Source organism: Hylobates moloch, unplaced genomic scaffold, assembly GCF_009828535.3.
Source record: "Hylobates moloch isolate HMO894 unplaced genomic scaffold, HMol_V3 SCAFFOLD_6, whole genome shotgun sequence".
Classification (NCBI taxonomy): domain Eukaryota; kingdom Metazoa; phylum Chordata; class Mammalia; order Primates; family Hylobatidae; genus Hylobates; species Hylobates moloch.
Genome location: NW_026652281.1, coordinates 87042615 through 87330276, shown reverse-complemented (window position 1 = coordinate 87330276; position 287662 = coordinate 87042615). Strand labels below are relative to the sequence as shown.

The 287662-nt window shown below is 45.6% G+C and overlaps 4 protein-coding genes, 2 long non-coding RNA genes and 4 pseudogenes across 17 annotated transcripts in view; 7 read left to right on the top strand and 3 right to left on the bottom strand.

Annotated features, from left to right (window-relative positions):
• Positions 1-25937, top strand: part of BRD7 (bromodomain containing 7) — a 49832-nt gene extending 23895 nt beyond the window's left edge. Inside the window, exons 6-17 of one of the 3 annotated variants that reach the window (XM_032157314.2) lie at positions 5044-5154; positions 10164-10348; positions 11358-11481; positions 16293-16368; positions 18656-18763; positions 19165-19300; positions 21334-21445; positions 23012-23068; positions 24264-24375; positions 24664-24807; positions 25023-25166; positions 25761-25937. In XM_032157314.2, the coding sequence (XP_032013205.1) occupies positions 5044-5154; positions 10164-10348; positions 11358-11481; positions 16293-16368; positions 18656-18763; positions 19165-19300; positions 21334-21445; positions 23012-23068; positions 24264-24375; positions 24664-24807; positions 25023-25166; positions 25761-25816 (1365 nt within the window). In that variant the 3' untranslated portion in view covers positions 25817-25937. Of the gene's footprint in view, positions 1-5043; positions 5155-10163; positions 10349-11357; positions 11482-16292; positions 16369-18655; positions 18764-19164; positions 19301-21333; positions 21446-23011; positions 23069-24260; positions 24376-24663; positions 24808-25022; positions 25167-25760 lie in introns of all 3 variants that reach the window. The other 2 variants (XM_032157313.2, XM_032157315.2) reach the window with 2 other exon arrangements.
• Positions 25938-26437: 500 nt separating this feature from the next.
• Positions 26438-78365, bottom strand: ADCY7 (adenylate cyclase 7). Of its 4 annotated transcripts, XR_009214202.1 has the most exons (27): positions 78236-78341; positions 56961-57399; positions 54655-54858; positions 53420-53581; positions 52494-52643; positions 51817-51965; positions 50590-50701; positions 46314-46441; positions 44510-44668; positions 44169-44301; positions 40819-41010; positions 40411-40445; positions 39784-39867; positions 39522-39594; positions 38082-38179; positions 36530-36614; positions 36149-36274; positions 35287-35385; positions 34051-34244; positions 33187-33280; positions 32792-32947; positions 31950-32096; positions 30931-31035; positions 30587-30701; positions 29839-29963; positions 28985-29618; positions 26438-28798 (listed from the first exon to the last, which is right to left on the bottom strand). XR_009214202.1 is itself a non-coding variant. In XM_032157310.2 (26 exons), the coding sequence occupies exons 2-26, from the start codon at positions 57129-57131 to the stop codon at positions 29472-29474; spliced, it is 3243 nt and encodes a 1080-aa protein (XP_032013201.1). In that variant the 5' UTR covers positions 57132-57399; positions 78236-78365; the 3' UTR covers positions 26438-29471. The 4 variants fall into 4 exon arrangements, 3 of the variants coding, with proteins under 3 accessions (XP_032013201.1, XP_032013202.1, XP_058296947.1); XM_032157310.2 differs by having other exon boundaries at positions 26438-29618; positions 78236-78365; XM_032157311.2 differs by lacking the exon at positions 78236-78341 and adding an exon at positions 71249-71306 and having other exon boundaries at positions 26438-29618.
• Positions 78366-109623: 31258 nt separating this feature from the next.
• Positions 109624-194029, bottom strand: TENT4B (terminal nucleotidyltransferase 4B). Of its 5 annotated transcripts, none has more exons than XM_032157308.2 (13): positions 193950-194029; positions 192925-193434; positions 134084-134207; positions 130938-130984; positions 129064-129184; positions 127602-127709; positions 122544-122672; positions 121592-121805; positions 120192-120318; positions 119981-120084; positions 119694-119740; positions 116958-117122; positions 109624-115808 (listed from the first exon to the last, which is right to left on the bottom strand). In XM_032157308.2, exons 1-13 carry the CDS (start codon positions 194027-194029, stop codon positions 115632-115634), a joined length of 1953 nt encoding a protein of 650 aa, XP_032013199.1. In that variant the 3' UTR covers positions 109624-115631. The 5 variants fall into 5 exon arrangements, with proteins under 5 accessions (XP_032013199.1, XP_058296945.1, XP_032013197.1 ...); XM_058440962.1 differs by lacking the exon at positions 193950-194029 and having other exon boundaries at positions 109624-110008; positions 115763-115808; positions 119694-119881; positions 192925-193704; XM_058440963.1 differs by having other exon boundaries at positions 113120-115808; positions 119694-119881.
• Positions 193948-242880, top strand: LOC131383837 (uncharacterized). The gene is made up of 3 exons (XR_009214200.1): positions 193948-194055; positions 237499-237607; positions 242183-242880. It is a non-coding gene; the product is annotated as an uncharacterized LOC131383837 (long non-coding RNA).
• Positions 194979-195846, top strand: LOC116470593 (large ribosomal subunit protein uL16-like; annotated as a pseudogene).
• Positions 195248-195337, top strand: LOC116472071 (small nucleolar RNA SNORA70; annotated as a pseudogene).
• HEATR3 (HEAT repeat containing 3) lies at positions 237591-279512 on the bottom strand. 3 transcript variants are annotated; one of them, XM_032157302.2, is made up of 16 exons: positions 279215-279479; positions 278944-279116; positions 276613-276700; positions 275177-275289; positions 272744-272853; positions 269756-269896; positions 266451-266728; positions 261093-261183; positions 260829-260986; positions 260467-260549; positions 258769-258905; positions 249354-249442; positions 243806-243949; positions 241729-241905; positions 240461-240627; positions 239082-239211 (listed from the first exon to the last, which is right to left on the bottom strand). In XM_032157302.2, the coding sequence occupies exons 1-15, from the start codon at positions 279350-279352 to the stop codon at positions 240490-240492; spliced, it is 2058 nt and encodes a 685-aa protein (XP_032013193.1). In that variant the 5' UTR covers positions 279353-279479; the 3' UTR covers positions 239082-239211; positions 240461-240489. The 3 variants fall into 3 exon arrangements, with proteins under 3 accessions (XP_032013194.1, XP_032013193.1, XP_032013195.1); XM_032157304.2 differs by having other exon boundaries at positions 240461-240591; XM_032157303.2 differs by lacking the exon at positions 240461-240627 and having other exon boundaries at positions 237591-239211; positions 279215-279512.
• LOC131383838 (uncharacterized) lies at positions 243946-251797 on the top strand. The gene is made up of 3 exons (XR_009214201.1): positions 243946-244079; positions 247095-247225; positions 251311-251797. It is a non-coding gene; the product is annotated as an uncharacterized LOC131383838 (long non-coding RNA).
• Positions 250132-250229, top strand: LOC116472140 (small nucleolar RNA U3; annotated as a pseudogene).
• A 7093-nt stretch (positions 279513-286605) lies between the features above and the next one.
• LOC116470427 (actin, cytoplasmic 2-like) overlaps positions 286606-287662 on the top strand; it is a 1079-nt pseudogene continuing 22 nt past the window's right edge.

The window sequence follows — 287662 nt, the reverse complement described above, 5'->3', positions numbered from 1 at the left end:
ATTCTTTTCTTTAAGAATGTTGAATACTGGCCCCCACTCTCTTCTGGCTTGTAGAGTTTCTGCCGAGAGATCCGCTGTTAGTCTGATGGGCTTCCCTTTGTGGGTAACCTGACCTTTCTCTCTGGCTGCCCTTAACATTTTTTCCTTCATTTCAACTTTGCTGAATCTGACAATTATGTGTCTTGGAGTTGCTCTTCTCGAGGAGTATCTTTGTGGCATTCTCTGTATTTCCTGAATTTGAATATTGGCCTGCCTTGCTAGGTTGGGGAAGTTCTCCTGGATAATATCCTGAAGAGTGTTTTCCAACTTGGTTCCATTCTGCCCATCACTTTCAGGTACACCAATCAGATGTAGATTTGGTCTTTTCACATAGTCTGATATTTCTTGGAGGCTTTGTTCATTTCTTTTCACTCCTTTTCCTCTAAACTTCTCTTGTGGCTTCATTTCATTCATTTGATCTTCAATCACTGATACCCTTTCTTCCACTTGATCAAATCGGCTACTGAAGCTTGTGCATGCGTCACGTAGTTCTTGTGCCATGGTTTTCAGCTCCATCAGGTCAGTTAAGGTCTTCTCTACCCTGTTTAATGTAGTTAGCCATTCATCTAATCTTTTTTCAAGGTTTTTGGCATCTTTGCGATGGGTTCGAACATCTTCCTTGAGCTCAGAGAAGTTTGTTATTACTGATCATCCAAAGCGTTCTCTCAACTCATCAAAGTCATTCTCCGTCCAGCTTTGTTCCGTTGCTGGCAAGGAGCTGCGTTCCTTTGGAGGAGAAGAGGTGCTCTGATTTTGAGAATTTTGAGCTTTTCTGCTCTGATTTCTCCCCATCTTTGTGGTTTTATCTGCTTTTGGTCTTTGATGATGGTGACGTACAGATGGGGTTTTGGTGTGGATGTCCTTTCTATTTGTTAGTTTTTCTTCTAACAGTCAGGACCCTCAGCTGCAGGTCTGTTGGAGTTTGCTGGGGGTCCACTCCAGACCCTGTTTGTCTGGGTATCAGCAGCAGAGGCTGCAGAACAGCAAATATTGCAGAACGGCACATGTTGCTGCCTGGTCCTTCCTCTGGAAGCTTCATCTCAGAGGGGCACCCGGCTGGATGAGGTGTCAGTCGGCCCCTACTGGGAGGTGCCTCCCAGTTAGGCTACTCGGGGGTCAGGGACCCACTTGAGGTGGCAGTCTGTCCATTCTCAGATCTCAAACTCCATGCTGGCAGAACCACTACTCTCTTCAAAGCTGTCAGACAGGGACGTTTAAGTCTGTAGAAGTTTATGCTGCCTTTTGTTCCGCTATGCCCTGCCCCCAGAGGTGGACTCCACCCAGTTCGAGCTTCCCAGTGGCTTTGTTTACCTACTCAAGCCTCAGCAGTGGCGGGCACCCCTCCCCCAGCCTCACTGCCGCCTTGCAGTTCAATCTCAGACTGCTGTGCTAACAGTGAGTGAGGCTCCGTGGGCATGGGACCCTCCAAGCCAGGCGCGGGATGTAATCTGGTGTGCCGTTTGCTAAGACCATTGGAAAAGCACAGTATTAGGGTGGGAGTGTCCTGATTTTCCAGGTACAGTCTGTCACGGCTTCCCTTAGCTAGGAAAGGGAATCCTCCAACCCCTTGTGCTTCCCAAGTGAGGTGATACCCTGCCCTGCTTCAGCTCACACTCCATGGGTTGCACCCACTGTCCAACAAGCCCCAGTGAGATGAACCCAGTACCTCAGTTGGAAATGCAGAAATCACCAGTCTTCTGCATCGCTCACGCTGGGAGCTATAGACTGGATCTGTTCCTATTCGGCCACCTTGGAACCTATCACTACACACTTTCAAACAACCAGATCTTGTGAGAACTCATTGTCATGAGAACAGCAAGGGGGAAATCTGCCTTCATGATCAAATCACCTCCCACCAGGTCCTTCCCCCAACACTGGGGATTACAATTCAACATGAGATTGGAGTGGGGACACAGAGCCAAACCATATCACATGTACTCTAAAGTAAAGAATAAATTGGCTTGTCCGGAAATACTAAAGAGAGGTTTAATTACATTTTCTAATTTGATGAAAGTTAATTGCTCTCTGAGTTCATTTTGGCTGTATTTGTTGAGCATATTTTCTTCAGCTTTAAGAAGAGAATAGAAAATTTACAAGGACCTGAAAGCTTATAAGATAATATATATACCTGTTATAGATGAGATTTTTCCCATTTGGTGGAGTGTCCTGGTGTGTGTTGACTCTAGGGAAAGGAACCATGTATATTAAAATTTACTATGTATTCAGCCGCCACAAACTTAATTGGTTTAGATAATATCTGTTTTACCTCTACTTTTTTTTTACATAACCACAGTAGTGCTTACCTGACCTAAGGGTTAGACCCTAATTAGTTATTTTCCTAAAAATAAAATAAGATAGTGTCTTTACAGCCAGGCATGGTGGCTCACACCTGTAATCCCAGCACTTTGGGAGGCCGAGGCAGGTCAGGAGATCAGCACTTTGGGAGGCTGAGGATCATGAGGTCAGGAGATCAGGACCATCCTGGGTAACACAGTGAAACCTCCTCTCTACTAAAAATACAAAAAAATTGGCCGAGTGTGGTGGCAGGTGCCTGTAGTCCCAGCTACTCAGGAGGCTGAGGCAGTAGAATGGTATGAACCTGGGAGGCAGAGCTTGCGACAGAGTGAGACTCCATCTCAAAAAAAAAAAAAAAAAAAGATAGTGTCTTTACTTAGTCCCTTTTTTCATCCACATATTGATAAGCAGAGATTTATGAAGAATACCAGTGTTTAGTGCTCTTTACTGTTGAGTTTATAGGTAATATTCCACTTTCTCCAAAGAACCTGAATTACATTCTCTCTTATTTAGAGAAAGGGAAACTTTTCCCAGCTTTTTATCTGGTGAAAATTAGGCTAAAACCGTTTATTTCAGCATATTTCTGACCTTACCATTGCTTAATGGGAAAGAATTTCACAGTTTTTTGGTTTTTTTTTCTTTTTGTGCATGATTTTCCTCTGATCTTTCTCTTACAGTAAGAAGAGTAGAAGTGTGTCCCCAGAGTGTTTTTAAGCAGGTTAGGGTTTATCATAATTGAAAGGAATTGGTATCTTAGCTCTTTAGAATTTCTACATTGCCACTTTTTTCTAGGAAAAGCTCAACAGCCTAAAGTAATATTTATTCATTTCATTTAGCAGTTGAAGTAAAATTGTGTGTGTGTGTGTGTGTGTGTGTGTATGAAAAGTGTGCAGGAAGACTCAGCTTTTTGAATGACCAGTGCCATCACACACAGTTCAGTAAAGCCCAGCACATTATGTTAAGATTTAAGGAATCTACAAATTGCCTTAATAGATCAGTCCTGTGTTCTTTAGAACAATTCAGTACTCTTGCCAGTTCATAGGCCCATTATCTGGCCAATTATAGGCCAAATGGTCACTTAGTTTGAGTATATGTAGTAATCTAGTGTCTCCGTTCACTTGCGTCCCATCCCCCCAAATACATATTTATTTTTATTTTTTTTTTTTTTTTTTGAGACCGAGTCTCACTCTGTTGCTCAGGCTGGAGTGCAGTGGCATGATCTTGGCTCACTGCAACCTCCACCTTCAGAATTCAAACAATTGTTGTGCCTCAGCCTCCCAAGTAGCTGGGACTACAAGCGTGTGCCACCACACCCAGCGAATTTTTTTTGTATTTTTAGTAGAGACGGGGTTTCACCATGTTGCCCTGACCAGTCTCAAGCTCCTGGGCTCAAGCAGTCTGCCTGCCTCGGCCTCCCAAAGTGCTAGAATTGTAAGGGTGAGCCACTAGGCCTGGCCCACTAATTCTTAATGGCATAGAAGCTTTTCCAAATATCTGTAACAAAGGTCTTTAATCTAGGGTCCTTTGGGTACCATAATGAGTCTTTAGAGGGACCAAGAACCTACTAAAATTACATGAAGACTTTTGTGTTCAGCTTTGTGTGCGTGTGTACTTAAGGTGTGGTCCCATAGCTTTCATCAGATGCTTAGAGATCCAAGACCTGGCATGTTTAAGAGTCATGGCCCAAACTGAAGATCCACATATACTTCATCCACTTTAATACCAAATTTATTGCGACCCTTCACACAATCTTACATACTTGTACATAGAACTCAGTCTACTTATTTTTATTCTATTTAAGTGTTCTAACCTGTCATCACTGTTAAATGGTGGAATTTGAATTTTTTTTTGTTTTTTAAAGAAATTTGTAGGGAGCAGATTCTCTTTTCTTGGGTTTTTCTTTTAACTTAGTAAGGCCTTGGCATAATGAATCGCACATTTATAGATGTAAAAATTACTTAACTATGAAAGCATGCAGTAGGGTCAAGTTCTCCAGCACATAACGCAGACTTTGAAATTTAAGCCAAAAAGACAGTTTTGGTAATTTGGCTACTCTAGTTACATGTTTTAACTCCTTGAGGTTGTATGGTTTATTTCACATTGGCATGGTTTTGCAACATTCTGCAAATTATGTTTAGTTTATGATAGTATCCAAACACATAAAAGTAGTGTAAATGTTTTAACATTTTTTGCTCAGTTAATGTGAATTTGGCAGGAAATACTGCGATAATTTAGGACTGCTCCGTTTTCAGTCAAGATCTGAAATAAAATATTCAGTTCCTAAATGGAAATTTAAGATGTTTGTTTTAAAGCTAGGAGTAATATTTTTTTAAATTACATGAACTACTCAGCTAAAATCATTACATATGAAATAGAAGTATTTTCTTCACTTTTTTTAATGTGCAGTAAGATTATACCGAAGAAACCCATTTAAAAGTTTCATTCTGGGATCTACAGTTTATATACAGGTACTATAAAATATTTAAGAATTTGGGAAATAATATAGCATATTTAAATACATTTAGCAGTATTTGTTTTGTTGGTGAGTCTTAAAACTTAATAAATTGCTTAGTATTATTTAGTAAATAGTGAAAGAAAGGGATGTTGTTGCTTTTTGAATTTTTAGAGGACCTGTATATTTTCAACCTGGGGGTGCAGGGTAGTTTGTTTTGCATTAATGCATTTTCTCCCTTAATGTTCTTTCTGCAGGATAACTTCAAACTAATGTGTACTAATGCCATGATTTACAATAAACCAGAGACCATTTATTATAAAGCTGCAAAGAAGCTGTTGCACTCAGGGATGAAAATTCTTAGCCAGGTAAAGGAAACTCTTGGTCATATATAATAGTTATTAAAATCTGTGTTGCTGTTTGTTGGCCATAGTAATACAGATACAATACAGTATTGATTTTATTTTATTAGCAGGCTATATTAAAGTAGGAAATACTAAATGAAAAAAAATTATAAAAAGAGAAGAAAATTAAGATAGGAAAATTCTTACTTGGAATCAATACAAATAAATATTGGCATTCACTTGTAATTATCTCTTTAGAGATAAAACATCAGCTTGAAACATCAGCCTGAATTCCAGGATAAGACTGGCTGAGTTATGAGAACTCTGAAGAGGAAAGCTCTCTGTTTGCATTTGTAGGGGTGAAATCTAATGTTGGTCAGTCCTGTCAGAAGCCTAGAATTTCTAGTAAGAAAATACAGTCATGCGCTGCGTAATACTGTATATACAGACTGCATATACAATGGTGGTTCCATAAGATTGTAATACTGTATTTTTACTGTACTTTTGTTATATTTAAATGCACAAATACTTAGCATTGTGTTACAGCTGTCTGCAGTATTCAGTATGGTAACATGCTGTATAGGTTCCTAGCCTAGGAGCAATAGGCTGTATCATTTAGCCAGGTGTCTAATAGGCTATACCATCTAGGTTTGTGTAAGTGTACTCATTGATGGTCACACAACAAAATTGCCTAACAGTACATTTCTCAGAACGTATCCCATCATTAAGCTACATGTGACTATATACAAATGAGAAAAAATTTGAAACTCTCAAAACCACCTCTCCACAAGAGCAGACTCTTCCTTAAAGGATAAGAATTAGTGCATAGTAAGTCATTTGAGGTCAGAGAAGTGTGTGCGTAGGTAGGCACAGACACATCATCATCAAACTGCAGGAAAGAGCATAAACATGAGATATTATACACAGTGGCAAAAAATTACGAGTGTCCCCAGGACGACAGTTGATAAAAGGCTTTGAAGGGTAAACTGAGATGATCACTGTGCACCCGCTGGAGAAAATAACTCACAAGATAAGCCATATCTTTTGAGGTTTTTCTCACCATATGTAAGAGACTACTTTAGGGAACGAATCAAGGGTGATCCTGGCACCATACCATGGCAGGCAGGCAGAAGAGAGTTTTCATTTTAGCTCTCTTCCACTAACTTGTGGACTTTGGGCAAGACATTAACTACCCTGGGACTCAGTGTTCTCATCCCTAAAGAAGGGTTTAGTCTGTGGTCTCCACGGTGATTTCTAGCATTACTGTTCTGATTCTAGATAAGAGGTAGAGTAGAGAGGATACTATGAAAAAGAACCACAAGATAGGACAGGGATTTTGCAAAGAAGAAATGAGTGGGTATAAGACACTGGTAGAAGGAGAAAGGAATCAGAGTCGAGAGCTTGAGCTCACATTCAGGGGAGTTAAAGGATGATAAAAATGAGTCATGCATCTGCATATGGTTTTTCGATTTTTATGGTGATTCATTTTTCTGTATTACAGTTTTACATTTAAAGAAATGCCTTGATGTGCAGATGTCTGAGTGTGTGCTTGGCTGAGAGATTCTTGGATTCGCTTAACTAGAGAAAGAAAAACATGTTTGGATTGTTGATTATTCTTGCGCTCCTAATATTTAGACAGCATTGGTTCCCACCGTTTCCTAAAGACTTGGGAAACTAATGGAAGCCAGTTAACCATCTTTGACAACATTCGCAGAGGAAAGAGGAATAGGAAATGTTTACCCATTCTTTGCAGGAAGACTCTCAGAATCTAGAACCACGCCATGTTCCAGGTTTAAAGACATGGAAATGCTTCTTGTTACTGTATTTGAAGTAAAAGTGCATTTAACAAATGCAGCCTTTAGTCACTCCAAAATATGTACATTGAATTGGGTGGTGGGAGCCTAATTTTTAATGACCTTTGATTTACCACTTCCTTAAGTAATGTAGTTAATACAACAAGCAAAAGATTCCATTATCTCTTGAATTTTACTGGCGTGTGGAATGGTTGAAAGCACAGAAAATAAAATTTTCTTCACTTTCCCTTCCCTCTCTCCCTCTTTCTTTCTCTCTGTTGTCTTCCTTTTTTTCAGATCTTTTGCTGTTGAGGAGCCCCACCCATCCTGTGTTATTAGCTTCCTGTTGACTGTTCTCTCCACCCTACGTGGGAGGGGTCGTCACAACAGTGATTTTTAAACGTTTAAATTTAGACCTTTTGAGTTAACTCTTCTAACAGTTTGTGCTCCAAAAGAGCCCAGCACACCCTTCCATGAAGTGTCTTTTCAAAGATAACTGTTTTTGAATGTTCATTGAAAAGATTGTAGAGTAGCCATTCATCATTTTTTCAGTTACACTCAAATAGCAACTATTAGTAGACGTGTTATTTTTATAAAGAATGAACAGATGAGGCCAGGCGCAGTGGCTCATGCCTGTAATCCCAACGCTTTGGGAGGCCGAGGCGGGCGGATCACCTGAGGTCAGGAGTTTGAGACCAGCGTGACCAACATGGAAAAACCCCCGTCTCTACTAAAATACAAAATTAGCTGGGCGTGGTGGTGCATGCCTGTAATCCCAGCTACTCAGGAGGCTGAGACAGGAGAATCGCTTGAACCCGGGAGGCGGAGGTTGTGGTGAGCCAAGATTGCGCCATTGCACTCCAGCCTGGGCAACAAGAGGGAAACTCCGTCTCAAAAAAAAAAAAAAAGAATGAACAGATGAAGAATAACTTTTTATCTCCTAAATAAATACTTGAGTAAAATGCTACATTGTAGTACAAACAATACTATTTGTAGCATAGTGGCTTTGAAATCAGACCAATCAAGGTTCAAGTCCTAGCTCTACCGTTTAGAAGCTGTGTGACCTTAGCCCAGGTAACCTTTGTCAGCCTTTTTCCTGTCCTGTAAAGTGGGGATAATAATAGTGCTTACCTCATGGAGTTGTGTCTGGCACATGGGTAAGCACTAAGTAAATGTTAGCTATATTATTAGCAAAGAACCAGCCCTGTTAGCCATTTAATATTGTAAAATTGAAGATCAATAATATGCTGACTTGGAGGCATTTTAATTACCAAAAAAAGAAAAGGATATTGCTTTCAAAGGAAAATTAAACTTCACTCTTTCCTGGGACTTGTTTCAAGGTTTAGAAACTTTCTCTAATTGAATTTATTTTGTGCAAGTCATATTTTTTAAAATCCCAAAGCGTTCTTAATGTAAGTTCTGCTTTATAAAATTCTAGAGTGGAAATAAAATTATTACTGAAAACTTACAGAAATAAACTCATTAATATTTTTAATGTAGCAAAATAAAATGTGTTTTTAAAAATCAAATAAGATTGCTTTTTGTTGTTGTTGTTGTTGTTTGTGTTTTTTGTTTTGTTTTTTTGAAACAGAGTCTCACTCTGTCACCCAGGCTGGAGTGCAGTGGCGCAGTCTCGGCTCACTGCAACCTCTGCCTCCCAGGTTCAAGTGATTCTAATGGGTTTGCTTTTTAAGTGATACTATTGATTTTGTCAAGGATTCAGAGAAACTTTCAAACACTAATGTAAATTAGTATGTAAATTGGTATACCTTTTCTGGAAAGCAATAATTGTCAAAAGCCTCAAAAATACTCATTCCCTTTGACTTTGTTTCCTTTCTAAGAGTTTATCCTAAAGAGATACTGGTTCCTAGAGAGATTTATTTATAATGATATTTATGGTACTTTTATTTATAATAGTGGAAACATGGAAATCTAAATGTTCAATCATAGGCCATTAATTAAATCATGGTGTAGACATGGGATTAAATAGTTATTAAAATATTTTGAATATCTTGATATGGAGAGGAAATGCTTATAATTTATTAACTGAAAAAATGCTTTTTACTAAATATTCAGTGTAATTCCAGTTTGCTAAGATATGTAATGGTTGGAAAAGTACTAGAATGATAAACTTGTTAACACTGTTCTTCTCTGGATGATATATTAAGAGGATTTTTATTTTCTCCTCTACCCATATTTTTATTTGTCCACAATAAAATATATCGCTTTAATGGTTTTAAGATTACTTTAAAAGTCCAGTAAAAAACAGCAAGAACTGTGTTCGTGAGGATCTCACCATCTGCACTACTAATAGAGCATGGTGTGATGAGGAAAGGCCCGACATGAGTGACAGCAAGCCTAGTCTTAGTTGCTGGTTTAGTGACCTTAGGTGAGTCATTTGTTGTTTCTGGGCCGCGTTGTTCTTGTTTGAATGGCCTCTGGTTCTTTCTAGTTCTTAGTTTATGTTACTCCACAGAAGTCTTCCCTGCTGTTGCAGCCCTAAGGAGGTTGCACTCTGTATTTTACCCAGTGATAACTTTCAGAGTTACAGGCAAGTCAGTCAGTAGAAACAAATATGCCTTCTTAAAATTTACGCAGAAACCTCAAGCCCTTAACTACAATGAAAATTTCACAGCACATCATTGCAGCGAAAAATTAAGCACATGTTTCACAGAATAGAAACAAGACTTCTTTGGTTAGTGAAACCATTCTGCACTCTGAGGAACTGTGCCACCAGCCTGTCTTCTCCTCAAGGCTTGTTGTTTTCATACAGAGTGAAATGCCAGCATCATCAGTGAGCACACTGGGCTACCAGAATAGAGAGGGACTTCACACGCTCACATGCCCTAGGCTTTGATACACCGAACAGTTCTTAACTGTCGAAAGATAAGCCAGTCTGTTAAACACAAAATGTTAACACACCATTAAATTTTAGTCTTCCAATTCAGTACTTCAAAGAATACTTAGTCTTAATTCATACTTTCTCCTCTGTTAACTTTCTGATAGGGCAATAAAGTTTTAAAGGTTTCTATGAAGTTGAAAATTAAATTTTAAGAATTGAAGGTGTAGGCATTATCATGGTTTCCAAATACAATACTCTCTTGGTGTATGATTACATTTAATTGTTTTTCTTCCCTGGTTAATGACAGGATAAGTACAAACTCCTGTGGGGGAAAAAAAATGCATTACTTTAAAAGTTAATGACAAACATATGGTAAGAGTATTTTCGAATATGTTTAGGAAAGAATTCAGAGCCTGAAGCAGAGCATAGACTTCATGGCTGACTTGCAGAAAACTCGAAAGCAGAAAGATGGAACAGACACCTCACAGAGTGGGGAGGACGGAGGCTGCTGGCCGAGAGAGAGAGAGGACTCTGGAGATGCCGAAGCACACGCCTTCAAGAGTCCCAGCAAAGAAAATAAAAAGTAAAAGATCTTTGGGATGTTAAGGTCAAACTGTCTTCTTCAAGCTAGTAAGGGGGAAAAATACTTATTCGGGGCCTGACTTGGGAAGACCAAGCGCTAGTGTGTCCATGGTGGTGGTGTTTCGGCATGAAAGTCCATTTCGGTGGTCTGATACCCCCTTCTTATATGAAGCACTATATGGGATTGTCCAAACACAGTTCAGAAAGCAGTTCTAATGTGTATTCTTATTGAAGTAGTTTTAAAACCTATAAAGTGTCTTGGGACTCATATGGTCAGTGAGTTTATGTAAATAGAACTATTTGCTTAAAAAAAAATGCATAGTCATTACCTCCTTCCATAAAGGAGCAAGGAGTTCAGTGGGAGCACAGGCACTGCTGCGTCTTAAGCAGATGTTCTGTCACTGCAGCGTGCCCATGTTTTCCACCTGATGTCAGCTGGTGGGAGCAACGCTGAACCACTGTTCCACCTAGGCAGCCACCTGTGCAGCTGACAGCAGCCGCGTCTGCCCGCTCACACCACTGGGAGCCAGCCCTGACCGCCCAGCACCTCACTGCCAACTTTGGGGAGGGTTGTAGTTAGCAGTTTGGGATTTTTGCTGTCATAATGCAAAGAAAGTAAACTAGTGACAAGTTTTTCTTTGTTCTAAGATTTACACACTTAAGTGCTTGTTTTAAATTTTAAAAATCAAACTTTAAAAGAACAGTGGTATATTGTTCTCCCTTCAAAGTAATGTTTGAGGTAGAACTAATTTTTTTGTAAGTTCCCAGAAAAACGTTTAACACAAGTAACACTGAACAGAAAAAGGTAGGGAAATAGCATGTTAGATGTGCCTTACTGTTTCTGTTCTTAAATTAGAGACCCTTAACAGGTCATCAGGGAAATAAGTTTCAATGAGTGACTGTAGTACAAATGTCTCCACTTTAGTTGTATTCATATTTAGAATTCATTTGAATGTTTTCATCTTACTTATCTTTGTTTTTTTTTACTTAGTATTAATGTATGTTTTCAGGAAAGACAAAGATATGCTTGAAGATAAGTTTAAAAGCAATAATTTAGAGAGAGAGCAGGAGCAGCTTGACCGTATCGTGAAGGAATCTGGAGGAAAGCTGACCAGACGGCTTGTGAACAGTCAGGTGATTGAGCTTTGCCTTTCTTTTCTCTACCTACTGATTTGGGGCATCTGAAACTTTTAGTTTTTAAATTGCTTGCGTATTTTTAAATCCATATCTGCTATAGAGCTCTTCGTCAGTATAATATTTAGCAGAAAAACAATTAATAACGGACAGACAATTCCTTACAATGGGTTTATCAGGGTGTTAAATGCATTTTCAACTCATGATGTTTTCAACTTAAAATGGGCTTGTTGGGTGTAACTCCACTGTAAGTTGAGGACCATCCGTGTTCATTTGTAAAGTACATGATTAATCTTAACCACTTTCACTGGATTTTTAAAAAATGAAGTTATAATATGTTCTAAAATTGGAACATGAACTACATAATTTAAGTTTACAAGAAAACATTTGTATTCTGGTCTTTTGAAATCATATTGTTTAGCACATTGGTTTTATTTAATTTTAGATTCAAGGGGTACATACACCATTTTGTTACGTGGGTATATCGCATGATGCTGAGATTTGAGCTTCTCTTGAACCCATCACCCAAATAGTGAACATAGTACCCAGTAGGAAGTTTTTGAACCCTTGCCCCCTTCCCTCCCTGCCCCCTTTTAGCATTTCCAGTGTCTATTCTTCCCATCTTTGTGTCTGCGTGCACCAGTGTTTAGCTCCTACTTTTAAGTGAGAACATGCAATATTTGTTTTTCTGTTTCTATATTAATTTGTTTAGGATAGTGGCCTCCATCTTCATCCATGGTGTTGCAAGGGACATGATTTGATTCTTTTTTATGGCTGTGTAGTATTCCATGGTGTGTGTGTGTGTGTGTGTACTGCATTTTCTTTACCTAGTCCTTTGTTGGTGGGCACCTAGGTTGATTCTGTGTCTTTGTTGTGCACAGTGCTGCAGTAAACATACGAATCCATGTGTCTTTTGAGTAAAATGATTTATTTTCCTTTGGGTACATACCTAGGATTGCTGGGTCAAATTGTAATTCTATTTTTAGTTTGGGAAATCTCCAAACTGCTTTCCACAGGAGCTGAACTAATTTACATTCTCACCAACAGTGAGCATTCCCTTTTCTCCACAACCTTGCCAGCATCTCTTATTTTTTGAGTTTTCAGTAATGATATAATACGGTATCTTATTGTGGTTTTGATTTGCATTTCTCCAATGATTAGTGATGCTGAGCATTTTCTCATACGTTTGTTGGCTGCTTATATGTCTTCTTTTGAGTAGTGTCTGTTCATGTCCTTTGCCCAGTTTTTAATGGGGCTATTTGTTTGTTTCTTGTTGATTTAAGTTCCTTATAGATACTGGGTATTAGTCCTTTATTGGATGCCTAGTTCACACATATTTTCTCCCGTTCTGTGGGATGTTTCTTTACTCTGTTGATAGTTTCTTTGGCTGTTCAGAAGCTCTGTAGCTTAATTAGGTCCCACTTGTGAATTTTTGTTTTTGTCACTTTTGCTTTTGAGAACATAGAAAATTCTCTGCCAAGGCCTATGTCTAGAAGAGTATTTCCAAGGTTTTATTCTAGGATTTTTATAATTTGAGGTCGTACATTTAAGTGTTTAATCCATTTGGAGTTAATGTTTGTATATTGTGAGAGATAGGAGTTCAGTTTCATTCTTCTGCGCATGGTTAGCCAGTTTTCTTAGCACTATTTATTGAGTGGTCTTTCTGCTTTGTTCTCTACTTTGTTTATGTTTGTCGACTTTGTCAAAGATCAGTTGGTTGTATGTATGTGGCTTTATTTCTGGGTTCTCTATTCTGTTCCATTGGTCTATGGGTTATTTTGTTTATTTTTATCAGTATCACGCTGTTTTGGTTATTGTAGCCTTGTAGTGTTATGGGAGCTTTTGTTTGGTTTGGTTTGATTTTGAGACAGGGTTTCACTCTGTCGCCCAGGCTGGAGTGTGCAGTGGCACGATCTTGGCTCACTACGCCTCCACCTCGGGAGCTCAAGCAATTCTCCTGCCTCAGCCTTCCAAGTGGCTGAAAGTACAGGTGCGTGACACCATGTCCAGCTAATTTTTGTATTTTTTGTAGAAATGAGGTTTCACCATATTGCCCAGGCTGGTCTCAAACTCCTGAACTCAAGCGATCCACCCAACTCAGCCTCCCAAAGTGCTTGGATTACAGACATGAGCCATTGTGCCCAGCCTGTAGTATAGTTTGAAATTGGGTAATGTGATGCCTCTGACTTTGTTCTTTTTGCTTAGAATTGCTTTGGCACTTCAGGCTCCTTTTTGGTTCCATGTGAATTTTAGAATAGTTTTTTCTGAATCTGTGAAGAATGATGTTGGGAATTTGATAGGAATAGCATTGAATCTGTAGATTGCTTTAGACAGTATGGACGTTTTAACAATATTGATTCTTCCATGAGCATGGGATGTTTTTCCATTTGTGTCATCTATGATTTCTTTCAGCAGTGTTTTTTAGTTCTTGTAGAGATCTTTCACCTCCTTACATATATTCCTAGGTATTTTATTTTTTGTGTGGCTGTTGTGAATAGGATTGCATTCTTGAATTGGTGCTCAGCTTGAACATTATTGGTTTATAGAAATGCTACTGATTTTTGTAAATTGATGTTGTATCTTTACCAAAAACACATTTTTCTTTATATACTATGTATATAGAATTGTTTCTCTTATATCTGGTAATTTTAATAACATATATTAACTATTTTAACTCTTAGTAAACCTAATTTCAAGTGAAAACCCTAAGATTACTTAATATAACATGACTTTAAGATTTAAAATTACTGAAGAGAATTTTGAAACTAGTTTTATTTACCAAGGATTACTAAAGTTGTGTGAACTAGAAGGCATTTGAGCCAAATTCTATTTTTTTAATAAAATAATTGATTTAAGCACTTACTTTTCTTTGGTCAATTGATTAGAGCTCTTATATTTTGGTAGTGATATATCACATACGCATGACACATATATAGACATACAAACACACAGAAGCAGATCTTCTAGATTTATAAGATTCTTCATTTGCCAGTTTTCACTCTCTCCCCTTCTTAGACTATCAGTCATTTCCAAAGTCATAACAAAGTAGATGAAACAAGGTAGAAAATTTACATCTCAGAGGCACAGAACCTATACCTAAACACCATTACCTGAAAACAAGATTGCCAGAAGGAGGTTGCAGTGAGCCAAGATCACGCCACTGCACTCCAGCCTGGGCAACAGAGCGAGACTCTGTCTCAAAAAAAAAAAAAAAAAAAGTCCTCTTTTCAACTTAACTTGTTTCCTTATTAGATTACTGGTTTCAAGGGGGAGCCCTTTAAGGAACGGGGCCAAGAAAGCATGCAGTTTTTAGGGCCTAATACTTACTGGAAGGCAGGTTTTAGATCACCCCAAATCACTGAATCCTGGGTCCCCAGAAAGCTGAAGAGATCAGGTAATACAGTACAGAAAAGAACAGAGTTTTCGATCTGAGAGGAATCTGTCTGCTTACAACTCTTGGTATTCTGTGAGGAAAAACAGAGATTCTTCCCAAAAAGAGGAGTCTTTGATGCCTTTTCTGTTTACTCAAGAGATCACAAGCTGCCAGAAATTCCTTTAGGTCCCTAATATGGTATCGAGGGTGGCAAGAGGAAGAGGGGACAGCGAAACAGAACTCAGTTGACTGAGACATTTTACAGAGCCATTACAGCAGCGTTAAAACAATAGACATATGTGTATATATGTATAGCCCAAATAGCAGTTTTAACTGAGCTGGCATTTGAATATAGAGCTCTTTTTTAAAAAAATTTTTCCTAATTGTAATTCCTACTCAGGTTGTTTTACTTTTGCTTCTGCTGCTAGCTGGGCTCCTGTTGCCAAACAAGCAGCCCACAAAAGTGGCCATCTTGCTACAGTGGCTGCCGGCTGCCCTTCCTGACCACAGTGCGATGGATAGCTCTCAGCCGACAATCACTCCAAATACACTGGCGTTTTCAGGGCGTCCTTGTACTCACGCACAGGCGTCTAAAACATGAGCCATACCACTCCACGAGGAAGTGGCTGCCACCTGGGATTTCCCCCACAGATGCTTCCTTCCCTTTGCCCATTTTTTGGTCCCTCAACTCCTGACCAGCTCACCACATGTTCCAGCTTAAATGTGTCCAGAAAGAAACATTTAACAGGGACTTAGGAACAGAAGCCATGTCTGTGTCTTGGGTAGCAGTGAGATGGTGGGTCCCTGCCCACATTGGTTTTAAAGCCAGGTAGGTGTATACATGCCTTTAAGCAAGCCACTGCCCTTACCTGGTCCGCAGTAGCCTTTTTTGATAGACTAGGGAGAACTAGGTGGCCTTAAGGACCCACAGAGCTCTTAGAATTCTGAGATTTTCTTCACCTCCATTTCTCTAGCCTCATCCCCTGTGTGAAAGTCAGTATCTTGAGTTTAATGATTAGCCACCTGTAATATTAGTTTGGTTAAAATAAGACTTTGTGGTTTGCTGCATATATGAATATGGTACAGGCTGAGCATCCCTAATCCAAAAATTCGAAATCTGAAATTCTCCAAAATCTGAAATTTTTTGAGCTCCGACATGATGACATAAGTGGAAACTTCCACACCTGACCTCATGTGACGGGTGCACAAAATTATTTATTGTATAAAATTACTTTCTGGCTGTATCTGTAACATGTATATGAAACAAATGAATTTTATGTGCCATCCCTAAGATATCTCATTATGTATATGTAAATATTCCAAAATCTGGGGAAATCTGCAATCCACAACAGTCTGGTATCAGGCATTTCAGATAAAGGATACTCAGCCTGTTTGTATAAAACACTTCATTCCATCTGAATACTTTGGGTCATTGCAGTGCGAATTCGAAAGAAGAAAACCAGATGGAACAACAACGTTGGGACTTCTCCATCCTGTGGATCCCATTGTAGGAGGTAGGATCAGAGTAAAACTGTGCATGAACTTGATGCTATTTGGCAGAGAACAGTAACCTGGGTTAACATTTTAAAGCAACAAGCTTGAATATTGATCAGTCTGTGCCATTATGCACAAAGGATCTAGCTAGACATCATGTATTTCATGGTAACAGCTAGCCTAACTTTCACTTCATCTTGAAATAGGTACAGTATATCAAGTTTTCCTTAAAATTCAAAGTCCCTGAAATATTTTAAACCCGCCATTAACAAAGCCGTAACTTTTAGATAGTAATTCCTAGCCCTGGTTTTAAGAGACTTTAGTATAGACACTCAGTTTAGAGGTATCTCACACACACAGAATATGATATTATAAATTTAACTGATCTGTTTATTTCAGGGAATAAAATGAATGTATATGCCACATAGCGCCTTAATAATAATGGAGGGTGTATGCTTAGTGACATCATATCTTTCACTATAGTCAGTAGAAAGTTTGTAAAGATTGGGAATCTTTAGAACCTCAGTCATGTTTTTGTTTTCTCAAATGATGTTTTAATGGAAATAATATAGGTTATATTTTGAAATTCAATGTCAGAATTAGAACTTTTTGTCACTGGTCTGAGGGGAGAAGCATGTATTGGGATATGCAAATGTGAGAATGTTAATTTATTCAACAAATATTTATTTTCATACTGTCATAATGAAATAAGTAATTGGAAATACGGAAATGAAAAATGACAGAATTTTTACCCTTAAAGAAACAGTCTCTGATGTTTATTGTTTCCTATGAGCAAGGTGCTGTCTTAGGAGCTAGCTGTATAGTAGAGAACAAAAGAGAGAGAGAGGAGTCTCTTTTTCCTTGTTCTATGGAGTTGGGGGAGGAGGGCTCACATAAAGAGAAGTCTGTCCTTAATCAGTACTATGCAGGTGTGTGTCTATAACGAATAAATACTACAAAGGAAAAGAACATCTGTGATCATAATAGAAGATACCAGCCTAGTGTTTGGGGGTCAGGGAAGGCATCCTTAAGGAGATGATGTTTAGGTTGAGTAAGAGATGAGAGAACAGCAGTTGTGAAAACCTTGAAGCAGGGAAGAGCGTTTGAAGATGGAAAGAAGGGGACTATGAATGTTCTTTAAAGGAGGAGAACAGTAATAGAAGAAAAGGAGCTGGTACTGTTTTTAAAACAAAACTCAGTTTCTACTTTGATGCAAACAAGTAGAATTTTATATGATCATAGGTCAAAGAATGCCACAGGATTGAGAACATTGCTCTTTCTACTATAGCTGTGGTGAACATCTGGTGTTAGGAGATGCAGCTAACTGATGTAGTTGACACCTTAAGATCTGCTGCTTTCTGTGAAGCCGAGTGTGGTCTCTGCCCTTGGTCTGGTTTCCTGGGTTTCCAGTTTCTGAGACGTAATCAAATGTGGCCAGAGCTGACTTGGCTCCCCGTGTGCACAGCTCCCTCTGTAGGCCGCTTTCCTGGTTTAAGGTAGAAGACACCCCTGTTCATCTTCTCAGCTTCATTGTCTGGTACCCATACCCATTAGGAAACCAAATTCCAGACTGTTCACTGAGAAGGAGAGGAGATCTGATTTAGATGTTCAGTTGCTTAACAGTGCCTTCACCACACTGGTCACTGATGGCAGTAGCCTCCGTTGAAGGCTGATCATGTGACACAAACTCAGACTCTTCTTCAGGAGAGCAGATGTCCCTCTGTTAGATACTGTGGGAGACCACATCTTCTCCTGCCAGCATCTTTTGCAGTCCACTCAGGTGCCCACCCATGATTTCTCTATGTCATGTATTCCCAGCTTCATCACAGGGATTCATTCCTGGCTAATGCCTGTTCTCGTTGCACTGAAAGTATGCCTTTCATAGACACTCATTTATCCTTCATGTGTTAGTAGCCCTTTTGTCTTTAATGCAGGTGTTTTCCCTCAGTCTTTTACTAACCTTTGTACTGGTTAACTTTCATCTTAACATTAAAAGTCCCAGCTTTTAAAAGTTTTCGTGGCTTCCGTTTTTAATAAAAATCTAATTTTTTAAGTGAAGTGTACATGATTATAAAGAATTCCGGGAAGCAGGAGAGTGTAATGAACAAGTCTGAGTTTTGGTCCTGGCTATAGTTCTGCCTTTCTGAGCTTTGATTTTCTTACAAAAGTGGATGTAGTAAGGGCTTCCCAGCCTCCTTCACGGTCATGCAGATGACATGCAGTGGTTTATACGGAGTCACTCGGCAGAGGGCCCCGTGGGTCATGGCCATGTAGGCCTCCTTCACTGTGCTCGGTTTTATGTTGTAGAGCCAGGCTACTGCCCTGTGAGACTGGGAATGACAACTGGAAGACTTCAGTCTGGAGTGAATACTTTGCAGGGGTTCAAAGAGGATAAAAGGAACAAAGTCACTCCAGGTGAGGCTCCTGCGTAGGAGTCATTTTTTTCTCTTCTCTGTTTTGGGGTATTAGGGAAAGGAAGCACAATTATGGTTTATTCACTAGGTGGGCACCAGTATCTTGGTGGTAGTTTTGCAACATTAATTAGCTATTTTATTAACTTCAGAAGAGACTGGAAAATTGGGTATTAGTATTCAAAATGAATTTTGTTCTTTCTTGTTCCTCTCCCTCTCCCTTGTAGGGAAGAATTCACTTGAGTTGTAACTTTACAAGGACCTGTTTGAGAGAAAATATCTTAGATTTGCGAACCACTCGATGAAGTAGTAAAGTTAGGAGAGAATAAATAATCTTTTGGTAAAACAAAATAGATTGACATGCAAGTTAAAGAATAGTGTTACAGTATTTGATTTTTTCAACAGTGTTATATTTGAATTATGGGCCCTACAGTTCTTATGCACCACATTATGACTCCACATTTGCGAATATCAGCAAGGATGATTCTGATTTAATCTATTCAACCTATGGGGAAGACTCTGATCTTCCAAGCGATTTCAGGTGAGTCTCCAGTTAATATTCTGATTACATTTGTTTAAAAACAATGTACATACGTGATTTGTGGATAGACTGACAAAGCTGGCTGAGTAGTAAAAAAATGTGCTCAGTAATTTTTTTTAAGCTGACAATAATGGATTCATAGTTACTATTATCCTTTAGTGGAGAGAGAGAGCATGTCTCCCTGATAGTAGCATCTGCAGCATTTTAGTTCTTACAAAAATACATTTTTAAAGAGACTGTACCTCAGCCAGTACTAAAGTTTAGGAACTTGTTACTTCAAAATGTTGATGTGCCATCTGCTCTCTTATAACATGTTGTGTGTCAGTGAGTTTCGGTCCAAACTTAATCAGTTTGGGAACCTACAGTGCATTTTCCCCAAGAAAGGAGGCAGGACAGGATGGCTATATTCCATAGGCAGCCCACATAAAAGCCTTTTTGACCAATCACATGCCAGGTAGACCGTTGCAGTTAAACTCAGCCATTCTTTATTGCATGTTTCTGTGGGAAGATCATCTCTGTGTTCCTGTTTAGGTTGCTGAGCAGTTTGGATCCCATCAACATAATGAGATATTCATCCTGACTTAGCGGGATTCTGGCTCAGGATGGGACACTGAGCTTGGGTTATGGCAGTAGTTTACTGGATATTATTCCTTCTTAGCAGTAGTACCTTGCTAATTTTCATTATGTGTAAGAAATTAACCCTGTAGATTCACGAGTCCCCTGCTTTTCTGACAAAGAGGGAATCTGTTCACTTTTTACATTAGTAAGTGTGGTTTGGTTGTTGTTTTTACAAGGTAGAGGTCCTTAAGTCCGAAGTTGACTGTGGTTTCACATCAAGCCATTTAATCTTTTAGACCTCACCAGCCTGAATGAATTATTTCTGGATTATGCATCTATGCATTCCACAAATAGGGATTGCACAGGGGAAAGGCCCATGCCCTCCTGTCAAATGATGACAAGTGCTTTGGAGAAAGGTAAAGCAGCAGAGAAGGAGAGAGTAGTGCTGGGGCTATGAGAGGGATGCACTTTTAAATCGGTCAGATAAGTCTGGTAAAAGGGAAAGTTGAGCAAAAACTGAAGGAGGTGAGGAAACAAGCAAGGCTGCCACCTGAAAGAACGTTCCAGGCAGTGCAGGAGCTGTGCAGAGGGTCTCAGTGGGAGCCTTCCCAACATATTTGAGGAACAGCAGGAAGAAGCAGAAGAGTGCAGGCACATGGCCAGGGAGGGCGTTGATGAGAGTGGGTCTTTATAAGCACTTGGAATTTCATTCTCAGTGAGATGGAAACTACTGGTGGATTGCGAGCAGAAGAGTGACCCAGTCCAGATTATGATGTTTAAAGGATCACCCTGGCTACTTTTGGAGAATAGACTGTAGAGAGGCAAGGGCAGAAGTAGGGAGATGAGAAATGGGCCGGGGGAGTAGCAGGTGAGGTTCTGAGAAGGGCTCAGTCATCAGTCAGTAGGATTTCTTTACTGATTGAAGTGGGATGTGAGAGAGAGATGTCGAGGCTGACTCCAGGGTTTGCACACTGAGCCTGGAAGGCTACAGTTGCTATTTACTGAGAAGGGGGAAACTTTGGAACATTACTTGGGGGGAAGATCTAGCATTTCAATTTTGGATATTTTAAGCTTGAGATGTCTGTTAGACTTCCATGTGGAGCACCAAAGGGTGTGGTCCAAACTGGAGGTGTAACTTTTGAGAGTTTTTTGATCCCATATGAAAGTCCTGAGGTGAGGGTGATCACTGCAGACAGGAAGTGAAGGGGCGGGGAGCAGAAAATCCAGGGACTGAGCCTGCACCCGTCACTGAGGTCTCATTTTTCTTTGGAACGTTTTATTTTTACTGTTCTTCATATTAATTATCTCATGATAATGTTATTGCTAATTAATATGTAGATACCGTGTTGTGTCTAGGCAGAAATTTGATGTCATGATGTATAACTGAGGGCATCTAATGGAAACAGTTGGCTCTGATGGGAGGATAAAGCCAGTGGAGGTGATTTATGTGAGACTTTCCTAACTGTCTCTTGCAGCATCCATGAGTTTTTGGCCACGTGCCAAGATTATCCGTATGTCATGGCAGATAGTTTACTGGATGTTTTAACAAAAGGAGGGCATTCCAGGACCCTACAAGAGATGGAGATGGTAAGAACGCTGCTAACGAAACAGGGTAATTTATTATCAACTCTCAAGCATTAGTCATTCAGTATAATGAAACCATGGGATTAACCAGTATGACAGCTGAACTCCATGGCCCTGAAAGACAGCCCAGCCCGGCTGGAGGCCACGAGTGGACAATGAACGGAAAGGAGTAACTTAGCTACCAGGATCTGTGAGGGCCTGAGCGTTATCCTTATCTCCTCATCTTGGGAATGTAGGACTCAAAAATGGGGTTTACAACTCAGAAGTCAGTGGGCGTTGTGTCCTCTAACAAAAAAGGGAAGTTTTGCTCACTGGCCTGAAACTAAGTTGGCTAAAATGATAGGGAATGGCTTTTCCTTAAGCAGTAATAGCACATCAGGAGGAACCTCAAGTTAAAAAGTAAAAAGCTTCCTCATTGCTATTTTATTAACACGGACTTGTAAGCTATCTCTAGTTCAGTTGGAGATAGTTCGTAATCTGGAATCATTCAGAGTTTTGGCTCAAGGATTAGTACCAGAAAATGTTCCTACTGATACAGAAGAGAGTTGATCCCAGAATGTTCCTGTCACAATAGTTATAGGAACCCTGTGTCTCTTGGAGGTCTAACTCTTAATGGTGAGGTGCGACTGCAGTGCCTGGTACCCTGCTCACAACTGCACATATGGTTGCTGGGTGACCTGTCAGCAGAGCTGAGGTTAGTGCCTCGGTCAGGCTCAACGATGACTGCTGTAAAATATCCACACTTGGACCGCTTTCATCACATGACCTAAAAAAATGAAATTTTACATCAGTTTAAAAAATACATATTTTTTACCATATCCTTCTCATCAATTAATCTGAATGAATTAATAGTCTAACGAAAATTGAATATTTTTCATTTGGTGAATATGGCAATGTGTTTCAAAATGTCAAGTGTCTCCGTCCTTCAGTATAGCAGTTCGTCTTCTCAGAATTTATTCTAGAAAAAATACAAAAGTTACATATAAGGATACATTGTTTATAATTTTTAGAAATTGGGAATTGGTTAAATAACTCACAACAGAACCTCTCAAAGAAAGATGACATCATTGATTGAGGTCCATGATGTATTTGTCTCTTGTTCCTGGGTGTATTATCTCTGAAGAGCAAGATTGGAAAGCTTTCACATTCTCTGTAGCATTTGGTTATTTTACAGTAATCCTCTGCTGTCTGAGAATATTGCTGTGTTCATGCACAGTAATCCCTAGAACTCCTTCCTGTCTTCTCCTTGTCAGGGATTTTTCTGATAAAAACAGATACCATTTATTTACATATTTATAAGTTATTTACCAAATACCTTCTTAATTAAACATGTATATAGCTTTTGATCAGGCATGGAAATAACATCACCAGTAATAAGTACCCCAGCTCACAGAATCCTCTCAAAATGCTAATAATTATATTTAGTCATTTTGGCCTGAAAAATTATATTCCAGTAGTCCATATTTGTATTCATTTTCTCTTGCCAAGAAACTCCTGACAGTTTTCTCTTTTCCTTGATATTTGCCTTCATGTGTTTTCCTAAAAAGCTGTTTTTCTTCATCCTTATAGTCACTGCCTGAAGATGAAGGCCATACTAGGACACTTGACACAGCAAAAGAAATGGAGGTGATTTTATTTTACACTTTACAAGAAATATTTAAATGGAAAATAAGGGGAGGAAGAAGTCTTGAGAATGGGAAGGCCCATTGGGTAAGAAGTAAAAAGGTTAGTGAGTAGAGTTGTGAGGGCCTAGCTGAAATGGCAAACCATAAGTGCACATCAGTGCCAAGTTGCACAGTTATACAGTTTCTCCACCACAAGTTTTTAGCCCGTATGTAGGTAGAAATCAGGTGGATCAATGGAGTTGGAGTTGGAGAGCCATACCATAGTATAAATGGAACCATTAGCTTTTGGTTGCTTAATATCTGGGTTGATCTATTCCTAAAAAGCAATGTTGAGGTTATGGAAACTCTTGAATCTTAATGATTCTGAAAATAAAAACTGCATCTTTTTTTTTTTTTTTTTTTTTTTTTTGAGATGGAGTCCGTCTCTGTTGCCCAGGCTGGAGTGCAGTGGCACGATCTCAGCTCACTACAACCTCCGCCTCCTGGGTGGGTTCAAGCAGTTCTCTTGCCTCAGCCTCCCAAGTAGCTGTGATTGTAGGTGCATGCCATCACGCCCAGCTAAATTTTTTTTTTGTATTTTTAGTAGAGACAGAGTTTCACTATGTTGGCCAGGCTGGTTTCGAACTCCTAACATCAGGTGATCCGCCCACCTTGGCCTCCCAAAGTCCTGGGATTACAGGCGTGAGCCACTGCACTGGGCCAACTCCATCCTTTTTAAGATTTTGTTTCTCTCATGCAATACTGACAGCCTAGTTTGGAGGCCTGGAGAAGACCCAGGAAGTGTATCAATAGGAATGCAAGTATACAGACTAGATGGACTGAAATAGTCTTTGAATCTCGAAAACACAAGGCATTGTCATCACCGAAAGCTCTTCACAGTTTAAGCAACAACAAGGCTGTCATTAGTTCATCTTCAGAATAGTTGCCATACTAAACAAAATACAAATTGTATAACATACATCATTACATTTCACAGAAGTATGGATTTATTGAATACCTGTTTTTGCCAAGATTTGGGAATAGCATTTTAAAAGGGTGTTCTGGAAATTTATTTTCTGTAAGCATCAAAATTAGGACTCCATAGTAAATAGGTAGAATAACTTTGCCTGTAAATACATGCCGTCTTAGTAATTTCTAGTTAGCACTGCTGTGGCTTAGCAAGCTCCAGTAATTGCCTGTTTTTCCTTTTGAAGCAGATTACAGAAGTAGAGCCACCAGGGCGTTTGGACTCCAATACTCAAGACAGGCTCATAGCGCTGAAAGCAGTAACAAATTTTGGCGTTCCAGTTGAAGTTTTTGACTCTGAAGGTGAGTGTCTCCAGAGGGTTTGATTGAAACACTGCATGATGTAGGCAGTCAAGATTTCATGTCTCATAAGTACAGATTAACATAGCCATTCACCACAGGAAGATCTTGGCTTACCACGTTAAATGAATGGGTATGGCGTGTTGATTTCATTTCAAGCGGATTACTCTTGAAGGGAGAAGGCTAACCAATAATTAGCAAAGCCCTAGAGCCTAGGATTCGGTTTACTACACAAGATCAAACACAAGTGTGTCTGTTTTCTTCAGTGTGTTCTTTTTCTTACCCACACAGAAGCTGAAATATTCCAGAAGAAACTTGACGAGACCACCAGATTGCTCAGGGAACTCCAGGAAGCCCAGAATGAACGTTTGAGCACCAGACCCCCTCCCAACATGATCTGTCTCTTGGGTCCCTCATACAGAGAAATGCATCTTGGTATGTTTTGCCTCCCATTAGAGGAGAGTCACAGGATGCTTCAAAGAAAAAACTTCTTGAGTATAGTGGTGATGCCACTATAGAGTAATGCTGATGTGAATGCCAGGGACAGTTTTTTGTTTGTTTTGCGTTTGTACATTTGCTGTTCTTTGGGATGCCTCTATCTAAAGGAACCATGCTTCAGTATCTGGAACTATCTTTGTTTTTCTTTTTAGCTGAACAAGTGACCAATAATCTTAAAGAACTTGCACAGCAAGTAACTCCAGGTGATATCGTAAGCACGTATGGAGTTCGAAAAGCAATGGGGATTTCCATTCCTTCCCCCGTCATGGAAAACAACTTTGTGGATTTGACAGAAGGTACGTGCCCTATCTTCTCTGGGAAAGCAGAAAGCTGCGGTGACTACAGTCATCCCTCAGTGTCTGCCCGAGATTGGTTTCAGGACCCCGGATTTGGTATCTACCCCACAAAGATACCAAAATCTGTAGATGCTCAAGTCCCTAACATAAAATGTATTTGCCTATACCCTACACGCAACCTCCAGTATACTTTAAATCATCTCTACTTATATACTTCATAGAATGTAATTAATAGATTGTCGTATTTTTTTAATTGGGTTTTTTCCCCAAATATTTTTGATTGGCAGTTGGTTGAATCTGCAGATGTGGAACCCATGGATAAGAAGAGTCAACTGTAAAAGGAACATTTGTCTCTTTTTAATGTATAAAACTCCTCTTAGTTTTCTTTTTATCTTGTCTAAAGAATTAATAAAGATTTCCTGTGTGCAGAAGAGCCACAATGATAGCCTGATAATGCGCCTAGTCTTCAGCCTTGGATGTGGTAAAGAAGGGTTCTCAGCAGTTACGCTTCTAGATGGCAGCTTGACCTTCCTGTCCCCTTTTTAATTAAAAGGTAAAAACAATGTTGAATTAAGTGATGTCTTTTTCTTTCAGACACTGAAGAACCTAAAAAGACGGATGTTGCTGAGTGTGGACCTGGTGGAAGTTGAGGCCGCCTGGTATTTGATTATATATTATGTACATACTTTTTCATTCTTAACTTAGAAATGCTTTTCAGAAGATATTAAATATTTGTAAATTGTGTTTTTAATTAAACTTTGGAACAGTGAATTTGAATGTTCCAGAGGTTGGACTTGTATTAGGTAATAAAGCTGGACCTGGGACTCGTGAGGAAGGAATGTGCTTGGGGCTGTTGCCATACCTGCGCAGCATTCTTTCAAAATAGTGCCCGCCCATGCTTCTTCCTTATGTCCCACAGACGGGACCATCACTAAGAAACGTTCTTAAAACGGCCCCATCCAGTGAGATTTTCCGTTATATGAACATACTTGAAATAATTTTAGAATTTACTACTGTGGTTCTGCCCCTGCATACCCAGTGGGAATGATGCCCTTGTATGGGTAATTAGGCACCTCCCACCCACCCCTGACAAAAGCACACTGGGAGTTTTATAGCACTGTCACATGGCTAGTGTTCTTTTTTGGTTTTTTTCCATTTTTTTGAAGAGTTACTTAGTACTATAGCAAAGTAATAAGCCAAATAAGATGATAAACTAAGTCATCCTTGAATACATCAGGGAATTACCAGATTACCAAAAGGTGACATTTCTATTTACTGTTTATCTGAAATACAAAGGTCAAGTACCCAAGCAGTTGAACTCTAAGTAGGAGACCACAAGATTCATGGCCCCCTTTTATCAGCAAGCTGAGATAAATGGTGATTTTCCTGAATCTGTATAGAACCTGTTATACACAAGGGAAAAAAATCAGGATGGAGATGATAGCCTTGTTCAGTGAACAAATTAAGTTTGAAGGCCCTTATACAATCCTTCTATAAATCACCCAGGCAGGAGGCCATTTGATTTCCATTTTCCTGACTTTGAAAATTAGTATTTAGGAAGAACAAGTAGGGTAAAGGAAAATTAATTCCCGCAAAAGACTTAAAATCTTATGCTAAAAGAGTCGAATTTTCAAGTTGTTTTAGAGTCTACTTTTAATCTCTAGGGAGTTCCTGAGGACTAAGAAAATACTTAAATTTAAAATACCTTCAGATATTTGAGTTTTTCAAATTGCTAATTTAATGTATAAAAAGCAGCTAAACACTGGTATTTTATAAAAATGAAGCAGCATTTTGAAACAAATGTTACAGATCTATAAATATTCATTATATAGAATAAACCCTAGTTACTTGCATGCACCACCTCAAATCATATTTCTTTACACTGACTTATTACATACACAAAGTATACAGTGGTTAATGATCTTCTCTTCTGTTAGGAAATTTCCTCAATAAGCCAGAAAACTTCAGGTATTATTTTCACCAGTTAACTCAGGAGAAATTGTAAGGAAGTCCTTGAGCCATGGAGAAGGTCACTTTGTTAGATACTTGTTTCTGTCATAAAACAAAATGACACCAGTAAAGAAATTACTTGGTATTTAAAAACAAGTTCATAAAAAGAAAATACCTGCAGGTAATTTTTATGGTCAGTTATCTTCTATAACCTGAACACTGAAAACTAAAAACTTACAAACTATTATTATCTGAGCACAGCACAGTGCTTTAATTGGAAATAAAAAATGCATGAGTGGTAATCAGTTATTTGTTAAACAACTCCCAACTGGGGTTTCTGTTACTGAAGAAAAAAACAACTTAAATATTGCAAGAGTACAAATATGCTGACCTCAGAGAGGCCCAGTGCACTGATGTGTTTCCATGTTATATTAGCAAAAGAAACCTTCCTGACTTGCCAGGAGAGCCCCTGCCAGGCAGCCCTGGTCACTGCTAGATCTTGAGAGCACAGATTTCAGTATAGTATTCATGTGAAACCAGCCCTTCATGTAAAAAGTTGTTGTGTAAAAAAGGCAACTTAAGTGAGGCTAATTGCCCTTACCAGCATTGCTGCCATGAAATTCCTTTATACAGCAAGTTCTTCTATTCATACTGATTCCAGTTATGTGCAGCACATCAGAGCTGCCACTAGTCTACCCAGCACCTGTGTGCAAATTAGAATACACCTGCCCTTCCTCGGCTGATAAAGCCGCACATGACACAGCACAGGCAGGCAGGTTTAATTTTCGTCCCCTCCACTGCCACCCCCGCACTTAGCTGTACTCTTAATTTGCAGCCAGGGGGGCACCTCATCCCAGGATCCCAACAAGTCTGGTCAGTCACCCAATCTGCAACCCTGTATAATCTTGTAAAGGCTCCTGTATGTAAGACTTTGTGTAGAACTTCACGGGGTTCATGGTGACACCTAGCTAAGAATCCCTGCTATGTAGGGAAACTGAGTGCATTAGAAATCCTGGCGATGCTGTGGTGATGAGGCCACTGATTGGTTAAGTCAAGTCTTCTGGTTATGAAGTCCACTTAGAAAAAGGCACGGGTAGTTTGGTCATTTCTCACCCTGTTACAGTTAGGTTGACCTTCAATTCCTTGGGAAGTTGAAGCACAGTAAGACACATCCCCAAAACCTGGCTTTTTGCATTTGCCTTGACTCATGCAGTTTCAGAGCAAGAACAGCTCAGCATTTGTGAGGGGGCGGGCTTCCCAGATCCAGGAGCCTCTGCACGCACCCATGCCGAGTAGATCCTTCTAGTTTTGAAGCTCTCCAGAGTTAGCTGTGAAGACTAAAAGAAAGAAGAGATGGCATTCACAGGTTGTTCAAGTTATCTCTAAACAGACTCCATTCCTTTCCAGTAAGAAAAGTAAGATACAGTTGAAGGATGGCAGGGGAGAATGCAAAGATGTGTGAGTAATCAAGGAAGAGCTGAAAGGCCGCACCCTTACTTTCAAAGCACCTCTCTCCAGAATGCTTGCCTCACGAGCTGCCTCATTCAAAGGCAAGGCTCCGCTGCTCCCTGCCTTCTTGCTGTGACCACATTCCTCATTCCTCAGGACTGTATCCCCACAGCCAGCTGACGCTAGACAGTAGTCCTCCTTACATGTCAGTGGTTAAAAAGGCAGAGCATACACTGGAGGGAAGAGATTTATGTCTGTCTAGTGTCTAAAAAGTCATTCAAAAGGATAAAAACCCCATTAATGTATTCATTTAAAACAAACACCAGACAAGGCAAAAAGTAACTGTTAATTATGGTGTTTTTCTCTCTACTGTTTGAAACCGTTTACAGATGTAAAACACCCCTTTCAGCTTCATTTACCAGAATGCCTCTGTGAGAAATGCTGTCATTGCCCGGCCCACCAGGGAGAGGGAGTCTCCAATCCGTGCTACACAGCTCAGCTTACTCCCCCTTGGTGTCTAGAAAAACAGACCTCACTTGTGCATGCCCACAGGCCACTGAGGTGGGCATCTGTTTTCATTATGTGCTAAAGTTGCCTCCATAGCACCTCAGGGAACAAAGATCTCAAAGTCAGCCCTGAACCAGTGAACATTCTCCAGCTGCCCTGGAAACTGTTACAGACCAGGCACAGAGAATCTGGCCTCCCCTGCGCATTATGGCTCAGTGGCTGCTTCGAGCCAGAATCTGGTGCATGTGTCTGAGAAATCCTCCAGTGCAGGTCCAAAGAAGCCAACATGCACAGCCATCTGCGTGCCTTTGGGATTGGCGTGGGGCGGAGTCTTCTCCTGGGCTTGCTTCAGGGAAGGAGTATTGGCTTCCCTGCCTTTTCCGAATCCAGCAGGAGCCCTCAGTTCAGCCCCAGCCCCTGAAACTTGGCAGTGTCCGTACAGACAAAGTAAGTCCTCAGCTCGCCTTTGCCTTTGACATTGATCAGGCCACGGCATTCACAGGAGTACCCAAGGCCCTGGAGGATGGTGCAGGTCTCCTCGGTAACCTGAAAAGGAAGAGAGACCTGTTGTCTTCAGAGGCAGGAAGAACACCTGTCGTGGTAGGGACAGATGGAGACTGCCCAGGCACGCCGTCCACTTTCCCTGGAGAGTGTGATAGCTAGAACCATGGCTGCTGGGTGAGACAGCAGCTCTTAAGCCCAGGTCCCCTCACCTCTGGGGAAGATCTTTTCACCTTAGTCACCTGCTTCCCCCGTGGGTCTTTACCTGGATTTTCCCAAGTTCTCCAGTGCTCTCCATTCGGCTGGCCACATTGACTGTGTTTCCCCAGATGTCATACTGAGGTTTTCGGGCCCCAATCACTCCAGCAATCACAGGCCCATGGTTTATGCCTGAAGACGATGTTTACAGTTACCCAAGCGTGCAGGCAAAGCCTCAGGCTTCTGCCCTTAGGGGAGGCCATAGAACCCATACCCCAGCACAGGACGCGGGGACAAAACTAGAGTGAAGGCTGGGTTGTTGCCCAGAGTCACTGTGATGCAGTTGGGCTTGGGGTGTGAGGAGGGCATTCCCCGGCCAGCTCTTTTTCAGACTCAGAAGCCAGAAGTCTGGGTTTGATGTTAACACTTGTATCTGCTAATCTCCCTTTTAACAAAGAATACTTTGTTAAAAGTATTAACAAAGGCCTGGCTTTGAGCGCAGGCCCGCAACTATTTAGGTTTAGTAACTTTGCTTCCTTCTCTATATTTTAAGGTCACCTGTTTACAGACAATAATTTTGGTTCTCCGTTTTCTGTAGTTACATATTATTAAAACTCTCAATGGTAACTATATGCTAACTATATGCTTATATAAAACGTCAGAATAATTGTCCAACTGCTGAGCTTGTCAGATCAGAGGGATTTCTAAAACCTTTCGTAATAGATGGCGAGGTGCAGCTGTGCCGCACAGACTGGGTGGACTGGCCTAGAGGCAGGGGCTCCCCACCCGCCCCCACCACCACCGCCCGGGCTCACCGACGCGGAGGCGGAAGGAGTTGAAGGAGTGCCTGTTGATGCCATCCAGCTTACTCATCAGGGCGATGCTGAACTCCACCATGACACCAATGTGGGCATGCTGCCGCTCCAGCTCCTGCGGGACAGGCTGTGGGTCAGATCCTTGCATCTCCAGAGCCCCCAGACCTAGTGGGCCCCGGTGCGCCACTCTTGTTGAGGATCACCACCACTAAAATCCTGAATGAGCCCTACAAGCACCTATGCCCCTCTCCCAGGACGGGATAAGAACACACCCTTTAGGTAAGGTGACAGGTCACCTTTAAGCAAGGACAGTCAGCTGAATTTCCCCTCTTGGGCTTGAGTACCTGGTTCTCATGCCCTGAGGCGATGCTGAGCCCTGCAGCTGCCATGTACGTGCTGCCAATGGTCTTGATCTTCTCCACGCCGCTGAACTTGGGCTTCAGTAGGAGCTGCAGGCGAGAAGGAAGTGGTGAAGCAGCCGCCACTCCATAGCCGCAGCCAGGCTGCCCCCGCTCCTCAGGAAGGGTGTGGGGTTCCCTCCACCCATCGCTGCCTCTCGCACACACGTCTCATGGCTGCCCTGCCAGCTGAGCGCATGACTAAGCATGGTGAGGACATGGCCCTTGGCGGCTCCTGCTCTTCCTGTTGTCTCCGTCCCCACACTGTCTCCCTCTTCCCTTCCATCTGTGTCTGCACAGAGCAAACACAGCATTATCTATACAGGAATGTAGATTCTTTGTCTCCAGCAAGGAATTCAATTCAAACTGATTTCCTCTGTCTTGGTTGATAGCGTGGGCTTAGTTGGAAATGAAGCTAAGGGGCCTGAGTCTAATCTTAGCAAGCTGCCCATCACAGAGAAGATGCCAACGAAATATTTGCTGCATAAAACAGAATGAGAAAGAAATTTATACCTTTGTATTCTGTGTAATGTATGTTCCCCCCAGGCGGGCCATGTCCTGTTTTTTTTGTTTTGTTTTGTTTTTTTGAGACAGAGTTGTGTACTGTTGCCCAGGCTGTAGTGCAGTGGCGTGATCCCAGCTCACTGCAGCCGCCTCCCAGGTTCAAGCAGTTCTCCTGCCTCAGCCTCCCAAGTAGCTGGGATTACAGGCATGCACCACCAAGCCCAGCTAATTTTTTGTATTTTCAGTAGAGACAGGGTTTCGCCATGTTGGCCAGGCTAGTCTCGAACTCCTAGCCTCAAGTGATCCACCCACCTTGGCCTCCCAAAGTGCTGGGATTATAGACCACCTTGCCCAGCCCTGTGTCACATTTTTAAATTGGGTTTTAGGATGGCAGGTGCCACCGCCCTTCCCTCCCCAGCATGGGTGGGGGCTGCTGCGCAAGGCTGGGCTAGAGGCTGTACCTCGTCAAAGTCGGCAATGATCTCATTGAGCAGGCGCAGGCACTCCAGCCCTTCTTTGTTGACATCGCACTCCGTGTAGAACACTTTGAAGTCCGGCACGGAGGCAAACATGACACAGACGCAGTCATAGGACTGATGGTACCAGTCCTGGATGGGAAGAAACCGGACCTTACACCACTTCACCTCTTGAGGGGACAGGGGAAGAGTGGCAAGGCCTCTGGAGCAGATGGCACTGAACTGCCCAGCCCAGCTTTCGGGGAGTGGGGAGGGGAGCGGGTTGCATGAGGTTCATCTGGCAGCTGTTAACTGGGTGATTAAGAATCGGGTGGCCAGGGAGGGTCAGACTCAGGTTGGTTTTTTGCTCACAGAAGCACCATGGGTGTTTCCATGTACACATGGGGTGAGAACCTCTGCAGTAGTGGAGGGTAACAGTTGGGAGGTCTTTGTTCTCACTGGGCCTCCGTTTCCTATCTAGAAAACTTGCTACACATAACTGGTAGAAGTATAGACATTTTCATCAATGCAGAATCACAAACCCCTGAACACACATTTCATCCTCGCCACAAGCCTGTGGGGAAGTGCTGTCAGCCCATTTTACAGAGGTGAAGACCAAGGCCTGGGAAAGCAAGTTGCGTTGTCCATGACCACAGTTGAGCCCAGGACCCTGACTCCAGGCCCATACTCTCACAGCTGATCCCATACATTGTCTCCTGGGCATCCCAGTGAGGCCAAGACCTGAGGAAGCCAAGCTCGGCATGCACTCCAGCTCCACACCTTCACCCTACAGACGGTGCCTGGACCCTCAGCCTCCCTGCCCCCGCCCCAGCCCCTTCTCAGCACACCTCGTTTAACTTGTCACCGATAAAGTGGGCGGCCACGTGGGCTGGCAGGACGTTCTCCAGAAGAAGGCGGTTCACGTTCTCCATGGTCTCAAACTCCTCGTGCTCCTTCTTGAACTTCTTCTTCCATAGGCAGTCCAAGCGGCAGTAATAGTCAATCTGCAAATGGCGGAAACATAAGCGCCCCGTCCGCAGGCGAACGGGGGCCGTGCTGCTGTGCATCTCCTAGCCAGGTCTGTCTGTCCCTGGCGTCCTTGGAGCCTCTGGCCAGGGGACCAGTGCTTTCCTGGCAGGACTCTGGTCTTTTCTGCTACTCCACGTGAGCCCACCCCACCCCATCTCCAGATGGAGGTGAGGAAAAACAGGCAGAGCTTGGGTGGGGGGGCCAGCCGCCATACCTGTCTGGAGAGTGTGAGCAGGGTGATGTAGAACAGGACCAGGTAGAAATTGGTCATGGTCTTCAGGTCCTTCCAGGAGCAGCTAGCGGTGCCGCTGAATGCGAAGGGAGGCCCAAGTCACTCCCAGCACTCACCACCCCAACCCACTGAGTCATGCTCTCCAGGTGCCACACACACCCAGGGGAAGGGGAAATTGATTCTAAAGTGGGGAGGGGAGAGGTGGGCAGGGAGGTAGGGGAGCCCTTGTGGGAAACACCTCTGATCTCACCCCTGAATGACCAGAATCAGCTGTGATGAGGGCCTGAAGGGAGCCCAGAGCTCCTGGTGAGCCAGGGTCAGTGGCAGGTGGGGTGGGGTGGATGGGTGGCATAAGGATTTTGCAGGTGTGGGGCAGACCCACAGGAGCAGATTCTGTCCTGGGTCCCAGGCTTCCAGCTTTTTTGTTTAGGCGGGCCAGGTCCACTCCTTAATCCACTTGGGACCCACAACCCCTAGAACCACACACCCCAGCCCTGCCAGCGCCTCAGGTATCACCACCTGTCCAGGAAGAGATGGAAGCAACTGCTCCTTCCAGAACTCGAGACCCAGGATGTGGCCCTGAGAGGCACAGAGCTAGAGCTGCAGCCTCCTTCCCTCCCCACCACTAGACTGGCCTGGAAAGAGGATGACCCGGTGGCCTCTGTCAGACCAGGGACTTCCTAAAGAACCTGCCAGTGAATCGAATTCCTCGGCTCTGAGCGCTGGAGACCATCTGCCAGCCCCGCCCTGCAAGGTGCCCACTCCCCATGAACACAGAAGCCCCTTGGTGCGAGCAGGCACCAGATGAACAGGCCACCATGGGGATGGGGATGGGTGGGGCCCCACCTGGTGGTGCCGTTGGGCTCGGTGAGGTTGCCCAGGCCTTGGCCACAGCAGTCCCACTGCCAGCATGGGGAGAGGTTGAAGAGCACCAGGTAGGCCACCAGGGCCACTGTCAGCAGCACAACCTTTGGCTCCAGGCTCATCCTCAGGAAGACGGAGCAGGCGATGAAGCCCAGGACACAGCTGCAGGTGTAGTACTGAGGGGGCAGGGTGTCACTCAGGACAGGGCCACCCCACCACCTACTCTCGCCACCAGCCCAGCACATACCCCAGAGCCCCACGTCCCGCACCTCAGCATCACGCTCTTGCCTTATCACCTCCCTTCTCAACAAAAAACAATGAGACCTAAGAGTGTCCAGTGTTTTGTTGTTTCCACTGTAATTTTATTTCTTATGAAGTGAGCTCATTTAAACGGGAAAAAACATAGTATGCAGGTGCTGTGGATACAACAGACCACGGTCAAGGTCAAGGCCGGAGCGTGCATGCATCCAAGCTGCCTCCCTGAGTTTTTGTGAGCTTACCCTTCCAAAGGACCTCTGCCCTGCTCAAGATTGTGCTGTGGCTCCCCAGCCCCCAGAATAAAGACCACGCTCTTCACCTCGGCATTCCTGCACCTCCCAATCTGGATCAAGCCTGCCCCTGGCTCCATCTCCCAGTTCTCCCCACTCGCTCTCCAGGAGACAACCCGCCCAAAACCCCACTGCTCCCAACACACGCCTCGGCTTTTTCCCACACTGTCCCTTGTCCCAGAAACTTTCTGCCCTTTAGAGCCCAGCTCACTGCACTGCCAGCCTCTGAAGCTGCGGAGTCTGCTGTCTGCAAGGCCCTCCAGGCAGAGACCTTGGCCTCTGCCATCAGCCTGTCTGGGCCTGCCCTGGTGCCACCACCTAATGAAGCCCCTCCCTGAGCTGCACATACTCCTGTATAAAACAGCGACAGGCCTGTCAGGAAGTGCCCTGACCGGAGACCCCCACAAGGCCAGATGCTCCCCTCACTCCCTGCCCACTCACACAGCCTAGACCAAGCCCGCCAAGGCCGGGACTCCTCACTCCCTTGAGCCAGAGGCCGGCTGGGCCCATGGGGCCCTGCTTTCCCAGCTCTGCAGGAGAGGCTGGTCTCAGCCTCCCACATGCTGTGCTCTCAGGGGTCAGCACCCATGCTTTGAGGGTCCAAACTAAACCTCTGGCAGCAGCAGCCCCACTCTGAATGAGGCCACGGAGCCGGGCCCGGCGAACTCACCGGGAGGGGCTCGCACAGAGCTCTTGTCTTGCTGCTTGCGGCTGGTAGGCCTGTCTCATTGCCAACAGGCAGCTCTGGGACTGGGAAAGGCATCAGGGGCTGTAGAGGAGACAGGTCCCCATCAGAGTTAGTCCAGGGACAGGAACACTGGAACCTGCCCAAGCCATGCAAGGTGGGCCCCAGGCAACCATGAGTATCACAGCAGCCTGAGGTTTCACATTGGGCTCAGCTCTGAGCACGGCTCAAGCCGCCCGTGCCAACTCCCCACAGCAGCCGTCAGGTTCAGAGGGCAGAGGGGCTAGGAGATGAGGGCGCAGTCACCCCCAGAGCGGCAGCGGCCAGGGGGAGGGGCTGGGACCAACATTTTCAACCTCCCCAGGTGACCCTGAGGGAGGTGGTCACAGGAACACATTCCAAAAACCCAGGGTCCGGGCCAGAGAGGTGAGGGAGAGGCCCTAGCCTGGGATGCAGGATCTGGGAGGGAGGTGGACAAGTGTCCCGCAGGCTGCTTTCTGCAGCACTGAGCCTCTGAGCACCACCAGAGGAGCAAGGGTGCATCCCCGAGAGGGGAAACTGAGTCTCAGAAGGGCCATGAAGAATGAATGAGGTGTCAGGATGTGGTGGCTCAAGGCATCACATCCTCCTAGGGCTGCCCACACAAGCTCTCTGGGCCCCCAAAGTCCTCATTTGAAAACCCAAAGCTGAGGAGCCCTGAGTCTGCAAAGGGGAACCCCCCACATCCACCTGCTGAGCTCGGGGGGAGAGGTCAACCAGAGGCAGCTTTTAAGGCCACATTGTAAGCGTCCCAAATCTGGAGGTCTCCCTCTACCCAGGAGGCCTGCCTCCCCACCCCAGCACCCACCAGGTTGATGATGGCCACAGTGAGCAGGCTGCCAATGGTCAGGACGGCCAGGGTCAGCCTCAGCAGGGGCTGCGTCTCCACCCTCTCAGAGATAGTGCAGAGCATCCCCTGGGCTGGGCAGCACCTCTGTGGGGTAACAGGGTCAAGTCACCCAGAGCAAACAGCCTGGGCAAGGAGGGCTGGTCGCTGGCAGCCTGGGGAGGGGTACCCTCGGGAGAAGCCTCCAGGGCACTCAGGAAATTGTCCCCGAGGCAGGAGAGATGGGCACCCAACCTTGACCAGAGCAGGGGCTCAGCCCGGCCAAGCTCACCAGGGAGGGCTCCTAGGCAGGTGTCCCCAGGCAGGGAGGGAGGGCCCGCGGGGCCAGACCTCCCCACTTACCGAGAACTTGGTGGCAAAGCACAGGCCCAGCACCAGCCCCAGTACACAGGCCACCAGCCCGAAGGACACACCCAGTGCCGCCGTCCTGGAGAGGAGGGAAGAACCTCAGTTCTGCCTAGGGCCTTCTCCCCAGAACCACTGCCCCCATCAATCCTCCGGCTCACAGCCACCTGTCCCCACCCCACCTGGTATTCTGCCCACAGCAAAGGGGACCTGTGAAAACTGTGGCCCAGCTGCCCCATGGGCAATACACAGGGCCCAGCTAGATCATGAAGACTGAGGTCAAGACCATATCACTCCTTTTGGTCCAAGTGTATAAGAAATGAGCAATGTCTCTGCAGCTTTTAGACTCAGAAAAAACTGTAAAAACACATTCCCTATTATGTCTTTCTTCTTTTTTTTTTTTTGAGATGGAGTCTCGCTGTGTCGCCCAGGCTGGAGTGCAGTGGCATGACCTCGGCTCACTGCAACCTCCGCCTCCCAGGTTCACACCATTCTCCTGCCTCAGCCACCCGAGTAGCTGGGATTACAGGCGCCAGCCACTATACCCAGCTAATTTTTATATTTTTGGTAGAGACGGGTTTCACCATGTTGGCCAGGCTGGTCTCAAACCCCTGACCTCGAGTGATTCGCCCCTCAGCCTCCCAAAGTGCTGGGATAACTGGCGTGAGTCACCACGCGCAGCCTCCCTATTATGTCTTTATTAAGCATAGCCAAAACCACAATCCTGGTCGATGCTTTGGCCTAACTACTCTTCTAGAAAGCACCAAGTAGCTGACCTTAGATCCCCCTTCCCTCCGACTTCACCCCCATCCCTATACCCCACCAGCAGGGCCCTAGAGCCAGAAGCATGAATCTCAGTGACTTTTGGATAAATCATTAACCCTCTGTGCCTCAATTTCCCTGTATATAAGAGAGAAAGGATGGCGCCTATAGTTTTCAGAGTCTATCCTCCTAGCACTCCAAACACCTAAGGCAAGGGCTGTCAACCAAAATGCCTGCAGGCCACACATACGACAGGTGACCGAGGAGAGAGACGTTAGGGAGTAGGGAGGCCTGTGGCAGAAAACATACATTCTATTAAAAAGAAGTGTTGGCCGGGAGTGGTGGCTCACGCTTGTAATCCCAGCACTTTGGGAGGCCGAGGCGGGTGGATCACGAGGTCAGGAGATCGAGACCACGGTGAAACCCTGTCTCTACTAAAAATACAAAAAATTAGCCGAGCGTGGTGGCGGGCGCCTGTAGTCCCAGCTACTCGGAGAGGCTGAGGCGGGAGAATGGCGTGAACCCGGGAGGCAGAGCTTGCAGTGAGCCGAGATTACGCCACTGCACTCCAGCCTGGGCGACAGAGCGAGACTCCGTCTCAAAAAAAAAAAAAAAAAAAAGAAGTGTTGGTAACTCAAGGTGTGCAGCCACAACCCCTGGTCCAGTTGCTAGGACCCCATCAGCCGACCCCTTCCAGCCCAAATCACACAGCTCCTTGCAGGTTCACGGTCACCTTCCAGCCTGGATCCCAGCAGGCCGGACCCCCACACCCCTCCCCGCAACTGACCTGGGCATGAGCAGGACATGGACGAGCAGGATGCAGACGAAGATCAGGCTGGCGCAGGCAAAGTCGTGGCGGGCCCGGGGAATGGGTGCCAGGCGGTACTGGGGGCAACAGAGACTGTGAGGGGTGGCCACCTGCAGTGCCACTTGCCCACCCTGCCTCTAGTGAATCAGCTTTAAAAAAACACCTCCCTGCTGGGACAGTGGCTCACGCTTGTAATCCCAGCACTTTGGGAGCCAAGGAAGGAGGATCACTTGAGCCCAGAAGTTTGAGACCAGCCTGGGCAACACAGTGAGACCCCATCTCTATTTTTAAAATAATTAAAACCCTCCCACCCTCCTGCAGTTCCAGGTGATGTTACACTTGGTAAGTTTCGTCTGTTTCCATTCTCAGCTTTTTCCTATTTGAAGACAATGCCTTCCCCTCCCCTATGCCACCCATCTCTCTTTCCAAGGTCCCTGCAGAGCTCATGGCCCCAAGTACATGGACAGGAGCCAAGTCTGAGCTTCCGGGGCTGTCCTCACCTCAAACCAAGAAGCTGGCAGGTAGGGAGACCATCCCGCCCCCCAACTCCCATCCCCACCCCCACCTCCACCCCCACCTCCACCCCGGCACCATCGCAGGATCACAGCTCCAGAAGGGTTCCTGCTACAGGGAAGGAAAGCAGGCTCGGCGGCCCTGGCCACACTAGCCACACCCTGCCAGGTCACTTGGCCAGCAGGTTTCCTCGTGACCTCACCTAGGAAGCCCCCAACTCAGGGAGCCCCACAAGAGGAAGTACCCCCAAACTTGAACTCTGGGCACCATTTCCTCAGGCTGAGGAGGGAGAGGGGTACCCCTGAGCACCAAGGGCCGGGACTGTCCTCTCTGACGGGCCACACCTGAAGCTGGGGACAGGCTCTGAAGCCTCCGGGAGCCAGTTTCCTCTCTGTGAAGTGGTATAGCAGCACCCCGGGCTGGCCGTGTGATGGTTAAATTATATAATGTGGGTGCCGAGGATGCTGCGAGAACCCAGAAGGCGCTCAGTAAAGAAATGGTCATTATCAATACAAAAAGCTCGTAGCAGCAAGACAAGACACTGATAACTGAGCTTTGGGTTCTCGTCTCATTGCAAGGCCAGTGCCGTCAGCCTGAGGCATCCATGCCAGGATCTACTAAGGCTTTGGCACTGGACGGAGCAAAAGTCTTGCAGACCCATGGAGGCAAATCTCTGATGGTGCATTTGGGTCATGGAATGAGGCCGACAGGAGAGAGAGCCAAGCTGGCACTGCACTGGCTCCGCCCCTGCCTCCGCCCAGGAGTAGCTGTGCATTCTCAGTGCCCCTCCCCTAGCTGGTCTTGGGAACGCAGGCTGCCCCATGACCTGCGCCCCCCACCCCACCCCAGGCCTGGAGACCCCGTCCCTCTGCGGGGGGAGGGGAGGGGGCTGCTGGGGGCCCTCACCTCGCGCTCAAAGCTCTTCTCCAGGAAGATGGACCCGAAGGTGTAGAAGTCATCGGACTTGGAGCAGCAGGGCCTGTGGGCGGGGCAGCTGCGGTGAGATGGGGGCTGGGAAGGGGTCCATTCCCTCGGGAGGTGGCAACAGGCAGGGGGAAGGAACAAGGCTGGGCCACCAGGCATGGGGTATGAGATGGGCCTGCCCATATGGGGGACCCCTATCCGAGGGGGAGAAGAGAGGGGGTTGGGCAGAGGTCTCAGACCTCACCTCGTGGAGCTGAGCCCCTCGATGGCTGACAGCATCTCATCATCGTACGAGTCATCCTCCGACCGCCCCTTGGGGGACATGCTTCTGGAATCAGATACCCACAACTGCATCAGCACAGGGACCACCTCCAATTCTCCCAGAGGAGGGTGTGGACGTGGACACCAGTGGGGTCCCAGAACCTCAGGTGGGATGGTGAAGGAATGGATGGGTCCCACTGAGGCCCAGAGAGGGCGAGTGAGGACCCAGCATTGCCCAGCATGGCCCAGCTGGCCAGCAGCCCAGCCAGAGGCAGAGGACAGACCCGAGCCCCAGTCTAAGGCATCTTTGGCTACACCCCTGGGATTGGCATGGGGACCAGGACACCCACAGGCATCTTCTTCCCTTCCACCGACTCCACTGACCCCGCCAGGGCACCACACAACAGGTGCTCCATCATGTGGCCATGTAGAAGGGCCAGGGGCCAGGAAACTCTGGTTCCTAGAAATGCTTTGACCCAAGCCCTGGCCAACTTCACAGAGGTCCTGGGCTGGGCCTTGCAGAGCTGCCCACTAGACAGAGGCTGGTCAGGGCAGCCTGCTTGGAGGAGGTGGCTGCAGCAGGACTTGGCCAGGAGGGCAGGGCACACACCTGTCTGGGGTCCGGCGGTGGCGCTGGGGAATGCTCTGAAAGGGAAGGGAGGAAAGGATACAGTCATTCCCCAGAACACTGGGCCCCGAAGGCCACTGCTGGGCCAGGTTCAGCCCCTCCGGCACTTGATACACAGGACAAGGTGTCGGGGTCGTCCAAGCCACAGACATCCTGACTATAGCTGAGCGTGGTCCAGGCATCAAGGAGGACAGGGATGTTCCTGGCCATCCTGGAGTATTCTCCAAATGCCTTTGCTTCCTCTCCAGCCCCAGGAGGTGGGGCAGAGGCTGTGGCCATTTTACAGATGGGGACAGTGAGGCTGAGGGGGCGGGAGATCTTCAGCACTCACTCTCCTGCCCCTGGCTTGGGGCCCCAATCCCTGGCTCTCTGGGCGGGAGGGGGACCTACCTTAGGCCTCCGCCCATTGGGGACGGGGGTCTCACCACTGCTCACGCTCTCACGGTGGTTGAGATGCGCAAAGGGCCGTGCCGCCCCCCAGGACTCGAGGTATCGGGTCATGCGCACTGATGCCCGCATCTTCAGGGCCGCATCCCCCTTGGGCCTGGGGAGGTGTTGGCTGGGCGGGGGTGGCTGCGGGCTCTGCGGGCAGACATGGACATGGGCCTGTGCCACCTCCTCCCCTCTCGGCCCAGGAAGGGGCCGCCACCCCCATCCGGCTCTCCCTGAAGTGTGACGCCACCCTGAGCCCATGAAAAAATAAATAGCAAAGAAGTTGCTCAACCTGCAGTCCCCTTGGAGAGCGGCTGCCCTTGGGGACTGGCCAGCCAAAGCCTGGTACACTCTGAGGCCAGGCCATATGGGGTCCCAGCTCAGTGCCCTGGCCCTGCCCCAGGCCGAGAAGAGGCTAGTGGGTACCCCACTACTGTACCCAACCCCATACCCTGCTCTGCCTCCCCAGGGAGAGAGGCAGGGCTCGGGTCCCAAGCCCAAGGCCCCACTGCCCTTGAGGCTCCTTGGAACCAGAGAGTCCCTGGGGCCTGAGCACCCATCAGCTCCTCCCCAGGAGGCGCCTGGGAAAGCCACAGGCATCCTACCCTGCCCTCCCACGTGTGGCCGGCACGCGCTCGCTCCTTCCTGTGGGAAGCAGCCAGGAGGAAGAGGGGTGCTAGCCACCCCGAGAAATGGCCAAGCCAGAGGCCAGCCAACCCCCAGGGCAGCGATCCAGGGAGTTCCATTTGTGTGGCCCCCAACCACAGATGGCACAGGGCCATCACCTGCCATGTGCCTGCGAGACTCAGCCTCACGCTGGACGCTCAGTAGCTCAGCCAGGCCCTGAATGCACGGCCAGCCCTACGTGCCCCCACTCATGCCACAGACCTGAGACCCCCCCCACCCCGATCCAAGAACACATGCCTGAGGCCTTCCCCAGTTGGGGTGGCCAGACAGGACTGGAAAAGGGACAGGGAAGAGAAAGACCCGCATGGCCACCAGAGATGAGCTTAAGCCGGCTCCAGGTCTGCTGAGTCTCTCCTTAGCCCCTGAAACATTCCTCTGCCTCCGGAAGTTCTGTCTCCAAGGGCCCCGCAAACACCCCATGGACAAGCCTCCACAGCTACAAGCACTCGCTAAGCCACAGCGCAACTTTCCTGGAAACCTCTCACCTCCTTTTGGGATAGAAACATTTTTAAGCCCTTAGCTGCGTCTATCTGCCTAGCCACGGGAGCCATGTGGAATTCAGCCTTGGTGAGTGTCCCAGAGCAGCAAGAGCGCGCTGGCCCTGTGGTGAGCAACCTGGTGGGGGTGGGCGCGTCTCTCTGTCCCCTCCTCCATTGTGGCAACTCTGCCTACACAGCACCTAGCCACTCAAGTTCAAGGTTACTGGCACTTAGCAGAGAATCCAGACACCCCAGCCCCGAGAAACAAATAAAAAGCAGAAACAAAAATTAGATTCCTCAGTTCTGAGCAAACACATGCCTACTCGGAATGGGTGTGGCATTGGTATGAGCCCCGCAGGGGCAGCTGCAGCCACCATCCAGTCCACAGGAGCCCACCTTGCCCCAGCCAGGCCACGCAGCGATGGCGTGAGGCAGAGCCCATAGAAGCCAGTGCAGAAAATCCACCTCAATGTCAAAAACAGGAGCTACAGACGAGCACCCTGCACACAGGAGGGATGTCCCCAAGGTAGGAAAAATGCAGGGTGCACGACCACGGGGCCCGCCACTGCCACCTTAGCAAGAAGGGTGGGGGGACTCGCAGTTCACTCGGTGTCCGTGAAAGTCCCCGTGGAGGGAATACAAGAAACTCACTGCACAGGTCCCCTCTGAGATGTGCCGGCTAGGGACAAGGACTTTCTACAACACGCCCTTCACATCTTTTGAACTTTCAACTGCGTGAATGAATGAAGTTAAACAAAAAACAGGGTAGGGTAGGGTGCGGTGGGGGGAAGGTGGGGCTGCCAGATAAATACAACTGCCCAGTTGAGTACTGCGTGCAACACTTATGCGAAACATGATTTACGGTTATCTGAAATTCAAGTCGGCCCAGGCAGCCTGCAGTTTTCCCTGCTCAACCCGGCAGCCTGCAGGGGTGGATTTTGGAGCCTCCTAGGTGAGGAGCTCTGCTTCACTCATTCAAGGGCTATCTGGGCACCAATTTCGAGCTGGGCACCCATCTCAGCACGGGGTGGGGGGCTGCAGCCTGGAGAGGAGGAGCCCCCCGGCATGGCACTCACGCTGACAACAGACAAGGAAAATGGATAAACAAGCAAGGGCATTAGGGACGGAGGGATGAGTGTTTTGGGTGCAGGGACCTGTGGGTGTCACCACCCTGGTAGTGGAAGGGCAGGAGGAGACCGGGTGGGGTGAGGGGGACAGGAGAGCAGGGGAAGGGGCTTGGAGGGGCGGGGTCTTGGAGGGGCGGGGCCGTGGCCGGGGTACGGGGCGAGGATCAGGGCCCTATTCTAGGAGGGTGGTGGAGTGGGACACAGGTACCAGGAGGGGTTTTCCCAGATGCTGGCTCAGTATGGATGGTGCAGCACTGGGGGTGCTGGGGGCAGAGTGAGGCCAGGAGATGTGTAGGGAGGCTCACAGGCCAGCCCTTGGTCCCCCAGGGTCTGGCAGTCGGGCCAGCCCCAAGGCACAGCCAGGACTAGAGTTAAAGGAGCCACTTGCTGGCTGGGCTGACATTCTTGAGCAAGCCTCAAGGATGATTCACAGAGCAGTGGCCAGACGTGCCGGACTCCCTCAAGCAGGCCAGGGGCAGGCAGCAGCCAGGCCGAGGCAGGCCCCATCTGGCCAGGGCAGTGCAACTGCCTCCCCCACCGTGGGGTCCTGGAGCTACCAGGGGACCTGCGGCCAGCACCCAGGACACTCCGAGGCTCCTGCCCAGTGGCTCCCAGGCCACTCCCTGCTTTCCTGAGTTTCATCCAAAGCTTGTTTTGAAAGTATGTCTCTCGGAAATTTGAGAGATTAATAACCACCTCATGGAAAATAAACCAAGAGTGACAAGAATACATAGAATGCTGTGATGTGCCGGGTGTGCCGCAAGGGCCTCGCTCGGATTAGCTCCTTCTGGTGAGGCAGGCGCTGTTTTCCCATCACATAGAAAAGAATGGAGGCCCAGGGAGTGGCTACTCGGTGCCTAGAATGTGCCTGGGAACAGGGAGCTCACTCCTGCCCAGGCAGGGCCCTTCCCCACCTCTCCCTCCATGGGGGTCTCCCCCAAGGTGTGGGCCAGGCTCCCCAGGGCCCCACCAGTCCCTCCGGGTCCCCCCAGCTGCAGCCTCCGAGCCCTCGTACCCGGGGGTCGATGACCAGGTAGGTGCGGATGTTCATCTCCTTGAGGTAGGGGTCCCGCTGCTGCCCGTGCCCATCCTCCACCTCGTATGCCTCATCCAGGTGCTTCAGCGTCGCCTCCGTGATGTGCACCCGGCTGTGGGAGACCTAAGTCAGGCAGAGCCTTGGGGCCCAGAGAGGGCTGGCATCCACCCAGGGACGCACAGCAGGCAGGCCCGGGCCTCAGGCCAGCTTTTCTACATTCATCTCTCTCTCCACGCCTGACCCCCACCCCCAACCGCAGAACCCTCCATCCACAGCCAGCCCCAGGCCTCTGTCCCTGCTGCTACCCAGCCCAGCCTCACCCGGGTACTCCGGCTGCCTCCATCCGGTTGGCCAGGGACACGTCGTGGGACCACACGTCATACTGCCACTTGCGCAGCCCGATGACCCCACACAGCACATTCCCAGAGTGTATGCCCACACGCATGTTGATGTCCACGCCCGTGGCCTCCCGCACCTGCCTGGGGCAGAGTGGTCCAGTCACCCCAGCCCTGCTTAAGCCCTGGGACAGGCTGAAGCTCCCAGGTGTGGGGTGGGTACAGGGCAGCATGTGGGAACAGGGCAGGCGCTCAGCCCACGGGAGAGAATGTTCTCAGCCTGATGGGGCTGCCTCTTCAGGAAGAGCTGAGTGCCCCATCCCTGGGAGCATACAAGTAGGTGTGGCCACACCTGACCTCAAGGGCTAGGTAGGAAGGAGGAGGAATTCCAGCTAGTCACTGCAGCCCATGTTGATGGACCTAAAATACCATCACTGGGTGTTTTCCCTGCCCAGCAGCACTGGCTGGGTTTTAAAAGTTTACTGGGTGCCGGGCGTGGTGGCTCATGCCTGTAATCCCAGCACTGTGGGAGGCTAAGGCAGGCAGATCACCTGAGGTCAGGAGTTTGAGACCAGCCCAGCCAATATGGTGAAACCCTGACTCTACTAAAAATATAAAAATTAGCCGGGCATGGTGGCAGACGCCTGTAGTCCCAGCTACTTGGGAGGCTGAGACAGGAGAATCGCTTGAACCCAGGAGGCAGAGGTTGTGGTGAACCGAGATGCGCTCTGGGCAACACAGCTAGACTCCGTCTCAAATAAATTAAGTTTACTGGCGTCTACAGAGGGGGTCCAGGAACCACCCAAAACCTAGCATAGAAAAGGAACACAGGGGCCCAGACCATGGGCACCTTCTATGCCCCCCCAATCCCTGGGAAGTAGGGGCCCTGGGAGTTGGCACCACTGAGCATAGAAGTGGAGCCCCACAGGAGAGCTTCCTTGGGGCACAGGGGACCCCCAAGACAGGAACAGAGCCTGAGTCCCCATGACAAGCGGCACCACGTGTCCACCAACAAGGCTGGGCACTGACCAAGCCTTCCAGGGTCAGAACCAGAGGCACACGAGGGCCTGTACAACCTCCGCCTGTTACAGGGCAGGGGCCAGCCTGAGGTCACACAGGCAATGGTGCAGGCCAGGCTCCTCCAGCTCTGCCCAGACTTCTTTCTGGCAACACCAGCCACCTATGGCAGGACTTCAGGAGAAGGACAGGCTGGAACACGGACTGATGCCCGGGATGGGCAGCCCCACCAGGCCCTGCTCTGCCCCACACTGGTCAGCCTGGCTGAACCTGCCTGGCCCTCTCCCCATACAGCCCTCTCGGCAAATTCCTCCCACAGACCCCAGCTGCTCAGAGCCACAGGGGACCTAGAGGGGAGCTGGGGGTCTCCCCGCAGCCTCAGGACCAAGCCTGACTCCAGGATCTTCACTGGGAAGCAGGAAGCAGATGCAGCCTTGGAGTCGACCCCTGGGTCTGAAAGGTCCCCCAGCTGCCTGCCCTGAAGCCTCCTGCTGTTGCTCTAAGACCCCATCTTTGAGGGGAGCGGGGCCCACCACCCTGACCTCACATCACCCAGCTCTGAGCTTCGGAGATGCTTTCTGGGACTCAGAGTCACAGGCAGCACCACAGGGAGGGACGCAAGCAGATGAGGTCTGAATCCTCCAGCAGGCTGGGTGGTCCAGGCAAGCTGCTTTCACCCCTGACCCCCCAAGCCTCAGTTTCCCCATCTGTGACATGGGAATGACACATCCCCTACCATGCCCAGGAGGGTCCGCCACAGGACAGGACCTACTTGATGGCCTGGCACATGTCCAGCCCCATCTTCACGCAGTTCCGGGCGTGGGTGGGCAGCGACACGGGCAGGCCCGAAACACAGTAGTAGCAGTCGCCGAGGATCTTGATTCGCATGCACTCGTTGGCCTGCCGGGTGAGTGAAGGGCCTGGTCACTGGAACATCTAAGGCCGGGACCTCTCATGACAGCCGCCTCCCCCCACCCTCCAGGGTGCGCCCGGCTCTCTCCTGGCTGGGGGCTTGCCTCCTGGGGTCCAGCCACCAGGAGCTACTTCTGGGCCTGGCAAAAGGCTTAGCGACATGGGGGCCTCCCCAGGAGGAACCCCCAGGCAAGCACCAGAGGTGAACACAAGTGTTCCTAAGGGCCTCGGGGAGGGGTCTGCCTTGGTTTCATTTGCCCAGGTAATGTTTGAGTGCCTACTGAGTACCCAGCCCCAGGCCAGGCAAGGGGACACAGCAGTGAACAAAATAGATGCAAATCTCTGCAGCCACGGAGCTTGCACGCAGGCAGGAGGGGTGGGCACTAAACTAGAAAGACAAAAACAAAACAGTGCGCCCAGCTGTGATGAGGGCTAAGGAGAAAACCAAGGCACAGGAGGGAGGCGATGTTCCCAGGAGGCCAGCAAAGACCTCTCAGAGTTGGAATCAGAATCATTTGAGCTAAGACCCCGAGGAACCGAGACAGCCGGCCATGCCAGTCTCTGCAGGAAGAGTGCTCAAGGACTCACAGGCGCCCTGGGGCCACAAAGCTGGGGAAGAGACAGCGAGGCAGCCAGGAGACTGCAGGAGTGGGGGGTGAGGACAGAGGTCACAGGTGTACACACCAAGGGGTCAGCAGGTTTCAAGGTCACCCAAGCAGTGGCTGTGCTGACAGGACTTAGGGGTGGGGAGGAAAGATATCAATGCAGAGAGGAAAGAGGGAATGGGGAGGGTGGAGTAGGAGAGGGGCAAGGCTGGGGACTCATAGGAAAAGGCCCAGGGAGAGAAGGGGACCCCTGAGAGCCCTCTGAGGTTCACCTGAGGCACTGCTGCGTCACCACACCCTCCTTAAGCCCTCAGCAAGGGTGGCCACGTGCACCGAGGCCTTGTGGGTGGGGCTTTAGGGGAGCTGAAGAAGGAATGCCATCTGCCTCTGCTTTCCCCTCCCCACCCTCTACCCCACTCAGCTGACCCTTGGCCTGGATGCCCCAGCAGGTGGCCCTGTGCTCTGGCTTCTGGTCGGGAGGGAGCTAAGAGGGCTCTGTCCTGCAGGCTCACGAGGGCTAGGCCTGCTCCTGGAACACCATCTGTCTCCAGGACTCGAGCCTATCCTGTCCTCGTCCCCACTCTGTGCCCATCAGCCATCACGGACCCAGGCCCCAGACACAGCACCAGCCCTGCCTCCAGGTCCCCTGCACCTGCCCAGCCTGGGAACCATCCCTGGCCTGCGCCCTCCGCCAATTACTCGGTTTCAGCGTGTGCCAGATGTTTCCTGCTGGGCCCCATCTGCCACATGCTGAGTGAGTTCTGAGTGACCGCAGGGACAAGAGGACAGTGGCTTTCCTAGAAAGCAGGCAACCTTGGCAGACCTGGATCCTAGGCTCCAGCTACGCTGATCTCCTCTCGGACCAGGCACAGGACTGCCCGTGGGCCCGGCCCGGCTCTCAGGGATGTAGGAGAGGCCACATTCCCCAGGCTGCTCCACTGGCTGACAGTCCCCTGTGTCTCTGACACTTGGAGTTGGGGAGCTGGGTCTGGCGCCGAGGTGTGATTTGTATGCCTCTGAGAGAGGAGGCCCTGGCTGTTGGAAAGAGCTTACACTTCTGGAATCTGATTGTTGATAGGAGAAAAGGCTGGGACCAGCCCTGCCCAACTCTGCCCAGAGATTAGATGCTCTGACTGGGAAGCTGGCACCTGCCATGGCCTCCCTTTCCCCATCTGTGCAATAGGGCCACGCCTCCTGGGCCTGCTGGAAAGGGAAGACAGTGTCCAAGAGGCAAGGGACCCTCTATGTGGGCTTTATGGCAAGGAAAGGGCCAGCTGTGGCCCGAGCCCAGGGCCCCTGCCTCACGTGAGGCCCAACTTCTGGGGCTCCTAGCTGCTGGTTCAGAAGCCATGCAAATCCTGAAGGAAGGTTCCAGGCTAGACAGGCCCTCTGAGTCACTCAGTCCACAATCCCCAGGATGGGATAGTTTTCCAGAGCATCCCTGACCAGTGCAATCCTGTAGAAGCTTGGTTACCCCCTGCAACAGGGAGCCCACTTCCAGTCCCTCCTGGGATTGAGCAGCTCTGATCATGAAAAATTCTTCCCGGTGTCAAGTCATAACTTGCCTCCCATCAAGTTCTAGACCATTGATTCTCGGCCCACAGAGACACCTGCAGGGCTCTTAAAAATTCTGGCCGGGTGCAGTGGCTCACGCCTGTAATCCCAGCACTTTGAGAGGTCGAGGCGGGCAGATCACAAGGTCAGGAGATCGAGACCATCCTGGCTAACACGGTGAAACCCTGTCTCTACTAAAAATACAAAAAATTAGCCAGGCGTAGTGGCAGGCACCTGTAGTCCCAGCTACTCTGGAGGGTGAGGCAGGAGAATGGTGTGAGCCCGGGAGGCGAAGCTTGCAGTGAGCCAAGATCACGCCACTGCACTCCAGCCTGGGCGACAGAGCAAGACTCCATCTCAAAAAAAAAAAAAAAAAAAAAAATTCTGATGGGGCAGGGCATGATGGTGCATGCCTGTAATCCTAGCACTTTGGGAGGCTGAGGTGGGTGGATCACTTCAGTGTAGGAATTCAAGACTAGCCTGTACAACGTAGCAACACCCCATCTCCACAAAATACAAAACAATTAGCCTGGGGTTGTGGTGCACACCTGTAGTCACAGCTACTCGGGAGGCTGAAGTGGGAGGACACCTGAGCCCAGGGAGGTTGAGGCTGCAGTGAGCCGTGATTATGCCATTGCACTTCACCCTAGGTGACAGAGCAAGACTCTGTCTCAAAAACAAAACAAAACTCTGATGGGTGTGGACATGGGCACTGATGTTTTATTTAAGCTTTCCATGTGATTCGCATGTACAGCCAGGATAGGGAGCCACCACCTTAAATCTTACACTTCAGTCTCTATTTAATGGCCACCACTTCCAGGAAGTCTGCTCTGATCACCTGAGGCTGGGCTAGGTGCTCCCCAGGCTTCCTGGCCCCCACACTTCTCTTCAAAGCACATACCATGTAGGCCCAAGGCCCCACCCAGGCTCAGGGCCTGGCACTCACCTGCTCTCAGGACCATTTGGTCCATTAATGGAAATGTTGCTTGCCTGACCCCCTCCCTGCCTGGCACCTGTCGAGCTCCTCAGCAGCCTGGTCCTCGCCTCGGCCCTCATGTCCTTGCATGTCAGACCCTGTGCCCTTGTCCCCCTCACACCTTGTTCCACGCACACTGAGCATGTTCACCCCATGGACACACGAGGCTTTCTTTCTACTCCAGGCTTTGTCTATGCTGTTCCCCCTGCTAAGAACACTGTTCCCTTTCCTCCTCAGATATTTTTTTAAGTATCTCAAACTTAAAGGTGGGCCAGGAGTGGTGGCTCACGGCTGTAATCCCAGCACTTGGGAGGCCAAGAGGGGATGATCACTTGAGGTCAGGAGTTCGAGACCAGCCTGGCCTACATGGCAAAAGCCCATTGCTACAAAAAAAAAATACAAAAAATTAGCCAGGCCTGGTGGCATATGCTTGTAGTCCTAGCTACTCAGGAGGCTGAGGCATGAGAATCACTTGAGCCTGGGAGGTCAAGTCTGCAGTGAGCAGTGATGGCACCACTACACTCCAGCCTTCACGACAGAGTGAGACTCCATCTCACAAAAACAAACAAACAACACATAAAAGTTTAATGTGCACATGCTTCACCTCAGATCTTGTGAAAAGCAGCTTCTGGGTGAGGCTGGGCATTCCACAGTCCTCCTGAGCTACCAGGTGAGTGGAGGCTGCTGGCCTTGCCAGTGAGGATGGAGCCATCTCCTCCTCCTGGGCCCCCATCTGAGCCCCAGAGCCCCAGTATATTGCCCAGTGTGCACTGTCAGTCTCCCCACTGGCCTCTCACTCTGGGGGCACAGGATCCTGGCTGCCATGGCCACCACTCACCCCCACCTTTACCATGGGGTGCTTGTGTTTGCTGGCTGGATGCTAAAATTCAGCCGCACCTCCCCATCCCAATTCCAGCAGGGCGCTGGACACGGGACACCCCTGGGGATGTAATAGGCAGGGGAGGGGCCTGGCTTTGCCCAGTGCAGGCCGGCAGGCTCACCTTGGCGATCTGGTCGAACTTGCCAAAGAGCTCATTCAGCACCACCACCAACTCCTTGGGGGAACAGTCGCTGGCCAGCTGCGTGAAGCCCACAATGTCCGCATAGAGGATGCTGGGGATGGGGCGGGGTGGGAGGGAGTGTCAGAGCCAGGCTCCTGGACAGCAGCAGCAGGAGCACAGAGGACTGTCTGGAGCCCCAGGAGCCTGCCAGGCCTAAGCCCATTCACCCCTGTCCTTCCTCAGCCTCCACAGGGATGGGAGAGTTGCGCCCAGCCATAGAGACAGATTAAAGTTCCAGGGGCTTCACATTAAAGCAGAAGGGAGCAAAGTTCAGAGCCTGCAGGAGCCCTCGGGCCCACCCCAGGCCCTATCACTGCAGACAGCCGAAGGGCACTCCTGCAGGCAGCCCGGAGCCTTCCCCTTTCCCATCCAATGTTCACCACAGCACAGACTTCAGAACTCCCTGGTGAGAGGCGGCTCCATGTTCCCTCAAGCCAACCTCCACGCCCAGCGCTTTACAGGCATTGAGTCCTCACACAGCCCTTGCAGAACTCCCGTTCTACAGATGCACAAACTGAGGCTCCAGGACATTGAGACTTGCTGGGAAGCCAAGAGCTGGCATCTGCACCAGGACTCCCTGCTCCAAAGTCCGTAAGCTCATGGACCATCCACAGCCCAGAGAAAAGGCAGCCTTGGATGTAATGCTGGCACTGCAGGCAGAGGACCCAGGGGGTTTCCCGGGACCCACATCTACAGTCAACGGCACCCAGCACCCACATCTACACTTGACAAACTCAGGTCAGTGCATTCAAGTAAAACTTTGTGGTTCCCTGCAAACCAGCCAAAGACAGGTGTCAGAACCGGGGCACTCTTGGGCACCAAGGCCAGGGGGCTTTACCTCATTCTGGGGGTCCTGTGCTCCCTTGAGAAGCATCTGAAAGGACCCCTTCCTTCACAAAAGCTGTTTGCTCACACAGTTTTACAGTTTTGGGGGGTGCTAGATCTTTCAATACCAATCTAAATTCTCTAATTTAAGAGTCCTGATCTGATCCTGCCCACAAGTGGTGGTTCTGAGGCCCAGGAAGGGCCTGGAACCATGGCGCCCTCTCCCAATCCCTATATGGGCAGGGGTCTGAGCCTCCAGGTAGGGCGGGGAGGCTGCCTGGGGGCCGGCGGAACGGTGGACCCAGTCCCCAGGATATGCTCATCATACGTCTCACCGCCCACCTGACGTTCTGGTGCCTCTTGACGTAGAGGCTATGGAAGTTGTTGTCGGGCATGCAGCGGCGGTCGCCATGCTCCTTGAGCCGTTCGATGATGGCCAGCTTCATGCCCATGGAGATGTGGGCCGGAAGCACGGACAGCAGCAGGTTCTCCTGGGAGCGGGTGGGCAGACCAGCAGAGGGACCGGCAAAGTGACCAGCGGAGGGACCGGCGGGGGACAGGCAGGGTAGCATCAGGGCCCAGACCTGGCCTCCCTGGCCCCCACCCTCCCTGCCTGCCTGCCCTGCCCACAATGTCCCCATCTCTGCTCTTGTCCTCCACCAACCCAACTGGGCATCTACCTCCCATGTACCCAGCAGCCCCCGGGACTCAGCCTGACTGAGAAAGGGCTCTTTCAGCTGGGGAGGCTAAGCTGATGGGTGAGCAGCCTGGAGCCGCTACGGCCTTCTCTGCCGCTACCTGGGGACGGCAGGCCCAGGACTGAAACCACACAGAGGAAGGCAGAGTCAAAGGTCAGCAGGCTATGGTTACCCTGCTGGAGCCCAGGACTCACCGAGGTGAGACCTGCATGGGTGTCTGGCCATGCACCTCATGCACATGGCAGCATGAGTGTCTCATGTCCAACAGAAAGAGGAAGAGGAGAGGGGTATACAGGGTGAGGAGTGGGGGCCGGGTCCCACCTGCTGGCGCTTCTCGATGCGCAGCTTCCGGCGGATCTGGATGCACTTCACAGTGTAGGTGAAGAGGTCCCGGGATGCATCCTGCATTTGGTGCTTGTGGAAGGCGCCTGTCAGGTTCCCACACAGGAAGATGACTGCGTTGGCCAGCAGCTGCGGGTAGACCGGGGTGGGGCTCAGTATGTGGCCTGGCCCATGCCTCCCGGGGCACCAGACCCTTAGGCGGACTAGTGATGGCACCTCTTCCCATTCCCTGACCTTCAACCCACTGAGAATAGCACTCTTCCTGGGGCAGACAGGGAAACTGAGGCCCAGACCGGAGCTAGTCTCCTAGTGAGTCACTAGGACTGCAAGACCAGGACACCCAGGGAGGCAGAAGAGACCACCTCACAGAGCCCAGGGCCCGAGGGGCATGTGTGCTAAGGGCAGTCCCAGAGGGCACAGCGCCCAGCTGGCTGTGCAGAGGGCCAGCCTCTGCCCAGAGAGGACACCAGGCCTGGTCAGGAGGAAAACATATCTCTAAACCCCCAATAATTATGAACAGAAGATTCACTCATTCAACACAAAGACACAAGGCAGCATCCTGGGATACTCCCCCAAACCCCATCAGGACAGGGCCTGCGAGGGGAAACTTTGGCAACGGGACTCACCCCACGACAGTGTCCCTGAACCGGGAGGCAAGGCCTGAGGTCATAACCCTGAGGGCTGAGCCACAGGGGAGCCCTAGGCCAGCAAAGCAAAGGCCAGAGGGCAGGGCCACGCCTGGAGCCCAGCTTCCGAGCAGACTCGGAGAGGGCCCCGCCTTGGAGCGGGCTGTCTGCAAACACGGCTCTGGGGCCTTTGGGTCTGACTCACCCAGAGGGGGCCCCCCATCTGCCCTTAGACCCAGACCACAAAACCTCCCCCAGAGGCCTTAGCCCGTCCCTCACCTGCAGCCCCACCCGGACACTGGGTGTCGTGAAGCCTCCCATCAAAGCACCGAGCACCAGGAGGTGGGAGGCAGTGGAGACGGCCCCAACGGCGACAGCGCCCTGCATGCTGAAGGGCAGCAGTGTGTACACCACGAAGATGATGAACAGGAAGAAGGGCACCTGTGGATGCAGCCTGGTGAGCCCGGTGCCCCGAGATGCTGCCCCAGGACCTACAGCCCCCGGAACCCTGCACCACACCAGCCCACCCAGTGCGTGTCCTTAGGTTGGCTCCCTCGCCACCCCCTGCGTGGGCAGACATACAAGGGAACAAGAAAAGCCAGAATGTGTTTCTAGGGTGGGCCCGGCCACAAGGTTTATGGTTTCTTGTGCTGATCCACTGCCTGTGGCCACCCTAGGTGGGAGGCTCCATGCCCCAACGTGATCCAGGGAGCCCCCACCTGGTGCCCCTGCCATGTGGCTCTTGCTCGGCAGGAATGATTACCGGGAGGCTGAGGCACCCTCTCACCAGCTGCCTCCAGCAATGCGGCCCCACCCGCCCTCGCTCCACCCCCAGAGCTGCCCACCATCCCCACCGGCTGGTCCTGCATCCACCCCTCTGGGAGTGCTGCCCTCTCCCTCCCCTTCAGTCCACATGGTTTCCTTGGGCCTCACCCCACCCCACCCCAGCCACAGGAGCTGTCATAGGACCCAGGCCCACTGGCCAGAGTGTGCTACCGCTTGGTGACAGTGACCATCCAGGACTGGGCCCATGACCACAGCCAGGCCATTGTGGCTCAAGCCTGCAGGGTTTGCTGGTTGAGAAAGGGCCCTCTCTCTCAGCTGGGGTGGGCAGCCTGGAGCCACTGTGAACTTCTCTGCCCCCATCTGCGGACGGCGTGCCCGGGGCCGAAGCTGTCCAGAGGCCCCAGTTCCAGTTATCCCACTGGAGCCCAGCATTGACCCCTTGGCCTTTCCTGATACAGGAACCAGTTTGTGCCTTTTTGCCTCTTTGAGCTGAAGTTCTGTCATCTCCAACCAAACTGGAGCCACCCGAAAGTGCTGCAGCATCCAAGTGGATGCTCTCCCCACCTCAGCCCTGTCAATGCAGAGAACTCACAGGGACAAAACCAGCCTGGGGCCATCCTAGACACACAGCCAAGCGTGTAGCAGGAAGGGCCTGTGGCATGCCCACCAACCACGGGGATGGGAGCTGCTGAGGGCGCAGCCGGCAGGGAGTCCAGAGTTCCTGTTACCTGCTCCCACGCACAGGCCGCCTTTGTCCATGCGTCGAACACCAGCACGTAGCCCAGCGCCACCAAGCAGGCCCAGGTGAGCAGCGCCAAGGCCCTGAGCCAGCGCCGCAGGAGACACTCGACGTACATCAGCACAGAGAGGGCCGCAAACACCGCCAGCGCCAGGAACGCCATGCCCAGAATGGCCTGGTGTCTGGAGGGGTCCTGGGTGGAGCAAACAGACAGAAATGCCTCGGCTTTCCCCAGTGCAGAGCCACCACCTCCAGAAAGCCTGCCGGGCCAGCTGCCTCACTTATAGCTTCCTCCACATGAAGGGTGTGGATGCGCCCTCCCACGCCTGGTTCCCACTTACCTTCTGGCCTTTCTTTGTCACCTCTGCCAAGGCTGCCTCAACCACCCCATTCCCGTCACCTCAGGAACCAGAGCATCACCCACAGCCCCGCCCATGATGCCATCACTCTCCATCTGCCTCTTCCTCTCTGGGTTCCCACGGTGCTCTGTGCACAGCCGCAGGTGATACCACAAGCACAGGGCAGAACTCATTCACAGGCAGAGCCTTGGAAAGCCACCCAAAGAGGACACTGCGCCTGGCCCTCAGTGAGTGAGCAGAAGCTGGTGAGGGATACCAGGAAAAGTCATCCCACAGAGGAGGAGCTGGGGCAACAGCACAGAGGTGGGACGGGATGGGCACGGCATCCGGGAGGTCCGTGGGGGCAGAGGCCTGATCTGGGGGCTGGCACACAGTAGCAAGCGTCCTGTGGTTGGTAGCCACATGGATCCAGGCTGCCTGGCAGCTGCTAGGTCCTGGCCACTTCACTCACATAAACACCCTGGAGTTTCCGAGTGTTCTTCTAGAACTCGGCTAATCAAATTTACATTCACTAAAAAGAAAATGGGCCAGGCATGGTGGTTCATGCCTATAATCCCAGCACTTTGGAAGGCCGAGGCAGGTGGATCAGCTGAGGTCAGGAATTCGAGACCAGCCTGGCCAACATGGTGAAACCCCGTCTTTACTAAAAATACGAAAATTAGCCAGGCATGGTGGCATGGGCCTGTAATCCCAGCTACGCAGGAGGCTGAGGCAGGAGAATCACTTGAACCCAGGAGGTGGAGGCTGCAGTGAGCCAAGATGGTGCCATTGCACTCCAGCCTGGGCAAAAAGAGTGAAACTCTTTTTTTGAAAAATGCAGTTCCTCAGTCAGATTACCCACTTTTTAAATGCTCAGTAGCTGAACACAGCTAGTGGCTGTACCAAGGCAAGTGCCTGGGCCAGAAATGACATGAGTGGTGCCAGCCTGGAGAGCTGTGTTAAAAAGGATTCTGAGGCTGAGTACAGTGGTTCACACCTGTAATCCCAACACTTTCGGAGGCCAAGACAGGAGGATCGCTTGAGGCCAGGAGTTCAAGACCAGCCTGGGCAACATAGCGAGGCCATGTCTCTACAAAAACAAACAAACAAACGAACAAACAAAAAAACAAAAGGAGGATTCTGAGAATGTAGACATGCTCAGTGTGGAGTGTAGGGATTGATTAACGATGTCTGCATGGGTACGGGAAGTGAGGGCAGTGATACGCAGGCCATCCCTGACCCAGGTCTTCAGTAGAATCAAATTTCATCATGGAGAAAAATGAGAGTAGTTTATCTGGACAAGTTAATGTAATATCTAAAACCACTCCAGACTTCGAAATTGAATTAAAGTTAGAGAGGCTGGGCATGGTCGTGCATGCTTGTAATCCCAGCTACTCAGGAGGATGAGCCAGGATGATTACTTGAACCCAGGAGTTCAAGGCCAACCTGGGCAACACAGCAAGGCCCAGTCTCAAAAAAAATTTTTTTTAATTAGAAACTTGTCTTCTACCCATCTAAATGTGCTGTAAAAGACATAGCATTGGCCGGGCACGGTGGCTCACATCTATAATCCCAGCACTTTGGGGGACCGAGACAGGTGGATCACCTGAGGTCGGGAGTTCGAGACCAGCCTGGTCAACATGGTGAAAGCCCGTTTCTACTAAAAATACAAAAATTAGCTGGGCATGGTGGCACACAAATGTTGTCTTAGCTACTCGAGAGGCTGAGGCAGAATTGCTTGAGCCCAGGAGACGGAGGTTGCAGTGAGCCGAGATCATGCCACTGCACTCCAGCCTGGGTGACAGAGTGAGACTCTGTCTCAAAACAAAAACAAAAACAAAACAAACAAACAAAAAAGCGTAGCATTTTACAGAAGACGAAACTGAGGCTAAGAGAAGATAGCAGCTTGGCCAAGGTTGGGGCTGAGACGTGAAGCCCAGGGTCTGCCCTCACTCACCCCCTGACTGAAGGCGATGATGATGAGGGCCACACAGGCAGTGGCGGCCACCAGCAGGAGCGTGAGCAGCAGCGGCCCATGCTGGCTGGTGAGCTGGTACTTCTCGTAGAGCGCATCTTGGTCAGGGCCCTCCTCGCCCTCGTTGAGGAAGTAGCGCCCCTTGGCTGGCATCCTCCACCCTTGGCACACGTGTCGTTAAGGGGCCGTTAAGGAGGCCCCAGGGCCTGGAGGGCATCTGTCGGCCAACACCGTCACCCGTGGGCCTAGACCTCTGTCCTCTCCAAGGCAGGCAAGCAGGGCTGGGGAGAGGGCCTCTGAGCCTGCTGCTCCATGGCCAACAAAGGGTCCGCACAGCTCTGGCACCAGGCCTCACTCACTGTGCTGCCAGCATCCTTCTGCGCATCCAGACTGGGCTGACTCCACACGCAGTTCCTCAGCTCTGCGGAGATGAAGCAGACAGGAACTTGACCTAATGGGCCAAGTCAGGGGAGGGGCCCAGGCCTCACAGCACCGAGTCTGATTTATCCATCTTAACCCTAACCTAACTTTTATGTCCTGTTGTCGTAAAGCTAGTCCCCTGTGTCTTCTAGAACAAGATAGTAGCCACTAGCCACATGTGGCTGCTTTTTTTTTTCAAGACGGGGTCTCACTCTGTTGCCCAGGCTGGAGTGCAGTGGCACGATCATAGCTCACTGCAGCCTCAAACTCCTGGGCTCAAGTGATTCTCCCACCTCAGCCTCCTAAGTAGCTGGGACTACAGGTGTGCAGCTAATTTTTAAATTTTCTTTTGTACAGATGGGGTCTCCCCCTACTGCCCAGGGTGGTTTTGAACTCATGGGCTCAAGCAATCCTCCTGCCTCAGCCTCCCAAAGTGCTGGGATTACAGGCATGAGCCACCATGCCCAGCCACTATTTTAAATTAAATTTAAATTAATTTAAAATAAAATTAGAAATTCAGTCCCTCAGTCACACTAGCCACATTTCAAATACTCAACAGCCAGCCAGGCACGGTGGCTCATGCCTGTAATCCCAGCACTTTGAGAGGCCGAGGCAGGCGGATCACCTGAGGTCAGGAGTTCGAGACCAGCCTGGCCCACATGGTAAAACCCCCTCTCCACTAAAAATACAAAAATTAGCCAGACATGGTGGCATGTGCCTGTAATCCCAGCTACTTGGGAAGCTGAGGCAGGAGAATGGCTTGAACCCGGGAGGCAAAGGTTGCAGTGAGCTGAGATCGTGCCATTGCATCCAGCCTAGGCAACAGAGTGAGACTCCATCTCAAAAAAAAAAAAAAAAAAAAAAATCAAATACTCAATGGCCACATGCAGCTGGCGGCTGCTGTACTGGACAGCATAGATAAACAGAGCATGTCTATCATCACAGAAGCTTCTACAGGCCAGCTCTGCTCTGCATGTTTCACTGTTTTGCTTTCAGACAAAGGTCTCTGGATCCATTTCGATTCACTCCGGGTATGGTGTGAGGTAGCGATCAAGGTTCACTTCTTTTTTCCACATGGATATTGAATTATCCCAGCAGTGTTCAGTGAACCAGCCATCCTCTCTCTGAATTTCAGTGGAGCCACCTCTGTCATAAGTCAGGTGATCACACAGATGGTGTCTGTTTCCAGGCTCTGCTCTGTCCCCATGGTCCTGGTGCAAACACCACATTCACTTTATTTTCCAGTGAGTCTCATGCCTCCAGGCACAGAGGGTTCCAAGCTGTGATCCTAGGAGCCCTGAGATTTGGGGACATGCATCAGGCCCCCAATGGGAAGGGAAGGTGGGGGGGCATAGGCTCAGGCCCCCATGCCCGCTTCAGCCAGGGTAGCCCCCTGCATCTGTGTTACAGTAAGCGCCATATAAAACTGCATTTTCTTTCCGTTTTTTTTTTTTTTTTTTTTTTTTTTTTGAGATGGGGTCTAACTCTGTCACCCAGGCTGGAGTGAAATGGTATGATCATAGCCCGCTGCAGCCTCAACCTCCCGGGGCTCAGGCAATCCTCCCACCTCAGCCTCCTGCGTAACTGGGACCTCAGCTACGCAGAAGGCTGAAGTGGGAGAATTACCTGAGCCTGGGGAGGCTTAGGCTGCAGTGGGTCATGTATTTTTTGTAGAGATGGGGTTTCACCATGTTGCCCAGGCTAGTCTTGAACTCCTAGGCTCAAGCAATCTACCCTCCTCAGCCTCCGAAGTGTTAAGATTTCAGGCATGAGCCACTGTACCCAGCAAAAGTCTTGTTTATTTTTTTAAATAGCCCACTGACACAAATTTCAGATGTCTGCAAGCCTTGCTTCACAGAAAAGGAAGCTCAGTCTCAGAGAGGGACACGGTGGCCCCTTTGTGACAACACTGTGAGCTGACCCCACGCTTGCCATGCTCAGCCCATATGGGTTCCTTCTTTCCCCAGCACCATTCATTCCTTAGCATATTCATTGATTCCAAAAAGGCTTGTGAATCACACCTACGCCTGCTAGCCCTTACATCTCCTGTGTGCTAGTCTGGGCTCTCTCTCCCCAGGGATCCCCATCAGTCTCCAAAGGAAGGAAAATTACCAAAACTGTGCAATCCCTCACACAGCAATGGGGACTTGGGGACAGCTGCCATATTCCCAGCAGGAACCTTGCGTGAAGGGGGCAACCCTGGACCAAGAGTCCAGGCCCCCAGTGTCCTCCAGGCCTGTCTCAGATTGGAACCAGGACAGGGCCAGAGGCAGAGGGCAGGGAAGCTGTGAGACACGGGACGGCTCAGGGCAGTCACAGGGCACAAATGGCCAGCCACCAGTGGAAGCTTCAAAGGACAGCTGGTCCAGCAGAGGGAAGGTGGCCAGGCGAGCCTCCAGCCCTCAAAGGCAAAAAGCAGGATATCCAGGGTCCCCAAGTCTAAGGGAAGCCCCCCAACCAGCACCTGCTACTATGAGATCCCTGGGGCCAGCTCAATTCCAGGAGCCACCTCAGGCTCTATTTCCTCTGGAAGCTCCTATTCCATCACCACACACCAGGAACAAAATGGTAAAACCACATATTTGGGGGAGGAGGAAGGGGTCATTTGCTGGGGGGCCCTGTCTCCTTCAGTGCCTGGGCAGGTGCCTACAGGCCTTGGCACCTGTTCAACGAGGGGCAACCCTTCAGGGATGTGGCCGAGAGCTGTCAAAGTGCCCAAAGTGCTCAGACAGGCTACAAATCTGATTTCTACGTGAAATGATGATTTTTAAATGTTGGCAGCTGATTTCAAATTTTTCAACGATTGCAGCCCACTAGTTTACAACCTCTAAATCTAAACTAATCAGTCTGTATTCCACAAGAGGCATTTCCTGTGTGCTAACCATATACATCCAACCCTGTGCTGTGGGGGTTGCCAAACAAGATAAGGTCCCTGCCTGAGACGCATTCAATTCAGCACCCCCCCCCCCCCCCCAAATAGCCCTCTGCAGTAATAACAGCAGCAGTTCCTGTCACCCCCGGCACCTGCACACACATTCACTCTCATCTTCACAACCGGCAAAGGCCGAGGTGGCACCACTGTTTCACAGATGCAGAACTGAGCCCAGAGAGGCAGAGTGGTTGCCTAAGATCACACTGCTGGAGCTGGTGGACAGATGGGCTGGGATGCAAACCCGGGTCTGCCAGCTCCCAAACCAGGGCTCCTCAGCCCAGGCTTCCCCACTGACATCCCGGGGGACAGAGCCAGATGCCGCAGCACATAAACAGCAACCCCGCCTGCCCCCTGGCCTGCTGCCAAACACCAGTGCACCAGGACAGCCAGGCTGAGAAGCTCCAAACACCAGAGGGCTGAGGCCACTCCCCACAGCTGCTCCATCTCCGCAAAGCCCCCAGACCAGAGCTGAGGCGGCCAGACACACGCATGAAAGTGCAAGTGTGAGAGTGTGTGGACACACCCACTCCAGGCACACAAAGCCAGGCTGGGCCACCAAGAGGAAAGGGGGGAACCAGCTGAGAGGGTCCCGAGGGCCCGTGGGAACACAGGCCTGGTAAACATGCCTGTCAAGGAACTCATTAGGCCACTTTCTGGGCAACAGCAGGCAGGGGCAGGTGGACAGTGGACAGCATGGGCACAAGGACTTCGGCCCATCCAAGGACCTTGGCCAGCTCCTGGAACAAGCCAGGCACCGTGAGGCCTGGGGGGAATGAACTCACTGAGCACATCTCCAGAGGGGGCCCAGGAACCCACCACCAGTGGCATGTCCCCAGGTCAGCTCCTCCCTAGGAGCCACCCTGCCAAAGCCAGACCCAGAGGCACCCCCTGCCTGGGAAGTCTTCAAGGCCTCCTGTCCAATCACCAGTTCTTCCACCAGCCCTCGACTCACTTGGCAACAGGGAGGGCCTCCCCACAGGGCCCTGGATAAAGGAATCCTTCTGCCATGTCTGAGACACATCCAATCCAGGGCCCCCTGGATTGAATGACCCTGCTGTTAGCTTGCACACCTGCTTGCTAACAAATGACCCTGCTGTTAGCTTGCACACCTCCATGACGGGGGGCTCACCACCTCTCAGGGCAGTCTCCTCCATCACTGGGCAGTTTTTCTGGCCCTGAGTCCTCCCTTAGCTCAAGCCAAGCCCTGCCTCCCTGTCACTCCCTCACCGACACTGCACGAGTCCTGTCTGAACTCCAAAGCCACCAAGAGCAGAGGTATCAAGTCCCCTCTTCCTGAGGAGTCTGCAGTCCCAGGGGGTCCCTTACTTATTCTCACCTCATGACCACCCCAGTGGTAGAGCAGGGTGAGCAGCCCCATTATAAAGAGGAGGGGACTCCCCTGTGGGGAAGGTGTCCAGATGGGAGGAGGGTGCTTCATGCTTCTGCTGTGCAATGTCCCCTCTCCCAACCCTCAGTACCCTGGTTCAGGGGCCCCATGACCCTGGTGTGGCCAATCAGCAAAGTCCCTCTCAAGCCCTAATGCCACAGGCCTGGGCAGTGAAGGCTCTCTTTGGACTTCTGCTGACCCAGGGAAAGAGGTGTTCTCTTTTGTCGGTGACCTGGCACTGTCAGCAGACACCTCAGCCACCACAAGGAGAGAGCCCGCCTGAAACTGACACCAACATGGAGAACTGGCACAAGACGGGGGCCTGGCAACACCTCCTGGGGTCACAGGAGCCAGCTGTGCCTGAAGCTTACGCAACCTCTAGATATTTAACCACATGGGACAAGCAATGCCCCTTTCAGCTTCAGCCAGTTTGAGCTGCTGTCACTCACAACCAAGAGTCTCAAAGTCCACGTCTGGCTTCTGGACCCAGTTTGTTGCATCTAAGAAGCACCTATGGTCCCTCAGTGGGTTCAGAGTCAACTGGAATGGTCTCAGTCAGCACAGAGGTGACAGTGTGCCCCCGCAGACGCAGCCAGTCCTCCAAAAGGGAGCTGGGTCTTGGAGGGGACAGCCCCGCTCATCCCTCCACCACACTTTCCAGGCTCCAGAGCCCAGCCCTGGCCAGGAGTTCAGGAGTTTGAGACCAGCCTGGGCAACATAATGAGACCCCATCTCTATAAAAAGTGTTTGTTTGTTTTTTTTTATTAGCCAGGCTTGGTGGCATACACTTGTAGTCCCAGCTACTTGAGAGGCTGAGGCAGGAGAATTGCTTGAACCCAGGAGGTCAAGGCTGCATTCACTGAACTATGATCATGCCACTGCACTCCTGCCTGGGTGATAGAGCAGAACCCTGTCTGGAAAAAAAAAAAAAAAAAAAGCTGGGATTTAAACACAGGATATCCAGGGTCCCTATCTCCCTCATGGGGCTGGCATCCAGAAATCCCATAATATCCCAAAACACCAACCTCTTCCCCACAAACAAGGCCCAGGACAGAGCTATGACCAAGAGGTGGGGAGCTCAGGGGACCCCATCGAATTACTTCCCTCTGCCTTGCAGGAGCAAATTCAGGCCAGCGAACTCCAGTAGGGCTTCCTCCTCCAGGAAGCCCCCTGAGCAACCACACACACACCCTCTTATCCCTTCCCTGCAACTAAGGCAAGACTGTGGTCTCCTCATCAAATACTGGCTGGCTGGGTCCAGGTTCTCCAGCCAGAAGAGCTGCTGGAAGCAAGAGGCTGGGACTCCGTACTGCAACTGCAGGGCTAGGTCCCTGGGTGCTTGGGAAATCCTTCCCCAGTCCAGCTGATCTGGCAGTGTCCCCAGCACAACCACAGCCCTTGTAGGGAGTGTGTTCTAGAAACCCCCAGCTTTCACGGATGCAGACAGGACACCCACTTCCTCACCCAGCCACTGTTGGCAAAAACCACAGCCTGGCTTCCTCCGGCCGAGCCTCAGCAGGCTCAGGGCTGCCTTGGGGCCCTGTTGGCCTCAAAAAGGGGAAGTGGGGACCTTGGAGTTGGTGGGGGCATGGAAGCCTCCAGGGAAGAGGCCCCGCTCAGGCCCCTGGGCCCACACTCTGCCTAGGACGCCATGCAGCTGCAGACAAAAAACTTGCACGCTCCGTCTCGCCCCCCCCCCCCCCCCCTGCCCCCGGGCCTGCCAGCTCTCAGCTGCCCTGGTAGGCTGGGTCTCAGGCAGATTTGTCATTTGCCAAGGGAATCTCATGTTAATGTGAACTCTCTCAAGAGACCCTGAGCTCCATGAAGCCAGCACCTGCTCTGCCCAGCGCAAGCCTGACCTAAAGAGGCCCCCAGGAAACCTCGTGGGAACCAGGGATTCATTGTTGCTGGTATTCAAGGTCCCATCCCCCCAAGCCCAGCCCTCCCCAGACCCTCCCTGTCCCCACAGCCCTGTGGCCCCCATGCCCTGCTCTTCTAGGCACCTCCCCTACCAAGAGGCCTTCCCAGTGTGGGTCCAACATCCCAGCCCCTGCCTTGCCAAACTGTTGTGGTGGGATCTGTGTGTGTGTCCCGCAGCTGGTCCTGGCAAATGCCTGTGACGTGAATGGCCGAGCAGGTTAGCCAGCCAGAATCCTGCGCCAGGCCCAGGGTGGGGAAGCACGCAGAGTGGCATGGGTGAGGGAGGAGGGCACCATGGCCAAAGGATGAGGGCAGGTAAAGAAAGGGCCTCCCTCAAGATCGGGAAGCACCTGCTACACCTGCCACACCTGCCTTAACCACCACAGCACACCTCTCCCAGCTACGCTCGGCCTCTGGGAGGATGCCTGCACCCAATCCCAGCTCTGCTACCAATGGCCTGTGAATGGCAGTCGCCTGCACACTCTGGCCTCAGTTTCCTCATCAGTAAACTGGGGGTGCTGATAACCAGGTTGTCTGCACAGGTCATGATGTCCAACAGGCCAAGCTTGCAAGACAAATTGGCAAATGGCCAAGAAGGCATGCTTAGTGTCAGAGGAAGCCCTGCAGGGTCAGAGCCCAACCATGGGGTCCAGGGAGAGGCAGGTGCAGAGTGGGCAGGCCCCCACCCAGGCCCCCCCATCGCATCTCCTGATGATAGCCTGCAAAGTTGCCTAGCAGGGGCAAAGGCTGAAATTCCTCAATGGCATCAGCCCCCAGCCAACCCTGTTCCCCCTCCACAGCGCCCAAGCACCCCCAGGCTGACTCTGTTCCCACTCCCAGGGCACAGGCTGCTGATCAGTCTTGGGGACCAGAAACCTGCATTCCAGTCCCAGCTTAGCCACCAACCTGCTCTGTGACCCTGAACAAGTCTCTTGCCTGACCTGTGCCTTAGTTTCCCCTCTTGCAAAGAAGGGGCTGTGTCAGACCTCTGAGGCCAGCTCTGGCCTAGTTGGGACTGGGCTGGGGGTGGAGGCTGAATCAGTTAATGAAAAGGATAAGGACTGGAGAAAAACTGAGGGAAAAGGCTGATGTTCTCACCTGGCCCCAGAGAGCTACTTCTAGGGATGGGTAGAAAGTTGTTCTTTGATTCTTTGGGACACAGCTAGGGTAGTGTTAAGAGGGAAATTCGTAGCACTAAATGCCCACATCAAAAACTTAGAAAGATCTCAAATTAACAACCTAACTTAACAACTGAAAGAACTAGAGAAGCAAAAACAAATCAACCCCAAGCCTAGCAGAAGACAAGAAATGACAAAAATCAGGGCTGAACTGAAGAAAATCAAGACACAAAAAACCATTCAAAAGATCAATGAATCCAGGAGTTGGTTTTTTGAAAAAATTAACAAAATAGGCCACTAGCTAAACTAATAAGAAGAAAAGAGAAAAGAGCCAAATAAACACAATTAGAAATGACTAAAGGAATGTTACTAATGACCCCACAGAAATAAAAAACAACCACCAGAAACTACTACAAACACCTCTACACACAACAACTAGAAAACCTAAGAGATGGATAAATTCCTGGACACACAATCCTCCCATGACTGAGCCAGGAAGAAACTGATTCCCTGAACAGACCAATAATGAGCTTCTAAACTGAATTAGTAATAAATAGCCTACCAATAAAAGCCCAGGACCTGATGGATTCACAGCTGAATTCTACCAGTTGTACCAAGAAGAGCTGGTACCATTCCCACAGAAACTATTCAAAAAAATTGAGGAGGAGGGACTCCTCCCTAACTCATTCTATGAAGCCAGCATCATCTTGATACCAAAAACTGCCAGAGACACAACAAAAAAAGAAAAAAAAAAGTGTTCTTTGTTCCTGAAATCCTCCCCTCCACTTCATTCATTTGGTTAAGCGTTACCCTGATCAATCTCCCCTTTAAAATGTACCCCCAAGGCTCCAGCTGCCAATGGTAATGAATCCAGGTCCAGTATGTCTCATGCCCATTCTAATGCTAGTTAGTGACTGCCCAGGGAGAGTTCGTCCATGCATTCCTTCAGCACATGTGCACTCATGCCTTCTGTGCACCAGGCGCCAGGCCAGGTACCAAGTGGAAATTCTGCTCAGAAATGAGCTCCCAGAAGGCAGAATTCTTAGCACTGCCCCAACCAGGGTATCTGCTAGGGCTCTGCACACAGTGGGTATTCAGGCAACAGTGTTTATCAACTGACTAAGCAATCAACCAGGCTCCCCTGTTGGAGAAATAGCCCTACTTTTTCCTCACTCTTGCTTGAAATTCAATTGGTGATTCATTTCTTTAAGCACTGCCCTCACTAGCTTCCCCCTTCAGAAGGGAAACACTTTCACGCCCACATTTAACAGATTTCTAATCCCTTTTCCCTTGATAAGGAAGAACAGAAAGGGGAAGTCCAGCTGGCCATGGGGGACCTCACGTGGTGCTCGTCCTGCCCAGGACAAGCGGGTGCTGGCTGACTTCCCACATTGCCTAGGGCCCCACCCTGACAGTGGGTCCAGCAGTGACAGCAAGACATGAATGGGGCTGGGAGGTACAAGAAGAGCTCCATAGACCTGGCACGGTGGCTCACACCTGTAATCCCAGCACTTTGGGAGGCCAAGGCAGGTAGGTCGCTTGAGGCCAGGAGTTCGAGACCAGCCTGGCCAACATGGTGAAACCCCGTCTCTACTAAAAATAGAAAAATGAGCCCAAGGTGGTGGCGTGTGCCTATAGTCCCAGCTACTCGCGAGGCTGAGGCATGAGAATCACTTGAACTTGGGAGGTGGAGGTTGCAGTGAGATGGGATTGCACCACTGCACTCCAGCCTGGGCAATAGAGTGAGAGTGAGGCTCTGCCAAAAAAAAAAAAAAAAAAAAAAAAAGAGCGAGAGATCCATTTCACAGGCCCATGGACAGATGCAACCCAGAGTAACCACTGTCCTGAAGGGGACAGGAAGGATGTGCATTTGAGTCTTAACTCTTAGGCTGCTAGTATTCTGTTTAGAAAGGCAGCATCCACAAGACAGCAAGCAAGCTGGATTCACAACTTATACCAGGATTATTTCCAAAGACAGCAAGAAACTATGGGAGAATTCTCATATAATGCTGTAGTGAATATGGCCTTTTTATCCTGACACAAAACCCAAAAGCCATAAAGAAAAGACTGATAAATTCAGTTACATGAAAAAACAAAATATACATGGCAAAAACTACCAAAAGCACAATCAAAAGACACGTGACAGATTAGGGGAACATTTGTGATTCATATCACAAGGAGCTAATCTCCTTCAGATGTAAAGAGCTCCCACAAATCAAAAAGAAGACCAATAGCCCAATAGAAAAATGGGAGAAGACTAGGAAGAGAAGGTTCATAGAAAAGGCAATCCAAATGACTGTTAAACATTTGGAAGGGCCAGGCATGGTGGCTCACGCCTGTAATCTTGGCACTTAGGTAGGCTGAGTCAGGTGGATCACATGAGGCCAGGAGTTCGAGACCAGCCTGAGCAACATGGTAAAACCCCATTTCTACTAAAAAATACAAAAACTAGCCAGGTGTGGAGGTGCATGCTTATAATCCCAGCTACTTGGGAGGCTGGGGCACGAGAATTGCTTGAACTCGGGAGGCGGAGGTTGCAGTGAGCCAAGATCATGCCTGTAAACCAGCCTGGGTGACAAGTGAAGCTCTGTCTCAAAAAAAGAAAAAAGAAAAAAAAAAAAAACCCACAACCAACCCACAGCATTTGGAAGGAAGCTGACCACACTCGTAATGAAACACAAATTAAAACTACCATGGTAGGCCAGGCGCGGTGGCTCAAGCCTGTAATCCCAGCACTTTGGGAGGCCGAGGTGGGCGGATCATGAGGTCAGGAGATCAAGACCATTCTGGCTAACACGGTGAAACCCCATCTCTACTAAAAATACAAAAAATTAGCCGAGTGTGATGGCGGGTGCCTGTAGTCCCAGCTACTCAGGAGGCTGAGGCAGGATAATGGCGTGAACCTGGGAGGCGGAGTTTGCAGTGAGCTGAGATTGTGCCACTGCACTCCAGCCTGGGCGACAGAGCAAGACTCCACCTCAAAAACAAACAAACAAACAAACAAACAAAAACCTACCATGGTAGCCAGGCACAATGGGATGCACCTATAGTCCCAGCTACTTGGGAGGCTGAGGCAGGCGGATCACTTGAGCCCAGAATTTTGAGTCCAGCCTGGATAACATAGCAAAATCCCCATCTTTAAAACAAAAACAAAACTACCATGGAAAACCATTTTTACCTATCTGATGGGCAAAGATCAAAGCAATTCATAAGTCTCATCAGTCTGTGTTGGCAACAGGCACTCACATTCCCTCCTGGGCAGGAATGTGAGTCAGTACAACCCCCAGTGAAGGTAGTTTAATAATATCTAACAAAGTCACTAAAGGACATATTTGCTTTTTGACCTACCAAATCCACTTTGAGTAATGTACAAATACTGTCACAAGTATGAAATGACATAAGTACAAGATTAGTCATTGAAGCATTATTTGTAATAACAAAAGATTGAAAATAATATACCTATCAGTCAGGAACTGGTGAAATAAAGTATGATACAACCTTACAATGGAATGCTATGCAGCTGTCAAAAAGCCTGAGGCCACTTGAAACTAATGTCACAGTGTATCCTGTGAAAAATCCACACGGCAATGCCTGGAACAAATAAGGATGGAACCAGGACGCAGAAAAACCAAAACTGTTGATTTCACAGAGTGGATAAATCCCACTTCTCATTTTCAGTTTCTATTCCTATTGTCAGTGTGTTGCTTATGTGACTAAAAAAAAAATGTCTAATAGGAAAAATGAATCCCAGGTCCATCACACCTAAATTGCATGACCTAGCCAGGTACAGTGGCTCATGCCTGTTACGTCAGCTATTCAGGAGGCCAAGGCGGGAGGACTGCTTAAGACCAAGAGTTCGAGATCAGCCTGGGCAACATAGTGAGATGCTATCTCTAAAAAAATTTTAAAACTAAGCCAAGCACAATGGTATGTGCCTGTAGAGCCAGCAACTTGGGAGGCTGAGGCAGGAGGACCTCCTGAGTTGTCAAGGCTGCAGCGAGCGATGATTGTGCCACCACACTCCAGCCTGAGAAACAGATCAAGACTCCATCTCACTCATTCATAAATTAAATATTAAAAGAAATAATACATTACATGACCTGACAGACTCTCTGTGCCTCAGTTTCCTCCTTTTAACAAAAGGAGAATAACAGTCCTACCCCAGAGGGTTTTGAAAGGATCAGTTGGGGGTGATGCAAGCAGTGTGCTGAGCCACCCCTGGCACAAAACGCCCCAGTCTAGATGGCATGCATCACCAAGTTGTCAGAAAGGGCCATGGGGTGCAGAAGTGAAAGGGCCTGGCACCTGTCCCCTCCCCTCAACCCTGCCATGAGCCAGCAGCACTGGGGGTGAGGAGGCCCGCCCCCCACTCTGGCCTGTGAGTGCCCAGCCTCTGGGAGGTAGAGAGAACACTGGTCAGCAACTCAGGCCGGCTTTCCAGGGCCATGAGTGGCAGTGTGGGCTGACCCCTCCATGTAGGGCCTAGTTGGGCCTCAAGGGAGCGGCCGTCCCACCCAAGCCAGGTCAGAGGGAGGTGGTGATGTTGGTCTGAGCTGGAGGGAGCTCACAGGTGACATCCCAGGCAGAGTCGGGTCCTCGGCCCAAGCCTTCCAGGCTTGCTGGCAGGAGACGGCACAGTACCCAGGCCACAAGACAAGCTCTGCGACCTCTGAGCCCAGCTGGGAGACAAACTGGGCCAAAAACCACCTGGCTGGCTGTCTCCTCTGAGAACCTGCAGAGAACCATGAGTGGGCTGGGATAAGGCCCGTCCACCTGACTACCGTAGGGTGGTGGATGGGGGTGCTCTCGCTCCATTTCTAGCCAGGGCAACTGACTCTGGGACCTTAACCTCCAAGCCCAAAGCCCACCTGCTGGGAAACAGTGGAGCTAGGATTCCAACCCAGGCCTGCCCCTCTCCAAGGCCCAGTGCAGATTAACTCTCTATCTGCATTTCCTGAGGTGCATGCTGCCCAAAAGCAGGGACATGAAAAGCTACATATGCGCAGCCACACACATCCACAGCCGTTTCTGGTCACAGGTGGTGCTGAGCTCAACATTCTCCTCTTCCCCATTTAAAGATCCCCCATACACATTAGCAAATTAAAGGCTCTGACAAGTCCTGCGGGAAAGAAGCCTGCTGAATTAAACACAGCTGAACGTTTCCCCATCCTTTTGTTAATGAGACTCTTTTTGCACTGAATCCCTAATGAACCTCCTTTGGGAAATGCTGACTTTGGAGTCTCTGAGACCCACCTAGGAACTCCTCCCCGAAGAAGGCTCCCTGGGCAGCTGTGGCCTGTAGAGCCCACTAGCCTCCCCTTAATTGACAGCCTATGAAGCTCTTTAATGCTGGGGGCTCCACTTACCCAACTCCACCTGACCCCAGGTTGGGCTAGCTGAGCACAAGAAGGTTGCAGGTGCTGGGGGGACCAGCCCGTGTACCTGCCTGTGGGCCAGGACACCTACCCTGAGCTTAGCCTCCCAAGTGGAGGTGAGAGGAGAGGCCCGAGTGAAAGACCGGGGCTCTCAGGTGCTCATGGTCTCAACAGCGCCCTCCCTAGGCAGTTTTCAGCTGGGAAGCACCTTGCCCTGGGGAAAAGCAAGCAGGAAAAGAGCTCCAAGTGCCAACCCGGCAAAGGGCTCCTGTCGAATTTCCTGCCTCTCCTGTGGAATGCAGAGGAGTGGCCCACCTGCCTCAGTTTCCCCATCTGCCACAGTGCAGGGAATAGAGCCCTGGGCTGAATGTCAGGTGATGTAAGGTACAGTCCCAGCTCTCCCTGTCACCAGCTGTGTGACTCAGGCAATTCTTCACCCTCTCTGGGCCTGACTCCTCCAGGGCAGGAAAGGCCTCCAGGGTCTCTGAGGTCCCTTCCCACTCAGACCAGCAGAGAAACCAGTCACAGAGAGGTCAGTGGGAGAGGCCTCTCCCACCCAGAGCTCAGCGGGCCACCCATGGAGCCCAGTGAGGCGTCACTGCCTAGCCTGGTCTCCTGTCCCAACGGCAAGCCTGAAGCCACCACCTGGCCCGGAGGCCCCCAGTTTGGCCTCCATGACACCAGCTCGCAAAGTGCCCAGCCCCAAACCAAGGTGCTAAGACCCTCACTTCCCCGAGGCTTCCTGAGAACCCAATCCAGGCCTAGGGGGCACGAGAGACACAGAGGGGACTGCCTCGTGAAACCATACCAAGAGCCCGGAAGAGCCCTTCTGCAGGGGAAGCAGCCCCACCCGGCCTCCCCCACCAACCACAGCCCCGGCTTCCGGACCTGCACCCACACAGGGGCTCGAGAGCCCTCGACATGGCTGTTCCTGGAGCCCAAGCCCCCATTCCCGGTCACTCACTCCTTCCTTCCACAAACCCTGCCCTTAGGGAGCTACTGGGCACAGGAAGTCACTGTGATGGAGTCTCACGCCACAGGGGCCCCATGGCCCCCGAAACCAGGCCTCCCACACCTACCCCCGACCCCCCAAAACACCAAGCCCGATCGCTGCTCACCGCTTGGCCAAAAAACGCCTCTAGAGCTTCCCGGGCCTCCTCTGTGGCTGCGTGATTTGGCTGATTTCAGTTCCCCAAACAAGCCCCACCCTTTTATCTCCAGCTCCGGCAATCTAAAAACACGCCCACCTCCTCACCTCCAAACGCCTTCTGCCTGGCGAACTCCTGCCCGCCCTTCAGGGCCAACCTGAGCTGCCACCTCTTCCAGGAAGGCTGCCTGGTCCCTTCCCAGTCTGGCCTTGTTCCTTAGCTTCCCCAGGGCCTGCACCTCCCACAGAAGCACAGGTCACCCTGACCTGTCACTACCTGGCTGCACATCCAGCCATGCACTACCCAGCTCCCAGGATCTAACCCTGCCTGGTACATGGGGACATCAAACCCCATACTCCACAGACTGGGGAGTACAGCCAGCACTGAACTGGCAGCTATGGCCTGGGCCCCAACCCTGGAGTCTCCAGTCCCATCTGCATGAGCTCTGGCAGGTGACCTGCCTCTCAGGACTCAGTTTCTCACCTGAGCAACGGGGATGAAACCCTTCTCTTCGCTCCATGGCCTATTCTAGCAGTGACATGACCTCATAGCTATAAAACCTCATAAACCCCCACTGCACATGGAAAGGGGCCCATCCTGCCACCAGGAAAGAGGCCACATGTTGGCGCCACCAGACCCCCATCTCCAAGTGCCACTGAGCTCCTGCCTGCAGCAGGTGCAGGGTGAGGCGCTGCTGCTGCTACAACACACAAGACAGGCATGGGTCCCCTGAGGAGCTCACGCCAGGAGGAGGGCAGATTGTCATAAATGAGCCAAGTGAGGAAAAGAAATGCCAGGGCAGGGCAGAAGGGAAGGCAGGAAAGCATGGTGGTTGGGAGCACAAGCTCTGAGATCCAACAGCAGGCTTTGAATCTCGGCTCCACCTTGGAGGAGCTGTGTGACCTTGGGCATGTTCCTGAACCTCTCTGGGCCTCAGTTTCCTAACCCACAGAATGGACTGGTAACAATACCAGTTCTCAGGGGCTTCACGTAGATGTGGGCACACAGCAAGTGCCATCACCCAGGGCCACCCCAGTCAGCTCCAGACACCAGGGTGAGCAGCCTGAGAAATCGTGACATAAACAGGCACTGGGGACACACCTCAGTACCAGGGTCTCAGCCTCACTTCCTGCCCGCCCCCAAAGGGCAGCTCTGCTCTTATACCCATGCCCAGGAGAGCTGAGCCTGACAAAGGGATACAGAAGTGCTGGTCCCTGCCCCAGGGGATGGAGCAGTGTCTCCAGGGAGTCTGGGTATATCAAAAGAGGCCACTTCCCATTAGCCCAGGCCCCCCTTAAAATAGCTCCTTCAGACAACTTAAAAGGGCTCCTCCTCCCAGCCAGATGGGGTACCGGAGACAGGCCTGGGGGCCCAGGAGCCAGATGCACACACACAGAAGGAGGTCTCATCCCAGCCTACACCAGCACCCTGGACCCCTGCTCCAGTGAGGAGATGCCCAGGAGGAGGGAGACCCAGACTCCCAAGAACAGCAGCAGGACCAAGACAAGCCCACAAGCCTGGCCCCCAGTCCACATCCCTCCCATGAGTGAGGCCAAGGGATGTGCTTGTGAATGGGGCAAGGCCTGCAACTCCAACATAGCTCCCACCAGGAAGACACACCAGCTCCAAGGCCGCAGAGCTCCCTGGGCCTCAGTTTCCCCATCTGTGCAGAGCAGCTGCATCCCAGGGTGCTAGGCTTCTCCCTGCCCAGCCAGTCAGTGACTCCAGGAAGCAATGACCTCAATGAGCTGCGCCCGAGGCAGTGTGACTGAGTTGTTTCAGAGGCCAGCATGAGGAAAGCTGGCCAGTTACAGGGGCAGGAAGGGCACCCTGGAGGGCAGGAAGAGCCTGCGGCCTGGAAGACAAAGCACCCCGATCAGGGTGCCCTGGGTCCAGCGGCCTCCAGGGATCCGGGCCCTAGAAGGCGGGTGGTGGCACCACCCACTGCAGGTACCTTCTGCCTTCCAGGGACATGAGCTCCTCCCCAGGGGACAGGCCTGTGTCTGAGGATCATGGCCGCTCCTTCTGCCCCGTCACCTCCAGCATGTCCCGACACCCTGGGAGGAGGCAAGAATGGGCAGAGCCTGGGGCCAGGAAACACAACTGGAAACTGGGGTAGCTGCACCAAAGACCTCCCTTGGCTTCCCTTTCCCTCAGGCCCAGTCGTGGGGTCACCCTTCCAGTGGTCAGCGGTGGTAGGGGAGACAGGGACATAAAGGGAGGATGGCGGGAAGAGGGTATCCCTGCATCCCTTGGGCCCCAGCCACAGCAAGACAGGGGCTCAAAGCAAGGCCAAGGGGGTGGGGGAGGAGGCTGAGTGAACGGCTCAGGAGCAGAGCCGGCTGGGTCCCCTCTTCTCCCCATGCTGGAGGACCCCTGAAGGAGGCCCTAACCTGGGGGACACAGCCAAGGAGCGGTTGGGGAGAACATCCCAGGCAGCAGGAACTGTGGGGGCCAAGGGCAGGAAAGGGGCAGGAGAGAGCCAAGCTGGGGGTGAAAATGTCAGGGGGGCTGGCCCAGAGTGGATGACAGTGACAAGCGGCGGGAGTGGGGAGGGAAGTCAGGCCCGGTCTGGGAGGGCCTCACAAGCCAGGAGAAACTGACCAGATGGCTGTGCTCTAGAACAGGGAGGACCTTCTCCCAGGCCCAAGGTCAGCCGTCCCCACCCCATCCTAACACAGAGTCTGCTCAGGTTCATCTCGGCAGCACTGGGCTGTGCTGTGCTCAGAAAATGCCTGTGAAATTGGCCCATCAAAGAGGACAGGCCAGGTGTGGTGGCTCATGCCTGTAACTCCAGCACTTTGGGAGGTCAAGGTGGGAGGATCTCTTGAGCCCAGGAGGTCAAGGCTGCTGTGAGCTATGATCAGGCCACTGTACCCCAGCCTGGGCAACAGAGCCAGACCCTGTCAAAAGAAAAACTGAGAGAGCAGGTGGCAGCAGGAAAGCACAGTCCTAGGTGTTCCAAGGAAAAAGGCCACCAAAGAGGAACGGAGCTCTGGTCCCAGACTCACCGCCCAACCCTTCTCCACCCCAACACTGGTCCCTTCTAGAAAGGCTTCCAGGCTTCCAGGGGAGAGCAGGGAACGGAGGGTGCTTCAGCCAAGCAGGTCTGCACTGAGGGTTGGGCAATGTCCTAGCCATGAAGTGGCCAGTTGAGAAATCCGTGGGCAGCAGCAGGTCAGGCCAGATGCCTATGGCAAGCCGGGCGACACCGTGCCACTGTCCTTGGTGGGGAGGGGGCCACTGGACACATGAGGGGGCTGGCGGGATCCCCGGCACACACAGCTGGAGGGGCTCCAGCTACTGCGTGGCAACCTCTCAGCCTGGGCACACCAGTCTCAGATGCCTGGGAAGGGTTTTCACCCAGCTAGCCCTCCCATTAACCTACCCGAGCACTGCCATCAGCCCCATTTTACAGATAAGGAAACTGAGGAACAGAGAGAAAATGATTAGCCCAAGGGATGCAGGTGACAGGGAGGCTGCTCAGCTCAGCCCTGCCCGCCTGCACCACCCAGGCTCCCCCAGGGAGGTCCAGTCTCCCACCCAAGGCAGGACAAGGCAGAGGAGAGCCTCACGACACCGACAGTGATGCACACTTCCACTTAGGTAGTGCCTCCGCTGTGCCAGGCGCAGAATGTGCATCAGCTCGTTTAATCTTTACAACCACCTGATGCAGGGGGTACCTTTACCAACCCCATTTCACAGGTGCAAGAAACAGGCTCCATCCCTTGCTCATCTCACACGCTGTTGGGAGGAGGCAGAGCAGAGCTGGAACACATGCCACTGGACCAGAGCACAGTCCAGTTCTGCCTGGAGGCAGGGGGCTGGACCGGATAACCTCTGGAAGACCCCTGCTTCTCTGGCTGGTGTTCAGATGTAGTCTCATTCTCCAGTTCCAACTAACTTCCAGCTCTTGGCTACATGTGTCTATCTATCTATTTATCTATCTATCTATCTATCTATCTATCTATCTATCATCTATCTATCTATCTATCTATCTATCTATCTATCTATCTATCTATCTATCTATCTATTTGAGACAGGGTCTTGCTCTATTACCCAGAGTGGAGTACAGTGGCAAGATCTCAGCTCACTGCAACCTCCACCTCCTTGGCTCAAGCAATCCTCCTGCCTCAGCCTCCTGAGTAGCTGGGACTACAGGCATGCACCACCATGCTGGCTAATATTTGTAATTTTTTTGTAGAGTTGGGGTTGTGCCATGTTGCCTAGGCTGGTCTCAAACTCTTGAGCTCAAGCGATCCGCCCACTTCAGCCTTCCAAAGTGCTGGGACTGCAGGTGTGAACCACGGTGCCTGGCCACACACATCTTTTAAAAGTAGTAAATGCCTCCCTCCCACCCCATGAAAGGCTAGAATGGGCTGCTCTGATACAGGCATCCACTGTGACCCACTCTGCATGCTCCCTCAAAGGCCTGGAACTTTCTCCAGCAAGGTTAAGCACTGCTCTCTCCCTGGGCAGTGGGAGAGGTGGGAGAGGGGATGCTGTGTCACCTCAGTATGAACAAGTCCACATCCTCTTCCTCCAGGACAGCAGGAGGGAGGCAAGGAGCGGTGCTGAGGGACAGGCCACCCAGCCACCTCTGTGACCCTTGCAATGACAGGGAGTGGACAAACCGCCTACCTCCTGGCTAAGGCACGACCCAACCACACATCCAGGAAAGCACGTGAGACAGCCCACCCTGGCCCAGCCACGCAGAAGGCCTCGTCCTACCCCTTCCCGGGGTATTGTATTTTTTGTAGAGACGGGGTTTCGCCATGTTGCCCAGGCTGGTCTCGAACTCCTGGGCTCAAGTGATCCGCCCACCTTGGCCTCCCAAAGTGCTGGGATCTTTTCTCCTTTTGAGACTCTCCTGTGGCCTGTCCAGAGGCCACACTCCAGCCCACCTTCTACTTCCTGAGCTCTCCCTACACCAATCTCCATGCCCTCAAGCAAACCTCCCAGACCTACTCCTGGCAAAGAGATTCTGCAATACCAGCTTCACCCTCATCGCCCGGAAAACAGCTGCTAGTAAACAGCTGCTTCTTTCATGAAAACAGCACTAGAAGGCTGGGCGTGGGGCTCATGCTTGTAATCCCAGCACTTTGGAAGGCTGAGGCGGTAAGATTGCCTGAGCTCATGAGTTCAAGTTTGCAGTGAGCTATGACCACTCCACTGCACTCCAGCCTGGGTGACAGAGTGAGATCCTGTCTTAAAAAAAAAAAAGAAAAAAAAAGAGGCTGGGGGTGGTGGCTCACACCTATAATCCCAGCACTTTGGGAGGTCGAGGTGGGTGGATCATTTGAGGTCAGGAGTTCGAGACCAGCCTGGCCAACATGGTGAACCCCCGTCTTTACTAAAAATACAAAAATTAGCCAGGTGTGGTTGTACGGTACCTGTAGTCCCAGCTACTCAGGAGGCTAAGGGAAGAGGATGGCTTAAGCCCAGGAGGCAAAGGTTACAGTGATCCAAGAGGGTACCACTGCACTCCAGCCTGGGCAACAGACAGAGACTCCATCTCAAAAAATAATAATAAAGAAAAATAAGAAATAAAGAAAATACCACCGGAGACGCTACCTCCACAAAGTTCACGCCTTCCCTTCTGAGGGCCACAGAATCTGGAACCATCTGAGAGCCTCTCCTCCCCCACACCCTGCACCAGGAGCTGCAGGTAAACCTTGGGAACCCAGGGCCTCTGGAGGTGGGAAGACAGACAACCAGGTGGGAAGACAGACAACTGGGTGGGAAGCGAAGGCTGTGCAGCAAACGCCTTCCTGAGCTGCAGGCCCCCTCAGCCTCCTGCACTTCCTGCAGGGCCAGCACTTGGCACTTCCTCTCAAATTGGCTGGCTTGTCACTTTTGTGTCTTCTTTGGCCTCGTCTAAGACAATAATAGTCATGACGTCATAATGTCAATGTCCTATTTACAGATTTTTTTTCCCCAAGACAAATACTTAGATTTTAAACGTGTCCTTCCACATATAGGCTAGAACCCCCTGCGATTCCCTGGGCAGCCCGGTCCTCCCTCCGAGAAACACCGGTGTTGAGTCCACCCCCCACAGCCTCCACCTGCACGATGGTGACGCTAATGAAGGCCCACGGTCACACAGCCCTTCCAGACACATCCAGCCCACACTGGCTGCCCGTCCAGGCCTTGGACCCAGGGCCCCTGTCATAGGTGGCCCGGCCTGGCCCCTACCTCCAGGCCCTTGGCTTCCCACTCCCGGCCCTCCCTTCTCCTCTCCAGCAATGGCTGTCCAGGGAGGAAGCCCCCAGCCACAGATGTCCCTGCCCTTGACCCTGATGTGATGACACAGAGAAGAGGCAACTGCCTCACCCTCTGTGCACACATGTTTAGATGAATGCATAGAAAGCTCCAGAAAGACCCACTCCAGATGGCCCACGCGGTCCCTGGGGGATGGAGGAGAGGCATTGCAGGGAAAGGGAAACCAGTCTGCTTTTTGGAGGCATCTTGGTTCCCTGACCCTCAGGCATGCACCCCTTTCAGAGGTTTTGTTTGTTTTTTGTTTTATAATTTCATAAAATTAGTTGAATTGCCCTTCCCTCGCCAATGTTTCCTTTCATTGAGAAAAGTCATGTGTGCTTGTAAATGTAAAATTACACCCTCGAGAAGGAGTGTGGACATTTGAGAGTCTGTGGTTCCTAGAACTGCAGATGGAACAGGCCAGATGTACAACATCCGTGGTCACAACCGCACTTTCTTGTCAGGCTGGGAAAAGCCAGTGACAAGTCGCCTCTAGTCCCCTGCTGAGGGGCCGCCTCTCCCAGCCATCTGCCCAGTAGGCTCCGGGAGCCTCCTACTCCCCCAGCCCAGACCCTGCCCAGTGCACTCCCAGGCCAGGCTGCCGGGTGAGCTGCTTCCCACCCACTGTCCAGCCCTGTCCCCTGGGGCTCAAGCCACTAGGACTGGTGACACTCCATCCCCACACCCCACTTTTACCTGGCTCTCCTCCAGGGCCCCAGTAGCTGGCCAGGGTCTGCAGGGAGGTGGCCCAGCCCCCGCCTGCCCTTCCTCAGACGCGGCCAGGCTCACCCATCCGAAGGCTCCTTCCACGCTACCTAATAAGAGTGAGTCACATCTGGGACCCACCACTTCCTGCTCCGGCAGCGGCGGCGGCAGCAAGGCTAAGGCACAGCCCGCAGCCCAGCCTCTCGGGGTGTGCAGGGCCTCCTCCCCCAGCCACAGTGCTGCTCTCTGCAGCCTGCGAGCTGCCAGGCCTGGGAGCTGTCAGGCTGCAATGACTTCATGGAAATTTGAAGCTTGAAGCAGGAACAATTTTGAAAAAAAAAAATAATAATAATAAAACAAGCACCAAAAACCTCCATTAGAAGCCCCAAGACAACTGTTTGAAGTGGGGAGCAAATGCATCCTTAGTGAGCAATTAGCAATTAGCGGCCTGGCCTGAGCCTCCTGTGGGCTCTGACGCTCACAGACAGGCCCCCCGCACCTTCCTGGGACTCAATTTCCCTATCTATCCCGTCCACCTCTGAGAGGGGCCCAGGAGAGGTCAAAGATCTTCCAGTCCAGCCCACTGCCTCTCCATCTCACCTGCGCTCCCGTGCTGGGACCAGGGCAGGGGCAGGCCCATCCTTGGGGCTCCTATTCCAAAATCAGAGTCCCTGGAGAACCCCAACATCCCTGGGCACCATGAGGCTGGGAATCAAACCCCAGCACCCCTTCCGCTATGCCAGGCCTGTTTCCCCACTGGGATCATGGGGCGCTCAGTGGTGAGGCAGTAGATCAGGAGAGGCTGAAAGGAGGGAGTGAAGACTCCCAAAACAGAAGGGGAGGCCTCCAGCCCGCTAGCCACAGCAGCACCTGGTCCTCAGGAAGCCCTTCTGAGCATGTGACTGGCATCCTGGGATTACGAGCTCCTCAAAGCAAGGGTGTACCTCCTCCACCTCCCACATCCAGGGTCAGACACCCCTCTTCTGATCTTCTAGCCCCTGCACCTTCCTCCATCACAGCACCTCTGTGCTGTGACCACTGGTTGCTGGTCTGTCTTTCCTAGGTTATATCCTTGAGGAGGGCAGAGATGGGAGGGCAGCTGTAATGTCAACAGCTGTGTCCCCAGCGTCCAGCCCCAGCCAGTCACAGAGTAGACATCCCACACATACCGATCAGGTGGAACTGAACACGTTAGGTGCTGTCTGTGTGCCAGGCCCCATGCAGGGAGCTAGCAGGTGATCTAAGGTCTGCCATCTGGTGGAGCCAGGCATAGGACTCACACAAGGTTCCAGCCTGCTCCAGAGGCCACAGGAGGGAGTGGGAGACCTCAGGGGAGCCTCCCCATCAGGGTCGCCCTCCCATCAGCAAATGTCTCCCCAGCAAATGTCCCAGAGCAGAGAAGGAACAGACATCATCATCAAGAGAGGGGAAAGACAAACCACTGACTAGGAAAAAGTCACATCCTATATGACTGACAAAAGACTCCTCCCTAGCATATATAAAGATCTCCCAGGCCGGGCGCGGTGGCTCATGCCTGTAATCCCAGCACTTTGGGAGGCTGAGGTGGGCAGATCACCTGATGTCAGGAGTTCGAAACCAGCCTGGCTAATATGGCAAAATCCTGTTTCTACTAAAAGCACAAAAATTAGCCAGGCGTGGTGGCATCGCCTGTAATCCCAGCTACTTGGGAGGCTGAGGCAGGAGAATCGCTTGAACCTGGGAGGCAGAGGTTGCAGTGAGCTGAGATCATGCCACTACACTCCAGCCTGGACAACAGAGTGAGACTCTGTCTCAGAAAAAAAAAAAAAAAAAAAAAAGACCTCCCACAAACCAATAAGAAAAAGACAAATGGCCCAATTAAAAGATGAACAAGAGACTTACACAGGTACTTCAACAAAGAGGATGCCAAAATGACCAATAAGCACATGAAAAAGGCACTCAACACCATTAGCCACCAGCAAATTAAAACCATATAGAGATTCCACTGTACCACTAGAATGGCTAAAATTAAAATGAAAATACCAAGTGTTGACAAGGAGGAGGAGCAGCTCTTCACTCTTATGTACTGCTAGTGGGAATGTAAAATGGAGCCACCATGATGAAAACTGCCTGGCAGTGTGGACAAAAGCAAACCATATGCTTCCCCAATTACTCAGCAATTCAATCTCAGGTATTTACCCACAAGAAATGAGTACATGTGTCCACAAATGACTTCTATCCAAGTGTTCAGAGAAGCTTTCATCCTAACAGTCAAACTGCAAACCCAAACATCCTGCAATGAGTAAATGGATAAACAAATTTTCATATATTCACACAACAGAAAATTACTCAGCAGTAAAAAGGAACAGATCACTGCTAACACACAACATGAATGAATATCCGAGATGGCAAGGAGAGTGAAAGACCCACCCACAAAAGACACATTCAGCACGTTTCCATTTATATGAAACTTCAGAAATGATGAAACTAATCTACAGTGACAGACAGCAAGACAGCGGTTGCCTCTAGGGAGGCCGATGATTGGAAAGGGGCACACAGGAAACTTTTGGCCACTGAGGAGGTTCTAAATCTCCCTCTGGGTGCTGGTTATACAGGCAAGTGCCTAAGCACACTCATTACCCTGTACACTGAAGGTTTGTGCACTTGCCTGTATGTAAATTACCCGTCCATTTTTAAATGGCTATTGAGGGATACCCGTTTGCGTATGCAGGAGGGCATGGTGCTGGATGCTCAGTAGATTCAGGAAACAGAACAGATCTGACCTGGCCCAGTGGGCGAGAGGCTGATGAGACACATGCTCCAACCCTGAGGAAAGCGCAGCGTCGAGATGGAGCCGCTGGGGGAAATATCGGGGGCCAAGGGGAAGGGGCAGAGGAGGTAGGGCAAGTCCAGGGGAACGGCAGGTGGGGAGCGACCCACCCTGACCAACATTTCTGCAAGATGATCTCGGCTTGAGAAAAGGGGCAGCTTGGAAGGGCACATGTGGATGCCTGGACACAGGACGGGGGTTCCCCACTGCCTGCTGGGAGCTTATGGGGCCCTGGGCTTTCCAGCACCGGCCATAGAGCAGGGAGTGTATGAAGATAAACTGGCCATACAGCAGCAGCTGTGTGATAACGAACCCTGCAGTTTGATAATGAGAGGGGCACAGTAAACCCTGCCGTTTGATAACCAAGGTTCCTGTCCCACTGAGCAATACCTCCTGCCCTACCAGGCCGCCCTCCCAGCTTTCTCCTTGGAAGATGTGGCGGTGAGTCTCTTCCCTGCTGCAGCCTCAGCACTGCCTCAAACCAGCTGCTCCCCGCAGCCGCAGCCACCAGCCACCATTTGACACCCCACCCCTCACGCTGTCTGGGAGGTCCCGGCAGGCAGGATCTGAGCACACACAGGTCAATGCTCCCTGGGATCCACACAGGCATCACCCAGGACTTTACACACACAGCCTCATGGTACTCCCTGGCAGCCCCACTGAGGAAGGCCCTGCTATCATCCTTCTGTAGACGAAGGCACCAAGGCTCAGAGACACCACATTGCTGGCCCAAGCACACACAGCTATGAAAAGGCAGAGCCAGGATTCAAGCTCAGGTCTACCTGACTTCACAATCCATGCTCCTGACCCTCCCTGGGAACAAGGACAAGCTTCCATGGGGACAGGCTGCCCCCAACCCCATTACAAGGTAATGAGCATGGTGGGTACCCTCACCCAAGATCTCCCAGCCCTGGCACACAGTGCTCCCAAGTCTGCTGAACAAACTCCCTCTTTCCTTCAACTCCCCCAAAGAAGGGCAGCCTTGGGCTTTCACAGCAGCAGACAGGGAAGGCTGGTTTCTGCTCGGTAGAGGCGCCAGGGCACACAGCACAGTCCCAATCTTTTCCTGTTCCTCTCAGCAACCCCCATCCTCTTCCCTGGTGCTAGGGACACAAAACTGACTTGGACATAGTTCCCTTTCATGCAAGTTCCTAGGCTGGGAGGAGGTAAGAGGTGCCCACCAAAGGCATGGCATAAAGCTCTGGGGAGAAGCCGGCAGGGCATAATGGCTCACGCCTGTAATCCCAGTACTTTGGGAGGCTGAGAAGGGTGGATCACTTGAGGCCAGGAGTTTGAGACCAGCCTGGCCAACATGATGAAACCCCGTCTCTAACAAAAATACAAAAATTAGCCGGGCATGATGGCAGGCGCCTGAATCCCAGCTACGCGGGAGGCTGAGGTGGGAGGAATACAAAAATTAGCCGGGCATGGTGGCGGGCGCCTGAATCCCAGCTACGCAGGAGGCTGAGGTGGGAGGATCACTTGAGCCTAGGAAGCAAAGCTTGCAGTAAGCTGAGATCACACCACTGCACTCCAGCCTGGGTGACAAAGTGAGACCCTGTCTCAAAAAAAAAAAAAAAAAAAAAAAAATCTGAGGAGAAGTACCCAGCAGGGTCCAGGCATATGTGGCCCAGAGTTTAGGGGAGAAGGACCTCCTCCCCTGGGGAACAATGGGGGCTCAAGATGAGGCCGTGAAACAGCCAGTAGGAGAGACTCAAACTACAGCCAAAACGAAGCAGACAGTCAAGCTGTCAGTCAGCCAAGGGACAAATAACACCGAGTGCTGAGCAAACAGCTTGGCCCTGCCACACAAACCCAGACGTCGAGCCCTTACTAGGGGGAGGAAAGCCCCAGCACCCAGTGGGCTTGGAACTCTGGGCACGTCTCTGTAGGGGCCAGGGGGTACGAGAACAAAAACCACCGTCCATGCCGTAGTCACCTCTTCCTTCCCCTAAGGTCGGGGGTTCACGGCACCGGGAGGAGCCCTGGGAGGGTCTGAGCAATCAGGCTGGCCACTTGTCGCCAACCTCTCCTATCGTCCTGGCGGGATGAAGAGGAGCCTTCAGGAAGGTCCTGCTATTATTCCTTTCTGAGAGATCTGGAGTCAGGGGCTCCAGGGAGAGACTTTGGCGGAGCTAGGGGACCCTGGTGGCTCAGGGAGCCCCTCTGTAAAGTCAGGAGATGTGGCCCACTCTGCTGGGAGCCCGTGAGGGGCTGTGAGAAATGCCGACAAGGCACATGGTGGGTGCTTGGTGCAAGCCAGCACGGAGGAGGCCAGCCAGGCGTTCTCCCCGCTCTAAACCCTAGATCCCTAGGCTCTGCGACTTGCCTGCCCCTCCTTCAAACACCTTGCATGGCTTGCCTGTGCCTCCAGAGGCAAGTCCTGCCTCCTCCTCCTCCTGCCTCTCGGGAACCCCCGCCTGGCCCAACTCACTTTTCCATCCTTATCTCCCTCCACCTGCTACCCAGCTGCCTGACTCTTCCATGCCTTTGCTCAGGCCTTAGTGTCCCTGGAATGCTCAAAATGCTACCCATCCCGCCAGGTACAGGTGCCGCCTCTACCAGGAAGCCTTCCCCAGTGCCCCACCATCACCTCCTCTAGGCCACAATGCCACAGACCTTCCCTCAGGCCTCACCTGAGGGAATGTCTGTCCACCTGAGGATGTCATGTCCACTTTTGGTAACAGCTCCCTGTTCCTGTGGGGAACCAGCCCTGCAGGGCTGGACTCACAACTAGCGTATATTGAGGAATGGGTGTGAGACTCAGGTGGTCCTGTGAAATTCACTTCCGGGACTTTTGTTGGGACTGTGGGAAAGTGTTCTCATTCACTTGGCAGTAGGTGTGAGCTATGAGCCACTGGTGCCATCTTTGCCACAGTGGCAGTCAGCCTCCAGTGACCCTTGTCCCCCGGCACTCATGTCCATGAATGGTCCCCTCCCACACCACCTGTGTAACCAATAAAATATCATGGAAACCACAATGTGCGGCTTCTGAAATCATGAAAGATACTGCAGCTTCCACTCAGCTTTCCTTTGGATCACTTCCTCTAGGGGAAGCCAGACACCATGGCTTGAGGACACTCAAGCAGCCCCAACGAGGGATCTGTGTTCGAGGAACTGAGGCCTCCCGCCAGCAGCCAGCACCAACCCACCCTGCATGTGACAAAGCCGCCCTGGAGGCAGACCCCTCTAACCCCAGTCAAGCCTTCAGATGACTGCAGCTTGACAGGCAGCTTGATTGCAACCTCATCAGAGAACCCCAGCCAGAAGCACCCAGCTCAGCCTGAACTCCTGACCTATAGAAATTATGAGGTAATTGGAGTAATTTGTTACATAACAATAGGTTACAAATACAACCTCTCTGTGGAAGAACTGGCCTGAAAAGGAAGCCAAGACAGAGAAATGGAGAGAGAAGCAGAATCTTCATGATACCATTTTAGCCCCTGGATCCAGCCATGCCTGAATCCCCACAAAGTCTCAAGTCCTCTCTTTCTCCCTTTCCCTTTGGTTAGAGTGGGTTTCTGGTACTTGCAGCTCAAAGAACCTGAACTTATTCGTGCAGCACCCTCCCTGCTCAGGAGTGACTGAAGGTCCTGTCTTCTCCTCCATCAGACCCATCTGGCTAAGGGCAAGGACCACCTCTCCCCAGCACCACAGGCCCTCACGACATTTCTGCCAGATTGACCTGTACCCAGATACTCCCAACAATAACACAGTGCAGAAACATGGCACCCACTCGGTGCAGCCAGCAGTGTGAGCGCCCCCTCCCGCTCACCCCACGTGGGAGGACAGAGCAGGGCTGACTCCGTGTGGTTTCCGCCCCCCAGCTCTTCCACACTTGGGACTGAGGTGAGCTCCCCAGGGAGAGGGACTCGCAGAGGCAGCACAGCTCGATGGAGCCACTCCCCCTCCTCCCAGATGCATCTTTCACGCTGGGAGGCTGGGAACATTCCAGTGCATCCACCCACCTCCTCCAGGCCTCTGCCCACATCTCTTCTCAGCTGTGGGCTCAGGGATGTGCAGGGATCTGTTCCTTTCTCAGGCTAGGAACATAAGAAAATGCCCAGGTCCACTAGCGCCTTCTGACCCCTAATCAGTGGTGGTCCTAAGGGGTCACCTGGGGTAAGCTCCAAAGCTGCTCCAAATGAACACATATTCTAAGTAAACAGCATCTTTTCCATTAAACCCGGCACCCCGTGGCTACTGCCCCTCCTAAATCGCTGCTGCTTGGCTGAGTTCCAATGCCAGAACAAGGAAAGATGAACAGCCCGACCTCATGTAAGTGACATGGCCCACTCAAGGGCAGGGGCCCGACTCCCATGATGCCCAGGGCCTCCATCTCTGCCAGGCCTGGGAGACGGGACGTTGGAGAAGGAAAGGGGCAGTTGGGGTCATGGTGTGTTGAGTAACAGCAGAGAATCCTAAAAGAACAGATGTGAAAGCAACCACCCTGCCAACCAAAAGCCCTTATTTCCTTTGAAAAACTTGGCAGCTGGGCCGCACCAGAGGCCGCCTGTCCTTCCCTGCACCCGGCCCAGTGTGACCCATGGACAGGCAGGGAGGAAGGCCACCTCCCTCCCACCAGATCCTCAAAGGGGGCTTCAGACATACCACAAATTGAAAATAGCAGCTCCTAGAACTGCACGTGAAGTGTGACCCCTTTCTTTTTTAACGATGTCACAAGGATGCCTGTATTTTTTTGCATACAAGAAAATGTCCCAAATCTTAGGAGTTATCACTAGGTGATAGAATTTGGCACAGTTTTACTTTAATATTTATCTTTTTGTTTAGATCTGCTTTTCAATTTTTCTCTAATGAAAATATACTACCCACATAATTAACAGAGGAGGAAAACCAGCTACGATCAAGAAAAAGCAAGAATAAGGAAAAACAATGCCCTGAGACGGGTAGTTTTCCACCCAACACCAAACTAGGCACCACTTGTAACAGGGTGAAAACGGAAGGTTTTTACTATAATTAAAAATACTGCCTTAAGTATTGGATATGGTGGCTCATGCTTATAATTCCAGCACTTTGGGAGACCAAGACAGGAAGATCAGGAGGATCGCTTGAGCCCAGGAGTTCAAGACCAGCCGGTGCAACAGAGTGAAACCTCGTCTCTACAAAAAAAATTAGCCTGAGCTGTTGGTGGGCGCCTGTGGTCCCAGCTACTTGGGAGGCTGAGGTAGGAGGATTGCTTGAGCCTGGAGGTCAAGGCTGCAGTGAGCTATAATTGAGCCACTGCACTCTAGCCTGGGCGACAGAGAGGAACCATGTCTCAAAAAAAAAAAAAAAAAAAAATACTACCTTAAAGTCATTGAATATCAATGACTGCCAGTATTACAAAAGGAAATTCACCAGACCACATGTGCCTCCCAGAAATTTCCAATAGCATCTCCAATGTGCTGTTATGTGAAAAAATTCAAAACTGAATTAGATCAAGCCTCTGGATACAACTACGAATTTATAGGATTCAGGGGACAAGGAGCATGCTACACATTATAGGAAGCTCTCCTACAGGTAAAGGGACCCAGCTTCAACAAAAACACCGCATGGAAGACAGAGAGAATGAATACCAGTCCTACAGATGAAAAACTGAAGAAACGTGTATCACAGTCTCATCATGCAGACCTCATTCGGATCCTGATTATTATTATTTTTTAAAGAGACAGGGGCTCTCTCTGTCACCCAAGCTGGAGTGCAGTGGTGCAGTCATAGCTCACCGCAGCCTCCAACTCCTGACCTCAAGTAATCCTCCTGCCTCAGCCTCTCGAGTAGCTTGGAGGTTACATTACAAGTGCATGCCGTCATGCCTGGCTCTGGATCCTGAGTTTAAAAAGCTAATATTAATATATAGGCCTGGCACGGTGGCTCACGTCCCTAATCCCAGCACATTGGGAGGCCGAGGCAAGCGTATCACTTGAGTCCAGAAGTTCGAGACCAGCCTGGGCAACGTGGTGAAATTCCGTCTCTACAAAAAATACAAAAAATTAGCCTGGTGTGGTGGTGCATGCCTGTGGTCGCAGCTACTAGGGAGGCTGAGGTGGGAGGATCACCTGAGCCTGGGAGGCGGAGGTTGCAGTGGACCTAGATCGCATCACTGCACACTAGCCTGGGAAACAGACACCCAGTCTCAAAAAAAAAAAAAAAAGATAAATCTAATATATATATATATATATTTGACATTTACAAAACAATTGGAAGTTTGAACACCAAATGGATAGTTACGATCTTAAAGAATTATTGCTAATGTTTAGCAATATGTGTGGTAAAATGTTTGTTTTTTAAATTTTATTGTAAATTGATCAGTTATAATTGTATATATTTATGGGATACAAAGTATCATTACATATATACAATGTAGAATGATGAAATGAAGCTAATTAACATATCACCTCAAGTATTTAGCACTGTTTGTGGTGAAAACATTTGAAATTACCCTCTTAGTAATTTTGAAATATACATTAACTATAGTCACCATGCTGTGCAATAGGTCTCAAAAAACTTACTCCTCCTAACTGAAACTTTGTATCCTTTGACTGAACTCTCCCTATCTCTCCCCATCCCACCCCTGCCCCCCTTACCTACACACAGCCTCTGGTAACCACCCTTCCACTTGCTGCTTCTGAGTTCAATTGGATTTTTTTGTTGGTGGTGGTCTTTTGCATTTGTTTTGTTTTGTACAGGTGGGGTGCTTTGTTGCCCATGCATTTTGAACTCCTAGCCTCAAGCAATTCTCCCACCTCAGCCTCCCAAAGCGCTGAGATGACAGGCGTGAGCCACCACACACAGCCTAGATTTCTTAGATTCCACACATAAGTGAGATCGTGCAGTATTTGTCCTTCTGTGCCTAGCTTATTTTACTTAGTGTAATGTCCATTAGGTTCACCCATGCTGTTCCTTCTTTCTTAAGGCTAAATAATATCTCATTGTGTACATATGTCACATTTTCTTCATCCATTAATGGACACTTGTTTCTAGATCTTGGCTATTATGAATAATGCTGCAATGATTATGGGAGTGCAGATATCTCTTTGACATGCTGCTTTCAAATGCTTTGGATATGTACCCACAAGCGGAAGGAAGGGAGGTTCCTACTATTTTCCAGAATGGCTGTGCTAATTTGTATTCCCACCAACAGTGCTTAAGGGTTTCCTTTTCTCCACATTATCTCCAACACCTGTCTTTTTTTTTTTTCTTTTTTTTGAGACAGGGTCTTGCCCAAGCTGGAGTGCAGTGATGTGATCACAGCTCACTGCAGCCTCTGAATTCTGGGCTCAAGTGATCCTCCCACCTCAGCCTCCTGACTAGGTAGAACCACAGGTGCACGCTGCCACACCTGGCTTGTTTTTTTATTTTTTGTAGAGATGGTTCTCCCTATGTTGCCCAGGCTGGTCTCAAACTCCCAGGCTCAAGCAATCCTCCTGCCTTAGCCTCTGGAAGTGCTGGAATTACAGGCGTGAGCCACCACGCCTGGCTCCTCTTGTCTTTTTAATAATAGCCATTCTAACAGGTGTGAGATGATACCTCACTGTGGTTTTAATATGCATTTCCCTAATGATTAGTAATGTTGAACATTTTTTTTCATATACCTGTTGGTCATTTGTATGGGTTCTTTTGAAAAATGTCTATTCAGGTCCTTTGCCCATTTTTTAATTGGGTTTGTTGTTGTTGTTGCTGTTATTGAGTTCCTTATCTATTTTGGATATTAACTTCTTATCAGATGTTTGGCTTGCAAATATTTTCTCCCAGTCTATATGTTGTCTCTTCTGTTACCTGTTTTCTTTGCCATGCAGAGGCTTTTAAGTTTGACATCATCCCATTTGTCTATTTTTGCTTTTGTTGCATGAGATTTTGGAGTCAATAATAATAATAATAATAATTGCCCAGATCAGTATCACATAGCTTTTTCCCTGTATTTTCTTCCAGTAGTTCTATAGTTTCAGGTCTTATGTTTAAGTCTTCAGTCCATTTTGAGTTGGTTTTTATATGTAAGGATCTAATTTCATCCTCCTGCCTGTGAAAGCCCAGTCTTCTCAACACCATTTATTGAAGAGGCTATCCTTTTCCCATAGGATGTCCTTGGCATCTTTGTCAAAAAAAATCAATGGACTGGACAGGCACGGTGGCCCATGCCTGTGATCCCAGCATTTTGGGAGGCCGAGGCAGGCAGAGCCCTTGAGCTCAGGAGTTCGAGACCAGCCTGGGCAGCATGTTGAAACCCCATCTCTACAAAAAATACAAAAATTAGCCAAAGGTGGCATGCACCTGTGGTCCCAGTGACTCAGAAGGCTGAAGTAGGGGCATGGCTTGAGCATGGGAGGCGGAGTTTGCAGTGAGCCAAGATCCCACCACTGCACTCCAGGCTAGGTGACAGAGTGAGACACTATCTGAACAACAAACAAACAAACAAATCGTTGGGCTGTAAATATATTCATGGGTTCATTTCTGAGCTCTCTATCATGTTCCATTGGTTGATATGTCTTTTTTTTCCTTTTCTTTTTTTTTTTTTTTTTTTCAGAAGCAGGGTCTTATGGGCCAGGCATGGTAGCTCATGCCTGTAATCCCAGCACTTTGGATGGCCCTGTCTCTATAAAAAAGAAATTATAAATATATATATATATATTTTTTTTTGCTCTCTCTGTCTCCTATACTGTAGTGAAAAGGTCTTGCTATATTGCCCAGGCTAGCTTCAAACTTCTGGCCTCAAGCAATCCTCCCACCTCGGCCTCCCAAAATGCTAGAATTATAGGCATGAGCCACCATGCCTAGCCCAATGTGTCTATTTTTATGCCAGTACAATGCTATTTTAATTACTGTAGCTCGTAATATATTTTGAAATTAGGTAGTGTGATGCCTTCAGCTTTGATCTTCTTGCTCAAGGTCACTTTCGCTATTTGGGGTCTTTTGTGGTTTCACCTGAATTTTAGAATTGTTTTTTTTTGTTTGTTTTGGCAGGGGGTGGGGGCGGGGGGCAGGGAGACACAGCTTTTGGTATAAACCAAAGGTGTGTTCCCTGTTTTTTCTTTTTCTGTGAAAAGTCACTGGAATGTTGACAAAGCCTGCATTGAATAGCTTTGAGTAGTATGGACATTTGCACGATATTAATTCTTCCAATCCATGAACATGGATAAAATCCCATCTATTTGTATCTTGTTCCATTTCTTGGTTCATTGTTTTATAGATTTCAGCATACAGCTTTCACCTTCTTGGTTGAATTTATTCCTAAGTATTTTTTCATGTGGCTATTGTGAATGGGATTATCTTCTTGATTTCTTTTTCAGATAGTTAGCTAACATACAGAAACATGACTGATTTTTGTGTGTTGACTTTACAACTTCACTGTGTTAGTTTATTAGTTCTAACAGTTCTTTGGTGATTGTGTGTTTTTTAAGCATCTTACCTTTTAGTAACATAGACTACCATTCTCACAGATGAAGTGACAGGGTACCTGGAGGGGGCTGTGTGTGGGAGGAGAGGCAGCTCCCGGAGGCCACGGGCTGGAGCCTGCGGAAGCGGAGGCAGGGGTGCATGGGGTGGCGTGCTGGTGCGCTGCCCTGTCTGCTGCTGTGTCTGTTGTCTTGTTCATAATGAAATGTCAACACCTTGTCACTGAAGGCACTCTGGGATCTGCCATCTCCTCCGTGTCTCACACAGCGAAGGGGTAGTTTTTAGCCCCTTCCTACAGATGAGGATTGTGTGGTCTTAAGAGGGAAGGTAACTCCCCTGAGGTCTCAGGGTCAGAAACACAGACCCAGCCTCAAACCTGCTCCTGACTGGAGAGAGATAGACAGAGAGAGACAGAGAAAGACAGAGACAGATAGACACACAGAGAAAGGCAGTTAGTGACAGACAAGGACAAAGACAGAGACACACACCAAGTTCTTCCTGAGGTCCCCTCCTGCTGGAAGCAAAGGAGGCTCCAGGCTCTGGCCCCCAGTCCCCACCAGCATGTAGCAGCAGACACCACCGCCTCCACCCCCACCTCAACCCACCTCACCACAGGAGCTTAAAGGCTTCCAGTGCCAGCCTGGGCGGCGTCATTAGAACACACTCCTGGCAAAGCCGTCCCCCCGGGAGCCCCTCCCTGTCTCATCCTCTGACCACAAAAGAGTGGGCAGTGGAAAGCGCTCAGTGCCCGAGACCTCCACACTCCCAGACGTGGTCCCACCACAAACCTGGGTCCAGCCTGAGGGCACCACAAAGGTAAGAAACGGACCCATTTTTGGCTGGGTGTGGTGGCTCACACCTATAATTCCAGCATTTTGGGAGGCCAAGGCAGGGGTGGATCACTTGAGGCCAGGAGTTTGAGACCAGTCTGGGCAACATGGTGAAACCATGTCTCTACTAAAAACACAAAAATTAGTCGGGCATGGTGGCACACATCTGTAAATCCCAGCTACTCAGGAGGCTGAGACAGGAGAATCATTTGAACCCAGGAGGCAGAGGCTGCAGTGAGGCGAGATTGCGCCACAGCACTCTAGCCCGGATAACAGAGCAAGACTCCATCTCAGAAAAAAAAAAGAAAAGAAAAGAAAAAGAAATGGACTCGTTTTAATTTACCCTAAAGAAACAGTCCTACTACATGCAAGGACTTAGCTACAGGCTATTTAGTGCAGCTCTCTAACTGCGAAAATGCTGGAAGCAACCGAAATGTCTGCAACAGGGGACAGAGAAAATCACGCAGGGCACCTCCTGTGTCAAAGGCTGGGCTGCTGATGTCTGTAACACTTTAGCCTCCCTGACCCCCAACTCCACACCCAAAGCCTGGATCAGACAGAACTCCACTTAGAGGACAATAAGGAAAGTTGTAATGCTCAACTTTTTTTCTTGTAATATGTTGAAAAAAGAAAAGAAGTCTGGAAGAATATACACCAATATGTTAATGGGTTACTTCGAGTTCCGATTCTATTAATAAGTTTTTTCCCCACCTTATTACTTATATTTTCTGATTTTTCATTACCTAAATGTGAATTGTTTCTGTACTTTAAAAAATGAAAGCCATTTAAAAATAAGAAATGAGCTTTTTCCTCCTCCTGGGAATGGAGCCCAGAGCCTTAGCCCAGGAGGCAGAAACTCTGGCTTCTAGTCCCAGCATTGCTATTGCTTGGTCAGGGGACCTCTGAGGGTCACTTCACCTCTCTGAGCCTCAGTTTCCCCATCTGTTGAATACCAAACTCACCAAGGTGAGCTCCTGCCATCTTCACTGAGCCTGTCCTCTCCTCTGTGAGATGATGACCTTAAGGCACAGCTACGAAGGCACACAAACGATGCCTGCCCAGTGGCTGCCTCCACCCCACACCCTGGGTCATGCCTATTGTCAGCCTTTGCTCAACCCATTCCTGCTGGCCCCGAAGCCAGGCTGGCGGGGGACCAGTGGCATTAGAAGCCAAGCACTGGAATGAAACCATCATGTCAGCCATGTGTGCAGAGCTCAGCCCTGCTCAACACTGAGAAGTCCCATTCCTCCCGCTTCCACCCACCCTCCAGGAAGGTGGTCTAGCCCCATCTCACAGAGGAAGAACCAGAGGCTCGGCACAGAGAAAGGACTGCCTGCCTACACACACCCAACCAGGAAAAAAACAGCAGCCCGGGGGGTCCTCCTGCACCGTCCTCAAGGTGTGTCATCGAGCCACCCTGCACCCCTTCTTCAGGGCCAGGCACACAGTTGAGACTGCAGGAGGGATGGACAGAGGCCTGGGACTGTGACAGGAGAGCAGGCTGGAGCCCCAAAGCTTCAGCTCCTCTTCCTCCTCGCCTGAAGCCCCCAGCCATTGCCCACACACACCAAGTGCTCAAATACTGGCTGAGTCAAGGCAGTGCAGTGCTATGCCCTCTGCGTCGGGGAGCAGGTTGGGGAAGGGGAGAACCCAAGCTTTGTGTCCCAGCACCCTGCGATCACTTCCTAGGACAGTGAACTCGGAGCCCCCGGAGGCCAGGCGGGGACAATGACAGGCAAGGCTGGCTGGCTAGATGGGGACTGGGGCACACTGGAGGCCCGAGCTCTGGGTGAGGCGCCACCCTGCCGAGCTTCCACCGGTAGCTGCCATGCAGCAACGTAGCCAGGGGTACAGGCCTTCTAAGTTGGCAAAAGAAACTAGAAATCTGGGCTTTATGTAAAAATCTTGTGGTTTTCAAATGTTGATGATTAATTCAAAATAAATTTAAGCACTTCTGCAGTCCTCCTCCCACGGCCCTGGACTCTGCGGTGTCCTGAGCAAGCCACATCACCTCTCTGGGCTTCAACTGTGTCATCTGTAAAGTGGAGAAACAAGGCCTGCCCCTCAGGATCATGGCAACAGGAGATGGGACACACATTGCCCATACTAAAGATAACAAAAAGCGACAGCAACAATAACAGCTAATGTTCAATGAGTGCCAGAGGCTGTTTTAAGTACCGGGAAGTAATGTCATTTCATCATACCACTATCTCATAAGACGGGCATTTTTTTCTTTTTCTTTCTTTTTTTTTTAAATCAGGGTCTCGCTCTGTTACCCAAACTAGAGTGCAGTAGAGTGATCATAGCTCATTGCAGCCTCGAATTCCTGGGCTCAAGTGATCCTCCTGCCTCAGCCTCTGGAGTAGCTGGGACCACAGGCGTGTGCCACCACGCCTGGCAATTTTTTTTTCTTTTTTTGGGAAGAAACAGAATCTTGCTATGTTGCTCAAGCTAGTCTCAGACTCCTGGCCTAAAGCGTTCCTCCCACCTTGGCCTCCCAAAATGCTGGGATTACAGGTGTAAGCCACTTCACCTGGCAAGACAGGCATTTTTTAAAGCTGTATTTTGAAATACTTTCAAAAAACTTTCAGAAAAGTGATAAGTACAAAGAATTCTATACTTTTTAATCCAGATTTGCCTATTTGTACCATTTTGCCTCATTCTATTATATACCTATACATTTACACTGTGCCCCTTTAGCCTTGCAAATTTCCGAAGATCAAGGGCTCATATAAACAGTTATCAGATCATTTAATGTTGACATAATACTTTAATCTACAGCCCATACCCAATTTTATCAACTATCCCAATGATGTGCTTTATACCTTTTTTCCCACTATATGCTCACATACTGCATTTTTAAAATTTAATTTTGTTTGTTTTAAAATTGTTTATTTTTAAAAATAGAGAAAGAGTTTCACCGCATTGTCCAAGCTGGTCTCAAACTCCTGACCTCAAGTAATCCAACTGCCTCGACCTCCCAAAGTGCTAGGATTAAATATGTGAGCCACTGCACCTGGCCACATACTGCATTTTAGGTTTTTGGGGTTTTTTGTTTTGTTTTGAGACGGAGTCTTGCTTTGTCCCCCAGGCTGGAGTGCAGTGTCGTGATCTCGGCTCACTGCACCTCCGCCTCCCAGGTTCAAGTGATTCTCCTGCCTCAGCCTCCCAAGTAGCTGGGACTACAGGCACAAGCCACAATGCCTGGCTAATTTTTTGTATTTTTAGGAGAGATGGGGTTTCAACATGTTGGCCAGGCTGGTCACGAACTCCTGAGCTCAAGTGATCCACCCGCCTCAGCCTCCCAGTGTGCTGGAATTACAGGCGTGAGCCACCCCGCCCGGCCAATTCATTTTGTTGTCACCCCTCTTCAGTGTCCTTTAACCTGGAGGTTATATCCTTGGCCTTTGAGATAAGCACTCTTACTGTCTGCATTTTATAAGTGAGAAACTGAAGGCTCAGAAGGGTTGAAGCACTTGCCCAAAGTCACACAGCTACCCGACATTGAGCTGGGACTCAAGCCCAGGGGACTCTCTTTAGAGCTTGTGCTGCTCTTGTCCTCCAGGCCCAAGAGCTTCCAAACAAAGACCTTTGTTGTTAATTGAACAGGGGCTTCCTCTGCAAACAGCTGCTCAAGGCGCCTCACTCAGCAGGTGGTCATTAACTGAAGGAGTACCCTCCTGTGCACACATGGGCTGGGCCTCAGGCTGCAAGCTCCCCACGCCTGGCAATGGCCCTGGCCAGATGCCCACCACCCCTGCCCAGCAGGGCCTCACGTAGCCATTTCCAGAGAAAGAATGTGCTTACCTGCAGAGGAGCCTCCCCATCTCCTGGCAAACTGGGCGATAACGAGGGCCCTAGAGGGCTGGGGCCAGCAGTGCCTGCCATGTTCTCCCCGTACAGTATAGTCTAGGACAAATGTCCAGGTCTAAAAGGCAGAGCCTGAAGTCATAATTGCCTGCAGGCCACATCCCTAACCCACAGACCAGGGCTCAGGGGGAACCCATGAGGTCAACTGTCTAAGAGGGGCCTGAGTACTTCGGTTTTGTTGTTGTTGTTGTTGTTGTTGTCGTTTTAGACGGAGTCTTGCTCTGTCGCCCAGAGCAAGCTGGAGTGCAGTGGCGCTATCTCGGCTCACTGCAACCTCTGCCTCCAGAGTTCAAGCAATTCTCACACCTCAGCCTCCCAAGTAGCTGGGACTACAGGCACACACCACCACACCCAGCTAATTTTTGTATTTTTAGTAGAGACAGAGTTTCATCATGTTGGCCAGGCTGGTGTCAAACTCCTGACTTCAAGCGATCTGCCCCCCTCAGCCTCCTAAAGAGCTAGGATTACAGGCGTGAGCCGCTGCGCCAGGCCAGAGCCTGAGTACTTGCTAAGAGACACGATAGGACCATGCCGGAAGGGTTACAGGAAGAAGGCACAGCAAAGGGCAAGGCCTGGGAGGTGGGAATGGTGCAGGCTCTTATGCAGAAAGCAGAAAGCACTCAAGGGGGCCACACACAGTCTGCAGTATCTGGGAAGAGAAGGCAGGACCCAGATAGCTTCCCAACCACCATGAGCCACAGATCCCAGCAGACACACAGCAGAAGAGGTGACATGAAGCTCTGCCACCGACCAACAGGGCATTGTCCACCTGAGTCCCAGGCCGTTCTGTTAGGCTGTGAGGCTATTGTATACTGAAATACCTCAAGATACTGGAACTTCACCATATGATATCCTGTCAAATTCAGAAACTGGCATCAGCCTCCAGACGTCATCTGCAAACCCAGTTCTAAGATTCAGAAGCAGCAGAACTCCTCTTGAAAATTTACCAGAGCAAACACAAAGGGAAGAAAGTTTTGCTTTTCTTCCTCATTGCTGACAATTTTGAAAACACAGAAAGCATGACTAAATAAGAAAATGATCTGTCCACAAATTCCCTCAAAGATAACCTAAATTTTTGTACAGGGTATCTGTAAAAAGTAACGGCCCCTGCCTACCCTTCAATGCACAAAAGCACAGCCTGGCCTGCCTGCGGCGTGAGTGTTTGGTGTCAAAGTGCATCCACTCGGTCTCCCCTACTGGCCATGGCAGGGCCCATGCCTCACTCAGCTCTCTGCCTCCTGCCCAGACACAGGCCATCCCTTGCTGGATTCAGCAGGGATGGGGAGGAGGGGACATAGGCCCCTCTCCATCAGCAACATTCCTTTGTGCCCACCAAGAAGGCGGCTCCAAGAGGTAGGGGTCAGGAGCAAAGCCCCAGGGCTCTTCTGGGTATGGGGTAGGAACGGGAAGAGAGAGAGGTAGGCGGGGCAAGGGCAGGGAATGTGTGCTGACCACGGTGGGGCACTCACCAGGCCCACTTGATTCTGCATTTGGGGGTGGAGCTCAGGCTCGCTGATGTGGACCCAAACCAGCTCCACCAAGACCATATGAGAACAGCCCAGCTCCTTGCTACCAGACCTGTGAGGACCACTGCTTTCTCATCTGCAAATGGGACTGGTCGTTTGGGTCCTGCCTAACTTATGATTAAAGATACGAGGGATACGCAGGGGCTTTGTAAGGGCCTCGGAAATTGGAGGGCTCCCTGGGAGGGCCCAGCAGCCTCAGCTCTCCCTGCTCTCCTCTGTAAAAAGCCCCAAAGTACCCACTCTTTTAAGCCCAAGGGCACTCAGGGCCTGTGTGGCTGCTGAGGGAAGAGGACCCAACACCTGGGGATCCCAAATGAGCAGCGGGGAGGCAGCTTTAGAAGACCTGGTCCTGCGAGGCCAGGTTCCCAGCCACAGAAGACTGCTTCAGATGGAAAATAAACTGAATAATAAAATCAGGAGTCAAAAAAAAAAAAAGAAAGAAAGAAAGGCTGGGCACAGTGGCTCACACCTGTAATTTCAGAACTTTGGGAGGCTGAGGCAGGAGGATCACTTGAGCCCAGGAGTTCAAGACTAGCCTGGACAACATAGTGAGACCATGCGTCTACTAAAAATGAATAAATCAATCAATAAATTAGCTGGGCATGGTGGTGCAGGTTGCAGTGAGCCATGATTGTGCCATTGCACTTCAGGCTGAAGGACAGAGTAAGGCCCTGTTTCAAGAAAAAAAAAAATCCTGCCTCCGCATATGGACCCAATTCACCATGTAGTGGGGAAGGGGGTTCTCACCTCTCACCCCGGGCCCAGTCAGCCACTCCCCTGGGGTCCCCCCATAGACCTGGAGTCTGACCCCTCCCCACAGCCTGTCCCCAGCTCCACAGCCCACAAACTCCCTTCTGCAATGGCACCTGCCCACGTTTGAAGGCATTCACTGAACCCGAGAACCCCCTCCTCTCAGGGCCCAAAGCCCCTGCCTAAGTCCCCACAGCTGTAGCCTCACCTGGAGTCCACTACAGTCCTGTTGGTCATGCATTCATTCATTCATTCATTCATTCATTCATTCATTCAATCTCTGGAGCATCGCTCTGGACCAGGCCCGAGGGGGCTTCAGCCGACCCCACAGGGTATCCTGTTCCTCATTTTAAGGGCTCTACTTCTGTCCACGGCGCCCACGCGGTCGTTTCCAGCTTCAGCTCTGGGACTCAGAAAGGAGTTCCTGGCCTTTGAGGGAGGGGACCTGAGACATAAACCAGGAGAGGGAACAACTCCAATCCATGGAGAGGCTCCAACCTCTCTCCCCCACCCGGGGTCGGCTCCCATTGTCACTTTCTCATGTGCAAGGCGTCTGGGTTTCCCGGTTGGGATCCGAGGCAGGGGCCGGGCCTGGCTCACTCTCCCTTGGACCCTGGTCCCCTTTGGCCACCGAGGGGTCCTGCTCGCTGCTGGCTTCGGCGGGAGTGCTGCAGACCCACAGCCCGGTCCTGCGCCCACAGAGGCTGCTACCCTGTGCAGTGTTTGCTTCCAACAGTCCCCGCCGCCCCCCCCCTCCCCCCCGCCCGAGCCAGCCCCCTTCTGCGCCCTAAGCCAGCCGGGCTCCACCACAGGGGTCTGGGGCCGGGCGGCCTCTCTCGGGTCTCAGTCTTGTCATCGGAAACCCGGCGCCGGCTGGGGCAGCGTCTGGGAAGCATCTCCTGGCCGTGCCCAAGGGGAGGAGGTCGTGTCCCGAGGGAGGGGTCTCGGAGCATTCCCGACTCACCCGGGCAGGAGCCGCCACCTCCGGGCACCCGCGAGGCCGGGGAAGGGCGGGCCGGGAGAGGGGTCACCCGCCCGCCTGTGTGGGGACCGCGCGGAGCGGGGCAGCGGCCACGGGCATCCCCGACCCCGGGCGCATCCCCTGCCCGCCCGCCGCGCTCCCCCGCGCCCCGCGCTCACCTGCCGCGCGCTCCTGCTCCACCGCCGCCCGAGTGGCCGCCCCAGTGGCCGCGGGCTGGCCTGGCACTCACCGCGGGCAGGGAAGGAGGAGCGGCCGCAGGCGCCCCCCGCTGGCCGCGTGTCCCAGGCCTGGGGCGCGGGGGCGGGAGCCGGGGCGGGGAGCTGGGGGCTGGGGGGCGCCCAGGAGGCCGCGTCTACCCTGCAAGCCCTGCTGCCCCCGCCCCGCCCCAGCTCCCCTAGAACCGTGAGAAAGGCGCTGCCGCGGGAGGGAGCGGCCGGGCAAGCTCGGGGCGCGGCAGGAAGGAAAGGCGTCCCAGCAGGACCTTCTCCAGGTACCGCGCGCACGTGCTGGGGAGCGCCAGGCCGGCCCCACCCGCAGAGGGAAACACTTTCTAGCAAACTCTTCCAGTGTTTCTGCCCCAGGCCCGCCGTTTCTGGAAGGATCCACAGACGGCGGGCCAGTGCCCTCCTCCCAAGCCGGGGGAGCTTTGGTCCCGCCTTTCGTCTCACTCAGGCCTTAACCTCCTACGGCAGGGCTCAGGGGCGGGAGATGACGGCGACTACCCCTGTAGGTGTCCTCAGAAAGTAGGTGTTGTAACCTCGTTGTGATCCCTGCAACCCAGGGTGGGGCCCCAGTGTTGGCAGAAAAAAAATCTGCTCTGTTTCCAAGAAACTGAGACAGGGTGAGCAAGAAAGCCTCCTGTGAGTCACCCTGGGAGGGGCAGAGGAGGCCGTCCGCGGGAGTAATCAAGTCTACGAGGGCATTTCTCACTCGCAGACCCCCATGAGTCCCGCCATTTCCAACTGGTCTAAAGCTCCCTGGTACCCAGGAATTGGGGGTTCCCACTTTACCGAGAGGGGTTACAGAAGCACCTGTTATGCCCATTTCTCAGGTCCAACCCCCAAGGCCCTAGCAGGTCTTCATAGAAAGGGCCAGAGAGTCTGTAGTGTAACAAGCACGCAGGGAATCTATGACAAACAGGTAGGAGAAACGCTGATCTACTGGGAACCTATGGTGGGATCCTGGAGCCTGGTACCCCGGCTCACCCCAGAGGGGAGCGATCCTGGTGTGGGAGGGCGTTGTCCCCCGCGGTGGGCCTGCAACCCAGCCCCAGGCCACCCACGTTGAAACCATGCTGAGAAATCAGATGGCCGAGGCTGGAAGGTGGAGCCTCTGATTTCCATTCCAGATGGCGACAGGGAGGTCCCACCTGAGACTTACATCCCAGCAGCACCAAGCCCTCTCGGCTTCCCGCGCTGATCGGGCCGCTCCTCTGGGTCGTGCAGCCCCCGGGCATCAAGCATGGTGGCATCTGGCGCTCTGGGCCGGTGCGACTCCACTACTCACCGGCCTCCCCTTGGAGGGCCCTGGCCGGGGTCACTGCAGCATCCTGAGGGCTCACCCGGGAAGATCTGAGCAGCTGGGGCCTCCCTGTGCCGGTAATGGGAATCCCGGCAGCAGTGAAGAATGGGAATAGGATCATCAGCAGAGCCAGCTTCCGAAAGCACCGCCCACCCCCGGCAGCCCCACCCCTTCAGCAGAACCTTGAAAACGAAGAAACCCACCTGTTTCCCCAAGGCCTCCAGAACAGCCAGTGCCTCAGGGTCACGGTGACCTCTGCCAAGGTCAGCCCTGGAAAGAGAGAGGGGAGCGGAGCCCGCTATGGGGGGAGGGTCCTGCTGGGACCCACCCTCGGTGCTTTCCAAGCCAGGAGCCCTCAGCCCTTTCTGGTGTGTGGAACAGTGCTATGACTTCCCAGCCCGTCATCTGTGTGTCATCTTCAGGCAAATCTATGAGCAAGTCTCCTGACAGCAGACAGGAAAACAGAGCTGGAGAAAGTGAGTTACACACCGTGCCTGCATCACTGCTCCCATCAGAACCGTCGGGGCATATCCATCATCCCCATGGTCCTCATCGCCACTGTGGACCTGTCAGCGGGATCACCCCATTGGATACTCAGTCCTCAATAGGGGATTCTCAAATGGTAGCCAGCAACGGACTCACCCAGAGGTCTGGTGAAGGCATACATGGCTGGGCTCCACTCAGTCTCAAATTCAGCAGAACTGCGTCGGTACTGAGACTTAACTTCTGTCTCACTCCCAGGTTACGCTGATGTTGCTGGTCCTTGGCAGACTGGGTAGTGAGGCTCTAAGGCACTGGATTCCAAATAAGGCTGGAGTGCCATTCCCAGAGATTCTGGTCCTTGGGTGGGTCTGGGAATATGCAGTACTTTTAAAATCCAGGTGAGTTTAATTTGTGGCAAGGATGGCACTTCAAATCAGAAAGGAAAAGGAATGGCTCCTTTTTTTTTTTTTAAGCCACAGCTGGATAAACTGGTGGCACGTGGCTGTGGTCCCAGCTACTTGGGAGACTGAGGCAGGAGGATCGCTTGAGCCCAGGAGGTGGGGGCTGCAGTGAGTGGTGATTGCACCACTGCACCCTAGCCTGGGCAACATAGCGAGACATGGGCACACAGAACCACATCGAGTTATTTTGTTTGTTTGTAGAGACAGGGTCTCACTATGTTATCCAGGCTGGTCTCAAACTCCTGGGCACAAATGATCCTCTTGCCTCAGCCTCCAAAGTGCTGGGATTAGAGGCATGAGCCACTGGCACCTGGCCTAGAAATATTTTTTTTTAATAAAAAAAAATTTTACACCAGCAGTGGCATGAGCTTGTAGTCCTACCTATTGGGAGGCCAAGGCAGGAGGATCCCTTCAGCCCAGGAGTTTGAGACCAGCCTGGGCAACATAACAAGACCCCTGTCTTTTTTTTAAAAATCAAACAAAAACTAATAGAGGAGAGATATTTGTGTTTGAAAATGGAAACTATAAGAGAAAATATGTTAGTAATTTTGGAGTGGAGAAGTATGCATGGGAAATGGAATGCACACGGAGGTGCTGCTGTTGAAAGTTGCATGTCTCTGTCCAGATGAGGAAGTCTCCAGATGTCCACGTCTAATGTGTTTGTGATTTTATTTATTTATTTATTTATTTATTGAGACAGAGTCTTGCTCTGTGTCCCAGGCTGGAGTGCAGTGGTGCAATCTCAGCTCACTGCAACCTCCACCTCCCGGCTTCAAGCGATTTTCCTGCCTCAGCCTCCCAAGTAGCTGGGACTACAGGCGCCCACCACCACGCCCAGCTAATTTTTGTTATTTTTTAGTAGAGACAGGATTTCACCATGTTGGCCATGCTGGTCTCGAACTCCTGACCTCAAATGATCTATCCACCTTGGCCTCCCAAAGTGCTGGGATTACAGGCATGAGCCACCACACCCGGCCATGCTTATCATTTTAATTATCCACTGTGTTGATAAGCTCCAGAATGCAGTGACCTGGGGTCCCTCCTAACTTACAAGTGCCCAGTGCCCACTGCTCCAGGGCACTCTGCATGTGTTGCCTGAGTCCGTTTCTACGGTGGGCAACAGTTTGGGGCTTTATTTCACTTGTGCAGCGAGAAGACTTAAAAATTTAAAATCAACCACAACAGAAGCTAAGAGTCATGTATTTCGGCCACCTTAATCCTGCCCTTCACCAGGCAATGAGAACAGCCAAGTAGGAGAATATAAAAGTTTCCCGAGCGGTGCCTGTCCTTTCAGTCCTTTTACAGCCTCTTGATGCATCACTACCCAGAGCATGGCGTCAGCCTCCTCAGCCAGATGGTCCTTGCTGCCTGTCCCAGAAGGAGGAGCTCCCTCCTTTCCCACACTTCCTCCAGCGGTGCTCGCCACAGGACAGAAGCTCAGTGAGTGCCTAAGCACAGGCAATACTGCTCATGAATTTTTTTTTTTTTTTTTTTTTTTTTGAGACAGAGTCTCTCTGTTGCCCAGGCTGGAGTGCAGTGGTGCGATCTTGGCGCACTGCAACCTCCACCTCCCCGGGTTCAAGCGATTCTCCTGACTCAGCCTCAGGAGTAACTGGGATTACAGATGCCTGCCACCACCCCTGGCTGATATTTGTAGTTTTAGTAGAAATGGGTTTTCACCATGTTGGCCAGGCTGGTCTCTAACCCCTGACCTCAGGTGATCCACCCACCTTGGCCTCCCAAAGTGCTGGGATTACAGGTGTGAGGCCCCGCGCTCAACCATAATTTTTAATTAGAAAGAGGAAGAAGGCCAGGTGGCTCATGCCTGTAATCCCAATACTTTGGGAGACTGAAGCGGGCAGATCACTTGAGGCCAGAAGTTTAAGACCAGCCTGGCCAACATGGTGAAACCCCATCTCTGCTAAAAAAAAAATACAAAAATTAGCCGGGTGTGGTGGTGCATGCCTGTAATCCCAGCTACTCAGGAGGTTGCAGTGAGCCGAAATTATGCCACTGCACTCCAGCCTGGGCAACAGAGTGAAACTCCATCTCAAAATTAAAAAAAAAAAAAAAAAAAAAGAAAAAAGAAAATTTAAGAAGCAGCTAAGAATGCCAGTCCTTCCCCTATCCCAGCAGGAACCTGTAAGCCTTTTCTCTGGAAGAAGGTAAAATAGACAGTCTCTGAATTGGGGAACGCCAAGCCCAGCTGTGGGCAGGGCTACTCAACTGAAAACAGGAAAACTTTAAAGGCAAATTCACATGGAAGGCTGGGACACACGCCTCCCCCCACCTCACACTAGCCCTCTTCCCCACTCAGCTCCCAGGATGTTGGTGGCCCAGAGCCTTACCCCCAGGCTGGACGAATTCTTTGGGGAACCCCACAGCCTGCTAATTCTTAGAGAAGCACACCGCTGACTTAGCCATATTGATTGACAGAGCTTCCCCCCAGCTCTTAAATATGTGCAGGTAACCAGGAATCACCAGAAATCCATGGACAGCCTCAACCTCACAGGGAGTCCAAAACAACAAATGAGAAAAAAGCTAACGGGGACTATGCAGGTAGACAACAACCTAACAAAATGATACCATTCATATCCTCAGAGATTCCAAACCTATATTGTAAATAGGAAACAAAATTGGATACTATTTTTTTAACAAGGAACATCTGGGGCCAAGAAAAGGACTTGGAAAGTAAAAACATGATAACAGAAATTTAAAAACAACAGAAAATTTGGAAGTGGAACAAAGAGTCAGAGATGGAAAATAGAGAAGAAAAGATAAAATGAGAGGATCAGTCCAGGAGATGCAATACCTGAATAATTATGGAGTTCCTGAGAAAACAGAAAGGAGGGGAAAAAAATAATTCCAGAAGTTTCCCAGGACTGAAGGACATGCAGTACCACATCAGATGCCCCATCACATCAAGTTCCCAGTGCAGCAGATGAAAACAGACTCACCTAACTTTTGTAATAGTGACATTTCAGAACACAAAGAGGAGATCCTAAACGTTTCAAAAAGAAAGGTTACAACTAGCTTTAGACTTCTTACAACAACGCTGGGAGTGATGAAGCAATGTTTTCTTTTTTTTTTTTTGAGACAGAGTCTTGCTGTCGCCCAGGCTGGAGTGCAGTGGCGCGATCTTGGCTCACTGCAGGCTCCGCCTCCACCCCACAGGGTTCACGCCATTCTCCTGCCTCAGCCTCCCGAGTAGCTGGGACTATAGGCGCCCGCCACCTCGCCCGGCTAATTTTTTGTATTTTTAGTGGAGACAGGGTTTCACCGTGTTAGCTAGAATGGTCTTGATCTCCTGACCTCGTGATCCGCCCGCCTCGGCCTCCCAAAGTGCTGGGATTACAGGCGTGAGCCACTGCGCCCGGCCGAAGCAATGTTTTCAAATTCCGGAGGAAAAATGTTTTCAACTCAGGATTCTATATCCAGCCAAACTATCAACTGAGTGTAAATGAAGAACAAAAACATTTTCGGATGTCTACTGCCTGTGCACACCTCCAGAAAGCTACTGGAGGATGAGCACCAATGAAAGGAGACAGTTTATCAAGAAAGAGGGAAACAAGACACATAGGAGAGGAGCTGCCCCATGGGATCATGGAGGAAAAGTGTCATTCAGGATGAAGTTTGTGTGCTGGGCACAGCTGGCCAGAAACTCCAGGACAAGTGCCTCTGAGAAGATGACAGTGATAAAATACCTTATGTGCTAAGCATTTGGAGGGGCTTAGAATGTTGGCATAGTTTAGGGTAAATTAGTAAACAACATGGAAAACAAAAACTCCAGGAAAAACAAAAAGAACTTGCACGGAAAAAGAAATATTACACAGTTCAGGCTGCGCACAGTGGCTCACACCTGTAATCCCAGCACTTTGGGAGGCCAAGGTGGGTGGATCACTTGAGGCCAGGAGTTTGAGGCCAGCCTGGCCAATATAGTGAAATCCCATCTCTACTAAAAATACAAAAATTAGCTGGGCATGGTGGTACATGCCTGTAATCCCAGCTACTCAGGAGGCTGAGGCGGGAGAATTGCTTGAATCCAGAAGGCGGAGGTTCCAGTGAGCTGAGATCATGCTGCTGCACTCCCACCTGGGCGACAGAGCAAGATTCTGTCTCAAAAAAAAAAAAAAAATCAGACAGTGAGACAGGGAGGATCACTAGGGCCCAGGAGGTTGAGGTTGCAGTGACACATGATTGCACCACTGCACTCTAGCCTGGGCAACAGAGCAAGACCCTGCCTCAAAAAAAAATTTAAAAAGATAAATAAAGAAAGATTACACAGCTCAGTTGATAAGAACAGCCCTTACACAGTCACTATAATGTGAACACTGAATATTGGGCTAAACAAAACTCATTTTAACTCTATTGGGAGGCTAGGGCACAGAAGTAGTTCAGGGGTGGCAGGAAGTCAACACAATTTCAAGAACTAAGAATCAAGAATTAAGACGTGGCAATAGGGGTCTATTATTTAGAGACATGGAGGTAAACACAGCACCTCAGAAAACCACAAAAAGTTGGAAATAGCTGCCTTAGAAGAGGGGGAAAGTAGAGGGAGGGACGGGGGACAAAGTGCTTGTAGTCCTAGCTGCTTGGGAGACTGAGGTGGGAGGATGGCTTGGGCCCAGGATCTCCAGACTATAGTGTGCTATGATAGCACCTGTGAATAGCCACTGAACTGCAGCCTGGGCAACACAGCCAGACTCATCTATTTAAAAAAATAAAATAAAACACTATTTGTGTTTAAACTGTGACAAAACTGGTGCCCTAGTCCTATCCACCTGCTTTCACCTGTCTTGGCAGGGCCCAGCCCACCTCCCCAGCACCTCTGCAGCCCTCCCTGTGCCCTGCTGTGTTGCTTAAGCACCTGTCTCAACAGGTTCCCTGTGCCTCCTGCTAACCTCACATCTCCCTGCAGAGACATTTTAGGCACTGATGCCTGACACGTGAAAGCACAATTTTCTTAAATTGGATTCTTAAAAACAAAGATGTGTGGTGTAACCCACCTTGTGACTATTTTGAAGGGTGCCGTGTAAAGCCACATTCCCGAAGCCACCTGCTGAGTTATTTAAGTACCAAAGTGGTTTACAATCTAAATTGAGCAATAACTCTTTTGAAAATTGATACACCATTTAAATAAGCCACTTGATACTTTTAATAACTCTCTCCTTTCCTTTCCATGTTCACATTAAACATTAAGGCATTTTTATCTCTCGTTTCAGCTGTGCGTTGGATGGTTCCTCTTCAACAAAATTTTACTCTCACGTTTTCAAATAGTAGTTACTTGCTTTAACACACACATGCACTTGCACACACATACATAATTATATACTGTCAATTTACAGTACAAGAATAAAGGTCCTCTGCAACACACACACAAATTTATACTACTTCTCAAATGAATTATTAGACTATTAGTTTGGGTTTAACATGGTTTCTTTAGACAAGCAAGAAATATAAAGCATTTTACTTGAAAGGTTGAAAGGTGAAATTCTTCCAACTTCAAAGTCAAAGATTGCATTCCTAAGCTAAACTGGTAAACATAGTACATCTCATAATGCACTTACTGAGCTGAGTGTGGTGGCACATGCCTGTCGTCCCAGCTACTTAGGAGGCTGAGGCAGGAGGATCACTTAAGCCCAGCAGTTCCAGGCCAGCCTGGGCAACACAGGGAGAACCCTATCCCCGAAAAAAGACTTTTCCAAAGAATAGAAATTATAGCAGAAATTCTTTTTTTTTTTTTTTTTTTTTTTTTGAGGGGGACAGAGTCTTTGTCACTCAGGCTGGAGTGCAGTGGTGCAATCTCGGTTCGCTGCCACCTCAGCCTCCCAGGTTCAAGCGATTCTCCTGCCTCAGCCTCCCGAGTAGCTGGGATTACAGGCACGTGCCACCACACCCAGCTAATTTTTGTATTTTTAGTAGAGACAGGGTTTCACCATGTTGGCCAGGCTGGTCTCGAACTCTTGATCTCAATTGATCCACCCGCCTCAGCCTCTCAAAGTGCTGGGATTACAGGCATGAGCCATCACACCCGGCCAATTACAGCAGAAATTCTACAGTCACAATGAGAGCCTAAGAAAGTGATTTTAAGGAAAATATCTCCTTAAAAACCTATCATTGCACTGCTCTGGCTTAGGGAGATCAGTCGCACAGCTACACTTTATCCTCCTCTCTTTTCCAACATATTTTCCCACAGATTTTCCCAACAAAATCTGAGGCAGTACTCTGCCTTCTCTGTCCTCCAAAACTGGATTCTTTTTCTTACCTGAGTTACCTCCCTCTACTCATCATAAAATTAATTCCACCCTACTGTTTTAAATAACTTATTTGTTTTCTTTTAGAGACAAGGTTTTACTCTGTCACCCAGGCTGGAGTGCAGTGGCACCATCGTAGCTCACTGCAGGCTCCAACTTCCGGGCTTAAGCGGTCCTCCAGCCTGTCTTCTGAGTAGCTGGGACTACATGCATACGCCACCACGCCTGGCTAAGACAGGTAACTTATTTTCAGTGGGAGTTTTAATTGTTGCTGCTGCAGTTATTGGAGGGTCTTGAAATTAAAAGATTTTTAAGGGGTAGGTGGTGGAGAATGACCAATGTAACTGTTTCATCAGTTTTGCCAAGGGTGACATATTCTAAAAAGTGGAAATAAAGTATAGAAAAAATAGCAAAGCACTGTTTCAGATGACCATGTTATATTTATAACATTTAAACCTAGCAAAAATATCAAATGAAACAGTTTTCAAAGAAAGTCATGAAAATTCAACTTAAAAGAATGTAAAACCGGCCAGGTGTGGTGACTCATGCCTGTAATCCCAGCAATTTGGGAGGCCAAGATGAGCAGATCACTTGAGGCCAGGAGTTCCTGGGCAACATGGTGAGACCCCGCCCCCACCCCATCTCTTCACTTTTCTCTTTTTTTTTTTTTTGAGACAGAATCTCTGTCTCAAAGAGTCTCTGTTGCCCAGGCTGGAGTGCAGTGACGTAATCTCAGCTCACTGCAACCTCTGACTCCTGGGTTCAAGCAAATGTCCTGCCTCAGCCTCCAGAGTAGCTGGGACTATGTGTGCATGCCACCACGTCCAGCTAATTTTTGTATTTTTTAATAGGGATGGGTTTTCACCATGTTGCCTAGGCTGGTCTTGAACTCCTGGCCTCAACCGATCCTCCCACCTCGGCCTCCCGAAGTGCAGAATTACAGGCATGAGCCACCACGCCTGGCCAAAAAAAAAAAAAAAAAAATTTTTAAGTGTAAAACTGTGGGAAAGTTTTTTTCCTTAGTAAAATGGGTTCAGAAGAAAATTGTCATCAAATAGCAGTACTTTAGAAAATCCCTATTCAAGGTAAGCTGATGCAGTAAGCCTGGGCAACAGAGCAAGACCCTCTCTCTAAAAACAAAAGGGAAGCTGAAAAATACTGGATATTTCTATTAATTTGTTAGCCTTGATGCGTCTGACACATTAATTTACCAAAGCAACTTGCAAGCTAAAGTCAGCATAATCAAAAGGAATGAAATATATCTCTATGTGCACTGACCTGGAAAGACATCTTTATATGGTAGGGAAGTTGCAGAAAACTACAATACGATCTCATTTGTGTTAAAGGATAAAAGACCCCCTGAAATTATACTTGTTCATGTGTACAAATGCATAGAAAAAAAATCTAGGATACGTCCCATAATATTAAGATGGATGGGTTTGGGGAGATGAGTGGGATTAGGAATTGAAGTGCAGCTAGATCCTTTTTTACTTGTTTACATTTCTTCACAATAGAACATACATTCATATGTTACTTGTGAAATAATTCAGTGTCTAGGTAGATGGACAAAATTGTCATGGGATATTCAGTTCATTCTCTACTATTTGAGAAACTTTGGGGATAATATTTCGAAGGATTTTGCTTTTTTTGCCTTTTTTAAGCGAGCACTTGCAGCAGCGGTTTAAGCAGCAGAAATCGACCAGGTGTAGTGGCTCACACCTGTAGTCGCAGCACTTTGGAGGCCAAGGTAAGCTGGAATGGCACCACTGCACTCCAGCCTAGATGACAGCGTGAGACGGTCTCAAGAAAAAAAAGCGGGGGGAGGGGGGGAAGACATCGCGCTGGAGTGGGCAGTCTGGTTTCACCCGCCAGTTGTCTACATGCTGCTGAGCACCTTCACTCTAAGCCAGTTTGGGACTATCTTACAGGAAACTATCCAGGATTTTTTTTTGGCCACCGCTCAGCTGGGTCCCAGGCAGACAAGACTAGTCCAAACCAAATCCTCCCCTGCTGAGGGAGAATTCTGAGACACGCCTTAGGCTGCACTTTGGTTACTAACCCTGCCTCTCTCGGTTCTCTGGAGAACCATTTTCATTATTCTGTTGTAATGATCTGTTACTTGTTGCTCTGCCCAACCTATGGTAATGCATTTCATTTTCTTAGTATAGCAAGCATAACCCCCTGCATTAAAGTGGAGGGTGAAACTGGGTTGGTATTTGTGAATAACCAAATTCTATGAGATCAGTTTCTATAATCTTCCATGGCTGTTGGGGGGGCCAAATGGTTATCATTGTCTAGGACAGAGTAGGATGAAAACAGCATCCTCAAGCATCTCCCAGTACTAGCATTAAAAAGGATGAGAACCAGCTTAGAGATCCAGCTTAGAGAACCAGCCACAGAAATGCCATATGTGCACAAGAAAACCTGCCTAAACAGAGCTGTCTTTAAATTTTTTTTAGAAAAAGTAGTCATTCAGGTTTTACATAAGGGCTCATACCAGTGGTTTTGAAGATAAATGAAAGCACAAAGCCTTTATTGAATTGCAGATTATGAATAATAAACTGAGTGGTAAGCACTAGGGGCAGATGTGCATAGAAATGCAATTTATAAAATTTCCAAGGCAAATAATTGACATCTTTGAAGAAACTGTCATTAGCTTAAAAAATCTTCCAGGTGTGCATTTCATTCATAGTTTTCATCACTGGTTGCCCAGTGATACGGCCTCAGGAAATGTTGAGATTTCTTAAATCATTTGTATCAAATATCTTTTTCTGGTAAATTCCTTAGTGTCTCTGCAGTGGTAACTAGACAAGATTGGAAAGTTTTCAAGATGATTCAAACCTCCAGCACCTCACAGGAGTCCACATTTCTTAACACAGAAGACAATGCTAATCAAAGAAGGAAATAAAAAGGTTATTAAAAAATACTGGCTTCACCAGTTTCTAAATACACGTTTATCTATGTATATTCCACTAAAAATGTTTAACTCAACAGTCCTTCACACTTTATATCCAGAAACTACAGTGGTCGTCCCTCACTTTTCACCCATAACAATGTGCATTAAGGCAGTGCTGCTTTTTAGTAGTAAAGATTGGAGACTCTTGACACTTCTAACAAACAAGTTTGTGATTTATTTTAGGATTGTAGGACTTTCAAAAGACTTTTTTAAAGTGACTTCTGCAAGTTTCAATATGCAAAAATCAGAGAGGATCTTAAAATTAGGAGATTAAGTTTAGGGACAAAACAACTTATTATGATAAATTGCAACTAAATATAAAAGATAATAATGAAATGGTCTTAGGGAAGAGCTATGAATAGCACAGAACCCAAATTGAAAGATGAAGAAAAATATTAACTCCAAGAATGTGGCTGATAACCCATCATTTCACTCTCTTTGAAAGGCCTGGCCTAACCTCTAAGACCTCTAAGAGGCAAGTACTGAACTTCACCAAGTCGCTGGCTTTGGAGAATGCTTTTCCAAGTCCTCCTTTCCCTCCCCTACCCAATCCCACCCCACCTCACCATTCAGGTTTTTGTTTGTTTTTTTAAGAGACGAAGGTCTCGAACTCCCGGCCTCAAGCAATCCTCCCGCTTCAGCCTCCCAAAGTGCTGGGATTACAGGCATGAGCCACCATGCCCAACCTGAGCAACTTGTTTACTTCATACTTTCTCACTGGTACTATATGCGTTTTGTTTCTAGGCATCTTTAAGATTAATAACATTTCCCCAAAATACATCCAGACTGTCCTTAGGAGAGACCTTCCATGTTACCAGGCCACACAGAAGCTGGTGTAGTGAAAGGTAGCTCCGTGGTGAAGCCACAAAGATGTTAAGTTAAAATGTGGAAATAGAGATGATATGCAAATACTAATAAAAATGTTCACTGAAATACGGAAGAGAACACCTGATTTCCACATTATTAGCTGTTCTTATTGACGTGGCTAAAATATCTCTCAGTAAATCCAGGAGCTACCACAAACGTATAATAACCAAAGGGAATGCACTACATCCATCTCTCTGGTTCTGCCTCCTTTTCTTTCAGGCTACTAGGCCACAGACAAGGTTAAACTCAATAAAGTACACACTTAAGTAGAAAATGCAAAGGCCAAACATATTTTTTTAAAAAAACCAAAAACCTGAGAGACAGTAAAATAAACATTAGCAGTTTATTAACTAAAAACTGTCCTCAAATATTTAATTCTAGATATCAAATAGATCAGCAGACTTTATAAGCAATTTTTCTGGTTAATAATTTTGTCAACATTCAATGTCTATATATATTTAGCTCATTATCTTTGACCAAAAAAAAAGAAAAGTCACTAAGGGTGTGAAGTCAAGATGGCTTAGAACAAGATGACTGAGAAAAAGGCTTCCAGTTAGGTCAAGTTTTCAAATCATGTAAATAACTTCTACAGTAAAATCTGGCTTGTTTATTAGCTATGTTAAATATCAAGGAGCATATTAAAATTTGATCTTTAACACTTATTCTACCCACAAATGTTTTGACAAGATGGCAGGTAGCTAGAGTCTTGAGGGTCAGAAACCAACGCAAGAAGAACTCTTTTAAGGAATTTCATATATCTTTGTTTCCACTTTAATGCTGGAATGTTAACATCATTCTCTAAATATTTTACTAGATGAACTATGACCCTGATGAAAACTACTATCAACAGTAACTACTAAATATAACTTTTATATTCAATTAGGTTTGTTAGAGGCATTTATAGAATATTTTGCTCATAAAATACTTTGAGAATGTGCCTTTCCAGTAACTGAAAAAGTTTAATGAACTAGGAGAACAAGAATAGATGGGTAAGAATAAATTCTTCTGTTCATTAATTTTAACATTTCAATATTTATCATAGCAAAATTGGGAATGTATTTTTGATAGTTTATCATTTAGTTTTGACTGTGAAGCAACCAACTGCCTAGAAACATTATTGGTTAGTGACAGAAACACTGAGAAATCAACATATTAGAATTCAAGGAACTGATCAAACTATAGATCAATATTAAAGTAAAACTGAGATGTAGTCATGACCAATAAAAATATCAGCAACATCTACCACTAATATGTAATAATGGTGATTTCTAACAGATCAACCTTAATAACTACACCTCCCAATCACTGGAGAGGGCTTTGCAACGAACATGTCACAGCAAGAGAATCCTGCACGTCATGGGGGTCATTACTCTTTTCCGACCCTCTAGTGTTTCCAGAAACCCCAAACACTAGTCCATAGGTTCAGGCAAACACAAGTCACACTTACCATTTCATGGGGGAGGGAATGAGCAGAAAACACATGGAGAGATACAAGGTTCGAGTGGAAAAAGACAATTAAAAATGCTCACCCTATTGCCCATGTTTTGCCCGGTGCAGATTTTATCTAGGAATATCTGGAGCCAAATCAAATAACCTAAATATTAATGAGGCTCAAAATGCAAGTAAAGGTTAAAGTACACTCAAAACAGGACAAAAATATAACAGAATCAACTGTTGAAGACTGGAGGGCAATTACTTGTAAAAAACATAGGTCCTACAGATCCAAGCTAGATTTGAAAACTGAGTGCGACATCTCCAAACCAAACAAAGACGTTCAAAACCAGGCACCTTCACAGTCACCTTAAAGCTGGAGGGAAAAAATGGATATACTTTTATCATCAAAACATAACCAGTAAGATTTTGTGCTGACACCTCACCAACCCATCAGCTCCTCTAAAAAACAGTATTTAAATATTAATATTTCTGATGGCCAGGTACACATACATGACTGCCTGAGAAATGTCACCAGAGTGAGGGAGAATTTGTAAAATCCCATTCAACAAGTATTAGCAAAGGAAGGTTATGATTCATGGATATGAATGGACTATAATATATAAATGACACATTTCTGATATATTCACAAAATCTTTATAGAAAGTATTAAAACTCAAAAAAGAAATAAGATAGGAGTCAAATAGATGAAATGTATAAAACAAATGAGCAGGCAAACTAAAAGTTCTTGAAAGTATTTTACTTCAGATTGAAAAATGAACAGCTTCCACACTGTTCACTGCAAGATACACAGTATTCACGAATACAATGCTGGTCATTTGAGGAAATGTATACACACCTCAATTTCTCCTTCATGCTTTTTTCTTTTAGAAAGATACTGTTTACCAAAAAGAAACTTCAGCAGTACAGGAAAAACTATTTTCCCAATAAATTTACGAAAACCTAAGATTCCCAATGGAATCAAGATTATCTTCCCGCTACCACCACCTTAATATAATCACATGCTTATTGGAACACTAATATTCGCACCCTAAGAGTACATTTACTTTCAACAATGAGGGTGATTCTTTAAAAACAAACAAAAAACAAAAAAAACTTCAGTGTGGTAAATGTAACATAGATCTCTGCAAGTATTAAGTGTCTGAAATAGGCAGCTAATACTGGATTTAATATTATTTTATAAATAATTGTTCCCTTAGCAGTAAACGTAAGTCTACACATTCACAATTGTCCTAGAAAATAAATACTGTGATTATGCACAATGTTATGACAAACTAGTTTCAAAAACAAAAGCTCAACATCTCAATAAAAATTCTGATTAGAATAAAATGTGACTCTAAAATTTAAAACATTGTCAAAATAACATCACATTTGAAATCTTCCACAGTTTACACGAGTACTATGAGTTTCCAGTTTTGGAACACATTTTTCCATTGTGAATTAAAATATGAACATATTGAAAATTGTTAATTTCAGTGATGACATCAGTTTTGGTCTTACTTTAGCATTATTTTCTTTATAAAAAGTTACACTAAGTGTCCATTAATGGTCTGATTGGTCTTCAGTATTTCATAAATGTATATAAAAGAAACTCCTAAAAGCCAATAGTACTTTATATGTATATATATATAAAAGAATCTCATCTCAGAAATGGCTGTATTTAACAGAGCCATACACGCTGATGCTAAACATAAGAGCTTTCACCCTGAAAGAAAGCATTTTCAGAAATGTCACTTACATTCTATTATATTAAATATTCCCAACTGAGTTTCAAACTCAACAGGTAATGATAACAGAATTATACATCTCATTGCACTCAAAGCTGACTACAACCAAAATTTACAGTATGACTGAAACAAGCCAATGTTTAAAAAAGTTTTAATTAACGATAACAATTCCATGAAAGAAGAGGATAAAGAATGGGATGACAAGAAGTATTTGGTCTTAATAAGGCAATACAAAATAGATCCATTATCAAAGACCATTTAATTTGTAAAGATCAACAATACCAAAAGCATAAAGTGGAATATAAGAAAATAGTTTTTTATATGTATGATTTAATTAAAGCTGTTTACAGTTATTCTCCCACAGTAGTTAAGCATGACTTTTAAAAAGAATAAGAGATGAGAAACAGGCACACGCAGCACACAGGGTTAGAGAAGCCAGCATGCAAAGTCTGTGGAACTCGAAGTTTCACTGCAACAGGAATGAGACCAGACATGGGTGGCCTTTTTTTTTTTTTCCTATTAGGAAGAAATGGGGGGGAAAAAAAAGACTGCAAAGGAAGCAAACACAAAGTCATGTAATTGCCCACTGCCCAAGACGACACCACTATAGAAAACAGTTGCAAGTTAATTCTCGGAGATGACCAGAGATTTTTCAGTGTTTACACAAAAGTACATAGTACATTTTTTTTTTTTTTTTTTTTTTTACAAAATAAAATAAACATCATTTGCCACCATAAACCTTTTCTTTAGAGAGGAAAAATTTTTGCAGCAGGACACAAGGGTTCTATTAAGTCATTTCAATGCTGAGAAAAACAAATTGAGTAATAGAACTAATCACTTCCCTATATATGGATGTTAAGATGACAATTTAGATTATTTTTCAAACTAATCCTGAGAAAAAATCTGTTTACAATTTAAACAGTAATGTTATGTAAAAAGTATTATTAACAAATCCACTATTACAAATATCAATTTCCTATATGGTCTTCTATATATACACACAATAAAATGGTAAATATATGCAAAAATATTAAAAAAAAAAAACATGCACAGATCACTTTCCCCTTTGGAATCTGGACTTCCTATCAGATACCTTTGTTTTCCTTCCCCACCCCATCCTCTGATACTGTTTTTGTTTCTATCACCCTACCAACACTGAATACTATTCCCTATAACTCTGCATAAAGCCAATGAGAAATATATTTATTTTACATTCAAGCTTTAAATCTTAAAATGACCCTGTTGTAGCATATGACTTATCAAATAAGCAGCCTTTTTTTCCCTCTTTTTTGCTTGCTTTTTTGTTTGTTTTTTTTTGTTTTGTTATGTTTTGTTTTTTTGCAGTTGTCAGTCTTCATGATCCATTCTGTGGCGAGCTGGGAAAAAATGCAGTTGCTAAGTCAACGTCTGAACAGTGTGAGGCTCCTGAATATCTCCCAGGAGTCCCTGCGCAACTGTCCTGAGCATGAGATCATTGCACAGAGAAGACAGTCCACTGCGCAGCGCCGACTATCTACAGAGGTCTGAGAGGGGCGCGTCCCTCTTGTGTTTCCTCTTTTTGCCATGGTAATACTGATTATTGGATTTGCCTTGATGTTGTTTGTTTGTCATCAAGGAACCATGGCTTGTTTGAGTTGTACCTTGGAAGCCTTTGCTGGAAGAACGAAAGAGCCTTGCTGATCCATGCTGCAGAAACAGAAAACAACCACAAAGACATCAGTATTGCAGAAAAGCAGAGTGTTCTCAAACACCTGGATTCAGGGCAGCTTTCAAAACTAGGAATATGCTGGCTAGAGAGTTACCTTACCGGTCACTGACTTATCTAGTGGGCAGAAAAAGCTGTTACAGGGGTTCTTTTTAGCTCTAAAACCCTTACTTTATTTTAATGGAAATACTGAAAAGCATAGACCACTCGCCTGCCTTCTTAACAGAGTGTGTGGGATGTAAAGGTTTTCTTAAGAAACCTACCAACCCAAACACCACATCATAAGTGACATAGCAGGAAGAGGCTCTTGGGCATGACAGGCACACTGGTAGGTTGGGGTCAGCACAGGTGGCCGCTCCCTTCCTGCTACTCATGGCCTGTGGCTTTCTCGTGACCCCAGTCCCTTTTGTCAACCCTGTCACTTCAACTGGTATTTTGTGATAAGTCTGTGTCTGGTATACATGGCTAAGGCCGCGTAGGTAAAGTGAACTCAGTGAGTCAAATCAGACACAAGGTGACAGCCAAGAGGCCTCTTCCCAGGTTCTCAGCTATAGTGAGGAGTGACCCAGCCTCAGGCCAGAGCCCCATATCAATGGCTTCCTCCCCTCACTCTGAGTCATTACTCAGTTAATGACAATCTAGGCAACAAAAAATCTTAAACTAGAGTATCTCTGTGGCCTTTTAAGTCCAAGCTAATGTTAATCAACTGACCATGCCTGACAGCCAGCTGATCATTTCAACACTGGCAACGAGGTATTGAACATTAAAATATTAGAAAAGGATACATTATTCCCACATATGCACACTGCCATGAGGCCTCACAAAACCTTCATGCCAGCTTATTTCATGTACAACTGAAACATTTTTTATATGGGAGTTTGGCTGGAACATCTTATAAAGACCAGTCAATAGATTCCTGAAGAGATTTATGTTACAATGGTGTCTCACAAGGATCTTTAGGACATCCGGTTTCTAGAAGCACTGTTATGTGTTGGAACCTCTTAGAATAAAATAAGTTTGTTCTTCAATCTAGCGTTTTCTTCAAACCCATGCTGCATATTATTTACATGTGGGAAATTCTAAATATTTTGTATCAAATACTAACAATTAAAAACCCACGTTCCACACACCTGAGATTTGTTGGTGCTGTTGGATGTGTTAGTGGTTTGGGTGCTTTGCATTTTCCCAACTGCCTGAGAGGACTCCAAGGATACATCTTGCGACCCTACTCGGTTCCCAGTGGACGGACGGCAAAGCAGCTGTTTCGGGGTTTTGCATGGTGTTGCATCGGAATCCTAACACAAGTCACATGAGTTATAATGTGACATATTAGTAATTTAGATACTCAATATTCAGAAAGAAAAACAGTTTTGGTTAAAGTACTCTCTGGACTAAATTTAAACTTTTGGGAGTTAAAAGAAGCACACTGAGGAATTTACAAAATCAACTGTTTGTTTAAATTTTCCTCCAAACATTTAAAGTGACTGATTTTATCAGAGAGCTTCTGTTCATTGTTAAATCCACTGCCCACATCTGACCTTGAAGGAGCTCACAGAGGTCTAAGTTTATTTGTTTTTTTATTTATAGAAAATGAAAGACTATGGTAAAGAGTGAGGAACCTAGGTCCTAGTCCCTGGCTTCAGCCAGACACAAGATGATGGGTTTAAGGGATTATATCTCTGAGAGTCTGTGATGACAAATCAGTGATCATTCTAACCAAATATACTGGTGTGGGTGGGTGTGGACTTCCCGCGACAGTGGGCTGAGCTCCACCTATTTCTGGGCTGCTTGGGCCATGACAATGCTACGTCTCTCTGCAGGTCTCCACCCTGGCCCTGGCACTCTACTCAGCATCTCAGAGTCACATTCTCTCAGTCCCCAACACTCCATCTCCCTGTGTCTGTGACATCTAGCTTGGCATTCTGTCCTCCAAAGCATACTGCTCTAGGAACCAAAAAGGCACACAAGGAGATTTTGCAAGGAAGATTTATGATTCCATACTGACACATGGTCACCATCAACAACATACAATATTTAGATTACTTTTCATGTCCTACACTTAATAAAGTTAAACGCAAACAGGTAAGCCTGCTTTAGATCTCAAATCAGTACACTACAAATTCACTTTGATTTTAAAAGGTAACTTACATTATAATTGACACATAAATTCTATCAGGATGGGGGAAGAAAAAAAATTCTATCAGGATAGAAAGAGAAAGTAGATTAGAGGTTACCAGAGGTTAAGGGAGGGAAGGAAGAATTAGAAGAAATTACTGCTAAATGCATGGTTTCTTCTTGGGGTGATGGAAATGTTCTAGAGTTACTGGAGATGGCTGCATAACATTGTGAATATGTTCTAAAAACCACTGAATTGTACATTTTTAATGCTGAACTTTATGTTAATTATATCTCAATTAAAAAAAAAATTTGGCCAGGCACGGTGGCTCACGCCTGTAATCCCAGCACTTTGGGAGGCTGAGGCGGTCGGATCATGAGGTCAGGAGATCGAGACCACGGTGAAACCCCGGCTCTACTAAAAATACAAAAAATTAGCCGGGCGTGGTGGCGGGCGCCTGTAGTCCCAGCTACTTGGGAGGCTGAGGCAGGAGAATGGCGTGAACCTGGGAGGCGGAGCTTGCAGTGAGCCAAGATCGCGCCACTGCACTCCAGCCTGGGCGACAGAGCGAGACTCCATCTCAAAAAACAAAACAAAACAACAACAACAAAAAATTCAACCAGGAAGCTGAAAAAAAATTGAGTGAAAGAAGCCTTACACAAGAGTATATTCTATGTGGTTCCATTTGTATGAAATTCTGAAACAGGCAAAACTAACTATGGTGTTAAAAAGTCGTAACAGCTGGGCTCACGCCTGCAATCCCAGCACTTTGGGAAGCTGAGGCGGGTGGATCTCTTGAGGTCAGGAGTTGGACCAGCCTGGCCAACATGGTGAAACCCCATCTCTACTAAAAATACAAAAAATTAGCTGGGTGCCACGTGCCTGTAATCCTAGATACTCAGGAGGCTGAGGCAGGAGAATCGCTTGAACCTAGGAGGCGAAGGTTGAGGTGAGCAAAGATCATGCCATTACATTCCAGCCTGGGTGACAGAGCAAGACTCCGTCTCAAAAAAAAAAAAAAGAAAAGAAAAGAAAAGAAAAATGTTAAAGGCCAGGTGTGGTGGCTCATGCCTGTAATCCCAGCAATTTAGGAGGTTGAGGCGGGTGGATCACGAGATCAGGAGTTCGGGACCAGCCTGACCAACATGGTGAAACCCCGACTCTACTAAAAATACAAAAAATTAGCTGGGCATGGTGGTGCGTGCCTGTAATCCCAGCTACTCAGGAGGTTGAGGCAGGAGAATCGTTTGAACACGGGAGGCAGAGGTTGCAGTGAGCCGAGATCATACCACTGCACTCCAGCCTGGGTGACAGAGGGAGACCCTGTCCCCCCCCCCCCCCCAAAAAAAGGAAAAAACAATAAACAAATATTGGAGCCTGGCTACAAGGATGCACAAGCTACAGTACTCTAGGGGAACTGATGTCTGTAATCTACTTTGAAATGGATCAAAGAATAAGATGAATTAATGGATAGAGTGATGGATAGACAGGTATGAGATAAGCAAGTAAAAGGTTAAGAGCAGAATCTATTGGTGAGTACATGAATGCTCACTAAAATTTGTTCACTTTTGCTGTATGCTTGAAATTTTTCATAACAAAATGTTGAGATAAAGTACAAGCATGAAAGTTATTAAAATATCCCAGTAACATGTAAGCAAAGGAAGTAGCCTTAGCCTTCGAGACAGCGTTAACCCCAGCAAGAGAACGTGCATGCGTCTGAGTTCAGAAGAGCCGAGGCTTTCATACTTACTACATCACTAGAGCTGGACTGTGTGGCAGAAGAGGACGACACTGGACCTGATGAAGAGTTTGAAGAGTGTTTACTAAGAGATTCCGAGGTTTTACTTCTACATTTTCCAAGGGCTTCATTTTCTTCAGATAGATTATTATTACATTTATCTAACTGCTGAGTATCTACTATCAAGGTAACACCATTTCCTGAAAGAGTGGCAAAAGATTGGAAAACGTTTCTTCCCATTAAACGCACACAACACAGAAAAGCCTCTAATAGTCAACCGACCAAGGAAAATATCTTACCATTGCATGAAGGCTCAGGTCTATTCTTCAAGCCCCACTGCTTTGATATCCAATCTCTATATGTGGCAACTTCATCTGTTACTCTAATTATTCTACCTAGTATGCTGCATGTGTTTAAAAAGAAAGGGAGAGGGAGGGAATAACGTTAATTTGAAGATAAGAAGCCACAACCAATTTTGACACAATGGGCTGGTTATAGATGAACTTTTACCTTTCTGTTTCATTGTTGGGATAGTACTTTGCTATTGGTGATACAGCATGACTCAAAACAACGTAGGCATAATCAAAGGCCTGCTTCACTTGCATGGCCCCATATGAACTCCTTCCAACATCGTTACCTTTAAAAGAAATATACGTAACATAGTAAGCTTGACTGTGCTTAATATGCACTAAATGTTGATGACCCTCTTCCAGGAGAGCAAGGGCCATAGTTATCCCACCAGACTTGTGCCCAGGAGCTGAGCTGTGAGCTGTCCCCAAAGCTCCCCAGTCTCTGAATATGTGGCATCATGCAGTTGGTACTTCATTATGGTGCATCAGTTGCCGAAATGTATTCTGGCCCATTAAGAACTATCCCATTCCATACATAAACAGTTATGCAAACAAAAGAAATAGTGCCCTGTTCACTCCTAAGAGTGACACCCCAAGTTACATTAGAAATACTTCCATATTTTTTGGGTTTATATTAGCTATATATCTATTTCTCACTCTAAATTACAAGCCCCTAAAAAGCAAGGATCATCTTGCTGAAAAGTCTTCATGTCCTTTGACCCAATGCTTTTGAACAGAGCAGGCTCCCAATCAATGTAGTGTTTCCTCAATGAATAAACACATAGAACTATTAATGTTTATAAGGCAGCTCAATAAGCCAGAAAATGGTTCCTAGGCAACTACTGTATCTCTTCACCCCCTTTCCTTACTCATTTTCAAAGTTTACACATTAAAGCAAATGATTAAAAGCACTTCCATTGAAGTCCAATAATGCAGAATCTATTTTACAATTATATCAAGAAAAAATATTGCTCAGAAAAATCAGGACACAAGCAAGCAAACAGAACTTCAAAAAAGCATGGAAGGAATTTACTTTCTGCTTACTTTCAAGCCTACACAAAGCTGGAAAAAGTACAAAGAGACATGCAAAATCAAACAGGAAAGGAGAAATTCAAAAAGAAAATACATTGTCTCCTTGCACCCTTCTGCTCATGAATTCAAAGATATATTACTGTGCTTGCTGCCTCTCAGGACTTCAGAATCATCTCATTAAAGCCTCATTAATTGCTGACAATTGGTTGTAATCAAGGCAATAAGGACCCAAGAATAAGGAGCAGCAGCCACCAAACATGAACCCATCCAAATAAGTGAATGCCTCTTCTACTATGCTTTTAGGGTTAAATAGATTCTACTCCCTACTTATCTGGAAGTCTCCAAGGTGTTTTTCTATTGTCTGTGTCTGTTTATTTTAGTATGTTTGCTCATGAAATATTTTGATGAAAAAAGAAAAACAATTAGAAGTTGTTCCTTCATTTTTCATCTAAAGAGAATTTAAAGTATAATAAGGTGACTGACAGTGCCCTCTCTTTGAATGCCCACAAATTTACCTAATTTCAATACCTGGTTGTAAAGGATCTTCGATATAAAGCATTGATGGCCTGTAGCCATCTAGCATATTTTTCTGTACTTCATCTTTGGCCACATATGAACCACCATCCTTTATCCGGATGCCAGTCTTTAAATAATTGAAGTGTCGTCCATATAATTCAAAAAATTCTATTAAGAGAACACCATAGTTTGTATTGGGGATGCAAGCATCTTCCCTGGGATGTAACTAAAAGCAGAAAAGAAGAAATTATATTGGATTTTTGCTAAATTATCAATGAGAGGGGGAATAAATTATATTCTAACTTCTACAAACAATATTATTATAATTTTGGTTTAGCATAGCAGTCAGTTGATAATGGGCTAACAGCAGGCTATACTGCTGTTACACACAACACTGAAGTCCCATGGTGTGGGAATGGCGGGAGACTGTTTGTAAGGCTGAATTTTACTGCTGCACCAGGCTGCCGACCAGGGCTGGCTTGGCCCAACACATCAGCAAAGTCGTTCTGACTCACGAATAGACTCAGGCAGTTGGCAACCCTGCGCCATATAAACATACCCACTTACAATACTACGACTCTAATTCGCTTACCCAAATAGCAGGTCTCAATTCCAACTAAACTTACAAGATTTAGCTGCTTAGAAGACATTCTTATTGTTGGCATTTATACTATTTATGCTTACGGAAACCAGGCCGTACATTTTGCATGTTAAAATTTGCAGTGAAAAGTCTCAAAAATACTAGAATGTATGGGATTTAAAACCAAAAATATTATTTCATAGGAATTTAAAAATATGTATTTGCTAAGTGATAAAATGTACCCAGTTTAAAGGGAAAAGCCATAAGTAATCAAGGAAAGCAATGCAATTACAGGTTGATTTTGATTTTTTCCAAAATGTTTCCCAGCTGATTGATCACTTTTGCTTTTAGTGTGCACTAGCATGGTATACCCATATGACTTACCTGAAGGAAACTGACTGCCATTAAAAAGAGACTATAAGAACCAATTCCACCTGTAAATACTTCATTAAGGTCCCTCTGCAATAGGAATTGTTTCAATACTAAAACCAAGTATGGCAATACAGGATATTTCTGAAAAAGAAAATTGTATTTTCAATGAATTCCTGTATCAGCAACAGATCTAAGCATTACATAAATTGGTCCTTACATTATAAAATTTGGTAGAGATATACAACATACTTAATTTTCTATTTTAAGAGTAAGCTATTAAAAAAAAGTAAACTATAGGTAATGAATGGTTCTCCCCTTATATCTAAAATGTAAGACATGTACAAATAATAGCATCTAAGTACTTGCTACAGGGCCGGGCATGGTGGCTTACCCCTGTAATCCTAGCACTTTGGGAGACCAAGGCGGGCAGATCACCTGAGGTCAGGAGTTTGAGACCAGCCTGGCCAACATGGTGAAACCCCCATCTCTACTAAAAATACAAAAAATAGCCAGGAGTGGTGGCGGGAGCCTGTAATCCCAGCTACTTGGGAGGCTGAGGCAGGAGAATCACTTGAACCTGGGAGGCAGAGGATGTAGTGAGGCGAGATCGAGCCATTGCACCCCAGCCTGGGTGACAGAGCAACTCCATCTCAAAAAAAAAAAAAAGTACTTGCTATAGGATAGAAACACTAACAAACAGCATGTAACTGATGATGCTTATTTGTGACCATGACCCTCTAACATTCCTTTGTAAACAGATAATAGAAAGAGTACAAGGACAAAGTCACCAACATCTTAAAGCACTCAATCAGTGAGATTTTTAAGAATCGCTTTTCTTGATGACGCACCACTGTAGACTAGCAACCTTTATTCTGCCACAGCCCTGGGGCAAACAAGAGTCCTGCCTGCTGACTTGCACATGGGCTGATGACTACACACAGACCACCCCTCCCTTCCACGCTTTACAGGGAATGAGGCAGGGCTACCTGAGAGAACACCTGAGTGGGCAAGTATGTACAGAATGAGAGTCCACCTTTTGCTGTGCACATATTCATTCACTTCTCTCTGTAAACCATGCCATAGGCTGGGGCCACTGAGGGAAGCAAAGCAGGCACAACATCTTCAAAGAAGTCTTAACAGCTATTATTACTTAGGGTGGTAAAATTACTAGTGATTTCCACTTTTTTACCCCTCACTCTGTCACCCAGGCTGGAGTACAGTAGCACAATCTTGGCTCATTGCAATCTCCAGCTCCTGGGCTCAAGTGATCCTCCCGCCTCAGCCTACCACGCCCAGCTAATTTTTGTATTTTTGTAGAGACAAGGTTTCACCACATTGCCTGGGCTGGTCTTGAACTCCTGAGCTCAAATGATCTGCCTGCCTGGGCCTCCCAAAGTGTTGGGATTACAAGTGTGAACCATAGCACCTGGCCGGTGATTTCTATTTTTTTTTTCTTTACTCTTATCTCTGTTTTCTAGATGTCCTACAATGAACACGCATGGCTTCTATAAAAAAGAAAAAAAAGCTTATACTTTTGCAAATTGTATCAAACTAAGCAAGCATAGGAAAGAACAAAAACATGGAGAAATAAATATTTTTAAACATTGTGGGCTGGGCGCGGTGGCTCACGCCTGTAATCCCAGCACTTTGGGAGGCCAAGGCGGGCAGATCACTTGAGGTCAGGAATTCGAGACCAGCCTGGCCAACACGGAGAAACCACATCTCTACTAAAAATACAAAAATTAGCCGGGCGTGGTGGCACACGTATGTAGTCCCAGCTATTCTAGAGGCTGAGGCACAAGAATCGTTTGAACTCGGGAGGTGGAGGGTACAATGAGCCATGATCACACCATTGCACTCCAGCCTGAGTGACAGAGCGAGACTCTCCCTCAAAAAACAAAACAAAACATTGTGGTTAAGTCAGTCTAGATACAGTTCCCTTTCAAAGAACAATTAGGGGTCAGGTGTGGTGGTTCATGCCTGTAATCCCAACACTTTGGGAGGTCAAGGAAGGAGGACTGCTTGAGCCCAGGAGTTTAAGAACAGCTTGGGCAACATAGCAAGACCTTATCTCTACTTAAAAAAAAAGAAAAAAAAAGTGGCCACATAGCAAGACCTCATCTCTACTTAAAAAATAAAATAAAAATGTGGCCGGGCTCGGTGGCTCACGCCTGTAATCCCAGCACTGCAGGAGGCTGAGGAGAGCAGATCACCTGAGGTCAGGGTTTGAGACCACTCTGCCCAACATGGTGTAACCACATCTCTACTAAAAATACAAAAATTAGCTGAGCGTGGTGGTGTGCGCCTCTAATCCCAGCTACTCAGGAGGCTAAGGCAGGAGAATTGCTTGAACCCGGGAGGCGGAGGCTGCAGTGAGCCAAGATCGCAACACTGCACTCCAGCCTGGGCAACAGAGTGAGACTCCATCTCAAAAAAAAAAAAAAAAAATTAGCCAGGTGTGGTGGGCAAGCCTGTGATCCCAGATACTCAGGCCAAGGTGGGAGGATCACTTGAGCCCAAGAGGCTGAGGCTGCAGTGAGCCAGGATCACTGCACTCTAGCCTGGGTAACAGAGTGAGACTCGGTGTCAAAAAATGAAAGAAAGGAAAAAAAGGAAGAAGGAGGAAGGAAAAGGGAAAGGGGAAGGAAGAAAAGAGAAAAGAAAAGGGAGGGAAAGAAAAAGAGAGAAAAGGGAAAGGGAGGGATAGAGGAAGAGGGAGAGGGAGAAGAAAAGGGGGAGGGAGAGAGAGAAAATGAGAATACGAAAGAATAAATAATTAGGGAAATATCCAACAGAATTTTATCTGGATATACCCTTCAACCTCAAAATTTTGCTTCTGGGAATCTTCCTACAAACATTTTGCACGTGTAAAGCAAGATGCATGTATGGAAGTATATTCGTCAATCCCTTTTTCTAATAGCAAAAAAAAACTGGAACAACACTGAAGAACTGCTAAATCAAGCAGTCACAGCCTTACAAAAGACTATTGCCTGTGTAACCAACAAAAAGAATAAAGCAAACCTGTATGTGCTAATATGGAAGAAACCTCCAAAACATTAAGTTTTTACGAAGGTATAAGACAATGTGTGTATAATATGCTACTCCTTTTGCTTATAATTTTAAAGAACATAAAAAAGCAACACAAAAAATAATAATTGGCAATGAGAAATTCTGTAAAAATGATCTAAGTATCTACGGTGTAAAGGTGACTCACTTTACACTGTCTCTTTATACTGATGAACGTTATCATTTATATGAATTTCAATTTTTAAAAGTTTTTTCCAGAAAAAGAAAATATTAGACAGACACACACACACACACACACCCAATATAATGGGATTATGGATATTTCTTTTATTTTTCTGCTTTTCTGTCTTCCATACATTTATGCAAGATGATAATGCTTGCAACATCAAGTAGTTAACATTTTTTTCTTAAAAAACAAAAAGGAAGAAATAGAAACTTTAGAGCTGCTAGAGAAAAAAAAAATTGTGAATATTCTAACAGAAGCCAAAGGAGTTAATGGTTTAGGTTAGAGGTGAGAAAGCTGACAACTACCTAAGTATGTAAAATGTTCCACAAATGATGGTGACAAATTCTTCTCTATCTTGGAAGAAAACAAAATAGAAATAAACTTAAATAATTTCGACATAGAAGTAAGGAAGCCTGTAGGAAACACCGTAATGGTAATTTAGGGATTGAAATCTAGAAAAGGCTCTTAAAACTCTTAACCAGGCCAGGCGCGGTGGCTTACGCCTGTAATCCCAGCACTTTGGGAGGCTGAGACAGGCGTATCACAAGGTCAGGAGATCGAGACCATCCTAGCTAACACGTGAAACCCCGTCTCTACTGAAAATACAAAAAATTAGCCGGGCGCAGTGGTGGGCGCCTGTAGTCCCAGCTACTTGGGAGGCTGAGGCAGGAGAATGCCGTGAACCCGGGAGGTGGAGCTTGCAGTGAGCCGAGATCGCGCCACTGCACTCCAGCCTGGGAGATAGAGCGAGACTCCGTCTCAAAAAAAAAAAAAAAAAAACTCTTAACCTATTTCCTGTTTAGAAAAAAAAAAAGTACAGCTGGGCACAGTGGCTCATGCCTGTAATCCGGGCACTTTGGGAGGCCGAGGTGGGCGGATTACAAGGTCAGGAGTTCAAGACCAGTTTGGCCAATATGGTGAAACCCCATCTCTACTAAAAATACAAAAATTAGCCAGGCATGGTGGCGGGTGCCTGGTACTCATTCCAGGCACGAGTCCCAGGTACTCATGAGACTGAGGCAGAAGAATTGCTTGAACCTAGGAGGTGGAGGTGGCAGTGAACCAAGATTGTGTCACTGCACTCCAGCCTGGGTGACAGAGAGAGACTCTGCCTCAAAAAAAGAAAAAAAAAAAGTGCAGCTCACTGCCCGCGCAGTATTCTTGGGGCAAACGGGAAATGGATTAAAGGAAAGGTTCTTAATCTGAACTCCTAAAGGTTAAAAACAGATGGAATCAACAGTGTAGTAGAATTCCATCTCTTCTGTCTCTACAAGGAAGGATCTAGAGCAGACAATTTCTTCAAAAGCTTTCTCAACTTTTAATTCTTACTTGAGGTCACATTATAAGTTAATCACTGATCATTACAAGCAGATTCAAAGAAAGCAAAACTGTTGCATACAAAAGTAAGGTGCAGGCTGAGCATGGTGGCTCATGCCTGTAATCCCAGTGCTTTGGGAAGCTGAGGCCAGGAGTTAGAGACCAGCCTGGCCAACACAGCGAGACACCAACACTAAAAAAAAAAAAAAATACAAAAAATAGCCAGGTGTAGTGGCTTACGTCTGTAGTCCCAGCTACTTGGGAGGCTGAGGTGAGATAACCACTTGAACCCAGGAGTTTGAGGCTGCAGCGGGCCATGATCCAGCCACTGCACTCCAGCCTAGGTGAAGAGTGAGACCCTAGCTCTATTTAAAAGAGACAGAGAGAGACAGAGAGAGAGAGAGAGCAACATGCATATAAAAATATTAGACCACCACCACAACAGTATCTTAAAATTACGTTTCTAATAGTTTTCTTGTATAAACACTAAATTCTCTGACCTTGGTAAAATCTTTGATGAGGTCAGCTGCTCTCACGCCATTCTGTACATTAAAGCTGATATCAACTTTCACTTCAGTAAAAGAATCTGTTAATTTAATAATAGGTACCTATAAAGAGAAGAAAGGTAAAATGTAAATGCTTTAACCAGATTAAATGATAAAATCAGGGGATAGAAGCTTACTAGACATGAGGTCTCCATCATCTCATGAGAGCATAAGAACACTGAATATTCTAAATATGGCGCACCCCAGTAAACCTGGTCTGCTACAAATATCATATGCTGCATATTTAGCACTGGGCCCCATACAGTATATTACAGTATAATTTCTATCAATTGAGAATTTTGTTTGGTGTCCAATTTTTTATTATTTATTTTTATTGTTTATATTTAAGGTGTACATGTTTTGATATACTTATCTTGATATACATACTGAAGTGATTACTACAGTTAAGTAAATTAATATGCCCATCATCTCATTTATTAGTTGACTTATAATGATAATTTTAAAATTAACAAAAACTTTCCTCAATAATTTGGAGAACACTTTCTGAGTATAAGATGAAAAACTATGAATGCCAGGTATTAAATGTTTTGTATCATCAAACTGTTTCTAATAAGAAAATTGCTGGATTCTTAAGGTGTACACTACAACCCACTTGCATTAATGGTCAGTTTTGCAAATAGCCCAAAAAGCAACCTGACAAGATAAAATATAAAAATTATTCTAAAAAACTGACAGGATTATTTACATGAGCTATCAGGAGTTCTTTTCAAAAAATGCTCTAAGTTGGGCAACACAGGGAGACCCTATCTCTACGAAAAAAATTTTTTTAAATAAGTAGGACGTGGTAGGGTGCGCCTTAGTCCCAGATACACATAAGGCTGAGGTGGGAGGATCACTTGAGTCCAGAAGTTAGAGACCAGCCTGGGCAACATAGTGAGACTGTATCTCTCTAAAAAAAATGAATAGAACAAACAAAAATCTCTACAGTGAGTATTGTATATAATAAAATTGGGTATTTTGCTGTTGTTAAAAGAAATGCAGGCCAGGTGCAGTGGCTCACGCCTGTAATCCCAGCATTCTGGGAGGCAGAGGTGGGTGGATCACTTGAGCCCAGGAGTTGGAGATCAGTCTGGGCAACACAGTGAAACCCCATCTCTACAAAAAATACAAAAAAATTAGCCAGGCACGGCAGGTTGTGTCTGTAGTCCAACTCCCCAAGAGGCTGAGGTAGAAGGATCACTTGAGCCGAGGAGGCACAGGTTATAGTGAGCCAAGATTGTGTGGTCACACTCCAGCGTGGACAACCAGAAAACTTGTTATGTGCAAGCACGGTGACATTAACAAAATGAAAGAATCACTCACTTGCAATGTAACTGTGCTCACCAAACTTTAATTTTATTTCAAGTTTCATAGGTAAGTAACTAAGGATTTTAATACGAAATGCTGCAGAACTTACAGTTGCTTTGTCTAAAACTTTCACCGAATCCTCATCTGCGACTTTGTGTTTCCGAAGAGCTTCTTCCAGAGTCCAGAGGGGTAGGTTCTCCCACTTCCCAAACACCACTAGGTCGATGTCACTGAACACAGAATACATATACAAGAGGGTCTGATGAAGTTGGAAACTTGTTTTAACTGACACTCATGCTTATAGACTTCATTAGTACAATTAAAACCTATTTCCCACCCTGGCCAACGAAGACTAAATGTGTTGGTGATAATGGTTTTGTGGAAAAGGGAAATAGTAGTTGTTGATTTTAACAAATTCCTCCTCCCAGTCTTTTCACTGAATTCAGGCCTCAGGAAATAGGGTGATTTTGAAAGAAGTAAAACCTCAAAGAAAAAAAAAACAAAAAGCACTTCACGTAGTTTCTTTAATAAAGGCTTCTGGTACTAGACGTAATGATTTTCCTATCTGGATGAGATTAATTGTGACTCAAATATTATGAAGTGCTTTTAAGCTGGATGCAGAACAGGTATCCAGCATGCTACCATTTGTGTTAATATACACACATGTCCTTTTATATGCACAGATATCTCTGAAAGGATATGTGAGAAACTGGTAAAAGCGGCTGTTCCAAGGAGAACCAGAGGGCAGAGGTGGGACTGAGACTTTTCCCTGTATTGATTTTTGTGCCTTTTCCAAATGTGAACTATGTGAATGTACTACCTATTCATAAAATTTAATTAAATTTTTTAACAAAGATTTTTCATGTTTTACTGATGCTAAGAACCTAAATAACAAATATGAACTCCAAGTTGAGTATTTTATGACTTTTGCAGGCCAAGGACATCTATGAGAAGAATGGAAATTGCCAGGGTCCATCCACTTTAGCACACTTTAAGTTGGGGTAAAGTATACCAAATCAAGCTCAAATGGAAAAACATGATGCTGACTTTATTCTGGAGCGATTAAAATTTAAAGTAATAATAATAATAACCACGATGGAATGTTCAAACAATTTCAATTCTTAGAGAGCAAGTATTCACCCTTCGGAAAAACATTATCATTTCCCAAAAGAGAGCCTCCAAGGCTGTGCATCACAAGAGGTCTCATTTGAGAAGACTGAAACTGAACAACAGTCCTGAAAGGCCAAGATCTTTCTCAGAGAAGAGATCTGTACCCTGAATTTCTGGATCAGGATGCTGGAGCCATAACTAGTAGAATGAGCTCTTAATTTGAAAGCAAGAGTGAGTGTGAGAGTGAATCCTCACATTCAAGAGGATATATAATCAGACATTTTATCATGATACTACCTTAACATCTGTGTCAGTGGGTTAAGTTATGGGACTGAGCAATACTCTGCTAGGTAGTCAATTTCTAAAATTAGTAACTAATTGATTCCACTGCAACATGATCCCTTTTCCATCTCTCCGTACCATCTATGTCTTGGTAAGATGATGTGAAGTGATATTCTACTTCAAGGTAAATCAAATTAAATGCTGATAAATCTTTATTTATCATTTTTTCAGACAGAGTGCAGTGGCGCGATCTCGGCTCACTGCAACCTCCACCTCCCGGGTTCAAGCAATTCTCCTGCCTCAGCCTCCTGAGTAGCTGGGATTACAGGTGCGTGCCGCTACACCTGGCTAATTCTTGTATTTCTAGTAGAGATGGGGTTTCACCATGTTGGCCGGGCTGGTATTGAACTTCTGACCTCAAATGATCCGCCCTCCTTGGCCTCTCGAAGTGCTAGGATTATAGGCATGAGCCACCACACCCGACCCCATTTTGTTTTATAAATTTGTTTTGTTTCTACTCCTTACAAATCTGACAGCCAAAATGAATACACTCTAGGAAAAGTCCTTTGAAAGATTCATGAGTGTACTAACCTAGTAGGTAAATAAAGTCCAGTTTTAAAACTTCCAAATATCTGGACCTGAAACAGAAAAAGAAGTTGTTATTATATTGAGTTATCAGATAAAGTCACCAAGATATGGAGAAATGTCAGTTTTTGCTACCCTCTACTGGTACTTTTTGGTACGACAAGAGCATTTTTTTCTAACCCCAAGCTTCATGAAGCGGGGATTCTGTTTCACAAGCAGACATTCTGAATATAATTTAAACTTATCTGGTTCAAATATGAAACACGTAGACCAAAATACAGTTGTCCCTTGGTATCGGCAGGAGATCGGTTCCAGTTCCACCATGCCAAAATCTGAAGATGCTCGAGTCCCTGCTATAAAATGGTGGAGTATTTGCATATAACCTATGCTAGTCCTCCCATATACTTTACATCATCTTTAGATTACTTATAATACCTAGTACGATGTAAATGCTATCTAAATAGTTGTTTTTTTTGTTTTTGTTTTTGTTTTTTTTGAGACGGAGTCTCGCTCTGTCACCCAGGCTGGAGTGCAGTGGCGCGATCTCGGCTCACTGCAAGCTCCGCCTCCTGGGCTCAAGCCATTCTCCTGCCTCAGCCTCTCCGAGTAGCTGGGACTACAGGCGCCCGCCACCACGCCCGGCTTTTTTTTTTTTTTTTTTTTGTATTTTTAGTAGAGACGGGGTTTCACCGTGGTCTCGATCTCCTGACCTCGTGATCTGCCCGCCTCGGCCTCCCAAAGTGCTGGGATTACAGGCGTGGGCCACCGTGCCCGGCCCCTAAATAGTTGTTATACTGTATTTTTAAAATAATTTGTATTGTTTTTATTGGTACATTGTTATTTTTATAGTTTTTTCTGAATATTTTCAATCCACTGTTGCTTTAATATGGAAGTGTGGTACTTGTGGATACAGAAAGCCAACCACAGGAAACTTTCAGAAGCAGTTCAGATCACTAATGTTCTCTCATTATCCAGAGACACAATCACAAATCCTTAATTTTTGTTCTCTAAGCAGGAGTCTTCGAAAAGATTACTAAATTGGGATCAGACTACTTTAACTGTAGGGCAAGTGTGGGCCTTTGGGTCAATTCCACAGAGAACATCAGGTACCATCATTATAACATCATGCTGCGGCATAAAACTGGGATGCATTCCATCTCAACCCATGGAGAACGGTGGAACTCAGGCAGAAATATGTATGCAGGTAATTGTAATAAAAAAAGCATAGGCTGGGCACAGTGGCTCACGCCTGTAATCCCAGCACTTTGGGAGGCCAAGGCAGGTGGGTCACCTGAAGTCAGGAGTTCAAGACCAGCCTGGTCAACATGATGAAACCCCGTCTCTACTAAAAATTACAAAAATCAGCCAGGTGTGGTGACGGGCACCTGAATCCCAGCTACTTGGGAGGCTGAGACAGGAAAATTGCTTGAACCTGGGAGGCAGGGGCTACAGTGAGCCGAGATCATGTCACTGCACTCGAGCCTGGGCGACACAGCGAGACTCCATCTTGGGGGGGGGGGCGGGGAAAGATAAACAGTGAAACCAGTTCAACCTCTGAGGTGAGATGGACCTGGGAACCTAACCACAAGCTCATGTTCCTCATCTGTAGGTAGACAGATGATGGCTGCCTGGCTGGCTGGAGAGAAAGAGAGATAGATAGACAATCAACCTCCACCTAAGAAAGGTAAGGGTTAAGTTAGATCACAGCTTCTCAACATTGGCATTTGGGGGTGGATAATTCTTTGTTGTAAGAGCCTATACTGTTCATCATAGAATGGCTGATGGCATCCATGGCCTCTACCCACTAGGTACTAGTAGTGCGTACCCAGTCAGGACAATCAAAAATGTCTCGGACATTGCCAAATGCCCCCTGGAGAGCAAAATAACCACCAGCTGAGAACCACTGATTTGGATCACATAGGAGAAAGAATGCGATGTATGGTCATTGCTCATAAAACATTAGTATCCTTGCCTTTTCCCTTTACCTACAGTGTCATATACATACTGTCATATACATGCAAGTTTTACAAACAATGAAACTTCTTTGTCTTGCCAATTGGACAAAAACCTTCCCTAGCTTCCCACCACCACCCAGGACAGTGCCTAAAGAAAAGCTACAGAACACAAAGTAATGGATTTTATTAGTATTATTCTGTGTACTTCTTTGCATACACAAAATTGTAGAACAGGCCCTCAAAGTGCCCTAAAAAGTGATGTATTAACTTAGTACCAGTAACAGGCCAAGTGTGGTGGCTCACACCTGTAATCCTAGCACTTTGGGAGGCAAAGGCGGGCAGATTGCTTGAACCCAGGAGTTCAAGACCAGCCTGGGCAACATAGTGAGACTCAGTCTCTACAAAAAAATACAAAAATTAGCTAGGTGTGGTGGCATGCACCTGCAGTCCCAGCTACTCGGGATGCTGAGGTGGATCACCTGAGCCCAGGAAATCCAGGCTGCAGTGAGTCGTGATCGCACTACTGCACTCCAGCCTCAGCAACAGAGTGAGAACCCATCTCAAAAACAAAAAACAAAAGACTTAGTACCAGTAACAAAAACGACAAATAAGCCAAGAAGAAATCCTGAGTAATCATTTTGTTCACTGACTGGGAGCTGTCTAAAAGGCAATTAGCTGGTCTGAGAGAGATGAAAAATGGCAATTTCAGGAAAGAAATAAAGAAAGACTTATGCGTGCATTAGCCAAAGGAAATGAACTTCAAGTGACAAAAGTTCTTACTTGACATTTTCATTCAGCTGTAAACAATTATATAATGTTTACCCTGGCAGGCTGGAACTAAGTAGTAATGAGGTTTTGATATATCATATCCAATAACAGACCAGTACAACAATGAGGTTTGATTTGTCTTTCTTCTTTTTACACTAGTAATTTCTAAAGATAGCTTGCCTTTAGTAGTTGCTATTAGCACTACAAAAAAAAAATAAAAGTTGTTAGTCATCCAATCCAATGAAAATAATTAGGAAGCCTCAATTCTAAAGACTGCAGAAAATTGTTTGCCTTTAAAATTTAATTAGACCACAACTCTACAGAGCACTTCTACTTGCATGTGAGGACTAGCATGAGATACCAGCAGATAGGCTTCTAGCCCGTGGACAAGGACTGTCCAAAGCACAGGGTACCCAGGAAGGGACTCACGTCAGCGCTGGGCCAGAGCTCCTTAATTACACTCTCGATCCTGTTCACCACCTCCATCCGCATCTTCTCCTCCTCAGGTCTCGGAGACATGTATTCATAAAAATCACTGATTTCTTCATGCAGACTGAAGAAAAAAGCAGAAAAGTTAATATGAACAGGGCCAATCTAATGAGAAATCACTATCTTAAATAATCTTATCTAATTAAGTCTTATAATTCAGCTGATGACTACCTTAATTTTAATGTTATAACTCAAGCTAAAATGGGAATGTACAGAATTTAATCAAAAAAACCAAAATAATTAAATAACATGAGAAATTTCCTGTGCAAGATACTTGTTGGGGTGCTGGTGATTTAAATAAAATAAAATAAGCATATGGTCTGGCCTCTGCCTTTCCACTTCTGATCTAATAGACACAAGAAAATACTGAACCCAGGTGACACAGGCAAGTTTCCTGGCAGTAGGGACTGACCCTCTTATCTCCTGGGGATCCATTCCTCACAGTGGCAAACAGTACATCTTTCATAATGTTTGCTCAGTGAATTGTGTCAAATGAACAAATCAGGCAGTGAACAACAGCAAAGTCTTGAACAGAATGGCTGGCAAAGGCTCCAAGAAGGAGCTGAAGACTTTCAGAGCCTGCGAGGTACAGGGCAATCAGCCAGCTACAAAGGCTGTGGCAAGCAGAGTGGGAGAAGCATCTGGAGAGGAAAGCAGGCCCCAGCAGAGGGCAGGCTCTGAATGACTGGCTAAGAGGTTCAAGTTTCCCCCTGTGGCAACAGATAGCTATTTAAATGTTTCTGAGAGGGACCCAAAGAGACTGACTTCAAAAATGCAGCATTTTAAGAAGATTAAACTGGCAACTATGCAAACAATGGACCAGCAAAGAGACTAGACTGGATGCAGGGAAAAGTCATGAATCACTGAGTTGCAAAAGGATTGGATGAAGGCCTAGACGATGGTGGAAGGAAAGGAATGGGCTCCAGAAACAAAACACACACACATACCCACACCCTGTAGATAGGCGCAGCGCCTGACTATCATCGTGGTGGGGGGCTAAGGATGCCTTCAAGGGCTGAAGCCTGAGGGACTGGGGGAAAACTACTGGTCTGGAAGAAAGGACAAACTCACTGAGCTGAGCAATGACTTGAACGTAGTCAGGACGGGGGACAGAGAGAAAAGCAGCATTCCTTTCTAAGTTGGTGAGGCTGTGAAGAGCTATGGCTGGGAAGGGAAAGTGAAGTGGTCAGCTCACCTTCCCTAGAGCACTGACCACCCATGAGGACTGAGCCACAGAGGTAAGCACAGGGAATCTACCAACTGGGATAGACCAGAAGGCTCGGAGCAACAGGTACAAAGTGCCTTAGGGGAAGGAGGGGCAGGGGGTGTGGCCTGGGGCACAGCAGTGGGAAGGAAGGGCAGCCACAGCTTAACAGAGCCTTGAAGGAGGAGCATGTCTACAACTGCGTGGCAACTTCAGGGTCCAGAGCAGGAAGCTGGAAAAACTGGCAGGCCAAAAATCGTTTTAGGGAAGGAAAAAAAAGTGTCTACATCCCAATCCCCAAAGACTATAACTTTTGCTACAAGAAACCTTAGAAAGTGAAAATGTGACTGATTAAGCAATCCATAGTTCCTCCTTCTGATTTTTTATTTTTAGCCTAAGGGTCAAAAACCTTGAGTTCTAGACTCAGGTTCTGCCTGAGGGCAGCTGTGTTCCCTCTGACAGGTGATTGGCACTCTCAGGCTTCAGTGTGTCAGGTACAGCACACAGCTGGTAAGCAGGAGCCTTTTCAGGCCTTCAGTTTCAAAACCTGGGCCTTTCGTAGAGGATGATTTACAATAGCGTTTGGCCTGTTTGCTATGCAATATGTCATAAAAAGTGGATCTTAAAACTCCAGAGAGGTCTGTAGGTGAATCCAGAAGATATCCCAGTGAGGACGTTTTCCTTGCTATGCCTCTGGGTACCTTGGGACCTTCAACTTCTGTTTCGAAGTTTTGTTTTGTTTTGATTTGAGTTTCCCAGGCTTGATTATGTTCTCTAAGGTTATCTAAACCCTTCTGCTTCTTAAAGACAGCAGCTGAATGGGAATAGCTGTTAGGAAGCTTATGCTTTGCTGTGCTCTTCTGCACAGGTCGGCTGGCAAAGATGAGGGCCATGAATGAATGACAGAACAAATGGACTGCTTCTTATCTCATTGCGTAGTCTGCTGTGAGTGATCAGAGTTTATTTGTAGTTCTAAAACAGATCCATAGAAAAACTGCATTTTAACCAGTAGGGGGGAAAAAACTCCTAAATGTGACTGCATCTACTCTCAAGGCCCCCTTATGAATTTTCTAATTCAAATAAAGGCAAAAAATATTTAGCACAACTGCCAGTCAATCTGAAGTCATAAGAAACTTACTAAGAATTCATTCTCTGGCCAGGCACAGTGGCTCACGCCTGTAATCCCAGCACTTTGGGAGGCTGAGGCAGGCAGATCGCCTGAGGCCAGGAGTTGGAGACCATCTGGCCAACACGGCAAAACCCCATCTCTACTAAAAATATAAAAATTAGCTGGGCGTGGTGGCGCATGCCTGTAATTCCAGCTCCTTGGGAGGATGAGGCACAAAAATCACTTGAACTTGGGAGGTGGAGGCTGCAGTGAGCTGACGCCTGGGCAATGGAGTGAGACTTTGTCTCAAAAAAAAAAAAAAAGAATTCATTCTCTAAACACTACCAAGTGCCTATGTTCAAGGCACTAGGAGAAAACTGGCTCGTCAAACATGATCCTTGCCCTGGGTCACTTCCATCTAACAATGAAAAGGAGCACTTATTTAAAGCAGTTTTGTAGTGTGTGCAATGCATATGTTCTGCCCTATTCTGCCATAGGCAACTTCCAGATGAATGATTCAGAGCTTTCCAATGATCACAGCTGCCCAGGATGGACTAGGTTGCCTTGTAGGTTAGTAAGGTTCCTGTTACTACCAGCATAAAGAAACCAGATGACCATGAGGCAAACAAAGGTCCAATAAAAGGGCTTTCTGAACTTGGTAAAAAGTTGGAAAAGATTCTAAAATTCCCTTTCAGTGCTGCAGTTCTAGGGTTCTGACTAGCACATTAATTTGGGGGGAATTATTATAGATTTATAAGACAAGCTCTGAAGACTACCCTCAACAATCAATAGCCCATGGCACCACCTTCCTATTTTAGAAAAAATGGTTCCACAGGTTATTGTATTTTGATTGATGCATATTTGCCACTGGAAGGGGGAAAGAGGAATATGGAAAAAGAGGAGGGCTATTATTAAAGCAAAGCCACACTTGCAAGTCAGAAGAGGAAATCCAATCTCGGGTCTGCCAGGCTCAGTTTCTTATCCACACCAGGCACAAGCATCACCATCTCACCTATATGTAACTAGCTACGTGTGAAACACTCAGAGAACAACCAGATAAAATATCTTGGAACAGTGAGGAAATAAACTTCAAGTACAGATTTTAAAATAATTCTAACAGGCTCTATCCTCGGGACTGAGTAATTTTACTGGCACAGTGCCTTGCATATTCAGGCACTTAAAATACCCTGACGAACTGGAAGTCCGTTTGTAGAGTGTGCACTGTAAGTCTGGCTCTCATTTGAGTGGCAGAGTGGACCACCTGAGGAATTTTGTAGGCTTGCTTTCACATGGTAATATAATTTTATGCCTCTGAAAGCATCCAAGTACACAGAGAAAACTTTAGTTTCTCCCATGTTTGGATCAAAATTTAATACGATTTATGAGTAGGTATTGCTGGATGATACACGCCCATTGTCACAGTTTCTCATATGAAATTATAAAATACATCATACTGAAGTAAGAATGATGGAAAAAAAGTATAGAATACAACTCTTCCGTGATCTGAACCCGTATGTACCCAAAATACAGTGCCCTCTCTAAGATATCAATGTTTTTATGTTAAAAGGAAAAGTGGCTCGGCCACAGTGGCTCACGCCTGTAACCCTAGCATTTTGGAAGGCTGAGGTGGGTGGATCGCTTGAGTCCAGGAGTTCGAGACCAGCCTGGATGACATGGTGAAACCCTATCTCTACAAAAATACAAAAAAATTAGCCAGGCGTGATGGTGCACGCCTGTAATCCTAGCTACTCAAGAGGCTAAGGTGGGAGAATTGCTTGAGCCCGGGAGAGAAAGCTTGCAGTGGGCTGAGATTATGCCTCTGTTCTCCAGCCTGGGCAACAGAGCAAGACTCCGTCTCAAAAAAATAAAAAAAATTTTAAAAAAGGAAAAGTGAACAAGATCCCTGTTCACAAAGGAAAAGTCATATAAAAGCAATATGATGAAATGAGCACCACTATATAACGGGAAAGGATGCCAAAAAAAAAAAAAAAAAAAGAGAGCAAGAGAAACAAAATTTGCTGGGGTAAAATTTACATTAAAATCTCAAAATTAATAACATAACATTTAATATGACAAGGAGGTGTCCAAAAAAACAGATTTCATATTTAAAAAATAAAACTCACAGGTAATTTAGGTTAAAAAAAAACAAAAACACTTCTGTTCTGAGGAAAGATCTGCTACAGAAAAGGAATCCAGCCTATCAAAATTATGTGAATTTTATAATGCTTGTCATGGGGTGGGAGGTTCAAGATATTTGGCTGGAAAAGGAAGAACCATTTTGCATCCTTCAGCTGGACCACCCTGGGTACATTGTGAGTTGCTTAGTAGCTTCTGCACTCTAAAAACCAAACGCAAGGTGGAAAGCTTCCGTGTCCCTTCTAGGCCAAGGGAGGCAGATGACCCACGGCCAGCCCCTCTGCTCAGCACCGTCCCCTGCAGCTCATCCACACTTCTGTTCAGGGATGACACTGCTTCCCAAGAGATACCTGCCCAGACACAGCATGTCTGAGCCCACCTCCACATCAAGGTCCAGCTTTCCCAGTTCCATAACTGAAGTCAGACCCCTTTAATTACCAACTTCATCCTTACATGAAGGAACCGACAAAGTTCTATTCGATAACTGTCTATAACAGGACATCCCTCCACCAAAAACACTGTCAATAACAGGACATGCCCCCAACAACAACAACAAAAAAATACATACATATATATTTATCTCTTAAGGTTCATGATATCCAATTTTGAAACAATATATTGAAAAGGCATTCATATGCATGTGGGGAAGTATAAATTACTACAATCTCTCCTGAGGTCATTCTACTAACAAATGATAATGCTCATATAAATAATTTTTAAAATTTCCCTTCTTTCCATCCTCCAGAAATATTTTCATGAGGGAACAAGGATATCTGTATAAGGATGCTCACCACAGGATTAATTAGGATACTAAAAAATTTAGAAATGATATCAATGTCCATCAACAGGATCCAATCAAATAATAATAGAAGCACCCATAAAGCACTTTCCCTTTATAGCCAATAACCTCTTAAAAAGAATAAAGTAAAGCTATATAAGCTGATAAAGATGTCAAATATGTTAAGTTGGAAAGAAAAGGCATAAAAAATGTGTTCAGCAGAATCCCTTTTGTGTGCGTTAGACATGTGCAGGGGCAGAAGTGGTGGCTCACACCTGTAATCCCAGCACTTTGGGAGGCTGAGGCAGGTAGATCACTTGATGTCAGGAGTTTCAGACCAGCCTGGCCAACATGGCGAAACCCCATCTCTACTAAAAATACAAAAATTAGCTGGGTGTGGTGGCGGGCACCTGTAATTCCAGCTACTCAGGAGGCTGAAGCATGAGCATCACTTGAACCCGGGAGGCGGAGGTCACAGCAAGCTGAGATCATGCCACTGCACTCCAGCCTGGATGACAGAGCAAGACTCTGTCTCAAAAAAAAAAAAAACAAAAAAAAAAACAACAAAGACATGTAAACACATACACACAGAGGCAGACACACAAAACGTTCCTATTTGCATTGCAAGTTTTCTGGAAGGAGAACTGTTAACAGATATTACCTTAGGGACAGGGACTTTTGCCCAGTGGAGGGTACAGGCAGGAGAGTTAGGAAGACTTTAACTTTTTTTTATCTTTCTGTACCATTATAATTTTTTTAAAAAATCAGCATGTATTTGTCCACTTGTGAAACAACGATTATTGTCTGCTTGATGACATTATAGTCCAGGAGATTTGTTGTCACCTTTATATTTTCCCATGTGAAAAACATGGTTGTGAGTATGCATGTTCCACCGGCCAACCAGCCCTCTGCCCACCCCACACAGAACAGGGTCTATCTACGATACTGTTAACAGTGATCACATCTGAAGAGGGACTGGAGGGGTCATTTTAAGAAAAATGCATACATGTTAATTACCACTGTATATTTTTAAAACAAGAACTTCATCATAAAAAAATTCATTAAAGAAAACAAAGCAGAAACACTTAAATTACTCTAATAATCTAGCCTTGCAGACACACTTCGAAAGAGGGTGATGTGGGCCGGCTGTGGAAGGAGCTCAGTGGTCTGCCTGTGGGCAATACTGACAGTTGGGGACACAGAAGACCTCCAAACCCAGGAATGCAGTGACAGCACACACCAGTACATTTTGCGAAGTTTCTGCATGCCCAGAGCAGCGTGTATGGTGAGTTTCTGCTAGTGTCTGGCCCATCCTTTCTGGGATTATTTATATACTCAAACGCGTTGCAAGGCAAATTTCCGGAAGAATACACAAAAACTGCTAGCAGGACTTTCCTCTGGGGTGGAGTAGAGGTCTGAATTTGCATGACTTTGTACTGTTTGATTTTTTTCAAACCTGCCTAGACACCAAGAGAAGTGAGTGACTCAAGGCCCTGGGGTGATGGCAGGGCAATCTGAGTGACATCTTCAGGAGACTGCAGATGGATCTTTACCAAGAAACTCATGCACACATCTAGACATCCCTACAAAGATGTCACCTCAAACTAAACAAGTCCAAAACACAACTGCTTGTCATTCTCTTAAAGCTATTCCTACTCCTGTGTTTTCTTCCCTGAGTTACTGTTTCCTTGAGTGGAAACTTCAGTCTTCCTTGGTTCACCTTTCTTCATCTACGGAGCCAAGAGGTTTCCAAATCCTTGTACCCAAAACCAAAAAACAAAACACTTCCAAATCAGACCCTGACCCTCCACCTTCCCTGACCGTGCTTTGAGTTCAAGTCTTTTTCTCTCTCAGTAGAACACTATGGCAGCCTCCAAACTGGTCTCCCTGCCATGAGCCTCTCCCTTTTCTAGGCCATCGCTGCATGATTACCGAAGTCCCCTTCCTTAGCCTATCTGCGTCACTTCCATCCTCCTTATGGTAACACTGCCTACCTTTCTAGCCTCACTTCCAAGAGCTTCCGAGCTCTCTTCTACGACAGCCCCACAGAAATGGACTGGGGCATGCCTTGCCTTTTCAAGAATCACTCTCTCACTCAGCTTTGGAGAGCTCAAATATTAGCTCCTCTGTAAAATTCCCAGAGGCAGAATGACTTCCGAGCCTCCTGAGGGCTCCTGGAGCATGGCAGACCAGGCCTACCCGAGGCAGAGCAGTCAGGCTTACGGGCCTCCCTATTCACACTCAACTCTTCCTGCTTTGGGCTCTGTGTGCCCAGATGCAGGACTCAACACAGAGAAGCACCTCCTTAGGGAGGGACCTTCTGTTCACAGGGGGATATCTACCCACCCCAATGTCCACACAGTCTCAAAAGGGACATGATGTTCCTTAAGATGAGCTCCGAACCAGAATCCAAGAAAATGGATGCTCACACAGTGTGGCTGAGAACTGACAAAACCAGGAGGAGGACAATTTGACCCAAGAACTATAGATGTCCACTGTCCTTAAAGAAGGCAATTACACCTTTCAGAATGTAACCAAAGGAAGTCTGCATGTGCACAGAGATAGGGAGGTAACAAAATATTCACAATGAGCATGTAATTTTCTTTAAAAAGCCAAGGTTTACAAGTGGAATGACTAATGGCTTTACATTTTAAAGTTTGCACAATGTGCCTACCTTCTACAGTACTGACTACAATACGAGGTCACTTGAAAAAGGCCATGCCTAAATAGGAAGCTCTCCAGTTCCAAAGTAGAAAGACAAAAAGCCCTCTCCTCTATTTGTGGACAAGAAACTTATTCACTCCCCTAAATAATTTGTACTATCTCCCAAGATTTAAAAAAACAAGAGAGAAAATACAGATGATGACATACGGATTTAAATACAGAAATACAGATTTAAAAGGAAAAAGAAAGAGCCCATATATCTTACTTTTATGAATGCTGCAGGCATTTACAACAGTGAATCATGGCTAAGGAATGCCATATTTGCTATGGCAACCCTTCCTTGGTTAGGACATGAGAGTAAAAGTACAGGGAATGGATACTCGTCTATGTGTCCTAAATTACAGTTTTCATTTTTTTCTTCTTTTAAGAGGTACTCGTGCCTGCTTTCCTAGAAATTAGAGCATTCCTTTTAAATGCCACTGCCAGTTGCACTCAATTTCTGGACTACAGTTTTTTAGGCCAATGTTTCAGACGGATGGTTTTTCAGTTGATTTCCTCTTGGTCCCTTCCCACTTTGCTGCTATGAAAAGGGATAATGAAAACCACCCGATTCTCCCCAGGCCTCTTTCTTTTGCCATCCAGTCTTACTACTACTTTCAATTGATTATAAAGAGAGAACAAGAAAAGAAATCATTACCCAAGAGTTGCTTTATCTAATTTGGGTCAAAAATTCTTTCCCCTTCCAATAAAATTTCTGAATTACCCAAACTACTCTTGAGTAGTTCTAACAAAATTTGGGTAAAGTTAGGAAGCTTAAAGAAGAACGGTTGATGGTATTGTCTAAGATCAAGTATCTTGAAACTAAAGCTTCATTAATAAATGTATCCCTCAAATGGGAAATCCTCAAATATATGAGTGAAGAAAAAAAACAAAGCACAAATAAACAAAGTTTAATCTTTCCTTAGCTACAAGGCCCAAATGCCAATGAAAAGTTTGTTATATTCTTAAATATTAATAATGAAATATGGATGTGTTTAACCCACATAATCCCAATACCAAAACTTCATTTATGTATTTATTTGTTGTTTACCTTTAGTGGAAGGGCTGATGTTTAAGAATAGATACTGCTCTGTTAAAAACACAACCATTTGTAACATCTTTCCCTATGTTACAGCACAGGTAAAAGAAGCATAGAACTACCAAAGGGGCACCTTACATTCAAGGACTCCTACATATGAAAATTCCAGTATCCAAAACATACTACTGGTGATTATTTACTCAATAAATAATTTATATTAAATAGGACAAGCTCCCATGTGTATTTAAAATGTTTTAACTATTAGTAGTGATTAATTGGATAACGAAACTGGAAACAAGACTAATTTGGAGAAAAGATATCACAATTTTCTTTTTCTGCACTGTTGAAATCTTTTGGCTAAGTCCTGGTATTTTTTTTTTTTTTTTCTTTAGAGACGATGTCTCACTATGTTGTCCAGGCTGGTCTCAAGCTCCTGAGCTCAAGCAATCTGAGCACCTCAGCCTCCCAAAGTGCTAGGGTTACAGGTGTGCACCACTGTATCCAGCCCCCACCCCCCCCTTTTTTTTTTAAATAGAGTCTCCCTCTGTCACCCAGGCTGGAATACAGTGGCTCACTCCAACCTCTGCCTCCAGGGTCCAAGTGATTCTCATGCCTCAGCCTCCCCAGCAGCTGGAATTACAGGTTCGCACTACCACATCCAGCTAATTTTTGTATTTTTGGTAGAGATGGGGTTTCGCCATGTTCGCCAAGCTGGTCTGGAACTCCTGACCGCAAGAGATCTACTTGCCTTGGCTTCCCAAAGTGCTGGGATTATAGGTGTGAGCCACCTCAGCCAGCCACTGCTGGTATTTCTTTTTTTTCCTTGAGACAGAGTCTTGCTCTATCACCAACACTGGAGTGCAGTGGTGCAATCTCGGCTCACTACAACCTCTGCTTCCCAGGTTCAATCGATTCTCGTGCCTCAGCCTAAGTAGCTGGGATTACTGACATGCACCACCATGCCCAGCTAATTTTTGTATTTTTAGTAGAGACGGCGTTTCACCATGTTGGCCAGGCTGGTCTCAAACTCCTGACCTCAGGTGATCCACCTGCCTCAGCCTCCCGAAGTGCTAGGATTACAGGCGTGAGCCACCGCGTCCAGCCCAGGGCTGGCATTTTTAAAAGCAAAAAAACAAAACCAAATTGATTCACAAAGAATCCATTTACATACACACCAAAAATATAATGTGTACAAATGTAGATTGACTTTTATGAGGTCCTATATTTTTTCAAAATTAACAAAAAAATAAATTCTGGGCTAGGCTAAGTGGCTCAGGCCTATAATCAGCACTTTGGGAGCCTGAGGGCTGGAAGATTGCCTGAGGCCAGGAGTTCAAGACTAGCATGGGTAACATGGCGAGATCCCACCTCTACAAAAAAAAACTTTTTTAAATTAGCAGGGTGTGGTGGTGTGTGCCTATAGTCCCAGCTACTCAGAAGGCTGAGGCAAGAGGATTGCTTAAGGCTGGGAGAAGTTGAGGCTGCAGTGAGCCATGTTCATGCCACTGCACTCCAGCCTGGGCAACAGAGTGAGAACTTGTCTCAAAAAAATAAAAATAAAAAACACAAAAATAAAGCAAAAGGCAAGTATTCAAAATAGACAAAGAACTCATAATATTCAACAAAAGAAAATGAACCCATTTTTTAAAATGGGCAGAAGACCTAAACAAAGGCCTCACTAGAGAAGATACATAGATGAGAAGTAAACATATTAAAAAGATGCTCAATGTCATATATCATTGAGGAATTGGAAATTAAAACAGGTGAGACAGCATTATATACCTAATAGAATATTCAAAATCCAGAACACTGACAACACCAAATGCTGGTGAGGATGTGCAACAACAGAGACTCTCATTCATTGCTGGTAGGAATGCAAAATGGCGCAGCCACTTTGAAAGATAGTTTTTTCTTTTTTCTTTTCTCTTCTATTTATTTATTTACTTATTTTTGCTTCCTTACCCTCTGACTCATCTTTTTTTCTTTTCTCTTTATTTTTTTAAGTCAGGGTCTTGCTTTGTCACCCAGGCTGCAGTGCAGTGGTATGATCACAGTTTACTGCCACCTCCAGCTCCTGGGCTCAAGTGATCCTCCCACCTCAGTCTCCCAAGCAGTTAGGACTATAGGCACATAAGACCACACCCAGCTAATTTTTAAATTTTTTGTAGAGATGAGGTCTCACTATGGTGCCCAGGCTAGTCTCGAACTCCTGGCTTCAAGGGATCCTCCTGTCTCGGCCTCCCATTATGCTAGGATTACAGGCGTGAGCCACCACACCCAGCTGGCAGTTCCTTAGCAAACTAAACATACTTTTACCATACAATCCAGCAATTGCACTCTTTGGTATTTGCCATAATGAACTGAAAACCAATCTCCACACACAAAAAAACCTACACAGAAGTTTACAGCAGCCTTATTCATAACTGTCACACTGGGCACGGTGGTGTATAGCTGTAATCCCCGTTACCCAGGAGGCTGAGGAGAGGGGTTCACGTGAGCCCAGGTGTTCAGGAGACCAGTATGGAAAACACAATGACACCCTGTCTCAAAAAATTTTTTTAAATTATCAAAACTTGGAAGCAACCAAAATGACCTTCAGTAGGTGAATGGATCAACTGTGGTACATCCATACAATGGAATATTATTCAGTACTAAAAAGAAATGAACTATCAATCCAGGAAAAGACATGAAGGAATCCTAAATTTTTCTTTTACCTAATTACTAGGTAAAAGAAGCCAATCTGAAAAGGTTATATGCTGTATGATTCCAAGGGCATGACATTCTGGGAAAGGCAAAACTATAGAGACAGTAAACAGATCAGTGTTTGCCAGGGGCTAAGGTGAGGGATAAATTAATAGGTGAAACACAAAATTTTTAGAGCACAAATGTGTCCAGCACCCTTTATTGAATGTTCCATCCTTTTCTCAATGACTAAGTAAATGCTGCTCCAGTATGCCCAATGGCCTGTCCCCTTACTCCCCTGCTAGTAATTCTACCACCCCACACACTTTCTTTGGGAAACAATTCCTAACCCTACTATTCCATGTGATTCTAGTGAGGCTGCACTGCAAAGCCAGCTGGCAGTTCAGGGCAGGAACAGCCATGGGTGGCCCCCAGTTAGTGTAGCATCCCCATGGTCATGCGCCAGGGATGGGCACATGGCCCCAGCACCCCAGGACTTTACACACTGACTCTAAGGACTTTACACACAGCACCTTAGGACTTTACACACTGACTCTAAGGAAAGTCACTTCCCTCTTTGATCTCAAGCTATAAAAATAGAAGCCTGGAAGTATCAAAAAACCACACCTCCTTTCCTCTGGCTGCACAAAGGAAGCCATTAGCAACAGGAGAGAATGGAGCCAACCCCAAAAAGAATCAAAGTCAGGGGAGAGACAGGCACTTGAGCTTTCTCTGGAGTCACTAAAGCAAATGCCACCTTTGCGTAAGCAATTATGAGTTTATTTACCTTGCACCTGAAAGACTCCTGATTCACACACAAAGACTTTGATTATATATACTCTCATGGATAGCTGGATCAGGTCTTAAGTGTTCTTTCAGATCTATGGCTATTTCTGTCTATTCAAGGGCTCAGATTACCCTTTAAAATTCATGTAAAATCTATAAGTAGTTGACAGTACAAAACCAATCGTCTTCCAAACTCATCTTTAGTTTTCAAAATGTTCTTGGCTATTCTTGCCTGTTTATTCTTCCAGATGCTCTTTAGAATCATTTTAACAAATGACTCTCCTACCTTCCCCTCAAAAAATCAGTGGGATTTTAATTTAAATTATATTAATTAACACATTAATGAGCTGATCTGACATCTTCAAATTTTTTTTTTTAATGCAACCCACTGTAAAGATTTTTATATTTTCTTCACTTTTCTGGCTTTGCTCTAAATTATCTTAGGGATTTGATGTTCTAGTAAGTGAAATTATTTTTTCTTTTTCTTTCCTTTCCTTTTCTTTCCCTTTTTTTAGACAGAGTCTCCCTTTGTCACCCAGGCTGGAGTGCAGTGGCATGATCTCAGCTCACTACAACCTGCGCTTCCCAGGTTCAAATGATCCTCCAACCTCAGCCTCCAAAGTAGCTGGGACTACAGGAGCGCCCCCCCACACCTGGCTAATTTTTTTGTATTTTTTTGTAGAGATGGGGTTTTGCCATGTTGCCTAGGATGGTCTTGAACTCCTGAGCTCAAGAGATCCACCCACGTTGGCCTCCCAGAGTGCTAGGATTACAGTCATGGGCCACTGTGCCTGGCTTCTTCTCTTTTTTTTTTTTTTTAAATTATATTTTCTGTCATATATTACAGATACTGACTTTTGTATGTTTATTTTGTAACCAAGCAGGCAGTTTTCTTGCCCTACTACATTGGCTAGAATTACTAAAATAAGATCAAATAACATGGTGAGGGCAGGCTTCCTGTCTTATTACAGATTTAATGTGTTAAATCAAGTTTAGCCTAAAACTGTCTCCTTACATATTTTAAGTTTGACCTACTTTCCGTCCATAATGAACTATAACGAAAATGGAGATGTAAACAGACTGTAACCTGCTCTTGTGCCAATCACTGAGTTTTGGCCAATCAAAGGTGGCCAACTATACAAACCTCAACTTGTGTTCAAATAAGGCAAATTCAGAGCTGTAACCAATCTGGCTGTTTCTGTACCTCACTTCCGTTTTCGGTACATCACTTTCCTCTTTCCATTCATAAATCTTTTTCCACCACATGGCTGTGCTGGAGTCTCTCTGAACCTACTCTGGCTCGGGAGGCTGCCCAATTTGCAGATCATTCTTTGCTCAACTAAACCATTAAATGGCATGGTGGCTCACGCCTGTAATCCCAGCACTTTCAGAGGCCCAGGCAGGCAGATTGCTTGAGCCCAGGAGTTCAAGACCAGCCTGGGCAACATGGCAAAACCCTATGTCTACAAAAAATACAAAAATTACCCAGGCGTGGTGGTGCACACCTGTAGTCCCAGCTACTCAGGAGGCTGAGGCAGGAAAATAACTTGAACCCAGAAGGCGGAGGTTGCAGTGAACTGTGCTTGCACCACTGCACTCCAGCCTGGGTGACAAAGCAAGATTCTGTTTCAAAAAAAAAAACCTAATTTGGTTGTTGTACTCTTTTTTTTTTTTTTTAGAGATGGGGTCTTGCTATCATCCCCAGGCTGGAGGGCAGTGGCACAATCACATCTCACTGCAGCATCAAGCTCCTGGGCTCAAGTGACTCTCCTGCCTTAGCCTCCCAAGTAACTGAGACTACAGGCATGTGCCCACATCCTGCTTAAAGTTGTACTATTTTTTTTTTTTTTTGAGACAGGGTCTCGTTCTGTTACCCACACTGGAGTGCAGTGGCACGACCATAGCTCACTGCAGCCTTTACTTCCTGGGCTCAAGCAATCCCCCTGCCTCAGCCCCACTGTAGCTGGGACTACAGGTGCAGGCCATCACACCCAGCTAATTTTTGTCTATTTTTTTTTTTTTTTTTTTTTGTAGAGACAGGATTTCACCATGTTGCCCAGGCTGGTCTCAAACTCCTGGCTCAGGCGATCTGCCCACCTTGGCCTCCCAAAGTGCTGTGATTACAGGCATGAGGCACTACCCTTGGCCAGTTGTACCCTTTTTAACAGATATATTTAAGATTTAACTCCATACTTTCAACAAGCATCTATTATATTTTTTGCAGAATAAAGCAACATTGGTAGCTTCTTCCTTTCATGATGGAGATGATGATGATGATGATGATGATAAACTAAAAGCTACTCTAAGTATATGGCTTCCCGGTAAACAAATTTCACAAACAAGGCACTAATATTGTGGTAACAACAAAAATGTTTTAAGTCAAACAAAAGCCCACTACTATAACAAATCTTTTTTTTTTTTTCACACTCCTAATTAGGTAACTCTCTTAATCAAATAAATAGCAAACAAAACAAAATAAAAATAATACATCCAATACTGCCATTGGGCTGCCAACCAGCAGATCACAGGATGACATTTTCTGGATATGCACAAAACTGAAAACATTTAAGATATTTTCCATAATTCTTCGAGTATAAAAATTCTCTGGACTATGTACTGTTTCATCTTATCAAATCCCTCAGACCAAGTTTATTTAGATACATATGTTGCATTTACCACCTAATTTCTCTTAAACTTTGCTGTCTAAACAAGTTATTAGCAGGCACATCTGTGTACAATGTACCGTAAAGTTCTACATTGACTATTTCTTCCGCTCCAAAGTAGGGCCTGGGATGATTACTATTCCAAGAGTATTTCTACTATATCTACTGTAGACAACACAGCACTTTATCAAAATAATGCTTACTCATTAGCCCTGTAAAGGACTCCCACTAAAGTTATCTTTATTCCTGAATACAGTGTAAGATCTTTAAGACCTATGGACAAAATAAGAGATCTACTATATAGCTCACCAAATTGTAAAATTTATATGTATATTTTTTATACCTTTATACATTTACATGTCTTTTGGAAGATACTGTGAACACTGATAATTTTAAAGAGGCCTCATTTAGTTTCATTAATAGAAAATGATATGCATAAGTACTGCACACTTTCCTCTTTACATGCTAAAACTTGAATAATGATAAAAATATGCTATACTACTAAGCCAGACATAATTTAAAGCCTCCTTTTGTTTTCATGACTCAGGGCCATCATTAAACACACCCATAATTGTCCAGTATCATTCCAAGTAGCTTGGGGTCTAAATCTGGACTCTGCTATGGGCTCACTCTTCCTATTTAATTCTGACTTCCTTCCCTTTCCTCTTCCAGTTTTCATTCCACTTAACACAGTCATTAATAGATAGTAAACTTACTGAGAGCCAAAGGATTTCTCCAAAAGAATCAAGTTCGTACTTTCAATGCTAGGCTTTCAAAGCTATATGATGTGATAAGAGTGCCTTCCACATTTCCTTAGCTGTGCTTTGGAGGGGGTATCACCAGGACAAAGCATCTAACTTCTGTATGGTACTTCATATTTTTCAAAGAGCTCTTACCTATTCTCTGTTTAGTCATCCACAATAATCCTGTGACTCAAACTAGGCAGAATTTAACTTCTAATTAAAAAATGTTTATGGGAAATAATCGATTTCCCTAAGATCACATAGAAAATCAATTAAACAAGCCTGGGCAGTGTAGGGAAACCCAGTCTACAAAAAAATTTAAAAAATTAGCCAGGTCAGGTGCGGTGGCTCACGCCTGTAATCCCAGCACTTTGGGAGGCCGAGGCGGGCGGATCACAAGGTCAGGAAATTGAGACCATCCTGGCTAACACGATGAAACCCCGTCTCTACTAAAAAATACAAAAAACCAGCCGGGCATGGTGGCGGGCACCTGTAGTCCCAGCTACTCGGGAGGCTGAGGCAGGAGAATGGCGTGAACCCGGGAGGTGGAGCTTGCAGTGAGCCGAGATCGTGCCACTGCACTCCAGCCTGGGCGACAGAGCGAGACTCCGTCTCAAAAAAAAAAAAAAGAAAGAAAAAATAAATTTTTGCCAAGCACGGTGGCTAGCACCTGTAGTTCCAGCTACTGCGGGGGAAAGGAGCTGGTGGGGGTGGAGGGGTGCTGAGGTGCAAGTATCGCTTGAGCCCAAGAAATTCAGGCTCCAGTGAACCATGACTGCACCACTGCGCTTCAGCTTGGGCAAAAGAGCAAGACCCTGTCTCAAAGCAAATTCAATGAACCTGAAAAAAAGAAAAAGAAAGAAAAAAATAATGGCCAGGCACGGTGGCTCATGCCTATAATCACAGCACTTTGGGAGGCAGAGGCAGGTGGATCACCTGAGGTCAGAAGTTCAAGACCAGCCTGGCCAACGTGGTGAAACCCTGTCTCTACAAAAATACAAAAACTAGCCAGGCAAGATGGCAGGTGCCTGTAATCTCAGCAACTCAGGAGGCTGAGATGGGAGAATTGCTTGAACCCGAGAGGCAGAGGTTGCAGTGAACTGAGACTGCACCATTGCACTCCAGCCTGGGCGACAGAGCGAGACTCCGTCTCACAAAAAAAAAAAAAAAAAGAAAGAAATAAAAGAACAGAACGGAAAAAGAAAGAGAAGATACTATCTCAAAAAAGAAAAAAAATGCATGAAAATCAATAATCAAAATGAAATATGAAAAAAACAGGTCTCACTTGAACACACCAACCATTAGGACCACAGAGGTAAAGCCATGGGACTTGAAATCCTGGCTCAGACTTTTCTAGCTGAGTGCCCTTTCAAAAGTTACCAACAGTCCTCATTCTCAGTCTCTGCATCTATAAAACAGGGACGTTAATGCCCACTCCACAGCTCTGGGGGTGCTAAGCCCAGTGCCCGGGAAGTCCCCACTTGACCTTCAGCTTTAGCAGCCATGGGACTTCGTGAGTTCACAAGGGCAATGAGAAAGTATGATAGTCATTACTCTAAGACAGGTCCGCCAAAACGGTGATCACTTCCTATGGCAGCCACCAGCCCTCCTCCTCATCCTTCAGGAATCCTTTACTCCTCCTCATTACCTACATTCCCACAAACACTTACGGAAGGTGACAACATGCCCAGGCTTTTGTCCAACCAACCATTGTCATATCAACATCAGACACACCTCCTCTTAAAGACTCCAGGACCTGGCCAGGCGCGGTGACTCACACCTATAATCCCAACACTTTGGGAGGCCGAGGCAGGCAGATCACGAGGTCAGGAGATCGAGACCATTTTAGCAAACAGGGTGAAACCCCATCTCTACTAAAAATAGAAAAAAATTGGCCGGGCGTGGTGGTGGGCACCTGTAGTCCCAGCTACTCGGGAGGCTGAGGCAGGAGATGTATGGGCCCACCTTCCTTTTATAGCCTGACTCTCCTAACCCTTTGGTCCTTTGCCTGAACCAAAAAGCTAACTCCAAAGTACTTCTAAAAAACAAGTATCAGACAGTTCCACCACCTTTAACATCTCCTAATTCCTCTGTACCAGAGGTCAGCAAACCACGCCCAATGGCCATATCCAGCTCACCTCCAGCCTCTGATTTTTGTATAGTCCACAAGCTAATAATGTATTCATTCATTCACTGAGACAGGGTCTCACTCTGTCACCTAGGCTAGAGTGCAGTGGCACAAACCACTGTAGCCTTGACTTCCTCGGGCTCAGGCAATCCTCCCACCTCAGCCTCCCAAGTAGCTGGGACCACAGGCACGTAACACCATGCCCAGCTAATTTTTTGTAGAGACAGGGTTTCATCACATTGCTCAGGCTGATCTCAAGCTCCTGGGCTCCAGCAATCCACCCAGCCTCCCAAAGTGCTGGGATTACTAGCGTGAGCCATCACGTCTGGCCTGTTTTTACATTTTTTAATGGTTGAAAAGAAGTCAAAAGAAGAATTATACAGGGGACACATTAAAATTATGTGCAATTCAAATTACAGTGTACACAGTTTTATTAGAGTAGTCATGTACATTCATCTACATATTGTCGATGGCTTTCTCAGTTGTAGTTAAGACAGAGACCACGGATTCAACAAAGCTGAAAACAGCTATCTTTACAGGAAAAGTTTGCTGCCCCTGGTAATACACAGGCTCCATAATATATTCAAGAGTAACTTGATAGGTCAAGTCTACCTAGTTACACTGTGTATTTCTCTGCATTGCCTTGTACATTTATTTGAGGGTAATGAAATCTACAGATGCACCTACTGTGTACTCATAATAATTTAAAAAAATTTTTAAAGAAATCTATAGAATTAAAGCTTTTAGAAGCACACTATGGCAACAACTGTCTCCTCAACATCCTCCACGATCTCATCCCAGTTCATGTCAAAGGGTCAATTAAGAAGGTCATACTTGCTTGACAATTTGTTGTATAGGAAAAAAAAAGATCACATTTATTAATGATTTTTTTTGTTTTTTAGACAGAGTCTTGCTCTGTCACCCAGGCTGGAGTGTGATCTCAGCTCACTGCAGCCTCCACCTCCCAGGTTCAAGCCATTCTCCAGCCTCAGCCTCCCGAGTAGCTGGGATTACAGGTGCACACCACCATGCGTGGCTAATTTTTGTATTTTTAGTAGAGACAGGGTTTCACCATGTTGCCCAGACTGGTATCGAACTCCAGACCCCAGTGATCCGCCCACCTCGGACTCCTAAAGCACTGGGATTACAGGCATGAGCCACCATGCCTGGCCTATTAATGATATATATATTTTGTTTGTTTGTTTGTTTGTTTTTTTGAGATGGAGTTTCGCTCTTGTTGCCCAGGCTGGAGGGCAATGGTGCGATCTCGACTCACCGCAACCTCCGCCTCCCAGGTTCAAGTGATTCTCCCGCCTCAGCCTCCCTAGTAGCTGGGATTACAGGCATGTGCCACCATGCCCAGCTAATTTTGTATTTTTAGTAGAGACAGGGTTTCTCCATGTTGATCAGGCTGGTCTCGAACTCCCGACCTCAGGTGATCTGCCCACCTTGGCCTCCCAAAATGCTGGGATTACAGGCATGAGCCACTGCGCCTGGCCTATTAATGATATTTGTAAAGGCTTGGTGTTAGCTGCTATGTGTTTAGTTACATATTTAAATTTGGGCTGGGCATGGTGGCTCACGCCTGTAATCCAAACACTTTGGGAGGCTGAGGCAGGAGGACTGCTTGAGCCCAGGAGTTCATGACCAGCCTGGGCAACATAGTAAGATGCCATCTCTACAAAAAAATTTATAAATAAATAAATAATGTTAAACATACTTTAAAAGTACCCATTAGGATGGCTATTCTATCAAAACAAAAATACTGTTAGCAAGGATGTGAAGAAATCAGAGCCCTCGTACACTGCTGGGGGGGATGTACAATGGTACAGCTGTGTGGAAAACAGCATGGCAGTTCCTCAAAAAAACCAGACACGGAATTACCATATGATCCAGCAATTCCACTTCTGGGCGTATACTTAAAGAATTGATAGCAGGAACTCAAATAGATACTTGTACAGCTATAGCAACATGATTCAAGATAGCCGATAGGTGAAAGCAACCCAATGTCCAGTGATGGATAAATGGAGAAACAAATTGTGACATATACATACAACTGAATATTATTCAACCTTAAAAAGGAAAGTAATTTTGACATATGCTACAACATGGACCTTGAGGACATTAAGCTAATGAAATAAGCTGGTCACAAAAGGATAAATACTGGTTGATTTCACTTATGTGAGGTACCTAGAGTAGTAAAATCTGTCAGAAAGATAAAAATGTAGAATGGTGGCTGCCAGGGCTGGAGGAAGGGGAGAAGGGAGAGTTCATGTTTAATGTATACAGAGTTTCAAATGGAGGAGATGAAAAATTTCTGGAAACAGATGGTGGTGATAATTGCACAGTAATGTGAATGTATTTAATGCCACTGAACTGCAGGCTTAAATGGTTAAGATAGTAAATTGTATGCTATATGTATTTTACTATAATGTTTTAAAATGTAGCTACCCAAAAGAATTGTCATTAACGAAATGTGGTATATCCATACAATGGACATAAAAAGGAACAAACTATTGAAACATGCTGCAACATGGATGAACCTTGAAAATACTATGCTAAGTAAAAGAAGCCAGACACAAAAGACATGATTCCATTTATACAAAATATGCAGAATAGGCAAATCTATACAGACATAAAGAAGATTATTGGGCCATGAGGACTGAATGTTCAACAGGTACAGGGTATCCATTTGGGGCTAAAACGTTCTGAAACTAGACAGTAACAGCGGTTGCACTACACTGCGACTGTACTTAATGTCACTGAATTATACCAATTAAAATGGTTACAAGGTAAATGTTATGTTTTATGTATTTTACTACAATTTTTCAAAAGCATTCAAAAATGCACTGTTCTTTTTTTTTTTTGAAACAGAGTCTCACTCTGTTGCCTAGGCTGGAGTGCAGTGGCACAATCTCAGCTCACTGCAATCTCCCCTTCCCGAGTTCAAGCGATTCTCCTGCCTCAGTCTCCTGAGTAGCTAGGATTACAGGCATGCACCACTATGCCTGGCTAATTTTGCATTTTTAGTAGAGATGGGGTTTCACCATGTTGGCCAGGCTGGTCTCAAACTCCTGACCTCAAGTGATCTGCCTGCCTCGGCCTCCCAAAGTGCTGGGATTAAGTGAGCTACCACACCCAGCCAAAAATACTATTTTCTTGATAAATGTAATTATCTGGTTATTTTTTGATGCGAATGTAGAAAAACATTGTATTTTTATAGAAATGCTGAATTACATCCTGGAATTGCATTAGGGCACTACTTCATGTTATGCACGGAAGATAAATAATGTGTGTTATATACACAGGAGTCCACACTAACAAGAAATGTACCACATGCTGGGATGTTTCAGAGAGAATAGAGGGGATATCCTCATGGAGACAGCCCAGGGCCTCAGTTGATGTTTTAGTCATTTGCCTCCAGACCTGTCTGGAGAGTTGGAGGTTCTTTCCTCAAAAAACATTAGGAAAAAGTAGAAACAAGTGCCAAAACTTGTTTCCAGTAGAAACAAGTGCCAAAAGCATTTATAATCAAAGGAACATGAAGGTTCTTTCTTTGCAGTTTTATCTTGCCATAACGCACTTGCAATATTTTAAAATCAAACTGGCACAGTCTCACACTTTAAATAGGGACAACTCAGTTGAGAATTTAACAGTGAGAAGACAAGGTACTCTAGGGTCATATAAACCACATTAAAAAAAACTAATGTGGTAAAAGCCAACTTGACAGAATTTTGACAGCACAATTATTTTTAAATACAAACATCCTATCTCTAAGATTAAGAATAAAAGCTTTTATTTTGTTTGTATTCAATGGAAACAGCCTTCTTAGAAGCAATAAGAAAAGCTGAAGTTACAATGGAATTAAGAAAAAGATATGGATCAGCAGCTAAAACTAAGAAATCCTAAGATTCCTAGATCTACCACACAGGGAAGCAGAGGCAACACAGAGTAGACAACAGTGAGATGTCCTATAAATAGTTACTATGGGAAAAGGGAGAGTGGGGAGCAGAACAAGCTCTGCCTGCCAAACTAGAAATGTCAGCATGTATCTTGTTTTGTTTTTTAAAAACCCAGAGTCTCAGGGTCTTGCTATGTTGCCCAGGCTGGAGCACAATGGCTACTGACAGGCACAATCACAGCTCACTATAGCCCTTGAAGTCCTGTGCTCAAGCAATCCTCCTGCCTCAGCCTCCCTAGTAGCTGGGAATACAGGCACAGGTCACAGTACCCAAGTTGTTTAAAATTGGGTGAAAAAATTAAATGTACAAGCAGGATAGGGAATAAAGCAATGTTTCATAATATTGAGATGTCGTAAACTGGGTCTGCTAACACTTCTCAAGGTCTATACATTCTCTATAAGAATTTTTAAATGCTGTGTTTTCATTTCAAAATTACACTAAAACTTTAGTATAAGCCCTGTTCTGGATCATCGAGATGCTTCCCTAGAAACACAGAGCTGCCCAGGGATTTCACGGCCCACGTGTGCTGTTGTGTTTACCATCAGGCTAAGGCCAAACAATAGGATTTTAACTTGTTTGTACTAACAATCAAGAACAGAGTAAGACCTGATCCCTGCGCATAATATAACATGCCAAGCGAAGGGCAGAGGGCACCCCTCCAAGGTTTTATAGTTCTCAGAGAAAAGTGATGAGAGAACTGAGTTATCTCATGGCAAGGTAACAGAAGCCATTGCCAAAGCCTCCAAATCTGCCACAGCCTCCAAATCTGCCACAGCAATAATACCATATTCACAAGGAGAGAAGCAATTGGAATAAACATCATCGGCTCCATAAAAGTAATTTTAATTTTACTGATTTTGTCATTTTATCTGTCTTTAATTTGTAAACTTATTTTCTTTTTATAATCTGTAAGCAGGCCAGGTGTAGTGGCTCACGCCTGTCATCTCAGCACTTCAGGCCAAGGTCAGAGGAACTGCTTGAGCCCAGGAGTTCGAGACCAGCCTGGGCAACAGAGTAAGCTGCTGTCTCAATTTTTAAAAAATAAAGAAAGAAAAGAATGCATACAAGTTTAAATATTTTATGTGTCAGAGGTTTTTTTCTTCTTCTTCTTTTTTTAAAATATAGCGATGGGGTCTTGCTGCTATATCGCCCAGGCTGGTCTCAAACTCCTCGGCTCAAGGAATCCTCCCACCTTGACCTCCCAAAGTGCTGCAATTACAAGCATAAGCCACCGTGCCAGGCCTTATGTGCATTCCTAAGTAACATAATAATAAAAATAACTTCAGCTAGGGTACCAAGTCCATTCACAGTTGAGAAAGGATAGTCTTTTCAACAAATAGTGATGGGAAAACTGGATATCCATAGGCAAAAGACTCAAGTTTGACTGTTTTTTTTTCCCCCCCAGATGGAGTCTCGCTCTGTCGCCCAGGCTGGAGTGCACCGGCACAATCTTGGCTCACTGCAACCTCCGCCTCCTGTGTTTAAGCAATTCTCCTGCCTCAGCCTCCCAAGTAGCTGGGACCACAGGTATGCATCACCATGCCAGGCTAATTTTTGTATTTTTAGTAGAGACAGGGTTTCAGCATGTTGGCCAGGCTGGTCTCAAACTCCTGACCTCAGGTGATCCATCTGCCTCGGCCTCTCAAAGTAGTGGGATTACAGGCGTGAGCCACTGCGCCCGGAGCCTCAAGTTTGACTCTTAAACTGTATACAAAAATTAACTCAAAATGGATCAAAGACCTAAACTTAGGAGCTAAAATCATAAAACTGCAGAAAGAAAACACTAAGGGAAAGCTTCATGACACTGCATTTGGCAATGGTCTCTTAGATATATGACACCAAATGTACAGGTAACAAGAGAAAAAATAAACTTCATCAAAATTGAAAGCTTTTGTGCATCAAAGGACACTATCAAGAGAGTAAAGGCCATGTGCAGGGGCTTACACCTATAATCTCAGCACTCTGAGAGGCCAAGGTAGGAGGATTGCTTGAAGCCAGGAGTTCAAGACCAGCCTGGGCAACAAAGTGAGACCGTATCCCTTCAAAAAATAAAAAAATTAAAAATTAAAAAAAGAAAAATAAATGAAAATAAAAATTAAAAAATTGGCAGAGTGCACTGGCCCACGTCTACAATCCTAGCACTTTGGGAGGCCAAGGCAGGTGCCACTTGAGGTCAGGCAAGATGGTGCCACTGCTCTCCAGCCTGGGCAACAGAGTGAGACTCTGTCTCAAAAAAAAAAAAGTGCAAAGGACGTGATGGGGAGAGACTGGAGCCCTTGAATTTTGCTTGTGGGAAAGTAAAATGATTTAGCTATGGTGGAAAAGTCTGGCCATCCCTCAAAGAGTTAAACGTAGAATTTTCATATGATCCAGCAATTCCACTCCTAGGTATAGAACCAAAAGAACTGAAATCAGAGATTCAAATAAATATTTGGTTATCAATGTTCACAGCAGCATTATTCACAGCAGGTAAAGGGGGAAACAATCCAAATGTCCATCAAGGTTGAATGAAAAAACAAAATGTGGTATATACAAACAAAGTAATATTAACTATCTCTAAAAGAATTAAAGTGATAAAAGCTACCACATGGACGAACCTTGGAATCGGCCTGCTAGATGAAGAAAGCCAGGAACATAATTAAAAGCATCACAAGAAGAAAAAAATGCCAGAAACAAAGCGACAAATATGTAGGATTCCACTTAGATGGAATAGGCAAATTGATAGAGATAGAAAGTAGAATGGTGATTGCCAGCATCTAGTTGCAGGGAAGGCGTGATAAACTATTGTTTAATGAGTATAGAGTTTCTGTTTAGGATGATGAAAAGTTCTGGCAATGGACAATGGTGATGGTTATACAACACTGTGAATGAACTTAATGCCGGTGACTTGTAAACTTAAAAATGGCTAAAATGGTAAATTTTATCTTATGTATATTTTACCACAATAATAAAAACGTCAAGCTAACACTGGATATCTATAAAAATGTTTTGTGCAGAACTTAATTTGAGAAACACCACTACAGAATTAAAAGTAAAAATTACACCATTTATGTAATGTTTAAAGATACAGACAATAGTGTACTAATAGATGTAAACACAGATGAGAGCATAAAAGAGCGGATGGAAAGGGCACACATTTGCCTCTGAGGACAGGTCACCTCTGAGGAAGTGGGGGTGAGGGGGAGTGAGAGGTATGCCAAGGGTGTGCAAGTGAATCTGAGTAGTTGCATTCCTTAAGAGAGAGGGAGGAAGGGAAGGAAGGAGGGAATAAAGGAACTCAAATGTGTCAAATCCCAGTGGAAGGTAACCAGAGGTTCAATATGTTACTCTGTATCCTCTTCACGTGTTTAAATAATTATAAAAACAAACTCTGAAATCACTAAAAATCAAAGGTTTACACAATGAGGAAGTATGTAAATTAAAACTTCCCTCAGCCATTTTACACAGTGAATGAACAGATGACCCACTGACACAGGGAAATGTTCCAGAACTTACCATAAAGACCAGCTTGAATTTTCCTTCCCTCCTCTCTCCTCACAGATCTAAGATGCCGTGAACAGTCAACTGGAGTTGCCAATCACCATTCACTAGCCAGACTTCTCTCTCACTTCAAGACCATAATTGGTCCTGTACTTTGTACTTGCCTCCAAAACTGCAAGTTAAGTAAGCATTAATCCCCATTAGAAGTAAGGTAAAAGCTGCAGCATTCCTCTTGATATACAAGTAAATTCCTACTAGGCTAGTAATACAGAGTAAGACTGGTTGATAATTTACTTACTGCAACTAACTGAAAATTGTCATTACTAAGATGCAGAAATTCCCACAGAAGCCAGAAACTTGGAAGCAAACTACAGCTTGGAGCTTGCTTCTTTGCTAGTCATACCAAGACTACACAAAGAGTATCAGGGTGGAAGTAACCCTAGCGCGTCTCTCTCTTTCTCACTCGCCTGCGCAATCAGGTCTTTTATTTTTTTTTTTTTAGGCAAAGCACTATTTCCATGTAAGTACAGGGAATGTGAGAACACAACAGGTTCAATTAACACTCAGAACCAAAAGTGGGGTCAATACTCCTAGATATTGACCCAAGAGAAATGAAAAATGTATGCTCACACAAAAATTGCAGCATGATACTCAGGAGCCTGAGGCACAAGAATCACTAGAATCAGGGGGCGGAAGGGGCTGCAGTAAGCCTACTGCACTCCAGCCTGCGTAATAGAGCGAGACTGTGCCCTCCGCTCCCCCCGGCAAAACGAAACAAAACAAAACAAAAAAACCCTCAAGCATGATGGCAGCATTATTCTCTTTTTTTTTTTTTTTTTGAGACGGAGTCTCGCTCTGTCGCCCAGGCTGGAGTGCAGCGGCACGATCTCGGCTCACCGCCAGCTCCGCCTCCCGGGTTTACGCCATTCTCGTGCCTCAGCCTCCCGAGTAGCTGGGACTACATGCGCCCGCCACCATGCCCGGCTAATTTTTTGTTTTTTAGTAGAGACGGGGTTTCACCGTGTTAGCCAGGATGGTCTCGATCTCCTGACATCGTATCCACCCGCCTCAGCCTCCCAAAGTGCTGGGATTACAGGCATGAGCCACCGTGCCCAGCCGGCAGCATTATTCTTAATAGTCAATGGAAAACAACCTAAATGTCCATCAACTGATGAACTGATAAACAAAACATGGTATAACCATACAATGGAATATTACCCAGCCACATAAAGGATAAAGTAATGATACATGCTATAACACAGATGGACCTGGAAGACATTATTCTAAGTGAAAAAAGGCAGACATCAAAGGCCATTAATTTTGGCCTTCCAAAATTAAAGTATTATACTACTGTATTATACATTCCATTAATATGAAATGTCCAAAACAGTCAAATCCGTGGAGACAAAAAGTATTCTGATGGTTGCCTAGTGCTGGGAGGTTAGGGGAGAAATGAGGAGGAACGACTAATGAATACAAAGTTTCTTTTTGGGTTGATGAAAATGTTCTACAACTTATTCTGGTGATAGTTGCACAACTCTAGGAATACATTAAAACATAAAAGATATAATTCACCCACTTTAAATGGGTGAATTATATCTCAATGCTGTTACAAAAAAAAAAAAAAGAGGCAGACAAGCTGCCATTACAGCCACTGAATAGATTATTGTGCCTGAACTTCTATCTTGTACATGCTACCACCAAGCAAAACAAGAGGACTGGAAGACTCTAAGTCAATAAAAAGAAGACTCAGACGTTATGAGAATGGATGACCCACACAAACCAAAAACACAACTTCAGATTTCAGTTAACAAGTAAATTGTTCACATTTATGAATACTGAAAACATTTGCAGACCACGTTACATCAGGACCCACAAGGGATCTAGGAATCCCAGGGTCACTACTTATTTAAAGCATTAAGAGTTTTTTAATGTATTAGGTTGGTACAAAAGGAAATGCAGTTTTGCATTGTTAGAATTTGCTGTTTGATACTGGAATACTTTCTTAAATGTGGTTATGTTACACGTCGTTTTAATGGGCATTTCTTGCTTTATTTTTTTTGCTAATGACTTATTACTTACTGTTTATTTTAGACTATGGAAATGATGTTAGAGGAAAAGCAAATTCAAGCAATTTTCTTATGTGAGTTCAAAATGGGTCGTAAAGCAGTAAAGACAACTCACAACATCAACAACCCATGTGGCCCAGGAACTGCTCATAAACGTACAGTGCAGTGGTGTTTCAAGAAGTTTTGCAAAGGAGACAAGAGCCTTGAAGATGAGGAGCATACTGGCTGGCCACTGGAAGCAGACAATGACTCATTGAGAGCAGTCATCAATTACAACTACAGGAGACGTTGCCAAAGAACTCAACATTGACAATTCTACGCTCGTTTGGCATTTGAAGCAAACTGGAAAGGTGAAAAAGCTCGATAAGTAGGTGCCTCATGAGCTGAGCAAAAATTAAAAAAAAAAAAACATGACTTTGAAGCGTCATCTTCTCTTATTTTACACAACAACGAATCATTTCTCAATCGGATTATGATATGCGATAAAAAGTAGATTTTATACAACTGGGATGACCAGCTCAGTGGCTGGACCAAGAAGCAGCTCTAAAGCACTTCCCAAAACCAAATTTGTACCAAAAAAAAAAAGGGCCATGGTCACTTTTTGGTGGTCTGCTGCTGGTCTGATCCAGTACAGCTTTCTGAATCCTGGCAAAACCATCACATCTGAGAAGTATGCTTAGCAAATTGATGAGATGCACTGAAAACTGCTACAACTGCAGCCGGCATTGGTCAACAGAAAGGGCCCAATTCTTCTCCATGACAACGTCCGGCCTCACATCACACAAACAACGCTTCAAAAGTTGAACAAATTGGGCTATGAAATTTTGCCTCATCCACCATATTCATCTGACCTCTCGCCAACCGACTACCACTTCAAGCATCTCAACAACTTTTTGCGGGGAAAACATTTCCACAACCAGCAGGATGCAGAAAATGCTTTCTAAGAGTTTGTCAAATCCTTTAGCACGGATTTTTGTGCTACAGGAAGAAACAAACATTTCTTGTTGGAGAAAATGTGTTGACTGTAATGGTTCCTATTATGATTAATAAAGATGTATTTAAGCCTAGTTACAGTGATTTAAAATTCAGTCCAAAACCGTAATTACTTTTGCACCAACCTAAGAAGATCTCATCCTGGAGTCCCAATTGCTTCTCCACAGTTAACTAGAGTCCACAAATCTGCATTTGCCCAATTCAGCTCCCTTCCAGGCCTTGCTGTTTTCACAGGATCATCTTTAAGAAGCCACACGAGGTCAAAATACCCTTTTCACCATTAATTTCCCAATAACGTAATGAGCACGTTACATGTCCTTAAATTTACCCTAACTTACAGAGTTCTGTCTCACTTTATGGAAAGTTAAATAGATCTGCATGGTTCTTTTTTTTTTCTTTTGAGACAGAGTCTCACTCTGTTGCCCAGGCTGCAGTGCAATGGTGCGATCTTGGCTCACTGCAACCTGCGCCTCACGGGTTCAAGTGATTCTCCTGCCTCAGCCTCCCAAGTACTGGGATTACAGGCGCCCGCCACCAAGCCTGGCTAATGTTGTATTTTTAGTAGAGACGGGGTTTCACCAGGTTGGCCAGGCTGGTCTCAAACTCCTGACCTCAGGTGATCTGCCCACCTCGGCCTCCCAAAGTGCTGGGATTACAGGCATGAGCTACCGTGCCTGGCCAAATCTGCACAATTCTTTTGCAGATGCTTCTCCACTGGAAGACACAAATGCCCATTTCTGAAACTGCTAAATCCCTCAACTTATCTAGTTCCTGTGTATGCGATCTTCTGGCCAAGGACACACAATTTTCTAATTCAATGGTGCCAAGTACACTATTACTTCACTTTCAGATAAGAAGGTGATTAATAAAACAGGAACTCAAAGTACTGTAAAAATAAGAATTCCAAAAAAAAAAGGGGTTTTAAGTGACTAAGTATAACAAGAAAAATAGAAAGACTAGCACATTAATGAACCTTCAAAGTATGACAACACAACCAACACAGTCATACAACTCAAAACACACACACACACTCCAATGAACACACCAGGCAAAAATCCCACAACCGCTACAGCAAGATAAAATACAAGAAAGTGGCTGGGCGCGGTGGCTCATGCCTGTAATCCCAGCACTTTGGGAGGCTCAGGTGGGTGGATCACCTGAGGTCGGGAGTTTGAAACCAGCCTAACATGGAGGAACCCCGTCTCTACTAAAAATAGAAAAATTAGCCTGGTGTGGTGGCACATGCCTGTAATCCCAGCTACTTGGGAGGCTGAGGCAGGAGAACCGCTTGAACCTGGGAGGCAGAGGTTGCGGTGAGTCGAGATTGGGCCATTGCACTCCAGCCTGCGTGACAAGAGTGAAACTCCATCTCAAAAATAAATAAATAAATAAAAATTTAAAAAAATAATACAAGAAAGCCAGTGTGGTGCTGCACGCCTATAATCCCAGCTACTCCAGAGGCTGAGGCAGAAAGATTGTTTGAGCCCAGCAGTTTGAGACCAGCCTAGGCAACTTAGCAAGACCCTATCTCGAAAAAAAAAAAAAAAAGTAAAATAAAACTTGCTGTACTTGGTAGACCTTGAGTGTTAAAAGTTTTCCTCATTCACCATTAAACCTCACAATCTTTCTGGCAACATACATGAATCTTAGCAATCTTATTTTGAGGAACACAGATGGAAATACTAGGTGAAAAGTAAATAACTTTTCAGGAAGGAAGCTTCTAGCACCTTATTTACAATAGAAAAGAAGAAGCAATTTAGATGTCCAAGAATAAGAGAATGCTTAAGTAAACCTTGGCATGTTCATATAGGAAAGCATATTTACAAAAAAAGCTATATGTGTCAACTATATAAATACATGGAAAAGACCATGTAAAATGTAAACTAGGAGACACACTAAGACCTTTCATGTTGACAAAAATTATTTTTCACAACGGATCTTTTACAATGACACAATACTATGAGCTTAAGGGGACTAAGAAATAGTTGATACTTTATAACAAAGAGGTATTTTGAAATTCTAGGCATTTGGAGTTAATATTTTAGTCAAGTTGAACAAATATAGGAGAAAAATTATTAAATATACAACCTACAGTTTCTAACACTGACATGAAGCACCAAACAAAACGCAGAACACATCAAATTAAGTTTTCTCTTGATGATTCTTTTTCTCTTTTTTTTGAGGCAGGGTTTCACTCTGTTGCCCCGGCTGTAGTGTAGTCTCAGCTCACTGCAACCTCTGCCTCCCAGGCTCAAGTGATCCTCCCGCCTCAGCCTACTGAGTAGCTGGGACCACATGCATGTACCACCGCATCCGGCAAATTTTTGTATTTTTGGTAGAGACGGGGTTTCACCATGTTGCCTAGGCTGGTCTTGAACTCCTGAGCTCAAGCAATCTGCCCACCTCGGCCTCCTACTAAAGGGCTGAGATTACAGGCGTGAGCCACCATGCCTGGCATCTCTTGATGATTCTTGATGTTTTGACACAATTATTCTGGTTACTATCACCTGGTATTTACATCACTAACGTAATCTAGCATTTTTAATAAAATGTTTCCAGGTCAGTGACTAGCACACAAGCACTGAGCATAATTCTCCTGAGTACCCATCTCATCTTCATCACCTCTACAGCAGTTTGGCTGAAAGACAATTTAGCAGGACCGATAAAACACTTAAAATGTCCACTCTCTGTCCCAGAAGGCACAGCACATGTACATAAAAAGGCATATGCAAAAACAATCACTACAGCCCTGCAAATGAAAACACTGGAAACAACCTCTGTGTTCATCAGTAGGAATGTAGCTTTTAAAAACTATGGTTTTTAAATAAAGTGAAGGCTGGGCATGGTAGCTTACACCTGTAATCTCATCACTCTGGAAGGCCGAGGCAGGTGAGTTGCTTGAGCTCAGGAGTTCAAGACCAGCCTGGGCAACATAGTGAAACCCTGTCTCTATAAAAAAAAAAAAAAAAAAAAAAAAAAATACGATAGCTGGGTATGATGTTGTGTGCCTATAGTCCCAGGTACTCCAAGAGGCTGAGCCAGAGGTTGCAGTGAGCCAAGATCACACCACTGCACCCCAGCCTAGGCAACAGAGGGAGACCCTATCTCAGGGAGAAAAAAAAAAGTTCAAATCCATGATTGCAGGTGGCTTGAATCAGACTGATAAAGGGCATTCAAGGCACACTGTCTCCACATTTAAATCCACAAACACACCTCCTTTGTGACTCTCCAACAATATATTCTGTCTTGCTTAAAAACAAATCCAGTCAAAAACAAAGAAAAACCCAACACTTTTGTACAAGACCAATTTTTTAAAACTTACACATAATCTCATGATTTAATAAATATTTTTACTTTTAATCCAAAAAGCAATTGTGTTACAAGGCCTGAGCCAAACTTCACTTCATTACAATAATGTCTGTTGCCCACAGAACTATTTTGTAGTTGTTTAATTCGTTATGGTTCTAATCAATACAGAAAAATCAGTGAGGAAGAAAACCATTCTATTTTGAGGAAGCAAAACTATTCTACTTTAATAGTTTGGAAGTTTGAGGACTTCCAACAGTTCATCTCACTCTTGGACTACTAATTTCCTCTAGAGCAATGGGGTCCCTTAGACTCCACTGCCCCTTCTTGAGGGATTTTGATAATTGGCCAGGTTTGGGAACCTATAGTTTAATAGATCCTTTGGGCAGCAGTTCTCAACCTTTACTGCATATGTTTGTTTTTTTTTTTTTTTTTTTGAGATGGAGTCTCGCTCTGTCACCCAGGCTGGAGTGCAGGGGCACGATCTCGCCTCACTGCAACCTCCACCTCCTAAGTTAAAGTGATTCTCATGCCTCAACTTCCAGAGTAGCTGGGACCACAGGCACGTGCCATCATACCCAACTAATTTTTTTGTATTTTTAGTAGAAATGGGGTTTCGCCATGTTGGCCAGGGTGGCCTTGAACTCCTGGCCTCAAGTGATCTGCCCACTTCGGCCTCCCAAAGTGCTGAGATTACAGGCATGAACCACCGCAACTGGCCTATTATTTCAAAAAATATGTGAAGGCCAGGCACAGTGGCTCATGCCTGTAATCCCAGCACTTTGGGAGGCTGAGGCAGGCAGATCACAAGGTTAGGAGTTCGAGACCAGCCTGACCAACATGGTGAAACCCCGTCTCTACTAAAAATACAAAAATCAGCCAGGCATGGTGGCATGCACCTGTAATCTCAGCTACTCAGGAAGCTGAGGCAGGAGAATTGCTTGAAGCTGGGAGGCAGAGGTTGCAGTAAGCTGCGATCGCACCATTGCACTCCAGCCTGGGCAACAGAGCAAGACTCCATCTCAAAAAAAAAAAAAAAAAAAAAAGTGAAAACTATCACTCCTCTACAAATTTATTTAATCAGAGTACCTGAGAAGCGGGTTCTAGTCACTATTTTTTTTTAACTCCCTCAGATTGAGAACCGCACTTAGAAGCAGCTGCTTTAGGAGTTATCACTATCAAGCCCACTGAGCCCATCATCCTTATCTGCATGGTCCACAGGAAACGCAATGGGATGGCAGAAGACAAGGTGAAGCACCAAGCCCTGGTTTTATTTGATTTAACAGACTTGGGCTGATAGAACCAGATTCTAGAGGCACACTAGGACACATTACAGACTAGGGCTAAGAAGCCCTGGATTCAGGTAAAGATAAAGGCACTATACTAACAGCAGAACTTGGTAGTGTCATTTAACTTCTCTGAGGCTCAAGTTACTAATTTTTTAAAAAAGGATTGGAGTAAATTACCTCTGAAGATCCTTTGATCTCAAACACCTTGATGATTTCTAACCACGTTGTTACAAATCAGTCAAATGAATAAGCAGAGTGGTCCTTACATTAATGCATGAATATCTTCTGCAAATATCAGATTAATCTCATATATGCAATTTTGGGCTTATTTACATAAAGATCCTCCTCCTCACCACACCATAAGAAATCTTAACTGAACATAGTGTGTTCTATCAAGTCAATTACAAATGAAAATTAAACTGGTCACATAAGCCCCAAAGTAAATATAAACATTTGGAATAAAGTTTTTTGAGACAGAGTTGCGCTCTTGTTGCCCAGGCTGGAGTGCAATGGCAAGATCTCAGCTCACTGCAACCTCTGCCACCTGGGTTCAAGCGATTCTCCTGCCTCACCCTCCCAAGTAGCTGGGATTACAGGCATGCGCCACCACACCTGGCTAATTTTGTATTTTTAGTAGAGACGGGGTTTCTCCATGTTGGTCAGGCTGGTCTCGAACTCCCGACCTCAGGTGATCCGCCCGCCTCGGTCTCCCAAAGTGCTGGGATTACAGGTGTGAGCCACCGCACCCGGCTGGAATAAAGTAAATTTTTAAAGTAACTCTTTACCCTTTTCACTGTCAACACCATCCTGATGTTTTTTTATAATTTTTTTCCATCTGTAAAAATTGTTGTAAAACATATGTAACATAAAATGTACCATTTTAATCATTTTTAGGTGTACAGTTCAGTGGTATTAAGTACATTCACACTGTTGTGCAACCCTCACCACCATCCACCTCCATAACTTTTTAATCTTTTCCAAATGAAACTCCGTACCCATTAAACATGAATTCCTCATTCCCTCCTCCCCATAGGCCCTGGCAAGCATTATTCTCATTACTGAATTACTGTTTCTATGACTCTGATACTCCAGATACCTCATATAAGTGCAATCATGCAATATTTGTCCTTTTATGTCTGGCTTTTTTCATTTAGCATAATGATCTGAAGGTTCATCCATGTTACAGCAGTGTCAGAATTTTCTTATTATTTGAGGCTGAATAATAGTAGCCCATTGTATTCATACACCACATATTATCTATTCATCCATTGATGGACACTTGGGTTGCATCATTCTGATTTTTTTTAACCATCAGTAGTTATTTTGAAGTCACATACAAAAAAGATGAATGAACTTTATGTCATCAACTTTTTTTTCTTTTCAAGAGAGAACAAAATTTCACTCAGGCTGGAGTACAGTGGTGCGATCATGGCTCACTGTAGCCTCAACCTCCAGGGCTCAAGCAATCCTCCCACTTCAGCCATATACAGGTATATGCCACCATACCCAACTAATCTTTTAAAAATTTGTTGTGCAGGTGAAGTCTCTATATGTTGCCCAGGCTGGTCTCAAACTCCTGACCTCAAGTGATCCTCCCACTTATGCCTCCCAAAGTGCTAGGAGTACAGACATAAGCCACTGCACCTGGCCAGTTTTTCTTAAAAAAAAAAAAAAAAAAAAAAAAAAGGAGACCACCTTCTGAGCCACAAAGAACATCTTAACAAACTGAAAAGAACAGAAAGCATACAAGGTATGCTCTCAGACCACATGTAATTAAACTAGAAATCAACAGCAGAAAGATAGCCAGAAAAATCCCAAAATATATACTTGGAGATTAAACAATACACTTCTAAATAACAGATGGGTCAAAGAAGTCTCAAGAGATATTTCTAACTAAATAAAAATGAAAATATGACATCAAAATTTGTAAGATATAGAGAAAGCAGTGCTTATAGGAAATTGTACAGCATTAACTGTAAACATTAGAAAAAAGATCTAAAATCAATAATCTCAGTTTTCACTTAAAAACTTAGTTTTCTAGGAAAACTAAAAAAAATTTAAATCCAAAGTGAGCAGAAGAAAACCAATTAGAGCAGAAATCAATTAAATTGAAAACAAAATTAATAGAGAAAAATCAGTGAAACCAAAAACTGGTTCTTTGAAAAGATCAACAAAGTTGATAAGCTTCTAGCCAGATTAACAAAGAAAAAAAAGGGCAAAGACACAAATTACTAATAGAAAAAATGAAAAAGGGCCATCACTTCTGAACCTATGGACACCAAAAGCAAAACAAAGAAATATTATGAAGGACTCTAATCTCACAAATTTGATAACCTAGATGAAATGGAACAATTTCTTGAAAGACACAATGTATTAAAACTTACCCAAGAAGAAAAGACAATCTCGATGCACCTTTATCTATTAAGGAAATTGAATCAATAATCAATAGCCTTCTAAAGCAAAAAGCACCAGGCCCAGATGGGTTCACTGGTGAATTCTACCAAACTGTTAAATTAGATACTATCTCAGGCCAGGCACAGTGACTCACACCTGTAATCCCAGCACATTGGGAGGACAAGACAGGTGGATCACCTGAGATCAGAAGTTCAAGATCAGCCTGGCCCACATAGTGAAACCCCATCTCTACTAAAAATACAAAAATTAGCCAGGCATAGTGGTGCATGCCTGTAATTCTAGCTACTCAGGAGACTGAGGCAGGAGAATCACTTGAACCTGGGAGGCAGAGGTTGCAGTGAACCAAGATTGCACCACTACACTCCAGCCTAGGTGACAGAGCAAGATTCCATCTCAAAAAAAAAAAAAAACAAAAAAAAAAAACAGATATTACCTCAATTCTCTTTTAGAAACAGAAGCAGAGGAAATATTTCCTAACCTATTCTATGAGGCTAGCATTACCCTAAACCAGACAGAAAAGAAACCAAAGAAAACTACAGAACAATACCTCTCATGAAAACAGATACACAAATGCTGAATAAAATACTAGCAAACTGAATCTAACAATATACATAAAGAATTATAGGCCAGGCGCAGTGGCTCACGCCTGTAATCCCAACATTTTGGGAGGCCGAGGCGGGTGGATCACTTGAGGTCAGGAGTTTGAGATCAGCCTGGCCAATATGGTGAAACCCCATCTCTACTAAAAATACAAAAATTAGCTGGGCATGGTGGTGCGTGCCTGTAGTCCCAGCTGCTCAGGAGGCTGAGGCAGGAGAATTGCTTGAACCTGGGAGGCGGAGGCTGCAGTGAGATGAGATTGCACCACTGCACTCCAGCCTGGGTGACAGAGCAAGACTCCACCTCCAAAAAAAAAAAAAGAATTATTGGTATATATGGTTGACACTGGAACAACACAGGTTGGATCTACATATGTCCACTTATATGTAGATTTTTTTTCAATGAAACTTGGATTACAAATATAGTTGTAGGCTGGGCGTAGTGGCTCATGCCTGTAATCGCAGCACTTTGGGAGATGGAGGTGGGCAGATCATATGAGCTCACGAGTTTGAGACCAGGCTGAGAAAAAGAAAGATTCAATCTCTAAAAAAATTTAAAAACTTAGCTGGGTGTAGTCATGGGCGCCCATAATCCCAGCTACTTGGGAGGCTGAGGTGGGAGGACAGCTTGAGTCCAGGAGGCAAACGTTGCAGTGAGCTGTGATCATGCCACTGCACTCCAGCCTGGGCAACAGAGTAAGACTCTGTCTCAAAAAAAAAAGTATATTGGCTGGGCTGGGTGCCTCATGTCTGTAATCCCAACACTTTGGGAGGCCAAGGTAGGAGGGGCATTTGAGCCCAGGAGTTCAAGACCAGCCTGGGCAACATGGTAAAACCCTGTCTCTAAAATAAATTTAAAAATTAGCTGGGCAGAGTGGTGCTCACCTGTAGTCCCAGCTACTCAGGAGGCTGAAGCAAGAAGATCACTTGACCCCAGGAAGTCAAGGCTGCAATGGAGCCTTGCTCGTGTCACTGTACTGCAGCCTGGGCAACAGAACAAGACCCTGTTTCAAATAAATAAATAAACAAAACAAAAAAGCTGGCTGGATGCGGTGGCTCATGCCTGTAATCTCAGCACTTTGGGAGGCTGAGGCGGGTGGATCACGAGGTCAGGAGATCAAGACCATCCTGGCCAACATTGTGCAACCCCGTCTCTACTCAAAATACAAAAATTAGTTGGGCGTGGTGTCGTGTGCTACTCGGGAGGCTGAGGCAGGAGAATCCCTTGAACCAAGGAGTCAGAGGTTGCAGTGAGCCGAGATCGCGCCACTGCACTTCAGCCTGGCGACAGAGCAAGACTCCATCTCAAAAAAAGAGAGAATCCAGACATAGATCTTACATCTTTCACATAAAAATTAACTTAAAATAGGTCACAGACCTAAATGTAAAACAAAAACTATAAAACTCCTGTAAGATAATATAAGGGGAACTCTAGATGACTGTGGTTTGGTGAAGACTTTCTAGACACAATACCAAAAGCAAAATCCATGAAAGAAAGAATTGGTAAACTGGACTGCGCTAAAATGTATAATGTGTGCTCTGCAAAAGACACTATTTAAGAGAATGAAAAGATAAGTCACGGACTGGGAAAAAATATTTACAAAACACATATCTAATAAAAGACTATTATTCAAAATATACAAAGAAGCCAGACACAGAAAGAGAAATATTACATGTTCTTACTCATATGTGGGAGCTAAAAAAAAGTTGGTCTCATAGAAGTAGAGAGTAGAATGATAGATACTACAGGCTAAGAAAAGAGTAAGAGGGGCCAGGCATGGTGGCTCACCCCTGTAATCCCAGCACTTTGGGAGGCTGAGGCGGGTGGATCAGGAGGTCAGGAGTTCAAGACCAGCCTGGCTAAGATGGTAAAACCCCATCTCTACTAAAAATATAAAAATTAGTCGGGTGTGGTGGCATTCGCCTGTAATCTCAGCTACTCGGGAGGCTGAGGCAAAGAACTGCTTCAACCTGGGAGGCAGAAGTTGCAGTGAGTCGAGATTGCGCCACTGTACTCTAGCCTGGGTAACAGAGTGACTCCGTCTCAAAAAAAAAAAAAAAAAGAGAGAGAGTAGGGGAGATGGGGAGCTGATGAAGAATGGTTGGTTAAGGGGTAAAAAAAAATAAAGTCAGGTAGAAAGAATAAGTTCTAATGTTTGATAGCACAATGAGGTGACTTATAGTTAATAATTTATTATATATTTCAAAATAGCTAGATGTTTTGAAATGTTCCCAACATAGAGAAATGACAAATGTTTGAGGTGACACTCTAATTACCTTGATTTGATCCACATTGTATGCATGTATCAAAATATCATATGCATCCCATAAATAGGTACAATTATTTTATTAAGTATTAATTTAAAAGAATCACAAAAAATACACATATACAAAGAACTCTTAAAACTTAACAATAAGCCGGGCATGGTGGCTCATGCCTGTAATCTCATTACTTTGGGAGGCAAAGGTGGGTGGATCACTGAAGGCCAGGAGTCCAAGACCAGCCTGGCCAACATGGTAAAACTCTGTCCCTACTATAAATACAAAAATTAACCAGGTGCAGTGGCACATGCTTGTAATCCCAACTATTTGGGAGGCTAAGGCACAAGAATAGCTTGAACCCAGGAAGCAGAGGTTGCAGTGAGCTGAGATCATGCCACTGCACTCCAGACTGGGCAACAGAGCAAGACTCTGTCTCAAAAAAACAAACAAAAAGAACCCCAGAAGCAATAAAAGAACAATCTGATTAAAAAATGGGCAAAAGATCACAACAGATACTTTGCCAAATAACATATACACATATCAAATAAGCAGACGAAAGCCGGGCGCAGTGGCTCACGCCTGTAATCCCAGCACTTTGGGAGGCCAAGGCGGGCAGATCACCTGAGGTCAGGAGTTCAAGATCAGCCTGGCCAACATGGTAAAATCCCGTCTCTACTAAAAACACAAAAATTAGCCGGGCACGGTGGCAGGCGCCTGTAATCCCAGCTACTTGGGGAGCTGAGGCAGGAGAATCACTTGAACCCAGGAGTCAGAGTTGCAGTGAGCCAAGATCGTACCATTGCACTCCAGCCTGGGCAATAGAGCGAGATTCCATTTCAATAAACAACAACAACAAATAAGCAGATGAAAAGATGCTCAACATCATACATCACTAGAGAATTGCAAAGTAAAACAAGATATCACTACATATCTATTAGAATGGTGAAAAGCCAAAACACTGACAACACCAAATGCTAACGAGGATGTGGAGCGACAGGAACTTGATTCATTGCTGGTGGGAATGCAAAATGGTACAGTCACCCTGAAAGACAGTTTGGCAGTTTCTTACAAAACTAAACATGCTCTTACCATACGATCCAACAATCGTGCTCCTTGGTATTTATCCAAATGAGCTAAAAACATGACCACACAAAAACCTACACACAGATGTTTATAGTAACTTCATGCATAATTGCCAAAACTTAGGAGCAACCAAAATGTCCTTCATAAGGTGAAGAGATAAACTCATACACCTATACAATGGAGTATTATTCAGCAGTACAAAGAAAAGAGCTGGCAGGGCAGGGTGGCTCACGACTGTAATCCCAGCACTTTGGGAGGCCGAGGTGGGTGGATCACCTGAGGACAGGAGTTTGAGACCAGCCTGACCAACATGGTAAAACCCTACCTTTACCAAAAATACAAACATTAGCCAGGCAGGGGAGGTATGCACCTGTAGTCCAAGCTACTTGGGAGGCTGAGACAGGAGAATTGCTTGAACCCAGGAGGCGGAGAGTTTGCAGTGAGCCAAGATTGCGCCACTCACTCCAGCCTGGGCGAGAGCGAGACTCTGTTTAAAAAAAAAAAAAAAAAAGAAAAGAAAAGAGCTATCAAGCCAGGAAGGAACATGGAAAGAAGCCAATCTGTATGATTCAAACTATATGACATTCTGTAAAAGGTAAAACTATACAGACTGTAAAAGGATCAGTGGTTGCCAGGGATTCAGGTAGATGGAGGGATGAAAAGGTGGAACAAAGGGGATTTTTAGGGCAGTGAAACTACTCAATATGATACTATAATGCTAGATACAGGTCATGATATATTTGCCAACACTCATAGAAACTGCAACACCGAGAGTGAACTCTAAAGTAAACTACGGACCTTAGTTAACAGTAATGTATCAACATTTGCCTCTTCAGTTGTAACAAATGTACCACACTATTTCAAGATGCTAGTAATGGGGAAACGTGAGGGAGATAGAGAAACCATGTACTCCTGCTCAATTTTTCCATAAACCTAAAACTGCTAAAAAAAAAAAAAAAGTAATAAATTCTATTAAAATATATAGTCAACCCTCCATATACTCAGGGGATTGGTTTCAGGAATCCCCTTGTTTACCAAGAACTATGCATACTCCAGTCTCCCAGTCAGCACACCATACAGGTGGGTTTCATGTCCTGTAAATACAATTTTTTTTTTCTCTTGGAGACAGAGTCTCGCTCTGTCACCCAGTCTGGAGTCCAATGGCACAATCATAGCTCACTGCAACCTCTGCCTCCCAATTCTCCTGCCTCAAGCTTCCCAAGCAGCTGGGATTACAATTCTCCTGCCTTAGTTTAGCAAGTAGCTGGGATTACAGGCGTGCACCACCTAAGCCTGGTTAATTTCTGTACTTCTGTTTAGCAGAGGTGGGGTTCTACCATGTTAGCCAGGTTGGTCTCAAACTCCTGGCTTCAACTGATCTGCCTGCCTTGGCCTCTCAAAGTTCTGGGATTATAGGCATGAGCCACTATACCTGGCCTACACTGTATTTTTATTTATTTATGTTTGAGATAGAGTCTTGCTCTGTCACACAGGCTAGAGTGTGGTGGTGCAATCTTGGCTCACTGCAACCTCCGCTGCATTGGCTCACTGCAACCCCCACCTCCCGGGTTCAAGCAATTCTCTGGCTTCAGCCTCCTGAGTAGCTGGGATTACAAGTGCGCACCACCACACCCAGCTATTTTTTGTATTTTTAGTAGGCACATGGTTTCACCACGTTGGCCAGGCTGGTCTCAAACTCCTGACCTCAGGTGATCTGCCTGCCTTGGGCTCCCAAAGGGCTAGGCTTACAGGCATGAGTCAACGCGCCTGGCCTACAACTATATTTTTAATCCAAGTTTGGTTGAAAAAAAATCCACATGTAAGTGGACCCATACAGATCCAGCCTGTGTTGTTCAAGTATCAACCATATATGCCTTGGGGAAGAAAACTGAGAAGGAGCTTCTTCCAAACAGAAAAATCCATGACAATTTGGGAGACCAAGGCCCTTATTAGGAAGAAATAGCCCCCTCAACTGTGATCCCTTGATACTGACTTAGCAAGAACTTCTTCATCATGTTTCCCAGCTTCCATTCTCCACTAATCCACTTTCCCCACCACAGCCAGAGTGACTTTTCTCACTCTGCTGCCCAGGCGGTTGTGCAGTGGCATGATCATAGCTCACTGCAGCCTCAACTTCCTAGGCTCAAGTGATCCTTGCACTTCAGCCTCCGAAGTAACCGGGACTATAGGCACATGCCACCACATCTGGCTATTTTTTGTAGAGTTAGGGTTTTGCTATGGTGTCCAGGCTGGTCTCAAACTCCTGGGCTCAAGCAATCCTCCTGCCTCAGCCTCCCAAAGTATTAGGATTACAGGCATAAGCCTGGCACAGAGTGACTTTTAAAGACATGAATTCTGAGACTAGGCACAGTGAGTCAAACCTGTAACCCCAGCACTCTGGGAGGCTAAGGTGGGAGGATGGCTTGAGGCCTGGAGTTTGGTAATAGCCCAGGAAACAAAGTGAGATCCTGTCACTACAATTAAAAAAAAAAAAAAAAAAATGCTGGGCACAGTGGCTCATGGCTGTAATCCCAGAACTTTGGGAGGCAGGTGCATCACCTGAGGTCAGGAGTTTGAGACCAGCCTAGCTAACATGGTGAAACCCCATCTCTACTAAAAATACAAAAATGAGCCAGGCATGACGGCCCGCACCTGTAGTCCCAGTCACTCAGGAGGCTGAGGCAGTAAAACCACTTGAACCCAGGAGGTGGAGGTTGTGGTGAACCGAGATCATGCCGCTGCACTCCAGCCTGGATGACAGGGTGAGACTCCATCTCAAAGAAAAAAAAAAATCCCTATCTTGCCCAGGCCTGAGAGATAGCTTTGTCTACTGACTTCCCCAGGAACAACTACAAACTCCTAAGGTAGCTGTGACCTAGAGGCTAAGTGCAGCTCATCTTCCAGAGCCTTCCCTTACAGAGGCCATACTGCCATTTCTTTACGCTGCTGCTACCATGCTTGTTACACAGTTTTTACACGTAAATGGTGACTTTTAAAATATTTGATTGGGGGATATTTGGGGGGAATCACTGGACAAATTCACTCCCAGTAGGAAATCTTCCTATAAGGAAGGCTGTATGCGTTATGTTAGCCTGAGGGCAGAAGTGATTCACACGAAGGTTAAGAATATTAGCACAAGATGCCCAGGTGTGGTGGCTCACGCCTGTAATCCCAGCACTTTGGGAGACCGAGGCAGGCAGATCATGAGGTCAGGAGTTCAAGTCTAGCCTGGCCAACATAGTGAAACCCCCTAAAAATACAAAATATTAGCCAGGCATGGTGGCAGGCGCCTGTAATCCCAGCTACTCGGGAAGCTGAGGTTGCAGTGAGCGGAGATTGCAGTGAGCGGAGATTGCACCACTGCACTCCAGCCTGGGAGACAGTGTGAGACTCCATCTCAAAAAAAAAAGAATATTAGCACAAGTTGAAGAAACATATAATTCACGTTTCACTTCAAGGGAAAGCAAGCATCTTACTCCTGCTTACTGAATTTAGGCTGTGAGAACTTTGTCTACTGAGAAGTTCACAGGTCATAGGTCTGTTCTGGTTGCCTTCAGCTACCAACAGCTAAAAGCAAAGGCCAGGTATGGCTTCCGACAAAGGTCTTCCTTGACAGTCTTGGCTACTGACCAAAAGCCAAGTAGAGTTCACTACAGGGAGGATTAACTTCCCTTCACGCATGCACGCATGAGGCACCAATCATCCCAAGCCCACTTCACTTTCCTGTGACCTGCCTTGCTTCTCTCTGCCTGGGGTGACAGCTCATTAACAGATCCAGTTAGAAACTATTTCCTTTTTCACCCTTAGCCTGCTTTCCCTATAAGAGGCGAACCCTCAAGACAACCAAGTAGCTTGAAGAGGAAAGGTTTCTCCTTTTAGAAGCATTCCAGCTAACAACAGAAAAAGGATCAAGAGACTGAGAATATCATAAACTTACAATCCAAATAATGAATTAATAAATATAGGCAGTAATCATTAATAACTACTAATACCACAAAAAGACATTAAGATATGTGTCTTCTGAGAGATGTACACACCACCATTTATGATGCATTTTTGCAAAAAAAAAAAAAAAAAAAACCTAAACAAATCTCTAGATCTAACTACAAATTTACAGAAAATACAGGGGAAAAAGGGATCACAGTAAACTGACACCAGAGGAATACAACCAGCAAAATCCAGAGAATAGGAAAATCCATAGGAAACAACGCTTGGTTTCTTCAACAAACAAATATGGGGGAAAAGAGATAGCAGAGAAATCTATAAATTAAGTTTAAAATGCACCTCAAACAATAGCATTGAAATAATCTTGTTTGGATTTTGATTTGAGCAAACTTTTAAAAATTATTATGGGACAATTGAGGAAATACGAACATTGGATATTTGATATAGCAAATGAATTATTTATTGCTCACTTCTCTTAGGTATTAATAATGGTGTTATGATTATGCCTTCTTTTGAGTCCTTATCTAAAGATACACAAAGAAATATTTGTATGAAATTATACGATATTGGCTGGGCACAGTGGCTCAAGCCTGTAATCCCAGCACTTTGGGAGGCTGAAGTGGGCAGATCACCTGAGGCCAGGAGTTCAAGACCAGCCTGACCAACATGTTGAAACCCCATCTCTACTAAAAATACAAAAACTAGCCAGGTGTGGTGGTGCGTGCCTGTAATCCCAGCTACTCAGGAGACTGAGGCAGGAGAATCGCTTGAACCTGGGAGGCAGAAGGTATAGTAAGCACAGTTCACACCACTGCATTCCAGCCTGGGTGACAGAGTGAGATTCTGTTTCAAAAAAAAAGAAATTATGTGATATGGAATTTGTTTCAAAATAATGTGGGAGGTCCAGGCACGGTGGCTCACAACTGTAATCTCAGCACTTTGGGAGGCCAAGGTGGGTGGATCACTCGAGGTGAGGAGTTTGAGACCAGCCTGGCCAACATGATGAAACCGAGTCTCCACTAAAAATACAAAAAAAAAAAAAAGTAGCTGGGTGTGGTGGTGGGCACCTGTAATCCCAGCTACTCAGGAGGCTGAGACAGGAGAATCTCTTGAAACCAGGAGGCAGAGGCTGCAGTGAACCAAGATCCTGCCACTGCACTCCAGCCTGGGCAACAAGAGCAAAACTCCATCTCAAAAAAAAAAAGAGTAAAGAAATTGTATATATTTGCAAAATCTCTTACAAATTAATAAGAAAAAGATAAACACCTCCAAAAGAAAAATGAACAAAGGCAGTAACTCAAAAGAAAAATAAATAGCTAAAGAATGTAAAGACATATGCAAATTGTCAGTAAATACTACAAAATTGGCAAAAACTGTTTCCTTCTGCATTCTTTTTTTTTTTTTAATTATTTTTTATGGAGATAGGGTCTCACAACATTGCTTAATGGGGAAACGACAGTCATTTCAACAAATGGTTCTGGGACAACTGGATACCCACAGGCAAAGGAATGAAATGGGACCTCTGACCTCTACCTCACACCATATTTTAAAAATGAACTCAAAATGGGCTGGGCGTGGTGGCTCACGCCTGTAATCCCAGCACCTGGGGAGGCCGAGGTGAGAGGATTGCTTGAGCCCAGGAGTTCAAGACCAGCCTGACAAACATGGTGAAGCCCCCTCTTTACTAAAAATACAAAAATTAGCCAGGCTTGGTGGTGCACGCCTGTAATCCCAGCTACTCGGGTGCTGAAGCATGAGAATTGCTCGAACCGAGGAGGCAGAGGGTACAGTGAGCCAAGATCATACCACTGTACTCCAGCCTGGGTGACAGAGCAAGACTCTGTCTCAAAAAAAAAAAAAAAAAAAAGAAAAAAGAAAAAAAACCTCAAAATGTATCAAAGACCTAAATATAAGAGCTAAAACTATAAACCTCATAGAAGGAAACAAAGTTCACAAGTAAATCTTCAGCATTCTGGATTTAGCAACAGTTTCTTACATATGACAAGCAACCAAAGAAAAAAAAATAGACAAATTAGACATCATTGAAACAAAACTTTGTGCTTTAAAAGACACTATCAAGAAAATGAAAAGATTAAAGCTTATAATCAGTTGAATTATTTAAGAAAAAAAAACCTAAAAGAAAAAAAAAGAAAGTAAAAAAAAAAAACCCACAGCATGAGATATATATCTACAAACCATCCATCTGATAAGGGTCTAGCATTTAGAACAAGCTCGTCCAACCCACGGCCAGAGGCCCACGATGGCTTTGAATGTGGCCCAACACAAACTTGTAAACTTTCTTAAAACATTATGAGATGTTTTGGTAATTCTTTTTTTAGCTCGTCAGCTGTCATTACTGTTAGTGTATTTTATGTGTGGCCCAAGACAATTCTTCTTCTTCTCATGTGGCCCAGGGAAGTCAAAAGATTGGACATCCCTGATCTAAATATAAAGAACTGTTTTAGCTGGGCATGCTAGCGACATGCCTGCAGTCCTAGCTACTCAGGAAGATGAGTCGTGAGGATCGTTTGAGCCCAGGAGGGCAAAATGGCAGTAAACTATGATCACGCCACTGCACTCCAACCTGGGTGACAAAGTGAGGCCTCATCTTTAAAATAAAATAGACCAGGCACAGTGGCTCATGCCTCTAATTCTAGCACTTTGGGAAGCTGAGATGGGCTGATTGCTTCAGCTCAGGAGTTTGAGACCAGTCTGGGCAATAAGGTGAGACTCTGTCTATACTAAAATACAAATAAAAAAAAAAATTAGCCAGGCATGGTGGCATGCGCCTGTGGTCCCAGCTGTGGGATGCTGACTGAGGTGGGAGGATCGCTTGAGCCTGGGGTGGAGGCAGAGGTTGCAGTGGGTCAAGATGGCATCACTACACTCCAGCCTGGGTGACAGAGCAAGAACCTGTCTCAGTAAAATAAAATAAAGAACTCCTATAGCTCAACAATACAAAGATAAATAACCCAATTTTAAAATGGTCAAAAGATTTGAATAGATATTTCTCCAGTGAAGATTTGCACATGGCCAACAAGCTCATGTAAAGATATTCAACATTGTTAGTCACCACTAACAATCAAAATCACAAATGAGACACTTACTTCATACCCACTAGGTTGGCTATAATAAAGAAGACAGATAATTTAAAAAGTGCAGACTGGGCGCAGTGGCTCACGCCTGTAATCCCAGCACTTTAGGAGGCTAAGGCAGGTGGATCACTTGAAATCAGGATTTCAAGACGAGCCTGACCAACACGGCAAAACCCTGTCCCTATAAAAAAATACAAAAATTAGCCAGGCGTGGTGACACGCGCCTGTAATCCCAGCTACTCGGGAGGCTGAGAGATACAAGAATTGCTTGAACCCGGAAGGTGGAGGTTGCAGTGAGCCAAGATCATGCCACTGCACTCCAGCCTGGGCGATAAAGCAAGACTTCATCTCAAAAAAAACAAAACAAAACAAAACAAAACAAAACAAAAAAGTGCTGTCAAGTATGTGGAGAAATTGGAAATTTCATTCATTGCTGGTAGAATATAAAATGTCACAGCCACTTTAAAAAATAATTTGGCAGTTCCTCAAAATGTTAAACAGAGAGTTAACTTAAGACCCAGGAATTCCTCACCTAAGTATATACCCAAGAGAAATGAAAACACGTTCACATAAAAACTTGTACGTGAACGTCTACAGCAGTAATATTCATAACAGCCAAAAAACGGAAACAACCTAAATGTCCTTCTACAGGTGAATAGATAAACAAAATGTGACATATACATGCAATAAAATATTCAGCCATAAAAAGGAATGAAGAACTGACACATGCTACGATACAGATGACCTTTGGAAACATTGTGCTAAGTTTGAGAAGCCAAGCACAAAAGGCCACAAACTGTTATGATTCCACTTATATGAAAGGTCCAGAGTAAACAAATACACAGAGACAGAGAGTCTCTATGTGGCTGCCAGGGTTAGGGTGTGTGAGGGAGTGGGGAGTGATAATGGGTTGAGAGTTTCTTTCTGGGGTGATGAAAATGTTCTGGAATTAGTTGCGACGGTTGTACAACCTTCTAATATACGAAAACCACTGAATTGTACACTTTAAAAGGGTTAAATTTACGGTATGTGAATTACTATCTCAATAAAAATAAGTAGAAAAATAAAGGATAACCTTTTTTGCCTTTTAATTTTAATTTCATTACATGCATATTTTGCTGATAAGAAAGAAATAATGTTGTCTGGGGCAAAGGCTCAGCTTAATCCATGTCTGGTAAAAAAAAAAAAAAACAAAAGACTGGAAACAAAATGGTCAACAAGAAATTGGTAATTTAAATTAAGGTACATTAAAAAATAAAAATAAAAAAATAAATTAAGGTACATTAAATCAATGGAATATAACCAAAAAAAGACAAAAGAAAATAAACAAATAAATAAATGGAATATCACATACACATGTACTATGAATACAAGGTCATTCTAAAGGCAATGAGATATTAAAAATGGTATAGAAATATATTTGAAATGAAAAGATGTTTGTCATATTAGTAAAAAAAAAAAAAAAAAAATTTTCAGACGAGGTCTCGCTCTGTCACCCAGGCTGGAGTGCAGTGGCATGAACTTAGCTCACTGCAACCTCTGCCTCTTGGTCTCAAGCGATCCTCCCAGCTAAGCCTCCCAAGTAGCTAGGACTATAAGGGCACGCCACCACCATGCCTGGCTAATTTTTTTTTTTTGGTAGAGACAGAGTTTCACCACGTCACCCAAGCTGCTCTCGAACTCCTGTACTCAAGCGATCCACCTGCCTCAGCCTCCCAAAGTGCCAGGGTTACAGGCAGTTAATCCCAGGTGAGCCACCATGCCCAGCCCAGTAAAAACTCTTTTTTAAGTCAAAAAAGTATATCCACAATATTCTGATGCCCTTCTCCCAAAGAATAAAAAAAATTTAGATTGAAAACCAGTTCTAAGTTCTGGCCTCTAGACTGTAAAAAAATAAATTTCTTTTATTTAAACAACAACAGGCCGGGAGCAGTGGCTCACACCTGTAATCCCAGCACTTTGGGAGGCCAAGGCAGGTGGATCACGAGGTCAGGAGCTCAAGACTAGCCTGACCAATATGGTGAAACCCTGTCTCTACTAAAAATACAAAAATTAGCCAGGTATGGTGGTGGGCACCTGTAATCCCAGCTACTCGGGAGGCTGAGGCAGAAAATTGCTTGAACCTGGGAGGCAGAGCTTGCAGTGAGCTGAGATAGCACCACTGCACTCCAGCCTGGGCAAGAGAGCGAGACTCCATCTAAAAACAACAACAACAACAACAACAACAACAACAACAAAACAACAACAACAACAACAAAAAACCAGGATGGGCTCGCACCTGTAATCCCAATACTTTGGGATGCTGAGGTGGGAAGACTGCTTGCGACCACAAGTTCAAAACCAGCCAAAATGGTAAGACCCCATTTCTTTCTTTCTTTTTTATTTTTTTTGAGGCGAAGTTTCACTCTTGTTGCCCAGGATGGAGTGCAATGGTGCAATCTTGGCTCACTGCAACCTCCGCCTCCCAGGTTCAAGTGATTCTCCTGCCTCAGCCTCCCAAGTAGCTGGAGTTACAGGCGCATGCCACCACGCCCGGCTAATTTTATATTTTTAGTAGAGAGGAGGTTTATCCATGTTGGTCAGGCTGGTCTCGAACTCCCGACCTCAGGTGATGCGCCTGCCTTGGCCTCCCAAAGTACTGGGATTACAGGCGTGAGCCACTGCACCCAGTGAGACCCTATTTCTATAAAATAAACAAACAAAACCCAACTCTTTAAAAACATTAAAATTATGCCCACAGTAAGAGTCTGTATTGATAAAAGAAAAACATAACATATATATACATATAAAAACATTAAAAAGTCAAAAAATATTTACATCAAACTGTTAACAGAAATTATATCAGGCCAGGCGCGGTGGCTCACGCCTGTAATCCCAGCACTTTGGGAGGCCGAGGCGGGCGGATCACGAGGTCAGGAGATCGAGACCATCCTGGCCAAAACGGTGAAACTCCATCTCTACGAAAAATACAAAAAATTAGCTGGGTGTGGTGGTGGGCGCCTGTAGTCCCAGCTACTCGGGAGGCTGAGGCAGGAGAATGGCGTGAATCCAGGAGGCAGAGCTTGCAGTGAGCCGAGATGGTGCCACTGCACTCCAGCCTGGGTGACAGAGCAAGACTCTGTCTCAAAAAAAAAAAAAAAAAGAAATTATATCCTGGTAGTGATATTACAGGGGTTATTTTTCTTCCTTTATTTCAGCTATATTTAGGGACAGTAAACAAGAAAGTAAAGGGTGAATAACTTCAAAGAACAAAGACACTAAAATTTCCAAACTTATCACTAGTACTTTATTAAGTCCAAGTTCCTGGAAATTAGACAAGAGTCACCTAATTATAGAATTAAAACACAATCCTATGTATTCTTATTCTCGCTTTGGCAGGAATGTACAACACCTGACAGTGCTAAGAGTTAAGTTACTTTCACAAAATCAAAACAGTGACTACAAAGGGCCAGTAAGGGAAAACTAAGGGACTAAGTCCCAATTCTCAGGTCACAAAGCTGTTTAGATGAAACAATTTATTCTAGGATAGATTTGAAGATCAAGTATCTATTCTATAGAGTCTAAAGGTATTATTCAGGTATAAAAATACTGTAAGAAAATTTTACCACCACCACCACCAACAAACCACTAACCACAGCTTTACTCCCTAAAATACAGCCAAGCCAACAGACTATAAAATATCCTCATATGAAAAGACAGGACTCTCAATTTTGAAATAAACCCTACAGTTTCACTTTTTTATGTTTTTAGAAAACGACAATAAAGATCTACTTCATGCTAATAACTAGTTTCTAAGAAAAAGCAACATGTAAAGGAAACACTGAAAATTACTTCAAAGACAAAAAAAGTTAAAATGTTACTGCTAAGAGTAAAACCAAAGAAAAACTTGAAAATTAAAGCCTTTCAAGTCACAATTTTAGAGATTTCTCATTGAGAAAGTTCAATACTGCCAAGATGTTTTAAAATAAAAAAGTTAAAATTAGATGAGGCTATTTTTATTGACATTAATATAAGGCAAAACACGCTATCACTACACATATTAGAACTGCTCAAATAAAAAAGTGGTAACACTAAATGCTAGCAAGGATGCAGAGAAACTGGATATCTCATACATTGTTGATAGGAATATAAGAGGATATAGTCATTCTAGAAAATAAATAGTTCAGCAGTTTCTCTAAAAACCAAACATGCACTTACCATATGATCCAAACATTTGGGCATTTATTCCCCCAAAATGAAAATTTTATATTCACATAAAAATATTTCTACACATGAATGTTTATAGCAGCTTTATTTGCAATAACCAAAAAACTGGAAACCACCCTTCTGGTATGTCCTTCAACAAGTAAATGGTTAAACAAATTGTGTGGTTCAGCCATACTATGGACTACTACTCAATAGTAAAAAGAAATGAACTACTGATACATGCAGCAATTTGGATGGCTCTCAAAGGAATTATGGTAAAAGAAAAAAAGCCAAAGTTACATTCTGTATGATTCCATTTATATAACAGTCTCAAAATGGCAAAATTACAGAGATGCAAACAGATTAGTGGTTGCTGGAAGGGTGCGTGTGGCTATAAAGTGGTAGCATAGGGAGCCCTGAGGTGATGGAGTAGCTCTGTATATAGAACTATAGACTGTTACAGTGGCTATCCAGATCTACACATGATAAAATTGCATACAATTATATATATATACACACACACACACAAATACATGTGAAACTGGTGAAATCTAAAAAAGGCTTATGGATTGTAACAATGACAATTTCCTGGTTCTTGACATTATTAAACTATAGTTATGTGAGCTATTACCATTAGGTGAAACTTGGTGAAGGGAACATGGGCTCTGTACTATTTTTCACAACTTCCTATAAATCTATAATTATTTCAAAATAGAAAGTAAAAAAAAATTAGTAGGGCTATGTATGAGGAGGTTAATATAACAAATGGAAAAGGTTTAGCATAGCATTTGAAACATGGTAATAAAGGCTTCCATTTTATTGAAACTTTTATTACATTAATTTGAAAACACAGGTTTCTGCACTAAATATAAACAACTATTTCAGCAAAAAGCATGACTTGAGCTAGAATTCCTCAATTTAATTACCAAATACTACCTGAAATCGCTTGTGCACATGCTAAGATTGTTTTAAGACTTAAAATTGTCCAAGTGAATAGGGAACCAGTACACAACATAAATGGCTCAACATTCAGCTTTTTTCCCAAAACTCTTTAACTCAAATGTCTTTTACATCATCAAGTAACTTATCAGATGGAAATAAATGTATCATCTGCTGTGTGATTCCAAATTAAGGAAAGTCTAACTCAAAGCCATCCTCAACTTGAATATATATAATCTCTTACAAAAAAACAATTACGTGTAATCTTAAGAATAGTGAAACAAACTCAAAGCCTTTTTGGCATTCCACAGCAGCTGAGTCCCTACCAAATATTCTGGGGTGGAAAGAACATTCTACTGGCCATCCTCTGAATTCCTCAGCAGACTCTAAGCTGTCCAGTCAGCTCTGTAGGAAACAGCAAATACCAGGTACTGGTAACTAGTCTCTAATTCTTCAAAAAAGCATTATCTTTGGCCTACAGCCCCTTCAAGATTACTCTATACCTATGTATGTGTAAGTGATTAATACAGTCTCTAGTGTTGTGGGTGTGATCCTGAAATAGCTTCCACCACTAAATGTTACTCTTAACAGAGTCAACAGAAGAGAGAATAGAAAGCTGTGTGAAATCATACAAAAGCTTGATTTTCTACTTTCCACAGGAAAAAAAATGACTTTAATTTTCTCAGCTTCAGCAGGTGCAAGAATATCTAAATTGCCATGATGTCTATACCCTTCCTGTGATATTCAGTATACAGGTTATCTGAGAACAAGTGAGAACCATCTGATCAGATCCGTATCACCAAGGGAGCCCTTAAATTCGGTTCCCATGGACCCTTCTGTACTTCTAACACTATGATTTGTTGGCAGGAATTTCACAGAAGAAGTTGAGATGTAAGGCCATCTGGCATGCCAGGATCAGAATTTTTCTAATACACACCCCCATCCCTGACTTAGAATTTTCTAGTATCCCTTTCCCATCCTATCTTTCCTGTAATGTAGTAAGCCTTTTGTGTGACCAGTGGGTAGACAGACTCCAAAAAGTCACTCACTGTTTCCTTTGCTTTTCAATAGTTAAAACTTTATGAGTGTTAAAAAAGAGTCCACAAAGACAAAGGGGGGAAAAAAAAGAGTCCAAACACTGAAATGCCAATGATCAATGGTGACAGTATTCACAGATAACAGATTTTGGATAAAAGATGGAAGTTGTGGAATGAAAGTTAAGTTAGTGGCCGGGCGCAGTGGCTCATGTCTGTAATCCTAGCACTGTGGGAGGCCAAAGTGGGCAGATCATTTGAGTCAGGAGTCCAAGACCAGCCTGGCCAACACGGCGAAACCCCGTCTCTACTAAAAATACAAAAATTAGCCACTGTGGTGGCGGGTGCCTGTAATCCCAGCTACTCAGGAGGCTGAGGCAGGAGAATCACTTGAACCCAGGAGTGTTGAAGTTGCAGTGAGCCAAGATCATGCCACTGCACTCCAGCCTGGGTGGCATAGCAAGACTCTGTCTCAAAAAGCAAAAACAACAACAACAACAACAAAAAAAAAAACAAAGAAAGTTAAGTTAGTTGAACACAGTATACTAAATTTTGAGACATTCTTAAATATGAATTATATTTAGTGTACAATCTACACTATAGAAAACCTAATGTCTTCTTAAAAGCGCATGTCAGTACCCAAATCAGTAAAATTCAATAACCTGAAGGTTCCAGTTCACTAAGAATTACTGTGGGCTACATCTGCAAATGCACAGAAATTAAATAGAGCACAAATCACTTGGAAAAAGTCCTCTAAATTCTTTTATATTCAATCTACTTTAATCTGTTTGACTGCTTTGGAGTCCAGCAGTAACACCAATCTCATTGATAATACTGTGTAGAAATAAGCAGAGATAGGCCGGGCACGGTGGCTCATGCCTGTAATCCCAGCACTTTGGGCGGACGAGGCGGGTAGATCACCTGATGTTGGGAGTTTGAGACCAGCCTGACCAACATGGAGAAACCCCATCTCTACTAAAGATACAAAATTAGGCATGGTGGCACATGCCTGTAATCCCAGCTACTTGGGAGGCTGAGGCAGGAGGTCACTTGAACCCGGGAGGCGGAGGTTGCAATGAGCCAAGATCGCAGCACTGCACTCCAGCCTGGGCAACACAAGTGAAACTCCATCTAAAAATAAAAAAAAAAAACAGAAAGAAAGAGAGAGAGGGAGGCAGGGAGGGAGGGAGGGAGAGAGAAAGAGAAGCAGAGATAAGCCCTAATGCAGTGCTGAAGAAAGGCATGAACATCTTGGGCTTACTATGACATGATGAACAATGAGCACTAGAGGATGGCACATACAAGAAGACACTGCCCCACAGCAGTGAAGAGCATTACATCTCAGCCCTCCAAATCTCAGCTCCCCACTAGCAGGTCCACCTATACATCCCCCTACTATCTTCTTCCCCAAACCAATAGTCCTTCTGGCCCTTATTTCCAAAAACACCACAAATATTTCCCCCGTCACTCAAGTTCAAAGCTACAGTATGATTATTAAATCCACTTAAGGAATCTGAATCCTCTCCATCCTTACCCTGTAATACCTCTCACGTTCATTCTCCCTTCACGTCCCCATTCCTACCATCCTAGTTTAAGAAATTATACCTTAAACCCAAGTTTCCCAACAAGGTCTTGATGTCCCCACAGCCAAATTTGTACTCCAAAACATTATTTTGAACAAGTCATCCAAGCCTTAAAAAAGCATCTACAGATCTGGCAGTACAGCCAACAGAAACCTACCCTCATGAGCTTGGACAAACACCAAGCACCTTCCACAAGAAGTTTCTGGACCCAGGGCTCAAGACCAAGTTCTGCAAATTCCCTGTATTTGCTACTTCTTGCCATCCCCTCTTTCTCCATAGTGATCAACAATTAAGTCTTTCAAAAGAAAAGGGTTTATGGCTCGTCTTCATGGACAAGCAGCAGCAGGTGGACAGCATCCTAAACCATAGCCAGTTCTGGAGGGGAGCAAAGCCCAAGAGAATCAGTGGAAGCAACTTAAAACATAAAAGACCAGGGCAGGCACGGTGGCTCATGCCTGTAATCCTGACACTTTGGGAAGCCAAGGTGGGCAGATCACTTGAAGTCAGAAGTTTGAAACCAGTCTGGCCAACATGGTGAGACCCCATCTCTACTAAAAATACAAAAATTAGCTGGGCATGGTGGCGGGCGCCTGTAATCCCAGTTACTCGGGAGGCTGAGGCAGGAGAATTGCTTGAACCTGGGAGACGGAGGTTGCAGTGAGCCAAGACTGTGCCACCACACTCCAGCCTGGGCAAGAGAGCAAGACTCCCTCTCATTCATTCATTCATTCATTCATTCATAATTAAATAAATAAATAAGGCCAGGCATGGTGGCTCACACCTGTAATCCCAACATTTTGCTAGGTGGACATGGGAGGATCACTTGGACCAGGAGTTGGAGACCTGCATGAGCAACATGGCAAGACCCCATCTTTACAAAAAATATCAAAATGAGCCAGGCCTGGTGGCAACTCGCCTGTAGTCCTAACTACTCAGGAGGCTGAGGTGGGAAGTTCACTTCAGCCTGGGAGGCCAAGGCTGCTGTGACCCATGATCATGACACTGCTCTCCAGCCTGAGCGACAGAGCAAGACTCTGTCTCAAAAAAAATTTAAAAAATAAATTTAGGCCAGGCACAGTGGCTCACACCTGTAATCCCAGCACACTGGGAGGCCAAGGCATGTGGATGGCTTGAGCCCAGGCAAGGTTGCAGTGAGCCGAGATCATGCCCACTGCACTCCAGCCTGGGCAACAGAGCGAGACCCTGTCTCCATAAAGTTAAATTGAAATTTAAAAATAATAAAACAAAAAATAAAAAAATGTTTTAAAAAGCGAACAAAATCCCTGGTCTGTGGATACATGAAGAAGTCTGAGATGGTGAGCCCAAGAGTTTTATTTTGAAGACTTTAGGATGAAATCCAATATCTTACTCTACATATTAAAGAAATGTCCATGTCATGTGTAAGAGGGAACACATAATAAAAGGAAAGTTAAACATAAGTGGGCTACACCAAGAGTATGAAGTGAGTACCTTTGAGAGTTCAGAGGAGAAACCAAAAACATCAAGGACTTAGGCAATGCAAGAGGTCAGCATTCTAAATAAGTCAACCAATTTGGTTGAAGCAGAGAACACAAAAAACAGCTGCGAGAGACTATATAGCTGTCCCATGGTTCTAGCCCATTTTCACATGCTTTCTGGTCTCCTCTCCACATCTGGACTATCAGTTCAGAGGCCAAGAACCACCACAATGTGTTAACCTATTAGCTAACTATCAGTCACATCTTAAGAATTCAGAAAACAATGGTAATAGTTTTAGTATATTTAATCTCAGAACAGCATAACATCGAGGTGCACCCTGAATTCAGATTTTTTAAAATACCTGTATTAAAAATAGAAAAACTTCCTAAAGTTAAGAAATAAGGATACTAGTGAGAACAGTGGCTCATGCCTATAATCCCAGCACTCTGTGAGGCCAAGGTGGGAGGACTGCTTGAGGCCGGTTGAAGACCAGCCTAGGCAACAAATGGAGGCCCCATCTCTACAAAAAGTAAAAATAAAAAATTAGGCAGGTATGGTGACATGTGCCTGTAGTCCCAGCTACTCCAGGAAGCTGAGGCAGGAGGATCATTTGAGCCCAAGAGTTAGAGGATACAGTGAGCTATGATCACGTCACTCCACTCCAGCCTAGGCAGCAGAGTGAGACCCAATCTCAAAAGAAAAAAAAGAAATCAGGATAATGAGGCCAGGCAGGGTGGCTCATGCCTGTAATCCCAGTCCTTTGGGAGGCCAAGATGGGCGGATCACCTGAGGTCAGGAGTTTGAGACCAGCTTGACCAACATGAAGAAAATAAAAAATTAGCCAGGCGTGGTGGCAAGCGCCTGTAATCCCAGCTACTCAGGAGGCTGAGGCAGCAGAATCGCTTGAACCTGGGAGGCAGAGGTTGCGGTGAGCTGAGATTGCGCCACTGCACTCCAGCCTGGGCAACAAGAACGAAACTCCGTCTCAAAAAAAAAAAAAAATCAGGATACATGAATCAAAGCAAGAATTTCTAAGCACCCAGACACTCTTAACACTCTTGGGAATTGTTTAATGTATTTTTTGAAACTAGGAGGTCTCAGAATTGAAATTCTTTTTTTAATTTTTAAAAAAAAGTTTAACTGCTGACATGCTCTAAAGGAGGAGGCAAAAGAATGGAAAATCTGGTGAAGTGATAAGCAGTTTTTAAAGAGGTTTACAATCAGTTTTTAAACAGTAATCCCTCTGGGAAATGAAAATTCCTCTCCTAATCCCTTTGAGGGCAATATATGTGAATCAGGAACAAGAACATCTTGCTTCTACTAAGTACAAATATGAACCTTTTAGAGTATCTTCTGCATTAAATAGCAAGCAGAAGAGAGGACAATTTCCAATTTATCAAAAAAAAATAAGCATCTTGGACTTATATCTTTTGCTAGACACATGCAAAGAGGCTTCAGTAAAATGCAATTAAGGAACTTCAAGGTTTTCGTTGACAGTGATTACTTAACTGGAGCTTACTCCTGTGAAATGAAACTAGCAGAAACCCTCAACATCAATTTGCTTGTCACTAAACCACAGGTTTACGCTTCGACTTGGAAATGCTAACAGGATGGAACCACAAGCCTTTAATAAAACGTGATGACCATGGAGAGCGCCCTTGAAGCTTAGCAACAGAGGACTCAACCCTAAAAGGGTTCCCTTTCTGGAATGTGAGGGCAGGTTTGACATGTACCACGGCACCAGTCCTAAAACGCTTGACTGCATTTTCCACAAAAGGTGGGAGTTGTAATAGTAGCATAGAGCAGACACCAGCCCACTGGAAGCAGATGGAACCCACCAACTCATTTTATCCAGACCTTCAAAAAGGTACACAGAACTCTCTCAGCCAAAGCAGGGCAGATCTGAATGAATAAATCCAGGAAAAGGTTCACACGGGATTACTAATTGGTAATTTTATTTGCATGCCAAAGCCCTCAATGTAAAACAGAACCTGAAAAATGAAAAGCAATTTGAAAGCCCGTTCTCCATACTCAAGCTACACACACACACACACACACACACACACACACACACACACACACAGACACATACACACACGAGAGACCCAAAAGCTTTGTTTTACAAAACAAATAAGATTCAGTAACCTATTCCAGCACAGGGACTCTTCTGAAGGGATATCTAGTTGGAAACATTCCCTGCTTATGTACATAATTCACTAGGGGTCAGGTAAGATTCCATTTTCTAAGCGCTGAACTTTAAACAGAAAGTCAGTAGTGGTGCAATATTCACTCATTAGCATACATCTCTACCCCCTAGAATGAAAAGCATTGGCTGCCTCTGCCAGGATGACAACTTTACAGTGAGAAGCTGGAGCCGCGGACCATGAACTCCTGGAAAGTTCTATCAGGGCCTCAGAAGAGCTCACCACCTTCACCGCCTAAACTTAGCGGTCACCCATCCCACGCCACCCTCTCCACAGACAAGGCATCTGTGATATGGGAATTTTAAAAAAATAAAAATAAAAAGATGTGCCACAGGGTCAAGAGCAGGCAATGCCTTACAGGGCTGACATGATTGCTGTCTGGGACTGGGGGAGGGGGAGGAGCATTCTGGATGTTTCTATTCTTGGCAAGGAAAGCACCTCCGGGTCCTGCACCATCAAAAAACACTCACACACCAATGTTCTCAGGGAATGAATGATAGGCCCGTGCTAAGCGGTCTCATCTTGAGTTGTGATGATGGGGAAAAAGGTGTGGAGGGCTGGAGGCGGGGTGGTGGTCAAGGGTAGATGTGTTTAACTAAGGGGGATGGGAGGAGAGTGAATGGATAAAGTGGGGGCCTGGGGAAGGTGTGGACGGTTAAGAGGGAGGGGAAGAAGGTGTGCACGACTAACGGAGGACAGGAGAGCCGAGGGTGTGGACGGCTAAGGAGGCTTGGGGAAAGGTGTGGACGACTGGGGGGTTGGGGATGGCCAGCAGCACCCCCGTGCACAAGCAGCGAAGGCAGGCCGTGGGGGTGGCCGCTCCTAGACCCTCACAACCCCCCTCTGTGGGCGTGTGCCCGGCTGCGCGTTGGCACCGGCCAGGCCATCGGGCCGCAGGGCCAGCACTCACCCCACGACTCCCTGGTTGTAGTTCCTCCGTTTCCACGGGGTCCCGCTGTACACGACCCCGCCGCCGTCTGCTCGGCCGCCCCCCGCGGCCCGCCCTCCGCTGGGCTGCAGCAGGCTGTAGTTGAGTCCATACGTGCTGGCCTTGTTGTCGCGCTTCCTCTTGTTGCTGCTGCCCGAGGCCGAGTCGGCTGGATCGGCGGCGGGGACGGCGGCCGAAGGGTGCGGGGACGAAGACGCCGAGGGAGGCGAGGACGCCGAGGAGCCCGCCCGGCGGGCCCAGGCCCCGGGCTGGTGGTGGTTGTTGTTGTTGTTGGTCGTCTCTAGGGGCAGGAAGTCCCGCTGCTCCGCGGGCAGCGCGTGGCTGCCCAGCAGGCGCTCCCCGGAGCGGTACATGCCGGCCGGGGCCGGGGCCGGGGCCGAGGCCGCGCCGCCGGGGCTGCCGGTGCTGCTGCCGCTCCCGCCGGTGGCCGTGCTGCTGCTGCTGCTGCCGCCGCCGCCGCTCGCGCCGCCGCTGCTGTGACAGTGGTGGTTGAAGTAGAGGTTCCTCAGCCCCTGGGTCGTCTCCCAGATCTGCATCCACAGACTGTTGGACGGTCCGAGCTGCTCTGGCTGGAACCAGGCGATCCTCGGATCCATCAAACGGCGGCGGCCGCTGCCCCCGCCCCTCCCGGCCGCCCGCAGGGCCGCCGCCGCCGCCGCCTCAGGCGCACACCCGGCCTCGGCTGCTGCTGCTGCTGCTGCCGCTGCTGCTGCTGCTGCTGCTCGGGGCCCGCCGCGGGCGGCGCGGTCGCGCAGGGAGCCGGGCCGGCGCCGGCGGCGTCGCTCCCGCCCTCGGGGGCTCCGCGGGCCCCCCCCCCCCCCCCCCCCCCCCCCCCACCGCCCCGCCCTCACGCGCCCGCCCCGCCCCCACCGCGCCGCGCAGCAGCCCGGGAGGCCGCGCCGTGCGTCATAGAGGCCGCGGCGCGACGGGGCCGCAACCGCCTGGCCCAACCGTACTTGCGCTATCTGTGGAGGGGGCCCACGTACCTGGGCGTCCGGGAGCTTCTGACGCGCGCGCGGCTCCTCCGCCTCGGCTTCCCCGGTGCTGAGACTGGACGAGGCCGCATGGAGGTTGCCGCCCGCCCCGCAAGGAGTGAGTTGTGGGAGGTGCCGCCCCGCCCCTCGCTCCTCTCCCCTCCCATCCCTGTGGCCGCCGGATCCCGGGCCCTCGCAACCCTTCCTGACGTCTTGGCTTCTGCCTGCTTTCTAAAACACTTTCTTTTTTTAAAAAAAAAAAAAAAAAAAAAAAAAAAAAAAAGCAGCCTATATAACACTTTTTCTGGTGGGGTGGGGACACGCCCCCTGCCCGAGCGCGTGCCCCGGGGTCCTGACGCTGGCTGCGCGAGACCCTGCACGGCTACGTGCGCCCCGCCCTGCTGCGCCCTGGCCGGGGTGGGGGACCCCTCCCCCTGCCTGAGGCCGCAGAAACCTGCACCCCATTCTCAGCCCTGGGGGAGGCCACTAAGACTGAGAGTGTGAGCCAAGAGCGGAAAGCCACAGCCACACACTCAACCCACTTTACACGGACACGCAAACACGTGTAGATGCACAGAGAAGCAGACACACTCCTGCGCGGCGTAGCAAAGACGGTCTCCTGCCCTAAGGTGCACCAACAGCCTTAGAAAGCCCTTCTGAGTTAAGCATTAAATTTTAAGAAAACCCAAAACCTTTTGAGCCTAAAATGAAGATTTAGCATCAGCAAAGATTGTCCACTAGGTCGTTATTTGCATGTCTTTCAAATCTCTGTGGTTAAAAAGCCAAGGAAAGGGTAATGTTAACTATTTTAAATCAAGAGACTAAAAGAAAGTAAGTGAACAGCTTCTATGTGGGCCCTTTAAGGTTGATTCAAAGTCCAGAACAAGTTCCTGATGCCTGATATTGGCCTTCTATTTTGGGAGCTCAATATCCTGGAAAGGTTTTATGACAAATAGTGGAAAACTATCAAAGAACTAAGTGTCACTCTACCTTTTTCTTTCTTTCAAGACTAACTCTTGCTCTGTCATCTGGAGTTCACAGCTCAGTGCAGGCTCGGCCTCTTGGGTTCAAGCGATCCTCTTGCCTCAGCCTCCGAGTAACTAGGACTACAGGCACGCATCAACATGGCATAGAGACGAAGTTGCTCTGCGTTGCCCAGGCTGGTCTGGAACTCCTGGACTTAAGCTATCCTCCCACCTCAGACTCCAAAACTGCTGGGATTACAAGGGAGTGAGCCTCCACGCCTGACCTTACCTTTTTTTTTTTTGGTAAGAGATAAATAGCATGACCATAAATACGGAAAACACACAAAGACCCTTCAGCTGCAAACAGCAGCTTCCTTGGTAGTTTATGCAGCCTATTTCTTATATGGGCTGCTCTAAGGGACTATGGAGACAGGCCTTTCAGATGTATGTTCATGTCTCTGACCTTGCACTACGCCAATGTAGGCTCCAGGCAGATATTCCAGGTGCCTTTGGAAAGCTCCAGGGCACTGTGGCCAGGGTTCACATTGGCCAAGTTATCATGTCCATCTGCAACAAGCTGCAGAACAAGGAGCATGTTATTGAAGCCCTGCTCAGGTCCAAGTTCAAGTTCCCTGGCTGCCAGAAGAGCCACATCTCAAAGAAGTGGGGCTTCACCAAGTTCAATGCGGATGAATTTGAAGACATGGTGGCTGAGAAGCAGCTCATCGCAGATGACTGTGGGGTCAAGTACATCCCTATCATGGCCCTCTGGACAAGTGGCATGCCCTGCCCTCGTAAGGGCTTCCCACTGTGCTGCCCCCTCTTAATACTCACCAATATTCCTACTTCCTGTCCACCAAAAACAAAAAAAACCCTTCGGAATTTTGATTCATTCTATTTAATTGTTGCTGTTGCTTTACCAGAAATCAGTATTAAAAGTTTTCTCTGTCTAGGGGCGGTTGCTCACACCTGTAATCCCAGCGTTTTGGGAAGTCAAGGTGGGCAGATCACCTGAGGTCGGGAGTTCGAGACCAGCCTGACCAACATGGAAAAACCCCATCTCTACTAAAAATACAAAATTAGCCGGGTGTGGTGGCGCATTCCTGTAATCCCAGCTACTCAGGAGGTTGAGGCAGGAGAATCGCTTGAACCCGGGAGGTAGAGGTTGTGGTGAGCTGAGATCTTGCCATTGCACTCCAGCCTGGGTGACAGAGCAAGACTCCATCTCAAAAAAAAAAAAAAAAAGTTTTCTCTAAATGAAATTTGCTATATACTAATTATTACATAGCCAGGAAAATAAGTAGCCGTATTTTTTTATGTTGTTCACACTGACAAAAATAAAACATTGTATAGAAATAGATTTTGTTTGCTGACCTCATATTTGTTTTAAAAATTTAATCTTTGGCGGGGCGCAGTTGCTCACACCTGTAATCCCAACATTTTGGGAGGCCAACGCGGGCAGATCACGAGCTCAGGAGTTCCCGAGACCAGCCTGGCCAACGTGGTGAAACCCCGTCTCTACTAAAAATACAAAAAATTAGCCGGGCATGGTGGCACATCCCTGTAATCCTAGCTACTTGGGAGGCTGAGGCAGGAGAATCATTTGAACCTGGGAGGCAGAGGTTTTGGTGAGCAGAGATCACGCCATTGCACTCCAGCCTGGGTGACACAGTGAGACTCTGTCTCACAAAAAAAAGGTGCAATGGCTCATGCCTATAATCCCAGTACTTTGGGAGGCTGAGGCAGGAAGATCACTTGAGCCCAGAAGTTCAAGACCAGCCTGGGCAACACAGCAAGATTTTTGTCTCAAAAGAGAAGAAAAGGAAATAAAACTAAAAAATTTATTTTCTTAAACCCTGCTTGAAAAAAAAAATTCAGGAGAGGCATAGTGGATTACACCTATAATCCCAGCGCTTTGGGAGGTTTAGGCTGGAAGGTGGCTTGAGGCTTGGAGTTTGAGACCAGTCTGAGCAATATAGCAAGACCTTGCCTGTAAAAAAAAAAATAATAATAATAGTAATAATAATAAAAATTTTAAACTCAATCTCAAGACATAAGATCAGGGAAACATTTTTCTTTTTAATTCAAATAAGAACAATGGAAAGCCCAAAAAACTAAACATGAGTGGCCGGGCACGGTGGCTCACGCCTGTAATCCCAGCACTTTGGGAGGCTGAGGTAGGAGGATCACTTGAGGTCAGGAGTTTGAGACCAGCCTGACCAACATGGTGAAACCCCATCTCTACTAAAAATACAAAAAAAGTAGCCAGGGGTGGTGGCGCACACAAGTAGTCCCAGCTACTCTGGAGGCTGAGGTGGAAGGATCACTTGAACCTGGGAGGCAGAGGTTGCAGTGAGCTGAGATTGCACCACTATACTCCAGCCTGGGTGACAGAGCGAGACTCCATCAAAAAAAAAAAAAAAAATAGATGTTATCAAGGTCCCACCAACAGAAATACCCACTGTGAAGACTGTTAAACATTCATCCAAAAATCTCTCCATGCATACGTACATGTTGAAATACAGGTATATATTCTAGTCTCTTACAATATTTTTTCAGGGCCAGGCGTGGTGGCTCACACCTGTAATCCCAGCACTTTGGAAGGCAGAGGCAGATGGATCACTTGAGGTCAGGAGTTTGAAAGCAGCCTGGACAACATGGTGAAACCCCATCTCTACTAAAAACACAAAAATTAGCTGGGCCTCATAGGTGCACACCTGTAATCCCAGCTACTCAGGAGGCTGAGGCAGGAGAATCACTTGAACCCAGGAGGCAGAGGTTGCAGTGAGCCGACATTGCACCACTGTATTCTAGCCTGGGTGACAGAACGAAACCCTGTCTCAAAAAGATAAATAAAATAAAATATTTATTCAGACATTCTAGAACACATTAAATGCCATTGGTATCTAAGTTTTTTCAAGGTACTCAAAATTAGTAATAGCGTGTGCAAGAAATTAACATTTGTTATATTTGAGTGCTGATTTCCTCAGGCAAAGGTTAAGAACTACTAAAGTATTGGCAAAATGATAAAAATTAGTTAACATACATAAAAATACATTGTAGGCTGGGTGCAGTGGCTCAAGCCTATAATCCCAGCACTTCTGGAAGCCAAAGTAGGCAGATTGCTTCAGCTCAGGAGTTTGAGACCAGCTTGGGCAACGTGCAAGACTCCACCTCCATAGAAAAAAATATATAAAAATAACTTTATGGTGCCAGACACGGTAGCTCACACCAATAATCCCAGCATTTTGGGAGGCTGAGACGGGTAGATCACCTGAGGTTGGGAGTTGGAGACCAGCCTGACCAACATGGAGAAACCCCGTCTCTACTAAAAATACAAAATTAGCTGGGTGTAGTGGTGCATGCCTGTAATCCCAGCTACTCAGGGGGCTGAGGCAGGAGAGTTGCTTGAACTTGGGAGGCAGAGGTTGCAGTGAGCCGAGATTCTGCCATTGCACTCCAGCCTGGGCAACAAGAGGGAAACTCTGTCTGAAAACAAACAAACAAACAAACAAAAAACCTTTATGACCAGCCGCAGTGGTTCATGCCTGTAATCCCAGCACTTTGGGAGGCCGAGGTGAGCAGATCACTTGAGGTCAGGAGGTCAAGACCAGCCTGGCAAACATGGTGAAACCCCATCTCTACCAAAAGTACAAAAAACTAGCCAGGTGTAGTGGCGTGTGTCTGTAATCCCAGCTACTTGGGAGGCTGAGGCAGGAGAATCACCTGAACCCAGGAGGAGGAAGTTGCAGTGAGCCAAGATCATGCCACTCCACTCCAGCCTGGGCAACAGAGGGAGACTCTTGTCTCAAAAAAAAATAAAAACTTTGTAGACTGTGATGTGTGGGCCGAAAGACAAGGCATTACTGTGACCATTCACCTGGAAAGAATGCATGTTGGTTAGCTGTGTAACTTATCCTTGTTTCAAGGCCTTCAGCAAATCTTGGTTGAATATCTGTCACCCATGCAGAATTGAGCTAATTGCTTTAGAGGAGATAAATAAGCAACCAGGGCCTTTGGCTGCCTTCCATGAATTTCCTGTCTGGTTGAGGAGGCAAAAAGAAGTAAATATTTAAACTCAAATTGCAATTCATTCAATTAATTCAATAAATATGGTCTTGAGCAACTATTAGATGCCAGATTCTGGGGATACAGCAACGAACAATTTTGATGAGGTCCCTGCCCTGGTGGACCTAGTTTGCCAGTGAGCAAGGGAAGCCTATAAAGTCAGACAGTGGTAAATGCGATGAAGAAAAAGAAGGCAGGCTAAAGGACAGTGACAGTATGCTATTTTTAGATAGGCTAATCAGGGAAGGCTGCTCTGAGGAAGTGATATTTGAGCCGAGCGGTAAGTGAAGGAGTGGGCTGTGACCATCTAAGGAATGGTCCATTAGACAGAGGGGACGGCAAACACCAAGGCCCTGGGTCAGGAACCTGCTCTGGGCACAACAAGATGAGGCACTGTAATTGAGTGTCGGATATGTGCCATGGTATAGAATTATAAAGCATGTCTTCTGGAAGGTACTTTAAAAATCATTCAGCTGGGGCCGAGTGTGGTGGCTCGCTCCTGTAATCCCAGCACTTTGGGAGGCCAAGGTGGGCAGATTGTTTGAGCTCAGGAGTTTGAAACCTTCCTGGGCAACATGTTGTTTCTCCTAAAAATACAAAAAATTAGCCAGGCATGGTGGCCTGTGCCTGCAGTCCCAGCTACTCGGGAGGTGAGGTGGGAGGATCGCTTGAGCCTCGAGAACTGAGAGAGATCACTTTTTACTGCTCTGTACAGTTTGCCAAAGAGACAACTGCTCACACAGATGATTAGTGGTACCTGGTGTTTTAAGCAGATATTCTCAATAACAACTAGAAGTAACTACAAAATTATTACAGTACTGCACTATGTACTACAGGTAATTTTTTTCAGTTATGATTTACTATCGCATCTTTGTTTGTTTACATTTTTTTTTCAACTGTGAGTGATGCCATGTATGATCTGTAAGTATATTTGTGTATCAGTTTGGGCAAATTTTAACTTTTTTTTTTTTTTTTTTAGACAGAGTCTCGCCTTGTCACCCAGGCTGGAGTGCAGTGGCGTGATCTCGGCTCACTGCAATCCCTGCCTCCCAGGTTCAAGCAGTTCTCCTGCCTCAGCCTCCCGGGTAGCTGGGACTACAGGTGCCTGCCACCACACCGGCTAATTTTTGTACTTTTAGTAGAGACGGGGTTTCACCATGTTGGCCAGGCTTGTCTCGAGCTCCTGACCTCGTGATCCATCTGCCTCGGCCTCCCAAAGTGCTGGGATTACAGGCGTGAGCCACCGCACTGGCCAAATTTTAACTTTTTATAACAGGTTTGTGCATATTTTATGGAAGTAAATGGTAAAATACACTAGTGTCTACATATATCTTGTGCATTCCTACCTAACTTTTCTTAATTTTTGTTTTTTTTGAGACAGATTCTCACTCTGTCACCCAGGCTGGAGTGCAGGGGCGTGGCCTCGGCTCACTGCAGCCTCCGCCTCCTGGGTTCAAGTGATTCTCGTGCCTCAGCCTCCCAAGTAGCTGGGATTACAGGGGTGTGCCGCCACATCTGGCTAATTTTTGTATTTTTAGTAGATATGGGGTTTCACCGTGTTGGCCAGGCTGGTCTCGAACCCCTGACCTCAGGGGATCCACCCCCTTGGCCTCCCAAAGTGCTGGGATTACAGGCATGAGCCACTGGGCCTGGCCAAGTTTTTTAATTTTTTTTTTTTTGCCATTTCTAGGCTATTCTGCAAGTTTTTTCAAATTGTCCCAAATCTCTGAAAATTTTTCCCACATATTTATTGAAAATATCCACATATAAGTGAACTCACACAGTTCAAGGAACAACTGCATTCACTTTCCCCAACAAATCTTCAATGTTTTATCCCAAATAATCTACTACTGCATTTTTAAAAATAGACAACACCAATTTCAATAATCAATTTTACTCAACCTTTTTCATTTTGCTATTTAGAACAAAAGAACAGACATTTATTGGAGCCTTGAAAATCATCAACGTTGATAAGCCAAAAAACGCAGCTATCACAACCCTAGACATGTACCTCCATAATTTAGCATCCTGTTCATTCTCAATATTTTTCTTCCTAGGCAAGAAAGATGTTGAATTGATAGTGTTAACTTGCAAGATTTACTGAAACACCAAAGTTCTACAGAATAAAAATTTAGTAGAGAAATAAGAAGAAAGAAAACTACCCAAGAATCATGCAAATTTAAATGTGTTTTCATTTAGTTATTTACTCTTTTTAGAACTGAAGTGTCACTTTGTCACAGGCTAGAGTGCAGTAGTGTGACCTTAGCCCACTGCATCCTGGAACTCCTGGGCTCAAGTGATCCTCCTGCCTCAGCCTTGCAAGTAGCTGGGACTACAGGCGTGTGCCACCATGCCAGGCTAATTTTTTCATTTTTTTGTAGAGATGGGGGTCTTCCTACGTTGCCCAGGCTGGTCTTGAACTTCTGGCCTCAGATAATCCTCCCATCTTGACCTCCCAAAGTGCCAGGATTACAGGTGTGGGCCACTATGCCTGGCCTTGATTTACTAACTTGAACAAAACAGGAGGGAAATTCCACAACTACTACCTGGTATTATTAATAATTGTCATTAAGGCAGGATGTGGTGGCTCATGCCTGTAATCCCAACACTTTGGGAGGCTGAGGAGGATAGGATTGCTTCAGCCAGGAGTTCAAGACCAGCCTGGTCAACATGATGAGACCCCCCCATCACTACAAAAAATAAAATAGGCTGGGCGTGGTGGCTCACGCCTATAATCCCAGCACTTAGGGAGGCCGAGGCGGGCGGATGACCAGAGGTCAGCAGTTTGAGACAAACCTGACCAACATGGTGAAACCCTGTCTCTACTAAAATACAGAATTAGCCGGGCATGGTGGCACATTCCTGTAATCCCAGCTACTTAGGAGGCTGAAGCAGGAGAATCGCTTGAACTTGGGAGGCAGAGGTTGCAGTGAGCTGAGATCAAGCCATTGCATTCCAGCCTGGGCAACAAGAGGGAAACTCCCTCTCAAAATAATAATAATAATAAAAAATAACAATAAGACAAAATTAGCTGGGTGTGGTGGGGTATGCACAAGTAGTCTCAGCTACTTTGGAGGCTGAGGCGGGAGGATTCCTTCAACCCAGAAGTTCAAGGTTACTCCTGGGTTGAGCTATAATCTTGCCACTGCACTCTAGCCTGGGCAACAGAACAAGACCCTGTCTCAAAAAAACAAACTGTCATTACAACTAAATTTTAGACAGTGTGTGATTACAGTACTTTATTCTGGAGTTAGTAAAAACCATAAATAGTTTCTTAATATTAGTATCTTCATCATTTACATTATGAAGCATTTGCTCCAGTTATGAATAATCTTAGGCCCCATTTACAAACCTTCCCCTTTTTGCACAAAATATATGTTATTGTTTCATGTTATTTTTCTCCTTCCTAAATACCAGGCAGATTCCAAGTAGGGAAATATTTTTCAGCAAGACTTAAAAATAATTAGCAATGTTGAAGCTTGTATGTTGTTCAGGATAATCCAAATTTATTTATTTATTTATTTATTTATTTTTGAGACAGGGTCTTACTCTGTCACCTAGGCTGGAGTGCAGTGGCCCAATCATGGCTCACTGCAGCCTCCACCAACCTCCTGGGCTCAGATGATCCTCCCACTTCAGACTCCTGTGTAGCTAGGACTAAAGGCAGGCACCACCATACCCAGCTAATTTTTTGTTGTTTTTTTTTAAGAGACAGCATTTTACCATGTGCTGGTCTTGAATTCCTGGACTCACGTGACCCTCCTGCCTCAGTGATCCCAAAGCGCTGGGATTAGAGGCATGAGCCACCTTGCCCAGCCGAAATGTCTTTTATTTCTACTGTTCTAGAAACAAACTTGCTCAGTTTACAAGCCACTTTGGGGTCTTGGTGTGTATATATGTGTGTGATAGTTAATTTTATGTGTCAACTTTATTGGGATACAGGGTTCCCAGGTTAAACATTATTTCTGGGTGTATCTGTGACAGCGTTAGTAAAGTAGATTGCTTTGGAGCTCGTATGCGAGCCTGAAGAAGACTTCTGTCTCCTATAGCCACAGAGCTGAGACTGCTGAAAATCAAATGCAGAACCTCATTCTGTGACTGACTGAATTGTATCCAGCCTCACAGGGCATCTCATGTTAAAGTGAGCATATTGATTGGGAAACGACAGGATCCTAGAAATTGAAATAGGGATGTGTGGGAAGACCTTGATAAGAGACATTGAGCCCCGAAAGTCTGATGTATCTCCCTTGCCAGTGGAAGAGGCCTCCCTACCCCAGTGGTATGGGTCTCCCCATCACTCTCCCACCCCTATCTCAGGGAATTAACTCTGCATTGCCTGAGGAAACTGTAAAGGCCTCCACTGAGGCAGTTGACGGCAGGACTATGCTGATTCTGTTACGGGACCACCCCAACATCCCCCTTTGGTTCTAGACCTGTAACTAGACCCAAGTATCAGTAGGCCCCTAAGGTAAAGTACAAAGTGTGACCCAAGAGGAGGGATGCGATGCTCCAAAGCAGTCCCCCCAATCCATGGCTTTGCTTTCCTCAGTTTCGGTTACCCACAGTCAACCATGATTCAAAAGTATTAAATGGAAAATTCCAGAAGTAAGCAACTCATACTTTTTTTTCTGTTTTTGTTTTGTTTTGTTTCATTTTGTTTTGTTTTCTTATTGAGACAGACAGGGTCTTGCTCTCCACTCAGGCTTGAGTACAGTGGTGTGATCATAGCTCACTGCAGCCTTGAACTCCTGGGCTCAATCTTCCCATCTTGCCTCCCAAGTTAGCTGGGACTACAGGTGTGCACCACCAAGCCTGGCCAATTTTTTGGTTTTGTTTTGGTTTGGTTTGGTTTGGTTTGATTTTTGTAGAGATGGTGTTCTCACTGTGTTGTCCACGCTGGTCTTGAACTCTTAGCCTCAATGGTGCCTCCCACCTTGGCCTTCCAAAACACTGGAATTATAGGCATGAGTCACTATGCCCAACCAACTCATAATTTCAATTGCATGTTGTTCTGGGTAGTGTGATGAAATATTGTGTCATTGCTAAATGGACTTAAGGTTGTTTTAAAGAAATAAAGAATATAAATAAAATAATACGATAAATTAAAAAAACAAAAAACAAAATCTTACACCATCCCTCCCAGGATGCGAATCATCCCTCTGTCCAGCATACCTGCACTGTGTATGCTATTCACTCATTTTCACTTAGTAGCTGTCTCAGTTATCAGATTGACTGTCATGGTATCACAGTGTTTGTGTGCCAGTGGCTTTTATTTCACTCAATAGTAGCCCCAAAGTGTAAGAGTAGTGATGCTGGCAACTCAGATATGTCAAAGAAAAGCTGTCAAGTACTTCTTCTAAGTGAGGAGGTGAAAGTGCTCAACTTAATAAGGAAAGAAAAAAACTCATATGTTGAGGTTGCTAAGATCTATAGTAAGAACAAATCTTTTATCTGTGAAACTGTGAAGAAGGAAAAAGAAATGAAATTCATGCTAGTTTTGCTGTCACACCTCAAATTGCAAGTTAGACTACAGTGAGTGAAAACTTTCATTACAGCATGTTGTTATAATTGCTCTATTTTATTATTAGTTATTATTAATCTCTTCCGGTGCCTAATTTTTGTTTGTTTGTTTGTTTTTGAGACAGAGTGTCACTCTGTCACCCGTGCTGGAGTGCAGTGGCACAATCTCAGCTCACTGCAATCTCCACCTCCTGGGTTCAAGTGATTCTCCTGTCTCAGCCTCCTGAGTAGCTGGGACTACAGGCACACACCACCACGCCTGGCTAATTTTTTTTTTTTTTTTTTAGGAGAGACAGGGTTTTGCCATGTTGCACCGGCTGGTCTCAAACTCCCGACCTCAGGTGATCTGCCTGCCTTGGCCTCCCAAAGTTCTGGGATTACAGGCTCAAGCCACCATGCCCGGCCTAATTTTTTTTTTTTTTTAGTACAGTCAAGGTCTTGCTATGTTGCCCAGGCTGGTCTCAAAGTCCTGGGCTCAAGGGATCCTGTCTTCTCAGCCTCCCAACGTCCTGGGATTATAGGCATGAGCCACCACACCTGTCCTAGAGCCTTTCTAACTCCCTAAACTGAAGAATTAAAGGCAGAATCTCTGCTTAGTGGGCCCAAATCAATTAATTTAGCCTGACCCAACCTTATGTTCTTTCCACCATCATCCCATACCCTTAGTATCCATTCTCACACATGCTCTCCCATTTCTGTCCATATAAATTAGAAAACTCAAGTAGAGTAGTCCCCTCTTAGCCTAAGGGAATATGTTCCAAGACCCCCAGTGGAAGACTGAAACTGTGGATAGTACCGAACCCTACATATACTATGCTTTTTTCTGTATACACATACCTATGGTAAAGTGTAATTTATAAATTACGTGCTGGACACAGTTGCTCATGCCTGTAATCCCAGCACTTTGGGAGGCTGAGGTGGGCAGATCACTTGAGGTCACGAGTTTGAGACCAGTCTGGCCAATATGGTGAAACCCCATCTGTACTAAAAATACGAAAATTAGCTGGGCATGGTGATGTGCACCTGTAGTCCCAGCTACTCAGGAGACTGAAGTGGGAGAATTGCTTGAACCCGGGAGGTGGAGGTTGCAGTGAGCCGAGATCACGCCATTGCACTCCAGCCTGGGTGACAGAGTGAGACTCCATCTCAAAAAAAAAAACCCAGCCAGGCATGATGGTGTGTTCCTGTAGTCCAAGCTACTCAGAAGGTTGAGGCAGGAGGACCATTTGCGCCTGGGAGGTTGAGGCTGCAGTGAGCCATACACTGGCCTGGCTGATAGAGTGAGACCCTGTCAAAAAAAAAAAAAAAAAAAGAAGGCTGGACACGGTGGCTCACACCTGTAATCCCAGCAGTTTGGGAGGCCGAGGAGGGCAGATCATGAGGTCAAGAGTTCGAGACCAGTCTGGCCAACGTGGTGAAACCCTGTCTCTACCAAGAATACAAAAATTAGCCAGACGTGGTGGCAGGCACCTGTAATCCCAGCTACTTGGGAGGCTGAGGCAGGAGAACTGCTTAAACTCGGGAGGCGGAGGTTGCAGTGAGCCGAGATTGAACCACTGCACTCCAGCCTGGGTGACAGAGCAAGACTCTGTCTTGGGGGGAAAAAAAAAGGAAAGAAAAGAAAAAGCTCTAACACTTTGGTTGATTGGCTCAAACATGGAAAACATGGACCGAAACCTGGCCCATGGTGAACAAATTGGAAATGCCGTACCTGCCTTGGTTTAATGTAGGGAAAGGAATTCAGAAGCTTAGGGAGATTGGCATGCTAGAGTGAATTTGTCATTTAAGGCCTATTCACCCACAATGGGAAGGTTCAAAAGACACGCCTTTCACAAATACCATGAAACATAACATCATGAGGGGAGCACATCCTTGGAGAGCTCTGTGATCACCCTACTCTGTAGGCCTGGCCTTTCGATGGAAACTGCACTCACAGAATCGGGAAGCCTAAATGCAATGGGAGTCATTGGATCCCACCCCTGCCCAGAGTGGTAGGTGCCAAGTTTTGGCACTCAACCAACAGAGGCAAGGGGGGTGTGGTTGTCATGATGAACAGCAGAATCAAGGCAGCAATCAGAATGGTCTGACTCATGAAGACCTTTGGCATTGGCAAGTTTATCAGGGTGTTCCTAGAAGTGAAATATTTTCTTACTTGATCTGTATATGCAGAAAATTTCTAGGTCAGATGAACAAAAGTTTAACATGAATCATAAAAATTGATTCATAACCCCTCAATGAATTGCTGGACATCAGCCACTTTACTGACCCAGGACCACTTGAATGAAGGGGATACCTGGACCTGTTGAAGAATAACCCCAATACTCCTAAAAATCTATCTTGTTGTGTGTGTGTATGTGTTTTGTTTTTTGTTTTTGTTTTTGTTTTTGAGACAGAGTCTCACTCTGTTGCCCAGGCTGGAGTGCAGTAGCTGGAATTACAGGTGCCCGCCACCACACTTGGCTAATTTTTGTATTCTTGGTAGAGACAGGGTTTCACCATGTTGGCCAGGCTGGTCTCAAACTCTTGACCTCATGATCTGCCCACCTCGGCCTCCCAAACTGCTGGGATTACATGGCTTACTGCAGTCTCAAACTCCTGGGCTCAAATGATTCTCCCGCCTTAGCCTGCCGACTAGCTGGGACTACAGGCTCGAACCCGTGTGCCTGGCTAATAAAAATGTATGCTATTAATCTTTTTCCCAGTCTTCCCCAAAGGGACCTATAGCCAGGGACCTGTAACCACAGTAGTTGTGCATTGGAAAGAAGGAAATAATCAGAACTTTTGGGGACTACTAGACACCAGCTCTGAGCTGATACCAATTCTGGGGTACCCAAAATGCCACTGTAGCCTACCAGTGGGAGTAGGGGCTTATGGAGGTCAGGTGATTAACGGAGTTTTAGCTCAAGTCTGCCTCACAGTGGGCCCAGTGGGTCCCAACCCATTCTGCAGTTATTTCTCCAGTTATTTCTCCAGTTCCAGAATGTATAATTGAAATAGGCATACAAAGAAGCTGGCAGAATCCCCATATTGTTTCCCTGACCTGAGGAGTGAGGGCTGTTATGGGAGGAAAGGCCAAGTGAAAGCTATTAGAGCTGGCTTGAACTAGGAAAATAGTAAACCCAAAGCATAACACATTCCTAGAGGGATTGCAGAGATGAGTGCCACCATCAAGGACATGAAGGATGCAGAGGTGATGATTCCCACCACATTCCCATTCAATTTGCCCATTTGGCCTGTGCAGAAGACAGATGGATCTTGGAGGATGACAGTGGATTATCACAAGCTTAACCAGGTGGTGACTCCAACGCAGCTGCTGTATCAGATGTGGTTTCATTGCTTAAGCAAATTAACACATCCCCTGGTTCCTGGTTTGCAGCTATTGAACTGGCAAATGCCTTTCCCTCAAATTCCTGTCCATGAGGCCCATAACAGCAGTTTGCTTTCAGCAAGCAGGGCCAGCAATACACCTTCAGGTCCTGCCTGGGGGGTATATGTCAACTCTCTAGCCCTATGTCAAAATTTACACAGAAAGACAAACATTGCATGTTCTCACTCATTTGTAGGATCTAAAAATCAAAACAACTGAACTCATGGACATAGAGAGTAGAAGGGTGATTATCAGAAGCTTGGAAGGGTAGGGTAGTGGGGGAGGTGGGAGGTAGGGGTGATTAATGGGTACAAAAACAGTAGTTAGAAAGAATGAATAAGACCCGCTATTTGATAGCACAACAGGGTAACTATAGTCAATAATAATTGTACATTTTAAAATAACTGAAAGTATAATTGGATTGTTACACAAAGGATAAGTGCTCAAGGGGATGGAACCCCATTCTCCATGTAATCATTATGCATTACATGCCTGTATCAAAACATTTCATGTACCCCATAAATATATATGCCTACTATGTACGACAAAAATTATCAAAAATAAAACAAAATTAAATTCCCAAAGAATTGCCTTTCCCTTCCACAAGACATCACACTGGTCCATTACATTGAAGCCACCATGCTGATTGGACCCAGGAAGCAAGGAGTATCAACTACTCTACACTCACTGGTAAGACGCTTGCATGTCAGAGGGTGAAAAATAAATCCAACCAAAATTCAAGGGCCTTCTACCTCGGTGAAACTTCTAGAGAACCAGTGGTGTGGGGAATGTTGAGATATCCCTTCTAAGGTGAGGGAGAAGTTGTTGCATCTGGCCCCTCCTACAGGCAGAATACAGGCACAATGCCCCGTGGGTGTCTTTGGATTTTGGAGGCAACATATTCTTCATTTTAGGTGTGATATTCTAATCTATTTACTGGGTGACCCAAAAAGCTGCAACTGTTGAGTGGGACTCAGAACCTGACAAGGCTCTGCAATGGGTCCAGGCTGCTGTGCAAGCTGCTCCGCCCCTTGGGCCATATGATCCGGCAGAACCAGTGGTGCTTGAAGGGTCAGTGGCAGACAGGGGTGCTGTTTGGAGTCTTTAGCATGTTCCTGTAGGTGGATTATAGCACAGATCCTTAGAATTTTGCAGCAGAGCCCTGCCATCCTTCAGCTTACTTTTGAGACAGCTCTTGGCCTGCTCCTGGGCCTTGGTAAAGACTGAATGCTTGGCCGGACACGGTGGCTCACACCTGTAATCTCAGCACTCTGGGAGGCTGAGGTGGGTGAATCACGAGGTCAGCCTGGCCAACATGGTGAAAGCCCATCTGTACTAAAAATACAAAAATTAGCCGGGCATGGTGGCATGCACCTGTAATCCCAGCTACTTGGGAGACTGAGGCAGGAGAATCACTTGAACCCTGGAGGCAGAGGTTGCAGTGAGCCAAGATTGCGCCATTGCACTCCAGCCTAGACGACAGAGTGAGACTCTGTCCCGCGAAAAAAAAGACTGAATGCTCAACCATGGCCACCAAGTTACAATGCGACTTGAGCTGCCCATCACAAACTGGGTGCTATCTGATCTCCAATGCCATAAATTTGGATGTGCACAGGAGCACTCCACCATCAAATGGAAGTGGTATATACATGATTGAGTTCAAGCAGGCCCTGAAGGCACAAGTAAGTTAATGAAGGACTGGCACAAATACCAACGGTCCCCTGCCCCGCTACACTGCCTTCTCTGTCCCGTTCTGTACCTATGGCCTCTTAGGGAGGTCCCTACAATCAGCTGACAGAGGAAGATAGGACAGGCCTGGTTTCCAGGTGGTTCTGCACAATACGTGTGTGCCATCTGAAAGTGGACAGCGCTATAGCTTCTCTCTGAGACACCCCTTAAGGACAGCAGTGAAGGGAAATCTTCCCAGTGGCAAAACTTCAGGCAGCATGCTCTGCTTGGAAGAAGAAATGGTCAGACATGCAATTATATACCAATCTCATGGGCTGTGGACAGTGATTTGGCTGGACGTTCAGGAACTTGGAAGGAAAATGATCAGAAAACTGGTTAACAAGGAAATTTGGAGAAGAGGTATGTGAATAGACCTCGCAGAATGAGCAAAAATCGTAAGATATTTGTCTCCCTTGTGAATGCCCACCCAAGGGTGATCTCAGTAGAGCAGGACTTTAAAAATCAAGTGGATAGGATGACCTATTCTGTGGATACCCATCAGCCTCTTTCTCCAGCCACTCCTGTCATCAGCCAGTGGGCTCATGAGCAGAGTGGCCATGGTCAGGGATGGAGGTTAATCATGGGCTTGGGAATATGGACTACCACTCATCAAAGCTGACCTGGCTATGGCCACTGGTGAGTGCCCAGTCCATCAGCAGCAGAGACCAAGACTGAGTCCCTGATATTCCCCGGGGGGTAATCAGCCAGCTCCCCAGTGGCAGGTTGATTACAATGGACTTCTTCTATCATGGAAGGGACAGTGTTTTGTTCTTACTGTAATAGATTCTTAAAATTTTTTTTTTATTCTTATTTTTTATTTTTAGAGATGGGGTCTTGCTCTGTTGCCCAGGCTGGAGTGCAGTGGCTATTTGCAGGCATTATAGCACACTACAGCTTTGAACTCCTGTTCTCAAGAAATCCTCCCACTTTGCCGCAGCCTCCCAAGTAGCTAGAACTACAGGTGCGCACCACTGTGTGGGCTTGTAATAAACTCTTACTCTGCATATTAATTTGCCTTCCCTGCACACAATGCTTCTACCAAAGCTACCATTTGTGGGCTTATGAATGTCTTATCTATTGTAATGGTATTGGTGTTCCACACAGCATTGCTTCTCATCAATGAACTCACAGCAAAAGGAATGCAGCAATGGGTTCAAGCTCATGGAATTCACTGGTCTTTTCCCACCATTCTGAAGTAGCTGGTTTGATGAAACAGTGAAAGGGTCTTTTGAAGACTTAGTTACAGTACCAGCTAGGAGGGCTAGGGCAAGGTTCACCAGAAGGCTGTATATGCTCTGAATCAGCATCCAATATACAGTGCTGTTTGTTTTGTTTTTCTTTTTTCTTCTTTCTTTCTTTCTTTCTTCTTTCTTTTTTCTTTCTTTCTTTCTTTCCTTTTTTTTGAGACAGAGTTTCCCTCTTGTCGCCCAGGCTGGAGTGCACTGGTGCGATCTCGGCTCACTGCAACATCTGCCTCCCAGGTTCAAGCAATTCCCATGACTCAGCCTCCCGAGTAGCTGGGATTACAGGCACCTGCCACCACACCAGCTCATTTTTGTATTTTTTAGTAGAGACAAGGTTTTGCCATGTTGGTCAGGCTGATCTTGAACTCCTGACCTCAGGTGATCCACCCGCCTCGGACTCCCAAAGTGCTGGGATTACAGGCATGAGCCAATGAGCCTGGCCACGGTGCTGTTTCTCTTACAGCAGGAAATCACAGTCAGGAATCAAGGGTGGAAATGGGAGTGGCACCATTCACCAATTTTTTTTTTCTTAGTCAGAGTCTTGCTCTGTTGCCCAGGCTGGAGTGCAGTGGCATGGCCATAGCTCCCTGTAGCCTCAAACTCATGGGCTCAAGCAATCCTCCCACTTCAGCCTCTCAAGTAGCTAGGACTACAAGTGCTTGCCACCATGCCCAGCTAGTTTAACAAACAAAGAGAAAAATATATATATATCTATAGTAGAAACAGTGTCTCCCTATGCTGTTTGGGCTGGTCTCGAAATCCTGGCCTCAAGCAATCCTCCTGCCTTTGCCTCCCAAAGCACTGGGATTCCAGGCATAAGCCACTGTGCCCAGCTGAACCACTATTACTTCTAGTGACCCAGTAGCAAAATTTTTGGTTCCTGTTCTCACAACTTTATGCTCTGCTGGTCTAGAGCTCTTAGTTCCAGAAGAAGGAATGCTTCCATCTGGAGACACAACAATAATTGCATTGAGCTGGAAGTAAAGGCTACCGCCCAGCCACTTTGGGCTCCTCAACACCCTGAATCAACAAGAAAAGAAGGGAATCCTCTAGTGGCTAGATAAATTGATTCTGACTACCAAGGGAAACTTGGACTACTACTCCACAATGGAGGTAAGAAAGAGTATGTCTGCAATTCATGAGATCCTGTAGAGCATCTCTCAGTATGACCATGCCCTCTGATTAAGTGGAACGGAAAAATATACAATAATCCAATCCAGACAGGACTAGATATGGCCCAGGTCCTTCAGGAATGAAGGTTGGATCACAACACCAAATAAAGAACCATGACCACCTGAGGTGTTTGCTGAAGGCAAAAGGAATACAGAATGAGGTAGTGGAGGAAGATAGTTATAAATAAATACACAGCCAAGACCACATGACTGGTTACAGAAATGAGGACTGTAATTGTTATATTTCCTCCTTATTTTATTTTGTGTTTTTATTATTATTTATTTATTTATTTATTTATTTATTTTGAGATGGAGTCTCGCTCTGTCACCCAGGCTGGAGTGCAGTGGTGCGATCTCGGCTCACTGCAAGCTCCACCTCGCGGATTCACGCCATTCTCCTGCCTCAGTCTCCTGAGTAGCTGGGACTACAGGAGCCCGCCACCACGCCCAGCTAATTTTTTTTTATATTTTTAGTAGAGACGGGGTTTCACCGTGTTAGCCAGGATGGTCTCGATCTCCTGACCTCGTGATCTGCCCGCCTCGGCCTCCCAAAGTGCTGGCATTACAGGTGTGAGCCACCGCTCCCGGCCTCCTCCTTATTTTATTATGAACATGTTTGTGCAGCAAATATCTTTGTTTTCTTTCCTCTCATTTTATCATGTAATCACTGCACTCCAGCCTGGGCGACAGAGCGAGACTCCGTCTCAAAAAAAAAAAAAAAAACAAAAAACATAAGATGTATTGACTTTATATCATAGGATTTAAGCATTGTTAATTTTATATCTGGCTGGGTGTGGTTGTTCATGTCTGTAATCCCAGCACTTTGAGAGGCTGAGGTGAGAGGACCACTTGAGCCCAGAAGATCGAGACCAGCCTGGGCAACATAGGGAGACCCTGTCTCTACAAAAATTAAAAAAAAAAAAAAATAGCCAGGCGTGGTAACACTTGCCTATATTCCTAGCTACGTGGGAGACTGTAGAGGGAGGATCTCTTGAGCCCAGGAGGTAGAAGTTGCAGTGAGCTATGATCATGCCACTGCACTCCAGCATGGGCAACAGAATGAGACCTTATCTCAAAAAACAACAACAGCTGAGCATGGTGGCTCACACCTGTAACCCTTGAACTTTGGGAGGCCAAGGCAGGTGAATTGCTGAAGCCCAGGAGTTCAAAACCAGCCCGAGCAATATGGCAAAACCTCATCTCTACTAAAAACAAATCAGAAAAAAAACAAAAAACAGTATCCAGGTGTAGTGGCATGCACTTGCTGTCCTGACTACTTGGAAGGCTGAGGTGGAAGACACCTCAATTGCTTGAGCCTGGGAGGATGAGGCTGCCATGAGCTGGCATTGCACCACTGCACTCCAGCCTGGGCAACACAGGCAGACCTTGTCTCTATAGAAAACAAACAAAAACCCAACAATAACAGCAAAAATTTTACATCTGCTCTATGAAAGTGTCATATATGCAAAGCAGCCCTCAAATGCCAAAGGAGCATCAAACCAAGGAATGAGGCAGATGAACCAGTTTGTCAATGAAGGGTGATTTATGAGGGAACTTATACACAGAAGTTTAGTCTTGAGCATCAGCAAGGCAGGTAGATCTCAGCATGATATCTCCCCAGACCCAAGGCTCACCTACGAAAGGGAAAGGGGCTATGTGCTCTATAGAGACAATTCAAGGCAACTGACATAGTTTGGATTTTTGTCCCCTTTAAATCTCATGTTGCAATGATTCCCAGTGTTGGAGGTGGGGCCTGGTGGGAGGTGATTGGATCATGGGGGCAGATCCCTCATGAATGGTTCAGCACCATCCCCTTGGTGATAAGTGAGCTCTCACCTGACTGCATGTGAGATCTTGTTGTTTGTAAGTGCATGGCACCCACCCCTTCCCCGTCTCTCCTGCTCCCACTTTCTTTATGTAAAATGCCTGCTCCCCCTTCAGCTCCCACGGTAATTGTAAGCTTCCTGAGGCCCTTGCCAGAAGCAGATTTTAGAGCCATGCTTGTACAGCCTGCAGCCTGCAGATGGGAGAATCGCAATCTCAGCTCATTGCAAGCTCTGCCTCCCAGGTTCAAGAGATTCTCCTGCCTCAGCCTCCTGAGTAGCTGGGATTACAAGCAGCTGCCACCACGTCTGGTTAATTTTTTATTTTTATTTTTTGTATGTTTAGTAGAGACGGGGTTTCACCATGTTGGCCAGGCTGGTCTCAAACTCCTGACCTCAGGTGATCCGCCCGCCTTGGCCTCCCAAAGTGCTGGGATTACAGGCATGAGCCACCATGCCCAGCCCAAACCTCTTTTCTTTATGAATTACCTAGCCTCAGGTATTTTTTATAGTAATGCAGGGACGGCCTAACACAGTAGTCCTCCAGAACAAGCAAGAATGCTATGTGCGTCATAGCCTGTGATTTGTGTGGTAATATCAAGGTTGCCTTGACCTAAAGGCAGGATTTATAGTGTGTACATGTTCTTACACCAAGGACAGTAAATAAAGTAGGAATCAGAAGGCATTCACAAGACTGGGGTTAGTAAGGAGTCCGTATGGCAGATCAGCATTCAAGATGGAGTCACTTCTGTCTCCACAACATCACAGTCTTTTAAGTTTCAGAAGAATATCAAAGAGAAGACTAAACATCACTCATTCCCATCCTTTTATGGGAAAGAGTTTGTGCATTTTCGGTGGCACACAGGATAGATGTATCATATTAGGCAGAATTATTACCTTGTTATTGTCATTATTTGGAGATTAAGTATGGTTTCAGGAGATGAGGATGAGTGTCAAGTTGACAAGGGGTAGATTTGTAATGGTTATTTTTATGTGTCGACTTGATTGGGACATGGGGTGCCTACGTAAAATGTTATTTCTGGGTGTGTCTGTGAGAGTGATTCTGAATGAGACCGGCATTTGAATCAGATGGCCCTCCCCAGTGTGGGGGTCCTCATCCAGTCCTGCCATCCAATCCATTGAGGGCCTGAATAGAACAACAGAAGCAGAGGAGGGAGAGTTTGCTCTGCCTGCCTGATTGGTTGAGCGGAGACATCAGTCTTCTGCCCTCTCCTGGGACTTGCACCATCAGATTCCCAGTTCTCAGAGTTACACCGCCAGCCTTCCCAGGTCTCCAGTTTGCAGAAGCAGAGTGTGGGATTTCTCAGCCTCCATAATCGCATGAGTTAATTCCTTAAAATACATCATAGATGATAATACAGTGATAGAGATAGGGGTGGATAGACAGATTGATCAATCACATTGGTCTATTTTTCTGGAGAACCTTGACTAATACAGTGTGTGTTTTAAGAGCTCTATTGGTGGGGGGTGGCAATGGGGAGATGTTGGTCAAAGGGTATGAAGTTTCAACTATACAGAAGAATAAGTTTTCAAGACCTATAAGAGAACTGATTTTATTTTATTTTTAAATTTTATTTTATTGAGAGTGTCTTGCTCTTTCACCCAGGCTGGTGTGCACTGGGACGGTCTCAGGTCATTGCAGCCTCGATATTCTGGGCTCAAGTGATCCTCCTACCTCAGCCTCCCAAGGAGCTGGGACAACAGGTGCATGGCACCACGCCTGGCTAATTTTTGTATTTTTTGTAGAGATACGGTCTCACTATGTTGCCCAGGCTTGTCTCAAACTCCTGGCTCAAGTGATCCTCTTGCCTTGGCCTCTCAAAGTGTTGGGATTACAGGCGTAAGCCACTGCACCTGACCAAGAGAGCTGATATTAAATGTTCACACCACAAAAAAAAATTATGTGAGGTGATGGATATGCTTGATTTAATTATTCCATAATGTGTACATATATCAAAACATCACATTGCATCCCACAGAGATATATAGTTATTATTGATCAATTAATTTTTTTTGAGGCATGGTTTCACTCTCCTCATCCAGGCTGGAGGGCAATGGTGTGATTTTGGCTCACTGCAACCTCTGCCTCCCAGGCTCAAGCGATCCTCCTACCTCAGCCTTCTGAGTAGCTGGGACTATAGGGGCACACCACCATGCCCTGCTACTTTTTGTATTTTTGGTGCAGACAGGGTTTCACTATGTTAGTCAGGCTGGTCTCAAACTCCTGAGCTCAAGTGATCAGCCCATCTTGGCCTCCCAAAGTGCTGGGGTTACAGGCATGAGTCACTGCGCCTGGCTGATTAAATATTTTTTAAAAGAGATTTATTTTAATTTACATACTGTAACATTCACCCATCCTAAGTGTACAATTCAATAATTTTTAGTGAATGTACAGAGCTGTGCAATCATCACCACATTCCAACTTTAAAATACCTCCGTCCCCAGAAAGATCTTTATTTTATTTTATTTTATTATACTTTAAGTTTTAGGGTACATGTGCACAATGTGCAGGTTTGTTACATATGTATACATGTGCCATGTTGGTGTGCTGCACCCATTAACTCGTCATTTAGCATTAGGTATATCTCCTAATGCTATCCCTCCCCCCCACCCCACCCACCCCACAAGGTTCATTTGCAGTCACTCCTCTACCCACTTGAGCCCTAGGCAGCCACTAATCTACTTTCTATCTTGATAGCTTTGCCTTTTCTGGGTAATCTCTGTGTTCAGTGGTGTTTCTATAGAACTTGACCATGGCGGGCACTAAGGCCCCCAAAAAGAATTGGTAGCTCAGCCTAATGAGAGTGGAAAAAACCCACTCCCATAATGAGTTCATTTTCTCAAATTTTTGGACCGGTCTTTAACAAATTCAGACATTTTTCAGATTCAGGTTTTCACAAGGCCATGTAGGCAGCTCCTCCCATCATCTTTCTTGTTACCAGAGGAAGTAGCGCCCTTGGCCAGAGGCATGCAAAGCAAGTGTTGGTCTCTGGGCAGCCACTCTAATGGAGAGAAAGCCTAGAAACTCAGCCAAGATGCAACATCCTAGCAGTGCTGTGCATTTTACCTTTTTTTTTTTTTTTTTGAGATGGAGTCTCGTTCTGTCACTCAGGCTCAGGCATGATCTCGGTTCACTGCAACCTCTGCCTCCCGCGTTCAAGTCATTCTTCTGCCTCAGCCTCCCATATAGCTGGGATTACAGGTGCCCTCAACCACGCTCAGCTAATTTTTTGTATTTTTGGTAAAGACGGAGTTTCACCATGTTGGCCAGGCTGGTCTTGAACTCTTGACCTCAGCTTCCCAAAGTGCTGGGATTACAAGTGTGAGCCACCATGCCTGGCCCCATTTTACCCTTTCTTTTTAACTCATCCCTGCCATGTAGTCTATGGATAAAGGGGAAGGCTCCAGACAAGGTGGTCTTGCCTTAGAAGGTGCTCACTGACAAATACGAAGGCTTTTTTTTTTTTTTTTTTTTGAGACAGAGTCTCGCTCTGTCGCCAGGCTGGATTGCAGTGGTGCAATCTCAGCTCACTGCAACCTCCGGCTCCCCTGGTTCAAGTGATTCTCCTGCCTCAGCCTCCCGAGTAGCTGGGATTACAAGCACATGCCACCACGCCCATTTTTGTATTTTTAGTAGAAATGGGGTTTCACCATGTTAGCCAGGATGGTCTTGATCTCCTGACCTCGTGATCTGCCCACTGCAGCCTCCCAAAATGCTGAGATTACAGGTGTGAGCCACCGCATCCTGCGGACAAAGTCTGTTTTGTCAGAATAGCATGAAAAAAAGAAAAGAAATGAAAAGACAAAGGCCCTTAGTAAATGTCAACGCTTCACTCCAGAATGTTCTCTTAGTAGTGCCTACATAGCTTGAAACACAGTCCAGGCCTTCTCAAAAAAGAGTTACTTGGTCACAAAAGAAGTTTCCAAGGCTCTTTTCTAGAACCCAGTTTTATTATTGTTCTTGTTTTGTTTTGACAGTCACCTTCTGCTTTGTGCCTAGGAGACAAGTATGACCTTCCTGTTCCTCCTACATTCGAAAAACCCCAGACCTTCCGTATTATATCTCCAGGACATGCTGGAAGCCTCTACCCCAACCCTACTTGCCTAGTTCTTGTCTAGGCTACTGCATGTCTTTCCAACTGTTGGTCTGGAATCATCCACATCAACGCTTGGAACCCCCTCTGCCTGTAATCCCAACATTTTGCGAGGCCAAGGCCGGGGAATCTCTTGAGGCCGGGGAATCTCTTGAACCCAGGAAATCGAGGCTGCAGTGAGCTGTGTTCACACCACTGCACTGCAGCGTGGGTGACAGAGCAAGACCCTGTCTCCAAAAAAAAAAGAAAAAGAAAAAAGAAAAGAAACAATGACAATGTCACTTTGCTTACAGCACATAATAAAATCAAACTCTAAGCAGGATGGTAGCCAGGGAAATCAGAATCCGCTAACAAGTGTAAGTAACAACTTATCTGCCAGAAAAAATACAAAAAGAAACAAATCAAACTTCAGATTTTTTTCTGTTCAAACTCATTTCTCTTACTGTCTTCTGCATCTCAATAAATGATGACCCCATCCTTCAAGTGACTCAGGCCAAAATCCTTGGCATCACCCTTAACGTTTTCTTCGCTCTCACCACACATCCAATCCACCATTGATGCTGCAGGCTCTTCCTTTAGACGACAGCTGCCTACTTTCCAGGAAATGCACCACTTGGGTTCACACTGCTAGTGTTTCTTGCTGAAATGATTAAGACTGGTTTCTCTCCTTCCAGCCATGCCTCTCTTCCATCTGTTCTTATCCCAGGATCAAAGTGATCCTTTGCAATGGAAAGCCAGTGTTTCTCCTCTGCCCCATGTTTCCTAATGTCTTTGTATCACACTCAGATCCTTAATACGGCTGCAAGGCCCTACCTGGTCCAACCCCAACTCCTCTCTAGCCTTGCATCCTGCCACTGGATCACTATGCTACAGCCACATGGGTCTCTGCATTGTTACAGAACCCTCCAGCATGCTCACTCGGCAGGGCCTGTGCACATGCTCGTTGGAGGCTGGTGCCTCTTCTCCCAGTAATCTCTGTGCCTTCCTCATTTCCTTCAGGTCTCTGCTCAAATGTTGCTGCCCCAGAGGCCTTCCCTGACTGCTCTCTTCTACAGTAACACTCCTTTACATCTGCTCCATTTACCCAAATTTACTGTTTGGCTTTAGCACTTATTTTTAGCACCCAGCATGCACTTATTTTCCTATTCATTGGTTGTCTGTTTCCCCTACTAGGAGGTAAGCTCCATGGGAACAGGAACTTGGTTTGCAAGGCAGACTGACTTTAAGATAGTCTCCTCTCCCATGATCCCCACTTCCTGTTGCTCAAGTCTTTATGTAATTCCCTCTCCTTCAGTGTGGGTGGGACCTGTGATTTGCATCTAACCAATAGCATGTGACAAAGTGATAGGATATTATTCCTATGATTATGTTGCTTTATAAGACTCAATCTTGGCCAGGCACAGCAGCTCCTTCCTGCAATCCCAACCCTTTGGGATGCTGAGGTGGGAGGGTCACTTGAGGCCAGGAGTACAAGACCAGCCTGGGCAACACAGTGAGACCCTGTTTCTGTAAAAAGTTTATTAAAGATTAGCTGGGCAGGCCAGGTGCGGTGGCTCACACCTGTAATCCCAGCACTTTGGGAGGCCGAGGCGGGCAGATCATGAGGTCAGGAGTTCCAGACCAGCCTGGCCAACACGGTGAAACCCCGTCTCTACTAAAAATACAAAAATTAGCCAGGCATGGTGGTGGATGCCTGTCATCCCAGCTACTCAGGAGGCTGAGGCAGGAGAATCACTTGAAACCAGAAGGCGGAGGTTGCAGTGAGCTGAGATCGCACCACTGCACTTCAGCCTGGGCAACAAGAGCAAAACTCTGTCTAAAAAAAAGAAAAATTAGCTGGGCATGGTGGTGCATGCCTTTAGCCCCAGCTACTCAGGAGGCTGAGGCAGGAGGATTGCTTGAGCCCAAAAATTCGAGGTTACAGAGAGCTATACAAAAATAATTCCTTTTTTTTTTTTTTTGAGTCTTACTGTATCACCCAGGCTGTAGTGTGCACTCACTGCAACCTCCGCCTCCAGGGCTTAAGCAATTCTCCTGCCTCAGCCTCTTGAGTAGCTGGGATTATAGGCACCCACCACCACACCTGGCTAATTTTTCCATTTTTAGTAGAGATGGGGTTTTGGCAGGTTGGCTAGGCTGGTCTTGAACTCCTGACCTCAGGCGATTCACCCACCTCAGTCCCGCAAAGTGCCTGGGATTACAGGTATGAGCCACTGCGCCCGGCCAATAAGACTTCCATCTTGCTAGCAGATATGCTTTCTCCTGCTGGCCTGGCCTGAAGCAAGCTGCTGCTTGTCAACCGCACTGGGGCAGCGTCCAGGAACTGAGGACCTCCGGCCAACAGCTGGTAAAAATCCAAAGCTCTCCATCCTATTCCTACAAGAAAATGAAGTCCACTAACCACCGGAGTGGGCTTAGAAGCAAGTTCTTCTCCAGTTGAGTCTCCAGATGAGAACATAGCACTGTTGATAGCTTGATTGCAGCCTGGCAAGAACCTGAAACAGATAACTCAGGGAAACAGTACATGGACTCTAGACCCACAAAAACTGAGAAAGAGTAAATGTGTGTTTCCATAAACTGCTGCATTTGCAACAATATGTTACACAGCAATAGAAAACTAATAGTGATTGGTTTGTTCATTGCTCTATCCTGAGTACATAGGACAGGATTCAAGTGTACATTAGGTACTTAATAAATATTTGTTGAATGAGTATATTGTTACAGAAAAGCAAAGTAGCAAACAAAGTGGGCCAATGTTATAATATGTTACCAGTCATAAGAGTGCCCTGTCTATGTGCATACACATAGTCTATCTCTAGAAGGGTATACAAGGAAGTAACAGAAGACCGGGGGAGGAAAACTAGAGAATAAGAAATCCATGAAAAATTGAGACTTTCACTTTATACTCTTCTGAACTGTTATTTATTTATTTATTTATTTATTTATTTATTTATTTGAGACAGGGTCTTGCTCTGTCACCCAGGCTGGATCTGCAATGGTGTGATCATGGCTCACAGCAGCCTCCAATTCCTGGACTCAGGCAATCCTCCCACCTCAGCCTCCTGAGTAGCTGGGACTACAGGCATGCACCACCACATCCAGCTACTTCTTTTTTTTTTTTTTTTTGAGACGGATTCTCGCTCTTTCGCCCAGGCTGGAGAGCAGTGGCGCCATCTTGGCTCACTGCAGGCTCCGCCTCCCGGGTTCATGCCATTCTCCTGCCTCAGTCTCCCGAGTAGCTGGGACTACAAGCGCCTGCCACCATACCTGGCTAATTTTTTTTGTATTTTTAGTAGAGACGGGGTTTCACCATGTTAGCCAGGATGGTCTCGATCTCCTGACCTCATGATCTGCCCCACCTTGGCCTCCCAAAGTGCTAGGATTACAGACGAGAGCCACCACGCCCAGCCAATTTTTTTTTTTTTTTTTTTTAATTTTTTTGTAGGGACGAGGTCTTGCTCTGTTGCCCAGGCTGGTCTCAAACTCCTAGGCAAGGAGGGAAAAATAAGGGAAAAGCTTGGCCCCCTTGTTTTGCATTTTACCTTGGAAAAGGCCCTTGTGGCTCGGCTTTACACATATCTGGAAAAAGAATTCCTAAAACAAAGGAAATTTTTTTAAAAGAAGAAAGTAAGAATTTACCTTTCTGCTGCTTTTGTTGTTGTCATTTGTTTGTTTTGGGTTTTTTTTTTTTTTTTTTTTTTTTGAGATGGAGTCTCACTCTGTCACCCAGGCTGGAGTACAGTGGCACAACCTCAACCCACTGCAACCTCTGTCTCTTGGGTTCGAACTATCCTCCTGTCTCAGCATCCTAAGTAGCTGGGACTACAGGTGCATGCCACCATGCCCGACTAATTTTTTTGTATTTTCAGTAGAGACGAGGTCTCACCACTTTGGCCAGGCTGGTCTTGAGCTCCTGAACTCAAAAGATCCGCCTGCCTCAGCCTCCTAAAGTGCTGGGACTACAGGCGTGAGACACGGCGCCTGGCCCTTTTCTGCTTCTTTGTGATGTAGTCAAAACATAATGTGCTATTGACTCTGAAATTCTTTGTTTTTTGGGGGGAGGCCAAGGCAGGAGGGACTCTGCAGGTACTGGGATTACAGGTGTGAGCCACTGCACGTGGCCTGAATTTTGTTTTTACTCTATAAATGTATCACTTAAACATCCACCCCCAAAACCAAATAGCCCCTATGACTTCCAATTTCAAGTAAAATCCCTTCTTCAGCACTTACTCCTTTACTTGGCGCTCTGCCTTCCCCATCCAGGAAACACCCTCGTCTGTTGCACCTGTCCTGTAATCCCCCTCCAGGATGTTTTGTGGTGAGCGCCTTCAACAAAAGAGTAACTACAGAATTAAATGTGTTTGGAACCACATGCACATCGTGCTTTGACTACCTTACAAAGGAGCAGAAAGGCAAATTCTGTTTCCAGTAATGTGCAAAGTCAAGCCACAAGGACCTTCTCCGAGGTAAAATGCAAAACGAAAGGGCCAAGCTTTCCCTTATTGTGATTGTGTAACCAGCCTAACAGACATTTAATTTGAGAAAAAATTTGAATAATAATATGGAGTTACCCTGGAGTTTTGGGATGGTCTAAGAGTAAGCTTTGAAAAATGTGGCCAAAATGATTATAATCAGAGTGGGGGGAGCAATTCCTGTATTTATTTGGCTGACTTGAAAAAAAAAATCCAGCTGCAAATCTGCAGGCTGACAAATGGACAGAACCCATTACAGAGCAAGAAAAACTGAGTCAGAGAGGACAGGCTAGAGCTCTGGGAGGCCACACACCTTGTGCCAGAAATCAAAGCTGCCAAGCTTATCACTTACAAACCTCGTCATATCATGTTAGTGGGACGGTTTCAAATGGATAGCCCCTGATCTGTTTTGAAACTAGCCAATATAGCTGGGTGCGATGACTCACACCTGTAACCCCAGCACTTTGGGAGGCCAAGGCAGGTGGATCACTTGAGGTCAGGAGAACGAGACCAGCCTGGACAACATGGTGAAACCCTGTCTCTACTAAAAATACAAAAGTTAGCCAGGTGTGGTGATGGGCACCTATAATCTCAGCTACTCAGGAGGCTGAGGCTGGAGAATTGCTTGAACCTGGGAGGAGGAGGTTGCAGAGAGCCAAGATCGTGCTACTGCACTCCAGCCTGGGCGACAGAGCAAGACTCCATCTCTAAAAAAAAAAAAAAAAAAAAAAAGAGAGAGAAAAGAAAGAAACTAGCCAATATAACCAACTTAAAATATAATGAAAGTCATTTCTCTTAGGGCTATAGAGAATATGTGAGACACAGTGAGTGGACTGTTTCTTGTGATCACATCTTATTTACCTTCATGTAATTAGCAAGGGACTGTGACCACAGCAATACAGGATTATTAACCTTGTTCAAAGTTCTAAAACTGGACCTGAAAAACACAACCATAATTAATGTTGAATGATTAATCAACATCTATGTGTTGATGGCTAAAAAACCTTGAGTTATAAGATGTTATCTCTGTCTAGCTTTTTAAATCATAATTGTTTTTTGTGTGTGTGCGTATGTGTCTGTAAGACATTACAATTTTGCCTAGCACAGTGGTGAGTCCCTATAGTTCCAGCCACTCAGGAGGCTGAGGCGAGAGGATTGCTTGAGTCCAGGAAGTTCAAGACCACCCTGGGCAACATAGTGAAACTCCATCTCAAAAAACAAACAAAGCAGCTATAAAATATTGCAATTTCTCACAGGTGACACTATGGCTACGTCTTCTTGGTTATTCAATCTGTTCAAGCCGGACAAGTTGTTGACGTGGCTACAAGTTCATGACTTTGGATCCTATGAAGATCAAAAGTTATGCTTAGGCCAGGCATGGTGGCTCACACCTGGTAATCCCAGAGCTTTGGGAGGTCAAGCTGGAAGGATCACTTGATGCCAGGAGTTAGAGGGTGCAATGAGCTATTATTGCACCACTGCATTCCAGTCTGGGTGACATACATAAATAAATAAGGCGGTGCACAGCCTCCTGGCCACAATAACATCCTTTTCAAGAAATATCTGGGTACTTGACTAAATAGCTGTCTTTGCCTTTCATTCATTCATTCATTTATTCATTCTACCAATATTTAACACTGGGGTGCAAGGAGGCATAAGTAAGGACTGTTACTCACAGTCCGGTGGTCCATGGGTTTGTGGGTGTGTCTTCCAGCCAATGAGTCATTGTAGCCAAATCTTTTCTTAATTGGTTGGAGTGCGAGCTCCTGGAGAAGAGACACAAAGGATGGGTAACTCAAGTGGGGAAATTGGTGTTCCTGGAGCAGAGCGTCCTGGTGCCATATCCTCAGACTCCCAAGTGATGGGAAGGAGGAAAGAATGATCAGGAAGGATCTATCTCAACATATTTCCTTCCTTCCTTCCTTCCTTCCTTCCTTCCTTCCTTCCTTCCTTCCTCCTTCCTTCCTTCCTTCCTTCCTTCCTTCCTTCCTTCCTTCCTTCCTCTCTCTCTCTCTCTCTTTCTTTCTTTCCTTCTTAGATGGGTCTCTCTCTCTCACCCAGCTTGGAGTGCACTCGTGTGATTTTGGCTCACTGCAGCCTCTGCCTCCTGGCCTAAAGCAATTCTCCCTCCTCAGGCTCCCGGGTAGCTGAGAATACGGGCACGTGCTACCACACCTGGTTAATTTTTTTGGTTATTTTTTTGTTTCACCATGTTGCCCAGGTGGGTCTTGTACTCCTGGGCTCAGGTGGTCCACCTACCTTGGCCTCCCAAAAAGAAGCCTCCCTTTCTAAAGCCCTCTTTAAAGAAGGTTACAGACGTGAGCTACCACACCCAGCCCCTATCTCAACACATTTCAAAGAACAAAAATCACACATCCCTCCCATCACTCCTTTTTCGTTTGTTTTTTTGAGAGAAAGAATTTCGCTCTGTCACCCAGGCTGGAGTGCGGTGGCATGAAATCAGCTCACTGCAGCCTTGACCTCCCAGGCTCAAGCGATTCTTTCACCTCATTCTCCAAGTAGCTGAGACTACAGGTACATGCCACCATGCCCGGCTAATTTTCTGATTTTGTTGTAGAGATGAAGTCTCACTATATTGCCCAGGCTGGTCTCAGAGTCCTGATCTCAAGCAATCGTCCCACCTCAGCTTCCTAATGTGCTGGGATTACAGGCATGAGCTAAAGTGCCTGGCCCCTTCACTATTTCTTTTCTTTTTCTTTTTCCTTTTTGTTGAGACAGAGTCTCACTTTGTCACCCAGGCTGGAGTGCAGTGGCACATCTCGGCTCATTGCAACCTCCGCCTCCTGGATTCATGCAATTCTCCTGCCTTGGCCTCCCAAAGTGCTTGGGATTACAGGCATGAGCCACTGCGCCTGGCCCTCCTTCTAGCTATTTGAAACTATAGAATATATTATTGTTAACTGTAGTCATCCTATACAGGTGTAGAACACGAGAACTTATTCCTCTTATGTAGCTGAAATTTTGTATCCTTGACAAATGTCTCCCTATCCCTCCATTCTCCCTACCCTCCCTAGCTCCTAGTATCCTCTGTTTTACTTTTTACTTTTATGAGATCAACTTTTTTTTAGCTTCCACATATGAATATGGAACACGCAGGCCGGGTGCAGCAGCTCACACCTATAACCCCAGCACTTTGGGAGGCCAAGGTGGGCGGGTCATTTGAGGTCAGAAGTTTGAGACCAGCCTGACCAACATGGTGAAACCCTGTCTATATAAAAATACAAAAAAAAAAAAAAAAAAATTAGCCAGGTGTGGTGGCATGCACCTGTAGTCCCAGCTACTTAAGAGGCTGAGACACGAGAATCGCTTGAATCTGAGAGGCAGAGGTTGCAGTGAGCCGAGATTGCACCACTGCACTCCAGTCTGGGCAACAAAGTGAGACTCTGTCTCAAAAAAAAAAACAAAAAAGAAAAAAACAAAAAAAAAAGAATGTGAACATGCAGTGTTTATTTAACTTTCTGTTCCCTGCTTATTTCACTTAAAATAATGTCCTCCAGTTCGATCCCTGTTGCCTCAAATGATAACATGGCTGAATAGTATTCCATTGTGTAAATATACCACATTCTCTTTATCCATTCATCTATTGTTTCCAGATGACTGGATAAAGTTGATACCATATCTTGGTTGATTCTATATCCTGGCTATTGAGAATAGTGCTGCAATAAACAAGGGGGAGAGATGTCGTTTTTTTTTTTTTTTTTTTTTTTAGATGGAGTTTTACTCTTGTTTCCCAGGCTGGAGTACAATGGCACGATCTCGGCTCACTTCAACCTCTGCTTCCTGGCTTCAAGCAATTCTCCTGCCTCAGCCTCCTGAGAGGCTGAGAGTACAGGTGCACACCACCACGCCCGGCTTATTTTTGTATTTTTAGTAGAGACGGGATTTCACCATGTTGGCCAGGCTGGTCTCAAACTGACCTCAGGTGATCCACTGGCCTCGGCCCCCCAAAGTGGTGGGATTACAGGCATGAGCCACAGTGCCCAGCCGAGATATCTTTTTGGTATACTGATTTCCTTTCCTTTTAATAAATATCCAGTAGTGGGATGGCTGGATCATATGGTAGTTGTATTTGTAGTTGTTTCAGTACTGGTTTACATTCCTACTAACACTGCATGAGTTCGCTTTTCTCCAGATCCTCACCAGTATTTATTATTTTTTTGTCTTTTTGGTAATAGCCATCCTAGCTGGGGTGAAATGATGCCTCCTTATGGTTTTGATTTGCATTTCCCTGATGATTAATGATTTTGAACACTTTTCTCCTATATTTGTTGGCCATTTGAATGTCTTCTTTTGAGATCATTTGTCCTTTTTTTTTTTTTTCTTTTGAGATGGAGTTTTGCTCTTGTCACCCAGGCTGGAGTGCAGTGGCGCGATCTCAGCTCACTGCAATCTGCATCTCCTGGGGTCAAGCGATTCTTCTGCCTCAGCCTCCCAAGTAGCTGGGACGACAGGCGCCCACCACCATGCCAGGCTACTCGTATTTTTTAGTAGAGACAGGGTTTCACCATGTTGGACAGGCTGGTCTCGAACTCCCGACCTCAGGTGATCTGCCTGCCTCAGCCTCCCAAAGTGCTGGGATTACAGGTGTGAGCCACCATGCCTGGCCCTCATTTGTCCATTTTTTAGATTGGAATTTTTTTTTTTTTTGCTGTTGAGATGTTTGGGTTTTTTGTATATTCTAGATATTCATCCCCTACTGGATGAGTAGTTTGCAAATATTTTCTCCCAATCTGTTGGTTGTCTCTTCACTCTGTTGATTGTTTCCTTTGCTGTTCAGAGGCTTTTGAGTTTGATATAATCCCATTTACTTATTTTTGCTGCCTATGCTTTTTTTTTTTTTTTTTCAACAGGGTGTTGCTGTGTTGCCCAGGCTGGAGTGCAGTAGTACAAAAGGCTCACTGCAGCCTCAGTCTCCTGCTGCCTGTGCTTTTGAGGTCTTATTCATAAAATCTTTACACAGACAATGTCCTGAAGCATTTCCTCTCTATATATTTTCTTCTGGTAGTTTCATAGGTTCCAGTCTTATATTTAGGCCTTTGATCCATTTTGAGTTAATTTTTGTATAGAATGAGAGGTGAGGGTCTAGTTTCATTCTTCTGCATATGGATCTCCAGTTTTCCTAGCACCATTGGTTGAAGAGACTGTTCTTTCCCCAGTGAGTATTCTTCACACCTTTGTCAAAAATCAGTTGGCTGTAGATAAGTGGATTAATTTCTGGGTTCTCTAATCTGTTCCATTGGTCTATGTGTCTACTTTTATATGTCAGTACCATGCTGTTTTGGTTACTACAGTTTTGTTTTATACACACACACACACACACACATACAAACATATATACATATATATACACATATATATATTTTAGACAGAATCTAGATTTTTCTTTCTTTAGACAGAGTCTAGATTTTTTTTTTTAAGACAGTCTTGCTCTGTTGTTGTTGCCCAGGCTAGGGTGCAGTGACGTGATCTTGGCTCACTGCAACCTCCACGTCCTGGGTTCAAGCGATTCTCATGCCTCAGCCTCCTGAGTAGCTGGGACGGCAGGTACATGCCATCGTGCCCGGCTAATTTTTTTTTTTTTTTGAGATGAAGTCTCACTCCGTTACCCAGGCTGGAGTGCAGTGGTGGGATCTCAGCTCACTGCAACCTCCAACTTCCAGGTTCAAGCAATTCTCCTGCCTCAGCCTCCCTAGAAGCTGGGATTACAGGTGTGCACTCCACACCTGGCTAATTTTTGTATTTTTAGTAGAAATGGGGTTTCACCCTGTTGGCCAGGCTGGTCTCGAACTCCTAACCTCAGGGGATCTGCCTGTCTCAGCCTCCCAAAGTGTTGAGATTACAGGCGTGAGCCACTGCACCTGGCCAGGAGAATTATCTTCTATCCTAAGGCAAGAAATCTAATATAATTGCCCTATACATTGACAAGCACTACTCCACACGTGTGACTAATGAATAGAACTCTTACACACCCAGAATGTAAATTTATGAACTTGCATATCTTAGACACACACAGAAAGACATTTCCCCTACTTCAAAGAACAACTTAAATATAACTTAAAAGCTGGGCATCGTGGCTTACGCCTGTAATTTCAGCACTTTGGGAGGCCAAAGTGGGCGGATCATTTCAGGCTAGGAGTTCACGACCAGCCTGGCCAACACGGCGAAACCCCATCTCTACTAAAAATACAAAAATTAGCCGGGAATGATGGCACATGCCTGTAGTCCCGGCTACTCGGGAGGCTGAGACAGGAGAATCGCTTGGACCCGGAAGGGGAAGGTTGCAGTGAGCCAAGATTGTGCCACTGCACTCCAGCCTGGTGACAGAGCAAGACTCCGTCTCAAAAAAAAAAAAAAAAAATTAAAAATTAAAAAATTTTAAAACATGCCAGGAGTGGCTGTGGGCACCCATAGTCCCATCTACTTGGAGGCTGAGGCAGGAGGTTCTCTTGAGCCTGGGAGTTTGAGGCTGCAGTGAGATATTATTGCACCACTGCACTCCAGCCTGGGTGAGAGGGAGACTTCAGCACTAAAAAACAAACAAAATAAAACAGAACAAAACACACACTATCTCCCTCTATCTGTCTATCTATATAACTCAAATATGTCTTGCGTTGCTTTGCGTTCTCCCAAGGTTTCAAGTGCAACCAGTCGTGTGGGAAGTAGGTAATCCCAAGAAACACCAATGGGCAGAGGGGAATTCCAGTAGGGAAGGGATGGGAGCAAGAGTGGGTGTGTTTTCCAGCAGGGTCCCCTGGGAGCCTCTAAAACCTAATCTGTCAGAGAACTCTGGGAGCCAATGTAGAATGCGCATCTGATCCTCCTGCCTAAGGGGCAGGAGTGTGGGGCCTTTATGCACCTCCACCTGTCAGTCATCCATGGAGGGATTGGGGCAGGTTAGTCCACTCCCTGCACTTCTGACCTGTCATCCTGTGGCAAAGGAGGACCTGGGGGCTCAAGGAAGTCCTCAGGCAGGGAAATGCAGTGGGTGGCAGCTGGAAGTCAGGCTGGTGTCACCAGAGTGTCAGGATGAGGGCAGGAAGGTGGGACTCCAACTGCACAGGCCACATTCTCTTCCTCAAGCTTCTACGTAGGCTTTAGTGCCTCTTTTCTCCTGTTTCTTTCAGAATTCATTGGGTAGTGTCATCCCACATACCACAGAGATTTCTCAGGCTTCTCATTCTTGTCAGCAAGCCTTGGAAGGCAGGAAGGGACAGGGACTTCCTCACCTTCCAGCACCTGCAGGGAAACAGCGTGGTGAGCGCTGAATCACGTGTGGCCTCCAGATACCAAGTGACCCATTCTTTCTAAAGCCCTCTTTAAAGCAAGGAGAAAATCCAGAACGCAAGAGGGATGCTCAGGTTTCTGGTTCTTATTTTTCTTTCCAAATGTAGAGAATAAATCTAGGCTGGGTGCAGTGGCTACTGCCTGTAATCCCAGCACTTTGGGAGGCTGAGGCAGGTGGATTGCTTGAGCTCAGGAGTTTGAGACCAGCCTGGGCAACATAGTGAGACCTTGTCTCCACAAAAAAGTACAAAAATTAGCCGGGCATGGTGGCACGTGCCTGTGGTTCCAGCAACTCGGGAGGCTGAGGTGGGAGGTTGGTTTAAGCCGGAGGTTACAGTAAGCCAAGATCACACCACTGCACTCCAGCCTAGGTGACAGAGCCAGACCCTGTCTCAACAAAACAAAACAAAACTTCTTTAAAAAAAAAATAGAAATAGGGTCTTCCTGTGTTGGCCAGGTGGCCTCAAACTCCTGGTCTCAAACTATCCTCCCACCTTGGCCTCCCAAAGTCCTGGGATTACAGGTGTGAGCCACCATGCCCAACCCAAAATACTTTTCAAGAATTATCTTCTAGGCTGGGCGTGGTGGCTCATGCCTGTAATCCCAGCACTTTGGGAGGCTGAGGTGGGTGGATCACCCGGCATCAGGAGTTTGAGACCAGCCTGGGCAATAGGGTGAAATCCCATCTCTAGTAAAAATACAAAAAATTAGCTGGGCGTGGTAGCAGGTGCCTGTAATTCCAGCTACTTGGGAGGCTGAGGCAGGAGAATCGCTTGAACCCAGGAGGCTGAGGTTGCAGTGAGCTGAGTTCACACCATTGCATTCCAGCCTGGGCAACAAGAGCGAGACTCTGTCTCAAACAAACAAACAAAAAAAGAATTCTCTTCTAATATTGTTTTAACTGTTTATCATGCATGAGTATTACCTGTTTTATTAAACACAACTTTAAGAAAATAGAAAGGAAGTATACCTTCTTTGAATACAGCAATGGAACATGTCATCTGAAATTTCCAGAACTTATTTTACCTTATTATTTAAGGTGAAAGTGACAGATCAAAAGTGAACATTTCCATATCTTTCGTATAGCTTTAAGGCTTTTTTGGTAGTTTATGAGAATATTTTGTCAAATTATGAAATGCTTTAAATTTATGTGCAAATTTTCATGAAAATAATTGTGCAATATGCAGTCATCTATTTCATTGCAGGGTGTAATGTTTTAAAGACTCTAATGATTTTAAACTTAATTTCCATTTTTGTACATTTATCTTTGAAAGAAAAAAGGAGGCTAGACATGGTGGCTCATCACTGTAATCCCAGCACTTTGGGAGGCTGAGGCAGGTGGATTGCCTGAGCCCAGGAGTTCGAGACCAGCCTGGACAACAAAGGGAGACCCTGTCTCTATTTCTTTTTTACTTAAAATTCTTTTTAAAAATGAAAAAAAATGAAGGTGATTATTTGAAACAGCTTTGTGAAAATCACTTCAGCTCCATGTTCCGTACCTGTTCCATTATATGTAATTTTAAATCTGATGGGCCTAAAAGCAAATCCATTATTCCTTTATTTATCTATGTATTTTCACTGCAGCCTCAAACTCCCAGGCTCATGCAATTCTCCTGCCTTGGCCTCCTGAGCAGCTGGAATCACAGGTGCAAGCCACCACGCCTGGCCATTATTCCTTTAATGCAAGAACATTCATTCAAAAATATCTTCATTTCAGGCCAGGTGCGGTGGCTTACACCTGTAATCCCAGCACTTTGGGAGGCCGAGGTGGGCAGATCACCTGAGGTCAGGAGTTCAAGACCAGCCTGGCCAAGATGGTGAAACCCTGTCTCTAGTAAAAATACAAAAATTAGCCAGGCGTGGTAGTGGGCGCCTGTAATCCCAGCTACTTGGGAGGTTGAGGCATGAGAATCACTTGAACCTGGGAAGCAGAGGTTGCAGTGAGCAGAGATTGTGCCATTGCACACCAGCCTGAGCAACAAGAGTGAAATTCCATCTCAAATCAAAATAAAAAAAACTTCATTTCTTCTTATTTTACTGGAATAATTATCATTATGTTAAATAAACTCACGATATTGGTTCCCACAAATGAGAGTAGAAAAGTGTTTTTCATGGTTTCGCTCTCTGTTTTTTTTTTTGAGATGAGGTCTCACTATGTTGCCCAGGCTGGTCTCAAACTCCTGAGCTCAAGGAACCCGTCTGCCTCAGCCTCCCAAAGTGCTGGGATTACAGGCATGACCACTGCACCTGGTTTTACTCTTACTAAATGGAAGAAATTGAAGATAGTAGATTCTTTATTCAAAAAGAATGTGTTCTTTTCATAGGCAAGCATACATTGCTGAAAATGTAAAAATTTTAGGGCAACTGTGTTCTCATAATTAGGACTCCTATATAAGAGCAGGAGGGATAAAAATACATTTAAGCAAACTCTCAAAACCACTTGTTTATAATTTCTCACTCTGCATAGAAAAAAATGACTCAAGTTAATTCTGTTCACTAAAAGAAGAAAATGGTCAATTAAGTGGACCAAAATAGTCCCAATTAAAGATATACATTTCTCCGATGAGCAAAAATTGAGAATCTTCCATGATATGAAGACGTAACTTTTTTTATTCTTAGATAAAATAATATGTACTTTTATCTCACAAAAGGGACAAGATAAAAAGAGCTTTAGGCCAGGAGTGGTGACTCACGCCTATAATCCCAGCATTTTGGGAGGCTGAGGCGGATGGATCACTTGAGGTCAGGAGTTCGAGACCAGTCTGGCCAACATGGTGAAACCCCATCTCTACTAAAAAATACAAAAATTAGCCGGGTGCAGTGGTACGTGCCTGTATTCCCAGCTGCTCTGGAGGCTGAGGCAGGAGAATCACTTGAACCCCAGAGGAGGAGGATGTAGTGAGCTGAGATCACACCATGGCACTCCAACCTGGCTGACAGAGCGAGACTCCATCTCAAAAAAAAAAAAAAAAAAAGATAAAAAGAGCATTAAAACTAAGACCTTGTTAGACACAGTGGCTCATGCCTGTACTCCCAGCACTTTGGGAGGTGGAGGTGGGAGGATCACTTGAGCCCCAGAGTTTGAGACCAGCCTGGGCAACATAGCAAGACCCCGTCTCTACAAAAATAAAAAAAAAAATGATCTGGGCATGGTGGCATGTGCCTGTGGTCCCAGCTACTTGGGAGGCTGATGTCGGAGCATTGCCTGAGTCCAGGAGGTCGAGGTTGCAGTGGTCCGTGTTCATGCCACTGCACTCTAGCCTGGGCAACAGAACAAGACCATGTAAGATTTTGAAGCTCTTGATTGTGTACGTGTGTGTGTAAACCAACAGAAGCAGTAGGCAGGCTTTGAGGTTTGGAAGTAAAGAACCCAAAAACTTCCTTAAAAATGAAATTAAGATTTCGTAGGAAAATGCTTTCTCACCTCAAACTACAGGTGTGTTCTACCTACCTTAGGCCTTGTTTTCCATCTCAATAGACCAATATTCAGTCCGTTCCCTAAGTGGGAAACCCAAGCGTCATCTTAGCATTTTCCTTTGCTCCCTCCTCCAAATCCTCTGCATCACCAGTTCATCCATTTATGCAGGAGGAGGACATTAGCAATTGCGACTCCTTCCTTCAGCTGTGGCTGTCTCTGTTTTCTCCTTCATACATTTCTCTGAAGCCTGCTTTGACTTCACCGGCTCCATTTCCTCCTGTCTCACACTCCCTCAACTCCCTCCAACCTGACTTCTGACCTGCTCACCATGGAAACATCCCCTGCTAAGATCCCCAGTGATATCCATGCCTCGAAACCAACAGACGTCCCTCATCCCTCTTCACATCTCTCAACTGCATCCATGCTCGTGGCCCCTTCTTCCTTCTGAAGCCACTCCTTTACTTCTTTTTAAATTTTTTTTTCTTGAGACAGGGTCTCACTCTGTTGCCCAGGCTGGAGTGCAATGGCACAATCTCAGCTCACTGTAACCTCTGCCTCCCATGTTCAAGCAATTTTCGTGCCTCAGCCTCCCAAGTAGCTGAGACTGCAGACGTGCGCCACCACACCAGGCTAATTTTTTGTATTTTTGGTAAAGACGGGATTTTGCCATGTTGGCCAGGCTGGTCTTGAACTTCTAGCCTCAAGTGATCCACTGGCCCTGGCCTCCCAAAGTGCTGGAATTACAGGCGTGAGCCACCAAGCCTGGCCACTCCCTTACTTCTTGACTGCACTCTTCTGGTTTTTTTCTTTGTTTTTTGTTTTTTTCTTTTAGAATGTATAAAATGAGGCCAGGAGCTGTGGCTGTGGGACACCTGTAATCCCAGCACCTTGGGAAGCAGAGGCAGGTGGATCATTAAGGCCAGGAGTTCGAGATCAGCCTGGCAAACATGGTGAAACCCCCATCTCTACTAAAAATACAAAAATGAGCCAAGCATGGTGGCACATGCCTATAGTCCCAGCTACTCGGGAGGCTGAGGCAGGAGAATCGCTTGAACCTGGGAGGTGGAGGTTGCAGTGAGCCGAGATCATGCCGTTGCACTCCAGCCTGGGGAACAAGAGAGAAACTCTGTCTCAATCAATCAATCAATAAAATGTATAAAATGTAGAGGCGGGGTCTTGCTTTGTTGCCCAGGCTGGTCTCAAATTCCTGGCTTTAAGTGATCCTCCTACCTAGGCCTCCCAAAGTGCTAGGGCTACTGGTGTGAGCCACTGCACTCAGCCTTCTGGTTTCTTCTACATCTCAGGGGACTCCTGTGTTTCTTTTCAGGTTCATTCTCCAACCAGGCCAGCACTTACTAGATTTCTTCACAACTTCGTCTCAATCCTCCTCATTTTCTCTTTCTAGCTCTTTCTAGACCAGTAGTTCTCAAAGTGTGTTCCACAGATCCTTTTCGGGGGGCTCATGAGGTCAATACTGTTTTCACAATACTAAATGTGACTTGCCTTTTTTTTGCTGTGGTGGCACATTGGGGCTGTGGACACTAAAGTGATGGGATGAAACTGTTGGTGTCTAGTATGAATCAGGGCATGGGCACCAAACTGTACTAATTATCACTGCATTCTCCCCAGTCATGCACTTATAGGAAAAACAAAGCAAGCTGCACCCAAGACTGTACTTGATGAATTAGTAAAAAACAAATAATAATTTTATTAAACTTTGACTCTTGAGTATGTCTTTTTCCATATAGATACCCGTTATTCTAGCACCATTTACTGAAAAGACTATTGTTTCTCCATCGAGTTAACTTGGCACCCTAGTGGAAAATCAATTGATCATATAATTATGGGTCTATTTCTGGACTCAATTTTGTTCCATTGATCTGTATGTCTTTACTTATGCTAAAACCATACTGATTTGATTGCTTCAGCTTTATACACAGTAAATTTAAAATCAGGTCGCATGACGCATATGCACAGCCAAACACACCCAGGTCAGCTCCCCACCTTTTTTTTTTTTTTTTTTTGAGACGGAGTCTCGCTCTGTAGCCCAGGCTGGAGTGCAGTGGCACAGTCTCGGCTTACTGCAAGCTCTGCCCCCCAGGTTCATGCCATTCTCCTGCCTCAGCCTCCCAAGTAGCTGGGACTACAGGCGCCCACCACCACACCCAGCTAATTTTTTTTTTTTTTTTTTGTATTTTTTAGTAGAGACAGGGTTTCACTGTGTTAGCCAGGATGGTCTTGATCTCCTGACCTCATGATCCACCCGCCTCGGCCTCCCAAAGTGCTGGGATTACAGGTGTGAGCCATCGCGCCCGGCCAGCTCCCTTTTTTTTTTTTTTTTTTTGAGACAGAGTCTCGCTCTTGCTGCCCAGACTGGAGTGCAGTGGTGTGATCTGAGTTCACTCTAACCTCCGCCTCCCATGTTCAAGCGATTGTCCTGCCTCAGCTTCCCAGTAGCTGGGACTACAGGGGCATGCCACCACACCCGGCTAATTTTTGTATTTTTAGTAGAGACAGGGTTTTGCCATGTTGGCCAGGCTGGTCTCGAACTCCTGGGCTCTAGTGATCTGCCCATCTTGGCCTTCTAAAGTGCTGGGATTACAAGTGTGAGCTACTGTGCCTGGCCCCCAACCTTTTTTTTTTTTTTTTTTAAGAAAGGTTTTGCACTGTTGCTTAGGATGGAATCATGATTCACTACAGCCTCAATCTCCTAGGCTCAAGCCATCCTCCTGCCTCAGCCTTCCAAGTAGCTGAGACTACAGGTGTGTGCCACCACGCTTGGCTAATTTTTTTTATGTTTAGCAGAGACAAAGTTTCCCTATGTTGCCCAGGCTGGTCTCAAACTCCAGAGCTGAAGTGATTCACCTGTCTTGGCCTCCCAAAGTGCTGGGATTACAGGCGTGAGCCACTATGCCTGAACAGTGTATATTTCTTTTTTTTCTTTTTTTTTTTTTAACAGAGCTCACTCTGTTGCCCAGGCTAAAGTGTACTGGTGCAATCTTGGCTCACTGCAACCTTCACCTCCTGGGTTCAAGTGATTCTCCTGCCTCAGCCTCCTGAGTAGCTGGGATTACAGGCATGGGCCACCACACCCAGCGAATTTTTTTTTTTTTGAGGTGGAGTCTTGCTCTGTTGCCCAGGCTGGAGTGCAGTGGCAGAATCTTGGTGCACTGCAACTTCTGCCTCCCAGGATCGAGTGATTCTCCTGCCTCAGCCTCCCAAGTAGCTGGGATTACAGGTGCATGCTACCACACCCAGCTAGTTTTTGTATTTTTTTAGAGATGGGATTTCCCTATGTTGGCCAGGCTGGTCTCAAATTCCTCACCTTAAGTGATCTGCCCACCTCCACCTCCCAAAATACTTGGCCTCCAGTGTGTATTTCTAACGGGCTATTCTGGGTGATTTTCAAATAAGTATATTTTAAAGCAGACTTTTTTCCCCTGTGGTCATACAGAAAAAGCTCTCCATTATCCTGTGCCATGAATAATACTTGCATGCTCTATCGAGCTATTATGTAAATAGTTAAAACTGTATGCTGTATTTATGAGTTGTTTTCCCTTCTTTTGTGTTGTTAGAGTGGTAAAGTTGAATGGGAGAAATCCAGACCCAATTATCCATGCCTCAGAATCTAAGAGATTTTTAGGATGGCACATCTTCAGTGTCATCTCATCTTCTACTGTGTTTGATTCTGCATTCAACAGCTGCTTTAGAGCTTGCTTAGTAAAACAGAAAATCACACATAAAACGAGAAAATCACCAGCATTTATTTACTCAACAAATATTTAACAAGAGTCGACTATATACTAGGTCCTGTGCTAAATATCCTGGATATTGTTTATAGGTCAGAAACTGTGGGGAAGAATAAACAGAATGAGGAACTTTCTTCTCCTTGAAAATAATTATATTTTATAAGTAACTGAGGCAGAGAGAACTCTAATACTTCCTTTTTCGGAAGAATCGTTCTCCAAGGAGACATGCTTGGGCCAATCATTTAGCTGAAATGATCACTAAACATACACATATACCTTAAAATTAATGAGCAAGGACCATAATAAAGCGAGGTGTTGTATGTGGTATACCATTTCCGTTTTCCCACCATATACACAATTTGGGTTATTTTACGTGGTGCCATGGGCTAGGAACTCTTAGGGCTGGGAAACAATCTTGGTTTCCCAACAGTCTATATCATATAGGTAAAAACTATAAAATACATCACAGTGCAGATGAAATCTAACACTACTAGCTCATTTTGTGCTGCTACAGAAGCAGTGAATTAAAATTAAGTCTTGTACTGGGGATTGGGCCTTTTATCAGGGCAACTGAGATCAACTGTACAGAAATTTTCAAATTTCCCTTCTCATCAGGCGAACGGATGGACAATGAAGCCGGTTCAGAGGCCCAACCAAGACAATGATGCACAGGGAAACTCCCTCGAGCCCCAGCTGTCACCTAGTACTTCGAAGACATTGAGAGGTAATGCTGCAAAGTCGTGCTGTCATTTTTTAAATGTCTCACATATATTCCAAGCAATATCCATTAGCAAACAAATATCCAGGAATAGTATCATCTCATTTTCTACTAATAATCCTTTATTTGGTATCTTAAAAAAGATTTTGTAAGACACAAAACTTTCCATTAAAAAGTTGTTTATTTAAAAAATACCTTCTCCCAATTCTGATTCCATATCAAATTAAATCAAGAAGTGATGTTACAGCAATAACTCATCAAAGTCATGAGTAGGGTGGATGGCAATGACCCCATTAGCTCATTAGTATAATCTAGTAAGTGAAATACAAATTCAACTCATTTACTTCCTCACAAAAGGCAAACATAATTGATATACTTCATATCAAAAAACTAGTTTATAAAGCTTGTCTTCATATTTCAGTTTAAGGTTCAGCTGATATAAAATGCCTTAAAAGACCATCCAAGCAATGCTTTGGATTGTCTTTTTTTGCAAAATTCAAGGAAGACATGATTGTTTGAAGTTTCTTCACTGCTGGCGAATTAGTTAAGAGCTACCTGAGATTCCTTTGCACTTCCACTCTTCCACTCTTTGAGTTTCCAGTGATTAATATATGCCGGAGACATAATTTAGAGAGCACTAGAAATGCCACACAGATCTCAACACTTAAAAAAGAGTTTCTGGCCAGGCACGGTGGCTCATGCCTATAATCCCAGCACTTTGGGAGGCCAGGGCGGGTGGATCACTTGAGGTCAGGAATTCGAGACCAGCCTGGCCAACATGGTGAAACCCCGTCTCTACTGAAAAAAAAAAAACAAAACCCAAAAAACAAAAACCAGGTATGGTGGTAGGTGCCTGTAATCCCAGCTACTCGGGAGGCTGAGGCAGGAGAATCGCTTGAATCTGGAATGGCAGAGGTTGCAGTAAGCCAAGATCGCAGCACTGTTAATACAGCCTGGGCAGCAGTGAGACTCCATCTCAAAAACAAACAAAAAAACCAAAACAAAACAAACAAAAAACACACAAAAAAACCAACAACAGAGTTTCTGACAGGTTTTGAAGTTTTGTTTTTTTTTTTTTTTTTTTTTGGAGACAGGGTCTCCCTCTGTCGCCCAGGCTGGAGTGCAGTAGCGCGATCTCAGCTCACTGCAACCTCTGCCTCCCAGGTTCAGCCAATTCTCCTCCCTCAGCCTCCCAAGTAGCTGGGATTACAGGCATGTGCCACCATGCTCATGCATGCAGTTTCACCATGTTGGCCAGGCTGGTCTCAAACTCCTGACCTCAAGTGATCCACCTGCCTCGGTCTCCCAAGGTGCTGGGATTACAGACGTGAGCCACCGTGCCTGGCCTGGTTTTGAAGTTTTTACAGAATGTACAGAATGTAAGCATTAAAAAATGACTTTCAGAAACATATACATTCAAAGAAAACTTTTTAGTATTCTAAGCATTGAATACTTTGGGGGAAGAACTGGTTTCTTTTTTGGATTGTTTAAGGAGTCAGTCTTTTCTCAACAGTTTCTTGATAAGCAATAAATCTTCTCAAATTCATTTTCACATTGTCAAGAACACACAGCTGATCTGTGCTATAGTTACCTCTCCCTTCTTTACGTATCTGCAAACAAAAAACAAAAAATCATATGTGACTTGGTGGATATTATTAATTCATTTAAATAAAGTATTTAATTTAGGGTGTATTTAACCATTTGCTGAAGCAGACAGCTGTAAGAATTTGGAAAAAACGTTTTTACTTCCAAAGTAAATGGAACTCGGTAAGTAAAGAATAAACTGAGAATGTGCATTATTAAAAATGATAGTTACAAAGGTGACTGAACGGCAGGTGGTAAGAGTTATATAAACTATAGAAAGGAATTATGTAAACCATGAATTGGGAAAACAACCCCTAACCTCTGAAAGGTCTGCTGTTCAGACTGATTTTCCTAGTTAGTATGCATTGCTATGGTAACAATACTTAATTGTTTTTCTTCTCTCAAAGGTATAAAGCCTTAATGAAATTCCTTTGTTAGGCTGGGTGCAGACTCATGCCTGTAATCCCAGCAGTTTGGGAGGCCGAGGCAGGTGGTTTGCTTGAGTCCAGGAGTTCGAGACTAGCCTGGGCAACACAGTGAGACGCACCCCCCCCCCACCTTAAAAACAAAATTCCTTTGTTAGCCCGAGGTTAGTCTGTAGTGTTGTGGTTTTTTTGTTTTTGGAACAGGGTCTCTCTCTGTCACCCAGGCCAGAGAGCCATGCTGCGGTCATGGGTCACTGCAGCCTCGACCTCCCAGACGCAAGTGATCCTCCTGCCTCTGCCACCACAGTAGCTAGGACTACAAGCGGCGCACTACCATGCTGGAGTAATTTTTTAAAATTTTTAGTAGAGGTAGGGTCTCACTGTATTGCCCAGGCTGGTCTTGAACTCCTGGACTCAAGTGATCCTACCACCTTGGCCTTCCATAGTGCTGGGATTACTGGTGTGAGCCACCATGCCCAGCGCTGGTTTTGTTTGTTGGCTTGTTTTTTGTTTTTAATAGAGATGGGTCTTGCTTCGCCACCTAGGCTGGAGTGCAGTGCTGCAATCCACTGAGCTCACTGTAGTCTCCAACTCCTGCGCTCAAGTGATCCTCCCGCTCAGCTTCCTGAGTAGCTGGGATGACAGGCATGAGCCACCACTTAACGGCTAACTTAAAAAATTTTTTTGTAGAGACAAGTTCTTGCTATGTTTCCCAGGGTGGTCTTGAAATCCTGGACTCACGTGATCCTCCCACCTGGGGCTCTGAAAGTGCTGGGATTACAGGTGTGAGCCACTGCGCCTGGCCTGTGGTTTTTTAGATCAATTGTATGGAATCTGAGTTTGATCTCACCTCTAGTCTAGAGCAGTGGCTCTCACGTTTTAGTGTGCAACAGTATCATCTGGAAGGCTTGTTGAAAAATAGACTGGTGGGCCCATCCACAGAGTCTGTGACTCAGTAGGTCTGGAGGTGGGGCCGAGGACCTGCATTTTGAACAAGTTACCAGGCAAGGGCTGATGCTGCTGATACAAGGAGGGCATTTTTGAGAAACACTGCTCAAGAGAAGTTCTTGATTGCACATAAATGCATTTTGTAGCTAAATATACACTGAATAGCCTTTAATACAAATTGTGGCTTCATTTAGCAAAACAAAGAGTTTCACATAAGTAACTACAGGCTAGCCTCTGGCTAGTAAGAAATCTTATTAGAGCTTTATACCTTTGATAAAAGAAAAACAAATGTTATTACCACAGCAATACATACTGAGTAGGAAAATCAATCAGAACAAAGACCTTTCAGAAGTCAGGGGTTATTTTCCCAGTTCACTGTTTAACCTCTTTTAAGCACCTGCTTCTGTAGAGTTTGATGACTCTAACTATTAATATATCTGCTTTCCTTGAAGCTGCAGGGAAATAGGGGATATTTTTTTCTTATCTTGCAAGCTCTTTACCCAGAAATTTAAAGGACTGTAACCTTTAAGAACAATATGGCTGGGCACGGTGGCTCACACCTGTAATCCCAGCACTTTGGGAGGCCAAGGTGGGCGGATCACCTGAGGTTGGGAGTCCGAGATCAGCCTGGATGACAAGGCAAATCCCCATTTCTACTAAAAATACAAAAATTATTTGGGTGATGTGGTGGACACCTGTAATCCCAGCTACTTGGGAGGCTGAGGCACAAGAATCACTTGAACCAGAGAAGGGGAGGTTGCAGTGAGCCAAGATCGCGCCACTGCACTCCAGCATGGGCGACAGAGTGAGATTCTGTCTCAAAAAAAAAACAAAAAAAAGTAAAATTAAATAAATGCAAAATGTGTATGAAAGTGCTTTGTAAAATACAGAGTATAATACTGACATATATGAAGCACCGTCAAAATTACTAAACTGTTAAAAAAAGAAGAACTTGTCAGATACCATTTTAGCTTCAGTTTCAGTGATTCAATAGTCACACTGTTGAGCTATGACTCAGTCAATAAACATTTTACAAAGTACTGGGGATGCTGTGCTACATATGGGGATTCGTCATGCACATGCTTCTGAGTTGCACAGCGGTAACTACACACACCCTTGTCCCCACAGAATGTTCAGACTTATGTATTTATAAGTTAAATGGCTACAAACCTTCATTTTAAAGACTGGCTGGAATTCTTTCAGAGCAGATAATAATTTAATTTGAATCGAGGCTCTTTCGGCTTCTTTACCATCTGCAAAAACATCAAAGAGGGCATCCAAAGCTTCTCCTGCTACCACAAGGGAAGGATCTTTGGTGGTAACTTCAAGCAGAAAGCACCCAATGTCCTGGAAACAGCAAAACACATTTAGTATGACTAACACCAGTCTCCAAAACAAGTATCAACTTTGAATGTGGCAATAACTCATGCATACTATTTTATATACAAATGCCAGGGAAAAATTAAAACTTTAAGAGATTAGACTTAAATACTTATAAACATACCAAGCATAAGCAAGATAAATTAAACATATTATAGTTTATGTTCATAAAGTGAATTAAAATCCATAAATGATGTATGATTTTGGAAATCACTAAATTTTCCCCTCTACCTCTCTCAAAAAGGCTTTCTTCATGATGTCAAGATGCATAGAAATCTTATCTGTAACAACAACAACAACAACAAAAAATCTGCTTTTAAAAGCATAAGAAAAACACTTTAGGGCCAGTCGCAAGTGGCTCACACCTGTAAGTTCAGAACTTTGTGAGGCTAAGGCAGGAGGGTCACTTGAGCCCAGCAGTTCAAGACCAGCCTCAGCAACGGAGCAAAACCTCATCTCTAAAAAGCGTTAAAATAGGACTGATCTGAATCGAATCTAGTCTGTAGATCTAACTGTCAGTTTGCAGGAAATACAAGGATAAAAGAACAAATTTAACACCACAAGGTAGCAATCAGACAAATCCAGAAGGTTGGACACTATATAGGACAACTGATCCAGGAGCTGAGAATAACCACGTGGTGCTGGGGAGGAACTGTTCAAGATTAAGAGAGAAAGAGAAGACCCCACAGGAAACATAATATGTGGACTTCAGCAGTGTAAACAAGCTCTCTGTAAACAGATAATTTTGAGGCAACTGTAAAATTATGAATATGGACTGGGAATGAAACACACTAAGAAATAACTGTTGCCGGGTGCAGTGGCTCATGCCTGTAATCCCAGCACTCTGGGATGCTGAAGTAGGCAGATCACTTGAGCCCAGGAGTTCAAGCCCAGTTTGGCCAACATGGTGAAACCCCATCTCTATTAAAAATACAAAAATAAGCCAGGTGTGGTAGTGGGCACCTCTAATCCCAGCTACTCAGGAGGCTGAGGCAGAAGAATTGCTTGAACCCAGAGGCGGAGGTTGCAGTGAGCCGAGATCGCACTACTGAACTACTGCACTCCAGCCTGGGTGACTGAGACTCCATCTCAGAAAAAAAAAAAAAAGAAAAAGAAAAAGAAAAAAAAAAAAAAAGCTTTGCAAGTATCATTTTTCAAAAATAGATTCTTAAAAACATCAGTCATCATTGTAAAGTTCTTAGCAGGTTAAGAGGTACTTTATAATAATGAGTTTATTATCCATTAGTCTCATACTTCAGCAATTATTAGCACACCAAAGTGTAATTTTACTATGACTGTCCTTTTAATTACTAGTGACGCTGTACTCCTAACAGTGCAGTTTGTGAACAACTGTGCTAAGTGCTAAGAGCAAATATGCTGAGGGAATTGCTAGTATATTGGCACTACCAGGGTTGCTGCTTAAAATTTATGGAGTGGTATTAGAATTAACTGTGTGGTATTTTTCAGAATGCATGTTGCCTGGTGTGCAAGGAAAATGGTGTGGATTGTTCATTCATCAGCAGGAGAATGTAACATGCATACATTGGATGCAACAGCAAAGGCAGAAGGCATCTTTAAAAATTCTGAATTTGCCCTTTCACTAAAGACAGATTTATTTATTTAAAAAAGTACCTCTGGAATAACGTTAAATTATAAAATGTGGCTCAACTTTTCAAATACTTACCTAATTAATACACATAGTTAGATCAAGCCAAAGGGTATATTCTAATAATATAACTCAATAAAGCAACTTGATATGACTTCTTCTCTTCAAGTCCACATAAGTTTTAAGAAATCCTACACCAGCAGTTCTTCTTCTCCCATTTCTAATTATTTAACATGTTAGGTCAGAAGCAAATTGTTTTACCTTAAGAGTTTCAAGTGTACCATCTTCTTTGGCAAGGACGCTGCCAGTGATTCCTAAAATGCTGACGACATTCACTCTAACCCCGACATTACTACTATGAATGCCTGCTTTGCATAATGTCATCAGCTGATCAGGAGTCATGCACTGTTGAAAGAGAAGAGGACGGTATTTATAATGTTAAACTCAATTAATTCTATCAGCATGCAAAAACCAGACTGACAGGAATCTCCTCTATAGGTTACAGGATTTTAAGAGTGACATAATCTCCTGGCAGGTAAGTTACTATTAATATATATTCCAGTTCTCCCAGACAGAGCTGGTAATTCTGAACTAAGGTGAACCCTGCTTATGTTGGCATTGTTATCTATTATCAAAGGGGCTCCATTTAATTTGATGAAGACTTTCATTCCAGAAGTACACAGACTAAAGAGAGTCCAATTCCTTTTTAATATTAATGGTAAGAAAAAGGCTTTGAAAGTATAAATAGGATTGTGTAGTTTTAAAAAAATTGGCTGAGTCTATATAAGGTAAGAACTTACTTTGAGATGTTTGTATTATCATAATTAAAGACTGTAAAAACCATTACATTATATGGTGCTTCTACCATGTAGTGGATAATTTTCAGTTTAAGGCTGGGCGTGGTGGCTCACGCCTGTAATCTCAGCTACTCAGGAGGCTGAGGCACAAGAAACGCTTGAACCTGGGAGACAGAGGTTGCAGTGAGCTGAGATTGTGCCACTGAACTCCAGCCTGGGCAAGAGTGAGACTATCTCCTATAAGCAGCAGCACAGTGTGGTGATGAAAGGCTTGGAATCTGGAGCCAGACACCCTGGGTTCAAATCCTAGCTTCACTACTTATCACTCATGTGTGCCCCTACACTAGACTAATTTATTTTTATTTTTTGTAGACATGAAGTCTCACAAAGTTGCCCAGGCTGTTCTCGAACTCTTGGGCTCAAGCAATCCTCCCGCCTCAGGCTCCCAAAGTGTTAGGATTATTAGCATGAGCCACTGCACCTGGCCCTGAACATGGGCTTTGAGTAATTTTCCTTAACCATCACACTGATCCCATAAGCTGCTGCTTACATACCAGGGGAAATCAATAAAAATACTTTATACTCCTGTAGGCCCTAGAGTATAAGGTTTTCTGGTTCATCCAACAGCCACAGGGCAGGCTATGCATCCCATTACCATTCCTACTTCTTAGAAACTGAGGGTCAGATTATGCTCTTCAAAAAAATTCTTAGCTTTGGAAAGCTGAGGCAAGAGGATCACTCGAGGCCAGGAGTTTAAGACCAGGCTGGGCAACATAGCAAGACCTCATGTCTATTAAAAAATTAAAAAATAAAAATAAAGTATAAAAAAATTTTAAAAGCATTAAGAAAAAAATTATATAAAGAAGCAAAAAGAAATAGTGTTATTGTTAGCAATAACAAGAGCATTGTTATTTTGATACTATTAAGTACATTCTGTAGGATAAAGCAAATAATAGTTTTAATGTCACTACAATTTTAATGTTACTATAGCAAACAATTTTAATATCACTGTAGAGCAAATAATTTTAATGTCTTTTAATGTCACTACTACAAAGTACATTCTGTAGGAGAAAGCAAATAATAAAATTTTTGAAAAATCTTTTTCTTTTCTCTAATTTTAATTTTTTAAATTATTTATTATTATTATTATTTTTGAAATGGAGTTATCGCTCTGTCACCCAGGCTGGATTGCAGTGGCGTGATCTTGGCTCACTGCAAGCTCCGCCTCCCAGGTTCACGCCATTCTTCTGCCTCAGCCTCCTGAGTAGCCAGGACTACAGGCGCCCGCCACCACGCCCGGCTAACTTTTTGTATTTTTTAGTAGAGACGGGGTTTCACTGTGTTAGCCAGGATGGTCTCGATCTCCTGACCTTGTGATCCGCCCGCCTCGGCCTCCCAAAGTGCTGGGATTACAGGCGTGAGCCACCGTGCCCGACCTATTTTTCATTATTTTTAAAGCCAGTCAAACTTAGCATAGGGGGTTGTATACCAACTTCAGTGACACTAATGTCAATAAGTTCTGATAACCCACTACCATCAGACAAGCTGCAAATAAGAATTTTAATGTCACTGATGTATATTTTTGGGTACAATATACCTTTTTGGGGGATACAAAAAGATACAAATATAAAATCAAAAATCAAGTAAAAACATTGTACCATTTTTTAAACTGGAAATTATCAGGATAAACATTATTTTTGTCTCCTAAAAAAATGCCTATTTCCTAGCTATTTCCACTAAAAAGACCTAGAAACAATGGCAACATGGTAGCAATAAAAACTCCACAATTCACTTTCCCCACTAAAGAAATCAGAGCTTCTTGGAGAAGTAACTAATTTCAGAGTTTTTTTTTGTTTTTTTTTTTTGTTGTTTTGAGACGGAGTTTCACTCTTGTCACACTCTTGTCACCCAGGCTGGAGTGCAGCGCAATCTCGGCTCACTGCAACCTCCGCCTCCTGGCTTCAAGCGATTCTCCTGCCTCAGCCTCCCAAGTAGCTGGGATTACAGGCACGTGCCACCATGCTCAGCTAATTTTTGAATTTTCAGTAGAGACGGAGTTTCGCCATGTGGGTCAGGCCGGTCTCAAACTCCTGACCTCATGTGATCCGCCCACCTCGGCCTCCTAAAGTGTTGGGATTACAGGCATGAGCTACTGTGTGTGGCCAGATTCCAGGTTTTAAGCAAGAAAATTACAAATTGAACCTGGGACATCCTATACCTGGAGGCAAAAGTGATCAAAAACCTAAAATTCTTGTCAAAGAGACACAGGAGCCAATTTGAAGGGACTCCTACTATCCAAAGACGGGATGAATTTGGCAGCAAAAAGCATGACTGTAATGGAATGAAATACAAATATATAAAAAACCCTGAGTTCAAAATGATACTAAAAAGAAAAAAAAATCACTGATCACTTATAGAGATTGCTAGGATATCTATTCTGGGAAAAAAAAAAGAGAGAAAAAAGGAATCATAGCTAATAAACATAAAAAAAAAAAAAGACAAAATTAGGATATCTATTCTGCAACCCACTAATGACATAATGGCGCCAGGCAACCACAATCACTGGTTATAAAACCATTATGTGAACCCACTAATTAATCTCAGCATCACTATTTTATGATATCATTTGATTTGTGATATAAATATAGGAAATACATACAGCACTATAAATTATTCTTGCCAAAAAATCTGGACCTGTCTAGATTACTTATTATAAATACAAAAAAAAAATCTGGACCTGGATCTAATTAAAGCTCTAGACCTAGCTCCCGGCTCACAGGAAACATGGGGGACAGAGGAATGCTGAACGATGCCATCATGATGAGTTGGCCAAATCTGTCAGTGCGGAAAACGCTACGGAACAAAATGAGAGTTTCTTCAATGGGTAAGTGTGTGGGGAAAGGTGGGGAGTGAGGGAAATGTTATAGATTAAGAGATTTAAGAATGTGAGAATACACTAAAACCACTGAATTGTACACTTTAGTTATTTATTTATTTTTGAGACAGAGTCTCCCTCTGTCGCCCAGGCTGGAGTGCAGTGGTGCAATCTCAGCTCACTGCAACCTCCACCTCCCGGTTCAAGCAAGTCTCCCTGCCTCAGCCTTCCAAGTAGCTGGGATTACAGGCGCCTGCCACCATGCCCGGCTGATTTTTGTATTTTTTGTAGAGATGGGGTTTCGCCATGTTGGCCAGGATGGTCTTGAACTCCTGACCTTACGTGGTCCACCCGCCTTGGCCTCCCAAAGTGCTGGGATTACAGGCGTGAGCCACTGCAGCCAGCCTGAATTGTATACTTTAAATAGATAAACTGCATGGTATGTGAATCAAATCTCAGTAAAACTTTTTTTAAGAGATAAGAAGAGACCAAAATATCAACCAAAAGCAACACGTGAACCTTGCTTAGATCCTGATTTGAACAAGCCAATTGTTAAAAGACTTTTTTTTCTTTTTCTGGTTTTTTTTTTTTTTTTTTTTTGAGACGGAGTCTCGCTCTATTGCCCAGGCTGGAGTGCAGTGGCATGATCTTGGCTCACTGCAACTTTCACCTCCCAGGTTCAAGTGATTCTCCTGCCACAGCCTCCCAAGTAGCTGGGATTATAGGAGTGCACCACCATGCCCAGCTAACTTTTGTATTTTTAGTAGAGACAGGGTTTCACCATGTTGGCCAGGCTGGTCTCGACTTCCTGACCTCAGGTGATCTGCCCGCCTCAGCCTCCCAACATGCTGGGATTACAGGTGTGAGCCACCGCACCCAGCCATGTTAAAATACATTTTTAAGGCAATCTGGGAAAACTGAACTCAGACTGCAACTGGGAAAATTGAACTCAGAGTGCAAACCAAAGGATAATAAGAAATATCCATTAATTTGGAGCCTTGGGGTAATGGTACTGGGGTTAAGATTTTTAAAAATTTAATTTTCTGTCAGATATGCATACTGAACTACATAATAAAATATTGATGGGTCAAATATGATTTGCTTTAAAATACTCCACGAAACAAAAATAAGGACCCAGTGAGATGAATGAAACCATGTCACAAGAATGACAGGACGCTAATAACCTGCTGAGGATTGGCGATGGTGCATGCAGGCTCATAGGGTTATCTCTGCTTTGGACCTGGTAGCGCACACCTGTAATCCCAGCTACTTGGGAGGCTGAGGTGGGAGGACTGAATCCAGGAGACTAGCCTGGGCAACACAGTAAGACCCCGTCTCAAAAAACAAAGCAACAGAATTATCTCTGCTTTTAGGAATGTTTGAAAACCTCCTTAGTAAAAAGTAACAAAAGTGGTAAGGCACCTATGGGAGATGAAGTTCACATGGATTGCTGTGAAGGGTCAGGAGGGCATGCTTGCAAAGTCTGTAATGAAATGTTTAAAAAAAAAAAAAAAAAAAACTGGGTACAGTGGTTCACGCCTGTCATCTCAGCACTTTACGAGGCCAAGGTGGGTGGATCACTTGAGGTCAGGCATTTAAGACCAGCCTGGCCACACGGCAAAACCCCGTCTCTACTAAAAATACAAAAATTATGTGGTGACGCATGCCTGTAATCCCATCTACTTGGGTGGCTGAGGCACAAGAATCACTGGAACCCAGGAGGCAGACGTTGCAGTGAGCTGAGATCATGTCATTATACTACAGCCTGGGCAACAGAGTAAGACTCTGTCTCAAAAAAAAAAAAAAAAAGATTTAAAAAAAGGACCAATGATAGAGAAATTATTTGCAACATATCTATCAATTCAGTTGTATTGATTAAAAAGCACTTGTTTTGCTAGTAAGCCTATATATTAAGAAATTTTAAAAATTAAATTAAAAGCACCTGTGTGTGTTGCTGATGGTAGGGAGCAGAAAGATATTACTTTTTATCTTAATCACTTTCGTTTTCTTTTTTACAAAGATCAAGTATTATTCTTGTAACAGAAATATGTATTTTTAAAAATAGTGAAGTAATGAATTTTGCCTCCATAATACAGAATCTTTACAAGTTTCATACAAAACATTTTAAAACTCTTACCTGGGAAATGTTCTTGGAGGCCATTGTTTGCAAAAGGGCCCTCAAAGCACTACTTATGGCTTCTAGAAAGTCAACATGTTTAGCAAAATCTAAAACACAAAAATGAAATATAAAATTTGCATTTCTCCAAGATAGGCTATTTTGTAGAAGCAACAAATGAAGCAAAGCATGCTAAATGTTAATAAATGCTATTCTTAATAAAACAAACAAACAAAACCCCTCGATATTTAAGCCAAAATACTTAGTTAACAGCCCCCTGTACACTCTATACCTAAGTCTGAAAGATGATCGTGGTTAAAATAATCACTGGAGGTGTTCTACAGACAGTCCTTGACTTCCAGACACTGGGTTTTCATTTGACTCACACTTTAGCACATAACAAATCTGAGCTAGCTTTCGCAGACTGAATTCTGTCATTCATAGATCTCCATCAGGGTGCTGGGTAGACCTACCTTTGGTGGAGTCAGAATGCTTCCTTGCCAACCCAAGCCCACTGCTTAGCCACACACTGTTGCTTGTGCAGAGCCAGGACTTGACGGCACCATCACTTTAACTGACCCAACATCCCCTTCCCACTCCTACTCCTTATTCACACACTTTTCTTATTGTCCCTTCTTCCCACACAGGACAAACAGAACACCAGCAGTAAGACATTATGCCGGCACAGGCACGTGCAAGGGACAGTGAGGGTCACCCAGGGGAGTTGGCTCCTTAACCCCTTTGATGGGAAGAGATTTGCTTGGTGTGGTAGACTGTATTTTCTAAAAATGGCCACAGCAAGACTATACTTTCAGGGATCATTTCTATAGTTTGTTACTAGAGAAGTTTCTCTGAACGTGTAGAGCACCGGAAAAACAAACAACCCCATCAAAAAGTGGGCAGAGGACATGAACAGACACTTCTCAAAAGAAGACATTTATGCAGCCAAAAAACACATGAAGAAATGCTCATCATCACTGGCCATCAGAGAAATGCAAATCAAAACCACAGTGAGATACCATCTCACACCAGTTAGAATGGCCATCATTAAAAAAGCAGGAAACAATAGGTGCTGGAGAGGATGTGGAGAAATAGGAACACTTTTACACTGTTGGTGGGACTGTAAACTAGTTCAACCATTGTGGAAGTCAGTGTGGCGATTCCTCAGGGATCTAGAACTAGAAATACCATTTGACCCAGCCATCCCATTACTGGGTATATACCCAAAGGACTATAAATCATGCTGCTATAAAGACACATGCACACGTATGTTTATTGCAGCACTATTCACAATAGCAAAGAGTTGGAACCAACCCAAATGTCCAACAACGATAGACTGGATTAAGAAAATGTGGCACATATACACCATGGAATACTATGCAGCCATAAAAAATGATGAGTTCGTGTCCTTTGTAGGGACATGGATGAAACTGGAAAACATCATTCTCAGTAAACTATCGCAAGGACAAAAAACCAAACACCGCATGTTCTCACTCATAGGTGGGAATTGAACAATGAGAACTCATGGACACAGGAAGGGGAACATCACACTCCGGGGACTGTTGTGGGGTGGGGGGAGGGGGGAGGGACAGCATTAGGAGATACACCTAATGCTAAATGACGAGTTAATGGGTGCAGGAAATCAACATGGCACATGGATACATATGTAACAAGCCTGCACATTCTGCACATGTACCCTAAAACCCTAAAGTATAATAAAAATAAAAAAAAAAAAAAAAAAAAAAAAAAAATGGCCACAGCAATATTTCAAGTCCTGTGTGATCTTCAAGAACCTTGCCACTTCCCATAAAGATGTGAAATCTACTTCTCCTTTCCTTAAATCAGGGTGGGACTTGGTGACTTCTTCAACCAACAGAATATGAAGTGACGGGCTAGGTCACAAAAGGCAGTATGAATTCCAGCCCTGACACATGTGTGCATGCTCTTTTTTCTCTCGACTTCTGCCCTGGGAACCCAGCCATCCTGTTATGAGGAAGCCCGCATCACATGAAGAGGTCACCGCGGGTATTCTTCCTGACAACCCCTGCACCAACTGCCAGACACGTGAGTGAACATGACTTCGGATGATTCCAGCACACACTCTGCGAGTTTTCCAGCAGAGGCCCTACACTAGTATTTCTCAGCCTCTGCACTACTGACATTTTGGACCAGAGAATTCTTCATTTTGTGTGTGCGCAAGGGTCTCCTGGGCACTGTAGCATGTGAAGGAACATTCCTGGCCTCAACCCTCTAGATACCAGTTGCAATTTCCAAGTTGTAAAACCAAAAATACCTCCAGACGTTGCCAAATGTCCCCAGGTGGGAGGTGGGAAGGGATAAGTGGCCATGGTTGAGAACCACTGGCCTAGACATTGTGGAATAGGAAAAAGCCATCTCCACTGTGCCCTGTCTAAATTCTTGACCAAAGGAAACTTTGACAAATAATAAATGATTGTTGATGTTAAGTCACAGAGTTTTGGAATAATTTGTTATGTAGCAATAGATACGCTCACTTCCTGCCCCACAGTGCCTGGGACTTGATACCATTCCGATCCCCCACTTTTAGGTTACCCGGGTGGAAGAGAGGCAGCTTCTGTTCAAATTCTAATCCCGGCTGACTGTATTTTTTGGCTCTTTCATTTTCAGATATATATTATGTACCAAAATAGGGGATTTCCTGTAATGATCACAGAATAATAGGAGAGCTTTACACACTCAGCCCTGGGATAGAGAGCTGCCTTTGACATAATTATGTGACTCCTCCTGCCTTCATTTTAGTCTTGGCTCAAATGTTACCTCCTCACAGAGGCCTTTCCACACTAACTGGCCTAGTGTAATGCCTCATATCATTCTGCTTTTATTTTTTTCTTCATAGCTAATATCACATAAAACATTTATTTATACTAGAATGCAAACTCCACGAACATAGTGACCTGGCCTATCTTGTTCACACCTGCATCCCTAGCATCTAGAACAGTGTACGACATAAAGCATTCAATAAATACAAGCTAAAAGAATGAATGACCTTGGGCCAGGCGCGGTGGCTCACGCCTGTAATCCCAGCACTTTGGGAGGCCGAGGTGGGCAGATCATGAGGTCAGGAGATCAAGACCATCCCTGGCTAACACAGTGAAACCCCGTCTCTACTAAAAATGCAAAAAAAAATTAGCCAGCCGTGGTGGCGGGTGCCTGTAGTCCCAGCTACTCAGGAGGCTGAGGGAGGAGAATGGCATGAACCCGGGAGGCAGAGCTTGCAGTGAGCTGAGATCGCGCCACTGCACTCCAGCCTGGGTGACAGAGCGAGACTCTGTCTCAGAAAAAAAAAAAAAAAAAAAAGAAAAGAAAAAAAAAGAATGACCTGGAAGAGGTTCCTTAACCTCTCAGCTAAGGTTCCTAAATCTCAGCTTCCTCAGCAGGACGATGAAGTAACAAGGCCTGTCTCATAAAACGTGGTACCTAACAGGCACTCAAAAATCAGTGTGAAGTTGTTAATAGCCTGGACCTCCTGGGCTCAAGAAATCCTCCTGCCTCAGCCTCCCGAGTAGCGGGACCACATGCACGTGCCACCACGTCCAGCTAATTTTTCTTGTATTTGTAGAGATGGGGTCTCATCATATGTACAGGCTGGTCTCAGTCTTGAGCTCAAGCAATCCACCCGCCTCAGCCTCCCAAAGTGCTGGGATTCCAGCCTCCCAAAGTGCTGGAATTGCTGTCCAGGCAATTCGTTGCTATTAAACTTTAAAAAGTTACCATATTGACTGTGAAATGTATATTTGATTAAAGCTCTAGCTATAGCCCTATAAAATTATGAATTTATAAATTTATGAATTACACACAGAGGTGATTCAAAATGTCTTTACTCTCAACAACTTTGAACAATATTTTATTTTATTTTTTTGAGACAGAGTCTTGCTCTGTTGCCCAGGCTGGAGTGCAGTGGTGCGATCTCGGCTCACTGCAAGCTCCACCTCCCGGGTTCACGCCATTCTCCTGCCTCAGCCTCCCAAGCAGCTGGGACTACAGGCACCCGCCACCACGGTTGGCTAATTTTTTTTTTGCATTTTTAGTAGAGACAGGGTTTCACCGTGTTAGCCAGGGTCTCGATCTCCTGACCTCATGATCTGCCCGGCTCAGCCCCCCAAAGTGCTGGGATTACAGGCGTGAGCCACCACGCCCAGCCTACTTTGAACAATATTTAAGAATTTGTAGCATGTCTAAATGTAGGTACATAATCAACCCACAAGTAATTATACTCAGGTGAATTTTTCAGACTGATTTTAAATTTTTATTTATTTATTTTTTTTAGATGGATTCTCCCTCTGTTGCTCAGGCTGGAGTGCAGTGGTGAGATCTGGGCTCACTGCAACCTCCGCCTCCCGTGTTCAAGTGATTCTCCTGCCTCAGCCTCCCAAGTAGCTGGGATTACAGGCGTGCACCACCACGCCCAGCTAATTTTTATATTTTTAGTAGATACGGGGTTTCACCATGTTTGCTAGGCTGGTCTTGAACTCCTGACCTCAGGTGATCTGCCCGCCTTGGCCTCCCAAAGTGCTGGGATTACAGGTGTGAACCACCACTCCCAGCCTGAATTTTCTTTTTTCTTATTTTTAATTAATTAATTAATTAATTTTTTTTTTTGAGACAGAGTCTTGCTCTGTCACCCAGGCTGGAGTGCAGTGGTGCGATCATGGCTCACTGCAATCTTCACCACCCGGGTTCAAGCAGTTCTCATGTCTCAGCCTCCCAGGTAGCTGGACTACAGGCACACACCACCATACCCAGCTAATTTTCGTATTTTTAGTGGAGACGGGATTTCACCATATTGGTCAGGCTGGTCTCAAACTCCTGACTTCCGGTGATCCAACTGCCTTGGCTTACCAAAGTGCAGGGATTACAGGCGTGAGCCACCACGCCCGGCCACCCAGCCTGAATTTTCAATATTCTGATATGGAATGGAAAACATATCCCAGAATGGGATACTACCATTTTAATTATAACTAAAAAAGAACGTTCTGATTCTCGAAATCTGGAAAAACAGAGAATCCTAAATGATTTCAGAACTCATGTAATAGAGCCGAATGACAGACTGACCCAATATGAAATACAACATTGCTAAAAAAACGCATTGATGTTTTGAAAACCAATAGCTTTTAATGAAGGAGACAAAGATATTAGTGCTTTTGAATGTAAGGACCAGACTGTACTAAAATGTCCTCCTTTTATCTCTGATATCAGACACAAACATAAATGTAGATATGTACAGAGTATCACAAATGTTATAACTACCATATTCAGAACTGTATTTAGCATTAAAATGAAAACAAGTTAAAGCAGTAGAACCATCATACCTTTAACTCTCAATCATAACACAAAACAGCAGAGATATTTAGCCCCATTCTCCCCACTAAATTCTTTTTTTTTTTTTTTTTTATTGAGATAGAGTCTCACTCTGTTGCCCAAGCTGGAGTACAGTAGCACAATCATAGCTCATTGCAGCCTTGACCTCCTGGGCTCAAGCAATCCTCCCACTTTAGCTTCCTTGGGACCACAGGCGCAAGCAAGCTACCACTCCTGGCTAATTAAAAAAACCTTTTTTGGTGGTGACAGGGTATCACTACGTTGCCCAGGCTGGTCTTAAACTCTTGGGCTCATGTGATCCTCCCAATTCAGCTCCCAAAGTGCTGGGACTTCAGGTGTGAGCCACTGTGGCCAGCCCCCACTAAATTATCTTGTTAACAGTTCCCACTATCCATATAGAACCCATAAGATTACATTATTAATAAATCCCAAATGCTTAGATGGACTGTATTAGAATATCATCTCTAGGACGGGAGCGGTGGCTCATGCCTGTAATCCCAGCACTTTGGGAGATTGAGGCGGGTGGATCACAATGTCAGGAGTTCAAGACCAGCCTGACCAACATGGTGAAATCCGTCTCTATTAAAAATACAAAAATTAGCTGGGCACATTGGCAGGCGCCTATAATCCCAGCTACTTGGGAGGCTGAGGCAGGAGAATTGCTTGAACTTGGGGGGCAGAAATTGCAGTGAGCCAAGATCGCATCACTGTACTCCAGCCTGGGCAACAGAGTAAGACTCCGTCTCAAATAAAAGAAAAAAAAGAATATCATCTCCAAATATAAGTGATTATCCTTTATCAAATTCATTCTGATAAGAAAATATTCTGTTACTCCAAAATAAATAACGACACTACTTTTCGAGTCATTTTGATTCTCCATTTGTCCGAATGTCAATATTAGGTGATACGAAGGCCACAGATGGGCCCCAAGCAAGCTGGACAGCCCAGAGGTATTGTAACGGCCCTCTTCCCCCAGCAGTAATCATCCAAACCCATTACATAGGCAAGGCCAATTCAGACTACCAATCCCTGGAAGTAACTGAGCCCATGTCATTAGGTGAATACATTTTCAAAATTACTGTTGTGACAGTAATGTGTGGTAGGTGATTTCTACATAAATAACATCATGACCCTCAGGATACACAAAGCATTCTTAACCTAGCAGCATGTCACATTCCTGAACCTTAAAAAAAAAGATGATGTCAAGAATAGACATGAAATGGGAATTTATTTAAAATCAAAGTGCTTAGTTATATTTTCCCACAATTCAGAAACTTCAGGACTCAGCTTGGGATGGTTTTCCTGTGATCTTTGCAGTTAATAAATGTGCTGGCCTCAGTGACCACACATAACCAGCAGAACCAGGAGAAACATACCTGAGTGCTTTCACTATAGCACAGGCACACAGGGAGTTTGTTTCAAGTGAAATAAACTCTGCGTGCTGCCTGGGGATGGGACCGGGGGTACCTGGACCAGACTCTCAGTGAGAAATGGCCCAGAGCTGAGAGATGGCAGCTTGTGGAACCAGGGCTGCCAGGGTTACCTAGAGCTTAGGTAGGGCTTGGAAGCAGTGAGAGACTTGGGGTCCTGCTCACCTGGGACCCTGGCTGTGGACTCCCTGCCTGGCTCTGCCCCCTGCCTCTACCCAGGGGAATGAGTGGCGGTGGGCATGAGCAACAGCAGCCCTCTCACTCCCACCCCACAGGACATGTTGCTGGGCTGATGGGAGCCAGAATGCTTGCAAAAGTTGGGGAAAGTCCCCTCCCCGTTTACCATCCAGATCTCTTCCAGGTTTCGAAGGAGGCTAGGAAACAAATACAAAGGTACAGCCATCATCTGGTCTGCTCACACTGACGAGCCGCCTCTGTACTCCAGTGCTTGTCCCGTCCTGCCCTGGAATGGGAATGGGACTAGCACTGCCCATATCCTGACTATATCCTGTCCTGGGCATGGCTGGGCACAGCTTTCATGGGATCATTCCAGCCAGTGAATGCACAGTCAGGGAGTACTTGAAAGGTACACCTGTTAACTGATCAGTGTTGAAAAGGTGGCAGAGACAGCTCAGTAACCACATATGGGTTTCTGAATATTTAATTACTTAATTTTTAAAGATTAATTTAGAACTTGAAAAACATGTACCATTAAACACACAGCACCTCTTAGGAACTTGATGGAATGTAAAACAGATGTCTAAAGAACTGGGGACCAACACTTGAATGGATGTTGACACAAAAACTTGTATTTAGTTAAAAGTGACTCTCTTTTGATCTTTTTTTTTTGAAATGGAGTTTCACTCTTGTTGCCCAGGCTGGAGTGCAATGGCGCGATCCTGGCTCACCACAACCTCCGCCTCCTGGGTTCAAGCGATTCTCCTGCCTCAGCCTCCTGAGTAGCTGGGATTACAGGTGCCTGCCACCACGCCTGGCTAATTTTTGTATTTTTAGTAGAGACAGGGTTTTGCCATGTTGGCCAGGCTGGTCTCGAACTCCCGACCTCAGGTGATCCACCTGCCTCGGCCTCCCAAAGTGCTGGGATTACAGGCATGCGCCACTGCGCCTGGCCTGATCTTTTAAGAGTTCAATTCTTGGACTTAATGTTGTGTCTGAAAAGGAGGATAAAATATATGAAGAATACACTGAGTATAACACAATGGAATTATCTTATTTGCCAGTGTAGAAAGCAAATATCTTCACATTTACCCTTAAGTTGGTGTAGAAGCAAATATCTTCTCGTTTACCCTCAAAAAATCCTGAAAGACACCTGGAACCTCAGCAGCTGAGAGAGAGGGGCAGATTCCCACCTCCCAGGCTACCCTCACTCCAGCAATGGATGCTGGATGGAGTAACGTGGAGAGTTTTCCTTTAGTATAGAAAACACCACGTGTTCTTCTCTCTCAGTCTCTATTGTTTTTGTTTGGTTTGAGCTCCTATAGTTTAACGTGGTCAAGTTAAGTAAGATTTTACTATGAGGAACTATGAAAATCTATTAGAAGAACATGCATCAGACTTTGTACAGCTAGTTTTTTTTTTTTTTTCCTCCAAGTGAAACCTACAGCTAGGTCATTTAAAAGAATATTTAATTTAACTCTGGTATCTCTATAGATCTTTGTGTGCATATGAAATTAATCCATATCAGAGACCTGTAACTTAAGAGAATCAGCTCCTACCATGCAAAGGTGTTTGAAGAAAGATACACGTTAGATGATGGCAAGGTGTAGAATTGTGTGGATGGTATTCTACCATTTGCCTTACACACACGCACGCATGCCTGCATACACATGCTCTCTTATACATGGAGAATCTCTCTGGAAGGATACACAAGTAACTGGTGCAACAGTAACTTGACTCTGGGAGAGGAACTCGGTGTGGGAGAAAGGAGGGAGGCTTTCCAGTTTCTGTCCTCTAATAACTTTTGAATTCTGTACTACATACATAATCAAATTTAAATGCATATAACTGGGAAGAAAATAATAGAAAATTACTCAATTATTATTATTATGAGATGGAGTTTTGCTCTTGTTGCCCAGGCTGGAGTGCAATGGCACGACCTCAGATCACTGCAATCCCCGCCTCCTGGGTTCAAGTGATTCTCCTGCCTCAGCCTCCCAAGTAGCTGGGATTACAGGCATCCACCACCACGCCCAGTTAAAGTTTTGTATTTTAGTAGAGGGGTTTCATCATGTTGTCCAGGCTGGTCTCCAACTCCTGACCTCAGGTGATCCTCCCGCCTCAGCCTCCCAAAGTGCTGGGACTACAGGCATGAGCCACTGCGCTTGGCTGAGAATTATCCAAACACCTTAATGAGGACTTTATGATGTTTATGATACAGCCTTGACTGGCCTGATATAAATGGATGCAAACAATTTTAACAAAAAAGAAAATTATAAGCCCAGGAGCTGCTTGCATACCTCGTTTTGACTCTGTAACCCCTGGCAACTATAAATACATGATTCCTGTGTCTGGGAAAGGTTTCTGCAGATTGGATGACAAATAATATACATTTACAAAATCCAAGTTCCTGCCCCTTCAAAATTCTGTTCCGTCTGTGTAGTCTTTCGCAATAAAGCCTAAATATTTACCTGGTTGAGAAAAAAGCAGCTGTGACAGATGCTGTGCAAGTGTCTGAAGGGCTGCGGCTCCTCCCAGGTGCTCCACATCCAGGAGGGACACAAGACTCTGGAGACAGAAGAGGGCTCTGCACTGAATAGTGTTCATTCTGGAAAGGAAGTGAAACAATGCTGTCTGATTCTCCAGAAGTTGCCCATCAGAATTCAGTATTAACTTTTAGCCTAAGCTTCAGGTTCTGACTGGAAATATCTGTAAATACAAGGGATCTATGGCAGTTAGCAAAGAATCACAAGGTGAACTGTTTTTTGTGTTTTCTAAAATTTATTATCATTTTTTAGACAGGGTCTTGCTCTGTTGCCCAGGCTGGAGTGCAGTGGTGTGATCACAGCTTGCTGTAGCCTCAACCTCCTGAGCACAAGTGATCCTCCTGCCTCAGCCTCCTAAGGAGCAGGATTACATGTGCATGCAACCACACCTGGCTACGTTTTTTATTTTTTGTAGATAGGGGTCTTGCTATGTTGCCCAGGCTGCTCTGGAACTCTTGGCCTCAAATAATCCTTCTGCCTGGACCTTCCAAAGTGCTAGAATTATAAGGTGAACTGTTAATCTGCCAAATCAAACTGCTTGAATATTCACGGCCTCTGATACACAATTCATTCATGAGTCATGAGGAATATGTTTTAGAAAAATTTCTATGTAGGGTAGCATCCTTAAAATTATAATTTTCTTCAGACAGGGTCTCATTCTGTTTCCCAGGCTGGAGTACAGTGTCACCATCATAGCTCACTACAGCCTTAGACTGCTGAGCTCAAGCAATCCTCCCACTTCAGCCTCCTGAGTAGCTAGGACTACAGCTGAGTGCCACTATGCCAGGCTGGTTTTTGTATTTTTTTTTTCTTTGTAGAGATGGGGTCTTGCTATGCTGCCCAGGCTGGTTTCAAACTCCTGGCCTCAAGTGAACCTCCCACCTCGGCCTCCCAGAGTCCTGGGATTATAATAGGCGTGAGCCACCATGCCCAGCCTAAAATTATTTTTAACTGTGAAATGTGACATATATATGGTTAAGTACACAACATACATAGAGAGTTTAACAGTCTATGAAGCCAACACCCATGCACCTGGGAAAGAAAGAAACACTGCCAGACCCTGAAAGCCCCTGTATCTCTTCCATATAACATCCCACCTCCCTGACACCTACAGGTAACCACCATACAGACTTTTACGGTAAACATTTCCTTGCCTCTTTTTTTTTTAATAGGTTTATCACCAAGGGATACAGCCCTGAACAAAATAGTTCAATGTTGCCTGTTTCTCAACTTTGTAAAAACTGAATCACAGTGTGTGTATTCTTTTATGTCTTGCTTTTTTGGTTCAACAATGTAAGTTCCATCCGAGTTGTGAGCAGTCCTAATTCAGATCCCTTTTACTGCTACGTGTATTGTACTGTGTGATTTTGTTAAAATTTATTTACCATTCTAACTCTGATGGACAACATGTTTGTTTATGGGTTGGGGAAACTGTGACACACACTGCTATGAACACTCTCATATACATGTATTCTAGGGCATGTGGGCATGTATTTTTCTGGTATATATACCCAGGAACAAAACTTCTGGGTCCTAGGTGGAGTCAGCACCTTCTGTTTAGTGGTCCATCATTTCATAAAATAAAACAATCACAAATGTTTTTGAAAGTAGAAGAGTTCTTACTTTCTAATCAAAGGTTTCCAAGTAGGGTTCCTAGAACATAGGTCAACTGCAATGCTGTTTGGAAAGGCAGTTTTCTCAAAAATCTAGATTTAAAAGAGGCAGTAAAGCAAAGGTTAAAGAGTAGTCATTTAACACATGATTCCCTTATATAATTCCAATATATTACTCCTAAGTGAAACGGTTAGGCTTCATATAGAATGACCTTTTTGCCTATTTCCAGTACTGTTAGGCTCAGCTTTGTCTCAGATCTTACCACTATCTACAACCTGGAAGTGTGAGCTTGCTTCTTTTGTACACAAAATGAATACCTTGCTTAAGCCTTTCCCATGCTCCATGGTAAGCCTAGAATGAAAATGGATTACCTTCTTTGGGATGAGGTAGTTGGTGAGAGCCGTGTGAACCTCATGGGAGAGGCAGAGGGGAGAGAACAGCTGTCCCCCGCACTCACTGAAGGAATTCTCCATAAATGCATCACTTTCATCACTGCTAGAAAGCTCTTCCCATTCGTCATCAGAGGGATCTGGGAAGCAGGCAAACCACGCAGAACTGGAATAGTTAAGAAAATCTCCACGGGAGTTTCCCTCTTGGCCCAGGGGGAAAATGTCTAAATGTAAACGTTAACAAACCTTCATTGCAGCACATGTTGACAATAATTTCCAGAGCAGTCTGTTGGGCTGTCAGCAATGCTATAGTCTCTCTCAGTTCCTTGTCAGTGGGCTTAAAAAAAAAAAAAAAAAAAAAAAAAGTAAATGACCAACTCTCAATGGTTGGGAAAATGTTTTTGGGGAATTTCCTTAGTGAAAGCCTACTAGAACATTTCTGCATTTGGAATAGAGCACACGGGGAATGGGGTGGGTAAAAGAAAAGTCATGAAGTGCCAGAAGTACAAACGAGCATTATAATTCCTCTTGGTAAAGTGGAGCATGCCCCCATTAACTGGGTTTCCATCTATCTGCATGGCTATTCCTTAAGCGTCGCTTAGTTAGCTGGACAGAACAGACAAATATTCAGGAATTCTGAACGGAATTCACCCTGAAACTTATCTACTGTGTCAAGAAGTAGCTGGGCATACTAAGATTTAAACAAGAGTTTATTTCAGACACCAGGCACTTACAAACAACAAACCTGCTTTTAGATGCTTAGCTTAGATGTCTTTCTTGGAATGGCTGCGCTAACAAACACTACTAACGAGCCCTTATATGACCTGTAGAACTTGCTATGGAGCAGACAGACTTGCTTCCTGCCTTTCTTTAAAGACTATAATAATGCATTTCTCTAAGACTAAAGAAAGAAGGAAGCTTTTTTTTTCTCTGAAAATATATAACGCCAACTTAAACTTAACATTATCGACTAACATTTCTTAAAATGGGTAATATAAATTTATATAACCCTAATTCTCAAATTGTCTATGAAAAGTGAAATAACCATACTGATATTCCAAAACAGTACAGGAGCTAAAAATAATGTATATTTTACTATTTGAATATTTCCAAACTTCAGTTTTCAACTGTCTTTTTTTTACCCCCCTTTAGAGACACAGTCTCACTCTGTTGCCTAGGCTGGAGTGCAGTGGCACATTTATAGCTCACTGCAGCCTCAAATTCCTGGGCTCAAGCAATCCTCTTGCCGCAGCCTCTGAGTAGCTAGGGCTACAGGTGCATGCCACCATGCCTGGCTAATTTTTTTATTTTTTATAGAGACAAGGTCTTTGCCAGGCATGGCGGTGCATGCCTGTAATCCCAGCTGCTTGGGAGGCTGAGGGAGGAGAATCCCTTGAACCCAGGAGGCAGAGGTTGCAGTGAGCCGAGATTGTACCACTGTGTGACAAAGCGAGACTCCATCTCAGAAAAAAAAAAAAAAGAAAAAGAAAAAAATTTATTTATTTATTTATTATTATTTTTCTTTTTTCTGGAGAGATGGGGTCTCAGTATATTGCCCAGGCTGGTCTTGAAATCCTGACCTCAAGTAATCCTCCCACCTCAGACTCCCAACGTGTTGAGATTATAGGCGTGAGCACCATGTCCAGCCCCAGTGACTTCTTTGTGCAACAATTTAACTGTAACTTCTAATCATATTCTTAAAAAAAAAAAAAAAAAAAGCAAATTGCTAATTTAATAGATGTAGCTCAGGGATCCCTAAATTTGAATTATATTTATTGGTAGCAAGAACCTATATAAAAATCATTTCTATTTGCTTTGTGTGTGTGCTAATTCACCTAAATATACATTTATTAGAGGAGATTCAAAGCTAAACAAGACATGTTGCTGCTGGGCTCTCATCTACTTAAAATATATGAAGATCTGGCTTATTAGTTTTTATTCTTTTTTTGGAGACAGAGTCTTGCTCTGTCACTCAGGCTGGAGTGCAGTGGCATGATCTCGACTCACTGCAATCTCCGCCTCCTGGGTTCAAGCAATTCTCATGTCTCAGCCTCCCAAGTAGCTGGAACTACAGGCATGCACCACCATTCCTGGCTAAATTTTGCCAATTTAGTAGAGACAGGGTTTCACCATATTGGCCAGACAGGTCTTGAACTCCTGGCCTCAAGTGATCCACCCACCCTGGCCTCCCCAAGTGCTGGAATTACAGGCGTGAGCCACCATGCCCAGCTGAAGATCTGGCTTAAAAGGAACTCTGGGCCGGGCGCGATGGCTCACGCCTGTAATCCCAGCACTTTGGGAGGCCGAGGTGGGCGGATCACGAGCTCAGGAGATCGAGATCATCCTGGCTGAGACGGTGAAACCCCGTCTCTACTAAAAATACAAAAAAAAAAATGAGCTGGGCGAGGTGGTGGGCGCCTGTAGTCCCAGCTACACGGGAGGCTGAGGCAGGAGAATGGCATGAACCCTGGGGGGGCGGAGCTTGCAGTGAGCCGAGATCGTGCCACTGCACTCCAGCCTGGGCGACAGCGAGACTCTGTTTCAAAAAAAAAAAAAAAAAAAAAAAGGAACTCTGAAATTATGCTCCACCTCTTTATGTAACTCTCTTGCTCAGAACTTTTCTCTGCTTCTTACTGCTATCAAGCTGACATAAAGAACCAATTTAGACGAAATGTTATGACATCTGAGATTTGCTTCAAAATAATCAGTAGAGAAAAGACAGTGTGACGGGAACTAGATGAAATCAAATAGACCAGACTTTGAAGATTGGTAACTGTAGAAGCTGGGCAGAGAGTACTCTACTTTTGCATGTGTCCCTGCAAAAAACCAACTTTGGGTTGAACTGCTCTTCCTTTATATCTTTGTGGTTATACCTTCTTAAGTTAAATGATGCAGTTTTGATTCTAAAGGAGTGCTGCAGAAGACACTGGATAATGTGGAAGACCACAGCTGAATATAATTTGTGTTCCTGGCATCCTACTGGCACTTAAACACTGGCTGGCTGACTAGCATGTTAATCATCCAGTTATGTTAAGAGCATTTTATTTTCCTTTTCTTCTTTTTTTTCTCCTCTACCTCCCGCCCCACCACCCACCACTACAATCTTAAGGAAGACTTTATTTCTATTTTTATTTAGTTTTATTTTTCTGAAACAGAGTCTCACTCAGTTGCCCAGGCTGGAGTGCAGTGGCACGATCTTGACTCACTGCAACCTCCACCTCCCAGGTTCAAGTGATTCTTGTGCCTCAGCCTTCCAAGTTGAGTGACTACAGGCACACGCCACCACACCTAGCTAATTTTTGTATTTTTAGTAGAGATGGGGTTTCACCATGTTGGTCAGGCTGGTCTTGAACTCCTGGACTCAGGCAATTTGCCCACCTCAGCCTCCCAAAGTGCTAGGATTACAGGCGTGAGCCACCACACCTGGACAGAAGACTTTAAAAAGCCAGTTTTTACTATAAGAAAACACTGCATTTTTATAAGCACTAAAATAAAAGTAATAAGAAAATAAATCTCTACATATCAGTTAAATATCAATCGTTTTTCAACAGTGGCACTTCTATCTAAACTTTGTTAGACTTGGGTCTCACCCCCAACCTTACTCCCTGTAGAAGGTCCTTGGAAGCAAGGCTGGAGGTGGGGACAATCACACAAGAATGCCATTCTCTCATTCCCAGCAAGGGATTTCAGATCCTTCAAACACAGTATATCAGACAGGATCAACAGAAACCTGAGTAGGATGGTGCCCACAGCTGAAAATGACCCCATAAGCTCTGATTTATCACATCCCCTCTTTCCATGTACAGGTATGAAACAGGCTGGGTACCATGGTGCACGCCTATAATCCCAGCACTTTGGGAGGCCGAGGTGGGAAGATTGCTTGAGACCAGGCAGCATGGTGAGATCTCGTCTCAAAATAAACCAATAATAATAAAATAAAAAGATCTAGGTTGGGCACAGTGACTTACCCCTGTAATCCCAGCACTTTGGGAGGCCAAGGCAGGCAGATCACCTGAGGTCAGGAGTTTGAGACCAGCCTGACCAACATGGAGAAACCCCATCTCTACTAAGAATGCCAAGTTGGCTGGGTGTGGTGACACATGCCTGTAATCCTAGCTACTTGAGGGGCTGAGGCAGGAGAATTGCTCGAACCTGGGAGGAGGAGGTTGCAGTGAGCTGAGATCACGCCATTGCACTGCAGTTTGGGCAACAAAAGCAAAACTCTCTCTCAAAAAAAAAAAAAAAAAAAAAAAAAAAAAATTCTGTGAGCAACTCAAGTTCAGGGTGGCCTTCCCATTTCTGTTATTTGTCCCAGCACTTAACACAGTGGTTGCACCCACAGTTTGCTCATATGAGGGGAAAAGTGGTTCTATCCACATTTTGATTTCTTTGAAACACCATCAATTTACGCTTCCCGAGACATCACGAACACTGGTAAGCATGAGAGGACATGATTGCCTCCTCCCAACTCAGCCTTCATCGTCCCTCGGCAGCCTCCTGACTGGTCCTCCTGCTGCCAGGCCCCTGTGCTCTCCCTTCCTCCAGCTGCCTGAGTGCTCTCTCCAAACACTAACCTGCTTTTTCTCACTCTCTCCTTTATGACACCCCAGGTGTTCTGTCCAAATGGCTCTCTCTGGCAGCCTCTTCCTTAGCTCTCACATAGGGGCTGAGTCACAAGGGCCTACTATACAGATACCATTTTCTTAGAAATCTGTGCATGGCCACAGCACTGTTCTCAGCATAGGCCTTAGAGTCATGGTTTTATGTGTCTGTCTCCCCAACATGGAGGAAGTTCCTGAAGGCTGGAAATTAAGTCTTAATCATCTTTTTATCACCAGTGTCTAGCACAGTGCCTGGCATACATTAGGAGCACAGTAAATGTGAACCTGAATGAATAAAGCCTCACTCACTGTGTTCCCTGTCTTCCTATTTGCTCTCCTCCTTAACAAAGTGTTCTCCCAAAACACTTTGGGAGAACTTTCTCTCTCTGCAGACTGTGTCAGCTGAAATGCTTCCTGCACCCAAGATTGCTCCCCTTTACTGCAATATCACACCACCAGCACAAGTATGCCACCATCACCCACTCCAAGAAAACTACAAACCATCATTCATCTCACAGTCACCCAACCTCTTTGGATCAGTAGTGGATAAATGAAGGTTTGGTTTGCCAGCTTGATAAGGCTAAATACTAAAATAACAGGCAAGAATGCAAGGGACAATTCAGGCAAAGTACAAATTCCTTTAGTTTGAAGACACTCTGGCAGACAGTATGTAACAGAAGTGGGGAGATGCAAGAGTTATGAAGATGATCATCTATTTCTAAAGTGTTCCAAAAGGATAGGTCTATCTCATCTCTGAAACCTTCTCCTGTATATAAAAATATTCACTTTAGACAAGAGATTTTTTCCCCCTTTAGGAGATTTTTAATGACATAAAGACAATCAACAGGAAAATACAACTCATTCTTACAGAAACGCACTTTACAGCTAATTTTGCTATAACATTTTTCTGCAAAGCCAAGGATAACTGCTGGAAAAAAAACAGCTGTATTAATCCATATTTGAGAACAGCAACCTGACTTACCAGAACAGCAACCTGACTTACCAGAAGTAAATCTGAAACGAAAGTTTTCCTTCTGACTTTTCTTTTATGAGAAATTCCTTCCATTTCATCATCTTCAATCAAATCATCCCCATTAGTGTTCTCTAATATTTCCTCAACCTCTGCAGCAGTTTTTAACCTTTGCGTTTCAGCCTCTTTCATTTGAATAACCATTTCACCAGCATCCATTCCCAAAACTTCAGATAAGATCTTTAGTAAGGCATTTATGATTTCTGCTTGACTCTTGCATGGAATAATGTCCTTTAGATTCCAAATTGTGCCTGGGAAAAAATGAGCATAAGGATAAGAAATGCCTGTGAAATATTTTATTAAGTTTAAGTTTTCACAAGACTGGAGCTTTTAAGGCCAGTGTAATTTCAAAAAATCTCAGCCCCATTGCCTTTGTTCATTATTTATTAAATGTCAATGAGTTCTGCACTGAGGCAGTGCCCTTAGTTATAACCCTGCACAATCATCTCCCTTCCTTGGCACACAATGCCTTTCTCTGATACACTGCATTATCAGCAGACCCAGAGAACACTGATCAAGTTTCTTTTAAAACGACAAAGTGAGTGGCATCACTTTCTTTCATTGTAACCTAAGCTGCTCTCCTCAGCAACTTCTTATATTCCAAGAGTGAAATGGAATGTACTAAAATTCCAAGGTCGGTCTGACATACAAACATGAGAGTAGGTTCTTAATTTTTTGATTATCAAAAAAGAACAGGAGCTATCATTAAGTAGTCAGAGTAATTTTTTTTTAAGTTATTATAAAAATAAAAACACCTCCTGGCTATAAACCCAAAAGAACTGAAAGCAGGGACTTGAACAGATTACATCCATTTTTGCCAGGTGCGGTGGCTCACCCTGTAATCCCAACACTTTGGGAGGCCAAGGTGGGAGGGTCACTTGAGGTCAGGAGTTCGAGACAAGCCTGGGCAACATGGTGAAACTTCATCTCTACTAAAAATATAAAAATCAGCCAGGCGTGGTGGTGGGCGCTTGTAATCCCAGCTACTTGGGAGGCTGAGGCACGAGAATCACTTAAACCCAGGAGGCAGAGGTTGCAGTGAGCCGAGATCTTACCACTGCACTCCAGCCTGGGTGACAGAGCAAGATTCTGTTTCAAAAAAAAAAATTACATCCATTTTCACAGCAGCCGTATTCACAATATCCAAGTTGTAGAAGTAACCCAAGTGTCCATCAACAGATGAACAGATGAACAAAATGTGGTATAATACCTACAAGGCAATATTATTCAGCATTAAAAAGGAAGGAATTTCTGACACATGCTACAACATGGATGAACCTTGAGGCCACTATGCAAAAAGAAATAAGCCAGTCACAGAAAGACAAATTCTGTATGATTCCACTTCTATGAGGTATTTAGAGGAGTCAAGGAATGGTGGCTGACAGCACCTGGGGAAAGGGGAAATGGGAAAAATTGTGTTTAAAGGGTACAGTTTCAGTTTTGCAAGATGAAAAAGAGTTCCGGATTTTTACTGCACAACAATCTGAATGTACTTTACACCACTAAAGTATACATTTAAAAACAATTAAAGGCTGGGTGCTGTGGCTCACGCCTGCAATTCCAGCGCTTTGGGAGGCCAAGGTGGGCAGATTATAAGTGTTCAGGAGTTTGACACCAGCCTAGGCAACATGGTGAGATGCCATCTCTACAAAAAAAATACAAAAAATTAACTGTGGCTGGGGACTGTGGCTCACACCTGTAATCCCAGCACAGGGAGGTCGAGATGGGCCAATCACTTTAGGTCAGGAGTTCGAGACCAGCCTGGTCAACATGGTGAAACCTCATCTCTATTAAAAAATAAAAAAATTAGGCCAGGCGCGGTGGCTTACGCCTGTGATCCCAGCACTTTGGGAGGCCAAGGCGGGCGGATCACGAGGTCAGGAGATCAAGACCATCCTGGCTAACATGGTGAAACCCTGTCTTTACTAAAAAAAAAAAAAATACAAAATATTAGCTGGGGGTGGTGGCAGGTGCCTGCAGTCCCAGCTACTCGGGAGGCTGAGGCAGGAGAATGGCGTGAACCTGGGAGGCGGAGCTTGCAGTGGGCAGAGATCGTGCCACTGCACTCCAGCCTGGGCAGCAGAGTGAGACTCTTGTCTCAAAAAAAAAAAAAAAAATTAGCCAGGTGTGGTGGTGGGTGCCTGTAATGCCAGCTATTCAGGAGACTGAGGCAGGAGAATCACTTGAACTCAGGAGGCAGAAATTGCAGTAAGCTGAGCTCGCACCACTGTGTTCCAGCCTGGGTGACAGAGCGAGAGTCCGTCTCAAAAAAAAAAAAAAAAAAAAAATTAACTGGTCCTGGTGGCATGCACCTGTAGTCCCAGCTACTTGGGAGGCTGAGATGGGAAGATCACTTGAGCCCAGGAGGTGCAGGCTGCAGTGAGCCAAGATCGCACCACAGCACTCCTGCCTGGGTAACAGAGGAGGACTCTGTCTCAAAAAAACCCAAAACGATTAAGATGGTAAATTTCATGTGTATTTTACCACTATTAAAATAAAAAAACAGGCCAGGCGCAGTGGCTCATACCTGTAATCCCAGCACTTTAGGAGGTCAAGGTAGGCAAATCACCTGAGGTCCCGAGCTCAAGACCAGCCTGGCCAACATGGTAAAACCCCGTCTCTACCAAAAATACAGAAATTAGCTGAGCGTGGTGGCGCACGCTTGTAATCCCAGCTACTCGGGAGGCTGAGGCATGAGAATCACTTGAACCTGGGAGGTAAGGTTGCAGAGCCAGCCACTGCACTCCAGCCTGGGTGAGAGAGCCAGACTCCATCTCAAAACAATAAAAAAAAAAAAAAAAATTAAAAAAAAAATCTCTCAACATAAATTATCTCTGCAAGACTAAAGGGCAAGAAGAAAATAGATACATAAACTAAATAAAGTACATACTAAACAGACCTTCAGATAATTTCTTACTTCTGTATTCAGAGATTCTGGAGAGAAAAGAGTTGGTGGTTAACAACAACAAAAAAAAACTTATGGAAAACTAAAGTGGTCAATTTCTGAAATCACTGGTTCATAAATAAGTGGGGATTCTGACCACAGCATCTCTTTATCAGGTTAATAGTAGTTTGTTAAATTCAAAACAAATCTATTCTACAAGGATTTACAACTATAGACAACTGCTTGAAGTAATCTTCTCAAATATTAAAATTTTCAGAACAGATAAAAGCACAGAAGACCTGATGTATTGAAATGAATGACTAAATTTTGCCCCCACTGCATCCACACCAAAAGCTACTAAAACAATATACTATGCTGTAAGGCTAAATTTTACCTGTTACCAATGTCTTCAATAGAAGGGATTCCATGGAACTGACAGGAGAAAGCAGTGCTGATTCCAGCATGTTCAATGCTGTAGCACTGAAAGACTTCAGCAGCTCTGGGTTATCCTCAGTCACTGTCTGCAAACAATATGCTATGAGGCAAAAAACAAGTACTTAGAAACAAATGAATTCTGCTTTGGATAATTTACACCAGTATAACTCATCAATAAAACGTTGAATCGTTACCACTTCATTAGACACATGTAGCTTTTGCAAAATATATATGCTTTATCTCAGGGTGATATGCGCGAATGAGGCTTCCCAAACTATCAGTGCTGGAAAAGATCATGTTTCTTTTCTTTCTAAATTTCTAATCCTGTACAGATCTATACTTTTTTTTTTTTTTTTTTTGAGACAGTCTTGCTCTGTCGCCCAGGCTGGAGTGCAGTGGCGCATCTCAGCTCACTGTAACCTCCGCCTCCCAGGTTCAAATGATTCCTGTGCTTCAGTCTCTCAGGTAACTGGAATTAAAGGTGTGCACCACGATGCCTGGCTAATTTCTATATTTTTAGTAGAGACAGGGTTTCACCATGAAGGCCAGGCTGGTCTGCAACTCCTGGTCTCAAGTGATCTGTCCGTTTCGGCTCCTCAAAAGTGCGGGGATTACAGGCATGAGCCACCATGCCCAGCCAGATCTACACTTTTTACAAAATACAATTTAAAAGACTCTTTTTTGTTTGTTTGTTTTGAGATGGAGTCTCACTCTGTTGCCCAGGTGCAATCTTGGCTCACTGCAAGCTCCGCCTCCTGGGTTCACACCATTCTCCTGCCTCGGCCTCCCGAGTAGCTGGGACTACAGGCACCTGCCACCATGCCTGGCTAATTTTTTGTATTTTTAGTAGAGACGGGGTTTCACCTTGTTAGCCAGGATGGTCTCAATCTCCTGATCTCATGATCCGCCCACCTCAGCCTCCCAAAGTGCTGGGATTACAGGTGTGAGCCGCCACGCCCGGCCTAAAAAGACTCTTAAATGTGGCAATGTCGTTACTATAAATGTTTATAAAAGTTTATCCTCAGGCCGGGCGCAGTGGCTCATGCCCGTATCCCAGCACTTTGGGAGGCTGAGGCAGGAGGATCACTTGAGGTCAAGAGTTGCAGACCAGCCTGGCCAGCATGGCAAAACTCCATCTCTACTAAAAATACAAAAATTAGCTAGGCATGGTGATGCATGCCTGTAATCCCAGCTACTTGGGAGGCTGAGGCAACAGGATAGCTTGAACCCGGGAGGTGGAGGTTGTAGTAAGTCGAGATTGCACCACTGCACTCCAGCCTGGGTGACAGAGCTGAGACTCCATCTCAAAAAAAAAAAATTTTTTTTACCCTCAATTTATGTACTTATCAAGGACCAGTAGCAAATAGCCCTAGGTTTTGGGATGTCTGGCTTCCTTTAAATTTATCATAACCTTCAAAGTTAGGGTTATTTCTGGCAGAGCAATAGTTCTTTAAGAAAAAAAGTAGTTTATATAAAAGTATGAGCAAATTAAGAGATGCGTAAAATATTAAATCATGCCCATCAAAATTACTCAAAATGCATGCTACTGCTGTGGTTGACAATACATTTATATAGAAATCCATATATATGCATTTCTGTACATATATCCAAATGTAGTATCTTTGTCATTAAGAAACTAATTAAATTTACTTTAGCCAACAGCCATGATTGCTACCATACAGGTTCAAAAAAAGTTATATGAATACATGGGATGGAATCTTGCAAGTTCATTTTACTATATGTAAGCACTGCTTGACTTTAGAAGCAAAAGTAATAATGTATTTTAAAAAATCATTAATCTAGCTACATGGAGAAGGAAAACACTATTATACAATGCAAAATGACTATTCTAATCCATTTCAAAAATGCTCATTAAGGGAAAGAAAAACTAAAAACAGAAATAAATCTATAAGACTAAAGGCACAAAAATAGAAGTGGTTTTTCTCGTAAAAGATACGAACTAACTTTCCTGAAGTCCTCTTATTGTAACAAAAACTGTCCTCTGAGATTAAGTCACCTATCAATTTCCTAAAAACGGCTGAATTGTTTTTAAAATCCCTATTTACTCACAAGTCCCCAGCCCCACCAAGATTCCATTTGGAGAAATGATTTTTAAAATTTTCTCAGTAGTATTTATTCTACTATTTTCCCTCAGTTCTGTTCTCTTAAAAATATCCACTAAAGTTAAGAGAAACAGCAGTCAGGGGAATACACTTCTTCCTCCCCAGGAGAAATGCAGTTCCACAAAGGGACAGCTGGATGCCTGCCGTAATGATCGGTAGAAAAGAAATGCTCTCCCTCAATTGTTTCTCCACTCCCATCCAGAATTCTGCTGAGTTGCCCATGCTCTGACTTCTGCCTCCTGCCACTGAGCTGAGGGTCCTCAGTGGTTCCTCAGCCCAATAAAGAGAAGGCGCAGCAGCCAAGGCCACTGAAGTTGCTGGACTTTGCCTTCCCTGTCTCATGGAAGGCACGAAGCCCTAAGTGGAATTTCAATCACTTCTTTTCCTCTTTTTCTCTCAACAAAACTCAGGCCGTCAGTTTTCTGCTGGAAGTATGAGATAGTAGCACAATACATTTAAGTAAGTTTAGATTCCAATTAACTGGCTTAAAGGCCTGGTAGTTGTGGGTTACTGTTTCTTAGTAAATGGAGATATGAAAACTTCAAGAAGTAATAAAGGCTGCTAAGAATGGAAACAGGCTAGAAACCATATATCCTCACACAATTACCTTTCTCCCTTTCTGAGCCAAAAGCGGAAAAACTGAATGAGTAGGTAAAGAATTAATATTAATCACAGATTTAAGACCCAGAAAAAACAGGTGCTGAGCTACACATTCACATACGAGAAAAAAAATCACTCCAGTGGAATAAACACGCTAAAGCTGCATAAAAATTTTTGAATAAGGCTACACATTCTTAATAAGTCATCACTTTTTCTTCACTTACCTACTGAAATAGCCAGGTCAACATTGGTAGGAAACCTACTTAAATACTTTAACACAATCTCCAAACACCCTTCTTTGTTGAATATAGACACTGCTCTACTACTGCATTCACTAAATTGAAGGGGGAAAAAAAAGTTTTACTATTCACATTTTAACAGTAGGAAATCAACCATAGCAATCCATAAAAAAACAAATCAGGCTTTATAAACCAAAGAGTTGGAATCAGACACCCACCATTTTTACTGATGAAGGAACTAACACCCATTCATATTTACTGTACATGAGAACTGGCTATCTATATTTTATTTCTATCACAATGGGACCTTTTCATCAATCTCTTCGCCATGATGCCAGTTTCCTTATAGAAGGTTAGAGCTGGAAGAGATCTTGTAAATCGTTTAATTCAACTCCCCATTTTATAAATGCAAAGACCCAGGCCCCAAGTGGTAAAGTGGCCCATCAAAGAGCACACATTTTGTTAGTGGTAGAGCCAGGCCCAGTACCTAGGTTCCCTGGGTCCAGGCTACTGTTTTTTTCTTTCCTCTATACCACAATGATAGCAAGTTAAAGGAAGATAAAAGGCCTCTATATTTATGACACAAAAACACAAATTTATTTTTTATTTTTTAACCTACTGTATTTTAGAACATTAACAAAAACACATTTAAAGGAAAATAAAATTATATTTTATTCAAGCCTTTAGAGTGCAATTATAATTTCATCAAGCAGAATTTGCAGTCTACAATAGAGAAATTACAATAAGTATTTTTAAATTATACTACCTTTTAATAAAAGACTCAGACAGCTTTCAGTGTTATGAATAAGCAAACACATTAAATATGAGTTAACAAGGCTAATTATAATAATTGTACCCATGTTTCCAGAGGAAATATCCATGTTGTATGTATGTTTCCTCCACATATACAACATACACACATGACATGCTAACAGCTAACAGAGCTGACTAAATTATTAAACTAAATCTGTTATGTAATGAAAAATATTTCATATCTGCTATCTACCTACCTACCTACCTATCTAGTACGGCAGCATGAAGGAGCCCACAGTCTAGTCAGGAAGACAAGGCATACGTGTGTCAAGATAATTTGAAATATAAATGATGAAACAAAAATGTTAAAAGTTATAGTAACTCAGTGATACAGAGAGGGCTCATAGGTATTCAGAAAAGAGAAATCACCTTGGAGATATATTCAGATTCTTTTCAAGGAAATTTTTTTAAAACTTCCAAATGCAACAATTTCTATGACTTAAAGTTATCTGGTGCACAGAAAAACAGCACCCATCAGTTTTTGCTCAAATGCCATTTCCTCAGATCTGATCTCTCTAATATTTCTGGTGGAATGCATTCATTAAAATGAAATCACAGGCAAGGTCAGATTGCTACGTAGGCATTTCGGGATCCAACTTAATCTTGTATTCTAAGAAACATCTGTGCTTTTAGGTCAGCCACTGTAATTGCTGCTGACTGAAGATAAGAAACTGTGACAGTCTTGCTAGAAATGTGGGACATAAAATGGGGCAGAAAAAAGTAAATCCAGGTTGTGTTTCTAGCCATTTCCATTCCTAGCAGCAAGTCCACTCCACCTTCACCACTGCTACAATCACAGAATGGAGAGTGGCCTTCTTCCTCCTGGGGCCAAGGGAGCTCTTCTTAGGCATCTACTTCCCACTCAAGACAGTAAATGCCAGGGAAGAGGAAGAAAAGCACCAGCCAAGGTCTGTGGTCCCTATCTCAGTCTAGAGGCCAAACCAAAGTTGCACCTGCATCTGGGACTGACCAGCTTAAAGACAAATCCTGCTCAGGGTGTGCAAGAAGTTGGAGGAAAGGAGGAGCCATAGGTGCTAATGGTCATGATTCCTCCTATCTTTTGTCAGATGCAATGACTGGAGAGGAAAGCCGTAAAACCAAAGATGTAGTGATGCAGTGAGAAAAGGGATTGGGAAGGAGGGTTGATCTTAGGTCACTTGATCCTGTCTCCTACCAATTTTTTTTCTTTTTTTTGAGATGGAGTTTTGCCCTGTCCCCCAGGCTGGAGTGCAGTGGCACGATCTTGGCTCACTGCAAGCTCTGCCTCCAGGGTTCAAGCGATTCTCCTGCCTCAGCCTCCCGAGTAGCTGGGATTATGGGCATGTGCCACCACACTCGGTTAATTTTTTAATATTTTTGGTAGAGATGGTGTTTCACAATGTTGGCCAGGCTGGTCTCAAACTCCTGACCTCAAGTGATCCACCTGCCTCAGCCTCCCAAAGTGCTGGGATTACAGGCGTGAGCCACCATGTCCAGCCCCTACCAAGTCTTAACATCCCAGATTAACAGGCCTACCAAGGGGAACAGAGATTCCCACACAGTATAACAGAGAATAGCAGCCTGGGTACTGCTATAGCAGGAGACTGTGTTTGGTAGGCATCTTACCATATATTCCATAGCACGTTCACAGCCTCGTTGGCTATATTCTCAATAGAATTTCTGTTCTGATCTTTTTTCTCCTGTGGAGACATCTCATTTGAATCCAGTCCAGCACTACACTGTAACCAAATATCATGATTAGCACACTGGTTCCTAAGAAGAATTAAACAAATAGGGTAATGATGGTGATGAAACACAAAGGCTAGACATCAGAAATTACCGTGGTTAACAAGCCAATCAAATCCTTACGAGCAATAGTACAAAATCAATACGAAGTATTTTACCTAATAAATGTAATAAAACACAGTAAGAAGGCAACAAAAGATGAAATAAGAGCTTCTACCTAGCACCTTCTGTTTTTTTTTTTATTACATAGCGCCTTCTAAAGCACTATTCTAAGCATTTTACATGTATCAAGTCATTTAATCCTCACAATAAACCTATCAGGTAGGTGAACTATTATTATCCCGAATCTCCAGCTGCAAATGGGAAAGTGAGATACAGGGAGGCTGCTGAAGGTGTTAGATTAGCATGTGGTGAAGCTGGGATTCAGGCCCTAGCATTTGGCTCCAAAGCTGGTACTCTTAAGCCCCTCTAGTATCGCCCAGGAGACCCTCTAAAGCAGGGCTTCTCAATCCAGATACTACTGAAATTCTCCACCAGAAAATTCTTTGTTGGGGAAGGAAGGGCTATCATGTGCATTTGGGGATGTTTAGCAGCATCCCTGGCCTCTACCCACTGGAAGCCAGTGGCAACCTTTACCCCACAAGCTCTGTAACAACCAATGTCTCCAGACATTGCCAGTTATGCCCTGTGAAGCAAGATCATACCCAGTTGAGAATCACTGCTCTAAAATGACTGATGCCTCTCATAAAAACTGGATATCCTTTATGTAGCCTTAAGTGAAAATTACCCATCAGTACAGAATAGTGGACCAGAGGCACTCCAGAGAGAGAGCTCCTTAACCTCTTAACTATGTCATGCAATAAGACTGGAATGAGATCAAACATGAGAACTTACTGTAATCTTCACAAGTTCCTAATGTCTGTGCCTCGGCTTTGTCATCTGTAAAATGGGAATAATACCTGCCTCATAGGATACTGTGAGGATTAAATTATATAATATCCAAAACATGAAAACAATACTTGGCACATAAATAAGCAATGACTAAATACTAATTATTTTTATTGTAAGAAGTTTAACATCTAAAGGAGTGAGTCTGTACAGTTTTAGGAAGGTCTTTTCCAACTATCATAAAAATAAAGATACAAAATAATAGAGATTAGTATCAATAATGAGAGTAGATTGGTGTTTCCAGGAAAAGGAATGAAATTTCTGTAAGATATTTAGATAGAAGACAAAGTCACTAACACCAAAGTACTAAAAAAAGTCTAAGTTTGCATCCCAAAAGCTACCATCGAGATACTGTAAAAACTGCATACCTCTTTTAGCAGCGCAACCAGAGGGGTCATGATATCCTTAGTCACCATGTCATCACAAACTTCAAAACCTCCACAAGCACTGAGATTTCTACACAAGAAGTTCAAAACATGTTTTACTTTCACATCACATGTCACAGAACACTTCTACCCTCTCACATTTATTTCTCTTTTTGGCCATATTTAAGTTTTCCCAGAGGAAACAGCTTATTGTTTCTGTCATAAGCTGCAGAACTAATCCAGAGATTTCCATCTGTTCTGATCCATGTTCTACAAGATATAAACAGATGACGCTGTCATATAACAACTTAGTTCTGAGGTCTGAGACAGTATACAGGTGCATGGCTACAAGAAGGGGACAGGGGAGACTTTTCTCATGTGAATAAATCACATCATGTATGAAGGGACCTTTTCTTGGAATCAAGACTACAAGAGCAGGGCTAGGTGCTGTGGCTCACACCTGTAATCCCAGCACTTTGGGAGGCTTAGGTGGGAGGATCACTTGAGCTCAGGAGCTCAAGACCAGCCTGGGCAACATAGGGAGACCCCGTTTCTAAAAAAAAAAAAGAAAAAGCGAACTGCAAGGGCAGCAAGGTGGGGCTACTGAGAATGACACCCCCTAAAGCAGCCCTGGGTAAATTTTAATTGGAAAGACATGACTTCCAAGTACACAGCACTATGCTAGTCCCTAAGGATATGGAGATAGTCAGAAGATGCCCTCACAATGTGCCAGGATCCCCCAGCCTGTGTACGCTGTGGGAGGAAGGGAAGGGCTTTCCACATGCTGTTTCCTCCCTAAAGGAAGAAGAGCGTCTATCTCCCCTCCATCAACTGGTGAATGCCCATTCATCCCTCCGAGCTCACCTTAAGCACCACTCACTCAGTCTTCTTCCCTGAACCCTTTGTACCCTCTTGTAGCACCCTTTGTCATTACCATTCATTGTAATCATACACTTATGTAACTGTTTGGTTAATGCTTGTCTCCCTCAATAGACTTCAAGATTTCTTAAGGAGAGACATTGCCGTGCTCATTACCCCCATGCCCACAGCCTAGCTCAGTGTCTGGCACACAGTTGGCACTTTATACATATTTGCTATATCAGTGAATGAAATATAAATAACAAGTAGAGACAGAGCTGTAAGAACTACAACTACTAACCTCTACTCTTGCCCCCTCTGCAGTCCATTCTCTGCACAACCAGCAGAGTGGCCTTCACAAAAGGAAGCATGTCACTTCCCTGCTTAGAGTAAGTCCTCAGCCCTACACCATCGTACAGCTCATCCCTCTCTCCAGCCTCACCTCCTGTAATTACCCACCCCTGCTCTTCTCAGCCACCTACCTACCCTCTCTGCTCTTTAACCACGTCAAGCCACCTGCTGCTTCGCTTCTTTGCTGCTGCTGCTCCCTTTGTGGGGAATACTCTTCTCCCTATTTTCCCATGCCTCCTGGCTCTCTCACCCTGCAGATCTCCGTTCACAAGTCATCTAAAGAGCATCTTTTTTTTTTTTTGAGACAGGGTCTTGTTCTATCACCCAGGCTGGAGTGCAGTGGTGTGATCATAGCTCACTGCAGCCTCGAACTCCTGGGCTCAAGCGATTCTCCCACTTCAGCCTCCTGAGTAGCTGGGATTACAGGCACCTACCACCATGCCCGACTAATTGTTTAAGATTTTTCTAGAGACGGGGTCTTGCTATGTTGCCCAGGTTGGCCTTGGACTCCTGGCCTCCAGTGATCCTCCTTCCTTCGCCTCCCAAAGCAATGGGATTACAAGTGTGTGCCACCGCGCCCGGCCCAAGAGCACCCAATTCAAACTTCCCACCCCCAACTCATCATCATCTCGTTTTCCCACAGTAATTCTCACTATTTAATATTATGTTTTACCTTTTTACTAGCTTCCTGTCTGTCTCCCCATCAACATGACTTGTGCCAAGACAAGGATCTTGGCTGTCAACAGATCTCGCTCAACAGTCTTGGCTGCTCAAAATCCCCTGCATCTAGAATGATTCCTGACACATGAACTGAAGAGTTCATCCAAGCAAGGGACCCTAAGGAGGGCTTTTGGAGAGGGTAAAACGTGCGCAAGGCGTGAGGGCAGGACGCCTGAGCAGGTGGACGCTGCAGGTGAAGCAGCCAGGTGGACAGATGAGATGCGTGTGGTTCGGAAATACTGGGGTTCTCCGGTGCCTGGAGACTGGCTTCAAATCTCTGCAAACGGGAGACCGGGCCAGTGCCTGGTGGCACACAGAAGGCGCCGGCTGACCGCTGCCACCGCCCGCAGCCCAAACGCTGGGGAGGCCAGCGGTGGGCACCACCCCGGACCCTTCCCGGCTCACCTCAGCGCGCCGGCTGCAGTCTCCCTGACGGCCAGGCTGGGGTCCAGCAGCAACGGCCCCAGGCGGCGCACGGCGTCTCGTCGCGCCAGGCCCGGGAGTGCCGGCCGCTGCTGCACCAGCCGGGCCAGCCCTGCGCAGGCGCACTCACGGACCTCGGCGCTCGGGTGCTGGAGCTGCGGATGAGAGCGAGAAGGGTCAGAAGGAGCGCAGTGCGCACGCGCGCGGGGCAACCTCGTCTCGACCTCCCGGCCCGGCGGAGCCCTCGCTTCACCTTTTCCAGCAGCTCCGCCGCCGGCCCGTCGTCCTCCTCGCCTCCGGTCCCATTCGCCGCCGCAGCCGCCTCGGCCTGACAGTCGCCCGTAGGGGAGAACTGAGGTCGCTTGAAGCGCTTCGTCCGGCTCTTGCCCATGGCGACGTGCGCTGTGCGGCAGACCACCAAGAGAGGAGGGCAACAGCAGGCGGTGGAGGCTGCCGCGCCGGTAACAAGGTCCGTTGCTGCTGCTCAGCTGGGCCGGCTGACGGCTGGAGCACACATGGGGAAGCCGTGCGCAGGCGCGCGGCGCGTCGTCGGCCGGGTCGGTCGGGGGGTGGGCGGGGGGGCTGGCGCGCGGAGCACGCAGGCGTGGAAGAGGGCATAGGCGGGGCCAGCTTCGGCAAAGGGGCGGAGTCTTGTGGGTTTACCGGGGAAGTAGGAGGCTGGACTAGAATAGTAACGCCGACCCGGGCGAGAGGATCACTTGAGGCCAGAAGTTCGAGACCATCTTGGGCAACATAGGAAAACACTCCACCCCCTGCCCTCCCCACCAAAAAAATTAAAAATTATCTGGGCATAGTGGCGTGTGTGTGTAGTCCCAGCTACCTGGGACCTTGAAGCCGGAGAATCACTTGACCCCAGGAGTTTGAGGCTGCAGTGAGCCGTGATCTTGCTACTGCACTCCATCCTGGGCGACAGAGCGAGACCCTGTCTCAATCAATCAATCAAGCAATCAATAAGTTAGTAACGCTGACTATAAATAATCAAATGTGATTAAGGATACCTAACTTGCAAGGTTATTGTAAGTTCTGTAAAGTTCATAAAGTTCTGTAAAGTGCCTAACACCAAGCCTGACATAAGTAGATACTCAAAAAGCATTAACCACGATTTTATTTTGTGTCCCCAGCACCTCCCATAGCTCCTGTCATAGAGACTAGTTAATGTTTTGGAACGAATGTGTGTCTGGAGAATGGCGTGAACCCGGGAGGCGGAGCTTGCAGTGAGCCGAGATCGCGCCACTGCACTCCAGCCTGGGCGACAGAGCAAGACTCTGTCTCAAAAAAAGAACCTAATCTCCCTGCCTTAGTTTCCTCATCAGTGAAGTTGGGACATCAATAGTATATACCTCATGGAGTTGTTTTGTTTTTTTTTTTTTGAGACGGAGTCTCGCTCTGTCGCCCAGGCTGGAGTGCAGTGGCGCGATCTCGGCTCACTGCAAGCTCCGCCTCCCGGGTTCACGCCATTCTCCTGCCTCAGCCTCTCCAAGTAGCTGGGACTACAGGCGCCCGCCACCACGCCCGGCTAATTTTTTGTATTTTTAGTAGAGACAGGGTTTCACCGTGGTCTCGATCTCCTGACCTCGTGATCCGCCCGCCTCGGCCTCCCAAAGTGCTGGGATTACAAGCGTGAGCCACCGCGCCCGGCCTATCTCACGGAGTTGTTACAAAGACTAAATGTGTTCATATGTTTAAGGTGCTAAGAACAGAGACTGGCAGATAATAAGCACTATGTAAATGTTTGGAAACTTATTTAACAAAGAGATCCTTTTGCAAATACTTGTTGAGTACTAGGTACAGTGCTGGGCATTGGAATAAAAGAGTAATCAAGACAGTTTGCTTCCTGTCCTCTCTCCCTGTCCTTATGGAGTTTACAGTCCAGGGAGAGATCTGTTGAATATATAATTATATTAATAACTTTGGTTATAATTGTGGTAAATACTAAGCAGAGGGAAAACTACAGGAGAATCTTAGGTGGTCTTTATAATTAGACATGTAATGAGTGAGTACTCAATATATGCATAGCTTTGGGTCAACTTTCTTTTTTTCTTTTTGTTTTTGAAACAGAGTCTCACTCTGTTGTCCAGGCTGGAGTACAATGGTGCGATCTCGGCTTATTGTAACCTCTGCCTTGGAGTTCAAGCAGTCCTCCTGCCTTAGCCTCCTAAGTAGCTGAGATTACAGGCATGTGCCACCATGCCCAGCTATTTTTTTTTTTTTTTTGTATTTTTTGTATTTTTAGGAGAGACGGGGTTTTACCATGTTGGTCAGGCTGGTCTCGAACTCTTGATCTCAAATGATCTGCCCGCCTCAGCCTCCCAAAGTGCTAGTATTACAGGTATGAGCCACCGTGCCCAGGCTCAGGTCAACATTTTACTGGAGAAAAGTTCCATTCCATGGTAACCCTATTGTCAAAGAGTTGACTGTCCAGTAAGGGAAATAACATTAATTACTATGGCAAATTCTAGAGAGTAACAGAAATATAGCTCATGTTGCATTTGGGCCTATCAAAGATCAATCTTGGGCTGGGCACTGTGGCTCACACCTGTAATCCCACCACTTTGGGAAGCCAAGGTGAGCGGATCACCTGAGGTCAGGAGTTCAAGACCAGCCTGGCCAGCATAGCGAAACCCCATCTCTACTAAAAATACAAAAATTAGCCAGGCATGGTGGCATGTGCCTGTAGTCCCAGCTACTTGGAGGCTGAGCCAGGAGAATCTCTTGAACCTGGGAGGCGAAGGTTGCAGTGAGCCGAGATCACGCCACTGCACTCCAGCTTGGGTGATGGAGCGAGACTCTGTCTCAAGAAAAAAAATCAACCTTGGAGCCACTAAATATATGTTGGTGGGTTTTACTTCCTGTATATCTTATCGGGCCATTGATCTGCCTGCCACCTACCTAGTCCAGGCAACCGTCTTTTTGTTTTTTTTTGAGATGGAGTCTCTTTCTCGTTGCTCAGGCTGGAGTGCAATGGCATGATCTCGGCTCACTGAAACCTCCATCTTTTGGGTTCAAGTGATTATCCTGCCTCAGCCTCCTGAGTAGCTGGGATTACAGGTGCATGCCACCACGCCCAGCTAAATTGTATTTTTAGTAGAGATGGGGTTTCACCATGTTGGCCAGGCTGGTCTCGAACTCCTAACCTCAGGTGATCCACCAGTCTCGGCTTCCCAAAGTGCTGGGATTACAGGCGTTATCCACCACGCCTGGCCTAGGCTACCGTCTTTTATCTTGAGCACGTGGCTTTCTGGTCTCTCCTTTCCACCCTGCCTGTCCCCCATCCATTGAGCAGCTAGAGTGATCTCAAAATATCCCTCCACCTTTCTCCTTATATTGTATTCACTTTCTCGCTTAAAACTTTTCAGTGGCTGCCGGGCATGGTGACTCACGCCTGTAATCCCAGCACTTTGGGAGGCTGAGGCGGGTAGATCACTGAGGTCATAAGTTCAAGACCGGCCTGGCCAACATGGTGAAACCCCGTATGTATTAAAAATACAAAAATTAGCTGGGTGTGGTGGCGCGGGCCTGTAATCCCAGCTACTCAGAAGGCTGAGGCAGGAGAATCACTTGAACCCGGGAGGCAGTGAGTCCGGATCACACCACTGGTCTCCAGCCTGGGTGACAAAGCAAGACTCCGTCTCGAAAGAAAAAACCAAAAAAAAAACCAAAAAACTTTTCAGTGGCTTCCCTTTCTCTTTGGATAAAGATCAAAATCTTACTAGGGCTGCAGGGTTTCACCCCAGCCCCCAGCCTCACCTCTTCATTTTGCTCTTTTAGCCAACCTCTATGGGGCCTCAGGGGTTTGCACAAACCGCAGCCCCTACCCTATGAACTAGTGAACACAGTCTTCATAGGCAGAGACAGGGACTTTGTAGTGAGAGACAGGTCTCCCTTGAGAGAGCAGGTACCTTGTTTCTTTGCTTCAAAGCACATATCAAAATTAGTCGTAATTTTCAATTTCTTTGTGAACAGTTATACAATTGCCTTTCTCCCCAACTGAACACTAGCACCTATAAAGACAAGACAGTGCCCATTTTCACACATCACGGTATCCCCAACACTACCCCAGAGCCTGGCACAAGATAGTCATGCAATTTCTTGAATGAATGGAGAGACCACATAGGAAAGAGTAGGGCATTAAATCTAGATGGAATAAGATGACGAGAATTGAGATGAGATAGAAACAGATTCCTCCTGTTTCTCTCACTGTGGGGATGAGCAAGAAAAAAGTGGTTCAAAACTCAGGCTGGGCACGGTGGCTCATGCCTGTAATCCCAGCACTTTGGGAGGCTAAGGCGGGCAGATCACCTGAGGTCAGGAGTTCCAGACCAGCCTGGCCAGCATGGTGAAACCCCGTCTCTACAAAAAATACAAAAATTAGCCAAGCATGGTGGTACATGCCTGTAGTCCCAGCTACTCAGGAGGCTGAGGCAAGAGAACCACTTGAACCTGGGAGGTGGAGGTTGCAGTGAGCCGAGATCATGCCACTGCCCTCCAGCCTGAGCGACGAACGAGACTCTGTCTCAAAAACAAACAAACAAACAAAACCTTAACTAGATGAGCACAGAGGAATTTTAGGGCAGTGAAAATACTTTACGTGATATAATGGTGGATATATGTCATTGTACATTTTTCCAAACGTCTAGAATGTATAACACCTAGAGCAAACTCTAATGTAAACTACGGATTTGGGGTGATAATGGCATGTCAATGTAGGTTCGTGGTTGTAACAAATGCATCATGGTGGAAGATGTTATCATGGGAGAGGCTATGCTTATGTGGGGGCTGGGAGTATGTGGGAAATCTCTGTACTTCCCTCTTTTTCCGTGAACCTGAAACTGCTTTAAAAAATAAAGTCTTCGGCCAGGTTTAATGGCTCAAACCTGTAATCCCAGCACTTTGGGAGGCCATGGCGGCTGCATCGCTTAAGCCCAGGATTTCAAGACCAGTGTGGGCAACATAATGCGACCTCATCTCTACAAAAAAAAAAATTAGCTGGGTGTGGTGGTGTGTGCCTGTAGTCCCAGCTACTTGGGAGGCTGAGGTGGGAGAATCACTTGAGCATGGGAGGTGGAGGCTTCAGTGAGCCGAGACCACACCACTGCGCTCCAGCCTGGGTGACAGAGTGAGACCCTGTCTCAAAAAATAAAACTAAAATCTTTAAAAAATATAAATAAATATAAATACCATAGCTAGAGCAGAGCTTTGTGGTCTGTTATCGTTAGTTACTCTTTCCAGTGATAAATTACCATTGCTGCTAAAATGAATAATTAGCTTTATGTAATGAGCTTAAGAGCCCTTCTGGGAGCCACCCTCAGTCAATTGTCAGTCTTGGAAGGAGCCCAGTGATCTTTAACCAGTCTAATCTTCCTTCACCAGTCATTTTTTAAAATGCAGTGAAGTAATGATTATCTAACCATCCCTTTTTCCTGCAAATTATCTTTGTCAAGAGGGAATTTTTGAATTAGACTACTTAGAAGCCTCTTCCCTTGAGACAAGTTGGAAATAAGCTTGTCATCAATTATTGGTCTGACAAATAAAAAAAAAAAGGAGTTAGGCTGAGTGCAGTGGCTCACCTGTATTCTCAGAACTTTGGGAGGCCAAGATGGAAGGATCACCTGACTTCAGGAGCTTGAGACCAGCCTGGGCAGCATCAAGAGACCATAGCTCTACAAAAAGTTTAGAAATTAGCCAAGCACAGTGGTGTTTGCCTGTAGTCCCAGCTACTTAGGAGACTAAGGTGGGAAGATCGCTTGAGCCCAGGAGTTCGAGACTGCAGTGAGCTATGATTGCACCACTACACTCCAGCCTGGGCCATAAAGTGAGACCCTATCTGAAAGAAAAAAAAAAAAAAGAGCTGCTCTGCCAGACTCCTGTTCCTCCCACTTCGAATTTTTATAATGTAATCTTCCTACAACACATTCAGATAAATATTTTCTAGAACATTTAGACAGTCCCATGGTCCTATACAGTCAGGTTCAGCCTTTTACATAACATACACAATGTGGCCACAGCACTCTGCCATGTCCCTCCAACACCACATCTCCAGCCCTGGGAGCCTCCTCAGTCTTCCCAGAAACTCTGTGGGACTTTGCTTTCCTCAGGCCTGGAGGACTGTAGAGCTGGGCAAGCTTCCATAACTCACATTGGCGTTAATCATCGCCATTCTCCTAGTACACAGTCTCTGATCCACTTACAGTTCCTGTGAGCTTTAGGGACTCGTTGTGGGAAGAATGAGAAATATAAACCCAAAAGATGGTCAACCCCTGGGGCCTGGCCTACTGTCCTCCATTTCCTGCTGCTGCAGCAGATGCTGCACCCTTGGGCCAGCCGTGTACTTCATGTGCCCTGTACCTCTCTCAGAATTGTTCATGAAGCCAGGTGTGGTGGTGCACGCCTGTAGTCCCAGCTACTCAGCAGGCTGAGGCAGGAGGATCGCTTGAGCCCAGAAGTTGGAGGCTGCAGTGAGCTAGGATCATACCACTGCACTGCAGCCTGGGTGACAGGGCGAGACCCTGACCCAAAAAAAGAAAAAGTAATTGTCCATGAGTTGTCATCAAAGGTATACATGTGAGGCCAGGCACGGTGGCTCATGCCTGTATTCCCAGCACTTTGGGAAGCCAAGGTGGGCAGATCACTTGAGCCCAGGAGTTCAAGACCAGCCTGGACATTGTGGCAAATCCTGTCTCTACAAAAAATACAAAAAATTAGCCAGGCATTGTGGCGCAAGCCTGTGGTCCCAGCTACTCCAGAGGCTGAAGTGGGAGGATCACTTGAGCCCAGGAGTTTAAGGCTGCAGAGAGCTGTGATTGCACCACTGCACTCCAGCCTGGGTGATAGAATGAGACCCTGTTTCAAAAAACAAAAAATGTATACGTGTGAGCTGCCCACACTAGCCTCTGAATTAGCAGTGCCTGGCACTTCGCTGAATTAATGTCCCTGGCGTGTCCACTCCCTCCTCAAGGTTACTGTCCTCTGTCTCAGCTGGCCCTACATAGAGTGACTCAGTAGTCACCAACAAGGAATGTTACTGCTGGTAAAGTCATCTGCAAGATGATTAGACACTGGGTCTCTAGTTCCAGTTCTGCCACTAACAGGCTGTCTGAACAAGGGAAGTTTTCTTTATTTACATGGACTTGGTAAGGGTTTTTGAAATATTAGAGGCCTGGGAACCATTTTGATGATTTCAAGAAAGGAAGGAAAATCGCCTGTTGAGTGCCTCCTGAGCAGGTGTCAGAACCTGGGATAGGCACTGTTGCTGGTCATCCCCCACTTGGTCCTCAGAACTTGCTGAGATAGGTGTGACAATTGCGTAACTGCTGACAGCCAACCCAAGGAAGTCACTGCAAAGGGACCTGCTACCCACTGAATTTCACACCATTCATTCATTCATTCATTCACTTAGCAGATATTTATAATTGAGTGCTTGCCAGGGATCAGTCCCTGCAGCAGGTGCTAGGGATAATGAGAGAACCAAGCTCCAGTCCATGATGTCATGGCCTTTACAGTCTACCTAGCCTTGCAGCTCTATGCTGCCTTTGACGAAGGTCCTGTAGAAGAAATTATTACTCACTCGCTGCCACTAGCCCACACACCGCGTCCTCCTGCTGCTCAGCCACCCGCTTCTCCACGATGGTGATGGAAGAAGAAATCATCGTGCTCATCACTGACAATGGCTCTGGCAGGTGCAAAGCTAGCTTTGCTAGGAACGATGCCCCCCGAACCATGTTCCCCTCCATTGTCGGGTGCCCCGGGCACCAGGTCATGATGGTGGGCATGGATGGGCCAAAAGGACTCCTATGTGGGCGACGAGGCCCAGAGCAATTGCAGCATCCTGACCCTGAAGTATCCCATCGAGCAGGGCATGGTCACTAACCGGGATGACATGGAGAAGATCTGGCACCACACCTTCTACAATGATCTGTGTGTGGCCTGGAGGAGCACCCGGTGCTGCTGACTGAGGCCCCCCGAACCCCAAGACCAGCAGAGAGAAGATAATTTGGATCATGTTTGAGACCTTCAACACCCTGGCCATGTGTGTGGCCATCCACGCTGTGCTGTCCCTCTAGTCCTCTGGGCACATCAGTGGCATTGTCACAGACTCTGGAGACAGGGTCGCCCACACAGTGCCCATCTCCCTTAACCAACTACCTCATGAAGATCCTCACCGAGTGTGGCTACAGCTTCACCCCCACGGCCGAGTGGGAGATCGTGCGTGACATGAAGGAGAAGCTGTGCTACGTTACCCTGGACTTCAAGCAGGAACTGGCCACCGCCGTGTTCTCCTCGTCCCTGGAGAAGAGCTATGAGCTACCCGACGGCCAGGTCATCACCATCTGCAGCGAGTGGGTCTGGTGCCCAGAGGCAACTCTCCAGCTTTCTTTCCTGGGCATGGAACTCGCAGCATCCATGAGACCACCTTCAGTTCCATTGTAAAGTGTGATGTGGACATCCACAAATACCTGTAGGCCAAGATGGTGCTGTCCTGCGGCACCACTGTGTACCTGGACATCACAGGCAGGATGCAGGAGATCACCACCCTGGCACCCAGCACCATGAAGATCACAATCATCGAGTCCCCTGAGCACAAGTACATGGTGTGCATTGGCGGCTCCAACCTGGCCTCCCTGTCTACCTTCCAGCAGATGTGGATTAGCAAGTAGGAGTACGAGGAGTCGGGCCCCTCCAT

What these genes read in the sequence shown, in the direction of transcription:
- ADCY7 (XM_032157310.2), bottom strand. Translation starts at nt 57,131, where the DNA reads ATGCCAGCCAAGGGGCGCTACTTCCTCAACGAGGGCGAGGAGGGCCCT. An exon ending in GCATCGAGAAGCGCCAGCAG is followed by an intron (nt 51,966 to 52,493) that starts GTGGGACCCGGC and finishes ACCCGCTCCCAG; the next exon opens with GAGAACCTGCTGCTGTCCGT. An exon ending in CCTCAGGGCATGAGAACCAG is followed by an intron (nt 30,702 to 30,930) that starts GTACTCAAGCCC and finishes CCTGTCCCGCAG; the next exon opens with GAGCTGGAGCGGCAGCATGC.
- TENT4B (XM_032157306.2), bottom strand. Translation starts at nt 193,559, where the DNA reads ATGGATCCGAGGATCGCCTGGTTCCAGCCAGAGCAGCTCGGACCGTCC. An exon ending in TACAACCAGGGAGTCGTGGG is followed by an intron (nt 134,208 to 192,924) that starts GTGAGTGCTGGC and finishes TTTTTTCTTCAG; the next exon opens with TCTGCATGAAGAAATCAGTG. An exon ending in TCATCAAAGATTTTACCAAG is followed by an intron (nt 122,673 to 127,601) that starts GTCAGAGAATTT and finishes TTTCTTTTTCAG; the next exon opens with AAATATCCTGTATTGCCATA.
- HEATR3 (XM_032157302.2), bottom strand. Translation starts at nt 279,352, where the DNA reads ATGGGCAAGAGCCGGACGAAGCGCTTCAAGCGACCTCAGTTCTCCCCT. An exon ending in TGGAAACCTTTGATTAGAAA is followed by an intron (nt 258,906 to 260,466) that starts GTAAGAACTCTT and finishes CTTCCTTTCCAG; the next exon opens with AATGAACACTATTCAGTGCA. An exon ending in GTACACTTGAAACTCTTAAG is followed by an intron (nt 241,906 to 243,805) that starts GTAAAACAATTT and finishes TGCTGTTTCCAG; the next exon opens with GACATTGGGTGCTTTCTGCT.